Below are 228127 nucleotides of genomic sequence, written 5' to 3'. Positions count from 1 at the left end.
ATGGGGCACAATGCTGAAGTTGGAGGACTGCTCTGGGGCTTCTTGCCACCACACCTGTGCCTGGGGGGACCAGGAACCTGGAGGGCCCTCCCAGACAATCCCAACGGACCATTAGCACCATCCCTGGGGAACATGGGGCACAATGCTGAAATTGGGGGATGGCTCCGGGGCTTCTTGCTACCGCACCTGTGCCTAGGGGAGCAGGAACCTGAAGGACCCTCCCAGACAATCATAACGGACCATTACCACCATCCCCCTGAGGACATGGGGCACGATGCGGAAGTTGGAGGATGGCTCTGCGGCTTGTTGCCACCACACTTGTGCCTGGGGGAACAGGAATCTGGAGGACCCTCCCAGACGATCCTGATGGACCATGACCACCATCCCTGAGGACAGGGGGCACAATGCTAAGTTGGAGTCCCTTGGTCCTGAAACCAGCAGGAACGGAGCTCCAAGGACAGAGAGGAGACTCCAGGAGGATTTCCATCCAGGGAAAGGGTGCCCACTGGAGGGCACAGAGGCAGCAAGCCCCACCGACCCGCAGGCCATTTGAACAGGATCGCCTCCTGCACTTACTTAGCACGTTGTCCGTCTTCGTGTGTGGACAGTGACTGGCCCACTCAGGGCTGGTGCACTTCCAGAGGAGGCCTAGAAACTTTTCAGTGCTTGCTCGTGGGTCAGAGCACCAACGCCCAAAGAAGCAGAGGATATCCCTCTTTCTCTGGAGCTGGGGAAGGCAGCCACCGTCCTGGGGCGGGACCGGGTCCAGGAGTGTGTTCTTTCTGAAGCCCCTGCCTTCCGTGGGTGTTGCTATGCCTAAAAAAGGCCCACTCAGCCCCAGAGTCAGGAGCAGTGACAGGCTGTCTCCAACCCAGGCCCAGGACCACGACCCGAAACCATCCTGGCTTTGGGAGGACAGGTCTCCTGCAGGAGCCAGGGAGAGGAGTGGCCCCTCTCCCCTCCCCAGGTCCAGGATGCCCGGGACCTGCAAGAGCTCTTCATCTGAGGAGGAGTCATGGAGAACAAGTGTATCTCGGCTGCCCAGCAAGTGAAATAACCAAACCCCAATGCTCAGGTTCTAACACAAGCAGAATTTCAATGTACTGTTTGGGGGAAGCTTCCTTCCCTCTTATGTGGCCTTGGGGCACCCCAAGGAAAGCCTTCTTTGTTCTCCTTCCCTCAGAGAGAGAAGCTGGCCCCATGTCCCGGGGTCCCCACCGTGTCCCAGTGCTGAGGAAGAGCCACACGCAGGGGCCTGGTGTCAGGAGTGTGGTCGGCCACTGCTTCTGGGCTCCCAGCCAGGGGCCTGGCGGCTGCATGGAAGAGCTGAATTGCTTTTGGGGGAAGGAGTGCTCACTGCCCACACCGATCACCATCCCCCTCTGCACTCTGCAATCCAGGCTCTGTGCCCAGCTTACGTCAATCACCAGCACTCCACATGTTCCTGCCATGGGAGGGATCATTCAGCATCACCCCATTGCACAGAGGAGGAGAGCGAGGCCCAGAGAGGGGAGGTAAATGGCTCCAGTCCCAGAGCTGGTCAGCAGAGAAGCTGGAAAGCCAGCCCTCCAGAGCCCCTGCTAGACCAGCCAGAGACTCCCTGAGTAGAAAGTGAGCCCTCCCCTGCCTGAGCAGCCACGCACTGGCCCCTGACCTTCATGATGGCCTGTTCTTGACCTTGAAGGTGAGCTGGCCAACTAGGAGGGGGAGTCCAGCTGGTGGGACAGGCTGTAGCTACAGGACAGAGTGACACATCTGAGCTAGCAGGAGCCACACTCTGGTCTCCCTCCCGGAGCCTGACCAGGAGCTGGAATCTGGGTGCCCTAGGGGCCAGCACACAACAGGGTCTGCACTGACCAGGGAGCCATGGCCCCCAGGGAGAGTCCACTCTGCCCTCTCCCCACTCCTGCCTGGCCTCACCTCTCCTCACTGTGGGGCTGCAGGACCCAGAACCAGGCCCCATAGGGATGGCTCGGTTCCAGTTTATAATGATTTCGCAGCCCGTGGAGCCCCTGCGGCCGGAAGGAGGACTGGCTGTGTACCAGGACTGGGCTGGGGAGGATGCAGGGCCTTGTGGAGAGTGAAGGATGGGGCAGGGGCCGAGTCCTGGGGCCACGGCTCATGTCTAAAAAGGGCTGAAATCCCTGAATGCCCATGGGGCCCCTCATTACAGTAACGACCCCCTTCCCACTCGGGCATCCTGCTGGCGGGCCCCTCCTCCCCGGCCTCCTTCCCGCCCCTCTGACTCCAGCCGGGGCTGCCGCCAGGGACAGGCTGAACCTCTGTCCCGGCTCCTGCCAGGAAGACAAGGCAGAAGGAGGAGAGGAGAAGGGGAAGGGGCAGACTGATCTTCTCCCTGTCCTGAGTCGGCCTCCACTGATGCCTCCAGGTCCTCTGGCCCAGCCCTGCACTTAGCTGGACCCTGAGAGGGAGTCTGCATTCCAGGGCAGCTGGGTGGGAGGGGTATTCAATGACCTGTGCGTCCCCAGATGTCCTACCCACCTGGCCTTGCACCCTAAGGCCTGCCGCCCAGGGTGGGTGTGATTGCGGGGCCCAGTGGACTTTGGGGCCACAGAGCAGTTGGCTGTGGTGAGGGGATGTGGGGGACTGGTCAGGTGCAGAGCCATGGGGCTCATGTACATCCGCTGCAGGGCTGGTTCACCATACAGGTGCTGCGTGCAGGTCTCCTTTGCACACCTGGCCATGACACACCTGGCTGGCCCTCTCGGTGGGGAGGCCTGGGTGCCTGGTGCACCTGTCCCCCACCTACCCCTGGAGGAGCGGCCACGTTCAAGCGTTTCCATGTCCAACCCTCAGGGACAGTTGGGAACCTGGGTCAAGAGAGGCAGGCACTGGCCCAGGACAACTGAGGGGTGCAGAGCCCAAGGAGCAGGGCTGCTCTCCAGTCCTGGGCCAGCCCCAACCCTCCCATGAGGGTCGCTTTGGGGGTGAGACCCCCTCAGATCCTCGGGGAGAGCTACCCACCATGTCCCATGTGGGGACATGACCTTGGCATCCCCAGGCATGTAGAGGCATGCGCACCTGCAAACCCACCCACACGCACCACTCTGACTGCCCAGCTGGGGGTCAGAAGGGGAGGACACCCTGGGAGCGAGGTGGGGGACAAGGGGGAAAGAAGAAAGAGGTTGGAGACAGCTGGGCCATGGGGCAGGGCATCAGGACTCCTGGCAAGGACCCGGATCCAGAGCATGGGGAGGGGAGACAGGCCAGGCTGATGGTCAGGGGTCCCCAAGAAGCCCGGGGGGTTGCCAGGGCACTGGGAAAAGACAGGGTCTGGGTTCCGGTGACCACCACCACCCTGGGCACTTGGGAGTAGGAAGAGATACCCACCCCCAAGTCCAGAGGGCTATAGCACAAAAGGCCTCAGCTTCCTCTGCTGTCACTTGGGCTGCAGAGATGCAGTGTCCCAAGGGTCCCACGGGCTTGTAGAAGAGCCTGTTGGCCTTGGATCTCCATCCCCGACCCTCTGTGATCCCAGTCTGGGGAAAATGTTTTCTACCCCCTCGAGGTCCTTCTCAGCAGAGGACAGACTCGGGGCTTGGGAGGATGAGGACCTGGCTACGCAGAACGGGGCAGAGCACAGGGCCACCAGTCTGGATACCAAGGTCAGGGCCCTCCTTGTTGCAGCCTCAGGGTCCCCATGTGGAAGAGGATCCAGAATCACTGCTCTGGTCAGGGTGAGGAGGCCTTAGGAAGGACTGGAGCACCGGGACCGGAGAGGGAAACGGGGACAAGGGAGGCTTCTGAGGTTTCTCGCATCGCCCATGGAACCCACAGATCCTGCTCCTGGGAGAGACACAGACACAGAGACAGAGAAGGAGATGGAGAATGAACACAGGACAGAGGGAACCAGGAGAAGTCATAGACTTTCCTCCACCAGCTTGGAAATGACATCCCGGCATTTTGTGCCATTCTATTCCGGAGAACGCCGTCACATAGGCCATCCACCCTGGAGGGGAGGGGATTCCACAGGGATGTGTGACCAGGATTCAGGGGTATTAGGGGCCACTGTGGGGACTGCCCAGCACACGGGCATAAGCGAGGCCCTGGGACCTGAGACTGACCCTAATGGGAGCCCCTGGAAGTCTGTGTTGTGAGAGGACAAGGTCAGAATCAGTTCATTACTACCTTCCCACGGGGGCTGGGACACAGGCAGGAGGGGGGTGGCTTTGCCTGGACCCCAGAGCACACCCAAGCCCCTCTGAGCTGTGCCCCATGCCAAGCCCAGCTACTTGGCTCATCCTTGCATTGCCAAGTATGCACCAGCCTCCTGTGATAGCAGGCACGGAACATGTGTAGAGGTCCTACCCCTGATGGCATCCCTAGAACTAGAAGCCAGAATACCCCGATGTGCAGATGGGGAGCCTGGGGAGGCCCTGAGAGGCACGGGGTCTGTCCAGGGTCATAGCCCTGGGCATGTGCAGGAGTCCGGTCTGAACCCAGCTCTGTGTCCTCACAGCAGGGACACCGGCTGCACCCAGGCCTCCCGGGGCTGTGGGTGGGCTGTGAGGGTGTCACTGTATGGATGGGGCATGGGGGGAGGGTGAGCATTCCGCAGCGGGGGAGGGGGCCCCTCAGGGGGCTCTTGTGTGAGGAGGAAGTTGGGTACGGGGACCCCAGGCAGTGGTGACCTCACTTCCCTGACAACAGAGCCCAACAGAATTTGGAACCCCGGTAACCAGGCACCCACATTCCACAGACAGCCCCCTGCCCAGCTCATTTCATTGGAGATCTTAATGGCAAAATGTTCATGTGTTGCCTGCCGAGGTCCCGAGGCTGCAGGCGGAAGAAAGGGAGCCCTGCGGACGCTGTCCCCCGCTGGGGATTTCATGTCAGGACTCCCCACCGCCTCTGGCCATTTGGTCGGAAGGACAGAAAGGTGACAGCAGGAGGCCCAGAGCCGGCCACCCAGCCCCACTCACTCTGATGACCTGTGTAGCCCCAGGTGCCCTCCCTGTGTGTGTGTGTGTGTGTGAGTGTGCACATGTGTGTGTGCGTGTGTATGTGAGTGTGTGTGTAAAGAGGGGTCATGGGGGTGGGGACTGGGCAGGAGGACAGTGCGGATGGCCGGGCAGGGCTGTGATGCCTCGGGGCCGGCTACCGGTCCCTGTCTTTGCAGAAGGCCACGGAGGACACGGAGAGGCAGCTGGCGGACGTGCCCTCCTCCCTGACAGAGGGGGTGACCCCAAAGGCATCCCAAGAAACAGGTGCTGGGGATTGCGAGGCAAGACCTCCGACACCACGCGGACCACCGTCCCAGGTGGTCGTCCACTGGACAGTGGTCCAGGAGCCGGAGCCCATGGAGGCCGAGGCCGAGGGTGAGAAGGGTGGGGCTGGGTGTTTGTGGTGTGTGGGGACGGGTCGGTGCGGCCCCACAAGGGAGGAGCTCCCAGAGGCTGGTGTGGGGCCACGAGCAACGACTGGGCACAGAGCACACAGCGGGTGGACTGCAGTTGGGGAGACGTCCCCGTGAAGGTTCCTTCCCGGCTGTGGCTTCTCTGGGAGGCCCTGGGCTGGGCTCTGTCTCTGCAAAGGCCCACGGAGAGCAGGCATATGGGTGAGCTTTTCTCCTCTCACAGCTGCTCCACCACCTGAGGAGCCAGAGCCCGATCTGGAGGGAGGGCTGGTGCCTGCAGTGACTTCAGGAGGAGACCAGGAGCCAGCAGGTGACCCGGCACCTGCCCACGGAGAGCCTGGCGCTGTCCAGGAAGAACTGGCACCTGCTCCTGCCCCAGCCCCTGCCCCTGCCCCTGCTACAGTTCCTGCCACTCCCCCTTCCCCCACCCCAGCCCCTGCCCCTGCCTCGGACCTAGATCCTGACCTGGATCCTGCCCCTTCCCTTACCCCTGCCCCTGCCCCTGCCCCAGCCCCTGCCCCTGCCTGTGCTCTTGTTCCTGCCCCTGCCCCTGTTCCTGCTCCTGCCCCTGCCAGAGCCACTGTTCCTGACCCAGATCCTACCCTTGCTCCTGCCCCTGTCCGTACTCCTGCCAGAGCCGCTGCCCCTTCCCCTGCCCCTGCCAGGGGTCCTGTTCCTCCCCCTGAGCCAGATCCTGTCCCTGCTCCTGCCCTGGATCCTGCACCTGCCACTACTGCTGACCCTGTCCCTCCCCTTGCCCCTGCCCCTGTTCCTGCTCCTGCCCCTGCCAGAGCCACTGTCCCTGACCCAGATCCTACCCTTGCTCCTGCCCCTGTCCGTACTCCTGCCAGAGCCGCTGGCCCTTCCCCTGCCCCTGCCAGGGGTCCTGTTCCTCCCCCTGACCCAGATCCTGTCCCTGCTCCTGCCCTGGATCCTGCACCTGCCACTACTGCTGACCCTGTCCCTCCCCTTGCCCCTGCCCCTGTCCCTGCCCCTATCCTGAGCCCTGCCCCTACTCCTGCTCCTGCAGGGCTCCCACAGCCACATCCAGAGCCCACAGCCCTGCAGGGAGAGCTCCTCATACAATCACCCTTAGTTCCATCCCCAGAACCCGAGACCCCGCCCGATTGTTTCATGCCCTCCCCCTGTGTTCTTTCTCTCTGGTACATATTAACTGTTATTTCATCCTTCCATGTCCTATATACTGTTTATTATTTGTTTTAAATAAAATTACTTGTTTTCAATTGAACACGTCTTGAGCATTAAGTACATGCCCAACGCTGTGCCACCACACCCCAGAACATTGCCGCAGAATATCTCATTCCCCAAAGGAGTCCCCGAACCAGAAGCCCTCCCTGCCCATTTCTCCTGCAGCCCAGACCCCGGTGACCCCTAAGCTGCTTTCTCTCTCTGTTCCTTTACCTATTCCTGATGTTTCTGTAAGTGGAATCACACAATAGGGGCCTTTGTGTCTGCCCCCCTATTTTCAAAGGGGACCCGTTTTCTTCTGTGTTTATTTGTCATAAAATTTCCCTTATTTGATATTGAAATCCCCGACGGATGACACATCAGATAGAATCATAGAGGCCACTTTAGGAATTATGGGCACAATCTCGGGGCTGAGACCCCTGGTCCTGCTGGGACACCACAGCCTGAACCCAGACAGGACAGGGCTGGTTCCTCCTGAGACCCACACAGAAACCAGGGAAATGCAGAAAGCTGGAAGACACACCACAAAGGGCAAAAGCATTGCTCACAACCCAAGGCCAGAGAAAGGGTTCACCTGACTTTGGTCCAACCACGCTCCCAGTCACTGGGTTCCACAGGGACGGAGACCAAACACATGCAAGTCCAAGGCGGAAGGATAGGCACGCAGGGAATATGGGTCAGAGATGCGGGAGCTCCTGGGGAAGGACTCCGGCAAAGGAAACCCTATGGAGGCAGCGCTGGTCACCGTCAGACTGGCAGGTGTCTGGTCTGGGGACCAGCAGCCCTGGGGAGAACGTGAGGAAGTAGAGGTCCCCTGGAGAGAAGGGTGACAGGCACCCCTGTCTGGGAGAACAGTGAGCAGCACCCATCCCAGGCCACAGGTGCACCCATCCTCAGCCTCGGACTCAGCCCCGGAAACTCCGGCTCGGTTTTTCACACACCTATTGTCAGGAGTGTTCATCACAGCGGTGCTGGAGAGAGCAGGGAATGGAACAACACTAATGCCCAAGGAGATGGATGGGATCCACTGTCCCAGTTCTCATGACAGAATGCCCTGCAGCTACTGTCCCGGTGTCATCCGGGGCACAGGATCCAGGAAGCCCCTCCTGAGACCCACCCCTCCTGCCACCCTGCCCCTGGGAACATTGGGAATTGTTTGAGGAGGAGGGGGAGAGGATCCAGGATGACAGCGGGTCCAAGGAGAAGGAAGGTCAGCACTGGGAGGACAGATGGACGTGCCCTGAGCCACCATCCAGGGCCCAGGCTGTGATGCCCTCGGACTTCACCCCAACTAAGGACTCCTGATTTATGGACCCAGCTTCTGTGGTTTTACTCCCTCCCTCATTCATTCTCTCCCTCATTCATTCCCCACCTCCAACCCTCCCCTCCCTCCCCCTCCCTCCCTCCCTCCCTCTTTCCTCCCTCATTCAGCAGAGGATCTGGGGTCCCTGCTGTGTACTGAGCACTGGGGCTTCATCAGTGAGCACCCCCCAACCCACATGGTCACGTCCACTGTGGGAGGTGACGGGGGCAGTCCTCAGGGCTAGCACTGGTGATGAGCACCAGGAATCTGCTCCTGAAAACACCGGCCAGTTGCACAAAGAATGGAGAGACCCATGCTTAGCACTTCCTCTAGAAAAATCTAGTCCTGAAAAGTGATGAAAAGTAAGTATATCCTAGACTTCATGCGATGTGAGTTCTAATGGCAGGTACCTACTGATTCCTAGAACCAACAAAGAGTAAATCATCCAGTGTCGACTGGGGTGTTGTGACCCAACTTTTCTGACCAAATGACACGTTTCAGCCAACATCTCCAGGGCCTCTGAGTTTTCCCAAGGGTCTCTGCGATTCTCTGATCCTTCCATCAACCTCCTTGGGAAGCTCTATCCTGTCGTCTTCCTTGTCTCCTGCCTCTTCTGGGACCCTTCCGTGGCCTCCCCACCAGGGCCACCCCCACCAGGACTCCCTGTGCCCCCTGGCCTGACACCCACATCCCACGCTGGGTCCTGTGAGTCCGGTGCTTTTTGCAAGGACTGTGTGCTCCCTCTGGGGTCACTTGGCATCTCTCTTGCAGTGGCCTGCATCTTCCTGTGCTGGGTCTCCTCTGAGCAGTCTGTGAGGCTGGACTGTACCCATGTCACGGGCATGGAAGCGAGAGTCCAGAAGGTCCAGATGACCTGCTCCCAGTCCCAGCGTGTGGAGCATGGGTCAAGGATGGTCCGCGAGCAGAGGAAGATTTGGGCCCAGGGAGACTGAGGGAGGATGTGGCACAGTGAGCCTGCAGGAGGAGAGTGAGCACTATGTGGGCCTGGTGCTCAGACCTGCTGGGAGACCGCATCTCACCCACAGCAGCTCTGTCCCCAGGGCTGGAGGGTGTCAGCGTAGCCACCCTCCGAGGCTCTAGGCTGATAGTGACTGGCAGGAGAGGAGGTGCACCTGATGCAGGAGAGAACCCTCAGGCAGAGAGGAGGGGGCAGGTGCTTCCCCAGCAGCTGGAGGAACTCGGGGTAGCCACCCTCCCAGGGTGCAGGATGGCAGTGGCCGGCAGGGGAGGAGGCACCTGGTGCAGGAGAGAGCCCTCAGGCAGAGAGGAGGGGATAGGCTCTCCCCCAGCAGCAGGTGCACTGGGGCAGGCTTAGGGGGCATCCGTGGACAGCAGTGCCTGCAGCTGGGGTCTCCACACAGACCCCCTCCTCAGGCTCAGCACAAGCTTGTCTGGATGGCCTTTGTCCCCCACATACAAAGTCTGGCCCAGGACACTCCTCAAGCCCTGACTCCCAATCCTTTGACCTCAGCTCAAGTGACAAGAAATGGCCAATAGTTTAGGTGGGGTTGGGTGCGCAGGGACATTTGCTTTTCTGGCCCATGCTGTAACATTGCTGGCATTTTAAAGATCTCAGGGCTTTGATTCAAAAACGGTAGGATGCCGGGGACCCCAGTCGGCTTTCGGGAAACCTGCCTCTGGGCCTTGCAGCCCTCCCATCCCACCAGTTCTGCTCAGAATCCCTCCAGGTCACAGACCCACAGTCTTGGCTCCTCAGATGGCCCGGACGATGCACCTTCAAAAAGCGATCCCGGTGGGGCAGCAGGACACACTGTGGATTCCAGCAAATACACCTCCCAGAAACTGAGGGTGCTGCTGGACGAGCTGTCTGAAAACAGCCATGTCAGGGTTCCAGGAAGATACCAGAGGCACAGGAGTAACTGAGGAGCATCTGAAGGTCAGGTAGGGGCAGTCAGAGCTTCCAGACCCTTCTTCCCTAAAGCTCCTCATTCCTCAGCCTTTCTTCCGGTGATTCTGCCTGGTTTCTATTTGCCCCAACTGTTATCCATTGCCTTAGGCAGCAGAGACTCACGTATGCCTTTAAATGTTTTGGACATTGAATGTCCTCCAGTAGCCACTTCACTGCTGGGAGAGTTGGTAGCAAGCAAGAAGTCCCAGAGGACTCCAAGGGTCTGGACTTGGTGTTTCCCTCTCCTGAGATGGGGACACCTGTGGGAGGTGCAGGTGGTCAGCTGGGGGAGGGGGGCAGGCACCTGACGTGGACAGATGGGGCATAGGTGAGGCCCGAGGCCCCCGGGGTATGTGCCTGGCATCCGGACTGAACAGGTCTTCAGAGCTGCAGACTGGCTGGGATCATCTTCAGGCTGAGGAGGAAGGTGAGGGGAGCAGAGGGGACTGAGGAGGTTCGGCTCAGACAGGAGAGGGCTGAGCCACACTTTTGGGGGAAAAGCGGGGTCAGGTTCAGGCTCACAGGGACAGACCTTGAGGCCATTATGCCATGTGAAATAAGCCAGTCCCTAAAGGACCGACACTGGAGGACCCCACTTGTGAGGGATGGAGAGCACTCCCATCACAGAGGTGGAAGGAGCTGCTGGGTGCCGGGGCTGGGGAAAGGGAATGGGGGGTTAGGGTTCAGTTGGGGATGATGAAAACATTGTGGCGATGGACGGAAGTAGCCGGTGCAGAACAGGGAATATACTTATTGCCACTGAAACGCGCTTCATGGTATCAACTGTATGTCCATTATACCACAATACAAAAGAAGTGAGTCAGGACGTCGGGGCCGTCACAAATCCCTGGAGGGCCCAGGAGCAGGGAGCCTGTATCTTAGTTCTCGCTCTCACGCTCTGCCCCTTGTTGGGTGACTGAGCTCAGTAAGTGCTTGCTAAGACACAGTGCAGGCAGCTGGTCCAGAGAAAGTGCACAAGTGCAAACCCACTGGTGGGCACTGAGGAATCCCAAGGGGACGTGCATCCAGACGGAGCGAGTGCCCACATTTCACAAACACCAGCATAGAAATAGCCATTTATTTTTTTTAAAGATTTTATTTATTTATTTGAGAGAGAGGGAATGAGAGACAGAGAGCACGAGAGGGAAGAGGGTCAGAGGTAGAAGCAGACTCCCTGCTGAGCAGGGAGCCCGATGTGGGACTCGATCCTGGGACTCCAGGATCATGACCTGAGCCGAAGGCTGTCGCTTAACCAACTGAGCCACCCAGGCGCCCAGAAATAGCCATTTAAAACCAAGGCAGGAACCTTATATAGCCCAGAGGGCTCCACGCTCCTGGAGGCCGAGCTAGTGGCCACGGCCAAGGCCTCTGGTGGTGAGGGCACTGGGGGGTCTGAGAGGTGACTCGGCGCACCCTGACCCTGAAGCCCCATGGCTGGGGTGAGGTGTAAGGACTGGGAGGGAAGACCCGGCCAGCACCTGTTCTGGCTCCATGGCTGCTACAGGGCTGCTCCCAGCCCCAACAGGCAATGTCTGTTTAGAACCAGAGAGAAAACCTTTTCCCTCAATTGTTCTTTTTAAAGATGGTTGCTCAGCATTGACACAGAAAAACCTCTGACATAAAACTGGAGCCGTCCACAGCTGCAAATGACCCCGAAATGATCAAAATGTAGTGACCACAAAGAGAGGAACGTGTGCCCCCAGGCAGGCCTCCTGTGCACAGGGGTGCCTGGGGCGTTGGCGTGCCCATGCAAGCAGTGCTGGGCTCCACAGTTTCCCTCAAGGGGACAGAAGTAGGAATCTGCTCTGACAGCTCCGCTCAAGGCAGCACCCCCTGATGGAGACAGGGGCAGCCCCTCGTGACTTCCAGATGTCCTGGTGATTCTTGGGCACAGCCATGGATCTCAGCTTCTTCATGACCCAGGGAATGATGGGGGACCAGCCCAGCAGCCTCGGGTCCCGCAGATCCTCCAGGGGACAGCCCAGCAGCCACGGGTCCTGCATGGCCTCTGGGGGCAGCCCCTCATGAGTTCTGTGTGTCCTGGTGATTCTTGGGCATGGCCGGAATCTCAGCTTCTTCATGACAGGGGCCAGCCCAGCAGCCGCGGGTCCCACAGGTCTTTCAGGGGACAGCCCAATACCGTGGGTCCCATAGCTCCTCTGGGGACAGCGCCTCATGAGTTCTGGGGGTCCTGGTGATTCTTGGACACAGCCATGGATCTCAGCTTCTTCATGACCCAGGGAATGATGGGGGCCAGCCCAGCAGCCGTGGGTCCCACAGGTCCTCCGGGGAGAGCACCTTGGTGGGCCTGTGCAACTCCCATGCGCTCCCTCTGGGGTCACTTGGCATCTCCCTTGCAGCGGCCTGCGTCTTCCTGCGCTGAGTCTCCTCTGAGCAGTCTGTGAGGCTGCACTGTGCCCATGTCACGGGCACGGAAGCGAGAGTCCAGAAGGTCCAGATGACCTGCTCCCAGTCTCACCATGTGGAGCCTGGGCAGGGAGTGGTCCCTGAGCAGAGGAGGACTTGGGCCCAGGGAGCCTGAGGGAGGATGTGGCACAGTGATCCCACAGGAGGAGAGTGAGCAATGTACGGGCCTGGTGCTCAGACCTGCTGGGAGACCACATCGCACTGGCTCTGTCCCCAGGGCTGGAGGGTGTCATGGTATCCACCCTCCCAGGCTGCAGGCTGGCAGGGACTGGCAGGAGAGAAGGCCCCTGGTACAGGACAGAGCTCTCAGGCAAAGAGGAGGGGGCAGGTGTTCCCCCAGCAGCTGGAGGAACTCTGGGTAGCCACCCTCCCAGGCTGCAGGCTGACAGTGACTCGCAGGAGGAGGCGCACCTGGGGCAGGAGTGAGCCCTCTGCAGAGAGGACGCGGCAGGTGCTCCCCCAGCAGCAGGGGCACTTGGACAGCCTGAGGGGGCATCAGTGGACAGCAGTGCCTGCAGCTGGGGTCTCCACACAGACCCCATCCTCAGGCTCAGCACAAGATTGTCTGATGGCCTTTGTCCCCCAAATACAAAGTCTGGCCCAGGATCCCCCCTCAAGCCCCAACTCCCAATCCTTTATACTCAGCTCAAGTGACAAGAAATGGCCAATAGTTTAGGTGGGGTGGGTGCACAGGGACATTTGTTTTTGTGGCCCATGCTGTACCGTGGCTGGCATTTTAAAGATCTCAGGGCTTGGATTCGAAAACGGTAGGATGCCGGGGACCCCAGACAGCTTTTGGAAACCTGCCTCTGGGCCTTACAGCCCTCCCATCCCACCAGCGCTGCTCAGAATCCCTCCAGGCCACAGATCCACAGTCTTGGGTCCTCAGATGGCCCAGACGATGCACCTTCAAAAAGCGATCCTGGTGAGGCTGCAGGACACACTGCAGATTCCACCAAATCCCCCTCCCAGAAAGTGAGGGTACGACTGGACCAGCTGCCGAAAACTGACAGGTCAGGATTCCAAGAAGACACCAGAGGCAGCATCTGAAGGCCAGGTAGGGACAGTGAGAATCTCCAGTTTTGCCTAGGGGCAGCTCCCGTCCCCCTAAACCCTCAGTGGGATGGCTTTACTGGGGGATTGGGGGGGACCATTCCTGAAGGACCCATGGCTCCACTGTTAGAGGTCGCCGACTTGATCAGTGCACAGGTGGGGAAACCTGGCCACACCCAAAGAATTTCTAGAAACAGTAGCCATCTCAGTGGTAGCTGACCTGGGAGGTCAACCTTCCAGCTGCCTGAGGTGGGATCGAGCCACAGACCAGCACACTAGCCAGAAATGGAAGAAGGAGAACAAGTTCTTCATTTCAGAGTTTCTAAGTCACCGGTTTGTGCCTACGGTCAGTATACTTTGCATCCTGGGAAATCTCTGCCTGTCTAAGGTCATGAAAATGTTCTCCTCATGTTCTCTGCTGGAGTTCTTAAAAAATCTCTGGTTTATAGGTAAAAATCATCCGGAATTGACTTTGGTTGGCACAGCCATGCTGGGAAAAGGATGGATTTTCCCCAAAATACTAAAAATAGAACTCCTGTATGATCCCACTGTCAGGTAGACCTTTTGGCATCAGCACAGTGGGTCGGTCCTGAGGCCTTGGAACACCTGTCCTCGCCCCGGAGGAGGAGGGCTGAGCGCGCATGCCCCGCACGGGTCGCGGGGCGGGACTCGGGCGCCTCCCGGCGGGAGGTGGGGGCAGTGCAGGATGCGGTGCACTCAGTTGCGTGGAGGCACCTGTCCCTTCTGGGGTCCAGCTGAATCCATTACATTTGGGAAATTCGAACTGAAATGGAGTCCAATTATCCCCTGACTTCTCCAGAAATAGAAACTATTAATTAGAAACCGTACGGAATTAAGTGAAATGCAGACACAGGCTTTACAACTTACACCAAAATTCATTTAAAATTGTAGATAAATTTAAAATGTAAAACTATCAAAATAAAGGGGGCTCCTGGGTGGCTCAGTCGGTGAAGCGGCTGCCTGCGGCTCAGGTCGTGATCCCAGGGTCCTGGAATCAACCCTCCGTCGGGCTCCTTGCTCAGCAGGGAGCCTGCTTCTCCCCTGCCTGCTGTTCCCCCTGCTTGTGCTTGCTCTCTCTCTCTCTCTCTCTCTGTCAAATAAATAAATAAAATCTTTCAAAAAACAAAAAGTAAAAAAAAGAAAATCCACATGGTCTTGGGTTCAGTGATGAGCTTTAACACACAACACCAAAAGCCAATCCACAAATGAAAAAAATTGATAACATGAACTTCCTAAAATTAAAACTTTTGCGGGGCGCCTGGGTGGTTCAGTCGTTAAGCGTCTGCCTTCGGCTCAGGTCATGATCTCAGGGTCCTGGGATCGAGCCCTACATCGGGCTCCCTGCTCAGCAGGGAGCCCGCTTCTCCCTCTCCCACTCCCCCTGCTTGTGTTCCCTCTCCCACTCCCCCTGCTTGTGTTCCCTCTCTCACTGTGTCTCTCTCTGTCAAATAAATAAATAAAATCTTAAAAAAAAAAAACTTTTGCTCTGTGAAAGACCTTGCTCAGAAAACTAAAAGACAAGCCACGAACTGGGAGGAAATATTTGCAAAGCGCAAATCTGGTAAAAGATTTGTATTCAAAAAATACAAAAGACTATCAGAACTCAATGATAAGGAAACAAACATCCTAATTGATAATGGGTAAGGATCTGAACAGATGCCTGGACAAAGAAGATATTCAGATACAAAATAAGCATACAAAATTATGTTTGACATCATCATTAGGAAAGTACAAATTTAAACAACAGTGAGACAGCCAGTACTGCACACCTATCACAAATACTAAACTCCAAAAACAAGAACACCAATTGCTGGAAGGTGAGGAATGGCAGCAACTGTCCCTTCAGAAGACATTTTGGCCATTTTTTCCAAACCTAAGTTAGTCTCATGTTAAGATCCAACAATTGCACTTCTAGTATTTAGCAACTGCTTTGAAAAACTATTTCCGAACAAAAACTCACATGCAGTTATGCACGGTAGCTCCATTCATAATGGTTACAAACTTAAAGAAACCAGGATGTCCTTCCATTAGTGAATCCATAAGCAAACTAAGTGCATCCATGTGAAGGAAGCAGAATATGCCATGCAAAATATACCTCTTTGGCACAAGGGATATTTGGGCTGATTAATTTTAAGAAACGCCAGACATGGGAGAATCTCTGAAAATTGGGTAAAAGTTGCCATTTGGTGAGTGACATGTACACTTATAAAGGAACACCCCATTTGTAAGCCTGTCTCCCTCTGTATCAGGAACAGAATTACTAAATCTCAAGAAACGCTTACCAAAAGAGAAGGCACAGACTTAAAGCTGTGTAACAACCATACCCTCGTTTACTGTGCTCACCTGATAACATCCCTTAACTGGCCTTCCCACCACCCAAAATCTTTTGGTCTTTAGCTGAAGATAGCATTTAGGGTGAGGGCTGGGCCACTTCAAGGAATTACACCATTTTCCTGGGTATCTCCCATGAATACAGGACATATGCATGATATTAAACTTTGACTTGTTTTTCTCCTGTTAATCTATTCAGCAATAAAAAGAAATGAACCATCACCCCATACAATCACATGGATGAACGTTACATGTATTTTTCTAAGTGAAAGAATCCAGTCTGAAAAGGCTGCACACTGAGTGACCCGATTTGTAGGAGATTCTGGAAAAGGCAAAACTAGAGATGATATAAGGATCTGGGAGTGAATTCCATGATATTTTCATGATTTATACCTGCCATTAAGCATTTGACAAAACCCAAACCTTTTGGGGCACCTGGCTGGCTCATTTGGTGGAGCGTGCAACTCTTGATCTTGGGGTTGTGAATTCGGGCCCCATGTTGGGTGTGGAGATTACTTAAAAATAAAATCTTTAAAAAATACAAACATTTCTACATCCCAAAGAGTAATTAATAATCTACAGAAAGTAAGTTGTTTAGGATGTGGGAGTGTCACAGGATGGTGTGGGGGCCAAGGGCAGGCTGCCCCAAATCTGCCACTTTGACATACAGATCATTTTAAATAAAAGTTACTTAAGAGACAGCCTATGCAATGAGGACACTTAGACCCTCCTCTGTCCCCCTGCAAAGGAAATCAATCTCCCATGTGAAGGTATCCCTATACCAGGAGGTAAAGAGATTTTGACATCACCAGAGATGGGAGATTTGGAGCCCATAAGGCTGTATAAACAACCCTTGTTACTTTTTACTAATTTACGACCCCAGCCCAAATTTTGTTTAGAATTCCTTACTAATCGAAGCTCCCAAGGTTAAGTTTTCTTTGTCCTGTGATTTCTTCACAGGTGTAGTTACTCTTTGTCCAAAAAGTATAAAACCTGGCTTCCTTGGTCATTTCTTTAGACCTCAGGTTCATTATTGGGTCTCCATGTGCACAGTATTGCACTTTAGGTTTTTTTCTCCCACTTATCTGTTTCATGTCAATTTCTTTCCTCATCCCACGATAAGAACCTTGGACAAAGGAAAATTTCTTCCTCCCCTTCAATGGAATACAGAACGTGACACATAATCTAACTGTATTAGAAACATATGGGGGGAAAAAACCCTCACTGTAGGTTGTATGACAAAAGGTGCTGACCTAAGTAACTTTGGAAATGAATGGAATCTGTAGATTAAAGAAAAAATGTACTGTACGTACACAGTAGACTCCATTTGATAAAGTTCTCTGCCATCAGAGTGGTAGCTAACAGTTCTGAAAACACCACATCTGTAATCTGGAATGGAGCAATGAATTAAATAAAGGGCCGGTGGTGAGAGCCAGGTTTGTCACTGTTAGAGTAGGAAGTTACAGATCAGCAAAGGGAGTAGATCACAATCTCCATGTGGTGGCGGACCAGGTTGGAGACATCAGTATAAACTCATCCTTAGCTTAATATGGACGCAGACGGTTCCACACAGAAATCTTTATCATTAGGTGTGTCGACATAGGTGGGAATACAGGCATATATTGCCTTGCATTGTCCGCTGAGCATGGACATTTAGCTCCCCCGTGTAAGACTTTAATACCGTTCTCTACTACCCAGAGCTCCTTAAAGAACTTGCTGATGCTAGAACTTGGACAGTAAGTATAGGAGCCAGGATAATCTTGACGTATCAGAAAGTAAGGAAGTACCAAGAAAAGAGCCACAGAGATGGAATGATGTCAATGGAAAGCAGGAGCCGATGGAAAGTGCTCTCCATCACCAAAGGAGGAATGAGCCAGCGACCAAACACTGAGGTGCTGGAACATAACCTACCCTGGTGTCCACGCTGGTAAAAATAAATGATTCTTTTTAAGATTTTTACTTATTTATTTGAGAGGGAGAGAGAGTGCATAAGCAGAGGGGAGAGACAGAGGGAGAGGGAGAAGCAGACCCCCCACTGAGCGGGGAGCCCGACGTGGGGCTCGATCCCAGGACTCTGAGATCATGACCTGAGCTGAAGGTAGACACTTAACTGACTGAGACACCCAGGTGCCCCCAAATAGACGATTTTTTAAAAAGAAACCACAGGGCCAAAATGGAGTCACTTACGTCAGGAGACCCAAGCCAGCAAACCAAGACTTACTACCTGACCTAACTGCAGTTCCACACACCCTCACCTCCACGTAAACTTTAACCGGTCAACCTGGAAAATGAACTGAATGGCCCCTTCTGTTCCCCTTAGGAGGGGGACATTGCCTAAAATAGTGCATCCTTTTCTAGTAATTTCTTTTTTTCAATGCCCTCTCTGCCTTTAAAATCCTTCCCCTCCCTGCAGCTCAAAGGAGCCCCTTTCTTTTTGCTAAATGGGATGCTGCCTGTTTCATGAATTGTTCAATGAAGCCAATGGGACTGGGATCTTTTAAATTACTTTGTTGCCTTTTTATTAACAAATTACATAGCTTTTTATAAGCGGGACTGCATAGACCTCTCCTATAAGAATTCCAACTAATAGATGTAGATAACCATTCATCAAGTAAATGGAGCTAACTCTCCTCTCCTAAAGTGGGGGCTCAGGGCAGTTGTCTTCCTGCACATGGGAAAGAGTAACTTCCTGGTGGGGAAGCCTGACCAATGCTGCCTCAGCCAGGTGACCAGCGTTAACATGGACAGTGACAAGTGTTCCCTCGTTGTAAAGTAACGACAAAGCACTTTACCTCCCTGATCTGCTTCCTCAAAACCCATAACCCCAGTCTAATCAGGAGGAAAACAAGTAAATCCCAATGGGGGACTTTCTACAAAATGCCTGACCGGTCCTCCTCAACACTGCCAAGGTCACTGAAACAAAGCAAGACTGAGAAAGTGTCACAGCCAAGGAGAGCCTAAAGACACATGATGAGCACATGTCACGTGGTGCCCTGCATGGGATCCTGGAGCGAGAAAAGGTAGAACAGAGGGAACCTGAATAAAATACGGACTCCCGCTAAAAACAACATATCAATATTTGTTCACTAATTGTGACAATTTTGTAGAAAACTAGAAAAAGAGGAGAAATTAGGGGCACCTGGGTGGCTCAGTCAGTTAAGCGTCCGCCTTCGGCTCAGGTCATGATCCCGGGGTCCTGGGATCGAGCCCCACGTCGGGCCCCCTGCTCCGCGGGAGCCTGCTTCTCCCTCTCCCTTGCTGCTCACCCTGCTTGTGCTCTCTCTCTCGCTCGCTCGCAGTCAAATAAATAAATAAGATCTTTATAAAAAAAAACAGACATTAAAGGTCAAATAAGGGAAACCTATTGCATCGGACTGGAAGTCTAGAGGAAATGGGTGATTTCCTAATAAAAATGCACAATAATAAAATGGACCCTGAAATAAGGAAAAAACAGGCAGACCAATGAGCCATCCAGGGCCTCATCCTCCTGCTGGTTCTCCTCTCACTGTTCTGGGGTTTTCCTCTCCTAGGACAGAAAAGGAACAGGGACAGAAGTGTTCTGGAGCTGCCCTTAGACCCGACCCCACTCACTGTCTTCCTCTCCCCCAGCCATACCCTGCTCAGCGAGGACACTATGCACGGGGAGTCTCAGGGATTGTGGATCCTGATGTGTCACCCAGTTCTTTTTTGGATGGCAAGGGACTGGACACACTTACTAAAGTAAAAGAAGTTAATATTTTTTAATGGTAGAAATACCTTAATACTTGCAAGAGACAAGAGTGGGTTTGGACCTGGCAGGCCCAAAGGCTCACACTCTCACAGTGTGACCTAGACACACTCCAACACTCTATCCTGCTAAGCGCTCTGGGGTGGCCCCATTCATAGGCACAGTCTCTCTCACTGCATCTGGGGCCTCCCACAACTCCAGGCTGACACCCACTCACCATCCATTCTACTGGGAAGGGTTTCTCTTTCCCTTGGGTTCCATGAAAAGTCATGGCTTTAACTGTCTTTGGCCCGGCTTGGGTCACACTCTCATCCTTGAAGCCATCAGAGCACCCAGAAAATAGAGCAAGGGGTTGGGTAGACTTGGATCATACACGCATCTCTGAAGTGGGTGGAAAGTGGGGTCTGCCCTCTGGAACTGTCTGGATGGTAGGCAGGTGACATGGGGTTCCCAAAGGCAAGCTGAGATGCTGGACTTGGACGTGAGAAGAGATGCCAGGCTGGGAAAGCAGCAGACTCCGCATCACTGGTGACTGACTGCACGGCTTTGGAATCTGAAGCCCAAGGAAGGAAGGGGTCACTTCGTTAGGGTCACGGGCTGCAGCCGCCCATCCAGTGCTCTTGCTATTTTCCCATGACGGCAAGGCGCTCTCCTACTTGCTGAAAAAGCAACTTTGCTGTTGGTAGGAAACTCAAGGCTCCTGCCTTGGATATTGGGTCCTCACATCTCAGAGACTGGAAGGCACACAGACCTCGCTCTTCTCCCTGGGAGGAAGGAGCCCCGGAGTCACACCTGCCCCCCACATTAATCGCTCCTCCCCAAAGAACAAACTGGCTCATTCTCCAGTCTCTTCTCTCTCCTTTATGAAGAACAGAGAGCAAATGTAAGGATGATAAGGAAAGTATCGCTCATTGAAACAGTGGGAGGCTCAAGGATTATTCCACACCACAAATCCACACATGGCAGACTTTCTGGAGGCCACAGTCCCTGAATCATGCATGTGACTCTCTGAAACCAGGCAGCCTCACTGAGAAACTGCCTGCTGGGAGGCACAGTTACTCCCATAACCTTAATTCTTAACAAATACGTATGTCAAAGGTTTACATCACAATCGGGAGGCCAAAGGACTGCAGCGTCAGTCTGCCGAATGGCTGTATGGCTGCTGTGGACAGGGCCACATCCAACACTTGGAGGGTTAAGAGACTGTGAAGGAGGAAGCCCTTGTCTCAACCACACAGACGTTGGGAATGGAAACATCCTGTGGGGCTGTCTACACTGCCCATGGGCCTGTTACACTGCCAGGTGCACAGTCAGCTCAGTAATGGCTGTGGGGGTTGTCAGGACCCTTTCTGGCCTGAGCTGGAGGGCCACAGATGGCTCCCTGGATGGTCAGAGGCCAAGGGCTGTCCTGTCTACTGCCTGTTTCCTGCCGATCACTCAGATGGGATGAAGGATCTAGCCAGCGCCAGGGGGGGGTCCCCAACAGCCCGAAGAAGGCTGTACATGGGGGCGGGCAGGCCATGGCAGTCAGTCCTATATGAATCCATTCATGTCTACAGAGTGCCCTCGTGGGGTGGGGCCATGCTGGAACTTGCGGCTGCCCAGGCAGAGTGGGGCCAGCAGCACCCTTCCCAGGTGGGAAGGCAGAAGAACCCTTTATAACCTCTGAGTCCCCCTATAACCCCTGACTGGGGATGAGTTGGATCTCAAACTGTCAGGAATCAGGTGGACATTTCACTTTTCTTCTGTCTGAGCCCAGGAGTGAAGGGCTGAAAACCAATGCTCCAGCTCACCTCTGACTCGTGTGTGACCCTGGGTGAGTCCTGTCTACCCTGGAGGCCCAGGGAGTTGGAGGAGGGGGAAGAAAGCCAATTATGCTTAAACCTAACCCCGATCCAGACCCTGGCCCTGACCCCAACCCATGACCCTCACCCCAACCCCACCCAGATTCTCAGGCTGATCCACACTTGCATCACGAACAGGCCCAAATCAGTTTTAGGGGGTCATTTTCTCCGGAGAGCTGCTCAGCTCTGCACTCCTGCCCACACGCCCATGGAGGTGGCCCTGCCTCCTGAGGACGCACAGGTTGCTCACTCCCACACCTCTTGCATACATCACCCAGCAGCATGGTGGGGTTTGTTTTGATTTTTTGCTAAGTTTTATTTTAATCCAAGGACTTTGATTCATACCAAATGTCATTGTAGAAACAATAGCAGAATCCAAAGTCTGGGTGATCAGTATTACTCAGGCAGCAAACTCGTCAATCACAGAATTGTTTTAAAGCAGGTCCCAGTTGTGTTGCATGGTTGGGACTTCTTTTTGGGTTTTTTTTTTAACACTGTTCTTAAATATAAAGCTTTGCAACAAACCTTTGACTTATGTCAAATATAATTAAAAATTAACAAATGAGTACATTGTATCAAAAAGTACGAAGATATACATTTCATGCACATACTTGTATATATGTATATATGTATATATTTTACATGCACACATAACTTCATCAAACTACAGCCACTGCTTGACTGGTCCAGATGCAGACAACTGGTTAATGCATTTCAAATTTGGCAACTCACTATGAGATCTCAGTGGAAACATATGATAGCTGAGAAGAGACGATACAGAAACAAAACCCAAAGTCAGGAAAACAAGACACAGTATCTCTTCCCCCACTCCCTGTAGTTTTCACCAATTCCAGTGTCTAGAAGAATCCAGACAGACTGGTGAGGCCGTGTGGGGCTAGAACAGTGATTCTCCACCCAACATGGCCTGGGAAGCAGCTGCGGTTCTGCACAGAATGGATACATTCACAATAACGTGGGCCAGAGATGAAACATCAGTATCAAAATACACATCCTTCTGCTTTGCAACAGGAACAGAGCTATCTCATGCAGAGTCTGAGATACCATTCCAGTTATTATTTCCTATTGCATGTAAAATACTCTGTAATCTTAAAGTTTCAGAGTATTGTGCCTTCCAGTAAGGAGGTTCTATAAAATGGTTTGGTCACAATCATGCTGAAACCCTAGAACAGGTGGTGGTCTTACGTGATTTATTTCTATTGAATGTGTGTCCTTTGTTGCATAGCCCTGTGGGTTAACGACATCCACTCACTGGGACACACCTCCACACAGAGAAACGCACACACACGTCACAGGCCAGGTTTCTTTAAGGTGAGTCATGGGGCAACAGCCAATGGGAACACTCAAATGATCCAGCGAAGAGATCATCTGACATTTCCAAACACGGAGGATGCACCAAAATCTAATCATCTAAATATTCCTTTTGTTCACAAAACAAAGGGTCTCCCGGCATTTTATGCACAGCCTCCTACCTACGGTGTTTCCCTTTTGACAGTGGCCATGAGGTTGGATTTCCCTTTCGCTTCCTGCTTTCCCGTGTCTTGTGCCACAGTGCTGGGCTTCAGATGGCTCCTACCTGAGCCTCAGTCGCCAAGCTTCTCCTTGCCCCATCGCTTCCTCTGAGTTTTGGCCTCATTTCAGTCGGGCCGTCCCAAGTGCCCGCACCTGCACAGACACAGGCCCTCCCTCCTGCCCGCCGGGTCCATCTCCACTCCCCCACCTCTCCCTCTTCCCACGACCTCTCCCTCTCTCTGGCCTTATCTGAAAAGAAACTTTCACAACAGATACCATGCCCTCTTTGGCAGGCATCCTGTCCCTGAGATTCAGACGTAGAACAGACTGAAAACACCCCATACAAGGACATGCTCTACACTGCTCTGTGGCTTCCCAGGGAACCCTTCCACTTGTGGGAGGAAAACAGGGAAATGGTCGCTTCGTTTCCAACTACAACCGTCCCACTGGATGTTATATGAGTGTTCTCCATGGACACCAGCTTTCTACTTGGTTGATATTTGGAACTGGAAACAGTTCCAAGGATTCACCCACGCTTCAAACAGGCTTCACGTCACCGCCCCCAGGAGCCTGGCACGAGAGGGCTCGGAAGTCAGGCACTTGGTCGAGAGCAGCAGAAGCCAGGGGAGCTGGGGGGCCACCCAGGCTGGACGCAAGAGCATCTCCTCGCACGAGAGAGAGAGAGAGAGAGAGAGAGAGAGAGATACCACCCCCCCCCCCACAAAAAGCTGAGAGCTTCCTCCAGGTTGGATTTTTTTTAAGTTCTGTTACTATTTCCTTCCCCATTTTTCTGTTTTTCTCTTCTTTCTAGATCAAGTATATGGAATTGACAAAAGAGGGAAGGGTGTTTCGATTAAAAACCAAAACCAACAGCAAGAATGTTTTCCAGATTTGGTCCCTGTCAAGGTTGACAGCATCTGGGAGAGGACAGAGTGTGTGTGAGTGTATTTCTGGTGTCCACCTGCTGTTTCAGTACAAAGAGCCACGCTGGATGTGTTTGTGTTTGTGGGCGCCGACAAGAATGCACGGAGCTACAGGCCGGGCTCCTGAGGTTACTGCTGTTGACCATCCACTCTGTCTTATCTGGCCAGGCGTGTAAACATGCCGGGCTCCGTACCACACACGTGGATAAAGGATGGTCTCTACCAGATCCAGACCTCCTAAAAGTGGCCCAGGCACACCCCCCAGACGCTGGGAGCCATCACACAGGATTCAGACTGACAGGGTCCCACTCAGCACATGCAGTGACTTCCCGTGTAGGGTCTGTGGCATGAGACCCAGGCAGGCAGCATACAAGGGGACAGAGAGAGCCACGTCCCTCTCCGAAAGGGCTTTAGGAATTGGTCCAGCGTGAAAGAGAAGGTGGGGGCGGGGGGGTGGGGGGGAGCCACGGGGCCTCCCCTCAGCTGGCCCCAAAGGCGGGGTCGCTCCAACCAGGGGCTGCTGCCCCTGCCTCAGTGCCCCTGCGCGTCCCTGGGAGCCCAGCGTGGATGATAAAACTCATCGGCTGGAACGCGCCCACTGAGCAGGCGTGAAGCGGAGGTGCGGCTAGCACCAGTGGTCTTGATCGGGGTGGTGGTAGCTATGCTGAACCCGGCCGCCCGAGCTGAGCCCCAGAGTGCAGTGGTAGCTGTTGGGCACGCGGCGGAGGGGGTGCGACTGGGAGGTCAGGGAGGATACATAGGAAGTCCGGGAGGAGCGGCCTGAGTTGGTGGCCACAGCCTCCTTGAAGGTAAGCGTGTCCTCAGGCTGGGTGCGGGCAGTGTCCTCACTGTCCAGACGCTGCCCCAAGTAAGGGTCAGAGCCGATCCTAGAGCCGGCGGCCAGGGGCTGGCTGAGGGGGTCTCTCTGGAGCAGAGCGTTGTGTTCGGAAAGGCCACGGCTAAGCCGGCCTGGGGAAAAGGTGGGGAGGCTGGTCTGTACCCCAGCAAAGTGGACAGGCGAAGATTGGCCATCTTGTAGGTGACACTGGGAAGGGGGGTCAGTGAAGTCTGGGGGAGCTGCCTCCGCCCACCACGGCCAGGGGTGCTAGCACCGGATGTTGACAACAAGGGGCTCCCATTCACTGAACCACCACCCTACAAGAAAATAGAACAGAGAAAAAAAAATCAAAGTCCCAGACCAGAGGCCAATGCAGGTGAGAACCATGGAGGTGGGGGGTGAGGCATGGAGAGAGGCAGGCACCCTGGGAGGGGACCCGTAGGGTGTGTGGTGGAGGGGGGAAAGCCGCTGGTGCCGGTAGGCCTGGGGAGGTGGTTGGGGACCAGTGGGGAACAAAGGGACAGGCACAGCTCAGGGAGAAGGGAGACCAGAGGCCAGTCCAGGGCAGTTGGGAGGGGAGGATCGGGCTGGTGCGGGAGGAATGGAGCAAGGAGGGGGGGAGCACAGACTCGGGCCTGGGAACCAGGACATGAAGGAGGATTCAGAGCATGGTGGGGGGGGGGCTCATAAGGAGGGACAGTGAGGGGGGTCCTGTCTTACCGGTCTTGGGGGTCCTGGCTCCTGCCCAGCTGTTGGTGACGTGGGGTGGCTGCTGAGGGAGGGTTTGGGCTGCGAGGGCTCCCGGCCCCCAAAGCGGTCACAGGAGTAGAAACGCTGCTTCTCCGAGGAAGAGGAAGAGGGCTGCCTCCGCTCTTGTGACCGGCCCCGCTCCTGTCTGCGCTCCGTCCGGCAGCCTGTGGGCCCCTCTTGTGGGGGTGGGCCTGGCCCTGCAGCACTGCTGGGTGCTGGCCAGGAAGAGGGGAAGTCAGCACAGCGAGCCAGGTGGGGAGACAGACCCCCAGCCCAGACCCAGTCCCCAGGGCCAGCAGGGGGACCCAGGGGGAGAGCTGAGGTGCGTGGGTGATCCTGCCTGGTCCCCAGACCTGGGCCTCACAGCCCCCTACTCAGGGCCGTTTGGATGGTGGAGGCACAGAAAGGAATGCCTCAGGCCCTGGCCATAGGAGGGACCCCCACACGCACCGCCATCTGTGTCTGCGGACAGGCTGGGCCCCTTCTCCAAGGACTTCTGCTTCCTCTCCCTGCGGCGATGGCAGCGGTGGTGGTGATGGGGCGCAGCCTGGCTGGCTGGGGCATGGTCCAGGGCAGCGCTGCAGAGATGAGCCATGTGGGGACGCTGGGGCGCCAGTGTGGAGATGGAGCACTTCATGGGGCTGGCGTTGGGGGCCGGCTGCGGGTGGGATGTGGGTTGGCACACAGTCTGAGAGAGGGGCCTGGGGCAGGCTCCAGGGCGGCCCTGAAGGCCTGGGGCTCAGGAACCACCAGGCCCCTCCCTCTCCCCAGAAAGCTCTTCCCCACCCAGGCCCACCCTTTCTCCCAGAGCACGCTGCACAAGGTGCTGTCCGTCTCTGCCAGCGGGGCCCAGAGAGCTGTTGGCCTCAGTGTCCCTGGGGGACAGGGAGGATGCCAGGAAGAGGGAGGCTGCGGGCCTGGCTGGGAGAACCCTGAGGGGTGGCTGCGTGTGATGGCCCTGCTGGGCCAGGGCCATGGGGCTCCTGCCCTGGGCTGAAATCGGGACCTGCGGAAAGGGGCCCTCCCAGGGGAGCTGACCCACAGCCTCCACTCGGCGTCCTCAAGCTGGCCGCCCAGCGGGCCAGGCTCGGGAAGGGGAAGAGGGCGGGAGCCACCACCAATGGGAGGCAGAGACAAGTTTAGAGAATGAAGTCATTGGAATGTGCAGAACCAGGAACCACAAAAGGAGGCAGGGACAGGGCCAGCCCCAGGCAAACACTGAGGGTCCCCGGCTGGAGGACATGCCCCTCTAAAGCCCCTCACCATCCCAGGAAGTGAAAGCAGGGCCCCCTGACACAGCCTCAGGTCTGCAGGCCCCTCTCTGAGTCCTTGTGAATGGGCCCACAGCCCCCTTGCCCTGGAGCTTCCTGCTCGGTACTCAAAGCATCCCCGAAGGAGCAGGGGATGGAGGTGGTGCCGCCTCCAGAGTCCAGAGAAAGAACAGGGCAGGTCAGGCGCCTGGGTGGCTCAGTTGGTTAAGCAACTGCCTTCGGCTCAGGTCATGACCCTGGAGTTCCAGGATCGAGTCCCGCATTGGGCTCAGCAGGGAGTCTGCTTCTCCCTCTGACCCTCCCCCCTCTCATGTGCTCTCTCTCTCAAATAAAATAAATAAAATCTTTAAAAGAAAAAAAGAACAGGGCAGGTCCTCCCCAGAGCATCGATGGGGGAAAGGGAGGACCAAGCTGTGAGGCACCGTGTGCATGGCGGGGGGGCTGGGAGGGGCAATGCAGGCTGGCGTGAGGAGGGGTGTCCTAGAGAGAGGGAGAGTCTGGGTCAGGGACACTGGGCTGGGAGATGGAAGCCCCAGGGCCACCGCAGGAGGCTGAGCACCGGTGGGTGGTGGGGATTCCTGGCAGGCCTCCGAGGACTCTGGCTGCACCTCTTGAGACCATCATCCTGGGAGCTCCCAACAGGGCTGACAGTGTCCAGGCCGCCGTGCAGGTAGGGAGCCCTCACGCGGGACACAAGCCCTCCCCAAGCCAGGACTCCTCATCCCCCACGCCCCCACCCTCCCATGACCCTGGCCCTCCCAGGCCACCCACCTGAGTCTCTGCAGCCAGGCGAGGCATGGAGGCCGCGCGTCCCTGGCTCTCCAGTCCGGGTTGGGGCTCCCCGTCCGGACCTCTCAGGGCCATGCTCTGCATCTGGACGTCCACAGCCTGGGCACACAGCAGCCCGCAGTCACACCGGCCCCCACCCCACTCTCACCTTCCCCCCCATCCTGGGCTCCCCGCCACACTCCTGCCATCTCCCACCATCCCTGTCTCACCCCAATCCTTATCTCATCCCCCATCCCCAGCCTGGCTCCCCAGCCCTGGGAGCCCTCCCCGGGTTTCCTGGCTGCACCACTGGGATCTCTGTAGAGTGGCCACGCTCCAGGGGTGTCCTTGCCTCATAGGGTACCTCCTGGGTCCTCTGAGTACCCCAGGAAACAGACTCCTTGATGCCACTCTCCTGGGTTTGTCTGTAGAGAAGAGAGGATTGTGCTGTTGGCTCAGAGGTCTGTGGGCCTTGGAAGGCCCACCAAGGACCTGGCTCCAACCTGCCAGGAACCTACACTGGCCCCTTCTACTCTGGATGAGAAGCAGCCCAGATGCATGAGGCCCTTCAAGTACAGGCTCTCAAGTGGCCACACAGCAAGGGATGTGGACCCAGTACCAGGGCTCAGAGCAGATGGGCAGAGAGGGCCCCGGACATGAGTCCGAGGGAGGTCTGGGCCCACCGCTTGCTGGTCTAGGGACACCCGGCAGGTTCCTCGGCCCTAGACAGGGCCTCCCAGGAGTAGTGGGAGGCCACATGTGCAGAGCATGCATGACGCAGAGGGCGGACATCCTGTCTACGCGGGTGCACAGCAGGCCCTGACCACTACGTTAGGGGCAGTGTAGTACTCAGGAAAACCTACCTGATTAACAGTCCAAGACCCACAACCAGGCTGCAGAAAAGAACATCCAAACATGTACAGATGAGGAGGAAATCAGGAGCCCTAAACATGCATGCTGTGCCCAGTCTGGTACCAGGCCCCACACCTTAGCCCTTGCTGGATGAGGCAGAGCACAGTCCCCCCTCTTTGGGCTCAGCCAGTGATTTCCTTTAGCCAATAAGGGTGTTAGCAGACCTGGGACCCTGCTGGCCCTGAGGGGGTGGCTGAGAGGAGCCTGCCTGCTACCACCCCCCAGCGACACACGGTACAAGACAGGTAGGTGACTGTTAGTTCGCAACACTTGGTTTTGGGTGGTTCATTACCAAGAATTATTGTGGCAAGAGTTAGGGGTTAGGTAACAAGGACGTTACCAATTTGTCTACAAAATACAATTGCTTCAGAAATCACTACTGGAGTGGAGATCTGAGGAAAAATGTCTTAGAGGAGTTAGGAAGACTAGACACACACAGGCCGTCAACAGAATGGGGTCGAAACAAATCATTTCTCAACGGGCAGTGAGGAAGCAGAGGCAGAGGCCCCTCACTGGAAAGGGAAATGGGCACGCACAATGGGAGGTGACAGTGGGAACCACCGACTGTCTAAATCCACTGACCTCAGTGCCATCAGAGGCACCCGTGTAACGTTTTGGGAATTAGCTTTGGAGTCCACCATGGACCGCTCCAGCAGCCCGCCTGGACTAGCTTTCAGGCAGCATCTGCGGGGAACCATTTGGGGGGAGGTGGGCACGGGGTGGAACAGAGAGGCCAGTCTCCCAAAGTGGTGATGGGACCTGAGGGCTCCATGTCCTGCAGCACAGCCTACAGGGAGCCCCTCTGGGAGGGGGAGAAACCAGGAGTCCTACCTCCTCCGTGCACCTCACACCCTGGCCAGGTACTGACACGGCCCCGCCGTTGCTGAGGGATGCAGAGCTCTTCTGCCGAGGGAAAACCCGGGCTCCTCGGAGCACAGCCGGCTGTGTCTGCTCCAGCGTGGCCTTCAGAGGGTGGAACAGGGACACAGGGCCCATCTGTAGAAGGGACGCAGGGAAGAGGAAGAGCTCTAAGGGCACAGACAGGTGTGCCAGAAAGCTGGCCTGACCCCACAGCATGGGTTGGTGCTCCTTCTGCCCTGCCCCAGCCCTACACAGGAGGTAGGCGGGGGCTTACTCCCAACCTGGCCTGTGAGTGACATCAGGAAAGTCATTTCACTTCTTGGAGCTTCAGTATCCCTACCTACAAAATCTGGGGACCTCATCCAATTAAAAATGGTAAAAGGTTTCATCTCATCATCAACTTGGATTGATGGGTAGAGGCTGCATGACCCCGGACTGAGCAGAATTCTAAGGACATTTCAGGGCTCGGGGGGTGGCGGGGGGGCACTAATGGGTGTCTGCAACAGAGAGGGGAATGGGGGATGTGGTGTGGGCATCAGATACTTCCCATCCCACGATGGGTGAATGTCCCTGTAAGCTCCGAACCAGGCAACTTTCTAGACAGAGTCTACGTATGGTCACTGATGGTTTGGCTGCATGGGAAAGTTGTTATCTTTGAAGGATGACGTCAGGAAGATGGGGCCCCAAACCAGCCCAGTCAGAGTCATGAGGGGAAGAAATCATGACCCTGGACCCATCAGTTTGATTCTCTCCGGTCCCTGCCAATGTGCACGGTAATCAGGTTCTCCTCGAACCTCCCCAAACAACCTCCTCAAATATTCTTCAAACTTCTTTCTTCTAACACTTAAAACAGTGGTATCTCCAGGGAACAGGTCCTCACCCCTTGTCTACTGCTCCTGAAAACTAGGTCTCCAAGTCAGGGGGCCCCCAGTACCAGCAAGAGACCAGCCGTTGGAAAGCACTCAGGCTGTATGGGGTTTCTGACTTTGGGGTCGGAGAGTGAGGCTACAGTAGGAACCTCTCATCTTCCTTTTCCCGCCGTGCAATCCCCAGGAAGGATGTGGGTTTCCTCTGCCGTCAAAACAACTGATGCGTGCCAGAGTCTGAGGTTTACTTCTTGGAAATCCTGGAACTCGGTACCTGGGACAGGCCTCCCGTGGCCTGGTGAATCTGGTCTCTGGGGGTCTTGTTCTGTTTGTAGAAGTCAAGTATCATCAGAGCTGCATACACCTTTCCTACGGTCATCTCATCGGCTGGAGGGAGAGAAAACAGAGGGTGGGGTGTGGAGGAGGAAGGGGAGGTGGGGGGACAAGGGAACAGCCTCCACCACAGGGACTCCTGGACACGCTCAGGGAAGGGCACAGGGCTTGGCCGAAGTTGCATCTGTGGACACTGAGCACGTGTCCTCTGGAGCTGTACTGACTCTCCACAGGGCCCTCCATCTCCTCCCAATGAAGTGGATGTGGGGTTTAATCTTTAAGCACCTCATCTCTAACTGTAGGAGTCTCCCTGCTGTTCTCTGGATTTTTTTAAGTATACACCCCCACCAGGAACGTGGGTGACTGTGGTCAACAGAATAAAGCCCAGGGAATCCCTTCCCACAGTCCCTATGCACCCACTGGTAAGACCGTTCTCCCTGCAGGTGGAAACTAAGTCTAGACTATTGACGAGGTCACCCTGGCCCAGGCCTCCCGGCTCTGCCTCTGGGTGGGACACAAAAGAGGGGTGAACAAGGAGAATTTCTTGCCCTCACTTACGTTTATGGGGTGGCACCAGTAAATCCAGGGTCTTCTGGGGCAGATTGGCCCACACAGAGGAAATCTCCTTCCTCAACTCTGCATCACACTGATGCTGCTTGGTGCCGGCTGGGGCAGGACAAGGGTGTGGAGGGGAAGAGAGATGTTAGGAGCTGTCTCACGGGCCCCCTGGGGGAGCCGGCAGGGAGAGGTGTGGTGTGAGGGGAAATGGGGCAAGGACAGTGCCAGGAGAAAGGGCAGAGCGGGGAGAAGCACGGCCACGGCGGCTGTCAGAGCGTCCCTGATGGGCACGTGCAGAGACAGAGGCCTGTGTGCGTGGGCCCTGGGAGTGGAGAAGGGATATGGTGGCGGTCCAGCTGTTCGTCCAGCCATTCAAAACTATCAAGAGAGCACCCTCCCGTGCCAGGGACTATTCTAGGTGATGGAACAAAAGCAAAGGAGCCGCCTTTGTGGCACCATGTGGCTTGACTCAACAATAAAGTGGCAGTAAGTTCAAAACCTAGTGTGTTGGGTGCAGAAAAAGCTTAAGTAGGGAGGGATGAGAAATATTAGGAGGGCTGAAATTTTGGACAGGGTAGTCAGGAAAGGTCTCATGAGAAGGTGGTGTGTGTGTAAGACCCCGAAGGCAGAAAAGGACCAGGGGGTGCAAAGGCCTTGGTGTGTCACACAACCAGCCAGGAAGGCAAGGCTCACTGAGCGGGGGGTGGGGGTGACGGGCTGCAGGGAGCAGATGTTGAGATAGGAAGCAGCAGAGCGTGATAAGCAGAGGGATAAAATACTCTGACCTTTTTTTAGCATCAGGTTTACTATGGTATAATGTACATACAACGAAATCCACCCTTTTCAGTTATCCCATTCTATGAACTTTGGTAAATCCATAAAGCCACACATCCACCCCACAATCGAGTCATGGTATATGGCCCCACTGCCAAAGTCCCTCTGTGCTCCCTTTGTAGCTGACCCCTTGGCCTCCTCTCACCCCGTCCCATCCCTAGTGTGTTTTCTGTCTCGGTCTGTTTTGCCTTCTCCAGAATGCCCCACAAACAACGTCATTGGGTGTATTGGCTTTTGAGTAGGACTTCTCCACTCATCGTGGTGCCTTTGAGATTCAGTCCACGTTGTTGAGTGTATAAGTAGCCTGTTTCTTTTGATTGCAGAGTACTACCTTGTGGTATGGATAGACCCCAATTTGTTTATCCATTCACCAGTTGTGAGCATTTGAGTTGCTTACATTTTGAGGAGATTATGAAATAAAGCTGTGAACATTTGCATATAGGTTTTTGTGCAGATGTATGTTTTCTTTTCTTCCCACTTGGGAGTGGGCTGGCTGGGCCGTACGGTAAGGAACTGCCAAACTAGGATCACAAGAATTCCATATTATGCATTCTCACCAGGACTTAATATTGTCATTTAGAAAAGTACTTTAACTGTATTAATAACCATGTAGTGTTATCTTACTATGGCTTCATTTTGGATTTCTCCCATCCAAGTACGAACCAGGCCCGACCCTGCTTAGCTTCCGAGATCAGACGAGATCGGGCGCGTTCAGGGTGGTATGGCCGTAGACTTCATTTTGGATTTCTCTAATGATTAATGATATTGAGCATCTTTATAGGTGTTTATTTGCCTTCCATATATATTTTTTGGTGACATGTCTATTTGAATCCTTTACCCATTTTTATTAGGTTGTTTACTTTCTTATTACTGAGTTGTGACAGACCTTTATCTATTCTGGAAACTGATCCTATATCAGATACATGGTTCAAAAATATCTTCACCAATGCTTTAGCTTTGTCTTTTCATTTTCTTAAATGTCTTTTTGAAGAGCAAAAGTTTTTAATGTTGATAAAGTTCAATTTTTCAATTTTTCTTTTATGGCTCATGCTTTTTGTGTCTTCAAAAATCTTTGCCAAACTCAAAATTGCCAAAATCTCTCTCCTGTGTTTCCTTCTAGAGGTTTTATAATTTTACATTTTACATTTATGTCTATGATCAATTTCAAGTTAATTTTTGTAGGAGGTAAAAGGTATGTGCTATGGACTGAATTGTGTGCTGCCCCCGTTCACATGCTGAAGCCGGAACCCTCATTGTGACTGTATAAGGCCAAGAAGGAGGCAATTAGGTGAAATGAGGTCAGAAGGATGGGACCCTGACCCAGAGAGTTAGTGTCCTTATGAGAAGAGACACCAGAAAATTCGTTCACTCTCTGTATGCACTCAGGGAAAGACCACGTGAGCACACAGTGAGAAGGTGACCACCCTACAAACCAAGAGAACAGGCCCAGGAATGAAACTTACCTTCCTGGCACCTTGATTTGGACTTTCAGCCTCCAGACTGTGAGAAATAAATTTCTGTGTTTAAGCCACTCAGTTGTGGTTCTTTGTTATTGGCAGCCCTAGCAGACTAAGACGCTAAATGTCAAGATTTTTCCCTTTTCTGGGTAGTTGTCTAAATTTTTCAAGTACCATTTGTTGAAAAAATTATCTTTTCTTCATTAATTGCCTTTACAACTTCATCAAAAATCCATTGGCAATGTAAGTACGAGTCTCTATTGTGTTCCACTGACCCATGTCTCTGTCCTGTCACCAACACGATACGCCTCAATTGACGTGCTTTATAGAAAGTCTTTGATTCAGGTAGAGTAAGTTTTCTTTGTTCTCTTTTCAAAATTGTTTGTTATTCAAGTTCTTTTGCTTTTCTAGATACATTTTAGAATTTGTTTGTACATTTCTACCTAAAAACCTGTTGGGATTTTGATTGGGTGAACATTTATTCTATTGATGAATGTGGGAAGAATTGACATCATGACAATATGGAATCTTCCAATGCATGAAGATGATGCAGTGCTTAATTTTTAGATCTTCTTTGCTTCTTTCAATGTTTTGAAATTTGCAACATAGAGATCTCACATATATACTTTTTAGAGTTATCCAACAACAAAGAAGTACTTCATGTTTTTGGTGTGATTTTAATGGAACTTTTTCCCATTTCAATTGTTAATTGCTAATATACAGAAATACATTTGCTTCTTGCACACTGACCTTGTATCCTGTGACCTTGCTCTATACTTGGGGATGGTTTTAGTTACTTTTTTTAATGGCTTAAAACAACAGAAATTTATTATCTCAGTTCTGGAGGCCAGAAGCTCAAAATCAAGGTGTCCAGCATGACCGTGCCTCCTCCAAATGTTCTAGTGAAGAATTCTTCCTTGCCCGTTTCTAGATGTTGGTGGCTCCCAGCCATCCTTGGCATTCCTTGGCCCGTAGATGCCTCCATTTTATTCACTTTTTCTTAGAGTCTTTCAGATTTTTCTCCATAGATAATCATGTCAGTTGTGAATACAGGCAGTTTTATTTCTTCCTTTCCAATTGGTATGCCTATTTCTTTTTCTTAACTCATTACAATGGCTAGGACCTAATGTATGGTGTTGAACAAGAATGGTGACAGCAGACATCCTTTGTTCTTGATCTTAGGGAAAAAGGGGTTAGTCTTTCTTTGTTAAGTGTGTCATTCGCTGAAGGTTTTTCATAGATATCCTTGATCAGATTGAGGGGGCTTCCTTCAGTTTCTACTCTATGCAGAATTTTTAAAATCATGGATACTGAATTCTTGTGAAATGCTTTTTCTGCATCTATTGAGATGATCATATAGTTCTACTTCTTTGATATATTAAATTATATTGATTGATTTTTTATACTTGAACTCAACTTGCATTCCTGGGATAAACCCTACTTTTGTCATCAAGCAAATAGATATATATACAGCCAGACTCAGTTTGAGAAAACTGGGTGGAATATTTTTGTGTCTACAGTCATGAGGGATACTGATCTGTCACTTTCTTTTCCTATAATGTCTTTGTCTCATCTTGGTGTAGGAGCAATGTCAGCACAATATGGTAAGTTGAGAAATGTCCTCTTTTTCTCTATTTTCTGGAAGAGTTTATACAGAGCTGGTATTATCTCCCCCTTAAATGTTTGGTGGACCTCACCTATGGAGCTAACTGGGCCGGGGATTTTCTTTGTTGGAAGGCTTTTAACTATAATTTAATTTCTTTAATAACTATAGTGCTACTCAGATTCTCTCTTCCTTTTTTTAACCCACTCAGGTTATCCATTCTTGAATGAGCTTGATATTTGGTGTCAAGGAATTTTTCCATTTCATTTAAGTTGTTGAAGTTATTGACAGAAAGTTGTTCATAAAATTTCCTTGTTATCCATTTAATGGCAGCAGGACCTGTAGTGGTGTTCTCTCTTTCATTCCTTATATTGGTTATTTCTATCTCTTTTTCTTGATTGGTCTAGCCAGAGGTTTATTTATTTTATTGCTTTGGTTTTTAACATGATCATTCTAGCTGTTCTGTTGCAGGCAGATAAGAACAGAGGCAGACCAGTCTGAAGCTACTCTAAGAATCGAGTCAAGACCCGAGAGAGGGGCTTGGACCAGGAGCTAGCAGTGGGAGAGGACATAGAAGTGACCATATTCTGGTATATTATGAAGGTGGAGTCAAGAGATATGACAGGAGATCATATATGGATCAAAACTGGGAAAAGGATTTTAAAAAAAAGAAAGAAAGAAAGAGGAGGTAAGAATGACTCCAGAGGTTTTTGTCTTGAGTGACTAACTGGAAGAACAGAGTTTCCACTGATGGAGACGGGAAAGATCATGGGGAACACGTGGCGATCAAGTTTGGGCAAGTGAACTTTGGAATGCTTCCTGGGCCTCCCAGTGGAGACAGTAAAAATTCACATGAGAATGCAGAATGCAGGTCTGGAGTTCAGGAGGAGGCCTGCACTAAAAACACAAAGTTGGAATTCCCAGTATTTAGAGCCATGAAAATAGGTGGAATGACGAACGTGGCAAAGAGAACAGTCTGAGGGGCACCGTGACATTCAGAGGATGGGAGACATGAGAAAACAGAACAGGAAACATCAAAGGGATTCAAGAAGAACTACACGACCACGGAGGAAGGGCCGAGCCGCGGGCGGGCGCGGCCACGGAGGAAGGGCCGAGCGGCGGGCGGGCGCGGCCACGGAGGAAGGGCCGAGCCGCGGGCGGACGCGACCACGGAGGAAAGGCTGAGCTGTGGATTAGGTAAAATGAGGAGCGAGCACACGGAGGTCGCCGAACAGCTCAGCAAGAGTGGCTCCAGCAGCATTGCAGTGGAAACCCACCTGCAGACCGAACAAGAGAGACCAGACAGACAATACAGACCAGTCTCTCGAGGAGTTGGTCCCGAGGAGGGGAAGAATAAACATAGGGAAGCCAATGGAGGGAGCAGAAAACCTTTTAAAGATGGGAGAGATCATAGCTTGTTTATATGTTGATACAAAGAATCCAATAGGGAGGAAAAACTGACAGGCAAGAAGCAGGGTGCAGAATTTCTGGCATGACATCTGTGGGTAGATGATGAGAACGGGACCTAGAGGGCAAGGGGGGCAGGGTACGGGACTGGCCTCGACTCATCCGCTACAAACGAAACGGCTGAGCTCAAGGGCTCGAGTGCAGCCAGGAGGGTGGTGTGGGGGCAGAGACAGTGCAGATCCCCTCTGGTGGCTCTAATTTTTCTAATTTTCACAGGAGGGTGAAGGTGGAAAGGATACACTGGAGGTTTATTCTCTCCTAGATTTGGCACAGGCTATGCAGTCCTATCAGTCAGCTCAGGAGAGGACCTGACAGGGCCCGGGGCCACTACGGGGAGTGGACAGAAGGCACACAGACGCTGCACCCTGGAAGGGTGCTACCTCATGTGAACCTATGTTCTGCCGTCACATGCTCTGGGTAACCTGGACAGGTCATTTAACCTGCACCTCAGCTCCCGCACATGAAAATGGGATCATTACAAGGCTCAAAGGCAGGGCGGTTATCAGGGGATGAGGTCAGTGCCCAACAGAGGCGCCATGAGCAGCTGTCCTTGGTCGTCTCCAGACAAGCCTCCTCACCCCCCTTCCCTGCACACCCACCTGGGGGTGGCTCTGGACTGAGGACCGCCCGGTCCTGGCTTGGTGCCCTCCCCAGATGCTGCCTTGCTCACCTGGAGCCAGCTCGATCTCCAGTGCAGTCCGAATGAGGGCCATCAGCGTGGACGTGAAGTGGACGGTCATGTCCTCATTGGAGATGGGCATGTTCATGCGAACCAGGCGCTAGAGACAAGGGGAGCAGGTCAGGGCCAGGCCTACCAGGGTCCCTCCACCACAGGACTACAAGGGGCTGGAGGCCCCTAAAGGCTGGGCTTCGCCTCCTAGGGGTGCTTCTGCAGGCGCCCAGGCAAAGTTGGGTGGCTGGGAGTTTTGCCAGCATTCACACTCACCCTTGGACCACACCCCCCCCTTGGAGCAGTCCCTCCTTCTCCTAGCTACGGAAAAATAGAAGTCCAGGTAAAGACTGTAGCATAGCACCAAGCCAGAAGCCTGGATCCCTCTGAAAGAACAGGCACATGCTTAGCCAGAAGGACCCCTGCCCAAGGCTGGAATAAGGGGCGTGGGGCCTGGGCTGAAGAGGGAGGGATCTGGGCTGCAGAACAGAGGCGAGGCACCCTGGGATGGCCCACAGACAGGAGGGAAGACCCCTGTCCTTACAGCTCTGCCCAACGTCTTCTCCTCCACCGGCAGCCTGGAGCACTGGACAAGGGGCAGGTTAGCCAAGAGCACAGCTCTGAGCTCCCACTCCCAGTGAGGCATCCCTTCACCCCAGGAAGGCTTCTGCCTCTCACCACCCAGCCAGGGGGCCTGGAAGAGGCAGCCAGCACCTTCCAGTCAGAAGGACCCAGAACAGATGGTACTGCACAGGGCCAGCGTGGAGGCTGGTAGGGAGAGGCTCAGGGCCATTGCACAGGAGTAAAAGTACTTCGGACCAGACTGGGAGCAGTGCCCTGCTGCTTTGCTCCCTGTTTCCGCATCAGGTGAACAGCCCCTTTTCTCTCCTCATTTTTCAAGGACAGAAGAGCGGGAGACAGATGTGTGTCTGTACCACAGACCTCCGGGTAGAGCCAGCAGCTGCCCAGAGCCTGAGGCTCTGAGAACTTAGGTGGTGTCCAGGAAGAAAAGTACCCTTGGTGTGTCTGGCATGGTCTCAGCCTGGGAGGTCACCTAGCTGACCAGGTAGAGCCCTAGGGGCACCGTGACCTACCTGTCTTCTCTCACCGCTCTCTTGTCGTCTACCATAAGACAGAGCTAGAGAAGGGGGCACAGGGCCCCTCCCCGGGTTGTGCCTGTCCTCTGCCAAGCCCACATCCCATGACAGAGCAGCCTCTCTTCCCCTCTAGGGGGGGCCCCCAGCCCGGCCCCCAGCCCTGCCCCCAGTGTCTGGGCCCTAGATCCAATCCTCGGCCTAGTAGAGACCGGGTGGCTAGAGACACGAGCCCAGACTCTGCCCCCCTGAATGCTGGTGAAGCCCCACCTGGCACATCGAATCGTGGTCCCAGGACCTCACACATCACCTTTGTGATGCACACCAGGAAAATCGGCTTTCCAGAGCACAGGGTCCCTGTAGACCAGCACCGATGGCAGGAGGAGAGGCAGAGGGATTCCTCTCTAGGGAAGTCAGGGAGTCGGGTCCCAGCCTGAAGGGGGAGCAAGCAGGTGATTTCCAAAAGAAGAGAGCTCTGTCCAGGGCACCTTCACCAGAGGCTCTCCTCTGCCTGTCCAGGCCCTAGAAGGGCAGGGATCTCTGGAAGTGGCAGAAGGACAAGGCCAGGGTAAACAGACAGGCATCTCTGCCCTGGGCCTAGGACCTCCTGGTCATAGCACCCTGAGCATCTCCTGGACCCTCCCCAGCTCCCCAAGCCCATCCATTCCTACCCACCCTGAGGCCTCCCCTGGTCTATTCATGACCAGAACCTTGGAACTGGCCAGCACAGCTGGGGAGGGGCCCTAAAGGCTAGCCCATCAGAGCCCTGCATGCCCAGCCTGGCCCCAGGTATCAGTGTGGACAGAACTCTCCTCCTTGGGAACAAAGCTACAGTCTTGCATGCAGGCCTCAGGCAGGCGCAACATGCATGCCAGGCAGGGGAGGGCTGAGGAGGACAGCAGAGGCATCTGCCGCTGGCCTGAAGGAGCCACTTAGCTTCCAAAGGCTGTGCTGAGCCAGGTGACAGAGGGAGGCCCAGATTGAGAGCACAGAGACAGACAGCACAGACAGAACCAGAGAGAGGAAAGCTCTGCTGGGAAGCTCGCTCAGAGAGAGGGCGGTGGCACAGAGGCTGCAGACACATGCTGGTGGAGCTGCACGACTCAGGCTGGCTCTGTTTTCTGGGAGCAGTGGGAGCTGCAGCAGGGCTCTCGGTGTGGCGCGACGGGTGGGGGGTGGTGCTGGAGGGATGGGAGGTGCCTACACACCAAAGGGCACATGGGGCAGGTGGGAGCAGGCTTGGGGCTGGGCCATGTGACCTGCCCACCCCCCAAGGAGGGAGGCCTGGAGATGTCCTTCAGTTTACCCCCTCCTTGCCGCTCAGCCTCCTGGGCTCCTCAGCGATGGAAGGAGGGGGCATGGGACTACCTGTCCTTACCCTGCAGCAGTCTCTGAAGCCCCAGGAATGACAGCAGAACGCCTCTCCCTGGCATCCTTTCCTTCTTAATGCCACAGCGCCTCCTTCCCGCTGTGGAACTTACAAAGCCCTAGGGATGCTGCCTCCCCAGGCTGACAGCAGCCCAGACCTGGGGAAGTTCTGCATGTGCGGAGCTGAGTGGGGGTTCCTCAGAAGTGCCAGAGGCCCTGCAGGCCCCTATTACCCCAGGCTCAGACCCAAAGGGCTGGATACCTCCACCCTCATCAGGTGCTTATGGGACAGAGAAGCTGAGTGCGGTCCTGAGCCCGGAACAAAAACAGTTTCTGTCTGAAAGGTGGTCTGTCCCCTCATTTCTGGGAAAGAGAAGGAAAGGAAAAAAGGCAGGTGGAGGGCTCCGGCTCCGTCTTCCTGAGCCTCTCAGGGGCTCTCAAGGGGGCACACCTGCGGGCACAAGGGGCAGGTGCAGACACCATCATGGTATCTGTGTCCCTCTGTCTGGGAAGGTAGAGGACATGGTTGGAGCAGAGAAAAGGAAGAAACAGTGAGACAGCAGAGCGGCAGACACACAGATGGACAAGCCCCGAGAGGAGACGGGAGACCAGCCCCAGCACAGCCAGCCTCGGGGTGCAGGGTCGGGGTCTACCTTGTATGCAACTCGAGCATGGCATTTCTCCCCCAGCCCCAGGGGTGGGGACATGTGTTTCAGCATCTCAAACATGTCATTGTACCTGATGCGCCCACTGGACACCCGGCCCAGGGAGGCAGAGGCAGGGTGGGGTCCACAGGAAGGGGTGCGGCGGGAGGGGGCCGGGGGGAGGAAGCAGACAAGAAAACAGATCCAGTTAACCAGCATCCGATTACACGCCAAAAGTCAAAATACGTAAAATGAGGGACTTCTCTGCTTGACACGATCCCCTCCTTGCCCCTCCCAGCCTCACCTCCACACTCCAGCCCCACGCAGGGCAGCGGGCAGGGGTGACATCTGAGCTAATGAACATGGAGGGATGAGGAAGGGCTGCATCGGGGCGGCTTTGGGTTGTCAACTTCTGATTTTACACTTTTAGAAACCACAGATAATGCCAAATCAGAAGAGCTGCTTCACCATGCCGGGAGAGCCGGCAGACAGAATTACGTGACTGATGAGGCCGGCCTGAGAACCACGGCAGAAACATAGCTTTCCGTCACGCTCAATTTGCTTCCAAGTTAGCCTAGAGGCTAAAGAAGTGGAGAAAACTCTACAACAAGCCAGAAAACTAGAGCTGGGGGAGCCCCGAGGCTCTAGAGACAAACTTGACCGGTGAGTCCTGCTCCAAGCCCAGAGACACCCTAGGCCGCCCAGGGCGGGGCTGCTGCTGGGAGTCAGGGCTAGGCAGGAAATGGGAGATGGGGGGGGGGGTGGAGGGGGCAGGGGCGTGGTGGGCAGCTGGGGTGGGGTGTGGCTTGGAGCCACTCTTGCACCCTCCTGTCCACACCAGGGGCAGGGCTGGCCCCAACATACGGGACAAGGCTGCGGATCCAGGGAGGTGTCTGGGGGCCGATGACTGTGTCTTCCGAGGTAGACAGGCCACCAGGCCTGCAGCCTCACCTCCACCCCTGGGGACACCTGCCTATGGGACCTGCTTGGGGTCCCAGAGACGAGGTCGGGTTCAGGCCACCCAGGAGAGAAAGGCGACAGCTTTTTCCTGGCAGGCACAGCTGCCCCAGGGCCTGGCCCTCCTCTCAGGGTTCCCAGCCTTGGCTGAGTGGATCGATCCAGAGGTGAAGCAGGAGGGCCCGTCTTTGGGCCTCCACTGCCTCTGTCCTCGCCTCCCTCGGGGACCAGAAGCCCCTCGGTTGTCAGGCTCTTCAGACTGGGAGGGGCCGCTCCTCCTGGCCTGCTTGTGCCCATGCGCTCCTCCTCTGGGGCCCTTGGCCTCCAGCCTGTCTGACCATTAGCCCACCCTGCAGAGCCTGGAGGCAAAGCCGGGAAAGACAGCTGCTTCCTCGGGCACAGGCAGGGCCTGGCCCCCAGCTCCCACCCAGCAGCCGACCCCTGCCCTCCAGGCCCAGCCAGCAAGCTTCGTGTGCACCGCCTCAGAAGGCTGCCTCTCCCCAGCCAGCGGGAGGGGTCGGGAGATCAGATGGGGCACCAGAGCGTCCAGGAGGTTGGAGTGCGGGGCGGGGCAGGGCAGGAGGAAAGAGAGGTGAGGTGTCCTCATTCCCAAACCAGGCAGGGAGTGTGCGCTGTGTTTGCATTTTGGGCAGGGAAGGGTATGTCCCATGGAGGCTCTGAGTTGCAAACCTTGTAGGCCAACCTACGAGGGCAGTTCTTCCCTAAGCCGACGGGTGGCGCAATACAACGCAACAAACTGTACGTATCCTTACAATGAACCCGGCAAGTGGAAAGGAAATGTCACAGGTTATGGCAACCAGGGCACGATGAGCCCGTCCCGCCCGCCCACCCAGCCTGCGACAGGAAGAGGAGCCGGGCGGCTGGACAGGCAGCTCCCTGCAGGGAATCCTGGGGCTCAGAAAGCCCCGGGAGGCAGGGCAATCCCAAGACCATTTCCAGAGCCTGACGCGGGCAGGAGGCACACCATACAGAACCAGTGCTGGCCCCTGTCGCAAGCCCCCACTGTGCACGCACTGCAACCACTGGTCCGCCTCCCCCCGGGTCTTGTTCGCCCACCCTCTCTGGCAGCCCCTGCTCTCGCTCCCTGAGTTCTGGAGACCCCACGCCTGGCTCTCCTGACCGTCTCTACCTCCTGCATCTCCTGGAGTCTGCTGGCCCGGCTAAGGACCCCCTAGTCCCAGGGTGGGCACCCTGGCCAACACCGACGTTTCTCTTTCCTGTCCAGTCAGCTCCAAGTCATTTCTGCAAAAGAGGGAAGAAAGAGGAAGCCCCACTTTGGCCTCACCCAAGGTGCTTGCTACCTCACTGGACCTAAAGGATCATGACGAAGGGTCTGGAAGCATGGTGAAGCCCCCAGCCCCAATAATCACCCAACCCAATTCACAGCCTGTTCTCTGGCTCATCTTCTCTCTTCCACCATCGAATCCCTCACACGGCACCAGATGGAAAGTGGGGGCACCATACTGTCACTGCAATGCAAAAAACTGTCCTCGCTGTCTGTAAAGCAAAGTCAAAGTTCCTTGTTTATCCCAAATTTCAAGACCTTCTCAACCTGTCCCAGCCGCCCTTCCAGCCCCTTTGCAATGCGTTCTCTTCTGCATCAGACACAATCACAGCCCCTTCCCTTCAGCCCCGGCCCCAACCTCTTCTCTAGAGCTCAATCCATCCTGCCCTCTTCGGTTTGGCTCAAATGCCACCTCCTCTGACTCACCGGCCAGATGGGGTTTCTCCCTCCTCGAACACCCCGGGCTCACACTATGGCTCCTCTGTTCTCCCACAGTCCCGTTGGACTCAGCATCCCGAGAGCACGTGCTTGCTTCACCTACACACCCCTGGTCCCCAGCACACGGCGGATGCTCAGGAATGTTGACTGGGCAGATGGATGAACACAAAGATGAGTAGACAGATCGCTTACAGGTGTGATTGTGATTCTCCTCTCGACTCTCTACCCTTCACCAAGTGAAGCAACGGGGAAGATGGGAGAAGGCGGCACCATAAAGCAACAACCCCACGCCTTCTTCATCTCCCCACAGCAGGCATGTGTGCACGCACATTTGCACATACATACCCATGCACACCTGCGCTCACACACATGTGCACACACAAGCATGCACGCCCGTGTATACCCGTGCACACGCGCATTCACACACGTGCACACATGCACTGCACACACCTGCACACAATCACGTGTGCACGCGCGTACGCATATATACAAACCATGTGCGTGTGCGCACATGTACACATGTATGTCTGCTGCATATTCACACACGTGCACACAAGCACACACACGTGCACATATGCACCGCACTCACATTTGCACACACGCGTGCACGCTCATACGCGTACACACAAACCATGTGCATGTACACCCATGCACACACGCGTGCACACATGCACCGCACTCACACATTTGCACAATCACGTGTGCACACTCGTACGTGTACACACAAACCATGTGCGTGTGCGCACATGCACACATGTATGTCTGCTGCACACATGCATGTACGCATGCCACATGTGCACACAAACACACCCGTGCACATATGCAACACGCACCCACAGAGCCATACACACATATGAAAGCTTGGGAAATTTCACAAAGTTTTGTTGTTCTTTAAGTCTCTCCAAGAACGAGGAGACAGCAGAGTGGCCACCTGGGATATAAAGCGGACCACATCCCTACATCTGCCACGGAGGCTAGGAAGGGCTCAAAGCACCCTCGGTCCTGTGCCCAGGACTCAGTCTCCTCAGCTGCCTCTGCTGGGCCTTCCCCTATCCCCTGCCATCTGGAGGCAGGCTATGTTTTCAGCCCAGGCCACTTGGGAGCAGCAAGTCTGAGTGTTAGTTGCGGGTCACATTTATGCTACTTTTGGACCATGGTCTTGGGTGCTATTTCACAGATGCCACCTCTGGGGTGACGCTTATATTTGCTGTCTACTCTTCCACAGCACTTTCTTTACCCCACTCCCAATGGCCCCTGCCTTCCAGAGGCCCCATTTTCAGAACTCTGGATTTGGGAAACAGTCTGAGCCCCCTGTGCACCATCACAAAACCACAGTCTGGCCCAAGTCCATTCCCTGTATGTCCAAATTCTGCTCCACCTGTGGCTGGACTAGGGGAAGCCCTGGGTCTACAGTTCATAAAGATTGGGGGGAAGTCCTCCCCTCTCACAGGCCTGCACTGACTTGCCTTTGTCGTGCACCTATGAACATACTGCCCATACAGCATCTCTGCTTCCCTGCAACACACCCTTTAGAAACAACGTGCCCGGTCCTCCCTTTGGCAGCACATATACTGGAAACAATGTGCCCAGAAACAGCAGCATCTCTTGAGACCACAGTGCAGATGACCCTCCTAGAATGAGCCTCAAGCCTGCCTCACTTGGAGTCTCTCCTGCTCTCTGACCTGACTGGGCCCTCCTGACCAGAGAACCCACACCTACCCCTGAGCCAGAACGACACTGGGCACTGCAGGGCCGATGTGCTGACGCATCAGCAAAATGACAGGACTCTCCGAGGCCACAAAAACGGTCACCTACACCATGAAACATAAATAAATCCATGCTTGTTCTGCACTGCGTGAAAATTATTCAGTTTTCACTACAATGGAAAACACCCGGAGACACTACAGGAATGGAAATGCCCTAGGGTTGCTGGTGCTACCAGTGGTTTCAGGACTTGCCCAGCCTGGGAAGGGTCTCATACAGCATCTTCTGGATCCTCACATGATGGGGTAGGGGCTCCGGGAAGGCTGGATGAGAGGAGGGTGGGGGAGCCCAGCCAAGCTCCCAGGGGCTTGAGGGTCAGAGAGCTCTGGAGCAATCCCCTTGCTGAGCTCCAATTTAGGGAAAAACTGTGGGCAGTAGGGTCCTCACCACGACGACACTGACCATCTCCTCCAGGCCTCTACCACGCAAGGGGTGACCAAACACAGAGCTGTGCGAGGGGGACACGGGCAGGCTGGGAGCCTCGGAGAGAGGAGGTGGGAAGTGGCTACACCCCATCTTCACAGTCTTCTCATTCCCTTCGAGCGTGGGAAGGGACGGATGCCCATCCGTTTACTGATGCACTTGGTTCATTCACATTCATGTCTGCTGAGCGCTCACCATGAGCGAGGCGATGAGCCGGCCTGTGCCTTCCCCAGCAGCCAGGTGTCTTGGCCCTTCCATGTCCTGTGTTGGCCTTGCAGAGAGCATGCCCTGAATAACTACTCAAGTATCCGCTTGAGAGAATGAATGAATGAATAAGCAAATGAAGAAGCGAGTGATGAAGGAACAGACAAATGGGCAGATGGTGAGTCCATGCTGCTTTGCTAGCCCCGAGGATAAGAGTATGTGTCCTGGGTGTGCAGGACTCTCCCATGGATCACGGAACACCCTTCTAATGCAAGCCAGTCCCCTCATGACATACTTGCTCTGTCTGGAAACAAACTACCCCTCACTTAATGCAACACAGTAACCCTTTCCCACCATGACCAAAGGGTCTTCAACATACTAGACCCTTCCTGGTAGCTCCTTTAATTTCAGTGAAAGTTCACCAAGCGCCTGCTATTTGCAGCCTGGGCTGGGGACACAGGTGCATGTTGGCTCCTGTTCCCAAGAGATGGCAGAGAGGGAGAGGCCTGAGCCCATGGGCGGGAAGAATGTCATTTCTGCCATGAAGGCCTCCAAGTTTCATGAGGATGGTGAGGCCCCAAGGGAAGGCCCTCCTGCTGTGTCCACACCCTCTCCCTTGAGCCCTCCACGCCCCTCATGTGACAGACCTGTGAGGAGACAGTACACTCCCGTTTGGCAAGAGACTTGAGCCTCACAGACCCCTTGGAACCTCCTAAGCCTGGACTAAGGGTCTCACAGAGCATTTCTCCGCCCAGGGAGCTGTGTAAGAGCACTGTGGGCATGAGAAGGAGCGTGCCACCTAGAAGGGGACCTGGCACCACCCTCTGCGGACCCCGCCAAAACCTGAAGGGGTTTGACAAAACCTGTGCCACATGACACAGGTCTGAAGCCACCCAGCCCTGTCCCGAGATCCGTGGCACGGACCACCCTGAGGACCACGGAACACGGGGGCCACTCACCACGCGGCCGGGTCGTACTCAGCCCAGACCCGGATGAACTCGTCCAGGGGGTGAGGCCCTAGGATGGAAGAGTCCCGTGTAAGGTACTCAAAATTGTCCATGATCACGGCCACAAAGGGGCTCAACATCTGCAGGACAGGAAGGAGAAGGGGTGACGTAGAGAGACCTCAGCCCGCCCTCTACCCTAGCCCTTACCCTCCAGCCAAAGTCTGTGCGAAACCATCATGGCAGCGGAGGCCACTCTGACTCAGCCAGAGCCCGTCCAGCCCTGCTCCCCCCAGCCTCTGGGCCTCCCCTGCACCACCACCACCACCACCAGCCCCCGCAGCAGCCAGCCTCCTACCCCGGGGTTCTGGTCCCGCAAACTAACCCAGGTCCCTCCCACTCCCTGCTTCTGCTGCCCTACCCTAATTCATGTTGGCACCCCTCCCGCCCCACCTCCCATCACCACCCTCTTCCCCACCTAGCCAGCCTTCAAGGAAAACAGTGACTTTGGAGTTAGTAGTTTGGACTCCAGAGGCCAAAAGCTCACCTTCTTTTTTGTTTAATTGAGTTGAAATTCACATAACATACATTTAATCATTTTGAAGAGTACAACTCGGTGGCTTTAGTGTATTCACAATATTATGCAACCACCTCTCTAGTTTCAAAAATTCTTTTTTTTTTATTTTTTATTTTTTTTTATTTTTTTTTAAAGATTTTATTTTATTTGACAGAGAGATAGAGAGCACAAGTAAGCAGAGAGGCAGGCAGAGAGGGAGAAGCAGGCTCTCCGCCGAGCAGGGAGCCTGACACGGGGCTTGATCCCAGGACCCCAGGATCATGACCTGAGCCGAAGGCAGCCGCTTAACCGACTGAGCCACCCAGGCGCCCCCCAAATTTTTTTTTTTTAAGATTTTATTTATTTATTTGACAGAGAGAGACACAGCGAGAGAGGGAACACAAGCAGGGGGAGTGGGAGAGGGAGTTGCAGGCTTCCCACGGAGCAGGGAGCCCGATGTGGGACTCGATCCCAGGACCTGGGATCGTGACCTGAGCCGAAGGCAGACGCTTGACGACTGAGCCACTCAGGCAGTAGAGGGAGCCACCCACCTCGTTCTTCTCCAGGCTGCATTCAGACATCACCTGCTCCTCGAAGGTGATGATGATCAAGGCCACAAAGATGTTGACGAAGAAGAAGGGGAAGACCATGAAGTAGACCACATAGAAGATGGACAGCTCCATGCGGTACCCAGGGCCTGGGCCCTGCTCCTCATAGGTGGCGGCCACAGAGTGTTTCAGGACCCTGCACCAAGGGCAAACACCAAGTGTCAGGGGGACCCCTGAGGAAAGGGCCATGGGAAAGTCAAGACCTGTATCACAGGTGAGGCTTGCATATCTGAGCCCAGAGATGGCAAGAGGAAGGGGATGCTCAACACTGCGGGCCCCAGGCCGCTCCCCAGGACCGCAGTCTCCTGAGGTAGACTACCCTCCCTATAGGGCTTGTTCTCAGGGCTGTTGGAGGGCCATCAACGGGAGGTCTCCAGGGACCGGAGGTCCTAACCCCAGGACAGGTGGAGGCCCAGGAGTTCTGCCCTGCCTGCTTACTCCTGGCTCACACCTGCTCAGGCCCAGCTCACCAGTTCATACCCAGCTTCACCTGCCTTTAGAAAGCCCTGGGCTCCTGGCACAGCATTGAGCCTACCTTCTGAGCGGTGGTCCTCCCAGCCCCAAAGGAAGTCCCCAGTCATCCAGTGTGGCACTGAATACATACATCCCTCTGTCTACCCTTAACTGAGGCCAGAAGGGTAGCACAGGGAGACACCAAATAGACCCATCCTCCCTCTGGCCTTCAGCCACTCAAAAACGATTTTCAGGAGATCACTATGCTGTGTACTTTGTCTTAATCTCATCCTCTTTCCAGGTTGCCCGCCAGAAAGCAGAGCCATGTCTTACCTGGTAGGTGCAAGAGACTATGGTGTATTTGCTGGAAGACTAGAACACAAACAGAGGCAGAGTTTGGGACTCCCTGCCCAAGCTGCCCCTCTGCTATAGCATGATCTGCTACAATGAGCCAGTGAGCACTCACATGGGCCACCCTTCTCCTGTGGACACTGTGAACAGTGTCAGCAGAACCCAGAGCACCCGTACCCGAACCCTAACCCATACCTTAACCCGTACCCTAACCCATACCTTAACCCATACCCTTACCCCTAACCCCTAAACCCAAACCCTACACCCTAACCCTAGGCCCTAACACTAACCCTGGCCCTACCCTAGGCCCTAACCCTAACCTTAACCCTAGGCCCTACACCCTAACCCCTATGCCCTAACTGCTACGCGCTAACCCGTAGGCCCTAACCCCTACACCCTAATCCCTACACTCTAACCCCTAGGCCCTAACCCCAACCCTAGGTTGGCTGCTGAGTGCTTTGTTCCCTCGGGCTCGCTCCAGAGCAATACCAGAGGACTCACCTTCCACCCAGAAAGAAAGCCCGCCGTTTGGAACTCCGGAAAGGATTCACAGCAGGAGAACGCGGCATGCCCATCCCAGCGAACTCACACTTTCAGCGGTTCCCTGGCCAAAAAGAAGAGCAAGACACTCACGCTGACCCACGCCCTTAACCCCCACCGCCGGGAACCTCGACGCAGCGCTGGCACATCAGGCCTCCCGTGTCCCTATGTCCTAACACTCAGTCGAGGTTGGCTTCTGAGGGGTCAGTCCCCAGAACCTGGCTACAAAGCCCCAAAGATTCGGGACACCCGAGCAGTATCGGGGACTCAGGCTGCCACCCAGAAAGTAAACGCACCATTTGCTCTCCTGAAAGCAATCAGAGCAGGAGGACTCTGAATGCCCATCCCAAGGAATGCACAAATTTTGCGCCCTCTAGCGGCAAACCCTGAGCCTCACAATCAACCTCACCCAGGCCCTCCAGACAAACCCCGGGGAAGCAGGCCACAGTGCTGGTACGTCGGGCCTGCCGTGCCCCTAGGCCCTAACCCTATCCCTCGCTGGCTTCTGAGGGCTCTGGCCCCAGAGGCCTGGCTCTAAAGCCACAGGGGTTGGGGGCACCTGAGCAATACCAGAGGATGCAGCCTGTCCCACAGGAGGAAGCCGCACCGCTGGGAACTCGGGGCAAAGCTTTCCGAGTAGGAGCACTCTGCGTGCCCATCCCGGCGAAATGCCACTTTCAATGGCCCCCTGCCCGCAAACCCTGAGCCTCACTCTCACCCTGACCCATGCCCCCCACTCAGATCCCCCGTCCCCCAAAGCTTGCCCCAGCGGGGGCAGATGAGGGCTGAAACGACCCTAGACCGTTAGCCTATCCCTAGGTTGGCTTCTCAGCTTCTGTCCCCAGAAGCCTGGCTCCAAAGCCCCAGGGATGGCAATAACTGAGCAACACCAGAGGACTCAGCTTCCCAAAAAGAATTCAAAAACACTACTTGCAACTCCGGAGAGCGTTCAGAATACAACTCTGAATGCCCATCCCAGCCAATTCACAAATCTGGCGCCCTCTGGCAGCCGACCCTGAGCCTGACACTCAACCTAACCCACGGCCTCAACTCAGACCCCGGGAAGGTCATCACAGCGCCAGCACATCAGGCCTGTCATGCCCCTAAGCCTAACCCTAGGTTGGCTTCTGAGTGCTCTGTCCCCAGAGCCTGTATCCAAAGCCCCAAGGATTCAGAACACCTGAGCCATTTCAATGGAGTCAGGCTGCCACCCAGAAGAAAAATGCGCCATTTGGAACTATGGAAAGGATTCAGAGCAGGAGACCTCAGCATGCTCAACCCAGTCATAACCCACATCTATTGGCCCCCTGGCAGCACACCCTGACCCTGCCACTCACCCTGAACAATGCCATCAACACAGACCTCTGGGAAGCTCTCCCCAGTGTGGACACGTACAGTTCGCCCTGACCCTAGGCCTTATAAACACAGGTTGGTTTCCTAGGGTTGTGTCTCCAGAGACCTGGCTCCTAAGCACTATAGATGGGGACATCTGAGCAATACAAGAGGACACAGCCGGCCACCCTGGAGGAAACCACGCCAATTGGAACCCCAGAAAGCATTCACAGCAGGAGATGTTTGCATGCCAATTCCAGCGAACCTCAACATTCAGAGGACACCCGGCCACCAACCCTGAGCTTGACACTCACCCTGATTCATGCCTTCAACTCAGACCCCAGCTCGCCACAGTGCTGGCACATCGACTGCCATGCCCCTACAGCCTAACCCTAATCCTAGGTAGGCTTCTGAGGTTTCTTTCCCCAGAGACCTGGCTCCAAAGCCTCAGGGATTCGGGACAGCAGTGCAATACGAGAGGACTCAACCTGCCACCCAGATGGATAACACACTATTTGGAACTCAAGAAAGGATTCAGAGTAGGAAAACTCTGCATGCCCATCCCAGCGTACCCCTACTTTCAGTGGCTGCAAACCCTGACCTTAATCTCACTGTGACCCACGTGGTCAACTCATGCCCCTGGGAAGCATTCCACGGCACAAGCCGATTGGACCTGCCACACCCATAGGCCCTAACCCTTACTCAGGGTTTGCTTCTGTGGGCTCTGTCTCCAGAGGCCTGGCAATAAAGCCCCAGGGATTGATGACACATGGGAAATACCAAAGAACTCAGCCTGCCACCCAGAAGGAAACTGTGCCATTTGGAAACCTGGAAAGCATTCAGAGCAGGAGAACCCTACTTGCCCATCCCAGCGAAACCCCACGTTCAGGGGTCCCCTGGCGGCATACCCTGAGCCTGACACTCACTCTGACCCATCCCCCAACTGAGAGCCCTGGGAAGCATGACACAGTGTTGGCAGATGTGGCTGAAATAACCCTACGCCATTATCCTAACCCTAGGTTGGCTTCTGAGGGATCCGTCCCCAGAGGCCTGGCTCCAAAGTCCCAGGAAATGGGACACCTGAGCAATACCAGGGGACTCAGGCTGTCACCCAGAAGGAAACCGCACCATTTGGACTGCGGGAAGCGTTCAGAGCAGGAGTGCACTGCACGCACATTAAAGCACACCTGCACTTTCATTGGCCCCCTTGCCGCAAACCATGAGCTTCACACTCACACCGACACACGGCCTCAACTCAGACCCCCGGGAAGCTAGCCATAGTGCCCGTAGATTCAGCCTGCCAAGCCCCTAAGGCCCTACCATAACCTAGGTTTGCTTCTCAGGAGTCGGTTCTCAGAGGCCTGTTTCCAAAGCCCCAGGAATTGGGACCACCTGAGAAGGACCAGAAGACTCAGCCTACACCCAGAAGGAAACCTCACCGTTTGGACTCCAGAAAGCATTCAGGGCAAGAGAAACCTGCAATTCCACCCCATCCATCTCCCACATTCAGGGGTCGGGCCTAAAATCCTGGGCATGGCACTCACCCTGACCCATGCCCACAATTCGGCTCCCTGAGAAGCTCACCACACTGTTGGTAGATCGGGCCTGCCACGCACATAAGCCCTAACCTTAACCCTATTTTGGCTTGTGAAGGGTCTGTCCCCAGAGGCCTTCCTCTAAACTCCAGGGATTGGGGACAACTGAGCAATACCAGAGGACTCCGACTGACACACAGAAGGAAACCTCGCCATTGGGAACTCCGGAGGCCCATCCTAGCAAACCCCCACTTTCAGCGGCCCCCTGGCCAAAATCCCTGGCATGACATTCATCCTGATCCACACCCTCAAATCCATCCCCTGGAAAGCCTGCCACAGTGCTAGCAGATCGGGCCTGTCATGCCCGTAGTCCCGAGCCCTAACCCTGGCTTGGGTTCTGATGGGTTTTTCCCCAGAGTCCCGGCTACAAAGCTCCGGGCACTGGGGACACCTCAATAATAGGAGAGAACTCAGGCTGCCACCGAGAAGGATCCTGCATCATTTGGAACTACGGAAAGGTGTCTGTCCTGGAGAAATCTGCACGCCTATCCCGGCGAACCCCCACATTCCGCTGTACCTCAACAAGAACACTTGACAGTTCAATATGCATTTATGATAAAAACTCTAAACCATCTGGGTATAGAGGGAACACACCTCAAAATAACAAAGTCCATATATGAAAAACTCACAGCTGACATCATACCCAAGGGTGAAAAGCTGAAAACATTTCCACTAAGATCAAAAACAAGACAAAGAGGGCGCCCGTGTGGCTCAGATGGTTAACCGTCTGCCTTTGGCTTGGGTCACAATCCCAGGGTCCTGGGATCGAGTCCTGCATCGGGCTTCCTGCTAGACGGGGAGCCTGCTTCTCTCTCTGCCTCTGCCTCTCTCTCTCTGACTCTCATGAATAAATATAAAACATATTATATAAAAGACAAAAAAACAAGACAAAGATGCCCACTCTCATCACTTTCATTCAACACAGTATTGAAAGACCTAGCCAAAGCATTCAGACAAAAAGAAAAGAAAGAAAGAAAGAAAAGACGAAATCCAAATAGGAAAACTGTCACTGTTTGCAAAGGACATACTATATATAGAATTCCATAGAGATTCCAACAAAACTGTTAGAATCAACAAAATCAGTAAAGCTGCAGGATACAAAGGCAATATACAGAGACCTGTTGCATTTCTTTTTTTAAAGACTTTATTTGACAGAGAGAGACAGGACAAGCAGGGTGAGCAGCAGAGGGAGAGGGAGATGCAGACTCCCCACTGAGCAGGAAGTCCACTGAGGGTCTCGATGACAGCACCCCGGGATGGTGACCTGAGCCAAAGACAGATGCTTAACCGACCGAGCCACACAGGTGTCCCAACTTGTTGCATTTCTGTGTACTGATGACAAACCTTCACAGAGAGAAAATAAGAAAGCAATGCCATTTACAATTGCATCAAGAAAAAAAAAACCTAGGAGAAAAGTAACCAAGAATGAGAAAGACCTGGTACACTGAACACATGTTGCAAAAGGAAGGAAAAACACATGCATGTTGAGGGGGCGTGTATGGGTCAAAGAAACAGAGGACGACACAAATAAACGGAAGCATTCGTCCTGCTCATTAACCGGAAGAGTTAATCATGTTCACATGTCCACAGCAACCAAAGCAATCTACAGATGTGATGAAATCCCGATCTGAATTCCAGTGCCATTATTCAAAGAAATAGAAGACAGTCCTAAAATTCATATGGAATCACAGAAGACACCAAATACCCAGAGCAACCTGGAGAAAGAAGAGAGCAGGAGTCACCACACGCCCGGATTTCAAGCTAGATTACAAAGCTGTGCTCATCAAAACTGTATGGTGCTGACATAGAAACAGACACACAGGTCAATGGAACCGAACAGAAAGCTCAGGAAATGATAATCACAGCACTTTGGGCAAAGTGTACTCATTAGAGTCAGTACATTAAAGGTATATTTAGACTTAGCTCTGATATAATTATTATTAACTCTGAGCGAGAATTAATATTTATCTCCTGTTTCAACAGCTGATTCCAAAAAATGCATTTTTTTAAACTTGTTTTATATAAACACATATTATTAAATAAGAGTGATTTAGAATCCACGTTTTTAAGAAATATTAAAATCACTTTAATAAACCTATCAGGGAAAAGAAACAGAGATATCAATCATCACAACTGACAGCATCACAAAAGACAATCAGACACAATCTCTGATCTGATGGAAGAATATAACATTTTGAGTAGTTCTGCCCAAATGTTAAACCTGTTGAAAGCTATAAATCCGGCAAGTCATTTACAAAAACACACGAGAGAAATGTCCTAACAAATAGTATGAACATGTAATCAATAAAGTCCACACTGCATATATTCCAACAGGAAAAAATACTTTCCCAAAAAATAAACTGTAAACAAAAAAATGAAGGAGGAGGAGAAGGAAGAGGAAGAGGAGGAGAAGAAGAAGAAGAAGAAACCTGAGAAACTAACCCACACATGTATGGCCTTAACTTACGACACAGGAGCAGAAAATATACAACGGGGAAAGGACTGCCTCTTCAGTGAACGGTCCCGGAAAACCGCACACTACATGCAGAAGAATGGAGCTGGATCGCTTTCTGACAGCACACACAAAAATTTTAAATGGATGAATGACTTGAATACAAGACCGGAATCCATAAACCTCCGAGAACAAAACACAGGTAGTGAGTTTCTCGACATTGGTTTTGGCAAAGAGTCTTTTAGATCGGACACCAAAGGCAAAGGCAACAAATGCAAAAATAAACAAGGGGAACGACATCAAACTGAAATTTCTACATGGCAAAAGAAACCATCAAAACTTAAAAGGCAACCTACCCAATGAGAAAAAAAAATCTGCAAATCATATGTATGAGAAGAGGCTAATATCCAAAATATACAAAACACTCATACAAATCAAAACAGACAAAAAAACCTGTATAAAAAATGGGGAGAATATGTGAATACTTTCCAAAGATGGCACCCAGGTGGTCAAAAGACACAGAAAAAGTTGTTCAACATCACTAATCGTCGTCAGGGAAACCTAAGTCAAACCCATAATCCGCTATCTCCTCACACCTGTCGGGATGGCATTTGTCCCAGAGACAGACACCAGGTGTGGTCAAGGGTGTGTAGACAAGGGGACCCTGTGCACTGTTGGTGGGAATGTACATTGGTGCAGCACCTGTGACAAAGAGTATGGAGGTTCCTGGAAAAATGAATCCAACTACCACATGACCCAGTGATTGCTCTGGGTGGATTTATTTGGAGAACACAAAAACACTACCTCAAAAAGATAGATGCACTCCCATGTTCACTGCAGCATTCTTCACAGTAGCCAGACATGGAAACAGAGACCTTGGGAGCATTATGCTAAGTAACTCAGACACAGAAAGACAAATACCAGATGTTCATGGACGTTCCACATGGAAAAAAAAATACTGAATGCACAGATACTGAGAACAGATTGCTGGTTGCCAGATCCAGGGATGGGGGAGGAATGGGGGAAGGTGGTCAAAGGCACAATGTTTGGGCGCCTGGGTGGCTCAGTTGGTTAAGCGACTGCCTTTGGCTCAGGAGTCCCGGGATCGAGACCCACATCAGGCTCCCGGCTCAGCAGAGAGTCTGCTTCTCCCTCTGACCCTCTTCCCTCCCGTACTATCTCTCATTCTCTCTCTCTAATAAATAAATAAAATCTTAAAAAAAAAGGCAAAATGTTTGAGTGATAAAATGCATAAGTCATGGAACGTTCTGTGCAGCATGGAGACTAAAGCTAACCCTGCAGGATGGCGTACAGGTTCCCCCGCTATTTGAAAGTAGTTTCCTTCCTTCCTAGGAAGGAAACCTCTCACAGCAAGAATGGTGTAGACCAAAGGAGAATTACCATTCATTTCTACAGAAAAAAAATCGCATGCTCAGACTCCAAAAACGACTTCTCTTTGGCTTTTCCTAGGCCTCGGGACACGACTTCCTAACAGATGCCCAAAATAAATGGAGATGAAGCACAGCAGATGCTCACAGACACAATTCAAAGTGCTGGGGGCTGGACGTGGAGAGCGGTTCCCAGGAAAGACCTGGTTGAGGTGCACGCTGCCCCTGCAGTGGCTCCCCGCAAAACAGATGATGAACGCAATGCTCACTTTTCGACTTTTTTCATAAGAGCAAAATCCTCTTCAGGATTCCTCCTGTTATTGAAGCTGGGTAATGAAACAGATCTTTAAAAAAAAAAAAAAAAGCCATGTGTACCGTGAACTTTTAAAAAGTGGGGGATATTGTACTTGAAAGTCGCTGAGGGAGTAGATGTTAACTGTTCTCCTGGACACGCACATCAGCAGATCCACCGTGAAAGGCACCTTCCTGAGCATGTGGAACACAGACGACCTCCTACCCCCAGAAACCTCCTCCTTCTCCTCACTCAGGACAACCAGCCACAGCTGGGAGTTACCCCAATTCCTCTTTCTCCCATTCCCAGTATCTAACCCATCAGCAAATCCGGTGAGCTCCTTCTTAAACGTACCCAGAATAGGACTGACCACTCCTTCCAAGGCCACCTATCTGGTCCACACTAGAGGCCATCTCTTGCCTGAGTTCCTGGAAAAGCTTCATCATGGACCTCCCCTGCCCATCCTCAATCCTCTGTCATCTATTCTCAACACTGTAGCCAGGATGGCCCAGTGAAACAGGGTCCCATGGGGTCACAGCACTGCAATGGCTTTCTGTCTCCCTCTGTCACCTCCCTGAGGTGATGTCCTAAGCTGTCTCCCGTGGCCACAGGGCCTTCTTGCTACTTCTGGACATACCTGGTACGCTCCTGCCCCGGGACTTATACACATGCTTTCCTTCCGTTTAGAATGCTCTTGATGTGATATCACTCACCTTCTTTAGATCTTGACTCAAGGATCACCTTCCCAGTGAAGTCCCACCTGGCTCTATGTGAATAGCAAGCACCACCCTTACCTCCCCTGCAGCACCCCAGCCCCGTCTCCTGCTCCGTATTTCCGTAGCAGTTATCACAGTCACCAGTCCATCTCGGCAGGGCAGAAACGAAGGCCTACACTGACGCTTTCACCACTGACTCCCTCCGATTTCCTGGTCCAAAGCCCCGGGGGAAAAGGTGCCCCAGGGCTCTGGCACAGCCAGGATGCCAAGGACCAGGGGTCCATCGACTGCACCCTGAACACTATCAGGAAAATGAGCCACACGAGGAATCCACCTGCCCATGAGACCTGAAGCCAGACACCTTCCTCAATTACAGGTGAGCATTCACACTTCCTCTCCTTGCCTGAGGTGCTCATCTGAGAAAGCTGAACAGAGACCCATCCCAGGATCCAACTCTCCCTCTGGCCAAGGTCCTGGGAAACAGACATCTCTCCTCCCTGCACCAACCACCTGGGATTGACGTCCGGAATACTCCGGCGGTCAGGCAGAGTGGTGCACCTGTCCCTCTTTCCTGCAATATCATCACAAACCAGGCTGTGCTGCACATTTTCCAGGAAGGAGCCTGCAGCGGCATCAACAGGCCGTCCAGGCTCGGCCTCAGTCTCGCACATCAGGCCCCATGCAGAAGTAGAACTGCACGGGTACTGGTGTCCTGTGTGGCCTCGGAACCTAACGGCAGGAGCTGAGATTTCAGTTCCAGATGAAAAGCGACCTCTTGCACACAGCACAGGAATGTGGAGAGGATTTCTCAGGGGTGGGGCTCTGGAAGAACTGCTTCTGCTGACTGAATTCACACACACCAGGCAGAGGACATCTGCTGTGCCTCCTCTGAGGAAGCAGGGGCACAATGGGCAAGAATCGATAATGCTGCCTGTGGGCTGCTTCCCACCAACCACCCTGCTGAGCCGAGGGCTCAAGCACTAAACAGGAAGCAACTCTCTCATCACATCTGCAGCAGGAGGGCTGGCCAGGGAGTACAGCCCAGTCCCTGTCCCTGTAGCAAGCTGGCCTGCCCATCATGAGCAATGCTCCACCACCACGGCATCACAACCTCCCAGCTATCTGATCCGACTACCCTGCCAGGCTCAGACCTGCTCACACAGTGAGTCATAAGACCCAGCGACGTCTTTCCACTGCAACTCAATGCTTCTCACAGAGAAGCAAACTCCAGCCTCACAAATGTGCTCACCATTAGCTCTGGAATTCCCTGGGTGGCGTCTACACTGGCCCACACAGGTGTCCCATCCAGACCACTCCACAAGTACCCTAGGGTTTCAAGCCACTTTCAAACTGCCCTTAGAAAGGCAGGAACTAGCTCGATTAGGCACACCAGCCAAGTGACTCGATGTGCTGGAAACTCGGACAACATCCTCGCTGAACACCAAGGCTTCCAAGTCCAAGCTTCAAACCTTCGCTCACTGGGCATTGAGCACCATGTCGGCATCAACACTGGTCTTGCAATTCACTTGTCTCCCATTCCTTAAAATCAGAAACCAAGCTCCAGTCACCACTCTATTTTCCCTCCAGAAAAAATAAGGCAAATGACAGAATAAAACACTATGTGTGCACAGCACACTTCTAATCGAAATATAATTCCTTGGTCTTTCTCATACGGGCAGCCCTACATTACCCATACTAATGAGAGAGGCCACGAGTTCAATCATTATATATATATATTTGATCTTGTGTTTTTCTTTACGATATTTGTATCTCAAAGTCAATGTCTATATTGTTTTCTCAAAATAATAATAATAATAATAATAATAATGACATGGTCACATAAGGGTCTGGATCTCCATAGCCATACAACATGGCTTGGTCCAGATAAGGATGAAGACACTACCTCAGCCCACGAAGTGAAGCCCTTTCCCTCAGGGATCCCGACATGCCTCACAGTATGATGAGTTCCTTTGCTACGTGGAGTTGTCCGAGTACAAAGGATGCAGGCACCCTCCAGGATTCCTTCCATTTTCTTCACAAATTCCCCAGCTCAAGTCACAAGTGACTCACCGGGTCAAGCTTCCAGAGCCCAGGATGGGCCACCAGGTAAGCAGCCCCCTCAGGGAAGGCTAACAGGGGGCTCGATTTCCGTTGGGAGCACGATGCACCACTCCACGAGCTCCTGAAAAACCTACACTCCTTCTCCATGTGCCCCTCTCACAAAGGGCAGGGCACCTTGTTACAGCTCTGAGGCTGTGTTTTACTTTAAAACATGATTTCTAGTATCGGAATGTGGTTCATGGAAGAGGAAAACATGAACACCCACCAAGCATTCTCATAATATTTCGGAAGATTATTTTCCCACTGTTTAATTAAATCGAGATATAAAAACACACAGATAGCCCCTTCCACTAGCAGGTATGATTCACTTTGGTGATGGAAAGAAGAGCAGGAAATAAAAGAGTAACAGATGTTCCGATGACCCGTCATTTCCATAATCAAAATTTTGAAACTTCACACACACTCAAAGAAAGAAGCTCAAACAAACGTCTTGGCCTGGCACCTCTGAGACGTCTGAACTGGAGTGACAGGGACAGACGATGATGTCGTGTATGTTGGGTGAGGCTGGTGGCACAGAAGAAGGTGCTCGGCCAGCTCTCCACCTGGGCCTCACCTGTCCTCGGCCAGGAACCTCCTCACGGCCCTCCACCTGTCACCACTCTCACTTGGGAGACCCAAAGCCACCCCTGGAGCCCGCCCTGCCGACACCCTTCTGCTCGATGCACTCAGCTCTCCTCTGAGACCCCTGTCAGCTTTACCCAGACCTGGAACTCCCCCATCCGCTGCACAGCTCCAGGACTCCCCTCTTCTTCCAAAATGACACTGGCCCAAGGCTTTCATGAGAAAGGTGGAAGGCTACCCAATGAATGGTTCACTACTTTCCCCTTCTGTCGTATTTCTCTCCAATTACCTTCCTACCTGGGCAAACTGTAAGGAACGTATCAATGGAACATGGACATGCTATGAGACCTGCTTCTTTCATTGCAGCCTTCTGAGGACTCCTTGTACAATAAAACACCGTATCCTATGACGGGGGGGGGGGGTTAAAACCTTTATTCACAGAATAACACAGCCCAAATCACCTCATTTTTAATTGCTCTTCATCAGGCAGAACAGTTTCTGTGGAAAAAGCCTTTCCATAGATATTAGATGCCAGCAATTTCATAAGGAGTCAATGGAAGCTCTGTAGGATAACCTGACTCACCTAGGGTCAGGGAAGCAGTTCCAGAACTCAACCCAGTGCTCCTGACGCCAAGCCCCTTGATGCCACCAGCATCCAGAATTCTCAAAGACTCTCCTTCTGACTCCACCACCAAAGAAGCTACAGAGAAAATCAGCATGTCAAAATATCTAGATGACACATATAGAAAAACTAGAAAGTCAAGCTCAACTTTTTTTTTTTTAAAGATTTTATTTATTTATTTGACAGAGAGAGACACAGCGAGAGAGGGAACACAAGCGGGGGGAGTGGGAGAGGGAGAAGCAGGCTTCCCACGGAGCAGGGAGCCCGATGCGGGGCTCGATCCCAGGACCCCGGGATCATGACCTGAGCCGAAGGCAGACGCTTAATGACCGAGCCACCCAGGCGCCCCTCAAGCTCAACTTTTAAACAGTAAAAGGCTGCTTTGAATAATTTTGATTTTTTCCCTCGACCCTAATTGTAACTCTTCTGATGAAAAGACTAATCAATTATGAAACATCACCTTTGACAAATGACAAGACATCATCCGAGTCTGTATCCTACGACAAAAAGCCAACTAACTCTAGATGCTGGCCACTCAACCATATCCTAGGCCCAAATGAATAAACGCTGTTAGATGAAGGAACAAATGATATGTTAAAAACACACAAAGAGTAAATTTCACCTTCCCTTTCTAATAAAGGTTACTTCTAGGAAACAGATAATCAGAATCTATTTTGTAAGCAGTAAGTGAATAGAGAAAACGGGATCCCCTGCACCTGCAATCTTCTACCTGCAGGGAAATTAACTAACTCCTGCACCAAATGGAGAATGCTGACAGCTACTGAAGCTTTACTTCATGGCTCAACTAGAGAAAAGAGGAAAGCCCAGGAGGTTTGGGGTTCACGAGAGGTTTTACCTCCTGTCCTGACATGATGATGACACTGTGCCAAATGGACCTGCTGCTTTCTCTGAACGCTGACGTCCTGTGACAAGCTGCATCACTGACTCACATGCTGATGTTCAGAACTTCAGGTCTCCTGGAGCCAGAGCAGAGAAGTGCTGTCGGGTGGGGATGAGAAGGCACCTCCGACCCATGGCCTGCAAACCTGCTCCGGTTTCTGGGAGAAGGGGAAACACATGCTTGTTTTTTAAGTAGTCATTATCTTCATTCTAGTGTAGACCAATGACTTTGACATTTTTGGAAAAGCGAAATTACTCTTCCAAATGAACACCTCAACTCATCTGTTCCTCATGCAACTTGAGTGGAGTCTGGTTTACTCCAGCCTCCAGGCCGCCACCTGGAGGATCCTCCTGCACCACCCAGTCAGCCCATTACCACCATCCCCAGGGGACACGGGGCACAATGCTGAAGTTGGGGGATGACTCTGGGGCTTGTTGCCACCGCACCTGTGCCTGGGGGAGCAGGAACACGGAGGGCCCTCCCAGACGATCATAAGGGGCCATTACCACCATCCCCCTGAGGACATGGGGCACAATGCTGAAGTTGGGGGACGGCTCTGGGGCTTGTTACCACCACACCTGTGCCTGGGGGAACAGGGGACACCCTGCTGAACTCGGGGTGCTGCTCAAGGTCCATTACCTGCACTGTGCCAGGGGACAGGGGGCACCCCACTGAAGTTGGGGACTGTGTGCGGTCCTTACGTGCACTCTTCCAGGGGAACGAGGCAAACCCTGAAATGTCCGCAACCCATCCCACAAAAACTCGGGTGAGCGGGGCCCTGGAGTTCACGGGGCTGGGGGATACCGCCAGTTGAAGGACTTTCAAGGGAAAAAGAAAACTCATCTGAGTTCGCGGGATTAGCTCGCTCCCCGCCGCCTTCGAGAACCCCCAACTCCCATCCAGGGCCACCCTGCCCCCGGGACCCCCACCCCAGCCCACAGCGCGCTCTCACCCAGCCGCGAACGCCACAGGTGAACTCTCTGGGAGCGGGCCCAGCTGCCCGACCTCTGCAACCCCCGGGCAGCTCCGGGTCCTCCCGCAGAGGTAGCTCCACCCCCACGCGGTGACTGGTCGGGGAGGGTGGTGCCCCGAGCCCATTGGATGCCGCGCCTGCCTCTACCGGCCAACCCGCCCTCACGCCCGCGGCTCCCCGCGACCGCAGGTGGTCCAGGAGGCCCCTCCTCAAGCCAGCACCTGGCTCGGCGGCGCAGGCATGGGCGGGGGTTATGGGCGGGGTCCGCCCCAGGCACACACCCGGCCCATTCCGCGGACGCCTCGGGCTTCAGACCACCCCCAGAGCCCTGCCCCTTCCCTTCCTGCACCAACCCTGCCTGCAGAGCTGTTCCTGGCCCCCCGCAAGGTCAGCCACACTCGGACCTTCCGAGGCTTTGGGCTTTAGGAAATGCAATGGTTTCACGCATTTCCAAGGCAGTTTTAAACCCAAAAAGTAATTCTCTAGGCGGGAAGAGCTTCACTTTCTGGTCTCACCCATGGAGTGGATAGTGCTTCTTGGACCTTCAAAGCATCCTTGTAGGATGAGCCCGTTTATGCTGGAATATATATATACATATGCTTGGTTCTGCAGGGAAGCTCCAGGATGAAGAACAGCCGCCCTTCTGTGCTGTTGGAGTCGTGAACCAGGAACATTTATTTTTCACTTAAAATGAAAACGTATTGTTATTGTCGACACTAAATGAGCAAACCCTTTTAAACAGCTGAGAGAGAAAGGAAGAGAGTTTTATTCAAACCCACCGCAGGACAGCTGCCTGGGAGACACAATCTCCAGAAAGAAGGGAGTGCTCCGGGGAAGGAACATCTGGGGCAGGTTTATATATTTGTTCTGTGTTGTTTTACATACAGAGTTACACATCGTCATGAGGGAGAACGTTCCAGAAACTTATAGACTTCTTCCTGTGTTTTCCGTTTGTGCAAGTCGGTATGACTTTAATCTTATGGGAGCCAGAGAGGTTCTTCCGTTTTTCTTATCTTTATGTTTGCAATGGCATTTTTGGGTTATCTTTTTCTTCTCAAACCAGATGTACAATATGTGCTTGGGACAGAAATAGGACCCACGCTCTGAGGTTTTGCCCATTCGGAACTTGGTAAAATGTTAAAGGATAGCTTCTCTGGGAGCCCAGGATCCGGGCCCATGGATGGTAAAAGATTAAAATTTCCATTATCATTAGAATTACTACTCAAGGGAGGAACTTGAGACAAAAGTACCTTTAACGATAGTACCAAGAAATCAAAATGATGCCTACAGAAGTTTACCTGTTCCATGGTCCACACGGGTAACAGAGGGGTTCAGAGACGCTGGGCTCCTCCCCTTCTCCTGCCCAAATCTCTGAAGCACACAGATAACTTAAAGTCAGAATTTTAGAACTACTAGACATCTTAGAGATGTCTGGCACCATTCCCTTAGACTACAGAATAAAACAGAGTAGCTCATTTTCACAGCACTAATGGAAACATGAAGTGCTCCTAAAGCTTGGATACACTGTCTCAGTTCTTTCCTTGCTGATTTTGACTAATGTAAGTCATAGTCATACCATATAAACGCTAGGATGGTTGGGAAGGAAATAATCGTAGCTAAGAGACTATTTCAGCTGTGTTTATAAGCACGGTCTCACTTTGTAGAAGAGGCTGAGCTGAGTGTTTTTAAATACTATTTCAGACCTCTCTTACGGTACACTCTGATCATACCAGAGCCTGAATCAACTAAAAAAAGATAGTTCTTTCAGTAACTGTAATATTAGAAAAATATTATAATGTCTCTATTCCTAGAGATCGTGGAGTATCTCACTCAAAGATCCTTCAATTACGATGGGCAGAGGTTAAAAGGCCAACTGAATTCATTCCAGTTGGCCACACAACATAAAATTCCTGATCCTTGATATGTTTCCAGATAGAGAAGACCAGAGATAAGAGGGAAATAGCAGGGCGCCTGGGTGGCTCAGTTGGTTAAGCGACTGCCCTCGGCTCAGGTCATGATCCTAGAGTCCCAGGATCGAGTCCCACATCAGGCTCCCTGCTCGGCGGGGGGTCTGCTTCTCCCTCTGACCCTCCCGCTCTTGCGCTCTGTCGTTCTCTCTCTCTCTCAAATAAATAAATAAAACCTTAAAAAAAAAAAGAGGGAAATAGTACCGTGTATGGAATAACAAAGGATTTGGAGTCAGTTTGGAGATCCCACTTAGGTCTCTGACACTCAAATCCTCTGTGACTCGTATCGTTTCTGAGCCCCTGACTTACCATCTAGAAAATGTGACTAATAATACCTACCTCATAGTTTAGAAGTTCAAGAGGGAGAATTCCACAAAGAGCCAGTGTGATGGCGCTCAACGGCAGGTGCTCAGGAAGCCATAATTACTATTTGGATCTATTTCTTTTCCAGATAAATGAACACGTGTTGAAACCCTATTTCTAATAGATGACTCACAAGATGATTTTCAAACCTTAAGGAAGGTCAAGAAGCTGCTATTGTGTCATCTTTCACTCAGAAATCATGTTGTTGGACTGGTGAGGACAATACAATAGCACCATCGTCACTAGGAGTGTGGAGCTTCCCATTTCCACATGGCCATGTTGTCCCCCTTAGCTCAGGGCCACCAGAAAGGGCAGCTTGGGTGGGAGACACCATCATCACTAGGAGTGTGGAGCTTCCCATTTCCACATGGCCATGTTGTCCCCCTTAGCTCAGGGCCGCCAGAAAGGGCAGCCGGGGGCGACCACATACCAAGGCTGCCAGGTGTGGCTGAGGCAGGCAGAACTCGGACTTAAGCCTCAACTCCTGTCTACCTTATTTATAGTGCTCTTCATGGATAGAATGCCGTTGTCTGTGAGCTCTGATGTAGGAAAGATCGAGAATTTCCATTGTGATTCCCTCTCTGACCCTTAGGATATGTAGCAAAGTTACATTTAAGTTTTAAACATTGAGGGACTTCCTGGTTTTCTTTTCATTATGACTATGGCTCAATTCCCCTGTGGTCGAAGAATATAATCTAGTTAATTTCAGGCTTTTAAAATGTGTAGACTTGATTCACGGCCCAACGTATCGGCTATTTGGGTAAATATTCTAGGACCACTTGAAAATAATGTATTCTGCACTTACTATGTAATGTTCCATATATGTCAAATAGGTCACATTTCTTACCAATGTTTTGTCTGTTTTTCTATCGGATATTGCGAAAGGTATACTAAAATCTTCAAACAATGCTACTCTAGTCAACATTACTTTGGAGAATCTCCCAAGTGTTATAAGCCAAGAGAAACAAAAAGAATACCCATTGAGGAGATAATTGTGACTATTCACAGATAAGATGATGGTGTACATAGAAAATCCAAAGTAGTCTATAAATACACTATTAGAATTAAAAATGGAAAACTTGCAAATCTTAGAACCAAGGAAGCAATACAGAAAGCAGCCAGGGGGAAGAGATTTCTTACGTACGGAGGGAGGAACATCAGAATAATGTCAGAATAACACCAGGGAACTGGCAAGCCAGAAAGGGCTGGAAAGACAAGTACATGGTACTAAATGAGAACATGCAGCCAAGGATACATAGCCAGGAAAATGTTGCAAAAGAAAACCAAACTTGGGGCATCACAATGCCTGACTTCAATCTATATTACAAATCTGTGACAGGATGGTATTGGCACAAAAACACATAGATCAATGGAACAGAATAGAGACCCCAGAAATGGACCCTCAACTCTATGGTCAACCAATCTTTGACAGATCAGGAATGAATGTCCAATGGAAAAAAGACAGTCTCTCCAATAAATGGTGCTGGGAAAAGTGGACAGCCACATGCAGAAGATTGAAACTCGACCATTCTCTTACATCATTCACAAAGATAAACTCAAAATGGATGAAAGACCTCAAAGTGAGACAGGAGTCCATCAAACTCCTAGAGGAGAACAGAGGCAGTAACCTCCTCGACATCGGCCACAGCAACTTCTTTCAAGACATGTCTATAAAGGCAAGGGAAACAGAAGCAAAAATGAACTTTTGGGACGTCATCAAGATAAAAAGCCTCAGCACAGCAAACGAAACAGTCAACAAAACTAAGAGGCGACCCATGGAATGGGAGAAGATATTTGCAAATGACATTACAGTTGAAGGGCTGGTATCCGAGATCTATCAAGAACTCAAACTCAACACCCCAACAACAACAACAACAAAATAATAATAATCCAATAAGAAACGGGCAGAAGACATGAACAGACATTTCTCCAAAAAAGACATAAAAACGACTAACGTTTACCATCACTAGCCATCATGGAAATTCAAATCAAAACCACAATGAGATACCACCTCACACCAGTCAGAATGGCTAAAATTAACAAGTCAGGAAACGACAGATGTTGTGAGGATGTGGAGAAAGAGGAACCCTCCTTACACTGTTGGTGGGAATGCAAGCAGGTACAGTCACTCTGGAAAACAGTATGGAGGTTCCTCAAAATGTTAAAAATAGAACTACCCTACTAACTAACAATTGCACTACTGGGTATTTCCCCAAAGATACAGATGTAGTGAAAAGAAGGGGCACCTGAACCCCAATGTTCATAGCAGCAATGTCTGCAATAGCCAAACTGTGGAAGGAGCCGAAATGCCCTTCAACAGATGAATGGATAAAGATGTGGTCCATATATACAAGGGAAGATTACTCAGCCATCAGAAAGGATACATACCTACAATTTGCACTGACGTGATTGAACTGGAGGGGATTATGCTAAGTGAAATAAGTCAAGCAGAGAAAGACAGCTATCATATGGTTTCACTCATATATGGAACATAAGGAATAGTGTGGAGGACCACAGCGGAAGGGAAGGAAAACTGAATGGGAAGAAATCAGAGAGGGAGACAAATCACGAGAGACTCTGGACTCCGGGAACCTAACTGAGAGTTACAGAAAGGAGGGAGGTGGGGAGATGGGGTATCTGGGGGTGATGGGTATTAAGGAGAGCACATGTTGTGATGAGCACTGGGTTATATGCAAATAATGAGTCATTGAACACTACATCAAAAACCAAAGATGTGCTATATGTTGGCTAACTGAACCTAATTAAATAAGTAAATACATAAATATGCTTTCTACATGAAAAACAAATAATAATGAGTACAGAATTTCAGACTTGCAAATGAAATGTTCTCAAGATATGTATCACAGCAGTGTAAATAGACTTCACACTACCGGACTTTATACTGAAAATGTTTGAAATGGCAAAATCAATGTTATGATTTTTACAATTTTTTCCTTTTTTTATTATGTTGTGTTAATCACCATATATTGCATCATGTTTCCCTTCCTACTATCTTCTTCTTTTTTCTTAACATATAATGTATTATTTGTTTCAGAGGTACAGGTCTGTGATTCAACAGTCTTACACGATTCACAGCGCTCACCATAGCACATACCCTCCCCAATGTCTATCACGCAGCCACCCCATCCCTCCCAACCCATCCCCACTCCAGGAACCCTCAGTTGGTTTCCTGAGATTAAGAATTCCTCATATCAGTGAGATCTTATGATAGATTTTTACCATTTTTTAAAAGTACATTCTGTATGATTCCATTTTTATAAAGATTTTATTAATTTATTTTAGAGAAAGAGCGTGGCACGAGAGTGGTAGTAGACACAGGAGGTGGAAGAGAGAATCGTGAGCCCACGCTGCCCTGAACACAGACCCTACGTGGGGCTCGATCCCACACCATGAGATCACATCCTGAGCCAAAATCAAGAGTCGGCGGCTTAACGGACTGAGCCACCATCCATCTCCTTGGGCATTAGTACTGGTGCATTGCCTGCTCTCTCCACCACCGCTGTGCTGAACACTCCTGAAAACACATCTGTGAAAAACCAGCCAGAGTTTCCGGGGGAGAGTCTGAGGCCAAGCACTGCCAGGTGATGGCTGCACCCGTGGCCTGGGATGGGTGCTGCTCACTGTTTTCCAGGCCTGGGGTGCCCAACACCCTTCTTTCCAGGGGACCTGCAGGGGACCCCAATGTCCTCAGGTACCTGAGGGCAACCCGGCCCAGGAATTCACCTTCTGTAGCAGAGGACAGATGGGACTTCTTTCTCTGGCCAGGAGTGTGAACCCTGATCCCGGGAAAGGAGAGCTCTCCTGGACACCTTGCCCAGCCAGGCAGCTGTGGCCATGATGTATGTGACGGAGCCAGAGCGGCTGGGACTTGGAGGGAATGAGTGCCTTAAACCAGCCTTGTGCGGGGCATGCGGGAGCAACAGCCCCTGCTTCTTGGGGAGCAGTGATGTGTGCAAAAGGGAGGAGGCTGGGGTGGAGCCTTCCAAGCCACACCACAGTCTCTCCCTTGGTTCTGAAACCAGCAGGAAGGGACCTCCAACGGCAGAGACCAGACTCCAGGAGGATGCCTATCCAGGGAAAGGGGGTCCACTGGAGGGCACTGAAGCACCCAGCCCCACCGACCTGCAGGCCATTTGCACAGGATCACCTCCCACACTTCCTCAAAACATTGTCCGTCTTCGTGTGTGGACAGTGACTGGCCCACTCAGGGCTGGTGCACTTCCAGAGGAGGACTAGAGACTTTTCAGGGCTTGCTCATGGGTCAGAGGACCACCGCCAAAGAAGCAGAGAATATCCCTCTTCCTCCGGAGCTGGGGAAGGCAGCCACCGTCCTGGGGCGGGACCAGTCCAGAAATGTGTTCTTTCTGAAGCCCCAGCCTTCCGTGGGCGTTGCTATGCCTGAGAAAGGCCCCCTCAGCCCCAGAGTCAGGAGCAGTGAGGAGCTGTCTCCAACCCTGGCCCAGGATCACGACCCGAAACCATCCTGTCTTTGGGAGGACAGGTCTCCTGCAGGAGCCAGGGAGGGGACTGGCCCCTCTCCCCTCCCCAGGTCCAGGACTCCCGGGACCTGCAAGAGCTCTTCATCTGAGGAGGAGTCATGGAGAGCAAGTGTGTCTCGTCAGCCCAGCAAGTGAAAGAACCAAACTCCAACGCTCAGGTTCTAACAGAAGCAGAATTTCAATGTACTGTTTGGGGGCAGCCTCCTCCCCTCTTAGGCCTACGGGGCCTTGTGGGACCCCAAGGAAAGTCTTTGTTCTCCTTCCCTCAGAGAGAGGAGCTGGCCCCGTGTGCCAGGGTCCCCACCGTGTTCCCAGTGCTGAGGAAGAGCCACACGCAGGGGCCTGGTGTCAGGAGTGTGGTCGGCCACTGCTCCTGGGCTCCCAGCCAGGGGCCTGGTGGCTGCATGGAAAAGCTGAATTGCTTTTGGGGGAAGGAGTGCTCACTGCCCACACCGCTCGCCATCCCCCTCTGCACTCTGCAATCCAGGCTCTGTGCCCAGCTTACGTCGATCACCAGCACTCCCCATGTTCCTGCCATGGGAGGGATCATTGAGCATCACCCCATTGCACAGAGGAGGAGAGCGAGGCCCAGAGAGGGGAGGTAAATGGCTCCAGTCCCAGAGCTGGTCAGCAGAGAAGCTGGAAAGCCAGCCCTCCAGAACCCCTGCTAGACCAGCCAGAGACTCCCTGAGTTGAAAGCGAGCCCTCCCCTGCCTGACAAGCCACGCACTGGCCCCTGACCTTCATGATGGCCTGTTCTTGACCGTGAAGGTGAGCTGGCTGACTAGGAGGGGGAGTCCAGCTGGTGCGACAGGCTGTAGCTACAGGACAAAGTGACACGTCTGAGCTAGCAGGAGCCACACTCTGGTCTCCCTCCCGGAGCCTGCCTGGGAGCTGGAATCTGGGTGCCCTAGGGGCTAGCACACAACAGGGTCTGCACTGACCAGGGAGCCATGGCCCCCAGGGAGAGTCCACTCTGCCCTCTCCCCGCACCTGCCTGGCCTCACCTCTCCTCACTGTGGGGCTGCAGGACCCGGAACCAGGCCCCATAGGGATGGCTTGATTCCAGCTTGTAATGATTTCACAGCCCGTGGAGCCCCTGGGGCCGGAGGGAGGACTGGCTGTGGACCAGGACTGGGCTGGGGAGGATGCAGGGCCTTGTGGAGAGTGAAGGATGGGGCAGGGGCCGAGTCCTGGGGCCACTGCCCATGTCTAGAAAGGGCTGAAATCCCTGAATGCCCATGGGGTCCCTCATTACAGTAACGACCCCCTTCCCACTCGGGCATCCTGCTGGTGGGCCCCTCCTCCCCGGCCTCCTTCCCGCCCCTCTGACTCCAGCCGGGGCTGCAGCCAGAGACAGGCTGGACCTCTGTCCCGGATCCTGCCAGAAAGACAAGGCAGAAGGAGGAGAGGAGAAGGGGAAGGGGCAGACTGATCTTCTCCCTGTCCTGAGTCGGCCTCCACTGATGCCTCCAGGTCCTCTGGCCCAGCCCTGCACTTAGCTGGACCCTGAGAGGGAGTCTGCATTCCAGGCCAGCTGGGTGGGAGGGGTATTCAATGACCTGTGCGTCCCCAGATGTCCTACCCACCTGGCCTTGCACCCTAAGGCCTGCGGCCCAGGGTGGGTGTAATTGCGGGGCCCAGTGGACTTTGGGGCCACAGAGCAGTTGGCTGTGGTGAGGGAATGTGTGGGACCGGTCAGGTGCAGAGCCATGGGGCTCATGTACATGCGCTGCAGGGCTGGTTCACCGTACAGGTGCTGCGTGCAGGTCTCCTTTGCACACCTGGCCATGACACACCTGGCTGGCCCTCTCGGTGGGGAGGCCTGGGTGCCTGGTGCACCTGTCCCCCACCTACCCCTGGAGGAGCGGCCATGTTCAAGCGTTTCCATGTCCAACCCTCAGGGACAGTTGGGAACCTGGGTTAAGAGAGGCAGGGACTGGCCCAGGACAAATGAGGGGTGCAGAGCCCAAGGAGCAGGGCTGCTCTCCAGTCCTGGGCCAGCCCCAACCCTCCCATGAGGTTCGCTTTGGGGGTGAGACCCCCTCAGATCCTCGGGGAGAGCTACCCACCATGTCCCATGTGGGGACATGACCTTGGCATCCCCAGGCATGTAGAGGCATGCGCACCTGCAAACCCACCCACACGCACCACTCTGACTGCCCAGCTGGGGGTCAGAAGGGGAGGACACCCTGGGAGCGAGGTGGGGGACAAGGGGGAAAGAAGAAAGAGGTTGGAGACAGCTGGGCCATGGGGCAGGGCATCAGGACTCCTGGCAAGGACCCAGATCCAGAGCATGGGGAGGGGAGACAGGCCAGGCTGATGGTCAGGGGTCCCCAAGGGGCCCAGGGGGTTGCAGGGCACTGGGAAAAGACAGGGTCTGGGTTCTGTTGTCCACCACCACCCTGGGCACTTGGGAGTAGGAAGAGATACCCACCCCCAAATCCAGAGCCCAAAAGGCCTCAGCTTCCTCTGCTGTCACTTGGGCTGCAGAGATGCAGTGTCCCAAGGGTCCCACAGGCTTGTAGAAGAGCCTGTTGGCCTTGGATCTCCATCCCTGACCCTTTGTGATCCCAGTGCTGGGAAAATGCTTTGTACTCACTCTTGGTCCTTCTCAGCAGAGGACAGACTCGGGGCTTGGGAGGCTGAGGACCTGGCTACGCAGAACGTGGCAGAGCCCTGGGCCACCAGTCTGGAGACCAAGGTCAGGGCCCTCCTTGTGGCAGCCTCAGGGTCCCCATGTGGAAGAGGATCCAGAATCACTGCTCTGGTCAGGGGGAGGAGGCCTTAGGAAGGAATGGGGCACCAGGACCGGAGAGGGAAACGGGGACAAGGGAGGCTGCTGAGGTTTCTCACATCGCCCATGGATCCCACAGATCCTGCTCCTGGGAGAGACACAGACACAGAGACAGAGAAGGAGACAGAGAATGAACACAGGACAGAGGGAACCAGGAGAAGTCATAGACTTTCCTCCACCAGCTTGGAAATGACATCCCGGCATTTTGTGCCATTCTATTCCGGAGAGCGCCGTCACATAGGCCATCCACCCTGGAGGGGAGGGGATTCCACAGGGATGTGTGACCAGGACTCAGGGGTATTAGGGGCCACTGTGGGGACTGCCCAGCACACGGGCACAGACGAGGCCCTGGGACCTGAGCCTAACCCTAATGGGAGCCCCTGGAAGTCTGTGTTGTGAGAGGACAAGGTCAGAATCAGTTCATTCCTACCTTCCCACGGGGGCTGGGACACAGGCAGGAGGGGGGTGGCTTTGCCTGGACCCCAGAGCAGACCCAAGCCCCTCTGAGCTGTGTTCCATGCCAAGCCCAGCTCCTTGGCTCATCCTTGCATTGCCAAGTATGCACCAGCCTCCTGTGATAGCAGGTATGGAACACGTGTAAGGTCCTACCCCTGATGGCGTCCCTAGAACTAGAAGCCAGAATACCCCGATGTGCAGATGGGGAGCCTGGGGAGGCCCTGAGAGGCACGGGGTCTGTCCAGGGTCATAGCCCTGGGCATGCGCAAGAGTCCGGTCTGAACCCAGCTCTGTGTCCTCACAGCAGGGACACCGGCTGCACCCAGGCCTCCCGGGGCTGTGGGTGGGCTGTGAGGGTGTCACTGTGTGGATGCGGCATGGGGGGAGGGTGAGCATTCCGCAGCGGGGGAGGGGGCCCCTCGGGGGGCTCTTGTGTGAGGAGGAAGTTAGGTAAGGGGACCCCAGGCAGTGGTGACCTCACTTCCCTGACAACAGAGCCCAACAGAATTTGGAACCCCGGTAACCAGGCACCCACATTCCACAGACAGCCCCCTGCCCAGCTCATTTCATTGGAGATCTTAATGGCAAAATGTTCATGTGTTGCCTGCCGAGGTCCCGAGGCTGCAGGCGGAAGAAAGGGAGCCCTGCGGACGCTGTCCCCCGCTGGGGATTTCATGTCAGGACTCCCCACCGCCTCTGGCCATTTGGTCGGAAGGACAGAAAGGTGACAGCAGGAGGCCCAGAGCCGGCCACCCAGCCCCACTCACTCTGATGACCTGTGTAGCCCCAGGTGCCCTCCCTGTGTGTGTCTGTGAGTGTGCACGTGTGTGAGTGTGTGTGTAAAGAGGGGTCATGGGGGTGGGGCCACCCCGAGCAGGAGCAGGCTGATGAGGGGTCAGATACCCAGTGGGCAGGTCATGTTCAAGGTCAAGGCTGGCTGGTGGGATGGGGTGTGCGGGCGCTGCCCCTTCTGCCCAAGGTTGATCCCGATAGCCCTGCAGAGATGGGTCACTGCATCCCGGGTGCAGGGCTGTGCACACACAGGTGTGTGTCTGATCTGGGAGCAGCAGGGGGACTGGGCAGGAGGACAGTGCGGATGGCCGGGGAGGGCTGTGATGCCTTGGGGCCGGCTACCGGTCCCTGTCTTTGCAGAAGGCAACGGAGGACATGGAGAGGAGGCTGCTGGACACGCCCTCCGTCTCCTCGACAGAGGGGGTGACCCCACAGGGGTCCCCAGGAGCAGATGCTGGGGATTGTAGGGGAAGACCTCCTACACCACCCAGACCACTGTCCCAGGTGGTTGTCCACCGGTCAGTGGTCCAGGAGCCAGAGCCCACAGAGGCCAAGGCTGAGGGTGAGAAGGCTGGGGCTGGGTGTTTGTGGTGTGTGGGGATGGGTCGCTCCTGGCCCCACAGGGAGGAGCCCCCAGAGGCTGGTGTGGGGCCAGGAGCAAGACTGGGCTCAGAGCACACAGCGGGTGGACTGCAGTCGGGGAGATGTCCCTGTGAGGGTTCCTTCCCGGCTGTGGCTTCTCTGGGAGGCCCTGGGCTGGGCTCTGTCTCTGCAAAGGCCCATGGAGAGTAGGCACAGAGGTGAGCTTTTCTCTTTTCACAGCTGCTCCACCCTCTGAGGACCTAGAGCTGGCTCCAACTCCATCAGCAGCTCTGGGGGGAGGGGTGGTGCCTACAGCGACTTCAGGAGCACACCAGGAGCCGGCAGGTAACCAAGCACCTGCCCACGGAGAGCCTGGCATGGACCAGGAAGAACTGGCACCTGCTCCTGCCCCAGCCCCTGCCACAGTTCCTGCCCCTGCCAGAGCCGCTCTCCCTGCCCCTGCCCCTGCCCTTGCCCCTGGCCCTGCTCTTACACCCAGCCCTGCCCCTATCCTAACCCCTGCCCGTACTCCTGCTCCTGCAGGGCTCCCAGAGCCACATCCAGAGCCCACAGCCCTGCAGGGAGAGCTCCTTGTACCATCGCCGGACCCCGACGCCTCACCAGAGTGTTTCATCCCCTTAGTTCCATTGCCGGACCCTGACGCCTCATCAGAGTGTTTCATCCCCTCCCCCGATGTTCTTTCTCTCTGGTTCATATTAACTGTTATTTTATCTTTTCATGTTCTGTATACTGTTTATTATTTGTTTTAAATAAAATTACTTGTTTTCAATTGAACATGTCATGAGTATTAAGTACATGCCCAACGCTGTGCCACCACACCCCAGAACATTGCTGCAGAATATCTCATTCCCCAAAGGAGTCCCCGAACCAGAAGGCCTCCCTGCCCATTTATCCCCCAGCGCAGACCCTGGCAACCCCTAAACTGCTTTCTCTCTCTCTGTTCTTTTACCTGTTCTGGATGATTCCATAAGTGGAATCACGCAGTAAGGGCCTTTGTGTCTGCCCACCTATTTTCAAAAAGGACTCGTTTTCTCCTGTGTTTACTTGACATAGAATTTCTCTTATTTGATATTGAAATCCCGATGGATTGCACATCACATGTAATCATAGAGGCCACTTTAGGAATTATGGGCACAATCTCTGGGCCACCACAGCCTGACCCCAGACAGGAAACGCTGGTTCCTCCTGTGGCCCACACAGAAACCAGGGAAATGCAGAAAGCTGGAAGACACACCACAAAGGGCAAAAGCACTGCTCAGAACCCAAGGCCAGAGAAGGTTTTCACCTGACTCTGGTCCAAACCACGCTCCAAGTCACTGGGTTCCACAGGGACGGAGACCAAACACATGCAAGTCCAAGGCGGAAGGATAGGCACGCAGGGAATATGGGTCAGAGATGCGGGAGCTCCTGGGGAAGGACCCCGGCAAAGGAAACCCTATGGAGGCAGCGCTGGTCACCCTCAGACTGGCAGGTGTCTGGTCTGGGGACCAGCAGCCCTGGGGAGAACGTGAGGAAGCGGAGGTCCAATGCAGGTCCCCTGGAGAGAAGGGTGACGGGCACCTCTGTCTGGGAGAACAGTGAGCAGCACCCATCCCAGGCCACAGGTGCACCCATCACCTGGTATGCTCAGCCTCGGACTCACCCCCGGAAACTCTGGCTTGGTTTTCACAGATGTATTGTCAGGAGTGTTCATCACAGCGGTGCTGGAGAGAGCAGGGAATGGACTAAGACTAATGCCCAAGGAGATGGACGGGATCCACGGTCCCCGTCCTCATGATAGAATGCCCTGCAGCTACTGTCCCAGTGTCATCCGGGGCACAGGATCCGGGAAGCCCCTCCTGAGACCCCCCTTCCTGCCACGCTGTTCCTGGGAACATTGAGAATTGTTTGAGGAGGAGGGGGAGAGGATCCAGGATGACAGCGGGTCCAAGGAGAAGGAAGGTCAGCACTGGGAGGACAGATGGACGTGCCCTGAGCCACCATCCAGGGCCCGGGCTGTGATGCCCTTGGACCTTACCCCAAATAATGGCTCCTGAGGTATGGATCCAGCTTCTGTGGTTTCATTCCCTCCCTCCCTGCATCATTTATTCACTCCCTCATTCATTCCCCCCTCCCTCTCCTTCCCCTCCACCCCTCCCTCCCTCCCTGCCTCCCTGCCTCCCTCCCATTCTCCCTGCCTCCCTCCCTCCCTTCTACCCCTCCCGTCCTCCCTTCCCTCCTCCCTCTCTCTTTCCCTCTCTCCCATCCTCCCTCATTCAGCAGAGGATCTGGGGTCCCTGCTGTGTACTGAGCACTGGGGCTTCATCAGTGAGCACCCCACAAACCACATGGTCACGTCCACTGTGGGAGGTGACGGGGCAGTCCTCAGGGCTAGCAGTGGTGATGAGCACCAGGAATCTGCTCCTGAAAACAGGTCAGTTGCACAAAGAATGGAGAGACCCATGCTTAGCACTTCCTCTAGAAAAATCTAGTCCTGAAAAGTGATGAAAAGTAAGTATATCCTAGACTTCATGCGATGTGAGTTCTAATGACAGGTACGCACTAAATCCTAGAACCAACAAAGAGTAAATCATCCAGTGTCGACTGGGGTGTTGTGACCCAACTTTTCTGACCAAATGACAGCGTTTCAGTCAACATCTCCAAGGCCTCTGAGTTTTCCCAAGGGCCTCTGTGATCCTTTGGTCCTTCCATCGACCTCCTTGGGAAGCTCTGTCCTGTCGTCTTCCTTGTCTCCTGCCTCTTCTGGGACCCTTCCGTGGCTTTCCCCTCCCCCCACCAGGGTCGCCCTCACCAGGATTCCCCATGCCCCTTGGCTGGGCGCCGGGATCCCACACTGGGCCCCATGAGCCCAGTGCCTTGTGCAAGTCCCGTGCGCTCCCTCTGGGGTCACTTGGCATCTCCCTTGCAGCGGCCTGCGTCTTCCTGCACTGGGTCTCCTCTGAGCAGTCTGTGAGGCTGCACTGTGTGATGTCACGGGCACAGAAGAGAGAGTCCAGAAGGTCCAGATGTCCTGCTCCCAGGCTCAGCGTGTGGAGCCTGGGCAGAGAGTGGTCCCTGAGCAGAGGAGGACTTGGGCCCAGGGAGCCTGAGGGAGGATGTGGCACAGTGAGCCCACAGGAGGAGAGTGAGCAATGTATGAACCTGGTGCTCAGAACTGCTGGGAGACCACATTGCTCTGGCTCTGTCCCCAGGGCTGGAGGCTGTCAGGGTATACACCCTCCCAGGCTGCAGGCTGGCAGGGACTGGCAGGAGAGAAGGCACCTGGTACAGGACAGAGCTCTCAGGCAAAGAGGAGGCAGGTGCTCCCCCAGCAGCTGGAGGAACTCTGGGTAGCCACCCTCCCAGGCTGCAGGCTGACAGTAACTTGCAGGGGGAGGCACACCTGGTGCAGGAGAGAGCTCTCAGGCAGAGAGGAGGAGGCAGGTGTTCCCCCAGCAGCTGGAGGAACTCAGGATAACCACCCTCCCAGGCTGCAGGCTGGCAGGGACTGGCAGGAGAGGAGGCACCTGGTGCAGGACAGAGCCCTCTGCAGAGAGGAGGGGGCAGGTGCTCCCCCAGCAGCTGGAGTAACTCTGGGTAGCCACCCTCCCAGGCTGCAGGCTGGCAGGGACTGGCAGGAGAGGAGGCACCTGGTGCAGGAGAGAGCCCTCTGCAGAGAGGAGGGGGCATGTGCTCCCCCAGCAGCTGGAGGAACGCGGGGTAGCCACCCTCCCAGGCCGCAGGCTGGCAGGAGAGGAGGCACCTGGTGCAGGACAGAGCCCTCTGCAGAGAGGAGGGGGCAGGTGCTCCCCCAGCAGCTGGAGGAACTCAGGGTAACCACCCTCCCTGGCTGCAGGCTGGCAGGGACTGGCAGGAGGAGGCGCACCTGGTGCAGGAGTGAGCCCTCTGCAGAGAGGAGGGGGCATGTGCTCCCCCAGCAGCTGGAGGAACGCGGGGTAGCCACCCTCCCAGGCCGCAGGCTGGCAGGAGAGGAGGCACCTGGTGCAGGAGAGCGCCCTCAGGCAGAGAGGAGGGGGCAGGTGCTCCCCCAGCAGCAGGGACACTTGGGCAGGCTGAGGGGGCATCAGTGGACAGCAGTGACTGCAGCTGGGGTCTCCACACAGACCCTCTCCTGAGGCTCAGCACAAGCTTGTCCGATGGCCTTTGTCCCCCAAATACAAAGTCTGGCCCAGGACCCGCCCCTCAAGCCCCAACTCCTAATCCTTTATACTCAGCTCAAGTGACAAGAAATGGCCAATAGTTTAGGTGCTGTTGGGTGCACAAGGACATTTATTTTTGTGGCCCATGCTGTACAGTTGCTGGCATTTTAAAGATCTCAGGGCTTGGATTCGAAAATGGAAGGATGCCGGGGACCCCAGAGAGCTTTCTGGAAAACTGCCTCTGGGCCTTGCAGCCCTCCCATCCCACCAGCGCTGCTCAGAATCCCTCCAGGCCACAGACCCACAGTCTTGGCTCCTCAGATGGCCCAGACGATGTGCCTTCAAAAAGCGATCCTGGTGGGGCTGCAGGACACACTGCAGATTCCACCAAATCCCCCTCCCAGAAAGTGAGGGTACGACTGGACCAGCTGTCCGAAAACTGACAGGTCAGGGTTCCAAGAAGACACCAGAGGCACCAGAGTAACTGAGGAGCATCTGAAGGCCAGGTAGGGACAGTGAGAATCTCCACTTTTGCCTAGGGGCAGCTCCCGTCCCCCTAAACCCTCAGTGAGATGGCTTTACTGGGGGATTGCCGGGGACCATTCCTGAAGGACCCATGGCTCCACTGTTAGAGGTCGCCGACTTGATCAGTGCACAGGTGGGGAACCGTGGCCACAACCCGAAGAATAATTTCTAGAAACAGTAGCCATCTCAGTGGTAGCTGACCTGGGAGGTCAACCTTCCAGCTGCCTGAGGTGGGATCGAGCCACAGACCAGCACACTAGCCAGAAATGGAAGAAGGAGAACAAGTTCTTCATTTCAGAGTTTCTAAGTCACCGGTTTGTTCCTACGGTCAGTATACTTTGCATCCTGGGAAATCTCTGCCTGTCTAAGGTCATGAAAATGTTCTCCTCATGTTCTCTGCTGGAGAAGTTCTTGAAAAATCTCTGGTTTATAGGTAAAAATCATCCAAAAGTGACTCTGGATGGCACAGCTATGCTGGGAAAAGGATGGATTTTTCCCCAAAATACTAAAAATAGAACTCCTGTATGATCCCACTATCAGGTAGACCTTTTCAGGAAATGAAGTCAGTTTCTCGAAGTAAGACCTGCACTCTCCCACCCAATCGCCCTGAGGAGGGGCGGCCACCCTTAGCAACCCTCCCCTTGAGGCAGGTGCCTCCCTGGACAAGGGGCTACCCCAGGGCTGGGAGGTCTCCACAGCAGCACACCCAATATCCTGGATACTAGGAGACAGATTACAGCACCAGGCCAGTGAGGGTCAGGACACACTAACCCAAATATGGCACCTTGGCAAATTAAAGAGAGAAGCTAAAAGAACTTTTGCATAGAGCAGAAGCAAGAAGGTCTCTCTGACCCCCAGCCATCAGCCCTTCTTCCCTTAAGCAGGTCAGAATACTCCCATGTGGAACTTTCTCTCCCCGGACCACAGGGATGACGTGCTTATCACCAGAGTCAAGGAATTTAGGACCACGGGGTCTATACGAACACACCTGGTTAAACGAACCCTTATCTTCCTAGTTAACTTCTTTACCGTTTACGAGCCCTTGTCCAAACCCCTGTGTGTGTCAATTCTTCACACACTTACTGCTTCTTTGTCTAAAAGGTAGAAGAGCTGTCTGCTCCAGTCACCTCTGCTAGTCGTCAGGGTCTTGTGAGGCTCCCACCAAAACAATCAATATATTTTGCTTGCTTTTCTCCTGTCCATCTGTCTTTGCCAATTTCCAGACTCAGCCAGGGACCTTAAGAGGGTTGAGGAAAACATTTTCCTTTCTTGCAACACTGTGGGGTACGGGGTGGGGAGTCAGAAAACGCCATCCCATCTTCCTGGGTTTGGTGAAAACGGACCTCTACTGGGAAGCAGCACAGGACAGTGCATGGCTGGAGGAGCCAGAGAGAGGCACGTGGAACATGTAGGAGCTACTTGGCCCCCAGCCAGGGTACTTGGCCCCAGTGACAAGTCCAGGGTGTGATTATGACTATTATAATGGAAGCATCCCGAACATCAGACCTTCCCCACGCCAGGCTTCATGATTGCTGCTCCTTGTATTTGCTACTGTTGGTTTAGTGACTTTTCCGAACTAACTTTGTCAAGTCTGTATTCTTTGCTGTGTGTATGGCTACTGAATCCCTGTGCTGTTAACTTAGTGGTCAGCCAATGGCTGGGCAGAGAAATCACCCCTGTTTCCAAGCTATGGGCTACAGATTGGAGGTCCCCACAACCCCTTCAGGTTTGAATAATCTGTTCCAGTGGCTCATGGAACTCAGAGAAACATGTTACTTACTAGATGACCAATTCATTGAAAGGACAGTACTCAGGGCCAGGCAGATGGAAGCGAGGAGCAGGGCAAGGTGTATAGAAGCAGCTCAGAGCTTCCCTGCTCTCTGAAAGAGGCCTTTGCCCACCTCCACTCTGACCTTCGTCTATACTTCCTAACTGAGGACGTCCTTCCTTCGGGCTCATCTGTTAACTCAAGTGAAAGACCCGGTGGGCACCAAAACGACTCCTCAAGTACTAACCACTGCTGCCGTCCTGGTGATTCTTGGGCACAGCCATGAATCTCAGCTTCTACATGATGGAGGGCAGCCCAGCAGCTGTGGGTCCCACAGGTCCTCCAGGGCAGCCCAGCAGCTATGGGTCCTACAGGTCCTCCGGGGCAGCCCACCAGCTGTGGGTCCTACAGGTCCTCTGGGGAAAGCACCTTAATAGGCTTATGGTCCAGCAGGTACCTGTTCAGGTGGCTCTCGTCCTACCACACAGCCTCAATCCCATTGGCCAGGTTGACCCCCATTGTCTGGTGACAGGCCAAGGTCAGTTGGTGAACCTCTACCACCAACCCCCAGAAAAGGCCCCCTTGTAGTCAAAGTCGCCCTTGCCCCTGGGGGATGTGCGCCTGGGACTGTGGCCGATGCTCGTAGCTGAAGTCCTTGTGGGCTGCCTGGTAGAAAACGGGGTGCAGGGTGCCGAAGTGGGGAGACAGGATCTCCATACTCACGTGGTCGTGGAACTTCATGTCCACCTCTGTGCACACCAGGTAGTCCACCTCACGGAGGAATTGTGGAGTTAATCTTAGAAAATATATTGTCAGCCCTAAGGAGTGATTGTGGAAGCAGCTGAAACGTCAGCAGCGTTCCTGTTCTCGGGCTACTGAACACAATGGCCCAGTCGGAGCAAGATCCCATGATCCCCAGGGGCAGGGCAAAGGTTAGGAGCCAGGAAAGAATGTAACCCTCCGTGCCCCCCTTCCTGCACCTGGCGTTTGCTAGCACAAACGTCCCACTCTTCCCCGATCCCATGACGGCCTCCCTGCGTGCCTGCACGTAGAGGAGGGTGCAGGCCTGCTTCACAGCTTCAGCATACTTGCCATCCCTTTGTCCTCCTTTCCCACGCTTTGAGGCGTCTGCCCTTGCTTTTCTGAAAGAAATGACATAAAAGCGATGTGCAGAACCCAGCTGCTGCTGCCCTACTTGCAGAGGCAGCCCTGCATGGCCGCTCAGATTGGTGTCTGAGAACTTTATTTCAGCGCACGATGACAAAAGAGCTGCTTATAGAAGCGGCGGATCATCATGTGCTCTGCATGGACGCGTCCTCCCAGCGCGCGGTGCCGGGAACCTCGAGGACCACCACCTTCCGGCCTTCCCGGAGGGGCACATGGGGCCCAGCAGGCAACTGATTGGTGAAGACGTAGTAGGTGACCCTGTGTCCCACCATGAAGTGTTTCTCAACTGTCGGCAGGAACAGCTCCAGGAAGACCATGTATCCACAGGGACAGGGGACAGGGCTGGAGGAGGGTCACTGCCAGAGGCTGGCAGCAGGACCCCAAAACTTGGGCCGTGAACGTGTGCACTTTCTTCAAGGGGGCAGGCCCTGGGCTGATTTAAGCAACAGCCACCCTCCTGGCCTGGCCTGAGTGCATCTGCTGGTGGGGCCTCCCTACCTTCGGCTCCCAGAGATGGGAGCCCTCAGGACCCCATCTTACAAAGGGGAGCCTGAGACTTAGAGGCTAGAAACCCATGCAGCTGATTCTACCCAGTCTGTAGGGCATAGAACAAGGGCTGTGCCCAAAGGTGCTCAACTCACGGCAGGTAGGGACATAACCTGCAGGGGGTCAGCCAGGGGAGGGGACGTGCAGGGTTTGCCCGGGAGCTCAGCACAGGGGGAGTGTTCCTGGCGCCAGCATGCTGAGCGTCGGGCTTCATGGGTCACAGGGTCACCTACCCTAACCCTAACCCTTAAACCTAGCCCCTAACCCTAAACCCAACCCTAACTCTAATCAAACATCATGCTCAATTTTGAGGACTGACAGCTCTACTCTGAAATCAAACACAAGTCCATCATGCTGGCTTTCACTCATTGCTCAGTATCGTACTGAAAGTTCTACCCAGAATGATAAGGCAAGAAATCCACATGTGGAAGAAAACAGTAGAACTAGGTCTATTCAGAGACCAGAGATGACATCATCTTATAGACAGAGCTTCCTAAACAATCAACAAAAAATGATTACAGCCAGTTAATATCAATACACAAGAATCTCTCTTATTTGTATACATTAGCCATGAATCATCCAAAAAATAATTTAAGAAAAGATTTCCATTTTAGGGAACATTAACATTGACAAAATACTTAGGAACAGATGTAATCAAGATGCAAGTCTTGTATGCTGAAAATTACAAAACATTGCTGAAGGAAAGGGAAACCTAAATAAATCTGAGGACCCCACGGCGATGAAAAGACATACTATCGATAAGATGGCAATAGTACACAATGCAATGTGGAAATTCAATGTGTTCCCAAGAAAATTTACAAAGGCCTTGGAAAGAACTGCACAAGCTAATCCTAACAGTCATATGGAGTTTCAAGGGACCACAAAATAGCCAAAACAATCTTGAAAAAGAAAATCAAAGGTGAAAGGTCATTCTTCCAAAGTTCAAATATTAATACAAAGCAACAGTAAATAAAACATTTTGATACTGTCATAAAGGTATGCATTCACCCTGAAACAAATAATACATTATATGTTAATTGAATTTAAATTTAAAACATTTTTAAAAATAAAAAAATAAAATAATTTTTTTTAAAAAGATATGCATACAGATCAGTGGGATTCAACTGAGAGCCCAGAAATAAACCCCTTCATCTATGGTCCACTGAATTTTGACAAGGGTGGACAACATTACACTGGGGGAGAGAAGGGTCTTTTCAACAAAGGGTGCTAGACAATTGGCTATCCGTGTACAGAGGAATGAAACTGGACCCTTACCTCACACCACATATAAACATTAACTCAAAATACATTAAAGGCTTAAATGTAAGAGGTAAAACTATAAACTCTAGAAGAAATAAGTGGGGATAAATCTTCATAACCTTGGATCTAGCAATGCTATCAGATCTGACACCAAAGTGTAAGAAAGCAAAGAAAAAAATAGATAAAATAATATCCTCAAAATTAAAAACCTCTTCTGGGTGCCTGGGTGGCTCAGTTGGTTAAGCGTCCGACTCTTAATTTTGGCTCGGATCATGATCTCGGGGTCATGAGATAGAGCCCACGTCAGGCTCCACACTGAGTGTGGGGCCTGCTTAAGATTCTCTCTCCTTCTCCCTCTGCCCCTGACCACTCGCACACTCACTCACTCTTAAAAAAGAAATGTAAAAAAAAAAAATTAAAAATCTTTGTACATCGTAAGATACTATCTGGAAAGTGAACAGATAGCCCGCCGAATGGAAGAAAATATTTGTACATTATGTATCTACTAAGAGTCTGTTGCCCAGAACATGTAAAGAGCGTTTACAACTCCTCAGCAAGAAGACGACCCATTTCTTAAAATAGACAAAAGACTTGGATAGACCTTTCTCCAAAGAAATCATACAAATGGTGAAGAGCACATGAGTAGATGTTAAACATCCTTAGTGTTTATGGAAATGAAGGTTTAAACCAGTTAGATGTCCTTTTACACACAAGAGAATCTCTATAATCAAGGAAACTAAAATAACAAATTTTGGAAAGGATGTTGAGAAACGGAAACCCTTACACCTTGCTTGTGACAAATGGTGCAGTCTACGTATAAAATATTTTGGCATTTAGGCAAATAGATCAAAGTAGAATGACCGTATGGTTCAACAATTATACTCCCAGATACATACCCCAAAATCGAAAGGAGAAGTACCCTTATTCAGCGCAGCATTTGTCACCGCAGCCAAAAGGGGAAGCAACCCAAGTGTCCACTGACAGCCGAATGGATAAACGAAACGCGGTGTACACACCACGGAGCACGATTCAGCCTTAAAAACGAAGGGGGCTCCGACACAGGCGACACCACGCACGAAGCGGGAAGTCATCACGCTGAGCGACATCGGCCAGTCACAGAAGGACAGACGCCCTGTGGTCCCACTTACCGGAAGTGTCCCGAGACACACAGTACAACGTGGCTGCCGGGGCCGAGGGGAAGGGGACGGGGAGCTGGCGTCTCCCGCAGACAGAGCCGCCCTCGGGGAGAAGGAAGAAGTTCTGCAGGACGACGTGCCCCCGCGGGACCCCAGCTACGGCCGGGAACTGCGCACCGGACACGTTCTGAGGGGTCACTGTGACTATGTTTAGTCCCAGTGAAAAAGGGAGGACCCGCAGGGCCGAGGCCCGGGGAGCGCGAGCGCCGCGGCGGGGGGCCGCTGCCGGACCGCAGCCCGGCTGCGGGGCCCCGGAACCGCATCCGAGGGCCGCGTGAACACAGACCCCGGGGCCCCCGAGCGGATCCGAGCCCAGGAAGGGGAGACCGACAGCCCCGCGCACAGCACCGCGCGGACCCCGCGTCACCGCGCACAGAGCCCCGGCGTCTACACAGCGCGCCCCTCCTCCGCGGGGTCCTGCGAGCTCGCACCCCCTCCGCAGTCCCCGCTCAGGCGGCTTCTCCTCACCTCCTCCTCCCTCGGCGAGTCCTGAGGAGGCCCGGCCCCTGTCAGCGTGGACGCGGCCCCACGTCCTCCCGAAGTCTCCACAGCGGGTCCTGAGGGGCCCGGCTCCTGACCGTGGCTGAGGCCCCAAGTCCTCCCGAAGCCTGGGCGTCAGCACAGTGGGTCGGTCCTGAGGCCTTGGAACACCTGTCCTCGCCCCGGAGGAGGAGGGCTGAGCGCGCATGCCCCGCACGGGTCGCGGGGCGGGACTCGGGCGCCCCCTGCGGGAGGTGGGGGCAGTGCAGGATGCGGTGCGCTCAGTTCCGTGGAGGCACCTGTCCCTTCTGGGGTCCAGCTGAATCCATTACATTTGGGAAATTCGAACTGAAATGGAGTCCAATTATCCCCTGACTTCTCCAGAAATAGAAACTATTAATTAGAAACCGTACGGAATTAAGTGAAATGCAGACACAGGCGTTACAACTTACACCAAAATTCATTTAAAATTGTAGATAAATTTAAAATGTAAAACTATCAAAATAAAGAGGGCGCCTGGGTGGCTCAGTCATTGAAGCGGCTGCCTGCGGCTCAGGTCGTGATCCCAGGGTCTTGGAATCGAGCCCCGCGTCGGGCTCCTTGCTCAGCAGGGAGCCTGCTTCTCCCCTGCCTGCTGTTCCCCCTGCTTGTGCTTGCTCTCTCTCTCTCTCTGTCAAATAAATAAATAAAATCTTTCAAAACACAAAAAGTAAAAAAAGAAAATGCACATGGTCTTGGGTTCAGTGATGAGCTTTAACACACAACACCAAAAGCCAATCCACAAATGAAAAAAATTGGTAACATGAACTTCCTAAAATTAAAACTTTTGTGGGGCGCCTGGGTGATTCAATCGTCAAGCGTCTGCCTTCGGCTCAGGTCATGATCTCAGGATCCTGGGATCAAGCCCTACATCGGGCTCCCTGCTCAGCGGGGAGCCTGCTTCTCCCTCTCCCACTCCCCCTGCTTCTGTTCCCTCTCTCGCTGTGTCTCTCTCCGTCAAATAAATAAATAAAATCTTTTTAAAAAGAAAACTTTTGCTCTGTGAAAGACCTTGTTCAGAAAACTAAAAGACAAGCCATGAACTGGGAGGAAATATTTGCAAAGCGCAAATCTGGTAAAAGATTTGTATTCAAAAAATATAAAAGACTATCAGAACTCAATGATAAGGAAACAAACATCCTAATTGATAATGGGTAAAGATCTGAACAGATGCCTGGACAAAGAAGATATACAGATACAAAATAAGCATACAAAAACATGTTTGACATCATCATTAGGAAAGTACAAATTTAAACAACAGTGAGACAGCACTGCACACCTATCACAAATACTAAACTCCAAAAACAAGAACACCAATTGCTGGAAGGTGAGGAATGGCAGCAACTGTCCCTTCAGAAGACATTTTGGCCATTTTTTCCAAACCTAGGTAAGTCTCATGTTAAGATCCAACAGTTGCACTTCTAGTATTTAGCAACTGCTTTGAAAAACTATTTCCGAACAAAAACTCACATGCAGTTATGCACGGTAGCTCTATTCATAATGGTTACAAACTTAAAGAAACCAGGGTGTCCTTCCATAAATGAATCCATAAGCAAACTAAGTGCATCCATGTGAAGGAAGCAGAATATGCCATGCAAAATATACCTCTTTGGCACAAGGGATATTTGGGCTGATTAATTTTAAGAAATGGCAGACATGGGAGAATCTCTGAAAACTGGGTAAAAGTTGCCATTTGGTGAGTGAAATGTACACTTATAAAGGAACGCCCCATTTGTAAGCCTGTCTCCCTCTGTATCAGGAAGAGCATTACTAAATCTCAAGAAACTCTTCCCAAAAGAGAAGGCGCAGAGTTAAAGCTGTGTAACAACCATACCCTCGTTTACTGTGCTCACCTGAGAACATCCCTTAACTGGCCTTCCCACCACCCAAAATCTTTTGGTCTTTAGCTGAAGATAGCATTTGGGTGAGGGCTGGGCCACTTCAAGGAATCACTCCATTTTCCTGGGTATCTCCCATGAATACAGGACATATGCATGATATTAAACTTTGACTTGTTTTTCTCCTGTTAATCTATTCAGCAATAAAAAGAAATGACCCATCACCCCATACAATCACATGGATGAACTTTACATGTATTTTTCTAAGTGAAAGAATCCAGTCTGAAAAGGCTGCACACTGAATGACCCGATTTGTAGGAGATTCTGGAAAAGGCAAAACTAGAGATGATAGAAGGATCTGGGAATGAATTCCGTGATATTTTCATGATTTATACCTGCCACTATGCATTTGTCAAAACCCAAACCTTTTGGGGCACCTGGCTGGCTCAGTCAGTGGAGTGTGCAACTCTTGATCTTGGGGTTGTGAATTTGGGCCCCATGTTGGGTGTGGAGATTACTTAAAAATAAAATCTCTAAAAAATACAAACATTTCTACATCCCAAATAGTAAATAATAATCTACTGAAAGTAAGTTGTTTAGGATGTGGGAGTGTCACAGGATGGTGTGGGGGCCAAGGGCAGGCTGCCCCAAATCTGCCACTTTGACATACAGATCATTTTAAATAAAAGTTACTTAAGAGACAGCCTATGCAATGAGGATACTTAGACCCTCCTCTATCCCCCTGCAAAGGAAATCAATCTCCCATGTAAAGATGTCCCTGTACCAGGAGGTAAAGAGATTTCGACATCACCAGAGATAGGAGATTTGGAGCCCATAAGGCTGTATAAACAACCCTTGTTACTTTTTACTAATTTACGACCCCAGCCCAAATTTTGTTTAGAATTCCTTACTAATCGAAGCTCCCAAGGTTAAGTTTTCTTTGTCCTGTGATTTCATCACAGGTGTAGTTTCTCTTTGTCCAAAAATTATAAAACCTGGCTTCCTTGGTCATTTCTTTAGACCTCAGGTTCATTATTGGGTCTCCATGTGCACATCATTGCACTGTAGGTTTTTTCTCCTATTTATCGGTCTCATGTCAATTTCTTTCTTCATCCCACGGTAAGAACCTTAGACCAAGGTCAATTTCTTCCTCCCCTTCAATGGAATACAGAACGTGACACATAATCTAACTGTATTAGAAACATATGGGGGAAAAAAACCCTCACTGTAGGTTGTATGACAAAAGGTGCTGACCTAAGTAACTTTGGAAATGAATGGAATCTGTAGATTAAAGAAAAAATGTACTGTACGTACACAGTGGACTCTATTTGATAAAGTTCTCTGCCATCAGAGTGGTAGCTAACAGTTCTGAAAACACCACATCTGTAATCTGGAATGGAGCAATGAATTAAATAAAGGGCCGGTGGTGAGAGCCAGGTTTGTCACTGTTAGAGTAGGAAGTTACAGATGAGCAAAGGGAGAAGATCACAATCTCCATGTGGTGGCGGACCAGGTTGGAGACATCAGTATAAACTCATCCTTAGCTTAATATGGACGCAGACGGTTCCACACAGAAATCTTTATCATTAGGTGTGTCGACATAGGTGGGAATACAGGTATATATTGCCTTGCATTGTCTACTGAGCATGGACATTTAGCTCCCACGTGTAAGACTTTAATACAGTTCTCTACTAACCAGAGCTCCTTAAAGATCTTGCTGATGCTAGAACTTGGACAGTAAGTATAGGAGCCAGGATAATCTTGACGTATCAGAAAGTAAGGAAGTACCAAGAAAAGAGCCACAGAGATGGAATGATGTCAATGGAAAGCAGGAGCCAGTGGAAAGTGCTCTCCATCACCAAAGGAGGAATGAGCCAGCGACCAAACACTGTAGTGCTGGAACATAACCTACCCTGGTGTCCACGCTGGTAAAAATAAATGATTCTTTTTAAGATTTTATTTATTTATTTGAGAGGGAGAGAGAGTGCATAAGCAGAGGGGAGAGACAGAGGGAGAGGGAGAAGCAGGCCCCCCACAGAGCAGGGAGCCCGACGTGGGGCTCGATCCCAGGACTCTGAGATCATGACCTGAGCTGAAGGTAGACACTTAACTGACTGAGCCACCCAGGTGCCCCCAAATAAACGATTTTTTAAAAAGAAACCACAGGGCCAAAATGGAGTCACTTATGTCAAGAGACCCAAGCCAGCAAACCAAGACTTACTACCTGACCTAACTGCAGTTCCACACACCCTCACCTCCACGTAAACTTTACCCTGTCAACCTGGAAAATGAAATGAATGGCCCCTTCTGTTCCCCTTAGGAGGGGGACATTGCCTAAAATAGTGCATCCTTTTCTAGTAATTTCTTTTTTTCAGTCCCCTCTCTGCCTTTAAAAACCTTCCCTTCCCTGCAGCTCAAAGGAGCTCCTTTCCATTTGCTCAATGGGATGCTGCCCAATTAATGAATTGTTCAGTGAAGCCATTGGGACCTTTTAAATTACTCAGTTGCATTTCTATTAACAGATTACATAGTTTTTTTTTTTTTACAAATGCGATTGAATAGACCTCTCCTATAAGAATTCCAAATAATGGATGTAGACATTCAGCCATCCATCAAGTAAATGGAGATAAATCCCCTCTCCTAAAGTGTGGGCTCAGTGCAGTGTCTTCCTGCTCACAAAGACACACCTTATGCACATGGGAAAAAGTAACTTCATGGTGCGGAAGCCTGAACAACAATGCCTCAGCCAGGTGACCAACGTTAACACGGACAGTGACAAGTGTTCCCTTATTATAAAGTGATGACAGAGCACTTTACCTCCCTGATATGCTTCCTCAAAACCCATAATCCCAGTCTAATCAAGAGGAAAACAAATAAATCTCAATGCAAGACTTTCTACAAAATGCCTGACCAGTCCTCCTCAACACTGCCAAGGTCGTTGAAACAAAGCTGTCTGAGAAACTGTTACAGCCAAGTAGAGCCTAGAGAGACATGAGCAGGAAAAGGGACACTGGAGCAGGAGAAGAGAGAACAGAGGGAACCTGAATGAAATATGGACTTTAGTTAAAAATAACACATCAGTATTTGCTCATGAATTGTGACAATTCTGTAGAAGACTAGAAAGAAATTAAAGGTGAAATAAAAGAAACTTATTGTACTAGACAGGAAACCCAGAGGAAATGGGTGATTCCTAGTAAAAATACACATTAACAAAAGGACCCTAAAATAAGGAAAAAACAAGCAGACCAATTATCCATCCAGGAACTGCTTCCTCCTGCTGGTTCTCTGCTTACTCTTCAAGGGTTTTCCTCTGCCAGGACAGAGAAGGAACAGGGACAGAGCTGTTCTGGAGCTCCCCTGAGACCTGACCCAACTCAGTCTTCCTCTCCCCAGTCATGCCATGCCCAGTGAAGACACCGTGCACAGGGAGTCTCAGGAATTGTTGATTCTGATATGTCACCTGGGACTTTTTGGCTTGAAAGGAACTGGACACACTGAAGTAAAATAAATTAATATTTTTAAATGGTTGGAAAAAAAATAATACTTCGAAGAGGCAAGTTAAGAGTGTGTTTGGACTTTGTAGGCCCAGGGGCTCACAATTTCAGAGTGTGACCTGGACCATCTCCAACCCTCCATCCTGCTAAGTGCTTTGGAGTGGGCCTGTTCACAGGTACAGTCTCTCTCACTGCATCTGGGACCTCTAGCAACTCTAGGCTGACACCCACTCACTGTCCATTCTACTGAGAAGGGTTTCTCTTTCCCTTGGGGTCCATGAAAAGTCATGGCTTTAAGTGTCTTTGGCGTGGCTTGGGTCACACTCTCATCCTTGAAGCCATCAGAGTATCCAGAGGACAGAGCATGGGGTTGGGTAGACTTGGATCATACGCCCATCTGTGAGGTGGGTGGAAAGTGGGGTCTGACCTCTGGAACTGTTTGGATGGGAGGCAGGTGAGATGTGGTTCACAAAGGCAAGCTGAGGTGCCGGACCTGGACATGAGAATAGATGCCGGACTGGGAAAGCAGCACTGGCGACTGACTGCACGGCTGTGGAATCTGAAACCCAAGGAAGGAAGAGGTCAACTTAAGGTCAGAGGCTGCAGCCGCCCATCCAGTGCTCTTGCTGTTCTCCCATAATGGCAAGACGCTCTTCCACTTGCTGAAAAAGCAACTTTGCTGTTGGTGGGAAACTCAAGGCTCCTGCCTTGGACATTGGGTCCTTGCATCTCAGAGACTGGAAGGCACACAGACCTCACTCGTGTCCCTGGGAGAAAGGAGGTCAGGAGTCACGCCTGCCCCCTCCACATTAATCACCCATCCCCAAAGAACAAACTGGCTCATTCTCCAGTCTCTTCTCTCCTTTACGAAGAGCAGAGACCAAATACAATGATGGTTAGGAAATTATTGCTCAGTGAAGCAGTGGGAGACTCAAGATTATTCCACAGCATGGAATCCACACTTGGCAGGCTGTTCAAAGGCCACAGACCCTGGGTCATGCATGTGGCTCTCTGAGACCATGCAGTCTCAGTGAGAAACTGCCTGCTGGGAGACACAGGTTCTCCTATATCCTTGATTCTTAACAAGTATGTATATTGAAAGTTTACATTATAACCAGGAGGCCAAAGGACTACAGGGCCAGTTTGATGTATGGCTGCTGTAGCCAGGGCTACATTCTATGTTTGGAGGGTTACGACCTCTCTTGGCAGGCAGGCAGGCTGTGAGGGAGAAGGTGCTTGTCTCAACCACACAAATGTTGGCAATGGAAACAACCCAAGGGGCTGTCTACACTGTCCATGGACCTGTTAAATTGCCAGGAGCACAGTCAGCTTAATAATTGGCCATGGGGGTTTGTCAAGACCCAGGCTGGCCTGAGCTGGAGGACCACAGATGCCTGTCTGGTTGGTCGGAGGCCAAGGACTGTCCTGTCTGAGACCTGACTGTCTACTGCTGATCATTCGGATGGGATGAAGGATCCAGCCAGTGCCAGGAGAGCCCCACCAGCCCCAAAAAGGCTGCACATGGGGGCGGGTAGGCCACTGAAACCAGACCTGTATAAATCCACATGTGTCCACCAAGTGCCCTTGTGGGAAAGGGCTGTACTAGAACCTGGGGCTTCCCAGGCAGGGAGGGGACAGCAGGACCCTTCCCAGATAGGAGAGTGGAAGGACTCTGCATGATCTCCGAGACCTTCAAAAATCCTCGACGGGGGTTGAGTTGGAATTGATAGTCAGTTGCCTGGTAGACACTTCACTCTTCTTCTAAAGCCCGACACTGAGGGGCAAAAAAAGCAATGCTCTAGCTCAACCTCTAAAGCAAGTATGACCACAGGTGAATCCTGTCCATCCTAGAGGTTCATAAACATAGAGGGGAGCTAGAGTGTCTGTGAGTTCAAGCCCTGTTGGGCTCCACACTGGTGGGGCCTACTTTAAAAAATCATTAAATAAAAATAAAAGAGCCTCTCTATAGTTTTGCTGCACCTTGCTGGTCTTGCGTTACAATCCTCTGCTATTTCCGAATAAACCTACTTGGCTGGTAAGATTACTGGCAGTTTTATTTTTAAAGTTAATACCTTATTTTGACTTATGTCTTTAGCCCTATCTTCAAATACAATCACATTCTGAAGTACTAAAGGCTAGGATGTCAACATATGAATTTTTAGAAGGACAAAATTCAGCCCATAACAAGGACCCTCGTAAGGGAGGACGTGTTCTTTGTTTTTAAAAGTCAACAAAGTGTGGAGCTTCAAAGCACAGGCGTCACTTAGCGATGGAATGGCGGCGCCATTTGAAGGCGCCCTCGGCACACACCTGCCCACGAAAGGTGGGGACTCTACGGGCGACGGCACCTGACTCAGCAGGCTGGTGTGACACGGGAGAAAGCTTCTAGCAGGAGGCATGGCATACGGTAGGTTTACCCACCGCAACAGACCCAACAGGTCCGACCGGAAGGCGGGAGCGTGGCCTCACGGGCCGGAGGGAATTCGCCACCGCAGGCGCCGGAAGTACTCCCAAGGGATTCGGGGACTGTGGGGACTCCCAGCACCGGCAAGCGCCCTCTCTTTTGCGTATTTCCGGCGCGACGGCCGACGTGATGACACCCTGAGCCGGCGCCGGTTGTGCGGGCCCGTTCACGCTTGTTCAGGGGCAGGTCCCGGAAGCAGCCCGTGCCGGGAGAGGCTGGTACTGGGGTCCGGGAATCCGGATCCTGGCCCAGCGGGTGGGCACGATGCGGCTGGGTTCCGGGACCTTTGCCGCCTGCTGTGTGGTGATCGAAGTGCTCGGGGTCGCGCTCTTCCTTCGGGGATTCTTCCCGACTCCGGTTCGTTCCTCTTCCAGGACGGAGCACCAGGCAGAGCCCCCTGCGCCCGAACCCTCGGCTGGTACGGACCCCTCCCCGGTCGTGTCCGCTCCCTGGGCCCCACTTTCGCCAAAGGACCCTCCTTAGGGGCCGCGCCTCTCGGACTTCTCGGGGCCCTCGAGTGCTCTCCTCTTCTCTTCTGGTCCCCACTCGCAGGAGTCCTCTTTTTACCGCCCCAGCCTCTCTCTGTATCCCACTACTTTGTGGCAACCAGCACTACCAGCCATACTTCGATCTCCTCCCTGGTGGCCGCGAAGAAAGCTCTCCACACCCAGGCTCCCGCCTCTCCCGACGTCTGCTCGTCCAGTCACAGCCCCTCCCCCTTCCCTGGACGAGCCGTTGCGTCACTCCCTTTTCGCTCAACAAGACACAGCAGATAAGATTCCTGCAGACCCCCTCCACCGCGTTTTCTTCTATGACATTCTTCCAAGACCCGCTTCCCCCCCGCCCCAGTAGCCCTCACCTACCCAGCAGTACACACTAGGTGAAGCCTCTCCCGATTTTGACCAGGTCCACGCAATACCAGCCACCGACCCTGTAGACACAGTTTATAGACGCTTGCCCATCCCCTACCTGCTGCACTGTGTTTGGAATCAAGCTCCCTAAATGCCAAATACCCAGGAATCTCACGAAGGGATTCCCCTTTCCCAGTACTCAACATGCAAAGGGCAATTCATGCTTAATACTGGGGCTCCTTCAGCTTCCTTGTCATCCCCGCACTGTCTGCCAATAACAGGTCCTTTTCTTTGGGTTGGGATAGGTACATATGACAGCATATGTGCTGGAGAAGTAGGCCAGAAGTAGATTATAAGGTGCTTGGGTGCTAAATACAGTTTAAAATTCAATTTCCTTTTTCCTTTCAAACATTTTTAGGAGCCAGTTCCAACTGGACCAAGCTCCCACCACCTCTATTCAGAAAAGTTGTTATTATGCTGATAGATGGCTTGAGAGATGATTTTGTGTTTGGGTCAAAGGGTGTGAAATTTATGCCCTACACAACTTATCTTGTGGAGAAAGGAGCATCTCACAGTTTTGTGGCTGAAGCAAAGCTGCCTACAGTTACTATGCCTCGAATCAAGGTAAACAGTTTGACTTAATGTGTTGTAAGTCATGACTTGGCTTTTTGGGAGGTTTGAAAGGGCTCTCTGTACTCTTACTTGGAGTCCCAATTTTAATTTGGTGGAAATTAGTTTAGTGCTGTCCACCTGGCTAGGGCAATAAAATACTGATGAAACCTCACAAGATAGGAGAGAACTGAGACCCATGATTTGTGTCTCTGGTCAAGTAGCCCAAAGTTCACACTTGATGGAAAGCATAAACTCTTTAGAGCCCAGATCATTCAGGTCAGCCTAATCCAAAAGATAGTGTCCTCCTTGCTAACCTGGTCTCTTCTTTAATCATCAGTGGGTCACTTACATTCCAGAAAGGAGCCTTTAGGGTTAATCTAGTTCAATCTCTTGACTTTATAGACAAGAAACAAATTCAGATAAGTTAGATGACTTGTCCACAACTGTGTGGTATAAATAATAACCAAACCTGCATGATCTGGCCTCAACAGTTATCACTGTTTCTACTGTATAACTCCCTTTGAGGTGTTCAGCCTAGTGAGTGTGGCTTTGAAGTGCATAGTGCTTTACTCATGAACTATGAGTGGGAAAAAAAAAAGAGTAAAGCTGTATTGATTGGCTCAAGAACTATTAAGCAACTACTATGTGTCAGTGCTGTAATGGGTATGCAGTTGGGGCAAATAGTATCTGCCTTCATGGAGCTTTTAGGCACTTATGAGAGACATAGCCATAAAGCAAATGAGCAGACAAATTAATTTGTAGTTTTAAAGTGTGATTAATGCATGATGATGAGAAAGAGCAGGATGTGATGCTCAGTACTGGGTGGGATGGGAGGGGGCTCAATTTAGATTGAGGGTCAGAAAAGTCTGCCTGAGGAAAGTACACTAGAGTTTAAACTGGAAGGGTGAGTAAAGGGGAGGTGGCAGAAAGGGACAGAGGAGCTTCAAAGTTTGTGAATATGTTGCTGGCATGGTAAAATTGTCTCTGGTTGAGCCTTACATCTATGGCTGATTGTGTGACACCTTATTTGGTGAGAAGGAGCCACGTCTTGATTCAGTATTTAGTAGGTACTCGGTAATTGTTTACTGGATGAATAAAACTATCTGGGATTCAAAGGATTAATACTGCATCTTTCATTGACTTATTTTCTTGAGTTTCCCACTGTCTGCAACTTTTGGATGTAGTGTGTCCTTCATTCAGCAGTATTTATTGAGCTTCTTCTATGTATCACACACTGTTGTCAGTAAGAGGGATTCAGTGAAGAACAAGACAGCAAGTGTCCTATCCTCATGGAGCTTAATTTCTAATTGAGGGGGCAGAAAATATGTAAGTATACAAATAATCAAGACAGTTTCAGAAAGTGATACGTGCTGTGGAAGGAATCAGGGAGGAGACTATGACAGTAATGAGGAACAGGGAGGAGTGGGGCACCTTTAGTCAAGAAGCTCAGGGATGGCCTCTCAAGAGTGCTCATTCTGCTGAGACCAGTCTTGTGAAAGCTAGAAGAAAGGTATCCAGGCTCCTCACCATCAGGAGCACTGATTTATCTGTTCTAGCAAAGGTGTGGAAGGAACCCATTCCTCCTTCATTCTGGTAAGGAATCTGAGTAGGTTTATAAGAAAGCATGTAAATGGGTGTGCAGGCTCCAGGCTATGTCCGGACCTGCATGTCGGCTGCTGTGTTATTAGAGCCTCCTGTTTCCAGCTCGTTTGTGTCCTTTCATGAAACCAGTATTGTGCTTCATTTTGTTTATTGTGTTTTCAGGCCTTTGCAAGTTCTTGCTTCTCATTCCCCAGCAAGAGGGGAGCTAGAACAGGAAATACATACTGGAGTTAGGGTTACACAGCCCTAGAATTTGGCAGGATTGGGTAGTATTGGCTAAGGTGTGTGTCCCCTACCTTGCCTCCAGTTAGGGAAGGGATATATTAATCTTGAGGTATTGATGCAGTTGTCACGAAACGCTGATCTTAACGACTCAAGACTAATAGCACTTTCATAGCACTTTCTCATGTTAACTAATTTGTGAATGCTTTTCCTTTCTTCAGGGAATGTATAGTAACAGTAAGGAGCAGGTACTGACCAACTGACTGCAGTGAGCACAGAGCACAGGCATTCTGTCATGCGCTGTCACAACAGCCCCATGACCTAGGCTCCATGAGGCAGGCACTGCCGCCTTCTCCGTTTTCCAGATGAGGAGACAGGCTTGACGTGGTAAAACCACACAGCTGGCATCAGAAACCAAACCTGGCCTATGTGTGTCCGGTTCCAGCGCCTCTGTTGGTCACTGCTGAACAGGGTGACCAGGCCACATCCTCTTCAGTAGTCTCTGCAGAGCCCTCCTTCAGTCTCAGAAGGCAAGAAACCACTGTTCCCAAGGCCACAACAACCGCAGGACGACCTCCAAGGTGATGGTAGACTTGGGCTCTCACTTAGACTTCCTAGGGCTCCCAGCTGCCTGCATGCTTCCTGGGGTGAAGGGTACCAGGTAGTCCCCACCCTCCTCAAAAATGTCAGTGGGAACACAGCCTAGTGTGGGAAGGAGGCAAGTACCTTATAAAAGCCCCTGGGAAAAGGATGGACAGATTAGACCACATGGAAACCAAAGCCCTTTATGTGGTGGAAGACACTATAAACCAAGTCAACTGACACATGGTAAACTGGAAAAATTATTTACAGTTGACATCACAAACGAGATGGTAAGCTCATGATGTGTAAAGAGAATCTTACCAAGGACAACAATCCAATGGCAAAGGATATAAAGAAATCCACAAAGGAAGACATTGAAATGGGAGTAAACATGAAAAGATTCTGTACTAGTAATCAGGGCAAGGCGACCTAAAGCAATCTGTAAGCGCAGTTTTTGTCTGTCACATTGTAAAAATGTAAAGGTTGATGATGACCTCTTCTTCATATGAGATGAGGTAGACAGGTACTGTCAACACTGAGCCAGCCCCTGCACTGCTGCCTCTCTGGTCCAGTGTGCTGTGGCCTCCAGCCAGGACTGTAGAAGTCTCCCAGCACCCCCTCGTCCCCAGGCCCCATCTTCAGGCCCTGCGCTCGTTTACATCTGCCTACTAACCCAGGCCTCAAGGCTGCCTGGTTCTGTCCCTGTTCACCTCTTCATCCTCATCTGAGCTGTCATTCATCTGCATAGCTCACACATCCTGCAAGCATGCTGCCCTCCTTCAGCCTTGGGGCTTTCACAGTTTGCTGTGTTCCCCTGGAGAGCCCCACTGTACCTCCCTTCCCCTCCCCTAGATGACAGGTCAGCCTTCAGGTCTCAGCTCAAATGGCACTTGCGTTGCAAGCTTGTTAAAATTCATGTCCATTAAAATGGTCTTGGTCCAAATACTGGAGTACTTTGTAGCTGCTAAAAAAAAAAAAAGTAGTAGCTGTGTGTTTTCTGGGAAGAGAAGTTCAGGATATGTTATTGAAAAATGAATACAGGTTGCAGAATGGTTTATTACCATTGTATATTTGTGATTATACACATACAGGAAAAATATGAAAGGGTACTTACCCAAAGTAACTGGTTACCTATAAGTAGTAAAATTTTGGGGTGAAAGAGAGGCTCACATTTAAAAAAAAATAATTTCATTGAGATAGAATTTTCATACAGTGAAGTGCAGACATTTTTATGTGTACAGTCTGATGAGATTTAACAAATGTGGTATATCCATCAACCCCCCACCTCAACTCTGGATTCTGATCCCCCACCCCAGGAGTGGTGGTTCTTGCTATCATTTTGTTTGTTTGTGAGTTACTTGCCTAAACTTGATCTGTAGAGTCTGTCTCCCCTGGAGTGCACAGTAACTAGTGTCTGCTTATTTTTGTTTTAAATTCTGGTTTTTATTTTTAAGCTGGTCTTGTGAAAGGTCACACCTAGGTGAGCATAGTTAGTGGTTAGCCAATGACTGGTCAGAGGTTGTGCTTAAACACCTAGGCCTTCCACCCTTTGCAGGGGTCTGTGTGTGGTTCATACTCACTGTTCAGGCACCTAATACGCCTGCCCTGTCAACTTTCTGTGTGAGTAGGGCCTCCTCTTCAGCTGGAAGGAATGGGTTACTAGGCACGGTCTGATCTCTCCTGAGTGCACAATCAGCCCCATGTGTGCACGCGGCTCTGTGGGCGCTTAGAGAAATCTGCTATACCTGTCTCATTCCCCAGACCCCATTTTTTTTTTTAATTTTAATTTCCCTTTAAGTAGGCTCCATGCCCAGCGTGGAGCCCAATGTGGGGCTTGAACTTACAACCCTGAGATCAAGACCTGAGCTGAGATCAAGAGTCAGATGCTTAACCAACTAAGCCACCCAGGTACCCCTAGCCCAGATCCCTTTTTTTTTTTTTAAAGATTTTATTTATTTATTTATCTATTTATTTATTTATTTGAGAGAAAGTGAGTGAGAAGGAGAGCACAAGCTGGGGGAGAGGCAGAGAGAGAGAGAGAGAAGCAGGCTCCCCACTGAGCAGGGAGCCCGACGATGCGGGGCTCGATCCCAGGACCCCGGGATCATGACCTGAGCTGAAGGCAGACGCTTAACCGACTGAGCTACCCAGGCGTTCCTAACCCAGATCCCATTTTTTTTTAAGATTTTATTTATTTGAGAGAGAGCACAAGCTGGGGGAGAGGGAGAGGGAGAAGCAGACTCCCCACTGAGCAGGGCCTGACGATGCAGGGCTCGATCCTAGGACCCTGGGATCATGACCTGAGCTGGAGGCAGACGCTTAACTGACTGAACCACCCAGGTTCCCCCCAGATCCCATTTTTAAATGTTGGGCTTGTCTTGTACCACAAACAGCATTGATGCCTTAGGCAGCTGTGATGTTGGCCTTCCTTGTTTTCAGCACATCCCTGGCATGGGACTTCTCCGTGCAGCTCCAGGTCAGATGGACCCCTCCGGGTCCCCATGGCCACTGTGTCACAGGGGGAGGGGGAGGGGGAGGAGGGCAGCCTCTGTTAAAACACCACAGATACTCACAGCTCTTCCTGAGATTCAGTAGTTTGTCTTGGATAAGAACTTCTCAATTTGTTGTATGTCCTTGGTAAGTTTTCAAAGTCTTGAAATGGTTGTTTTGGGCAGTTCTATCCCATTTTATTATTGCTCTTAGGGGAGAGAATTTGCTGAGCTCCTCTGACATTCCAGAAATCAGGTTAATTCATATTTGCTGTTTTTGCTGTTAAAGAAGACCTGGCGAAATTATGCCTATTGGCATGATACAGATTTCTGTTTATTTTCATTGCACAGGGCGGTCCCTGGATGCCAGTGTCATGGGTTGTTGGATAACTCTAGGTCACAGGAGACACATGACCCTTTACTATGGCCTCAGACTCTGTGCTAAAGCGAGGGTGGTTGTTGACAAAATTCTATGTCAAAAACGTATGGGGATACGTCACACCCACCCTTTCCTCCCAGAAATTATGGTGCTGTGTCTCTGTGTGTGTGTGCATGTGGAGCAGGGGTGTCCCACCAGCATCCCTGGGCCAGTTTACCATGAGAATTTCTAAGTGTTCTTGCTTAGAGACTGCTTTCCTTCCAGGGTGTGTGAGAGGCTGCTCGTTCACATGGCATGGACATTAGAATTGCTAGGTTGTAAGATGAGTACACGGAGTTTGCTCGTCACACAGAACAGATTTGAAGCTTAGGTGAGGACCTGATGGGAAGTGGAGTATACAGGTTTATGTTTTCCGTGCATACCACACTTTTTTTTGCCATTTTCTTCAGTTGCTATAACCTACAGCTTTTCTGTCCATCATGGTCGTCCATCTGCCCACAGCCTCCTCCTTTATCTGCTCATTGGCTGAAATCCAGTCAAGTCTTTGAGGTCAAGTTTGCTAGTGTGCCAGAACCTGTGTGCAGCTTTCTGCTCTGTCCTACCACTGACCCAGCTTCCAGTGTTGGGGGTGTCCTAGTTTTATGCTCTCCTCTTTCATCCGTAATACGATCCTCGGCGCTCCTTCCCATGCTACGCTTTGGATTCCGTAGTCTAATTTCTTGAATGTTTCCTCCTGCAGGCGTTGATGACAGGGAGCCTCCCTGGCTTCATCGATGTTGTCAGGAACCTCAATTCCCCTGCACTGCTGGAAGACAATGTGATCACACAGGCAAAAGCAGCTGGGAAAAGAATTATCTTTTATGGAGATGAAACATGGGTGAAATTATTCCCGAGGCATTTTGTGGAATATGATGGAACAACCTCATTTTTTGTGTCAGATTATACAGAGGTCAGTTTTTTTTAAATAAGAAAGCTTTGTCATACTAGATAGAGTCTGATACCCTGTCAGTGAGAGGCAACATTGTTTTGTATGTGGCTTTTATTAGTATACTGGGAGAGGTATGGAGAGATTGTAGACTTTGTTCATGCACATAATCAGTTACAACCCAGAGACATGAACCCTGTTGGAGATGTGAACAAAGTTCTCTTGGAACACCTGAGCACCTGTTGTTGTGGTACGGAGGGTTAGGAAGGGCTTCCCAGCAAGGAGCCATTTAAGCTGTTTTGAGAAGTGAGTGGGGACTTCCCAATGGACAGAATGGGGGTGGCAGCATTGGTACGAGGCAGAGCCTAAGGGTTCCAGAGGATCCTTGAGGCTACTGGTTTTCCTGTTAGTGCAGCAGTGTCCCCAGTGGGGAAGTAGGAGGACAGATGGTGAGCTGGGTGGAGTCAGGTGCTGAGGGGCATTGCACTGTGCTGGGAGTGCAGTCTCCAACAAGGAAAAAGGGTGTGATTAGACCTGTAGTTAGAAAATTGACCCTGGAAGCAGAGGGAGGCCCCACAGAGCAGAGACAAACCCACACCAGCTCAGTTTGCTGGGCCTGGTAGAGTGTTTGCAGTCTTGCTTACGTTAATACCCTTTGCTAAAGCTCACCTCTGTACATGCAGCAGTTAATGTCCAGGAGTGAGTTTCCCTGTCCTCTGTCTTATCACTCAGAGGCCCTTCCCTTTGTAGAGACTTTTCAGTGGGAGGGAGATGGGCCAGCTGAATGGTCAGGGCTGACCAGGCTCATGGTTCTGTTGGGGGCTCCTCGACCACTAGTTGCTCAGAGCTGTATCTCTTTCCTCCCAGAACAGCCTTCACGTAGGACACACTTAGATGCCCTCAACTTGACCCCACCGGTCCCCTGAACATCTGCTTAGTGTTAATTAATTCCCAGTAGGGGTCCCACAGAATGTTTGAGTTACCTGTATGGTATCTATACCTTAGAAACATGAGGACGGTATTAGTGACAGCTTAATCTAATGCTAATATTTGTTTAACTTTTTTATGACAGGTTTTTCTGTGTGTGTTTAGGGCTTTTTTTTTGGGGGGGGTTCTTTTCAGACTCTGAGTCCAGTTACCTAAAACAGATGCCTAGATTTTAAAAGGACTGTATCACTTTTCCTTGGAGAGTGTAGATCAAGGGAAATAAAGGAAGCTATTCATACGTACTTTTCCCCCTTTACAGGTAGATGATAATGTTACGAGGCATTTGGATAAAGTATTAAAAAGAGGGGATTGGGATGTGTTAATCCTCCACTACCTGGGACTGGACCACATTGGCCACGTCTCTGGGCCCAGCAGCCCTCTGATCGGGCACAAACTCCGGGAGATGGATAGCATCCTGATGAAGATCCACACCTCACTGCTGTCCGAGGTGAGGCTCACTATGGTGCGCTGTGCATCACCATGCCAGTGTCTCCTAGGAGATACCAAGTTTCTGAAGTGGACTTGAGACCTCTGTGAACGCCACGCCCACCATCACTCAGTTCGCCTGTAAGCACAGAGCGCAGGCTCAGCTTCCCAGCAGCTTTGACTGTGTCCACCATTGGCCCATTCATCCCACTACTAGTTCCTGAATGCCTGTCCGGGCATCTGTAGAGCTTATACTTTGGCAGGAAGGACAAATGAGGATAATCAATGAGTACATAAGTACTAGGCAAAGGGGACAGCAGCTGAGAGAAACAGAATGGTGAGAGCAGCTGTCCTTCAGGATGTGTGACACAGGAGCAGAGCCTTGAAGGGAAGGAGGGGCAGATATGCCCTCTGTGAAGGTGCATTCCAGGTGAAGAAGTAGCAAGAGCAGGGCAGAGCCTGCCCGGCACATCCAGGAGCAGCAGAGGCCCTTGGCTGGAGCCCCAGGCTGAGGGGCAATCCCACTTGACACATAAGGAGACAGGTGTGACAAGTCATGTGTCTAGGCTCTCATGGCTCAGCAGTGGCAAAGACAGAAGCCAGGCCCAAATCCTCTGCCCTGAGAGGCCCTAAATATAACCCTCCTGTGCTCCATGACCTCATATGATTCTATTTGTTTTATTTATGATATTATTTGTCTTGCACCCTTTGATCTAGCTGTAAGCTCACAGGTTAAAAAAAAAAAAAAGTCTAACTCATTTATAAAGAGTTACTAATGGGGCGCCTGGGTGGCTCAGATGGTTAAGCATCTGCCTTCAGCTCAGGTCATGATCGCAGGGTCCTGGGATCGAGCCCCGCATCAGGCTCCCTGCTCAGTGGGGAACCTGCTTCTCCCCCTCCCTCTGCTTCTCCCCCTGCTCATGTTCTCTCTCTCTCCCTGTATCTCTGTTGTCTCAAATGAATAAATAAAAAAATCTTTAAAAAAAGTTACTATTTATATAGTAAAGGTAAAATCTAAAGTCATTTTCTTAACAAGATCATGTGTTCTCCTCAGTCTGAATGCAATTGAAATATTTTTCCTTTGCCTTACAGGAGAGAGAGACTCTTGTACCCAATTTGCTGGTTCTTTGTGGTGATCATGGCATGTCAGAAACAGGAGGTCACGGCGCCTCTTCCGTGGAGGAGCTAAACACCGCCCTGATCTTAATCAGTTCTGCATTTGAAAGAAAACCTGGTGAGGATTTAGGAACGTTTACTGTTTTAAAACTGTATTTTATGCATCTGTTTTCTGTAGATCGATTTTAATTTTAAAAAATCATTTTTTGGAAGCTGTGTAAGTTTGAAATATCCTGAGCAATGTGAGGATGAAAATTAATGGGGCAAGGGGCAGCCAGGATTTGGAGTTTACATTTCTTACCCCAATTTTTAAAGTACAAATATTCTTTTTAGGAATTTTGTTGTATGAATGTGACTGCCTGGGTATCTGGAACTATTAATAAAAATTACCAGTAGCTTCGAGACATCTCAACACATGGGAACTGAAAGAAAGAAACATTAAAAATTAAAAATTTTTTTAAGATTGTACTTATTTATTTGAGAGAGAGACAGAGAGAGAAAGAAAACATCAGCAGGGGGGAGTGGGAAAGGGACAAGCAGACTCCCCGCCAAGCAGGGAGCCCGATGCGGGACTCGAACCCAGGACCCCAGGATCACGACCTGAGCCGAAGGCAGAGGCCCAACCAGCTGAACCACCCAGGCGCCCCAATCATTAAAATTTTTACAAACGATCTTTTGAAACTCTGAGGAGTCCTAGGGTCAGTCAGAGCAGAACCAACTGAGGCCCAGCGCTCCATCCCGGGCACGGGCCGGCCCAGCGCTCCATCCCGGGCACGGGCCACAGCCATGTGCCCTGCCCCCACCAGCCTGTACTTCCTCTGCCTCCTCACTTTGCAACACGCCCGCCTTCACTCACCGGTTACTTCTGAGTTGGACGCTCTCTGTCCCCCTCACGTGACCCTTCAGTACCACCAGGCGTTTCTGAACCCTAGGCCTGCCAGCTCCCGTTTGACTGGTTTTCTTCCCACCTCTTGCATTGCTGTCTAGTCTTTGCGAGCTTAGCCCCTGGCCCCTTCTGGACTGCCTCCTAGTTTCATTCTACCTTCACTCCTCCGATGACCTCGTCCACTCCCATAGATTTGTCTCTCTAGCTGTCTCCTCTTTTCCGATCTCCGGACTGTCTGTTCAGCTGCCTGACACCTCCACTTGAGTCTCCCAAAGGTAGAGCAACTGTGACAGCTTCACGTCTAATCTGCCCTCTCGTAATCCCCTGCTAGCAAATGGCACCTTCATGGGATTCTTCCAGGTAGAAATGTGGACATCCCACTTCACCCTCCGTCTCCCTTGCTCCCCACATTCCAGACCATCCCCAGTCTATACATAAAACTTTTCAGTAGCTGAACTTTGGATCAAGTAACAATCCCACGTGAGGCTTCTTTCCTACCCGCAGCTTCATCCTGAACCATATTACCATTCCTCACTGTGTCCTGGCCTCTACCCTTCACACAGGTCCTCCAGGTGACAAGCTCTTCCCCATGTGCCCAACTCCGTCATTGTCCGCCCCTCAGCCTGCTTGTCCATTCATCCCTGGTTTCAGCTGACGTCACTGGCTCATCCGTGAAACTAAATTGCCCTCCCTCTGTTCGTCATTCACAGCAGTCCACGCATGCTGCCCTCCTTCTTCACTTAGATTTTAATTACAGACTTATTTGTGTGATGCGTGTAACAGCCTCCTCCTCTCTGCGCCTCAATCTACAGTCAGGCAGCGCCAAATCTTTTTGTTCATTGGTACATGCTTGTCTCGGGCCTAAACATTGCCTGGTATGTGATGGGTGCCAAAAAGGATTGTCGAATGAATGAATCTCCCACTTGAGCGAGGATTGGTTGAGGAAGAATCTCTGTTGATTTCCTTCGATCTTTTTGCAACCCTTCCTCCTCTCAGACATCTGATCTCCTAAGATACAAGTCATTAGCTCTTGAAGGGACCTGAGCCTTCCTATTCTAGGTGTCTTACTGAAGCCTGTCTTCCAGTGAGCGCACACACTACCCACCAGAGCACCTGCCTTCTACACCTGGCTTTCCCACACTGTGTACCCAAAGCAGGGTCCCATGTGGCTCCCCTACCTGAGCGAGAGCCCCATGCCAGAAATGCCCTTTCCACTCATCCATCCGGCAGAGGTGTGCTGAGTTCCTGCCGTGGACTAGGCACTGTGCTGGACACTGTGGGCAGCCTCCACCCTCAGGGAGCTTGTAATCTGGGGAGCAAAAGAGACAACTAAGCCGGTGGTTTTTATTATAAGGATGTTAGGCTCATTGTTGAACTAAAGTGCTGATGTTTCATCTCCAAGACAGGTATTTAAGAATGTCCTCCTTGGGAGGCCCGACTGTGTCTTCAGTGCCAGGAACCACCAGGGAGGCTGCACGTGCAGGACACCTGACAGGGTGGTTCAGGTCCCTGACCTCAGTGCCAATAGTGGGTTCCAAGTTTTTTGTCACTTGTTTACTCGTGTCAAGAATGGTTGTGTTCAGTTGTCTTGTTATGCTTATTTTATGAGCCAGAACGGCACTGCAAGTAGCTCGCTCAGAGTCAGTATTAATTTCAGGACAGTAAACCCCCACTTACCCTCCTACCCCTAGCTGCCAGCAACTGCTAATCTTTTCTCCATCTCTGTCGATTTGCCTCTTCTGGACTTTTCCTGTAAATGGGCCCTGTAGTACGTGGCCTCGTGTGACTGGCTGCTTTCATTTGCGTAATGTTTTCAAGGTTCATCCAGGTTGTAGTGGTGGCAGGACTTCATTCCTTTCTTTGGCTAGGTTATGTTCCACGTGATGGATAGACCACATCATGTATCCATTCATTAGTTGGTAGACATATGGGTTGTTTCCACTTTTCAGCTATTATGAATAATGTTGCTGTGAACATTTGGGAAGTTTTTGTGTGGACAGATGTTTTCTTTTTTTTAAGATTTATTTATTTTAGAGAGAGAGAGCGAGAGAGTGTGTGCAAGCAGGGGGAGGGGCACAGGGAGAGGGAGACAAGCAGACTCCACGGTGAGTGGGGAGCCCAATGCGGGGCTTGATCCCAGGACCCTGAAATCATGACCTGAGCTGAAATCAAAAGTCGGACACTTAACTGACTGAGCCACCCAGGCGCCCCTGGACAGATGTTTTCATGTGGTGGTGTTTTCTTTCTCCAGTACAGTTTTGCCCCACCTACCTTCTCTGTGCTGTTATTGTCACATATGGTACATTTCCTTTTTTTTTTTTTTTTAAGGTTTTATTCATTTATTTGAGAAAGAGAGCAAGCGAGCATGAGTGAAGGGTATCTGCTTCTCCCTCAAGAGAGATCACTGAGCAGGGAGCCCAGTGTGGGGCTTGATCCGAGGACCCCAGGATCATGACCTGAGGCAAAGGCAGACGCTTAAGCAACTGAGCCACCCAAGCGCCCCAAATACAGAACGTTTCTACTATATACGTATATTTTATATAATGGCTTTTTAAATGTGTTCTTATGCTGTTTTATAATTGTATAATTACTTTGCTTGTTTTATGGATCAAAATTAACATCTAGAGTCACTTGTTTTCAGCCTGAAGAACCTCCTTAGCATTCCTTATAATGCAGGTTTGCTAGCAATAAATAGTTTTTGTTGTTGTTCGTTTTTAATCTGGGCTATCTTTATTATGCCTTCATTTCTAAAAGATAGTTTTGCGGGGCACCTGGGTGGCTCAGTCGTTAAGCGTCTGCCTCCGGCTTAGATCATGATCCCAGGGTCCTGGGATCGAGCCCCGCATCGGGTTCCCTGCTTGGTGGGAGGCCTGCTTCTCCCTCTCCCACTCCCCCTGCTTGTGTTCCCTCTCTCACTATCTCTCTCTCCGTCAAATAAATAAATAAAATAAATAAACAAATAAAAGATAGTTTTGCTGGGTAGAAGACTCTGAGCTGACCATTCTTCTCTCTTTCAGTACTTTGGGTGCTCTGTCCCACTGCCTTCTGGCTTGCACGGCTTCTGATGAGACATCCTATCAGTCTGACTGGGCTTTCCTTGTCTTGTCTGCCAGCACTTTCATTATATGTCCGTGTGTTTTGTGCTTATCCAACTGGGAGTTCACTGAGCCTCTTGGATGTGTAGATTAATGGTTTTCATCAAATTTGGGAGTTTCTGTTTTTTTCAGATTGTATAATTTTATCAATCTGCCTTTAAATTTGTTGATTCTTCTGCCAGTTCAGTGCAACTGTAGCGAATTTTTCATTTCGGTTATTGTATTTCTCATCTTCACAGTTTCCATTGATTCTTTTCTTTATAATTTCTGTCTCTTTGTTGATAATCTCTATTGGATGACACATTGTCTTCAGACCTTCCTTTACTTGTCTATGCATGTTTCCTGTAGCTCTCTGAACGTGTATGTGGTGGCTGCTTGCAAGCCCATCTGTTACCTTTAGGGGTCTGGGCCCTTTACTGGAAGGTTCTGTTGCTTTTTCTTCTGAGTCATCCTTTCCTGCTGCTTTGCGTAATTGCTCAGTGTTAGGTGAAAACTGACCATTCCAAATAATATATTGCAGCAACTCTGGATTCTGACCCCCAGCCCCTGCCCCTGGGGCTGTCATCATAATTGTTCCCTTGTGTATTTCCTGAGCAGCAGGGCTGGGCCACTTCAGTGCAGTCCCTCTCCCGCAGCACGGAGTCTGCTGTGGCTCTCGTGCTGGCGCAGCCGCCCTGGGTGACAGCGGTCTCACTGACGCCTTGTGCCTCTCTCTCTCTGTGATGGCTGTGCCAGGCTGTTGCCTCTGTTGCCGTCACACCCAGCTTCAGGCTCCACTCATTGCCAGCCGATTGCCTGATTTTTGACAACTTATAATAAATGTGCTCCACAATCTGATGTCGTGTTTGAGCCCCTTTGCAGGGTCATTTTCGAGGCCATTCTCTGAGGTGGTTCTGACCCTTGTCTCCTGGCGCTCTCTGCGAGCACCCAGCTGGCCTGTGGTTTAGCTTGTGGCTGTCATGAAGCTACCAGCCTCCTCTCAGCTGCCCACCTCCAAAATCTCCATTGTTTTCAAGAGCATTCCTAGGCTTGAATTCACCACCTTCTGTTTCAGACAAACTCAGTTCTTTCGTGGGGAGCTTTGCTCTGTTCTGTGGCCTGCCCTCGGCAAAATGAGCCACCGTTTCTAGTTATGGGCAGTGACAGCAGTCCCTTTCTCTTGGGGGCTCTGTGTAGTAGCCTCTGGTCTTTTCCACTAGCCTCTTCTGGGGGCAGCCTCCACCCTGCAAGCAGGCTGGGGTAGAAATTATGGGGCTGGGCAGAAAAAGAGAGTTCCCAGGCACTCAGCTGGAATTGAGCCTCTACACCACATAGCTGAGGAGGATGGGCAATGCTGGCAGCCTGTTCCTCCCCGGGAGAGCTCAGAGCCCTCACAGGGACCCAGGGGTGAGGGAGCCCCATGTTCTTTGCTGCATCCTCTCAGAGCAGAGTGTGTCCCACGGAGCTACAGGGGGGAGGGAGGGAGTCATGGTTCCTCAAGTGCCTCACACTCCCCTGTTCTTACCAAGCTTTCGGAGATTTTCTTGAACAAAGATTTCTTCATTTGCTGTATGACCCTAGATGGTTTCCAGAGGCTATAAATCATTGTGATGGTGGTGGTTTTTATAATTTTTGCCAGTTATGCTTGTTTTCCTGGCAAGCAGATCTACAGAGCTACTCAAGCCACCCTTCCTGATAGGTCTTTGAAGGCTTATTTGTATCCTACAGATTCATGTAAATTTTTGTTGCTTATTCTAATAAAAATGAATCTTAAGGTGTTTATTATTCTGAAAAATAAGCAGTTTTGAATTGTGTACCATGTGATTTCAAGTACCCCCATCCTGCTACTATCCATCCCCAGAGTTCTGACCTCATGCCTCTGCTCTGCCTCCACACAGGGCAGAGCAGGTATATTTTATGGTCTTCCTCCTGCTAACAGGATGTAAGCTCCATGAAGGGAGGGAGTTTGCCTGTTCTTTCATATTCTATCCCTCAAGCCCAGAATAGTGGCCTATAGTGGCTCTCTCATCAGTAATGTGTGAAAGGTGGCTTAGCTGGACGGAGCACATTGCCAGAGCCAGTGGAGAGGAGTCAGGTGGGGGAAGACCTGGGTGCTGGATGGGGAGAATGATTTTCTGAACTGCTTTTCCTTCTTCTACAGGATAAAACCCACTGTGTAATGTGGCCTCCCTTGTACTGGTATTACAGAATTACAGTTCTCAAAATATTGCTGGCAAGAGCTAGTCACACTAATCAGTAGAGCAAAATCAAGAGGCCAAATCTAAACCCCAGGAGATCTGGGCATTTGGTGACGAATGTGGGTGGCATTTCATATTAGTGGAGAAAAGACGAGGCATTCTGGAAGTTATGTCAGGACCTTCTGGAAAAAAATCATGCTGGGAATCCATCTCATTCTTTGAACCTGTGTAAATCCCAGATCAAAACATTTAAATGTTTTTTTAAAGACTCCTTATTATGTAAATTTTCAGACATACAAAACTAGTCTAAACAGTGTAATAAACCCCCAAGCCCACCACCCAGTTTCAGTGGTTATGGGCCAGTTATGGCCAATCTTTTTTTCTTTCTTTCTTTCTTTCTTTCTTTTTTTTTTAAGATTTTTATCTATTTATTTATTTGAGAGAGAGAGAGTGTGAGAGGGAGAGCATGATACGCGTGAGGGGCAGAGGGGGAAGCAGACTCCCCGCTGAGCAGGACCAGGCTGATCCCAGGATTCAGACCTGAGCCAGAGGCAACCGACAGCTGCCCAGGTGCCCCTGTTACGGACATTCTTACATCTTCTGTCCTCTGGCTTGTTTTCCTCTCCTGTTTTACTTGGAAGCAGGTGTCTAGAAGTTATGTGCTTTTCTTACTTTCTTAACATAGTCTTGATACTGTTAGCAAATTTAAAATACGGTATTAATTCCTTTATTCATCAAATGGTCAGTGTTCAAATTTCCAATGTCTGTCTCCCTCTTGAGTTGTTTGAGTTAAGATACCAATAAGATCCATGCACTGAGATTGGTTGGTGTGTCTCTTTATGTCTCCTCCGTCTATAGGTCCTCACTCCATCCTCTTCTATTTTACCACAATTTATTTGTTTTTTTTTTTAAGATTTTATTTATTTATTTGAGAGAGAGAGAATGAGAGATAGAGAGCATGAGAGGGAAGAGGGTCAGAGGGAGAAGCAGACTCCCCACTGAGTAGGGAGCCCGATGCGGGACTCGATCCCGGGACTCCAGGATCATGACCTGAGCCGAAGGCAGTCGCTTAACCAACTGAGCCACCCAGGCGCCCTCCACAATTTATTTGTTGAAGAAACCTGGTTATTTGTCCTGGGGAGTCTTCCTCTGCACTGTCTGCTGAGATGTCCTCTGTGAATCCTCTCCGCCCAGGAGGCAGATTCAGATCCCCTTGGTTTGGTTGGTTTTCATAAGGCTGTTTCCAGCAGGATGCACACAGTGTCTGACTGTGTTGTGAAGCCAGTAGCCATCGATGAACAACTAGTAATTCACTGGAGGTTGCAAACAGTGATACTTTAATTGTCTAATTCTTTTTTTCATTAACTAGACAGACTAATTCTGTAAGGAGAATCTTCCCCAATCTACTTTATTACCTAGCAGTACCATTTTTGTAACAGAGGTAGGAGTAAAGGTGAGTTATTCTTTCCACTTAATTTCCAGTTTCAGATCAATGAATTAGTTCACTGTGAGTTCACTAGCGTGCTTCAACTATGACCAATTAGGGTTTTGTGTTGTTGGTGTTCAGTAGCATTGTAAACTCATGGATTTGAGCATAGTTTGTTTCAATTCAGTATAAATATTATTCTTTTTAATATTCAGATTGTCCCATCTTTGGCCAGTAGGAGCCTCTGATTCAGATTAGCTCCTGAGTCCTTCCAACTTTAAGGTCTCAAACACCTTCGTATCTCTGAGGGCTCTGTTGTTGCTGGGTCTGAAAAGTTGTTCCAGCCTCTTGTGCACAATTCCTTGCCTAGACCTGGAATCAGCTGCTTTTCCAGGATTCCCTCGTTCCTTTCAGTGGAAAGGGATCTTTGAGGACCACCATCTCAGAGCTAGCAGTACTCATGGATATTTGCATAGTTATCATTTCTGGACAAAGCAAGGAAATCTTTTTAAGATAGAATTGGTCTTGGGCTTGTCTTATTACTTGCAATCCACATTCACTACTGTAAAATGAAATTCTTAGATCTTCATCTGTTCTCCCTTTCTCCCAAGCTTAGAATCCTGGTTGTCTACAATAGCCCGGATATGAGTATCACATAATGACCCACAATAGTCTCAGTATAACACCAGCACCACCACCTTCATCAGTGCCAAAAGCAGTTTAAGGTGGGCTTTTTGCTTTGGATTTTGTTTTGTTTCAGATCAAAGCACTTAATATGAGAAAATACTAGAAGAAAACAAATGATAATACTGGAGTAGAAGGTTCTTTCTAAGTATAACCCAAAAGCCATCAGTGGAGGGTTGGTCAAGAAAAGATTAATGTATTTGACCAAATTAAAAAGAAAAATTCTATACAACCAAAAAGTACCATAATCAAAGTAAAACCTCTACAAACCCACACTAGAGTGTCTAAGGTACTCCCACCAAGCACCAGCTCCCCTGGGTAGACTTCTCTGGTGGCCCCCTCAATTCCCCTCAGACCTGTATTGTAGTTGCACAGGGGGGAGGCGGGGGCAGCCGGGGGGTTGCTGGGTGTTCTCTTTACAGATGAGAAAAGTCTAACAAAGTCGAGTTCTTGTCCAAGGCATCAGCTGCATAGCGGGAGGGCAGGAGTGTGAGCCCGGTGTCCTGCTGTGGCACCCATTCTCCTTGCAAGGGTTAGTAGGGAGGCCAGTCATTGCTATGACTTGAAGCCCTTCAATTGCTGGGGCCATCAGTAGGCAGATGTCTTGTTTGTTGGAGTTGGTTATAGGCCTTGGCCCAGCTGAATCCAGCCTCATTCTGCTCTCCCCAGTTAGAGGTGCCTTCTACTGTTCAAGAGCCGCTGAGATGCCTGTGTTCATTCCTCAGTGCTGTGTAGACCTCTCTGAACCCACGGGGGTGGGGCCACCAGAGATCCACCATCATCCTGGTTCAGGAGGTTGACTGTTGACCTCACCAAAGCAACCATCCCTCAGCCATCTGCAGGGCTACCTTCTCTCTCCATGCCCAGCCCGGGCTCTGAAACTCACGCAATATTGAGTTTCTTGTGTTGGTATCTCTCCCACATATTGTATGCTACTTTGGGGAAGGCCCCGTGCCCACACAGAATGAGTGTTTAGTAAATTTGTTGACAGAAACACCAGTGAGGTGATTTCTCGATGAATGTACATGGAATGCTTTGAAGAGGTGCGTAATTCGTCAGAGCAGGTCAAGGGAAGGACCACCATCGTACACACATTTGAGAGCCCGTCACGTAAACCACTTTCTTTTCTCTAGGTGACATCAGACGTCCAAAGCATGTTCAACAGACTGACTTGGCTGCAACCCTAGCAATAGGGCTCGGTCTCCCGATCCCAGGGAGCAGTGTCGGCAGCCTCCTGTTCCCTACGGTGGAAGGGAGACCGGTGAGAGAACAGCTGAGGTTTTTACATTTAAATGCAGTGCAGCTCAGCAAATTGTTGCAAGAGAACGTGCCCTCATACACAAAAGGTAACTCAGTTAATAGACTACTTCCACTGCACCTGGTGTTTTCCTGTGTTCACCTCAGTCTTTGACTGTACTTCGGTTTTCTTAGAACCCGACCGTCACCGTTAGCAACACCCACAGATATAATGATCTACATCGAGCTCTTTCGTAAACGTATTCGTTCAACAAATAGGGAGTTTTTTCACGAAGTTCCTATCTGGCTGAGAACTGTTAAAGGCACCTGAGACACAGGGGCTCTGCCCTCATGGTAAGCTCCATGCAGAGAAGTGGCAGCAGCTATCAGATGGTGATGAGTGCCTCAGAAAAAGGGTGGAGTGGGGAGGGCATGGGGAGCGCAGGTGGCTGAGGGCTGTCGGGGCAGACGCCTGGCCTTTGAGACTCAGAGGGAGTGTGTGGCAGATGCAGGACCCTACAGTGGGGACGTGTCTGCACATTCAAAGGGTGACCAGGGGACAGAGTGGCCGGAGCAGGGTGAACCGGGGCAAAGCAGAAGGAGACGAGGTCAGAGGGATATGGAGGCCTTTTAGGCCTGGGGGGGCTCTTCTGTCGTGAGCTAGGTGCGGAGCTTATGCAGCCTTCCGTACAGAGTCTGAAATCTTCGAGCTGCATCTTCAGAGGCTCTCTCGGGTGCCCGTGTGGAGGGTTCTGCCTTGTGTTGTAGGAGAGTCTGAAGGCTGCTGCAGTACCCCAGTGAGAGGTGTGGTGAGGGCCCAGGCAGTGGCGTGCTATATCCAGCACAGATGGCAGCATTCCAGGTATATTTTGAAGGCAGTGCAAGCAGGATTTGCTGATGCACTGGATATAAGGTGCAGGTGAACCAGAGGCATAAGGAACAACTTGGCATGTTCAGCAGCGCAGTGGAAGAATGGGGTGACAATTACTGAAGTGTGGGAGCGGGGTGCTTGCGGGGTGAGGGGATTGGTGTTGAGGAAGCCAAGTAAAGAAAGAATTTTGGGAAGGGAGGAGTGAGCGGCCAAGTTGAATGCTGCTCAAGGTTAGATGAAATGAGGAACCAAGACTTGACCATTCATCTGGCAGGTGAGGTTACCAGCGACTTTGTCAGGAGTGGTGCCCGTAGAGTGCTGGGGGAAGGCTGGGCTGGGGTCAGGGCAGGGAAGGAAGTGGGGTGTGGAAATGGCTATTGTGTGAGGTGGATGGAGGCCAACACAGGGTATGTTGTTTATATATATTTTTTAAAGATTTTATTTATTTTTTGACAGAGAGAGACACAGTGAGAGAGGGAACACAAGCAAGGGGAGTGGGAGAGGGAGAAGCAGACTCCCCGCTGAGCAGGGAGCCCAGTGCAGGACTCGCTCCCGGGACTCCGGGATCATGGCCTGAGCCGAAGGCAGACGCTAATGACTGAGGCACCCAGGCGCCCCTGTTGTTTATATTTTTAAGCTGGGAGAAACTAAGGGGTATTTATATGCTGGTAGGAATGATCCAGAACAAGAGAGCACATCTCCCAAGGACCATCTTTTCAAACAATTTTTCTGACCATCAAGGTGCATCAAGGACAACATGTTTGGTGCTGGGACTGGGGCTGGTTTCAACGCCTAGTTTGAGGCAGCATTTAATGTGATGTTGGCAGCTTTTGCTACTTGAGAAAGTGGAGTACCGGTTAGTAGAGTGAATGCCCATGAGTTTGAGCTGAGATGTAGGCTGGTCTTGACTTGCCTGTGAAGACCAGCAAGGACTAGTGGGGTCCGGGGTGTCCTGAATGGTGGGGGATCTTAGGAGGCCAGCCCCTTCTTGGTGAGGTGGCCCCTGTGAGAGCAACTGCGTGAAAAGTGAGGCTGGCCCAGGTGCACATTTCAGTCCAGGGGAGAGACAATAGTTACTTCATTTGTTTTCAAAAGTAACTCGTGAGTTTGGTAGCTTTTGCAAATTTGTTATTGGTAATATGTGTCCTTTTTCCTGTACTAACAACCAATAAAACACCAAACAAAACCACAATGGGGGTTTTTTGCTTATTTCAGGAGGATCAGTAGGGAGAATGAAGCACTGCAGTGGGTGTGGCCAGAAAGAACCCTATGAGATGAGCAAAGGCCAGTCCCTGGCATGAGAAAGCCCTCTGTCTATACCATCAGTGATCCTGTTTCCTGAGACGAAACTGGGTACATGTCTGACACTGAAGTCAATTTCAGGGCCTCCCCTGATATCCAGCCCAATCTGATACAACTCTCCCAATTGCTCCCCTGACTTTTATTACAGTTGTACAGACTTTTCTCACCTCAGGACCTTTGCACGTGCTCCTCCCATTGACTGGATGCTCTTCCCCAGTTATCACCTGATGGATTTCTGGGCCACCTTCCACTTCAGCTTCAGTGTCAGACCTTCTTGTCCCCCACCCTCAACCCCAGATTTCAGTTTCTTCAGTGTTACCAAAAGTCACCCACATTCCCCTACTTTCCTCCATAGCATTTTTCACAATTTGTACTTACATGCACATGTGAGAACCCAGCTAGATCACAGGCCCAAGCAGGCAGGAACTATACCTGTTTGCACATAGCATGTAGTCAGTGCTCAGTAAATACTTGTTTGGATACATATACAGGTGTCCACTTCTTGATGATTCTAGGTGGTGGGGTATAGACACTGCTGCCCCCATGTCTCTGCGATTCTGGGTGTAGCCACAGGTGCCCCCATGTCTCTGTGACCTCAGGATGGTGGGGTGTAACAATTAAGCTTTCCATCCTAGGTCTAGACTAATTGAGTTTAGATCCCAGCCATCACCTGCCAACCCATGAGCTGGTGTCTGCGTGCCTTCTCTCTGGGGTGGGCATCGTTGTCATCCCTATCTCAGTTCATGGGGAAAGAACGGGCGTGAGGGGCTTGGAGTCACGCCGGCCACCAGCACTTGGTCACCTGGTATCCACAGCACTGGCAGGGCTTCAGGCATTTGGGCTGTGCTCAGGCTTATACAGCAACCCTAACCCTAATACTGCAAGACATGGCCTAGACCACCTTGGAAGAGCTCTGCTGGAAGTCGGAAGAGCACAATAAATACCATGGAGTCTCAGAAAGGAAGTTCTTGTTTTGCAGACTTAGTTGAGTCACCAGTAAGTCTGGTCCAGCTCCAGAAGGAAGCAAGGCAGCTTCCTGATGCTGAGCTGCCTGCCATTGCCGTCCCAGAGTGGGAGCCAGCAGCATTTGGGGCTGGGCTTCAGTCCAGGAGCTGTTCTGTCAGCCCTAGTATGCATTGGGTTGGGTCCTCTAGCTCGGCATCATGGCAGGAGGGGTCAGGCCGTGTGAAGAAGGGAAGCAGGTCTAAGGTGGGAAATTTGTAACACCAAGGGCCTATTAATGTAATGCCTTTCTAGGTTGTTTTTTGTTTTGTCTTTTAAAGATTTTATTTACTCATTAGAGAGAGAGAGCACACACAAGCGCGGGGAGCAGCAGAGGGAGAGGGAGAAGCAGGCTCCCCGCCGAGTAGGGAGCCCGATGCGGGGCTCCATCCCAGGACCCTGGGACCATGACCTGAGCCGAAGGCAGACGCTGAACCGACTGAGCCACCCCGGCGCCCCTGGGGTGTTTCTATATTGCATATTAAAGAAGAAAAGCTTGGAGAGACACTGAGAGAGAAAGGGGAGGGGGAGGAGGCAAGGGCAGGTGTGGGAGGGAGAGAAAGGTCAGCAGAGCAGTGGGCAGACGCCTGTATCCATGCTGTGTGCGGCTGTGTGCCTCGGGCCATGGCAGGCTGGCAGGCAGGCGGGATGTCCGAGGATTCATGAGCACCGTCGGCTGTTAGTTTAACTGAAGGCGTTGCTGGCCACCCCCTAAGGAAGAGTTCATCTTCATTAGGTAGCAGGCTTTATGCTCACACCACGTGCTGTGAATGACTGAATACTCTGAAATGATATATGTGCATGAATGTCTGTGATCTGTATGTGTAACCTTGTCCTCTTCTTGTTAGAGCCTGGATTTGAGCAGTTTAAAATGTCAGAGAGGTTGCATGGGAACTGGATCAGACTGTACTTGGAGGAAAATAACTCAGAAGTCCTTTTCAACCTGGGAGCCAAGGTTCGAAGGCAGTACTTGGATGCCCTGAGGACCCTGAGCCTGTCCCTGAGCAGACAAGTGGCCCAGTATGACATCTACTCGATGCTGGTGGGGACTGTCATGGTTTTGGAGGTACGGGAGCTTGTGTGGAGTTATGGCTCAGCTGTTAAACTGATTTGATATCTCAGCCAGAATATTGTAGTTTAAAGCATATAAAATATTATTTTTTCTGAAAATGGGAAAATACCAATTTCCTTGTTTGTTGAACTCTTTCATTGTGTGTCGTCACGCCCAGAGTATCATCAGGCGTCAAGTGGCTGTGCTCCACATGGCTGCATGTGTACGTTCTTGGCAGGTCACCAGAAATCGTGTTCAATGGGCTTTCTTCTGTTTCCAACATTCGAATAGCTGGCACAAGGTCAGGAGACAGGCTTTTTCTGAACAGTTCTCTCCGAGTCCAGCAGTCGTGGACACTGCTGCTGTTTTCCTGTTCCAGGTTCTAGCCCTGCTCCTACTCAGCATCCCGCAAGCTCTGAGCAGCGAGGCTGAACTGGAGGTTCCTCTCTGGTCGCCTGTGTTTTCTCTGCTGTTTTATTTGATGTTCCTGGTTCTTTCTGCTCTTCACGTCATTGTGTGCACCTCGGCCGAGAGTTCCTGCTATTTCTGTGGCCTCTCATGGCTGACAGCAGGCGGAGTGATGGCGTTGATCTCTGCACTGCTCTGTGCAGTCGGGTCTGCTCTTGCCAAGATGTTTGCCGATGGAAAATTCCTGAGCAAGGTAAGGCTCCTTCCTACACATAGGACCCTGGCTTTCTGAATAGGCCATTTTCTCTTATTTCAGCTGATGTTTCCCCTTCAATCAGACACTGGCTAAACACCAGGTGTGTATCAGGCGGAGTCAAGGAGCCAGGGACAGGAGCCCACGCTTCAGAGGGGCCAACGTGTGAGCATCCTGACTTCAGACACTCAGATCTGTGTTGTCAGGTCACGTGCCTCATTTCTTTATGGGAAAGACAGGGTCCCTGTGACCGTAAACATGACACTGTACAGAGCTGTTGGTCACAGAAGAATAGGCAGTTGGCTGATGGGCAGTGTGTGAATCAGACGTCTCTCCAAAAGAGTTTGAGCGGCAGCCAAGGGAAGAATGTTTCAGAGAGGAAAGAGTCAACTCGTTAGACCTTCTGGGAAGGTTGGCAGGAGGCCGGGACCCTGGCCTCACCCTGCCCCCCTTGGGAGTCCGTCCTGCCTTTTCTTTTCAAGACTGATGTTTTCTTTTAGATTTCTTAGAATCTTTGGCCCCTGACACCTTTATTCATGGTGGTGGTGGCAGACCAGTGAAGCAGAGGTGGACAGCCACAGTTGGTCCATGATGCCAGGAGCCCAAGGGACTCAGGGAAGTGACTCCAGCCCCACCCCCACCCCCAGTGCAGCTGCCTCACCTGGAAGCCATCCGATGCCCCTCCCTGCGTGCGTGCGTCTGAGGAGCTCACGGGTTGTTGTTTATGGCACATTTCTGTTCCCCGTTAGAGAGCATAGGTTTCCCTAGAGCCGTTTGGCTCCCTGGGGCCTAAACAGATTCCCGGGGTCTCTCGTTTTTTCTTATATAGGCTGTACACGATAAGTAGAGTAAATATTATTAGGTAGTTGTCAAATGACAGTCATTAAATTCTCATCTTTAATTTTAAATGCTTTCAGTTAGTATATTTAAAGGATAGTACTGTGATGCCAACTTTGTTGTTTCAATAGAATTGACCGTTTTAATGAAAACTGTCTGGATTTCTGGAAAAGTCATGGCAAAATTAGGTGTCTGCTTTGGTGGAATATATCTGGGGGGTTCTTTGGTTTCAAGTAGCAGGAACTGACTGTGGACCACCCCTGAAGACCTCAGGCTCCCCGGGAAAGGGTGAGGGTTCCAGAAGGGCTGGTAGGTGAGGTCTCGGAGCTGCAGACCTGCCCAGATGGCGTGGGTCACTCAGCTTAGGGCTCGCAGTCCAGGGAGACAACTGCCCATGCCCCGGGAGGGTAGGCAGTCCCATCAGCGCAGGAGATGGGTGTGGGGCATGAGGAGCAGCATGTACCTGTCACAGCAGGTTATGCTCTATGAGCAAGAACTTGAAGTGCATGTGGTGGGAGTTGTGTAATTTTTATATTTTTCCTCAAAAAATGCACTTTCCTTTTACAGAATCCAGCTCATCCAAAGGCACGATGGTCAGAGTTAGATGTTCTTATCTTACTCGGGACCATGGGCCACGTGCTGAGTCTGGGTGCAAGCAGCTTCATCGAGGAGGAGCACCAGACCTGGTATTTCCTCATTAATACCCTGTGTCTGGCTCTGTGTCACGAAATCTACAGAAACTGCTTTCTGAGGGACGACTGTGAGCCCCAGCAATGCTCACACGTGGAGGAGGGATTCGTCAGCCCTGCACCAGCATTACAGGACAGGAGCATCTGCTGTAACATGTTAGAGCCCCACAGAGTGTCTAAGGGCCCCACTTCCCTTGACACGCTCAGAGGCTATGAGAAGTGGATGGTGTTAGCAAGCCCATGGGTGATACTTACCTGCTGTCGGCTGCTGCGGTCACTAAACCAGACGGGTGTGCAGTGGGCCCACCGGCCTGACCTGGGGCATTGGCTCACCAGGTGAGAGCATGAGCCGTGGCCTTAGGCCAGACCTTGCATGGTTGAACTGACCACACAGTCTTCTTTTTCAAAATGTAGGCCTGTTTTTCATATCCAGAGCAGAAGTGGTGTTTGAGATCTGAAGCAATGGAAACATAGACCGTAAGCCATGATTTAATGTTGAAAGATGGGTTTATTTGAGTTTTTTTAATTGCTGAATCACTGTAATTGTTTGTTTGAAAACCTTTGAGTTTTAAAATGACAACTGCAGCAAGGATGTAGTTTTGTCACTTGCTGCCACCTCCCTGACAAGGGAGGGCTGGGACGGGGCCACGCTCCCTCTGGCCACCCACTCCTCTCTCCCCACCCTGAAGCCAGTGGCTGGACAGCCTAGTCAAAAGTATAGCACATGGGGAGGATCAAAGCAAAGAGAGGGAACTGGGACAGAAAAGGTCAAGATTTGGCTGTATCAGGGCGCCTGGGTGGCCCAGTCAGTCAAGTGTCTGACTCTTGATTTCAGCTCAGGTCATGGTCTCAGGGTCGGGAGATTGAGCCTCATGTTGGGCTCCACACTCAGCATGGAATCTGCTCGAGATTCTATCTCTCTCCCTCTGCTTCTGCCTCTACCCCCCCCCCCGCCCCGTGCATTCTCTCTCTCTCTCTCTCAAAAAATTTAAAAAAAAAGATATATATATATATGTATTTTTAAATTTATTTATTTATCTATCTGAAAGAGAGAGCGAGAGAGTGCCCACAAGCAGGGGGAGCGGCAGAGAGAGAAGCAGACTCCCCGCTGAGCAAGGACCCAATGTGATGCGGGGCTCCATCCCAGGATCCTGGGATCATGACCTGAGCCAAGGATAGACGCTTAACCGCCTAAGCCACCCAGGCGCCCCTATGTTATACATTTTAATTGTCTGTCAGTGAAGACTTAGAAAACTAAAGTAGAAGGAAAAGAACAGAATGGACATTTGTTTCCTGTTGCTGTGAAGGACTAACATGAAAATCACCAGCAGGAGGCGGGGCTCAGGACAGTGCCAGACATGTTCCTAAAGGAGGGAATGCCGAAAGAAAGACAAGGGACATGCTCGCCCTCCTGGGGATCGGGGAGCTTTGGGTCAAGCAACAAGGGGTGAGTTTACTCAGAAGAGGAAGCAGAAGGGAGCTGAGGCACCTGACCAAGCGTGTAAGGTTGGGACCGCCCGGGACCGCCCAGTGGCCTGAGGCACCTGACCAAGCATGTAAGGTTGGGAGAGCCCGGGACCGCCCAGTGGCCTCACTTCTTATTTTTCTGGAGAGTTGAAGCAGTGCAGGAGAATGTGCTGATTCCCAGGTCCTGATGCACCTCCCCGCCCTCCCCCACACTCCTCAGTCTGGACTCTTCCCAACAGGATGCCCCCCTCCTGCATCATGAGTCTTCCCTGTGTTGCTGAGTTACTCCTGTTTGTGAAGAGGTGGCAGTGCGGCCCCATTTCTCTTCATAGCAGAGCTTCTGGGGAGGCATGTAAACTCACCTTCCTTATTGCTATTTTTCAGTTGTTATAATTAACAATCCAGGAGAGTGCACAATACACAGTTTAAAGGGCAACAGTGAATGGACACCCAGGTGACCGCCTCCCAGAGCAAGGACCAGGGCAGGGCCAGGCCCCAGCATGACCCCTGTCACCACCTGCCATCCCTGGGCCCATGTCTTGACACTGGCCACATCTTTCCTCTGAGTCTTTTCCAAGTAGTTTTTCCACTGATGTGTGTTCACTTTGGCAAGATAGTCACTCATCCACTTAACAACTCTGAGTGTCTGGGCTTTGTGAGCACGAGCTGTGGTGAATGACACAGAAAAGAATCCTGCCTTCCAGCACAGCCCTCCCGAGGTAGCAGGATGGTGGGCCAGGGCCAGGCAGAGAGGGGGGCCCAGCTCTGCTGTGACAGCTTTGTGCTCCCAGTGGAGATGCTCAGCCCCTCTGCAAAGTCTCCCTGCCTGGGAACGAGCAGACACTCTTCGAATGAGTCAGTCTGTGCCAATGAGTGAATGAGAGAGAATCACGCCGGGACGTGCTTATCTCCCATGAGCAGGGTATTCGCTGGTAAATCCATTGTGCCCAGAGTCTCTTCACCTCTGGGTGGGGAAGGTGGGGCTGCCAGGGGAGCCAGTGGATAGTGTTTTGTACAGATCACTGCACTGGCCAGTGAAGGCCTGGTGGCAGGGGCCGTTTGTGAATGGAAATGAGAGTTCGGGGTAGCCGTCCTTCATTGGTTACATTTTAAGAAACTTTGAATTTAAATCACCAATGATTTTCTTTTCTTTTTTGCTTTTCAGAAACATCAGCTGAGTTCTTAGAAAGCCACTTGATGTAGATCTATAACACCGCCAGTTACACTTGTTAGTAATTTGGGGGCTTTTCCATTTCATTTCAGCTCAGATCACAAAGCCGAACTCTCTGTTCTGGCTGCCCTTTCGCTCATCGTGATTTTCGCACTGGTTCAGAGGAGGTGCTCTCTGACGTCAAAAGTAGCCATGGCACTTGGGCTGCTGGGCGTCTATTGCTACCGGGCGGCCATTGGAAATGTCCTGTTCCCATGGCAACGAGACAGCAAAGACATTTCAAAGTAAGTGCACTGGCAAATCGATTTCATGTTTTAGGTACTAAAGCAGGCCATGCAGTCTTGAGAACTTTGGAGTTGGTTCCTGCAAATTGTGATCTCAGCAGTTAGTAGAGCCTGACAAGGAATGCATCAGTGAACTGATTCTTTTAGCCTCTTTGTTTTGGGAGGAGAGAGACAAATAATGCAGTAAGGTCACTGAGCTTTCTTTTTTAAAATAAGGGGTTCTCTGAAAATAAGGAATTTAAAGGGTTTACTTTTGCTCAGTCAGGACATAGTAACAGGAATCACAAAGAGTGGATGCCTCCTAGCAGTTGGGAAATAAAGCACACCAGAAAAATCAGCTCTCCCATAATTTACGGTGAGCTCCGGGGGTGGGGAGGGGCCCCTCAGTGCTGAGTCATGAAGGCCACTTTTTGTCACAAATTGGCAGCTTTTCTTTTTTTAATGGTGATGTGGGGTGGGGTGAGCAGAGGCCATCCTGGAGGCTGTTTGTAAAACGTGTTAAGAACCTTGAGTGTGTCCAGCCCTCTGACCCGGGCGCCCTCTTACGGAATGTACCTCAGGAATCCACCCAGAGACGAGGCCTGAAACCGGGACACAGGCAGGCTCTCTGAAAACTGATTTACAGGTGCACATAATACAAAACAAGGCAATTGGCCAACAGTGGTGGGATGAGCCTCTGAATGATGTTAAAGCTCTGTGCTGACTAGTGTGTTTTCATAGAAGACATGAAGATGTGGATCGACAGGCTGTAAAACTATTGTATGACCCCATCTTATGAAGTATGTACATATTTTTTTTATGTTTGTATGAAAGACTAAAATAGGTAATTGGTTGTGATTATATTTAGGACATGGAATCACAGGTAGCTTGTGATCTTCCTTTTCATGCATTTTTTTATTGCTTTTCTAGTCAGAGAAAGAAAAGCAAATGTCATCTTCTCTGAAAAGGTCAAGGTGTAAGCTGAGGGCTGTGACCAGGCTGTGTGGGTGCCCAGGAGCCAGGGGGCACACCTGGAAGCAGGACCTGCCAACGGTAGGGGCAGTTGAGGTGATGCCAAGAGCCTGGCTGAGGTGACAGCAGGGTGGCAGGCCTTCTCCTGAGGCAGCAAGGTCAGGTAGGGGGAGGATGGTGGGGAGACATCTCAAAGGCTGTCCACTTTGGAGCCTGAGACTCTGAGCAGATGTCAAGGCTGGGCGTCACGTTTGAGGGTGTTCAAGTGTGAAACATGAATACATTCCTCATTTCCTCTCAGATCAATGCACCTAATTTCGTGATCACTCATCTCAAGACTTGGACCACTTGCCTTTTGTGGATGCCACAGCATATACCTTGTTGGTGTCCAGAGCATAGACCAGTGCACCCTTTCATTAACCTGCAGTGCTTGTCTCCCATTCTTCCTGGAAAATGCTTCCATTCCCCACCCCCATCTATCCTGGTTCTAGATCCCTCTCACTTCTAGCTCTACCCCAATTCTGGAGCCATCCAGGTTCTAGCTCTAACAGCTGCTTCTCACTGTTCAGTCTGTAGCTGTCCATCGATACTCTAAAATCTTCCTTTACTTCTGACTTTCTTCACCACTCTGAATCCCAGGCTTGGCTGGAGTGGAAGGCCAGATTGCCATGGTCCTAGACGTGCGGGAATGGCAGCATGGTTTAGGGCAAGGAGTTGGACCCTAGGAGGCACCCTTTTGTGCCGTCTTTCCTGTTCACCCCGCAGACTGCCCCGGTGTTCTTCCGCTCTAATGACTCGGGACCTGGGCTGGTTGCTCCTTTAACCCTGTGGGTCAGTCATTAGCTCTCCGTTTCGTACACGCCTTGGCGACGGGGTTGCACCTGACCCCAGCTCCTTGGCCAGTGTGTGACCCCATGGCAAGTGTCTACACACGGGAGGAGGTACACAGCAGACAGTGGTCTGTCGATTTACACTATGCTTTAATAAAAGGAATTTTTCTAAGTGCATAAACCTTCCTAAGAAAATCTGAGATAGGAAAATTCAGTTTTTCAAAACAGATACAGGAAAATTCAGTTTTTTAAAACAGATACATTATTATGGTGATGATTTCATTTAAAATTTAATTTACTGGGCGCCTGGGTGGCTCAGTCGGTTAAGCGACTGCCTTCGGCTCAGGTCATGATCCTGGAGTCCTGGGATCGAGTCCCATATCAGGCTCCCTGCTCAGCAGGGAGTCTGCTTCTCCCTCTGACCCTCTTCCCTCTCGTGCTCTCTATCTCTCATTCTCTCTCTCTCTCAAATAAGTAAATAAAATCTTTAAAAAATAAAATAAAATAAAATAAAATAAAATTTAATTTACTTAGCATTACTTTAAATGATTAGCTTTTCTTGTATATATAAAATATTTGATTTATGAAATTTATTTAAAATGTGTTTTAGGGATGCATGTGTTTCATAAGATGAAATTTTTGATAGAGCATCATAAATTATATCCTTTACAAATAATTGGAAGTGAAGTGCTAAAATAATTTTTTTTTTTTTTTTTAGATTTTATTTGTTTATTTGAGAGAGAGAGTTAGGGAGAGAGAGCACAGGCAGGGGGAGGAGCAGAGGGAGAGGGAGAAGCAGACCCCCCGCTGAGCAGGGAGCCCGACAACACGGGTCTTGACCCCAGGACCCTGAGATCATGACCTGAGTGAAGGCAGACGCTTCACCGACTGAGCCACCCAGGCACCCCTAAAATATTTCTTAATAATCCTTAATACTTGTGTGCCGCACACTTTACCTGTGTTCTCTTGTTTAATTCCCAGGACAGCTTATGAAGTGTAGGTACCATTTCTCTTCATTTTAGGAATGATGAAGTGATCGTCAGAAGCCTTAACTAACTTCCCCCAACAGCAGAGCTAGTAAGCGGCAGAGTCCTGACTAACCTCGCCCTGACCTTCTCTAGGCCCCACATTGTGCACTGCACTTGGGTGCTTGGTTGTAAACACGTCCAAATGTATCTTAACATTATGAACTTAGGGACGTTTCTGATAGAGCTTGGCCTCATCCTGTTGCAGTGGTCTTTCAGACTCACCGTGAAGCCACTGGATGGTTTTTCCAGCACCCTGCAGGTGATGGCTCTAGTCTTGCACCAGGCTATCCTTGGGCCAAATGAGCAAGATTTCCCAGAAGCCGGCTCCACCACAGAAGTGCACAGAGAGAGGACAGGCCTGCCAGCCTCTGGGCAAAGGGGGTCCTGGGGGGCTGATACGCAGAAGCAGACGCCCCCACTTCCACAGAGTCACCCAGGTGGGCGGGTGCTGCGGCTTATCTAGTCAGCTAAGTAGACACGTGGTTTTCATGGGAAGAATATGTATGAGTTTTTTGAGCTGGTGCTAACGAATCAAACTTGTTTTGCTTTTTTTTTTTTTAGGGGTGTTATTGAAGCTCGTTTTGTTCATGTCTTTGTCCTTGGCATTCTGTTCACGGGCACCAAAGACTTGCTTAAATCTCAAGTCATTGCTGCAGACTTCACAATCAAGACTGTGGGTTTATGGGAGATATATAGTGGATTAGTTCTTCTGGCCGCTTTGCTTTTTAGACCACATAATCTGCCAGTCTTAGTGTTTAGCCTCTTCATTCAAACTATAATGACTAAATTCATCTGGAAGCCTCTGAGGCATGACGCAGCTGAGATCACTATAATGCATTATTGGTTCGGTCAAGCATTCTTCTATTTCCAGGTAGGTTTTCATTATTATCGTGGATAGAAATCTATTAACTTTTTATATGTCATTTATCTTTTTTCTTTGAGAAAATTTACCATAAGTTGGGAAGTTAGAAAGGTTGTTCAGTGAAGGAACTTTCAGTGTGGTGTGGGGAATGATGCCTAGATCCTGTGTGTATTTGATAGGATAAAATACAACTTAGTTATCTAAGACTGACACCCTTGGTATGGACCCAGGGGTGCTTAAGACAGCGTATTAAGCACTGTACGTTGTGTACTGGATCTGTTTACCACGACCCATTAGGGACACCCATCACAGTTCCATTGCTTTACCTGATGAAGTGATGACCGAACTCCCTCTGCCCGTTCCCCTGGCCATCAGTGCCGAGTGCTGTTGGGTGTCCTTACTTGGCTCTCAGTCCCCCCTGGGGCCCCGTGGTCATCATGTCTTCTCTCCAGTGTTAAAGGGCCCACCAGAGGCAAGTCTAAGCTGCCTCTGGGATGGATCTCAGAGTTTGCCTACATGCTTGGAGCGGCACCTGGACAGGTGGACAGAGGGACCAGCTCCTGGTCTGGGAGGGACTCAGTTCCATCCCAGCCTTCCCGCATCTCTGCTCTGGTTCAGGGGGCCCCACACTCCACTACCGGCTCTGCACCCTCTGGCAGAGGAACTGTGCACAAGCCCCTGAGCATCTCTGTTGTTTTCCCATCTTTATGGTGAGGGTCTGTACTGTCTCTGTGCACCAGGTTCTCCCTCCTCTTTCAGTCCCTGGGGACTTGCGTGGTCTGTGTGTCCCCACAGGTGGGCCTGGGGCTTCTTCCCTCTGCCCTTCCCACTTCTCCCTGCTTTGCCGGCACTCCTGGTCTCATCCACAGAGCAGCCCCCCCGCCACTCCACTGTTTTCTCTCTGTTCCCGGAAGCCCAGAGAGGGGTGAGGGGGTGGGGGTAGTTCTAGAAATCCATGTCCTGGAGGATGTGACCTGACCCTCAGACCCTCCTTACTATCCATCTCCCCTGGAGGACCCCCGTACTTCTCAGTCTAGCCCTACACGTGGGTGGCTGTAGCCCCGACACTGGTGTCCATCGCTTCTAAGCCAGATGGCCTCTGGCAGCACCTGCTGTGCCCTAGTCTCATCTATAAAATGGGCTGCTCCACAGCTGTCTCCCCCTCGGCTGCTATAAGGGTCGAGTAGTGACAAACAGGAGGTAGGTATCCTGTGTAGTCGCTCTCTGTGCTTGCTGGTGTTCCACAGGACCTGTAGGGAAGGCATGACTGGGGTCTGTAGGACCTGGAGAGTGACTGCACCTCCCTGGAGTTGCTGCCCATCCCGGGAGGTGTTGGTGACTGAGGGCCACACTGACGAGCAGCTCACAGCGCCTGGAGACGTGCCGGTCAGTTCCGCCCCATTGCAGGCTGGCCTCTGTTGAGCCTCACGGTCTTTCAGCTGTGTGTGTCTCCATGGTGTCAAGCAGCCCCATCTCAAAGGCCACAACTTTTCTTACCTATCAGAAGAAATGTAAAAGGTCACCAGCCTTGTGGATGTGAGGGAATGCAGTTTGCCCAGGAATTCCAGAATGCCCGCTGGGAAGGGGAAGAAGATAAAGGAGGCAGTTGTAAACACTGCACCTCGAGCTGCAGAGGAGAGAGGCGTGGGTCTGGAGTCTGCTTCTGGGTGAGACCTGCTCTGCCTTGTTGGTAGAGACACCCCTGTGTCAGGGTTCTTTCACGCTTGGCCATTCAGTGTAACTGATGTGTTGCTGTAGAAGGACTTTAAGCTTTGCTAAGCATTCCAGAAATCTCTAGATGGCTTGTCAGCCTCACAGTCCTCACTTTGAAAGTCACGCACAGGCCTCTTCTGGTGGTGGCCTCCGTCCAGGAGTTCTGCGTCTCTGACCATGAGTGCCCGGGAGGGGAATGGGAATGCCATCACCGCGGAAAATCACCACGCCCCTCTCCCTTGTCCAGGCTCCCGGGCACCGTGCTGGACAGCGACCATGTCCAGTGAGCACAGAGCGCCCCAGGGGTGTATGGATAGCCAGAGCTCCTTGTGGGTGTGGTCCTGGCATATCTGCAGATAATGGCCTGGTGCTTGCGGACTGGTCGCGTGGTAGACCCTGCTGGCACAGGTGGTGAGAATCCAGTGGGCTGCCTCTGAGTCCAGAAGAAGGAGGTGGCTGCCGGTTAGGCACCCTGGCCCGCACTGAGGCCTTGGTGTCAGGAAGACTGACAGAGCCACGGTCATGCCCCGAGCGAGGAGACCGCCTCACATTCTGTGTGCTCCTTTGTGGCACGTAGCCACATTCCACGGGGAGGTGATGAGGCATCCATGATGGCGCACGGTACTGGTACTTGGCAGCGGAATGCGCGTGTCCGATACCACCGGTGCCCCTGCAGCGTCACCGGTCCATGCTGGGGGTCTGTCGGCACGCAAAATCAGCACAGACCCTGGCGCATCAGGCAGTGACCCATAGCAATGCAGGCCTCCCTCGTCTCAACCCTGCCCATAGCCCTTCCGTCACGGTCAGGTTTCCTGGGAGAAGACCTGCAGGCTTGCTGCCCCTCCTTCCTGCCCTCAGCTCGGGGACACCTGGTTGCACAGGGGTTGGGAGTGTGGTACCCAGCTGGCCTCCTCTGGGTCTCTGTACCTCAGTGTCCCACCAGTTCACTGAGAGCCACAATGGCACAACGTCAGGACTGTGGAGGATGAAATGAGTGGATGCAAGTAAAGCCCCAGAGCAGGCGACTTCGCAGTGTTGGAACCGTGCGTCTGTCATTGTCATGCCTCCCCTCCTGCAGCACTTGGAACTCTCGTTCTTCCCTCTTCTCAGCAGCTCTGGCGTCTCCTCAGTCTGTAGTGAGGGGCTTCTAAGTAGGAATTAAGTAATCAAGAGAGAGCCCAGGCAGCCACGGGCCAAGTGGCTGAAGGGGAAGCTGCACAGTGGAGGTTTCTGTCAGGGGAGGGGCCCGCTGTAACAGGGTGGTAAGGACGGGAGTACATGCGTGTCTTTGAGATACTTGGGAGGTCTGCCACCATGACCCGGTGGCCGCCTGCAATGACACAGCGAAGGAGGAGGTGGTGGGGTTCCACTGTCCCATTTGTGAAGCCATAAACACCCAGCTGGAGTTGTGTCCTGGGCCATTGATAAGTGGTTCCAGGAGGGGCCTTAGTTGGACTGGGACAGACAAATGTCAAACTTATAAATGTCCGGAGTAGCTGAGGAAAGGACACCAGCAGTGGTAAAGACCGAAAGTGGAGAGAAGAGCTGAATCTAGGAGAGGTTTCCCTTGGATGCAAACCCCACCCTCCTTCCTATGCAGGATGAGCTATGCATTACCCCCAGGGCTGGGTGGTGACCCACCGGGGTCTCGGGTCTGACACACCAAGCCCTCCCTGTGACCAGCGTGCCCTGTTCTGCCTAACAGCGGTGTCCACCCATTGAAGGAGCCATTTGGCAACACCACCCCCAGCCTCCCCTTGGCCACTTTGCCTCCCAAGGCCAGGTGCAACCCTCCGGACGGGTCCCCCAGCACAGGGAGGTCAGCATGTCTGTCTCAGGTAGATAGAAGCTTTGCTTGTATCCACTCAGAGCTGAGAGGAGTTTGGAATTTGCCATAGTTCATCAGCAGACCTTTATTTGTTTAGTTTCTTGAAGGTAGAAGACGTTTCATTTGTTCTTCCCCACCTGGAAGCAAGGTGGGAAAGGGGTGGGCGGGCACCTGGGGCTCCCATGTGTCCATGTCGCCATGACCGCATGTGGCTATTTGTGGTTGCTGGTGGCCGTGTCAGTGCTGCTTCTCCCTGTGTTCCAGGGAAACTCCAACAGCATAGCCACGGTGGATGTCTCAGCGGGCTTCGTGGGCCTGGACACCTACATGGAGGTCCCAGCTATGTTCCTGACAGCGTTTGCCACGTTTGCAGGGCCTGTGCTGTGGGCCAGCCATTTAGTGAGCTTCCTGAGCTCAGAAACCAGCAGGTGAGGCTTCTTCTTTGTCTTTCAGCACTAAATCTGATGGGAGGTTGACAATTTGAAGAGAGCATCTTACTCCAGATACAGGGTTCCAAACCCCAAGGGCCAAAAGGTCTTCATCAGTTTTCTTTTCCTTAAATAAGAGTGAACAGTCCACAGCATGTGGGCCAGAGGCAGGTGTAAGTGCAGGTCTGTGGCCACCCTGTGTCTGGTTGGCTGGGGAGGCTGCGGGGCTCTGTAGCTTCAGCTGCTCTCTTCCAGCTCCTACCACAATGTGGTTGCCTGGGGCACAAGAAGGAAAATCTCTCCTGGTTTCTCTGCTTGCTGGTGACCTCGTTGGGTGGGGCAGGCAGGGAGGGATCTGCTGTTCGGGGCGTGAAGACGAGACATGCTGGCTGTCACCTCCAGGGTCCCTGCTGCAGAGAGGAGCCTGCAGAGGCCCAAAGGGCTTCAGGCTTGGTGCCCGTGCCCTGCCCTGCCACCGAGAGGCCTCCTCAGGCTCCACGTGGCCCCCAAACCAACGGGGCAGCTGACGCCACCCTCCTGCCCATCACGCTCCTTGGTGCTTTGTTACTTGTTTATGCATTGGTCCTCCCAGAAAGAGGGCTTCCTAAGGCGGGGACTTTGCAGTCTTTGGGCACCACGGTGACTCAGGGCCTGGGTCCAGCCTGGCAGAGTTTGGCCTGAGTGGTATGTGGGCTGTCTGATTCTGTAAAATGGGGTGATGGTGTTGCCTCCTGAGGTTGAGGGGCCTTCGTGAGGAGTTCCACGGGTGCTGCAGGTGGTGTGAGCAGGCATGCTGTGTCTGTCAGGGCTCCCCTGGTGCCCCACTCCCAGAAGCACCTTCCCATTTCTTAAGCTACTCGGTTAACCCACAGGCATGCCCCCCCGCCCCCGCCCAGATGCCAGCATCTTGCTCAGGTGCAGGACCAGCCTCCACATGCTGAGTGGTCCGTGTCTGCAGGGCGCAGACAGTTAGGGAGGTCCTGTCTGCAGGGCGCAGACAGTTAGGGAGACCCTAGGAGGACACTGTTCCTGCCAAATGTACCCCTGTGTCTCCAGTCTTCCAGGGGGAAGAACTGGAACTTGGCTTTAACCAGAGCCTTGGAAAGCCTGGCCTCTGAGGATTTGTGAGGTGAAGTGAGTGAATGATGGAACTTGTCATTTGGAAGGAAGTTACCTTCAAGAATAGGTTAGATTTATGTAATGATTGTGTCGATGGTTTGAAAAGAAAAGGAGGGCATGCGTGTGCTTTGAGGGCTTGCACATGCTTGAGAATGCTCTTTGCTGTTAATTTGCTTAGCAAACACTCTCAGGCCAGTGTCCCCAGACCAGATGCTCCACTGGGCAGCACAAAGCAGAGCTCAAAACGTGTATCTCATCCTGTGTGATTTTCTTTTCATTATGTTTCATAACATTTGTGATGCATTATATAGTAGTACATGCACATGATTTTTAAACATATCTGTTGCAAAATTTGGGGCTGCACTATTCACAGATATTTTGCAGGTTGAGACAGTAGAGAGTGACAGGACAGCCTCCTGCAGCTGTTGTGCCCTTGGGTGGGTGGGCTCCTGCCCACCAGACTGACCAGATTGCGCGGGGGTGTCCCAGGAACAAGAGTTACCATGGTCATTTTCAAAATAAAAATATTGATTATGTGTATGTTCATGCCTTATATGATGCAAAAGTGGAGTATACTAATACACATTCCCTTTTTATTAACAGCGGTTCTGCACTGGGTCATGCTTGCTTCTGCTATGCACTGATCTGTTCTTTTCCAGTCTCTGCGTATATCATTTTGGTGACATCCCTCCGTTACCATTTATTTATATGGAGTGTGTTTTCTCCAAAACTCCTTTATGAGGGGATGCATATCCTCATCACAGCTGCCATCTGTGCATTCTTCACAGCCATGGATCAAACTAACACGAAGTCTTAGGCACTGGAGAAACAATGTATTTTTAAGGTCTACTATTCACTTCATGCTTTTGTTTCTTTTTTTATTAATTTTTTTTTCAAGGTACGGGCCCCTATTCACTTCATGCAGTTGGGTAGTGAAAAAAAAATCTGTCTAAATGCAAGGACGTTCTAAAGAAAATTGTGAATTCTACAAAGTTGAATAGTTTCAGTTTCTTTCACTGCTGTACTTGAATTTAGATTAAATAGTAGTTTAAAAGGTCACTTTAAAATATTTAGTTTCGGGGTTCCTGGGTGGCTCAGTCGTTAAGCGGCTGCCTTCGGCTCAGGTCATGATCCCAGGGTTCTGGGATCGAGTCCCGCATCGGGCTCCCTGCTCAGCGGGAAGCCTGCTTCTCCCTCTCCCGCTCCCCCTGCTTGTGTTCCCTCTCTCGCTGTGTCTCTCTCTGTCAAATAAATAAAATAAAATATTTAGTTTGAATATGAATCATATTCCCCTGTTGACAATCACTCCATAAAGTTCTGAACTTTTAATTTCCTCTGGATAATATTTCACTCAAATATCTGTGTTTAAATTGATGAATAAAGATGTCTCAGGTTTATTGTGGTGTTTGTGGACCTCAGAAAGCCTGGGAACTCTGGGAGAAGGTTTACCTGCTGCTGGAGTTTACCTCGAAGAACCCAGAACCCTTAATGACCCTAGAAACCACTGGAGGTCCCAAGGAGCATTAGTGTGTGTTACATCTGTCAACATTAAGACATTTCAAAAACTATTCGTTGAAAGTAAAGATATAAACTCATTCCATCTTAACATAGAATATTTTTAAGAAAAATAACTTTTCCAAAACAAGAATATTTACTGAGGAGAGCGGCATTGTTTTACGTTTTTGCACATCTTTAGTGTCTTAATTGAAGATTAAGTTCTTCAATTAGAGTAGGTTAGATTCTGCATTCAGTCTGTTGTCATCTGTGAAGTAGTCACATAGATATGTAGTTGGGAAAGGGAGGAATATTTTATTTTTTATTTAAATTCAGTTAATTAACAGTGTATTATTAGTTTCAGAGGTAGAGTTCAGTGACTCATCAGTCTTATATAACACCCAATGCTCATTACATCACGTGCCCACCTTAATGTCCATCACCCAATTACCCCATCCCCCACCCCCCCTTCTCTCCAGCAGCCCTGTTTGTTTCCTATGACTAAGAGTCTCTTATGGTTTGTCTCCCTCTCTGTTGAAAGGGAGGAATATTTTAAAATCCTTTTTCTAATCACCGTGGATGTTCTTTTTGGCACTGCACTAAAACATGACAAACGATGGTTCTTTAATGGTTAATTGGAGAAAAAGCAAGTGCGTGCAAAACAGGTGAAGCCCCATTAAGGTCTGCACCTGAGGTAACAAGGTTACCTGGTTGACAAGTTCTCTGTCAGTGTACGATGCCATTGCGGGGAGCTGGGTAGACTGTACGTGGATCTTTCTGTATTATTTTTGCAACTTCTTGTGAGATTTACACTATTTGAAAATAAAAGTTATTTTAAAAAGGAAAAGAATAGTTGCAGTGTGGAATCTGAAACCGTGTCAGTGCACTTTGTGTTCTGCTTTATTAAAATTCACTGCTCTGCACTGCTCCCCAAATGGGTCTGTTACCCAGGTAGGATTCTGTAGTATCCTGTGGAAATAACACTTCTCTGCAGATGTTGACACGGTACAATATTCAGTACCAAAAATCACTTGTTATATTGCCAACAGTCTCCTCAGAAAAGTCTTCCAGCATTGGAAGCTCACAGTGGCAGATGCAAGTCCTCCAAAACTCTAACTTACATCTTTTAGCTTACGTAATGATTTGATATTTGTTTGCAAAATGGTCACCACTGTCAACCTAGTTAACGTCCATCACCACACATAGTTACAATTTTTTCTTGTGATAACAACTTTTACGATCTACTCTCTCTGAGATCCATAATACAGCATCCTAAACTATAGTCACCATGCTGCATGTTATACCCCCAGGACTTATTTTATAACTGGAAGTTTATACCTTTTACCCCATCACCCATTTCACCCACCTTCCACCCCTGCCTCTCTGGCAACCATCAGTCTGTTTTCTGTATCGATGAGCTTGGTTTTTTGTTTGTTTAGATTCCACATATAAGTGAGATCATACAGTATTTGTCTTTCTCTGTCTGACTTGTGTCACTTAGCATAATGCCCTCAGGATCCATCTATGTTGTCACAAATGGCAAGATTTTCTTCTTTTTTGTGTCTGAGTAGTGTGTGTGTGTGTGTGTGTGTGTGTGTGTGTGTGTGTGCGTGCGCACACACGCGTCTACATCATGTTTTCTTTATCCATTCATCCATCAGTGGACACTTAGTTTGTCTTCGTATCTTGGCTATTGTAAATAATGCTGTTATGAATGCAGGAGTGCAGATATCTTTTTGAGTTAGTGTTTTTGTTTCCCTCAGATAAATATCCAGAAGTGCAATTGGTGTATTATATGGTAGTTCTATTTTTAACTTTTTGAGGAACCTCCATATCATTTCCACAGTGGCCACATCAATTTACATTCCCTCCAACAGTGCACAAGAGTTCCCTTTCTCCACATCCTCATCAACACCATTGTTATTTCTTGTCATTTGGATGGGAGAGTGTTTCCTAATGTACAGATATTTAATATTTACAAATATTTAAGTTTTTGTCACTTTCTAAAATTGTTTTTTCTAGTTACAGTACATCTCCCACTTCATAATCCATTCTGAAAATCCATTGTTTCATGCTAAAACACTAACTGGGGATCTGTTTTCCATTATTTTAAATAAAAAACTATGAGAATGCGATACATGTCATACCCAAGCCCCCAACCAGTTCCCTAAAATGTAACTACACTTAGCAAAATGTCTACATGTAAGTACCATGCTATCATATTAGGGAACAAAATGCTTAAAACCGGTTCCTGGTCATCAAATAGTTAATATAGTTATTAACTGGTGTCTTTTTTCATAGCTTTTTAAAATAGAAACTTAGAATCATTTTAAGTCATTTTCCTCTCCAATATAAGCATTTAAAGCTATAAATTTCCTCTTTTATTTTCACTATATTTACAAATTTTCATATGCTGCATTTCTATTATCATTCAGTTTGTAATATTTCCTGCTTCATTTTTATGGCCTAGCAGTTGGCTCGTCTTGTGCAATAGGGAAAAAAAAAAAAAGTAGGTTCAGCAATTGTTTGATGTGATGTCCTATAACTATCAGGCCAGAGTACTTGTTGTCAGCCAGACCTTCTACATCCTTACTGATTTGTTTTCTACTTATTCTTTCAATTGCCAAGAGGATAGCTAAAATTTCCAACTGTAATTATGAATTTATGTGTTTCTTAAATCTGTTAGTTTTTGCTTCATGTATTTTGCATTTCTATACACTAATAATGAAATAGCAAAAAGGAAAATTAAGAAAACAATTCCATTTCCAATTGCGCCAAAAGAGAATAAAATACCTACAAGTAAATTTAACCAGGGAGGTGAAAAACCTGTACTCTAAGAACTATAAGACATTGATAAAAACAACACAAATGGCAAGATATACCATGCTCATGGATCAAAGTAATAGTGTTAAAAATGTCCATATTACCACCCTCCAATTCTACGGATTTAGCGCAATTCCTAACAAAATACCAATTGTATTTTTCACAGAACTAGAACAAATATTCCTCAAATTTGTATAGGACCACGAAGACCTCAAATAGCCAAAGCAATTTTAAGAAAGAACAAAGCTGGAGGTATCACAATCCCAGATTTCCAGATATATTATGGAGCTATAATAAAAGAGTATGGTACTGGCACAGAAATAGACATATAGACCAATGGAAGAGGAGAGAGAAGCCAGAAATAAACTCAAGTTTATACGGTCAATTAATCTATCACAAAAGAGGCAGGAATATACAATGGTGAAAAGACACCTATTGTCTCTTCAGTAGATGGTGTTGGGAAAACCAGACAGCAACATAAACAAGAATGAAACACGACCACTTCCTTACACCGTACACAAAAATAAATCCAAAATGGATTAAAAACCTAAATGTGAGACCAGAGGAGAACATAGGCAATAATTTCTTTATTGGCTGTAGCAGCATTTCTCTGGATATGTCTTCTCAGGCAAAAGAAACAAAAGCAAAACTAAACTATGGGGACTGCACCAAACTAAAAAGCTTTTGCACAGTGAAGGAAACCATCAACAAACAAAAGGGCAAGCTACTGAATGGGAGAAGATACTTGCAAATGATATATCTGTTAAGGGATTAATATCCAAAATATATAAAGGACTCCTACTACTCAAAACCAAAAAAAAAAAAAAAAAAGATTTTATTTTATTATTTTTTTAAAGATTTGTTTATTTGAGAGAGAGAGAGAGAGTGCATGTGGCGGCGGGAGGGGGACAGAGTGCAGATCCTGACACAGGGCTCAATCTCACGACCCTGAGATCACAACCAGAACCAAAACCAAGAGTCGGATGCCTAACCCACTGTGTCACACAAGTCCCCCCACCCAAAAAAAAAAGATTTTAAAATGAGCAGACATTTGCATTTTTGCAAAGCAGAAATACAGATGGCCAACAGTTACATGAAAAGATGCTCCACATTGCTGATCACAGGTAAATGCAAATGAAAACCACAATGAGATGTCACCTCACACCAGTCAGAATGGTCAAAAAAGACAAGAAATAGCAAGTGGTGAGGGTGTGGAGAAAAGAGAACTCTCATGCACTACTGCTGGAATTGATAACTGATGCAACCACTGTGGAAAATATGGAATTTCCTCAAAAAATTAAAAACAGAAATACCATACGATCCAGGAATTCCATTCCTAGGAATTTACCCAAAGAAAACAAGAAACTAATCCAAAAAGTTATATTCACCCTATGTTTACTGCAGCATTAATTGCAGTAGCCAAGATAATGGAAGCAACCTAAATGTCCACTGATAGATGAATGGATAAAGAAGATATGGTATATATACACATTAGAATATAACTCAGCCATAAAAAAAATGAAATTCTGTTATTTATGACCTAGAGGGTACTAAGTGAAATATGCTAGCAGAGAAAGACAAGTACCATATGACGTCACTTACATGTGGAATCTAAAAAACAAGGTAACAGAAACAGAAACACTCATAAATACAGAGAACAGACTGGTTGCCAGGGTGGGATGTGGAGGGACAGGACAAATAGGCAAGGGGATTAAGAGTACAAACGCCCGGTAATAAATGACAGGGGATGAGAAATACGGCATAGGGGATGTAGTCCAATAACATTATAATAACACTGGTAACAGGTGGTGACTACACTTATTGTGGTGAGCATTGCATAATGTGTAGAAGTGCCAAATTACTGTGTTGTACATCTGAAGCTAATATAACATTGTATGTCAACTATACTTCAATAATAAAATTTTTAAAAATATTTTTAAAACCTCTTATTAGACATGTACATTGATATTTGTTCTGTCTTCCTGATATATTTACTTTATATCATTGTGAAATCTACTTTATCTCTGGTAATACTCTTTGTCTTAAAGTCTGTTTTATCTGATATTAATACTGCCACTTCAACTTTCTTTTGATTAGTGTTTGCATATAACTTCACCCTTTTGATTACAACCTACTCTGTCTGTTTAAAGTGTATTAAAGGCTCTTTAAATCAAAAACTAATGATGTAATGTATGGTGATTAACATAACAATAAAAAATTTAAAAAAAATAAAGGCTCTTTAACTCAAAAGTTAGGTCCTGTTCTTTTATCCAGTCTAACAGTCTCTGCCTTTTAATTGGAATATTTAGTCCATTTACATTTAATGTAATTATTTGTAGTGTTGGATTTAGAGCTGTGACTTTTCTATTTGTTTCACTTTTTGTCACTGTTGTCATTTCTTTCTTGCCTTCTTTAGATTAATTTAATACTTTTTAGTATTATATTTTATTTTCACCATAGTCTTTTATAAAAAAAAAAAGGCATCTTTTAGAATAGTTTTAGATATACAGAAAACTTCATTGGGAAGTACAGGGAGTTCTCATATTACAGTCCCCCCACACATAGCTTCTTTTATTAATATCTTGCATAAGTGAAGGACACTTGTTACAATTGGTGAGCCAATGTTGATACATTATTATTAGCTGAAGTCTATAGTTTACATTAGGGTTCACTCTTTGTCTTGAATATTTTATTAGTTCTGAGAAATGTGTAATGACATGTATCCACCATTATATTATTATATAGAATAATTTTACTGCCCTAAAAAATCCCCTTGTGCTCCACAGATTCATCCCTCCCTCCCCCGAACCCTTGGAAACCACTGATCTTTTTACTATCTCCATAGTTTTTTCTTTTCCAGACTGTCATACAGTTAGAATCATACAGTATATATGTAGCCCTTTTTTTTTTAAGATTTTATTTACCTATTTGAGAAAGAGAGCACGAGCAGAGGGGAGGGGCAGAGAGAGAGGGAGAAGCAGGCTCCCTGCTGGGAGCCTGGTGCGGGGCTTGATTCCAGGACCCTGAGATCATGACCGGAGCCGAAGGCAGACATTTAACACACTGAGCCACCCAGGCGCCCTATATGTAGCTTTTTCAAAGACTGGCTTCTTTCACTTAGCAACATGCATTTAGTTTCTCTGTATCATCTCATGGTTTAGCTCATCTCTCTCTCTCTTTTTTTTTTTTTAAACAAAGATGCCAGGAGGATAAGATGACTGCCCACCTGTTTGCCTGGCACTGTCTTGGTTTGTCTTATTCATTCATTCATTCATTCATTTTTGAGAGAGACGGGGAAGAGGCAGAGGGAGAGAGAGAATCTTAAGCAGACTCCACGTCCAGCACAGAGCCCAAGCCCAATGCAGGGCTCCATCTCACAACACTGAGATCATGACCTGAGCTGAAATCAAAGGTTGGGTGCTTAACTGACTGAGCCACCCAGATGCCCCTAGCTCATTTCTTTTTAGTACTGGTTAATATTTCATTGTCTGGAAGTACCACAGTTTATTTATCCACTAACCTATTGAAAGAGCTCTTGGTTGCTTCCAAGTTTTGGCAATTATGAATGAAGCTGCTATAAACATCTGTGACTGGCCAGTGTCACTTAACAAGAATTCAGCCCCACTTCCTGCCCATGAAGATCTTGGGACATAGTGTGCAGCTACATGCGGGGACCTGAAAGGAGCACGGGGAGATCCCCAATATTGACTTGCAGAGACCCACAGAGCCCATGTCAGGAGGGGATGAGGACTTGGGAAGGGAGGCCCATATGAAAAGAAAGCCTGGATTACTTGCCATGTTTGAATAAATGGAGATATACTTTCACTTTTGTCAAAAGTTGGGGATGACTTGGCCACAGGTTCATGGAAAACATCAGTCAGTTTTTAATTTCAAGGAAAACAAGAAAGACACTGTCGTCGTGGAACATTGTATACTTCACCTGTGGACAATGTCTATGATCTTAATAAAGTAGAATACTAATTTGGAAAAAAAAAAAAAAGGAAAAAAAAAAAGCCAAAACTCTACTGGTGGTGTGGGGAGAAAGGGTTGTGTATTGAGTTAGGGGTGTAAGTTCAATAGTAAGAAATCAGTAATCATGCCCAAAATTGAAATAAGAATTTCAGTGTAAATCCTTGTTTTCTATAAATTCAGAGGCATATTACCAAAGAGAGTGGTTGCTCAAAGGGGTGGAAATATGGAGTAGGAGAGTGAGAAAATAGTACAACTGACTGAAACTAGATGCATTATTAGCTTGATCTGAAATTGAAATATATGAGTGTAATTGACCAAAATACCAAATTAATCTGGAAAAAAATGACCATGATGATGAGACAAAGACACTGATGGAACTCAGTACCCCTTTATACAAAAATAAAAACAACAACAACAAAAAAAAACTCTTAACAAACTACAAATAGAAGAAAACACCCTTAATGTATTAAAAGGTATCGCCAAGATCCCAGGTGAACCCCATACTTGGTGATTTCAGTCCTGTCACCTCTACTTAAGTTTGTGTGGGAGATCTTAGAAAGAACACTTGGGACAGAAAACATGCAGAGGGCTTGGAGAGCAAGAAGCAAAACCATCAATAGTCACAGATGATACTGGAAATAGATAAGTTATTAGAACCGAGAGGAAATGTTCGCAATGTTGCTGGGGACAAGATCTGCATGCCAGGTCAACAATTGTCTTTAAACCAAACAAGTAGAAAATGTAGTTTTCAAACAGCATTGACAATAACCACAAAACTTGAAATGCATCTCAGGGAAAATCTGACAAAAGTCATGCAAGATATTTACAGAGAAAAATATTAAACTTTATTGACAGGCATAAAGGAAGACCCAAATAAGTGAAGAGATAGACACAGTTAAAGAAGGATGGATGGGCTCACAATTGTCAGGGTGGCATTCTGCCCAAATTAACATGCAGATCCAACATAGTTTTAGTCCACATCCTGACAAGGCTCTGTGTGCCACGCGACAGTCTCATCTGTGGAAAGGTCCAAGAACAACGCAGAAGACACTGAAAACAAATACAGACGCCTCCCTAACAATGGTGGAAATGCAAGTGAGAACAGCAAGATACCATTTCCCAACAAACAAGAAGACAAAGCGAGGGAGATGCTGAGAGAGGGGGCCAGGGCGTTTACTGCTGAGGGCCCTGTAACTCTAGGAACCCTGTCTCCACACTGCACGGTGCGGAGTACCCAGCAGCTCCTGGCAGAGCTGAGATGCACAGGTCCAACGTTCACAGCTGGGTGTGCGACCCACAGAAACAAGAGGGCAGGTAAAGGGTTTCCGTTGCTGTGTGGATTATGAAAGTGAACAAGGAAGTAATCCAGGAGTGTCTCAGTAGAGGGATGCTAAAGAAGCTGCGGTTTGTCTATACAACAGAATACAACACGTCCGTTAGAGTAAATACGCCAGAGGTACAGGGAGCACCACGAATCAATTTCAAAAACTTAACGTAATATGCTAAGTGCAAAACAGCGTACTGCATGAAGATTAACTACAGTATGGTACCATTATATGAAGCTTAAAAACATGCAAAAACAGGACTGTGTAAATGGTGCATGGACACACACTTTTGTGCTAGAAGCACTAAAATGTTCCTAGGACTGACCAACGGGAGATGAGGGGTGGTCTGAAGGTCAAGAAGGAAGCTCTGGCTGCTCCTGTAATACTTTATATATTTAAAAATAAAAGAGAAGGGGCGCCCGGGTGGCTCAATCTGTTGAGCATCTGCCTTCAGCTCAGGTCATGATCCCAGGGTCCTGGGATTGAGTCCCCCATCGGGCTTCCTGCTCAGCGGGGAGCCTGCTTCTCCCTCTGCCGCTCCCCCTGCTTGTGTTCCCTCTCTCTCTGATAAATAAATAAAATCTTAAAAAAATAAATAAACAAAAAGAGAAATATGGACCAAATATGGGGAATAACATTTTAAACTATTAAAATTTTAAAATTTGAGGGTTTTGTTTTGATGGCAATGCAAACTGAATCCAAATGGTGGATATACGTGTGTCATTTCTATGCAATACTTTAACATTTTCCCTAATCAAAATAAAAGAAGTGCGTAAGAGAAGAGACTATTCTAAGACCAATAGGCAGCCGCTCTACACATGCAGCTATCGAGCATTTGAAATGCAGCTGGTCCAAACTAAGATGTGCTCTACGTGCAAAATACAACCAGATTTCCAGATTTAGTGTGAAAAAAAAACAAAAACAAAAAACGAAGGTAAAATCTCTTTACCCTCTTGTTCTCCCCAGAACGAGCACACGCACTTGAATCAGGGCAAGTGGCAGGTTAGGAAGGGTGGGGCACCCTCTGGAATTCGGCATCTGGCCCAGCTGATGGCTGTTGAATGAAACACCGGATAAGCTGAGTTCGCAGAGTGCTGAGTTGAAGAGCTTGGAGATGGGTGTGTGCAGGGCATGTGGACAGGACTCCGGGGTAAGTGAGGGGGTGGGGGTGAGGCCACTCTGCCAAGAAGGGAAGATGTCGAATTTGGGGGAAAAGCTGAGTTGAGGGTCCTAAGGGACCCTGAAGGGGGTAGAGAGCAGGCCTTTGGCTGTAAGCACCCAGAGGTCTGGAAGGACATGGAGATTGTCATGCTACCCACCCCGTATCTGGGTTTACAGAACGCCCACAAATGCTGCTTAGAAACAGATCCTTGGGCTTGCCTTGCAGTTAGAACAAGGCCGAGGTCCCAGGCACCAGGAGAGACTGAGTTCAGGTGGCAGCTCCCACACCGGCTCCATCCTGGGCAGAACTGAGTTCCCAAAGTCTCAGTTTTCTCACCTATAAAGTCACTGTTCCCAGGATTAAAGGGGCAGAGAACCTTAGGTGCCCAGCCCATGCTGAGTGCTCCAGATAAGTTAGCCATTAATCAGGTGATGCCCACACCACTGGCAAAGATGATGGTGTGTACTCCAGGCTCCCCGTGGAATCCCGGGGGCTGGGCTGCAGTCTTCAGAAACCCTTGTTGGATGGGCAAGTGAGAGTGAGGCCTCTGGCAGCTGGTAAGGCCTTTCCACCCACCGCCCTGGCCTCAGGAATGGATGGGGTTGGCAGAGAGGTGAGGGAGCACAGTGAGCTCATGGCTGGGGGCAGCTCCACAATGGAGAACTCAAGTAATGCATTTAGGGAAAAATAACCTGAGTTACACCAAAAAGGCAAGAGGGACTCTCATGGGCATGCCCACTGGGACAAGTGTAGGAATGCAGAGCAGACACTGTCCTGCCGGTGAATTCAGGGGAGATCCCAGCAAAGGTGATGTCCCAGCTGAGCCAGGACAATGGGACACAGGGTCAGGGGACAGGGGACCGGCATTCTCACAGAGTGAGAACCGTGAACCAAGGCTGGAGTGAGACAGTAAGCAGAAAGAAAGCTCCGAAGATGAATAAGACAAAGACTGACCCAAGGTCCTGCAAATGTCCTGAGGTAGAGAGGCCTAGAGGAATCCTTGTCAGAGGGGGAAAGTCACTTTCATAATAGCCTGGTGTCCTGAACCCTTTGTCTCCCAGCTGGACTGGCAGCCCCCCCACCTCCCAGGCACTGAGGCCACTCCTGCCCCAACCCTGCATAGAGGGGAGTGTGGCATAGGCCTGTCTGGATTTGCAGAAGAATGCGGTTCTTGTGGCTGTTATCTCAAAATATTTGCAAATACAGCACATATAACTTATTTTCAGAAAGTTTTTCCCCTTGGGCAATTAATTTTAATGTTTCAGCTTTTTTTAGAATATTCATCTGGATGATCTATTCAGGTCTGCTGAGGGTTCCAACCGCTTCATTCTCGCACAGCATGTCCCAGGCAAGGAGTGCTGGTGCTCTGAGGTCCTCAGCAGCTAGCCCCGCACAGAAAGCAGGAAAGAATGAGCAAACTGCAAACCTCAACTGAGCTTTGCACTGAGTTCAGTATTGTCCCCCCAAAAGTTTGGTCCGCCCAGAGCATGGCCTTATTTGCAGATCACACCGGATTAGAGTGGGACCTAAATCCAATGAGAATCCAATGAGAATGTCCTTGTAAGTCACAGTGGAGGGCACACGGGGACAGACGGGAAGGCCGCATGAAGATGGGGCAGAGATTGGAACACCAGGGATCACTAGCAGCCACCAGAAGCCAGGAGAAAGGTCTGGTATCGATTCTTCCTCGGAGCTTCCAGGAGGACCCAACCCTGCCGACACCTTGATCTCAGGCCGCAGACTGTGAGAGAAGGCATCCAGTTTGTGGTGATTTGTGACAGAAGCCATAGGCAACGAATTCGCGCTCCAGGGGCCTGTGGTGGTCCAGGCCAGCCCCGCACTTTGCTCAAGAGACACACCCTCCTTTCTCTCCCAGTCAGCTCATTCTGCTTTCCCCATTGCACACCCAGGATCCGCTGTTTGCCACACTATTTATTCATAGAGCCTTACCAGATAGGAGCCTCTGGGCAGGTTGTCCCCAGCCCCTGGTAGCTCACAGAGAAGGCTGAAGGGTCAGGCTGGGACAGGTCCACCAGATTTTGCTTCCTTCAGGAAAAGGGCCGTTCTTGAAGAGCAGGTTCTGAGTAGGGTAGCATGATCTGACCCGTGTTCTAGGGAAATGATGCACCGGGGTGGAGGAGAAAAGGATCAGGCTGATGGTTTAGGAAAAGGGTAAAGACCACAGCAGGTACTCAAGGCCAAATCTGGGGCCTGGGTGTTGGGGAGAAAAGCAGGTGAGGCGGGGTACCCCTCCAGGTGCCTCCAGCAGAGCCAGGGCTGAGGCCGTGCGTGGCCAGAGTGGTGTCTGTCCACCCACCTACCTGTTCTGCACATCCCGGGGAGATCCGGCCACGCTCGGCCATAGTCTTCAGGGCCAGGACAAGACCCATGCAGAGACAAGGAGTAAAGGACTGTTGGTGTGTTTAAAGGAATGTGTTGTGCTTTAACACAGATTTTATTGATCCCAAAGTGACAAGACATTTTATTGACATTCTGTTGATAAATGGCAGATAAAAAGGCAAAACAGAGATCCGGGCTTCTCTAGATGAAACTCCCATGTATAAATAGAGTCCCCTCTAAACATGGAGATTTTAAGACAACTGTTATAAACACAGCTCTGGGAACCACCAGGTTTTCTCCTGTCACCCCAGGAAGTCCTTAGAGAATTCAGATTGGGGACACAATGATTCATGAATACTCTTTTCCTAAGTTCATTTTTTTTTCCATTTTGTTGGTGTTTTGTTCCTGTCAGTCACTGTGTTAAAGAGTGGCAAATCAAGCAGATACTGGATGACTTGGAAAGTCAACCAGTTGGCATTAGACTGCTGCTCTGTCTCATGTAAGAAATAGGTACATAGGTATGTAAAATTTATACATAACTATATGCCAGAATTCACTTTTCCTAAGGTTTCTGTCATTTATTAATTTTCTTTCTTGATGGGAAAGCAGTGCTTTGGGGCAATAATAACCTTGAGGGCACCCCAGGACGGCATGGCATGCAGGCAGCCCTCGCTCAGAAGGGGAATTGAGCTGAAGGTGACACAAAGAGGTCAGCACCGACAAGCCATGGCAGGTGTCTATGCAACACAGACCCACCTAAGCACCTAGGAGCTCAGCCTTCCCCACCCCACTGGCACCGACATCAGGGCAGCTCACTTGTGGCTGGCTGTGCTGTGGATTCTCATTGGATTCCATGCAGCTCAGCACCCACCAGGTACCCTCCAAGGCATGCTCCCCATGTGCAAATCCTACAACACTGCAAGGGGATGTGCCAGTCTGCAGCCCGGCCTCTCCAACTCGGACAGGTTCTACCTGGAGCCCTGGAAGCCATGGGCAGGGCTGCTGGTCTGGCCCTCAGACACTTCTCATGAGGCCGTGTGTGTCTGCATGCATGTCTGTGCATGCGTGTGCACACGTGTGTGTGTGTCCATGTGCACACATGTAATATATGTGTGCACATATTCATACACGGGCATACACATGCATTTGTGTTTGTGCGCACTTGTGTGTGTGCACATGTTCAAGGTCTCTGCCTGTACTGTGCCAGCACTAAAATCTTTAATCACCAGCTGCATGATCTTCATCACAAACACTATCTGACTGGTTTTTAAAATTAAATGATTGTTTAATTGAATTTCAGTCAAAAATTCAATTGTGTGGTTCAGATTTGTGTTGCCAAGGGCAGAGCACCCCTTCGGACAAAAGAAAGACACCTGAGACCCTGGGAGGGCCTGCTGATCAATCTAGGTAAACGTGCCTTATTTGGTGACTACCTCATGTGTTATCTTAAAGTGTTCCCTTAAAGACAAACAACCTTCATGTTAAAAATAATAACTTACAAACTCAGCACTAAGCCATGGAACAACTAAAATGTGTTTTGTTTCATTCTGGTACTTCGTCATAATCATGAACTCCGTCTGGCCACCACTAGACCAGCCAGGAGTTCATTATTATTCTGAGAAGCAGAGAAAGACCCACTTTAAGAAAGTTCCAAGGACTGGCATTATTTTCTAAGGGGCATAAGGAATCGATTTTAAAAACCTAAAACTTACAGGAAGTAGAATGGACGTGCATGAGAAGTGAGTGCCGCGAGGCAGGTGCCCATCAAGGCGTGGGAGTGGTCCCAAGGAAGTCAGTCCTAATTCAAAGGAAGCTCAGTAGCTTCATAATTCCCCACTCATTTCCCTGAGTACTGATCTTTGGAACAATGTAAGTTTAGGGAGACTTGATTTTATCTCCTCTAATAAACTCTAAAAAATAAAACCCTGGTATCCCACATCATTATATCAGCCTCTGTAAAGTGGAGTTAACAATATTTGTGGAGTTAGAAACACTCGCACCTTGAAAAATCTCATCTAGTCTATTGGTCACATAGAAGTTCGCCTTCTGTGGGGAAAAGCAGCTGCCGGCGCACCCCCAGATGCTCCCTGCTGCCCTGGCCAGATGACCACACAGATGGTGCGATGTTCTCGCTGGCTCCTGCACTGGCCTCACCCACCTCACCCCCTCTGCCTTCTGTTCTGTCCCAAGAAATGTCTGAAACTTTAGAGAGGTCACTGGTTTTGATTGCAAATTTGAAAGATTCATAAGGCAGGTAACATTTTAAGGTGTACAAATTAGTTTAAAGATGGAACACTTCAGAAAACAAGAAGGATACTGGGAGGTCTGACATCTTGTGTCCGTGCTGTTTGCTCTGTTGGGGTGGTCCCTGCCCAGGCCTTCCCACCATGTGTCCGCCCATCCGGGGTACACTGGTCTAGCCACCTCTGCTGTGTAAGCTCTGGGGGGTCAGCCTGGCAGCTGTCTATGAGACCTCTGCTCCAGGAGTGGGGAGCATCCCTGCTCAGGAGGCAGGAAACACCTGGCAATTCCTTCTCGATTTGACTTAGGTAGATGGGGGAAAGTATCTTAAAACCCACTTTTGCTGCCAAGTATCATATTTTTGGCATAAGGTTGTTGGTCAGTGGGCTGGTGATGCAGGGGCAGGAGAGGGACCAGGCTGTGAGGACCAGCAGTGGGACTAGCTGGGCCCTGCACTCAACCTGACTGAATCCAGAGGCTGAATATGGGCCAATATCTGAATAGAACTGTGGATGAGAACCTACTAAATTGACTGTGAATCATCCTCTTTCCTCAGGGGGCATCAACATAACAAAGAGGAAACACTGGCCTGTTGCCTCTGATCAGACCCCCATGTTACACAGGAATTGCCCGAGCATCAGCGTGATGGGTTTGCCACCTCCATGGATCAAGTGCTGATGGGTGACAGGTCTCCACTCCTCTGCGTGGATGTGGGACCTCCTCTCTCCAGTAGCCTCCGCAGCAGCTGGGCAGCCCGGCCAGGTCCCAGCGGGGATGGGGGCCTTGGTTGTCTAGGTATAGAGAACTCTGGTTTTGTGCAAGAGACCTGTGAGCTGAGGAGAAGTCTCATCCCAGAGCCTGGACCTGGAAACTCCGCCTTCATCCCTAAATCTGGCTACATTCCCACAATTAGAAGTGAACCCTATACACTATAAAGATATTACACACGATTTATTTAGCTTTTCTCACCTAAAGTGTTTTGTGTGGTGCTCACCCCCTGGCAGAGCACTGGGTGGGTCCACACCTCCCTTTGCAGGAGACACACACTCTTCAGGCCAGGGTGGGGCTCTGCTCCAAGCACCTTAAGAATTATCGGCATTCCTGTCTGGCGCCACAATTCTAGCACATGCAGTTGAATTACCTTTTCCCCAAGACTCTGAGCCAGCCTGGCTCCCAGCCAGCCCACCAGACTGGATGGAAACATGTTTTGCTGTCACCTAGAATGCATTTCATATCGTGTGTGTAAGTATGCACACATATGTATATCCTAAGGATATAAAAGTATGACCTTCACATCAATTAAGGCTATTTAAGGGGTGTATTTTTAAATGAAATGCTATAATAGGCAAAATTACCAGATTAATGAATTAATTAACAGGAAAATAATCTTTGCCAGAAAAACTATGACTGTGATTTTCCAAAATAAGATTGGATTGTTCATATATATTAACGAAAAATAAGCTCAGCTTTGCAGTAGAAACCCCACTGCCAGTTTCCAAAAAAAGAAATGTCTGAAAGTTAGCTTTAGGAAGAGGTTGGGTGGAGTCAACCACCTAGCAGAATACAACTGTTCAAATTCAACATTTGACCAACTTCTACCGTTTGCCCCAAACTGATTTGTGTGCCGACACCCCCTAACTCCAATTTGATGAATATCTCCAATAACATAGCAATTAATTTAACAAAGGAACTAACCAATTTTAAATTGCAATAAATTTACCAAACATTTTCACTGTTTATGGAGAGCTTTACAGTAAGAAAGTATCAACAAAAGCAGGCACATCCGTGTACAAAGTGTTGCTGTTGGGTGCTTTTTCACTTCTGCCAACCCTAAAAGTACCAGCTGCTCTGTCTTTCTGTCCTCTCAGCGAGGGTTCCTCCCGCGAAATCACCCTCGCTCTCTGAACTCTCTCACCCTGGACCGGACTTGCCAAAGAGAAGGGCGATGGGGGCGAGGCAACCCCAAAACATTTATTGTAAACTTTAAAATGGAATCCGGATACGAACAGACACAGAAAAGAAGAGGAACCTCCCAGACACAGAAATGATAATAGTGAAGGACCAGTCTCGCGGCGAGGAGCCCTCGGCGACGCGAGGCCAGTCCGCCCCTGAAGGTGCAACGCCACGCCAGCCCAGGTCCTCCCTCGCTGCGGTGGCCTGGCGGGGAGGCGCGCGCGGGCTCGAGCGCGGTCCGTCTGGGGTGGGCCCGGGGACTCAGCAGGCCCGGCTTGGCTCCCACGGGCGCCCCGCCTCGCAGGGCGGCCGGCAGCAGTAGGGGTAGGAGGCGTTGAGGTCGGGGTCCGAGGGCGCGTACCCTGGCAGCTCCACCGACGGGTGCCCCCCGCAGCACACCTCCACACCCGCCTCGTCGAACGCGTGGAAGACGCCCACGTTGATGTAGGAGACTGCGTGGTGCGCCGCGAAGCCCGCGCAGTCCCCCGGGGCTGCGAAGTCCGACTCCTCCGGGGACAGGATGGAAGCCTCGCTCGGCCGCGGCTGCAGCCGCCGCCCCCGCCGGCCCCGCCGGCCCCGCCGCGCCCGGGAGGCCGGCGGCTGCGCGCGGAGCCCGGGGCCGCCGCGGGGCCGCGCCAGGGCCCGGCCTCCCCTCCGCCGGCCGCGCCGGCCGCGCCGAGCCTGCGAAGACCTGTAGTTCTTGACCAGCAGGAGGCTGAGCAGGCCCAGGAGGCACTCGAGCGAGTTGAAGACGGTGGAAAGCACCAGGCCACGCTGGTAGTCCTTCAGCTGGCGGCACTTGGCGGACGTGGCGCTGTCCAGGGTGCTGCGGGCGCGCGGCGCGCCGGGGGCCGGGCCGGGGGCGGCGGCCGCGGGACCAGGGGCAGAGCCGGGGGCCGCGGCCGGCGCGCGGGGAGGCAGACAGTAGTGGGAGTACTTGCGTTCTACTAGGGACACGGTGTCGCCGTCGATCACGGCGCCCGCGAAGGCGCTGAGGACCCCGAGCATGAAGACGAGAACGCCGAGCAGGAGCAGGTTCTGGCTGTTCACTGGCCCTGAGGGCCCGGCTGCGGCCCCCGGCTCTCCCGGCGCAGCCTCTGGAGCCCCGGCCTGGGCCGCAGGGACCCCAAGCCCCGGGCCCGGCCCCGGCCCGGCGAGGGGCGCGTCCCGGGGCCCGCAGCAGAGCAGGGCGGCGCCGAGCAGCGAGAGGCCGGCGGCCAGCAGCAGCCCCGAGTAGAAGGCGCCGGCGGCCGCCCCCAGCCGGAACGGCTCCCCGCGCAGCTCCGAGCCCAGCGAGAAGCACTTGAGGCCGACGGCGGCGGCGCTGAGCGCGCAGGCGAGCAGGAGGCAGGAGGAGAGCGCGGCGCAGGCCCCGCGGACGCTCCACTTCATCCTCCGCGCCCGAGCCGGCCCGCACCCCGCGCGCCCGCCGCCGCCCGCCGCCGCCCCCGCCGCCTGCGCCTCCTCCCGGCGCCGCGCGGCCGGACCGCCGGCCTCCTCCTCATCCTCCCGCGTCCTCCCTGGCCCGCGCCGCCGCCGCCGGAGTCCGCATCCTCCGCCTCCCGCCGCCGCCGCCGCGGCCCCGCGCCGGGAACCGATGCGGCGCGGAGGACCGCAGGGCGCGCGCGCCCCCTCCCCAGCCCGCGGCGCCCCTCCCTGGACGCTCCACTCCCCCCACCCCACCCGCGGCCCCGTGAGCCTGGCCCAGGCGCCGCCCTCCTCCGCCCCCCCCAGCCCCCGCAGCCCCTAGGACGCCCCTCTGCCGCCTCCCCAAGAAGAAGTGCCCCCTCTCTCGTCTCTCCGCCTTCCTCCCACTATCCTGGCCGCTTTGGGAACACCACCCCCCACCCCAGGGTTCTCTCCCCCCCCCCGCGGCTCCCCCCAGGGGTCCACCCCCCAGTACCTCCCACCTCTTGTGCCCCTAGGTCTGAACTTCCCCGAAGACCAGGTTCCACTCCCACCGGCCTGCCAGCGGCCTGGAAGCCTGAGGAAGTTAGCTTGGGGTGCAGGGAGGGGGGGAGAGGGGAGCCGGGTGCTGTCGGGGTATGAGGGAGAGCTTGAGTGCAGGAGAAGGGCAGGGGGCCAGTCTGCAATCAGGGGAGGGAGGAGGACGCAGGAAGGGAGAGCCCAGGTGGGGAGGAGGTTTGGGTGAGAGGGAGGGGAGAAGGGAGCCCAGGGAAGAGGTGAGCCTGGGTGCTGGGCGGGGGGCGGGGATGGGTGCGGGAGTCTGGGTGCCAGGGAAAGGAGAGAGAAGGAGATCAGGTGCTGGGACCCTCCAGCGCAGCCTGGGAATCGCCGGCTCGTGTGCGTGAGGGTGGTGGGTAGAGGTGCTGCCCCGCTGGAGGTGAAGCCTCAGGCAGAACCTCGGATGAATCTCATTTGGACTTTAGTCTAAAAAGCCCTTCTCCGGGATCATGCAGGAATTTTCCTCAGGCTCGGGTACGTGTGAGTTAATTCATCAGAAGGCGGTTCACGGCCTGAGGGCAACGGTGGGGGGTTGGGGGGGCGGTCAAGCGCCTCTTTCTGACCACGGGAACTCAAGGTGGGTGAAGAAAGGCGTGGGCCTGTGTGGGGCGAGGGAGATGACCTTCTCCCCCGCCCCCCCGTCCCCCCCCCTCCCCGGTCTCTCTGGGCCCTCCATCCTCTTCCTGAAAGGAGCCCTGGGATGGGAAGTCTCTGGAAGGCCCTCTGAAGTCCCACCAGACCGAGTGGCTGGGCCTGCGCCGGCCGTTCGTCCCCACCATCTCTGCTGCTGCCGCAGCAAGGCCTGGGGAGCCCATGACTCACTCTGCCGGCTAACCGCAGCGTTAAATAACTTTGCGTTGCATCCAGGAGAGGCAGGCCTGACTGCAGCTAGGGAAAGAGCTGGGGAGAGGCAGCGTGCTTTGGAACACACCTCCGTTCCTGCCGCCTACTTAGCCAGTTCTGGCCTACGGAGACACCCCCTGAGCTCACAGCTTCATGCCCCTTCCTGGGCAGAGTGCATGTCCACTGGTGCCCGGTAAGTACGGGCACAAGCCCCCAGAGGTTCCTTGTGTCTGGAGAAAGCCGCACCCACATTCGCAAGGCAGCCCGCGCGCAGGAGCCCCTCGCCCACATTTCACGGAAACCATCTGCCCAGTAAATGTAATATGAAGGCCCTTCATGCGGCTCTCTGGACATTTGCGTGGGATTGACTCAAACTGCCATAGCTGTGAGGAGAAGGAGCAGGTTTCACTGTATTTTTAGCAGGGAGTGCAGATTTTAGAACATCAGCTGAACCTCCCCGTTCTGTCCTGCTCCGCATGCAGGATGACTTGCCAGAAAAGTGGGAATAGTGAGCCTTCTTTCACATTTATGGTGTATAGGTTTTAAAAGGACAGTGTGTAAATCAGCTTGTATAATAATCGTGGCACCCACGCGCGTGAGCGGAGTTGCCATGAGCTTACTTCCAATGATTATTCCGGTTTCCAGGGAGACGAGGTTTGCAGCCACCTCCGTGGAGGATGGAGCAGTCTCTCCATTCCCCATGCGTGCTGCTGCAGCCAGATTGATTAGACTTTGGGGGCGGAAGTGAACTGACGTTGTCTCTTCCTCTGCCCGCCCAGATCCTGGGAAGGAGGCCCCAAGTCCTCGCGGCAGGGGGGGGCGGTACTGGGCTGGAAGGGGGCTGTGTGGTAGCTACTATGAAGGTCAGAGGCTTGGGATTTTTTTTGAGGTCTGGCCTCCTCTCTCCTTCGGTGCCCCCCACCCCCATCAACACTTGGCTAGACCCTTCCATCCCCCTGACAACCTCTCTGTTCCTTAAACTCATCATGCTTCTTCCTGCTATGTGGCCTTTGCATATGCTGTTCCCTCTTTCTGCTGTATGTTTCCCTTGCCACATCCTCACCTGGCTTCTGCCTTCTCATTTCTTACATCTTAGCTTCACCTCACTAACTTTTGTTGGGTGTCTGCTGTCCTCCAAACACTGTAGAGTGCTTTGCGTGGGTTTTCTTATTTAATCCTTGCAACAAACCCTGAGTCAGGTGGCCCTGTTATTCTCACAGAGGCTTTCCATGAATAGGGCAGTTACTTGTGGAGTCAGGCTCTATGCACAGCCTCTCTACCCCTTCACCTCCCTCTGCCCCACTAACCTCCCTCCCTGCTTCCCCTCCTTCCTGTGTCCCCCAATTCCCTGCCCCCCCAGCCCCTGGCAGAGGGGCCCCCCATAACAGGTAGGAACTCTTGGTGGTCTAAAGGTCTGTCTTTCCCATCAGGTTAGTTGCTCAATGCAGGCAGGGTCCATGCCCAACTTGTCCTGCTGCTCCTCGCCATCAGGATTCAGTCCTGACATGGCTGTGTGGATTCAGTGAATGAGTGAGCTGTGGTCAGCCACTAACCTGGGTCACTCTCTCCTGTGACAGAATCTAAATATCTGTTTGGTTCTGCTCACTGGGAGAACAGGCCAAGCCAGCAGACAGAAGAGGCATCCACCTCTGTGTTGAGGTAAGGGAAGGCTCTCTAGGAGGGAGCCACGAGGGAGGTGGGAGCAGGCAGCAGGAGGAAAGGCAAAGACCTGAGGAGAGAGCTTGGAACTCCTGGACCTCCAGAAAAGTTGGGGGCAGAGAGCAGATGACCTGTCATGAAGGTTCTTGAGCCGTGCCAGTTTGGAATTCATCTTGAGGATGACGAGACCCTAGAAGGGTAGGTACATGCTGTGGTGCGTGTTTTGGGGGAACACTGCCCAGGGTTCAGCCCAAGACTGGGTTGAGGAGATGCATGTGGGGTTGGTGGGAGCATTTGGGGCGCAGGTGGAAGAGTCCTACCCCATCATGGTGCTCATTGCAAGCATTGTAATCTCCCCTATTTGCTGCCTGGCACTCAGCAGATAGTCACCTGTTCTCCCCTCTGTCTGCAGGAAGGAGGGGCAGCAGTCTGTGGTCCCTGTTATGGTTTTTTTAAGACTTTATTTTTATTTGAGAGAAGGAGCATGAGCAAGGGGAGGGGCAGAGGGAGGGGCAGTGGGAGAGGGAGAAGCAGACTCCCCCCTGAGCAGAACCCTGGGATGATGACCTGAGCTGAAGGCAGACACTTAACCCACTGAGCCACCCAGGTGCCCCTGTGGTCCCTGTTATACAGAGCTTCCTTTTAGGGTGACCCTATAACCATCCCTCTCTCATGGGAAGGGCCTCTCTGCACCTGAAGTGATTTCTGACACCTATAACCAGGGATATGAATTGGAATGACCCACGCACATTTTGAAAGCTGATTCTGTTGCTTTCTTGTGGAACCCTTTCCCCCAACCCCTGCCAGACTCAACTGTGAAGCCCCTTCCCTCCCAGCCGCACAGCAAAGCCAGAGGGACCCCCTGGGAGGGAGTAGCTGTGGTCCACAGTGGGGTGATTTGGGGTGCTCAGAGATCAGGCAGGGGACCCACTCTGGAAAGAAGCAACACCTCAGGGAGCGATGACTTCAGACAGGTTGTTGGGGAAGGAGGAGTGATTTCAAACATCAGATAGCCCACCAGGTGCACACACTTCCGCAAGGACCAGCATCACACCTCCAAGCAGGATGCATCACTACCTGAGTCTAAAAACAGGGAGCCAGAGCCCAGAGATGGTGGCTCGAACCATCATGTGTTTTTAATTTTTTTTTCTGACTACAACAGTAATCATGCTCCAAATGAAGAATATTTTCCCTATCAGCTTTAAATTTCATTTTAATATTTACATGTTTATTAGCATTGGAAATCCAGTCTCCATGAGAATTGACTTCAGTGAATTTGGCTGATTCTAATTATTTTTTTCTAATTTATCATTTAACTTTTCAGTATTTTTATGCTTTATCTTTTTAACTGGCTAAATAGTCAAATTTTTCTTTTATTATTAATTCTCAGTCCCCTTTTTCCAGAAACAATCAATACCGCTCTTCACTTACGGATGTTGTGTGTGCATTTATATGCCAACTCTGCATAGGTATGATTAATCTAAAGAACTCCCTCTCATGAAACCAGAGCCAGTGAGTTCTGCGAGACACAAGAATGCACCTTAATTATTATGTTAAATGCTTGTATCTTGTGAAATATAATAGATCCACAGAAAAAATCCATAAAATACACATGTAACAGCTTAATGACTTATAAATGAGCATCTAGATACTTGCCACCAAGTCAAGGAGCAATATTGCAGGACTTGAGCACATAGCAGGCCCCTCCCCAGTTGCTGCCCTCCCTCCCAGAAAGGTTCTGCCAACTTCATTTGAAACCACTTCCTTGTGTTTATTTATACTTTTATCACCTAGGCATGTACTCCTAAACATTTTAGTTTGGCTCTGTGTGCTTTTTGAACTTCATATAAGTGGAATTATAGAACATGATTGCTCTATGTCTGCTTCCTTTCATCCAACTTGATATCTGTAAAATGTGTCCCTGTTGATTGATGTGTCTGTAGCTCTTTCACTTTCATTGCTGGATACTAAGCCATTATAAGAATATGCCACAATGTATTTATCCATTTTACTGATGACTTGATTTGTTTATAGTTTAAACAAATAAAGCTGTTGTGAACTTTCTTATATGTGTGTACCAATGTGCTTTGGCGTGCATTTTGTTGGATCATGAGGAATATATCTGTTCAGATTTTTGTGCCCTTTTTTACTGAGACACAATTTATGTGCAATTAGCAATCACTAATTTTTAAGTACAACTGCTGAATGTAGACAATGTACACAGTGGTGTAAGTCATCACCACAGTCGTGATACAGGGCTATCCCAGCTACGCACACAGTGCCTCCCGTCAGTCTGCCTCTCCTCACCCCGGCTCCCACGCATGTCATGCACCTGCTCATCTGTTTTCCGGCTGTGGCTTTAGTATAAAATTTCATATACCGAGAATCATAAAAAATATATATTTTTTATGCCTGGCTTCTTGCATTTGGCATAATGCTTTGTTTTTATCCATTCATTCATATTGCTGAGCCTAATTCCACCAAAATTTGTTTATCCATTCACACATAGTTGGATACACCTATTCTTTTGTTGAAGATTTTTGGGTCTGTGTTAATTGGGGTATTATTTATAGTTTTCATTCTTGTGATGTTTTTGTCTTGTTTTAGTATCAGAGTGATGCTGACTTCATAAAATGAATTGGGAAATGCTCCCTCATTTCCTCTTTGCTGTAAAGGTTTGTATAAAATTGGTATTATTTCTTCATTAAGAAATACTTCAGAAAACACTTCCTTAAGTGTTTGGCAGAATTCACTTGTGAACCCATCTGGGGTTAAAGTTTTCTTTCTGTGATGATTTTACCTATAAATTCAAATACATTCAAAAAATTTAAAAACAGTTTTAGGGATATTCAGGTTAAAACATTTTTAATGAATGCTAATAGTTTGTGTCTTTCAAGGAATTTGTTCATTACATTTATGCGTTTAGATTTGTTGGCATAAAGTTGTCCCAATGTAAGTGGTTAACTTATAAATTGGTTTTTCTTTTTCGGTCTGTTAATATGGCAAATGACATTCCTTGAGTTTCAATATTAAACCAACCTTGCATTCCTAATATAAATCCCATTTGGTCATTGCAAGTAGCATCTGTTGCCTGTTATCAGGAGGAGAAGTACAAATACTTCTGCCCTCTACATCTTGGTGTTAGAGCCACCAAAAAAACCACAACACTGTCAAGCACTGAAGGCAGCAAGCTTCCTCACACTAGAAGTCACAGACCCAAGATCAGCTTTAGTGGTGAGTGTTGGTCCCCTGTGGCCAGTGGGTCCCTCCCAGTGGCTGGTGCATGGCCATTAGCCTACATGCACCCTCTTCGGCTGTAGCAGAAAACTCCAGCCCTCACTGCATGGACAGGTAGAGCAGTGGGCTTGGTCAGGTGCCACATGGTGTACACACTTAAGCAGAACAAAGGAGCACACACTGAATCTGAAAAGTAAGATATTCCCACACAAGGTGATAAGCCCAGACAGGCTGTGAGGTTTTGTTTTGTTTTGTTTTGTTTTGTTCTGTTTACCTCTGGTTTAGTGGCTTAAAATAACAATGCGTGAATCAAATCTCTTAGTTTGAACTTGAATTTATAAAAGAAAATTTCAATAAAGCTGAGAGAATAAAATGTTGAAAAATTTTTATTCCTTAGTCTCTGTAGGATCTGTAGTGAAATTCCTTCTTTCATTCCTGATATTGATAAGTTGTGTGATTTTTCTTGATCAACTTGACTAGAAGTTTATTGATATTTTTGATCATTTCACAAAACGTGGTCAGTTTCATTATTTTTGTTTGTTTGTTTTCTATTTCATTGATTTCTGCTCTTTTATTAGTACCTTTTTTCCTCCTTACTTTGGCTTTAGTTTGCTCTTCTTTTTCTAGTTCCGATTTGAGACCTTTTTTCTTTCCTTATATAATCATTTAATGCCATAAATTTTCCTTTAAACATTGCTTAGTAGCTTAAAATAACAAGTGAATTGAACTTGAATTCCTAAAAGAAATTTTCACTTTTTCTTTATACTCCCCCACAACTTCTTGAAGGTGCTACCTGACGGAAGATACTAAATGGGAGTACTCAAACTTGCAGATAAGAACTGGGAGGACAGACGGATGGTGGATGGAGAGATGGATGGGGGGTGGGGGAGGGATGCAGGATGGATGGATAAAGTAAGATACAAGAGAGGCCTTGCATGGACCAATGATGATAATGGCTCATGAACCAGAAACAGGATTAACTCAATTCTGCATCTGTGGTTTAAAAAAAAAGTTAACTTCTTGCATCATGCTGAGGTAGTAAACAGTCTTAGATGAGCATGGCTTACAACAACCAAAGTACCCTCACTCACATCACATGGTTGCTGGACAGCTATGCTATGTCCTCTTCATTATGGGACCCCACATGGGGAAACAACCCTTTTGGGGATGTGGTGTTTTTATGGAAATGGGATAAAAGGCAATGGTGAACCTACATTATGGCTATTTAGAAGTAACTTTCTCGCTTCCTCCCACATTAACCAAAGCCACAGGTCAGTTGCTTGAGGTCAGCTGCAGGGATGGAGGGGTGGATCTCAATCCTGTTACTAGAGTATTGGCCACTGCTTTACAACCCCAGCTGGGCAATAGTGTTTTCTCCCAACTCTGGGTCCTGAAGCCACCTTACTTGCAGCTACAGTTTCTTCGGAGCAGACTGATCCTTTGAGCCAGACTCTTCTATCATGGGGCTTTTCAGTCTCCCTCTTGGTCCTTGGCTCTATGATCATTACTTGAGTTTTTCTGTCTCAGTCCACTATAATCACACATCTCCTCTGAACTGAGGGCCCTGTCCCTTACTCCTTGCTTTCTAATGCATTCCATCTGTCTCTTCAGTCTCCCTTCCTGTGGTGAGTCCCACTCTGAGATTCCAGGCTTGGGACATGCCAATCTTCTTGGCTGGCTGAGAAACGGGATGAAGAGGGAAACCAAACCTACAGTAAACTCCAGTCCCCATTGGTGCCAACAGTGCTTCGCCCAAAGCAGGTGCCATTGGATGTTTATAGGACCCGATTTTTGTTCAGACATCCATCCCCTTCCAAGTAGCCCAGGTAGCTCAGGGACAATGACCCTCCTGTTCGTTTGCAACCTCCTTGGGAGCTTCCCAGGTGAAATCTGAAATAGGTCTCCAGACCTCAAGGGCAGGAAGAGACAGAAGAAAGAGGCAGTCTACTTCAGGTTGGCAAATGGCAGGTTTAAGAAGCAGGGAAATTTACCCATGAGTCTTGTCCTGGGTGGCCACAAGACAAGGAGATCTTCACATCTGCCTTCCAGAGTCTTAAACGTTTACATAATGGTCTTAATGATGTTCAGTCACATATACCATCCAGATGATCTCAACACATTACTTCGTCAGGTCTGTTCTTTGGAACAGCTTCTGGGAGTGGGGAGGTCAAGCAGAATGAACATTCCAAGGACAGAGGAGGGAATGAAGAGCCTCCAACTACCCAGGCCCAACTCACAGGTCGACCAGCTGTCAAGTCCTCTCAACGTCCCCCTCCAACACCTCCACCAGCTCTAGGGTTGGGCTATGATTAACCTAAGCCAGGAGGTAGCAAACATTTTCTGTCAAGGGCCAGATGGTAAATATTTTAGGCTTTAAGACCATATGGTCGGGGCACCTGGGTGGCTCAGTTGGTTGAGTGACTGCCTTCGGCTCGGGTCATGATCCTGGAGTCCCAGGATCGAGTCCCGCATCAGGCTCCCTGCTCAGCAGGGAGTCTGCTTCTCCCTCTGACCCTCCCCCCTCTCATGCTTTCTCTCTCTCTCATTCTCTCTCTCTTTAAAAAACAGGAAAAAAAAAAAGACCATATGGTCCCTGTTGCATGGGCTCAACTGCAAACAGCCCATTGTGTGGAGTCCACTGTGGGCCACCTCTCCCTAGAGGCCATGCCCCTCAGGGGTCCCTCCCCTCTTCACTGTGGGCTCTGCTGGACTCTGTGACTTCTTGGGGGCCCAAGATAAGCCAGTCAGCCCTGACTACCCCTGCCACAAGCTGGGGACCCCTGGTCAATGCTGAGGGGTGCAGAGCTGGCAGGAAGAGAGAAGCCAGCCCTTGAGCTATAGGATCCACACTGTACTGCTGCAGGGACCCCAGGTCACCCAACCTCCTAAACTTGAGTTGTGTAAGATGACACATTTCCTTCCTGTTTAAGGCAGTTCAGGCTGGTCTCTGCTACTGTCCTGGCTGCTCTGAGCAGGACCTCACAGCAGCATTGAGCACCCAGGTGGCTGGGCCCCAGCTTACCACTGCCCACTCACCCCAGGACACTTCCAGCTTCATCTCTGAGGCTGCCCCACATAGCATTCGCATCCTGTATGTGTGGTGCTGGCAATGGTCTCTAGGTGGGAAAACCTCATTTCAGTGCTTGGAGGCAGGATGGAGCTGGGAGGCTGCCATGTGGAAGCTGAGCAGAAGTTCATGGGACAGAGCAGAAGGGGCGATAATGCACATCTAAGGTCTGGGCTGGCTCAGCCCCAGCTGCTGTCCTCAGGGGCAAGCATTGTCTTGGGGGTGTCTGGTGCAGCTGCCCACTGGGGAGACTGTGGTCTCAGAGGGCCAAGTTCCACTTGGCAGGGTCTGGTTATCAGAGCTGGCTTTGTAGGGTACAACAGCTGATCTTTTAGTAAATGCAGTGGTGAATTTGATGAGTCACCTGGGCTGGGCCACCGGGTACCTAGATATTTGGCTAAACATGATTTCTGGGTGGGTCTGTGAGTGTTTCCAGATGAGATCAGCATTTGAATCGGTGGACTCAGTAAAGCAGCCTCATCCAACCCTTTGAGGGTGAGCCTAGAACAAACAGTGGACAAAGGGAGAATTCCTTCTGCTGGACTGCTGAGCTGGGGCAGATACATACACCATTGCTTTCCTGGGTCTCCAACTTGTGGACAGGAGAGTGTGGGACTTCTCAGCCTCCATAACTGCCCAAGCCAATTCCTTGACATAAATCTCCTTCTTTCTCCCTCTCTATACCCTATTGGTTCTGTTTCTCCCAGGGTCCCTGACTAGTACAATAACTGAACTGTGATGCACAGACAAATGTCTTACAATCTTTCCTCTGCAGTTACGGAAAAGCTGCTCGAATGGCTGGAACAACAAACTGCAGGTTTGTTGCAGTGGGCTGGTTCCAACTCTGTCCCTACAAGTTCTTGGGCGTTTCTGTCCTCTGGTCTTGGCTCCACCTCAGACTTGTCTTCCCCAAGACAGCTGCAACTGGGGTAGGTCCAGAAGAAGGAAAGAGCTGTGACTGCTCAATCTGGGCAAGGGGCTTCGCCCTCTGCCCCTGTAGCAGTTGTCAGGAAACATTCAGTGTGGCTCAGCTCTGGTCCCCAACCAGTCTGGACAGAAGGCTGAGGCTGGCTTAGACAGGCAAACTGTGGCCCATGGGCCAAACCTGCCCCTCCCCACCTTGTGAGTCACCTAGGGCTGTCCTAACCAAATACACAAAGTGGGGGCTTACAACAACAGAAATGTATTGTCTCTCAGTTCTGATCCCAGACCAGAAGTCCAAGACCAAGAGAAGGTTCCCTCTGGGGGCTGTGAGGGGAATCCGCTCCAGACCTCTCTCCAGCCTCTGGTGGTGCTGGCAATCCTTGGGGTCCCTTGGCTTTTAGCCCAGTCCTCCAATCTCTGCCTCCGTCCTCAGATGGCCTTTTCTTATAAAGACACCAGTGGTTGGATTTAGGGCCCACGCCAATCCAGTGTGCCCTCATTTTAAATTGGTTACCTCTACAAAGACCTTATTTCCAAATAAGATCACATTCACAAATTCCAAGTTATAAAACAAAAGGCACAAGTTAATTCACCACAGCCCTCGAAAAGAAAAGACATCAAACCCCAGTGGCACTGAGAAGGTGCCTGCTTCTGCTTCCGTGCTCCCTGGGCACCCACCGCATGGAGGTGGGGTGCTAACTGGTTAGCAGTCACAGCTACTGGTCCCTCTTTTGATTGCATGAAGTGAAACCATTAAAGTTCTGTACGCTTTAGAGATCCCATCTCTTCTGCTCTCTTCTCCTGGATGTGTGTTTGGGACAAATGTGGGCTGCCCTGGCTCTGGCCACCTGGCCAGCACACAAGGCCACTCCTCCTGAGGGCGCCATCAGCAACAAAGGTTCCACTCCTCCATCCACTCTCCCACCTGTTCCAGAACTGGGCAGAGAAGAGGGCATCGTTTATTTTCCCTCAAAACCCAAACAGAAATACCCTAAATGTCCATGAAGAGGAAATTGAATAAGCTATGGAAATAGAGTAGAATAGAATACTGTGAAGCCACCAAAAATTTTGATGGGCAGGTTGTGAAATGTCCTGCATCCTGTGGTTTCATTACAGAATGGTTCACATCAAAGTGCGTGTGAAGAGGAGGCAGTCTGGAGAGATCTGACACCATCAGTACGCATGTAGCTCTTGGGATGGAAACAGCATTAGTGAGTGAGGTCTGCACCTCCTCCCATGGACACTTTACCTCTTCATGGCAGGTGGAGGCGTGATCTTTCTCTGCATCTCTAGCTCTCCGACAATACGTGTTTTCCCGTGTGACTTTTACATGTTCTATTCCAATGGAAGAGCTGCATCCTGTTTGGTGGTGACATGCTGGCCCTGGAATTGTCTTAGTGTCCCAGGTCCTTGCCTCTGGTCCACCTCAGCCACTTCCGACTGCCCACCTGGCCCACCTGGTGCTGACCAGTCTCTTGCCCAGGGAGGGCACCTTCCCCCTCATGGTGGGCTTCTCCTGCCATTTCTGACTGTGGATGAAATGCCACTCGATGGGGCAGGGCATCCGGGCTTCTGAATGGCTGACGAGGAGGTGGGAGTACCCTGCGGATGTGGAGAGCTCATTTTACGTGGGCAAACTGGCCAGGGGGAAGCAGGACGCTGAAGGAGTAGAGAAAAATCCCCCTCCGTTCTCCTCTGTGGCTGTTCTGAGGTGTGGTTTCTCTGCGCCAGCCTGAGGGGCAACCAGAGGTCCTTGTGAGCCAAGGCTCAGGGTGCTAGCATGGCTTTGCCCCAACCCTCCCCAACTCACTTTCTGCCCACCCCCACTGCTGCCTGGGATCGAATCTCCCTTATGAAGTATTTGCACTTAAGCCATGCCCCAGGCTCTGTTTTCTAGAGAATCCAGGAGTATAAGTTACATTTGAGGCATGAAAAAATGCCCCAAAACTAGTGGCTGAAACAATTTCATTTGCTCCTGGTTCTGTGGGCCACTTGTCATCTGGGTTGGGCTCAGCTGGGCAGTTTTTCTGCCAGTCTTTGCCTGAGGTCACATCGAAGCCATGGTCAACTGGCAGCTGGACTAAGATGACCTCTCTTGTAAGTCAGGCAGCTGGGTCCAGCCCTTCGCTTGTTGGACTAGGGGAGACCTCAGCCGCTGCTGCAGCTCCTGCCCTTCCCCTCCCCGACCTGCTGCCCCTGGGCATGGGCTTACCAGGGACAACCAGTCACAAACCCCTCAAATTGCCCTTGGAAGCACCCCAGATCCTGCTGGGATGGAGCCAGGGAGGCCCAGACCATCAGAAGGATGTGTGTTCTGCCTCCTGCCCCCACGTCTGCCCTTTATGCTCCAGGTGGCAGTCCCTAGGACCACAAGGAGCTGGCCCTCCCCCCACAGTCCTAGCAGAGGCATGTGGCCCTGGGGTTTGCAGTTCCCCACCCCATGACAGGGGCTCAGGCACATCAAACCTGAGTCTGCCCTACCAGAAGATAATCACAAAATGAATGAGAAAGTGCTGATCCCTCCTGGACGCCATTCCCCAAACACCAAGCTCAGGCCTTGGGTTTCTCTTCTTGGTCCAACATTATTCCTTACCCAAGATTTGCCATACCTGCCCCCCACCCCCACCGACCCACCCAGGTCAGCACAGAGCCCAGACAGGTGGCTGCATCAGCCCCTCATCCTACTACCCCTTACTCTGCATTCCTCCTTCCATACCCCCTCCACTTAGGTCTCTGTCTTCTCCCACACCCTCCAGGCCCCCCTCCCCTCTCCCTGGTCATGCAGGGATGGGGTCCTCAATGGCCTGTTGTCAGTAGGACCTCACAGTGTGCTGGTGCCCACAGCAAGATCTTGTTGGCCAGAAGCCAAGTCGGGGCCTGGAGAAGCTGAGAGATTTCCCTGAGGTCAGGTAGCTGGTGGGAGCAGAGGTTGGAGCCAGGGTTGCGGGTACATGCCCACCCTCAGCCCGCAATTTGCCCCAGGCCCCATCCTGCGGTCAGAATCTGAGGCATCTCCCCACTGACCCCACCCTTTTTCCCATTTTGGTGACATGGCCAGTTAGCGCCTCCCCTATCATCCCTCTGGCAAGACTCACCTTATGGAAGTACAAGGCCTGATGGATGTGTCAGTTCTGTGCACTGGAAATGGAAGGAGATTCCTGAGTGTGAACTCTGATTTTTCTCATCCCTGCCATTCCTCTTGACTGGTTAATTTTAATTTCAGGCATAATGCTGCTTGTGAGATTGCATCCTCTCCACAGTTTGGGATAAGATACTGGAGTTCTCTTCATGTAATAGCTATTTAAGACATATTTCTTGTTATAAATGGCTCCCAGGGTGTACTTGCTAATTTTGAAATCCCACATTATGATGAGGTAAAATTAATAGGAACGTAGCAAAGGAGAAATCCCATTTCTCCTCAAACATCTCCCACATTCATTTGTGGAGAGGCTACCTGTTGTATCTGATGGGCCTTTGCACACAGGTGCACATCAGAGGTGTATCCACAGGCCCACCTCACGGGTGCACCTCTCAGGTGTTCCTCAGGAGTGTCTTTCATGCACATTCATCACGAGAGCATCTCAGAGGTGTACTCATAGGTGTACCTCAGGCACACATCACGGGCATACCTCACAAGTACACCTCACGGGTGTACCCCAAAAGTATATTTCAGAAGTTTATCTCACAGGTGTAACCCTAACTGCATCAAGGATCCACCCCTTGAGGGCTGCTCAGGGGCCCCAGGCAGCATCAGTGGGTGTGTCAGGAAATGAGATGGGGGGTCAGGGGCCGATCCAGCCAATATGTGGTTCCTCAGTTATCCTGGGGCCCCACAGGAGAGGTGACTGGGCTATTTACACACGACCCCATGAGTCACAGGTCAAGGACTCCTCCAGGGACATTAACTCCTGATGCCTCAGGGCTCCCACACCTGCAAACACTGCAGGCTCAGGGGCAAGGAAACCGACAGGTACAGTGACACAGGAACCACAGTGTAGGTCTGGTGGGCACCCTGTGTAAAGGCGAGGGGTGGGGGGACACCCCAGGTGTCTGGCTATGGCACGACAGCGCCCCGAACTCCTCCACCAGCAACCTCCTCTGCTCCACACCCACACTGCAAGGAGCCCCCTCCGCCCCACCGACCCTGAGCACATTGTGCCTCTGAGCCCATGGCCATGTCGCTCCCACAGCTGTGACCCAGCCCTACGGCTACCAGACATAGGTGCCTCCCTCCCCGGCGGGCCTCCCCTGCCCCAGGGCCTGCCCCACCCAGTGCTTCATAGGCAGGTGAGCTTCCCACCTCTGCCCCATGCCCTCAGCCCTGCAGGGAAGGAGTCATCTGGCAGGAGTCAGGGAGCAGAAGCAGGGAGGGTGGTTGCAGCCGAGTGTGCCTCGGGGTGGAGTGAGCCAAGGATTTGGGAAGTGTCCCCCCAAAGACCCTGCTGCCCTGGACTGCTCAGCCAGATGGCTGCCTCATTGTCATGTCCCTCACATCAGGCATAATTTGGGCTGCAGCTCTGAGCGTCTGAAGACAATACGCTGGAAGGCTCTGGAAGCTGTCTGGGGACTGAATTCAGAGCAAGGTGACCCCCAACCCTGGCCTCAAATCCTTAAGCACCACAGCACCCCACCCACAGCACCTGCCTCGCTCTTCTCCCCCAGTCCCCAGGCAGAATTCACTATTTTTAGGAAAAGTGGGATGTTCAGAGCAGATCCCTGAAAGGAGTCTGCTGTGTGACTAAGCAGAGACAAGAGTGTCAGAGCACAAGGGCCTGTGCCCGGCGCTCGGCCAGCCGGGCCCATTATGGCCACAGCACAGCTGTGAGGCACCAGCCCAGAGCCCACAGGGAAAGACCCCCAGAACCAAGGCTTGTGCTGAGAAAACGTGTCTAGGCACAAGAAGTTCCCTGGCCCCGCGCTCACACATGTGCGCACACTCACACGTGTGTGCATATATGCACACTCATACATGCACGAACACACATCTTTATCAGCTGAATGCAGTAAAATTCAGAACTACACACGACCCCTGCAACCTGGTTAAAAGGCAATATGAGGAAACCTTCAGCCTTTCCCTCAGTCAAGGCCCCTGGTTTGTGATGCCTGGTCCTTGGCTTGGAGGGGCCTGAAGTCCTTCCAGCTATACTGTTCTTCTGCCTCTGTGGGTACAGTCATAGCTGCCACTGCCAAAGGTGAGCCCAGAACGCCAGGTGCCCACCTGGTCTCTGCTGAGTGATGTGCACAGCTGGAGTAGATGGAGTGATGTGCACACCATGGATGTAACTCTTACCCCAGCCCTCCAGCTGTCCGTGGGCATGCACACGCATGCAACACATGCACTTGTACACTCAGCCCACATGCACACACATGCACACATGTATATGCATGTGCAGCGTGCACACACATGATTGTGCACACACACGCATGCACTTGTACACTCGGCCCACATGCACACATGTATATGCACATGCAGCATGCACACACATGATCGTGCACGCACACATAAGTGCACACAGTCTCTTGAGAGAAGTGAAGGGCACTCCAGCAGCCAGAGAGTCAGACAGACATGGGCACGTCCTCCAGTTTTAATCCAAAGTTTTTGTCACACCATGGCCCATAGAGAAGCTAGCATCTGTATAACACCCAGGCAGGTGGTTAAGGAGAGAGGTGCCCAGCTGCTGTCTAGGAAGCCAGCCTGTTTGAAGCACATATGCTCAGGAACAATCTTGTCTATACAACATGGCAGTGCCCACAGTGTGGTTGTGGATTCTGTGTGAGGAGAGGGTCTAGCAGTATGAATAAAAGTGCCCAATAAGTAGGGATTGGGCCAAGGAAAAAGATGTGTGGTGGTGATTCACTAAGACAACCTCTAACTAAGGGTGCTAGCTCTTAACAGAGAAGCTCTGTTGTGCACTCAGGTGACCTATTGTTGCGTGCAAACCCCTCCCCTGCGAGGCCACCTCCTCACCATCAAAGAGAAGGGAAAGTCTATGCAAACCCCCCATCTTGTGGTCCCACTTCCACAATGAATGCTGGGCCACCTTCCTCCCCTCTTGTCGCTTCCCTCCATGAAGGTGGAGCCATGGAGCTACACTTGCTGACCTCGGCACCGTACAGGGGTCCCCCTCCCTGCTTAGGGCTGGGCAGCATCTCCACGAGGCAGTCCCCTACCTCCCCAGCACACTGGAGCCGAGGTCTGAGTGCCAGGAGATGTGGGGCTGCAATCCCCCAGGCAGAAAGGGTCACAGTGTTTGTGGGGTTGCCTGCCCTGGGGGATTAGGTGTAAGGACCTGCTCCACTGGCTGCCCAGGACCCCCCCCCCCACAAGCAGAAGCCCCTGAGCTGTGACCCAGCTGCCACCATTCCAGGGGGTCTGATTTTCCCAGGGGCAGGGGTGGAAAGTCCAAGATCTAAGCCAAGGGGGGCAGGCATGGGTGAGTCAGCTTGTGCCCTCCCAGGACTCGGTAATCGTCACTAAGAAAGGCTTTGCTGATGACAGTGTTTGCTGGGAGTCTGTGTGTGCTTGGGGACCGGCCGCGTCTCCCGGACAGGCAGTGGGACACCATGAGCCTCAGTGAGGAACAGGTGCAGCAGTTCCTCGACCAGAACCCCGGCTTCTCAGACGAGTACTTTGGGAAGAAGCTGAGCCCCGAGAATGTGGCTGGCGCCTGCGAGGATGGGCAGCTAGCAGCCTGCACCAGCTTCCGCGAGCTGTGCCAGGTGGAGGAGAGTGCAGCCTTGTTCGAGCTGGTGCAGGACATGCAGGAGAACGTGAACATGGAGCGGGTGGTCTTCAAGATCCTGCGACGCCTCTGCACCATCCTGCATGCTGACCGCTGCAGCCTCTTCATGTACCGCCAGCGCAATGGTGTGGCTGAGCTAGCCACGCGCCTCTTCAGTGTGCAGCCCAGCAGTGTCTTGGAAGACTGCCTGGTGCCCCCCGACTCTGAGATCGTCTTTCCGCTGGACATTGGGGTTGTGGGCCATGTGGCTCAGACCAAGAAGATGGTGAACATCAAAGACGTGACAGAGGTGGGCTCTGGGCCACAACCGGCAGGGTCGGTGAGGAGTCCCTACAGGTCCCATGGAATGGGTCAGCCTGCAGGACCTGTGGGGACCTCTGCTCTCAGGAAGGCAGCCTGGGGCAGGGGGGCAAGTGGGGTGGGCTGGGCCAGAGATTGTGGAAAGAAGGAAGCCAGACTTGAGGCAGCTGGGAGGGTGGTCTGGGCAGACCCTGCTGCCCCCTTGACCCACAGGTCCCTGGATGGAGGAGGGGGGAGGAAGGGGTCAGAGCAGGGGCTGGTCCAAAGACTCAGAAAGGAAGAGCCGGTGGGCCCCAGAGCCCAAAACCCACAACCCCATAGGAGATCATGCTGCTTCCTGGCACAGGCAAGGTTGCGGAATTGGGAGAAGCAACAGGGAGACCAGGGCTGGTCCAGGCTGGGCAGTGAGGATAGACAGCAGTGCGTGGAGCTGAGATTTGGCCGGGGAATGGGTGTGGAGCTAGTGCACTAGGAGTTCAGGAATCCTGGGGTGGAGACCAGGGTGGATGGGGCTAGGGGGATGGAGGCGCCTGTTGGATGCAGTGTGTGGGGGGGACAGAGGCCCCCAAGGTGAGCATGAGGGTGAGGGGCTCCAAGGAGAAGGAGCAGGGAGAGGCTGCTGGGGGCGAACAAGAGCCGCCGGCTTCTCCCCTCCTCGCCCGTCCCCACCTCTGAGACGGGGAAGCAGGACCTGGATCAGCCTCGTCCACTGTCTGTGAAGGAACCCAGAGGGGACTCTGCCACTGGGATGGGCTTCTCCCCAAACAGCCACTGGACCCTAGTCCCTGGAGACAAAGAGACACGTGCACATCCCCCCAGGCCCTCTGGGGCCAGGGAAGGAAGTGGTTGCAATCCTCTTAAATTTATCTGCTCTAGACAACCCTGGGTCCAGCGACCTGAATATAGTAATCTCTGGGATTAGCTTCATCTTCACTCCATTTTAAGAAATAGGTCACCCCATGTATCAGAGTATCAGGAGCCTGAACTACCCGGAACAGAAGGGGATCCGGCGGCAGGGATGTGCACTGAGGGGCTCTTGCTGCCCCTTCTCTTCCTGTGTCTAGCCCCCTCCGTTCTCCGAGACTGGGCTGGACCTCTCGCCTCCAGGGCTCTGTCCTCTGGTTCCCGCAACCCAAGCCTGTGCTGGGTGAGGGTCTGGTCCAGGTGGCATGGCTGTTCTAGGCCCTGTGCCCTTCCCTTCCCTGAGGCCTTGGCTTCTCGAGACCCTTCTACCTCCATCAGGACAACCCACTCTGATTTCTCCCCAGTGGGCAAAGGGCACATGTTGGCCTCAAGCCTCAGGGCTGTGCTGAGTCTTGTTGATCTCAGATGCAGTGGAACTGACAGCAGAGTCAAAATCAGCCAAAAAAACAAGTTTCCATTAAGTGCATCGTGAAGACCTAAGCATTGCCAGTGCCATGTTGTCTTCAGAGGGGAGACTGAGGCAGAGAGCCTTGCTCCATCTGAGACTCCAGCACCTTCCCCGCTCTATGAGAAAAGCATGGGAGGCTGTTTTGGGAGAGCGGTGTGTGCCTGGGGGACAGGGACCCCTCGCGGGCAGCAAGGAGGAAGACACCGTGGGGCTGCAACATCACCCCACCACCACTTTGCAGCTCTTAAGACCCCCGAGGGCCCATGGCAAGGCAGCTAGGCAGAAGCCACTGGAAGGCCGTGGAGGGGACATGGCTCAGCCATGGCCACCGAGCGGCTGAGCAGGACCAGACTCAGGTCCTGGCTCTGTGGTGGAGTCTGACCCCACTCCAAAGAGCTGTGGGCCCAGAAACAGCCCATCATGAGCGTCCTGCATGTTGCCAAGGCGTCCAGACCCCAGCTGTTGTAGGGTCAAAGGAGGCTGAATTGGCACTAGGGACACAGCTTTGTGGGGAAGCTCTGGGAGCCAGGCCAGCTCAGAAGAGGGTGGAGGGCAGCATTACCAGGCTGGCCCTGCAGAGCAAAGATGGGTCAGGAGGCGGGTGGGTGCTGTGGGTAACAATGATGAGGGTCTAGGCAGTAGAGGCAAGGTGGGGGCAATTTCGAACAGTCACAGGACCCCTAGACCTACTGAGGCTGAGGGGGGAGGGGGGTGCCAAGGTGACAGCAGGGTCCTTTCCATGGGGTGGTGGGTGGGTTCCAACCCCTGGAATGGGGAGCACGAGAGCGTGGATGTTTGGGAGTGAAGCTTAGGATGCAATGGGCCTGGGGTTGCTCCTGCTCTTACGCTGTGGTTACAGGGCTTCTGGGAGCCTGAGCGTCGTCCGCTGCCCTCAAGGTGGCTGGGGCTCTGAGCGAGGCTCTGGGACTGCAGGGTCTGATTCAGTAGAGAAGCCAGGTGGGAGCCTTGATATGGAGACAGTGGAGTAGAAGAGGCAGGCGGGGGGACGCGAACAGGCACAGGCTATAAGGGTGTGGAGTGCAGGTGACCCCAGCCCTTGGGTGACTCTGTTCCGAGAGCACAGCTCCTGGCCAGAGCCTGCTCTTGACCTGAGGCTCCCTTCAGCTTGCACCTAGTGTGTGGGAGACACACTGAGAGGCTAGAGCCACGGGCCACGGGGTGAGGGCCCCAGTGTGGCAGGAGCAAGCAGGGGTGTCTGGTATGGCGTGGGGCACCTGGGAGCAGGGCGCACTGTGCAGGACCCCAGGTGGGAGCAGGGGAGTGCAGCTGAAGGGCAGTAAGGAAGTCTGGGGCAGAGCCGAAGGCCTGCCTGGAGATGCGGCTGTGTGGCGGCAGAACCCCAGAGCAGCAAGCACTGGGAAGGTGACCAGAGAGAGCACAGACATGGAATGTGGAGACGTGGAAACAGCCCTGAGCTCATGCCTGTGCTCAGCCCTGGGGTGAGGCGGCGCTCCTGCCGCCTCCAGGGATCCCGTATTGATTTCCCTTTGACGCCAGGTGCCCTGTGGCCGCAGGGGACAGCCGCATCCCCATAATCAGGCCGGAGAGGCAGGGGACAGGTTGGCACCAGACACGTGCACCTCTTCACGAGAACATGGACTGCTCTCGTCCCCAGCAGGCTTCCTCCGACCTCCCGCTGGCCTGCACTGCCCAGGCAAGGGGAGGCTGGACAGTGGCCACAGCACGCTTGGGCTGCAAGGAGGCCGAGCCACAGAGAGGGCACAGGAAGTCACGTGGGGTCAGTCATGCCTCTGCCTGCCACAGGACCGACAGTCCTTGAGTAAACCCAAAAGAGCTCCTTTAACAACAAATAATAATAACAAAATGTAGGGAGAATTTACAGGGATTTCCTCGCTCAACCCAAGGTGAGCAGTGAGGAGAGGGGCACAGGGCCACCCCGATCTCCCCGGAGATCACACCGCGGCAGGTCCAACTCTGAGCTGTCCTCTGCAAAGGGTCACTTGGGCCTCGTGTAAACAAATGTCAGCACCCAGGAAGTAGGAGGCTGGACCTGGGGTCATATCCACCCTGAACAGCAGAGTGTTAGCCGCTTGGAGCGGCCTCGTCCTGGCAACACTCCATACCTGGGCCAAGACAAAGCTCAGCTGCCCTGTTCCCTGTAGAGACAGAACTTACGGGCCCCTCAACCAGCCCCCAGGCAAGGAGAGGCCCCAGGGAGCGACTCTAAGACCAGCAGGACCTGCCCTCGGGGCCACAAGTGGACTAATGCCTTATCGTACGGGCAACGGGCCCCATGGAGCAGACACTGGCTGGAGCATGGCCCCAGGAGACCCACAGAGGACCCTCCACCCTGACTCACACTCACCCTTTATTCAGCCGACAGACTTTTGGGGAGGAGCATGTGGGGGCTGTCCCGAGGGCAAGTGAAGGCAGGAGAGGGCAGCCTGAGCTAGGAGGGACTTATGGACAGGCAGGTGGGCGACTCCAGAGGTACCCAAGAAGCTGGTTTGGCCAGATGACAGCAGGTGTGGGAGGGCCCAGGCTTGCCACAGTCCAGGCCCTGTGAGGACCCAGCAGAGTCTGCGATCGAGGGCTGGGTTTAGTGGCTCCGAGCGGGGGGACAGAGGCTGGAGACACAAGGACAGACCATGGGCCATGTGCTCTTATGCTTCCCGGGCTCCTGATGTCCGGGGCAGGGCCACCTGGGGCTCAGCACTGGCCTGGGCGGTGGCCTCCGTGGAGCTTAGCTCTGCCCCCACTGGGTCAGGGGGAGACAGGGCTCCAGGTCTACAGACTGACGGCCTCTCTTTTCTCTCCTCTTTGCTGCCCAGTGTCCCCACTTCAGCTCCTTTGCTGATGAGCTGACGGACTACGTGACAAAGAACATTCTGGCCACACCCATCATGAACGGCAAAGATGTTGTGGCTGTCATCATGGCCGTGAACAAGCTCAACGGCCCATGTTTCACAAGTGAAGACGAAGATGTGAGTGTTGGGGGGCCTTCTGGGCGTGCACGCCTCTGTACGTGGGCCACCTCTGCCCCCCGGTCTATCCTGCACCTGGCGGGCGGTGCGTGCTCTCTTGAGGTCTATGTGTATACCTCTCCTCTGCTTAGTTCCATGAGCTCATCCCTGTGTCTCTTGCACACCTGTGTGTCTTCACATGTATAGGCCTGTGTGTGCTGACATCGGTGCTGGGCCCTGTTCCAGGCAGCTGCATGCCTTCCACCCTTGCATACCCGAGCACCTTCTGAAAACCGGGGTTTCTAACTACTGTTGCTATAATTCCTATTTCAGGTTTTCTTGAAGTACCTGAATTTTGGCACATTAAACCTGAAGATCTACCACTTGAGCTACCTTCACAACTGTGAGACCCGCCGCGGCCAGGTACCTGTCCCACCCCAGCCTCCCTGCCCTCCGAGACGTCCGAGCGTGTCCAGGCCCCTGTGCCGGTCTCTCTGGACAAAGACAAAGCTCGGCCTGGGCAGGTTTAGAGCCAGCAGCTGCTGGGGTTCCTGTGCTTTTTGTGGCTGTGGTGTGATGTTGTGAGGGTGCCCGCTGCAGGGACGCAGCATCAGGAAGCCATCGTGCAGCTGGGACCCCATGAGGGGTTGGGTCTCTCACCCATCTCGTCTGCCCACCCTGACTCCCCCCCAGCCCAGGTGGGTGTGAGCACCTGCAAATGCCACAGGCACCACCCTGCCTTCAAAGCGTCATCAAACTCTCTTCGGGAGGAGCTGGGGTGAATGATGAATGGACAATGGGGACAGAGTTTCTGCCACTGGGTGGCTGAGTCCCCTGGTATGTCCGGCCCCTAGCTGCACAGGATAACCATTGCTTACAGGGCTGGCATCTGCTTCCCCCCTCACCTCCCCGCTCAGCGAGGAGGGTGTGGGCCTGATGGGAGTAAGGTGGGGGCTTGTGTTTCGGGAATGGTACAGAGCTGTCGGGCACCTGAGGTAGGTGCCCTCTGTGTCCTCCTGCCTCAGTCTCCGGCCCGCTGGAGGGCACTAGAAGACAGTGAGCGGGCCCTGGGAGAGGGCAGAAAGTCCCTCTGGGCCCGGGGCCGGGAGAGCTGTATAAGATGTGGCCTTTGGGCTAAGCCTTAGAAGATGTGGCGTGTGACATAGTCACTCCCCGCCCTCCCCGCTTTCTGTTCCGTCTGCAAATGCTGTGTACATCCTGGTCACCTGCTGTAAACTTGCTTAAAGCGATGAGAGGTTCCTCTGCTCATCTCAGCATCTAGAAAGGCTATTTCGGTGCCCCCTCCTGACCCATGGGCTACAGAAGAAGCAGCCTGAGCAGGGGGTCTGGGATCCCCTGAGGTTATCTTTTGACCATAGGCCAGCCCCACTGGCTGGGGAAGAAACAAAAAAGCCTCTGAGAGAGATACCTCCCACAGGCCATGGCTGTGTGGCGGGGCAGGGGAGGGCCCCTGGGGGAGGGCAGGAGGGTACCCTGGGCAGAGGGAAGAACATGGCTTGAGGCCTTGGACAAAGTGATGGCACAGTGGGGGTTGGTCAGACAGGGCTCAGGGCCAACTGGGGACCAGTGAAGGGCTGTGAGGCCGGCCTGACACATGAGACTGGCTTCTAGAAAGGCCTCTAGGTGCACTGTCCTGTTTGGGGGGCGGTCACTGTGGGCCCTACACTGCAGGAATAGAGTTCTCCACTGGAGATGTCTCCTTTCACACTTTACCGATTTATATTATCATTTGTTACATCCATCTGGAGTCACGGGTGTTCAGGTTATAACCCTGGTCAACTTGATTGATTTTGTCGTTCAGTCTCTTCTGACTGTAGCCACTGGGAGCCCCTCAGTGGGCTCCCCTGCCGTTTGACATAACCCATCAACTCAACACTCTGGGTGTTTTCTGGGTGTTGGGTTCGCGGATGGGTAAGTTTGCTGGTTTACGGCGGGGGGTGGGGGCAGGTTGCACATTCCGTGCCTTCTGGCACAACCAGACGCTCCAGACTCATTTGTGTATTTCCTGTCTGGCCCTGGAATCAGAAGTCCCTCAAGGATCTCCGCTGCTTTAATTGGGGAACGGTCCTAGAAACAGCGATCTGGGCACTGGGTGTGCTCTCGGCCACTGGGGTGTCAGAGCAAGGGAAGGCCGGTGCACCTGCTAGCCTGCGCGTGTGCACCTGCTAGCCTGCGCGTGTGCACCTGCTAGCCTGCGCATGTGCACCTGCTAGCCTGCGCATGTGCACCTGCTAGCCTGCGCATGTGCACACACATCTGCAAATAGCTCTACGTGTACACGAATCCGTGTTAAGTTAAACTTGAGTTCCAGCTGGTGTCTCCACATGGATCATTCTGGCTTCCCGCGCTTTGCTGGGATGCAAGTTTCCACTACAACAGTGAGATACCTGGCTCCCATCATCCACCACTCATTTACTTAACTGTTCAATTCCAGTGTATGTGCACAGCAAGAACAGAATTGTTAACCCGTTCCCCATGGGAAGGCAGTGTTTACGAGCAGCTTCTTTTGTCTTTAGTCTTACAGACTGCTCATTTCCCAAAATACTTCAATCAGCACCTTTCCTCCGCCTCCTTCGGTGAGGTGGTTTCAAGTGTTACAGTTTGATTCTCTTGTCAGAATCTGCATTCTTTCGTGGAATCCCCCAACTCGCTAAATGACTGTTTTATTGGCACACATTAAGGTTCATCGTTTGTGCTATAAATTTCCGTAAGCCCAACAAATGTATCACAACAGGTAACACTACTACAGTATCATACAGAATAATTTCCCTGCCCTAAAAATTCCCTGTGCTCCAGGTGTTCATCCCTCCCTCCCCACCTCCACCAACGGCTGGCAACCACTGATCTTTTTGCTGTCTCCACAGTTTTCCCTTTTCCAGAATGTCATAGATTTAGAACCATGCAGTGTGTAACTTTTTCAGATTGGCTTCTTTCCCTTAGTAAAATGCATTTAAGATGCCTCCATTCCTTTTTACGGCTTGATAGCTCAATTCTTTTTAGTGCTGAATAATATTCCATTGTCTGGGTGGACCACATTCACCTATGAAAGGACATCTTGATTGCTTCCAGTTTGGGGCACTTATGAATAAAATTGCTAGAAACATTTGTGTGCAGGTTTGTGTATATGTATAAGTTTTCAGTTCAGTTGAGTATAGACCAAGGAGTGCAATTGCTGGATAATATGGTATAATTGTGTTTAACTTTCTGAGAAACTGCCAAAAAGCAACTGTGTCATTTTGCCTTCCCATCAACAATGAATGAGAATTCCTATGGCTCTGCATCCTCAACAGTTTTTGTCAGTGACTTGGATTTTATTCATTCTAATAGATGTATCTCATTTTTGTTTTAATTTACAATTCCCTAATGACAAATACTATTGAGCATCTTTTCATATACCTATCTGCCATCCATATATCTTATTCTTTGGTGAGGTGTCTGTTCAGATCTTTGCCCATTTTTAAATTAGTTTTCTGTTTTCTTATTGCTTTAAGTTTTTGTAAATTTTGGATACAAGTCCTTTATCAGATGTGTGTTTTGCAAATATTCTCTCCAAGGGTATAGCTCGTTTCCTCATTCTCTTAACAGTGTATTTGGAAAAACAGAAGTTTTAAATTTTATTTTATTTTATTTGAAGATTTTATTTATTTATTTGACAGAGGGAGAGAGAGCCAGAGAGGGAACACAAGCAGGGGGAGTGGGAGAAGGAGAAGCAGGCTCCCCACTGAGCAGGGAGCCCGATGCGGGACTCGATCCCAGGACCCTGGGATCATGACCTGAGCCGAAGGCAGACGCTTAACCGACTGAGTGACCCAGGCGCCCCAGAAGTTTTAAATTTTAATAAAGTCCAACTTATTAATTTTTCCTTCATGAAGTGTAGTTAGGTATTAGATCTTAAAACTCATTACTATGTCCATCAGTATGTGGATGAATGGATAAAGTCACGGATTATTATTCAGCCATAAAAAAGAATGGAATCTTGCCACTTGCAACAGCATGGATGGAGCTAGGCAGTATAATGCTAAACAAAATCAGTCAGAGAAATACAAATACCATATGATCTCACTCATGTGGAATTTAAGAAAGAAAATAAACAAGCAAAGGGGAAAAACCAAGAAACAGACTCTTAACTATAGAGAAAAAAGTGACAGTTCCCAAGGTGGGGGGTAGGTGAAATAGGTGATGGGGACTAAGGAGGGCGCTTGTCTTGATGAGCTTCGGTGTTGTTTGGAAGTGTTGAATCACTGTATTGTACACCTGAAACTAATACAGCACTGTGTGTTCACTAACTGGAATTAAAATAACAACTTTTTTTTAAAAAACCTCCTCACCAAACTCAGGGTCACCCTATTTTCTTCTATGTCATCTTCTAAGAGTTTTATAGTTTTGTGTTTTATAGTTAGGTCTATGAGTTAATATTTATGAAAGCTGTAGGGTTTGGATCTAGATACACTTGTTTGCATGTAGATATCAAATTGTGCAAAACTATCCTTTCTCCATTGAATTGCCTTTGTTCCTTCATCAAACTGCAGTTGTGTGGGTCTATTTCTGGGTTCTCTATTCTGTTTTATTGCTCTATGCACCTATTTTTCCACTAATACCATGGAGTCTTGATCATTTTAGCTTTATAGTCTTGAAATCAGAAATATCAATTCTCCAACTTTTTTGTCTACAGTATTATGCTGGCTATTGCATATGGGGGAGGGGCCTTTCCATATAAACGTTATTTTTTAATTTTTTTAAAGATTTTATTTATTTATTCATGAGGGACAGAGGGACAGAGAGAGAGGCAGAGGCAGAGGAGAAGCAGGTTCCCTGCAGAGCAGGGAACCCAACATAGGGCTCCATCCCAGGCCCCTGGGATCATGACCTGAGCCAAAGGCAGACATTTAACGACTGAGCCACCCAGGCGTCCCTCCATATAAACTTTAAATCAGTTTGTCCATATCCACAAAATAGCTTGCTGGTATTTTAATTGGGACTGCATTTGTTAATTTGTACCTAAGTATTTCATTTTTATGCTAATATAAGTGATTTTGTGTTCTTAATTTCAAGTTCCAGTTATGTATTGCTGATACAAGGAAAAGTGACTGACTTTCGTATATTAACCTTGTATCCTGTGACCTTAAAACAATCACTTATTAGTTCCAGGAAGGTTTTTTAAATTGATTCCTTGGTATTTTCACATAGACAATCATGTCATCTGCAGACTAAGACAGTTTTATTCCTTCCTTCCCAATCTATATACGTAGTATTTCTTTTTTTTATCATCGCACTTGCTAGGACGTCCAGTACAATGTTGAATATGAGTGGGGAGAGGGGGCATCCTTGCCAAATTCCCAATATTAGGAGGGAAACATCTAGTTTCTCACCATTAAGTCTGATGCTTGCTAAAGGGTTTTGTAGCATTTTCATCTAGCCAAGGAAGCTTCTTTCTATTTGGCATACAGTTTTTATTCTGAATGAGAGTTGGATTTTTGTCAAATACTTTTTTTCCATCAATTGATATGAAGGTATTATTTTTTCTTCTTTAGCCTGTTAATGTGGTAGATTATATTAATTGATTTTCAAATGTTGAGCCAGCCTTGTATACCTGGGATAGATCCCACTTACTATTTTTATACTTCATTGGATTGGTTTGCTAATATTTTATTAAGAATTTTTGCATCTATGTTCATAAGAGAATTTGGTCTATAGTTTTTCTTTCTTGTGATATCTTTTTTTAAAGATTTTATTTATTCATTTAAAAGACTGAGAGAACAAGAGAGGGAGAGAGCACAAACAGGGGGAGAGGCAGAGGGAGAGGGAGAAGCAGACTCCCCACTTAGCTGGGAGCCTGATGTGGGGCTTGATCCTGGGACCTGGAGATCATGACCCAAGCGGAAGGCAGATGCTTAACCATCTGAGCCACCCAGGTGCCCCTCTTGTGATGTCTTTATCTGGTTTTGGTATTAGGTAATGTTGGCCTCATAGAATGGGTTAAGAAGTGTTCCCTTTGCTTCTATTTTTTTTAAAGAGATTGTAGTGAATTAAGCAAATTTCTTCCCTATGTTTGGTAGAAAATTCATCAATGAATTCATCAAGGACTGGTGCTTTCTTTTTTGAAGATTATTAATTATTATTCCAATATCTTTAATACGTATAGTTCTGTTCAGATTATTCTATTTCGCCTTATAAGAGTGTTGATAGTTTGTGTCTTTCAAAGCATTGAAAACTTCATTTTATCTAAGTTGTTACATTTTGGGGCTTAGTGTTGTTCTTAATGTTTTTTTTTTTCCTTCTGCTTGCTTTAGGCTTACATTGATTTTTCAGGTTTCCTAAAATTAGATTATTGATTTTGGATCTTGTTTCTCCTCTATTATGTCCATTTAATGTTGTAAACATCCCTCTAAGGACCACTTTCACTGCATCCCACAAATTTTAATAAGCTGTATTTTTGTTCTCATTTAGTTCAAACTCTTTACAAATTTCTTTGGAGACTTCTTCTGTGACCCATGTATTATTTAGAAGAGTTCTGTCTCATATATTTTGGAATTTTCTAGCTACTTTCTATTTAATTTCTGATTCCTAGTTTAATTCTGCTGTAGTATGATAATACATTCCTTATGATTTTTATTCCATATTTGTTAAGATGTGTTTTACAGACCAGAATATGGTCCATTTTGGTGAGTGCTCCATGTGATCTTGAAAGAACGTATATTCTGCTGTTGTTTGATGGGGTGTTCTGTTGATGTCCGTTATCTCCAGTGCTGTTTAGTTCAATTCTTCTTACTGATTTTCTGCCTGCAGTTTCTATCAATTACTGAAAGAAGAGTACTGGAGTTAACCAACTAGTGAGTTTATCTATTGCTCCCTCAAGTTTTATCAGTTTTTGCTTCATGTAATTTGATGCTCTGTACTTAGGTCCATACACATTAAGGAAGTTATCTCCTTGGAGAAATGACCCCCTGTATCATTATGTACTGTCCCTTTTTACCCCTGATCATTTTCCTTCTTCTGAAGTCTGCTTTGTCTACAACTGACACAGCCACACTGCAGCTTTCTTTTGATCGGTGTTAGCATGGTATATATTTCTCCCTCTCTTTACTTTTTTCCTAGTTATTTTTATTGTGGCAAAAGACACATAACATAAAATTTACTATCTTAACCATTTTTAAGTCTACAGTTCAATGGTATTAAGTACATTCATAATGTGTAACCATCACTACCATCCATCTCCAGAACTCTTTACATAGTCCCAAACTAAAACTCTATCCCCATTAAATACTAACTCCCCCGTCCCCGGTCCCCAGCCCCTGGCACCCATTGTTCTACTTTCTGCCTCTATGATTCTGACTACTCTAAGTACCTTATATAAATGGGATCATACGGTATTTGTCTTTTTGTGACTGGTTTGTTTCATTTACTATAAAGTCCTCGAGGTTCATCCATTTTGTAGCTGGTGTCCAAATTTCTTTCTTTTTAAGACTGAATAATATTCCATCATCTGGATAGACCACATTTTGCTATCCTTTTATCAATCAATGGACACTTAGGTTGCTTCCACATTTTAACTATTGTGAATAACACTGTTATGAATATGAGTGCACAAACATCTCTTTGAGACCCTGCTTTTGGTTCTTTTGAGTACCTACCCAGATGTGGAATTGCTGGGTCATAAGGTAGTTCTATTTTTAATTTTTGAGGAAATTTCATACTGTTCTCCACAGTGGCTGCACCATTTTCCATTTTCACCAACAGTACACAGGGTTCCAACTTCTCCACATCCTCTCCAACACCTGATATTTTCTGTGTGTTTTTATAGTAGCCATACTAATGGGTATGAGGTGGTTCTTTATTGTAGTTCTGGTTTGCATTGCCCTAAGATTAATAATATTGGTCATCCTTTCATGTGAATATTGGTCATCTCTGTATCTTCTTTGGAATGTCTAAGTCCTTTGCCCATTTTTTAACCTGGTTATTTGGTTTTTTGTTGTTGAGTTTTAGGAATTCTTTACATATTCTGCATATTCACCTCTTATGAGATATATGATTTACAAATATTTTCTCCCATTCTGTGGGTTATCCTTTTACCTTTGATGCACAGAAGTTCTTAATTTTCGGGGCGCCTGGGTGGCTCAGTCGGTTAAGCGACTACCTTCAGCTCGGGTCATGATCCCAGGGTCCTGGGATCGAGCCCCGCATTGGGCTCCCCACTTGGCGGGGGGGGCCTGCTTCTCCCTCCCCCACTTGTGTTCCCTCTCTCTCTCTCTCTCTCTCTGTCAATTAAATAAATAAAATCTCTAAAAAAAGAAGTTTTTAATTTTCAGAAAGTCCAATTTCTTTATTTTTTTCTTTTGTTGACTGTGCCTTTGCTGCCCTATTCGAGAAATCATTTCCAACCCAGTGTCAAGAAGCTTTTGTCCTATGTTTTGTTTTAAGAGTTTTCTAGTTATAGGTCCTATATTTCACTCATTTTTAGTTAATTTTTGCAAATGATGTGAGGTAAGGATCCACCTTAATTCTTTTGCATGGGGATATCTGGTTTTCCCAACACCATTTGTTCAAAAACTATCTTTTCCCCCACTGAATGATCTTGGCAATCTTGTTGAAATCATTTGACCATTTATGTGTGGGTTTATTTTTGGACTCTCTATTCTATTCCATTGATCTATATGTCTGTCTGTATGCCAGTATCACACTGTTTTGATTAAGGTAGATTTGTAGCCTGTCTTGACTTAGGGAGTCTGGGTCCCCCTCTTCGTTCTTCTTTCCCAAGACTGGCTATTCAGGGCCCTTGAGATTCCATATGCATTTTAGGTTTTTTTTTTTTTCTGCAAAAACATCATTTAGATTTTGATAGAGATTACATTGAATTTCTAGATCACTTTGGGTGTTCTGATATTGTAACAATATTAAGTCTTCCAATTCATGACTAAGGCATGTCTTTCTATTTATTTATGTCTTCTTTAATTTATTTCAGCAATGTTTTGTAGCTTTTGTTGTTACAATAATGCTAACTTTTACAATTGCCCATGTATTTACCTTTATTGAAATCTTTATTTCTTCATACATCTTTGAGTCCCTTTCTTGTGTCCATCATTTCAACTGCAGTACTTCCCTTTAACATTTCTTGCAGGGCAGGTCTGCCTAGTGGTGACAAATGCCCTCAGCTTCTGTTTACCTGGGAATGTCTTAATTTCTCTCTCAATTTTGAAGGACAGCTTGCCAGATATAGGATTCTTGGTTGACAGCCTTTTTTTTTTTAATGTTAGCACTTGATTATGTCAACCCATTGTCTTCAAAGCTCCAAACAAAATTCCTGATGAGAAATCTGCAGACAGCCTTAGCGAGGATCCCTTGTATGCGACAAGTCACCTTTCTCGCTGTTTTCAAGATTCTCTTCGTCTTGGCTTTCGACAGTTTGATTATAATGTGTCTTAGTGTAGGTGTTTTTAGTTCATCTTACTTGGAGTTTGTTGAGCTTCTTGGATGTTAATATCCATGTATTTCATCAAATTCAGGGGGTTTCCAGCCATTTTTCTCCAAACACCCTCTCTGTGTATCCCTCTGCCCTGTCGGGGTCTAGCCCACTTCCCTTGGGGCTGAAGTCCTGTGTTGCTCTCATTCTGCCCTTGCTCTGTAGCCCCCTATTCTCCCAGGAATGGATAATGCAGCTTCCTCTGTGTCAGGCCCCTTAACTTAATTGCTGTGAGGACATTTCGCCAAAGCTTATCAGCAGCATCTCCAAAACAATGACCTCAGGCCAGGATTCAAATCTAACCCCATACATCCCAGGTGTGGGCCTTGGAGGCAAGTCTGGGAACATTTTCTTGACCCTGTCCCACCACACACACTTTCCCCCACTGGGGATTGCCCAGAAGTGGGGGAGGGTGTGCAGTTCCCTCCAGGAAAGTTACATCTCGGGAGAAGCCAAGTTTTTAACCCTCTGCCTGTGTCATGTGTTGAGCCCCCACTTCCCTCTCCAACTAGCCCTGCTTGACTGCTCCCCTTTATGAACACAAATCAGGGCCTGTCCGCCACAGTCATGGACACATCTCAGGGTCCTTCTCCTTCTGCATCTTGTCAGCCCACTCACACTCAGCAGTCAGAGCCACACTTTGAAAACTTAGGTCATGTCACTGGGTGGCCTCAGGGACACCCTGCAGTCCTTCTGGCTCTCCCCACCCCTTGCTCCATCCCAGCCATTGTCCCCCATAGGGGCCTTTACACCTGCAGGTCCCTCTGCCAGGAACACTGTTTCCATGCCTTTTGGGTCCTCTGCAGAGAGAGCTCCCCTGCCCTGAGTACCCCCACTTGAGCCCCACATTCCCTACCCAACCCTGCCTCCTGTATTTCCTCTGTATTCCCTACATCTCCTTGTAACAAGCCGTAGGACTGTTCATTCTACTCATGTTCTAACTCCCCCCTGCCCCCACTTAGACGTGAATTCTAAGACTCAGGGATTTTTGTCTGTTCTGCTGTCCATTTATCCCAGATCTAAACCAGACAATAAGTGTCATTCCAGCAAATGAATTGCCAGTGCTTAGGGAATAGGGACTACCTGGAAATGCATGGTTTCCAGCTCCTCAGACAGCACACATGTACTCTAAGACAGAGTTCTAACGTGGACTTCCAACGATGGACATCCATGCCTCAGTCATGTGCTTTGATTTCCTACTCAGACATCACCTAGTCCTAGTAGAAAGCAGTTTCTGACACCTCATACTATGAACAACATTTTTAAGAATGCTAATTTTAATTTGCACAAAGCACAGGGCTCTACCTCACAGCCCTTTTTGGGGAGAAAGGTAGAAAGATCTACCTTTCTCTCCAAAGAGACCAAACTTCGGCCAGTGATTAAAGACTGGCACCCACACAGTTTGCAGTTAAGCTTGGTGCCTGCTCCTTCTTTCTCTCCTCCTTGTGTTGCAGGAGAGCAGGTACCTGGGAATTAAAGTGGTTCTCATGCAGAACTTGTCCCTGCCTTCCTTAAACCTCAGCGGCTCTCCAGGGTCCTAACAACCCCTCAGCAGGGCTACGGCCCCTCAGACCTGCCCTCCATCCTCCAGTCAAGAACTACTGACCGCCCTTCTTGCAGACTCCACTCAGGGTCTCCTGTCAATCCCTTCCTGAAAGCAGCTAAGCCACTTTGGCAAGAGGTAACAGAAGCAACAAGGTAAACATTAGGTTCGGCCAGGAATGTCGGAATTTCTCCCTGATCTACTGCATCAAACTGACTGATCAGTTTTAGCTGAATGATTCCCACTGCCCAACCGTCCAGATTGTACCAAAAGCTAGATGAAGGGCCCCATTGGTGAGGACTCTGGCCTCTCCAACCTTCTAGGCTGCCCATGTGCCCATGGCCTGCTGGCTCACTGTGAAGACCAGAGGACACGCACTGCCCCTCCCAGGACAGGACAGTTTCAGAGGGCCATATAGACAGCATGCGTGCTCAACTGCTGGCCTCATATTCTTGTTATGTGAACAAGTGGAAATGCTCAGAAGTCAGGATATGTGAGTCTGGAAGCAACAGGGGGGGCTGGCATGCCTCTCCGCCCTGGGTAGTGCCAGCCGACTTTGTCAGTGAAGCCCCCACTGTGATATCGCTGGACACAGTTGGGAAGAGACGTGCTGTAGAACAGATCATCTTCCCACCATAAGTAACCTCAGAAGCATGGATAATAGTGAACTATAGTGAAATAACAAGGAAATAATGAGGTTGCATACTTATACCTTTGTCTTAACATAATTTTCTTAATTGTTAAGTTCACATCATTTAACTTTAATAATGGCTGGGTTTAATAACTGGCCCTCAAAATTCCTGATGATTGAACAACCAGCTCTCAGGAGCTTACCACTCAATAAGAGCCCTGGGAGCCAAGGCCGACCAGAGTTCACTGGGTCACCTTTCCTGTCTGCCCTCCACCTTCCAGGCATCCTGACACCTCCCTCCTGGAGTGTGAGTGTCAGGCTGGGCCTCAAAAGGCCAGCCTTCTCTTTCCAAAGGCTTTGCAAGCCTCTGTGTTGTCTGTCCCCAAATGCAGTTGGATGCCCCTTATTTCCAAAGTCAGCGGGGGACGCCTCACTGTTGCCCCCAGGTCTCTCATTTTGGAGCATGAATCCATGAAGGGCAACACCTCAGCACCCAGCTGACCATGGTTCCTGGTCACTCAATCACCTAGGGTTTGGTTCACATAACAAGTGGTGGTACTGTGTGCTGTGTGCTGAGGCTTAAGGACAAGAGGGGTGACCACTCCCCAGGGAGGGGTCCAGGCCCAGAAGATGAGGTGTGCATTGCACCCTGAAAGAGGGGACAGGGGAAAGACAGAGTCCTTTGGTGAGCCACACAAGGCCCTAGTCTGACTCAACAAGTTTCCTATATTTTAAAGACGAGATTTCACTTAAGAATCTGAGTTTCTAACTTGTCTTTAAAGTCTGAGGCCTGGGCACCTGGGTGGCTCAGTCGGTTAAGCGACTGCCTTCGGCTCAGGTCATGATCCCGGAGTCCCGGGATCGAGTCCCACGTCGGGCTCCCTGCTCAGCGGGGAGTCTGCTTCTCCCTCTGACCCTCCCCCCTCTCATGTGCACGCTCTCTCTCTCTCGCTCATTCTCGCTCTCTCAAATAAATAAATAAATAAAATCTTTAAAAAAAAAAAAGAAAAGAAAAAGTCTGAGGCCTGGAGTGCCTGGGTGGCACACTCTTGATTTCAGCTCAGGTCTTAATCTCAGCGTCGTGAGTTCAAGCCCCTCATTGGGCTCCACACTGGGTGTGGAGTCTGCTTTAAAAAAAAAAAAAAAGGAGGGGCGCCTGGGTGGCTCAGATGGTTAAGCATCTGCCTTCGGCTCAGGTCATGGTCCCGGGGTCCTGGGATCAAACCCCACATCGGGCTCCCTGTTCAGCGGGAAGTCTGCTTCTCCCTCTGCCTCTCCCCGTGCTTGTGCTGTCTTGCTTTCTGTCAAATAAATAAATAAAATCTTTAAAAAAAAAAAAAAAAAGAAAGAAAGAAAGAAAGTCTGAGGCCCATCCACTGGCCCTTATGGCGGCTCCCTGAGGGTTCTGGCCTGCTAATCTCTAGCAGGCAACATGGAGGGTGTCAGCCAGGGTCCGGGCCCTCCTTGGTCTGGAAGCTGGGGCAGAGAGAGGCTGTCCTGGGAACGTGATGAGCAGGAGCAGGTTCAGAAGCTCCCAGGTTGGGATCGAGGCAGTGGTTGAGAGGGTGTCCAGGAGGCCCAAACCACTGGAGATTCAGGAAGAACCAGCCCAGAGTGACACAGGACAGGCCCTGCATGAAGACAGCTAGATGAAGTTCCAGAACACTCCAGGGCTGGAGCTCAGAAGAGGCTGGCAGGGACGGGGAGGTGCTGTACTGACCAGGTGCTCTAAATTCTGACTGCACAGGTGTGTGCTGACATGAAATTTCATCCAGCTGTGTCCCACCTCACTTGCTTTCTGTGTGCTAGACTCAACTCAGAAAGCTAAAAAAGAAACAGGAAGAGAGAGGAAGGGCAGAGGCCCTTGGTGAGGTGCCTGAGCCCCTGTTTCCTCAGCCATACGAGAACCCGCTTCAAAGCACAGACCAGCACGTGATGACTAGTTCCTGGTCTGATGGGAGCAGGGGAGGGGCAGGGTGTGACAGGAGGCGCTCTGCCAGTAGGGAGGGATGGGACAAGGTGGGGAGTCAGGGAGAGTCTCCCTTAGGCAATATGCTGTGAGGTTACATGGCCTTCTCCTCCCCATTGTCTCCCTCCTGGGGAACAGGCTTTGGGCACCAAAGTATTCAGGTAGCTCAAAAATTAGATGTGCCGCCCAGACACACACCCCCTCCCTGCACTCCAGCAGGACCACGAGATCTCCAGCTGTCCTAGACATCTCTGAGCCCTGGCTTCCCCCCATTCTTACCTCTCTGGTGTGTGTTTCAGTCCTAACCAGGGCTCTGTACACAGAGGGCACTCAGGGAGTATCTGTGGGCTAGACACATGGATGATTAACACACTCATATACACACTTACACACACGCTCACACTCACACATGGACTCCTAAGAGCCAGGCACTCTTCTGAGAGCCTGACTCCTGTTCGACCATTCTTCCTCCCAGCATCCTGAGGGGAAAACATCATTATCCCCATTTTACAGGTGGGGAGACAGAGGTCTGGAAGTTGGCAGACCTTCCTAAGGTCACAGAGCTGAGGAGAAGCAGATCAGCACCCTTACTCACTGGTGTGGAGGAAAAGGGTGAAGAGTTCTACATCCAAGCCATTAGCCATGGAGAACTGGGGTGCTAAGCCAGCCGCTCAAAGGTGAAGGAGACACAGTGCAGTGCATGAGTGACACAGAGTCCTGCCCTCCCCTGCTATGCCTATGCCGACGTCCAGGTAGCATTTGGCACCAGGACGTGGAATTCAGACAGTCTGCCTTAGAACTTCGAACCTCACAGCCTTCCATGCAATCAACAAACACACAGGTTCGAGGTGCTCAGGTGCGAGGTACTGTGCTAGCCATGGACCTTCTGGCTTCGTGTGGTGGAGCGGGGAGACAATGAGATTGTGCCTCCATGAGGTCAGAATGAAAAGGTGTTGTAATGATCAGGTTTGGCAGGTGCTCAGGACAGGCCTCCCAAAGATGACTTTAGGCTGAGACTCAAAGATGAGGAAGCCCTGGAATGAGTGCTATGAAGACTGAGGACAGAGCTTATACAAAGGCCCTGTAGTCAGTCAGAGTGAGTGCTAAGGGCACATGGGAGTTCCTTGGAAAGCGATGGGCAGAGGGGGCAGGGCCAGGCCACCAGGAAAGTCTCCTCCACCAATGGAGAGTGGTGGGTGGGAAGAGGTCTCCATGAGCCTTGTGCACTAATGGAGAGCATTAGGGTTAAGCTGCCTCCTGGTGAGAGCACTCCAGGGCAAGTGGGGTCTCCAGAGCAAAAGGTGGGGAGCTGCAGAGGGCCTGAGAAGGGCTGGCAGGAGGGGAGCCATGCAAGGAAGAATCATGGTGGCTGGGAAGGCTTGGCACCAGGCAACACTTATTACAGGCCAGAAGATACGTGAGGTGTTGAGTGGGGCAGCCTAGAGGCACCTGTCTTTGGGCAGTGGCTAAGGAAACCGAGAAACTCGACCCAGGCAAGTGAGGGGAGAGCCTCACGGAGTTCATCTGACCCTGGCCAGTGATCCTGGACAGCAGCTTGGGGTTCAGTTGTGGGTCGATGACCTGGGGAGGGCCTGGCCAAGGCTTCATGGAGCATGTCATTGAACTGTCAGTCTCAACTCATTTTGTGGCATCCAAAATGTGCTGAATCCATGCTCTCAAAACCCAGCTTCTCAAGGCTTATTAAGGAAGGCAGATTGGTCAGTTTTGCCTTTAAATTTTAATGCATTCACTTTCACTCAATAACCCAGCCTGAGGCCAACACCAGACAGTAGGTGGCAATGATGTGGCCAAAGCTTGGAGGATTTACCTTCCAATAGGTTTCAGGGCACCTGGGTCAAGGAGCAGGTAATCATGTGCTTGGATGAAACCGCGGGTGATGACACTCTGTGGAAATGCTGTTGGGAGGGGCACCATCAACCAGCGTCCTCTGGAGCTCTGTGGTCAGATGATGTGCACATGTGTGCTGGGTGTCACATAGGTGTGTGGGGGGGGTATGGGCACAGGTTCACAGGTGTGCCCCCCAGGTGCTGCTGTGGTCACACAGGTGTGTGTGGGGGAAGGATGGCCACAGGCGCACAGGTATGCGCCCCCCAGGTGCTGCTGTGGTCACCCAGGTGTGTGTGTCGCCATAGGCTCAAAGGTGTGACCCCAGGTGCTACTGTGGTCACACAGGTGTGTGTGGGGGGTGGCCACAGGCTCACAGGTGTCCCCCCCCCAGGTACTGCTGTGATTACTCTGGTGTGTGGGAGGGAGGGATGGCCACAGGCTCACAGTTGTCCCCCCCCAGGTGCTGCTGTGGTCACCCACCTGTGTGTGGGGGAGAGGTGGCCATAGGCTCATAGGTGTCCCCCCCCAGGTGCTGCTGTGGTCACACAGGTGTGTGTGGGGGAGGGGGTGGCCACAGGCTCACAGGTGTTTCCCCCCCCAGGTGCTGCTGTGATTACCCAGGTGTGTGGGAAGGAGGGATGGCCACAGGCTCACAGGTGTTCCCCCCCAGGTGTTGCTGTGGTCACACAGGTGTGTGGTGGGGAGGGATGGCCACAGGCTCACAGGTGTCCCCCCCAGGTGCTGCTATGATTACCCAGGTGTGTGGGAGGGAGGGATGGCCACAGGTTCACAGGTGTTCCCCCCCCAGGTGCTGCTGTGGTCACACAGGTGTGTATGTGTGTGTGTGTGTGGTCACAGGCTCACAGGTATGACCCCAGGTGCTACTGTGGTCACACAGGTGTGTGTGGGGGGGATGGCCACAGGCTCACAGGTGTCCCCCCCAGGTGCTGTTGTGATTACCCAGGTGTGTGGAAGGGAACGGATGGCCACAGGCTCCTATATGTTCCCCCCCCAGGTGCTGCTGTGGTCACCCAGGTGTGTGTGTGGGGGAGGGGTGGCCACAGGCTCACAGGTGTGACCCCGGGTACTACTGTGGTCACCCAGGTGTGTGTGTGTGTGTGTGTGTGTGTGTGTGTAGCCACAGGCTCACAGCTGCACCCCCCTCCAACAGGTGCTGCTGTGGTCAGCTAACAAGGTGTTTGAGGAACTGACAGACATCGAGAGGCAGTTCCACAAGGCCTTCTACACCGTGCGGGCCTATCTGAACTGTGACCGGTATTCGGTGGGCCTCCTGGACATGACCAAGGAGAAGGTGAGGCCTCAGTGCTCCACGGGCCTCCTGGCCAGCCTCGTCCTGCTCCTGTGTTGACTCACTGACTCTGTCCCTTCTCTTCTCTGCTCAGGAATTCTTTGACGTGTGGCCTGTGCTAATGGGAGAAGCCCAACCGTACTCAGGCCCACGCACACCCGATGGCCGTGTGAGTCATGGTGGAGGGGGGACAGGCCCAGCCCACATACCTCGGTTTCCCTGGCTCCAACTCCAACTCCAGGGTGGGAAGGGGCCTGTCCCAGCCTGACTGAGAGTGGGAGAGGGAGGGCTATGGGAAGGGTGTGGGGCGGTGGGGACAGACGGTTGTGGGCGGGCTGGCTACCTGTCTGCTCTGGAGGGCAGGCTCTGAGTGCTTGTCTGCTGTCTCCCCTGACTCCAGCCCATGCCCTGGGGCCGGGTGGGGGCAGGTGCAGGTCTCCTGATGAGGTTCATCAGCCCAGTGGGAACGACCAGCACCTGTCCTTCTGCTGCCCCACCCTTAAATCCCTGTAGCATCTCCCCTGTGGGACCATGTATACGTGTGTGTGCAGTGTGTGTGCACACCTGTGTGCATGTGTATGAGAAAGGCAGAGTGACAAGTACATGGGAGCATGGGCAGATATCTCTGCCACTTATTGTACATCCAGTCTGGTACACACTACCCAGCCCAGCCATGCTTCAGTCTCCCCACTGGTCACAAGGGGGTGATAACTGGGCCTTCTTCACAGGGTTGTGTGCCAAGTCCCTGCTCATGGCTTGGCTGTGACCATGACTTGTCACAGTTGTGTGTTTGTGTGTGTGTGTGTGTACTGGCCTGGGTGTGCATACATGTGGAGTATGGGGCCCAGTTTGTGTGTGGGCTTGAGTGGGACACAGATGGAATGAGGACAAGTGTAAACCAAACGTGTAATGTGTGTCCCTGGAGTGTCAGTGATGGTCTGCATGTGTGTACATAAAGTGCATGTGAGGTTGTGTGTAACTACGTGGGTGTGGTGTATGCTCTGTGTGCACGTCCATGTGTGCACGTGAGGCTGTGCGTAACCACGTGGGTGTGGTGTATGCTCTGTGTGCACCTCCATGTGTGCACGTGAGGCTGTGCATAACCACGTGGGTGTGGTGTACGGTCTGTGTGCACCTCCATGTGTGCACGTGAGGCTGTGCATAACCACGTGGGTGTGGTGTACGCTCTGTGTGCACCTCCATGTGTGCACGTGAGGCTGTGCGTAACCACGTGGGTGTGGTGTACGCTCTGTGTGCACGTCCATGTCTGGGTCGGACACCTGGGAGCTCCTCTCACCCTCAGGGAGGTTCCCACTGGGGAGCTGGCCCAGGGAGCCCCTCACAACTGCTGTGGTCCATTTCACAGGAAATCGTCTTCTACAAAGTCATCGACTATATCCTACATGGCAAGGAAGATATCAAGGTCATCCCGTAAGTGCCAGGGTTTTAGGATAAGCATCACCTGAGGGCAGAGCACCCTCGGACCCGTGCTGGGCTGGCTTTGGGGATTTATCACAATGGATCAGCAGCCTCTGGCATGGCCCCTCACACGGTGGTGCTCCCTATGCTGTAGGACGAGGCAGAACGGGATGGGGAGGGAGGCACCATGGATGTCCAGAGTGGACTTCCAGAGGCCCAGGTGAGCTATCCAGGTGGACCTGTCAACAGTAACTGACCTTTGAGCCCCTCAGGGTCTCATCTTAGCTCACCCAGACACCCAGGCAGGTGGAGCCCCCAGAAGGCACACCCCATAGGGCAGGTAGAAGGGGATGTCCACCCCAGTGGAAGCACAGCTGGGCTGAGGGAAGGGCAGGGCTCCAAACTAGAGAGACTAGGGACAGGTGTTGGCCATTCCTCACTCTATAGCTGAATGGCCATGTGACCCCAGACCCTATAAGGCTGTCAGGACCCCACCCTGCAGGTTCCACCAAGTGACTAGGATCCAGGTGTTAGGCCTGCAGGACAGGTGACTGGCACTGAGCTCCAGGGGCTGGATTGAAGAGTGGGGCCCCCAGTGAGGGAGGGGTCTCCTAAAGAGTGAGGGGCCTCAGCATAGGCAGAGGAAGGATAAAACAGCACAGACACCCCCAAACCTCACCCCTGGCCTCCTCCTACTCTCCCTGAATCCACTACCTGCTAGCCTTCCCGCCCCACCCAGAGCTCAGGAAAGGGAATAAACATTAACACACACACTGAGCCAAAATCTACACACATACATCGAACAACCCTTCCACCATCTGACCCTGTGTTCTCTTCCCCAGCACACCCCCAGCTGATCACTGGGCCCTGGCCAGTGGCCTTCCAACCTACGTGGCAGAAAGTGGCTTTGTGAGTCTGCTGAGGCCCTGCCCTTGCCTGGTGCCCCGGCCCTTCCTGCCGGTCTGCGCACCTCTGCCAGCTCCCAGATGCCCTGCTTCACCTACTTAGAGCTCATCGGGCTGGGTAGTCTTTTTTAGAATCATATCGTACGTTGGGCTGCTTCAGGTGAATTTTTCCTGATCCTCTTTCAGATCTGTAACATTATGAATGCCCCCGCCGACGAAATGTTCAAATTTCAGGTATCTATCCATTCATTAACAGAAAGTGTGTTGTACTTAGGGAAGAAGATATTGTGGCTCAGAAATGATGGACTGAATTCGTTTTCGCTCCTTGAGAAACAACCTCAAAATCTCAGGGGCTAACAGCAGCAAACACGCACTTCCGGGCACAGGTCTGTGGCTGGTGGGGCGGGGCCAGGCCACAACGAGCTTTTCAGGTCTGCTCCTTGCTCCTCCTCTGGGGACGTGTGACCAGAGCAGGCTTTTTTCTGGAGGAGACTGAGAGTCCAGTGGGCCAATGAAACTGGCCCTGGTCTCTACAGCTCTTCCAGGAACTGGCCACTGTCCACATTTTACTGGCCAAGTGTCAGTGGAATGTGAAATGGGAACAGCTGCATAATCTGTGGGGCCCAGCAGAATGGAATACAATAATTCAACAACTATTAAGAACATTAAGAGCATGGAGGCAAAGATTCAATCGAGCGTGGGAGCCTTCTAAGAGAGGGATCCTGTGTGACCGCAGAACTCACACCATAAAACCACCCTGGTGGGCATATAGGCTCAGCTTCGGCTAGCGGGAGAAGTCACAACACAAACCCATGGACAGAGAGCTCTCATGCATGGGGGTAGTGAGCAGACAGGAAGAGTGACCCAGTCACCACAGTTGGAGGGCAGAAGAAATGAGATTCGTGCTTGCTGGGTGACAAGCCTGGGCCAGAGCCAGACCCAGAGTAGTGGGCATCTCTGGATGCCTTTCCCTGCAGGAAGAGCCTCTGGACGACTCGGGGTGGATCATCAAGAATGTCCTCTCCATGCCCATTGTCAACAAAAAGGAAGAGATCGTGGGGGTTGCAACATTCTACAACAGGAAAGACGGGAAGCCTTTTGATGAGCAGGATGAAGTCCTCATGGAGGTAAACACCTGTCACAGGTGCGGCTCTTGGAGGCGACACCTGTGTGATGGCATGGGACACACCTATGTGGAGTCCCTTCCTATCATCTGCTTTAGCACTCGACCCAGCATGGGGGCAAGGGGGAGCCGTGAGGGGTCATTCCTGGAGACCCCTTAAAAGCACTCAGTGCCCTGGGGCGGCCCTCCACACGCCAGGACACAGGGCCTGGTGCACAGCAGGTGCTGTCAGGGTGATGACGCTACTGGTCTGTCTGCAGTCCCTCACTCAGTTCCTGGGCTGGTCGGTGCTGAACACAGATACCTACGACAAGATGAACAAGCTGGAGAACCGCAAGGACATCGCCCAGGACATGGTTCTGTACCACGTGAGATGTGACAAGGACGAAATCCAGCTGATCCTGGTACCACTCCTGTCATGCCCTGGTCCCAGTGGGGAGGCAGGGTGACCCCGCAGTCAGGGCATATCCTGTGGTCGGAGAGCCGAGCCAATCCTGCAGTTCCACATGCTCTGCACGGCCAGGGGCAGTCCTTCCCCTGTGTCCTCAGCCGCGAGCAGGGTCAGCTGCAAGCAGGGAGCGATCAGAGCCCTCCGGGTCAGGCTGTGTGAGGACTCCACCAGTTGTCCCTGTGGACAACTTAGAACAGTGCCAGAGAGGCAGGGAGGGACACACAGGAAATGGTAGCCACTATCACTTCTCCCGGAAGCTAGAAGCTCCAGCTGGGGCTTCCAGAGGCAACTGCTGTCTCGTGTCAGATGTCACCCTGTCCCGCCCTCACGAGGGCTGTGGGTAACGCCGTCACCCTGTCCCGCACTCACGAGGGCTGTGGGTAACGCCGTCACCCTGTCCCGCCCTCACGAGGGCTGTGGGTAACGCCGTCACCCTGTCCCGCACTCACGAGGGCTGTGGGTAACGCCGTCACCCTGTCCCGCACTCACGAGGGGTATAGCTGACATTCACTCGGTCTCAACACATCTGTCTTCTCTCGTAGCCAACAAGGGAACGCCTGGGGAAGGAGCCTGCTGACTGTGAGGAGGATGAGCTGGGGACAATCTTGGTCAGAATCTGACTCCCACCCCTCAGGTGGAGACTGGAGGGGCCTGAGGGTCGGGGGAGACTTCCTCATTCCTAGGAGACCTGAGCATGTCGTCTGATGTTTGCTGCTGTCTGCGTAGCCCTGTGCCTGGGTCCGTGTGCGTGTGTGTATGTGTGCGTGTGTGTGTGTGATCTCTTTATGTGCGTGTCTTTGCACCTGTCTCCCTGACAATACCTCTGTTCTTGTGGGGGGGCCATGGGTGGGGGCTGAGCCACAGGGCATGTGAGTGGCCAGCCACAGTCCAGAGCCACTGGAAGGACAGATGTCAACACACTCCTGGGACATCTGAGGCTGGACAAAGGATCCTGGGAAGGGAAGAGAAAAGCCCGCCTCCCTCAGCTCCACAATCCCTCCCACAGAAGGAAGTGTTGCCAGGACCCACCAAGTTCGACATCTATGAGTTCCACTTCTCTGATCTGGAGTGCACAGAGCTGGAGCTGGTCAAATGCGGCATCCAGATGTACTACGAGCTGGGCGTGGTCCGAAAGTTCCAGATCCCTCAGGAGGTGGGGGTGGGAGGCCGTGGTGAAGGGTCCCAGATCCACTAGCGGGTGGGGGACCATGGTGAACAGTCCCAGATCCACTGGGAGGTGGGGAATGGTCAGGGGTCTCAGATCCACCAGGAGATACGGGGTTGTGGTGAAGGGTCCCAGATCCACTAGAGGGTGGGGGACCATGGCGAAGGGTCCCAGATCCACTAGAGGGTGGGGGACCATGGCGAAGTGTCCCCGATCCACTGGGAGGTGGTGGGCCATGGTGAAGGGTCCCAGATCCACTGAGAGGTGGGGGGCCATGGTGAAGCGTCCCAGATCCACCAGGGGGTGGGGGGCCATGGTGAAGGGTCCCAGATCACTGGGAGGTAGAATTCGGACATGGTTGGGGCGGTCCCAAATCCCCCAAGAGGTGGGAGAGATGTGGTCAGAGGTCCTAGGTCCTACACAAAGTTTGGGGACAGCCATGTTCATTACAGAATACACACAGCAACTGTGCCTAGAATAAATGACTGAATGTATCGATGGGTAGAATGATGGATAGAACATTTGGTAAATGGTTGTTCCAGACAAGTTGATCAAGTGCACCATTGGGCCCTAGTGGGGTTTTGGCGTGGCGTGGAGAGGATATAGGAGCCCATGAGATGTGCAGAAAGCAAAGGGCATCCTCTTGGTTTGAATGCAGAGAGCCCCGCAGAGGTCATCCCAGGGAGGAGGGGTGGCCCTTCCAGCTCTGCCCTGAGCCCTGCTGCTTTCCCATAGTTCTCTGGCTGTTGTGCTGTCTTCACCTTCACCCTTCAGGGAGCATCTGCTTCCCCACCATGCAAGTGAGGAAACCATGCTTCCTCGTGCCCCCCTGAGAACAGGTGCAGCACGCTGGCATTTTCAAAAGAAATTTTACTAAATACTAAAGGAAAACACAAAAGAAAAAAGTAGACAAATGATTAATAGAATTTTTTAAAATTTCAGAATCATTTTCTGGCACTAAAAGTCACAGTGGAAGCAGTAAGATGCTCCTTTGGCACACATCCTGTTGTCCAGAAAGACTGCCCTGCTAGAAAAGGCTCACACCCCTGGGGCCTGCCCCTCGATCTCTGGACCCTTAGCCAACATTTTATTTCTCCATCGTCCATGCCAAGTGCCCACACATTGTGCCCCATTCAAACACCCTTGCCTAAAACAGACCTTTTCTTCTAAAACATCCCATACCCCTTGCCTGGGGTCCTCCTCCCAATTTTGGGCTGGGCAATAGGTTGGAGGCCCCATGAATGCTGGAGCTGTTCTTAGCTTTGACCCTGGCCCCATCAGGCCGCCCCTCGTCCACCCCGCAGGTGTCAAGCAAGGTACCTCCCACCCAGGAGGGTGGTCAGGGGCCAGCAGTGAATCGCTGGGACAGGAAGGGTCATGGGGCCCTCGCGTACAGGAGTGAGCAGGGCTTTCACACCAAACTATTAGCATGTTTGGTGCTCAGAGCCCGTGTTTCTCCCGACTCCCCTCAGGTCCTGGTGCGGTTTCTGTTTTCCGTGAGCAAAGGGTACCGGAGAATCACCTACCACAACTGGCGCCATGGCTTCAATGTGGCCCAGACCATGTTCACGCTACTCATGGTGCGTGTCCCAGCAGGGACGTGACAGATGCCGCCCTAACCACCCCCCCCCCACCTGCTATCTGGTCAGGCTTGTGAAGGCCCTCCCGGAGCTTGGGGTTGCGGGGCTCCTCTGCGTGGGAGGTGGGGGCCTTCAAGGGCAGAGGAGTCAAGGATATGCATCCGCCTGGGACTGGCACACCCCCAGCCCGGGAGTAATGGAGGGCACCTGGGCTGGGGAGGGGCGGCAGGGCGAGGCCCAGATCCCTCCCCCACCCTGCTTGCCTGCGCCGTGGAGCAGGGCAGGGAGGGAGGAGGAGGGTGTTGGCAGCTGTAGGTGCCCGTGTCCTCAGACGGGGAAGCTGAAGAGCTACTACACAGACCTGGAGGCCTTCGCCATGGTGACCGCCGGCCTGTGCCACGACATCGACCACCGTGGCACCAACAACCTGTACCAGATGAAGTAGGCAACACAGCTGGGCGCCCGGCTCGCTCTGTGGGAGACTTTGTCACAGCGGCCCAGGGAGGGGCCTGCCTAGAGCTCACTGAGGGTGGGAGTGCCCCGTCCCTGGCGAGGAGGGAAGTTCAGGGGGCCCAGGAGCCACAACCAGCCTCTCTGGGGGCTTCTGGCCAAACTGTGATTTTAATAAAACCTCTGTAACAGATCCCAGAATCCCTTAGCCAAGCTCCATGGTTCCTCAATTTTGGAACGGCATCACCTAGAGTTCGGGAAGTTCCTGCTCTCCGAGGAGGTTCGTGTCCCATTCCTCACTCGGGGTATTTCTCCGTATTTCTGACTGACCATCGCCTGCACCACTGGCCCTCCCCCGGCCAGGCGCTGAGGATGCCACAGGGCGTTCTGACCAGCGAGCCAGGCCCCGCGGGGGCTGGAGGGAGGGTCAGCGGCGATGGGTTGGATTTGAACTTGGAAATGCACCCACCGTGGGGTGGGGTGGGCTCAGGGGTCAGGCAGTGGTGGGGAGGGCGTGCAAGGCCAGCTGGGTCTGGTGCCCACGACCTGCCACCTGCCGGTAGGAGCAGGCCAGCAACGTGCCAGGGTCAGACAGACAGATCCTGGGAGGGGGCAGGGACAGACTGGGAACCTAACCCTTCCCGCAGTCCCTGAACATCTACCAGAACCTGAACCGGCGACAGCACGAGCACGTGATCCATCTCATGGACATAGCCATCATTGCCACAGACCTGGCACTCTACTTCAAGTGGGTGGCCGCCCCGTGGGGAGGCAGGACGGGAGCCTGGCTGGGGGGTGGGGTAGGGACCTGGGGCTCCTAGAAGACCCTTGCCAGCCCAGCAGCCCCACAGGGCCTGAGCTCTTTGCCTCGGTTTCTCTCCTAGAACGTGGGTGGGGTTAGGATCAAGGAGGAGGGGTGTCCTGCATGGGGTTAGAGGGTGGGGGTCGACTCTCTCTCTTTGTTCCTGGGGTTCAGGAAGAGGACAATGTTCCAGAAGATTGTGGATGAGTCTAAGAACTATGAGGACAAGAAGAGCTGGGTGGAGTACCTGTCCCTGGAGACAACGCGGAAGGAGATAGTCATGTGAGCTATGATGGGGTGGGGGCGTCAGGAACCATCTCTGTGCTGGTTAATCCTCAACCCCCCCCCACCAAACGAGGAGACCCCAGGCCCCCGAATGAGCCACAACAAGAACAGCTCATCTCTAAACGGCTTTGATAAATCATCACAATAATTGCTCCATCTTACTTGCTCCTCATTTTCAGGGGAGACAGTACAGGATTTGGGGTCAGAGAGCCCATTTCCTTAGTTTGTGGATTTGGCAATAATTTACTTATTCATGAACCTTCACTGATACATCTCCAAAATGGAGATTCAGAACTATGGTTCTCCTCCAGGGCTGTCCCAGAGGTCCAACAAGGAAAAATGTGTAAATCATGGGCACTTGGAGCTGCCCAATAAAGACTTGGTTTTAGTTTGTGGCAGCAAGGGGGAGAGGGAGGTCATGTATGAGTGGTGGGTTGGAGTGGGTGTGTAAATGAGAGGTCTACTACTGGAAGGGGTGCCCAGAGGGGGAGGGGGAGGGGAGGGAGGGAGGCCAGCTTGGGCACGCCTTGAGCTTCATCTGCCTGCAGGGCAATGATGATGACTGCCTGTGACCTGTCCGCCATCACCAAGCCCTGGGAAGTCCAGAGCAAGGTCAGAAGCTATGCAGACCCCCACCTCTTGTCATTGCCTCTTGAGATTGCCTCTAGGGGAAGCCTGAGAAGGGGGGACAGAACCTTCATTTGCAAGTAGTACTGAGAGCTGCCCCCTGCTCTGGGGCTGGGCTCACGGCCGCCACATTGGAAAGCACCATTGTGCTCACTGTGCATCAGGCCCAGCCTGAAGAGTAGGGGTCCCAGAGGGTCTGGGGGCAGAGACTGAGGGCACAGAGGCTCCTGGCAGGAGCCTCCTTTGTCAACTTCTGACCAAACGCTGAACTCCACAGGATGACTGCCTTTTATGTCCACCTCCCCCCCCCCCCGCCAGGTTGCTTTGCTGGTGGCAGCTGAGTTCTGGGAACAAGGTGACTTGGAAAGGACAGTTCTGGATCAGCAGCCCATTGTGAGTGTTACTTCCAGAATCTTCTACCCCTAGTGTGGTTCTTGGGAACCTCAGCTTTGCTTGGTACAAACATAGGGCCCCTGGGGATTTGGGGTCCCAGGACCTCAGTCTCACTTTGTGGGATAGGTCATGTGACATGAGCTGAGCGTAAATTTAGGTGGCTCGGGATCTGGGTAAAGTTGTAGAAAAAAACAGGGTTTGGATAAAGCTGTGAGGCCCATGCTGAAACGGAAAGTCATTGTCAAAAGTGGCCGAGGCAGGCTGTGGCCCATCATCTGGGGCCTCCACGGCCCAGGCAGCTCCACAGTGAACCTCAGCCAGGCTGCAAGCTGCTCCAGGAAGGCCTTCAAGTGGGGAGAGTACGGTGCCAGAGAGGGCCAGCGGCTGGAGTCCAGGGGCCCCCACCATGATAGGTGGAAGATGCTGAGATCTTCGGGCCAGCAATGTGGGGCCAGGGATGTGCTGCTGGACCACCACGGCACCTGCATAGGATCCAAGCGGACAAGGACAGCAGAGCATGTCTAACAGCAGGTGGAAGGGATGGAAAGGGGGTTTGTTTTACAAGTCAACTCCAGTCAGTGGATAGCTGCCTGATCACAGAGTGGAGAAGGCTTTGGGGCCAGGGACAGCCTGCAGGGAAGGGTGTCCTGACCAACCAGCCAGGTCCCTTGGGGACAGGGCAGGCCTCTAGTTCCTGCATGGCTCACCGTTGCTACGTGGAGCTCCAGACAGTGGGTAGCTATGAAGGATAAACCTGCGAGGAGCAGCTCAGGGGGTCTGGAGTGTATGTGGACACCAAGGATAGCCCCTCCAAGGGCGTCTGGAGTTTGCCCCCACAGGGCTCTCACGCCAGGTCTTGAGTTAGCACCATGGAGAGCTCCCAAGGATGTGGGAGGAAGGGGCTCAGGGGACCTGAAACTAGGGAGCCTCATGGTGGACTCAGCCCTGGAACTACCAGATGGCTCGGAGCGGGGAGGGGCATCCTGGCTGCCCCCTTTCAAGGGCCAGCATCTATCAAGGCAGGCTAAGCCCCAAGACCAGAGGCTCCACCTTCATCCCATGGACACTGCTTCATCTGTGTCTCTGTGGACATGTTCATCTGAGCTGGGTGGGGCTGAGTGAGTCCTGCGGGCTCAGAGGAGGTATCTCTGCTCCCCCCACAAGCCAATGATGGACCGGAACAAGGCAGCGGAGCTCCCCAAACTACAGGTTGGCTTCATCGACTTTGTGTGCACATTCGTGTACAAGGTGAGCAGGGTGGTGCGGGGCCTGGCTAGGCTCACAGGAGGAAGGGGGTTGCTGGTGTGGGTTCACCCAATGGCCTGGCCTGCCATAGCCCCCATCTCATCCTTGTACTTAAAATCTGAAATCCTCAGTGTCACCCCAAGGAGTCCCTTCCCACCTTCCCCTAACCAGTTCCTCAGAAGCTCGTCATGCTTCCCCACAGGTCTCCACCCTCTGGGAGGTCCTCCCACTCACCATGAGGTCTCACCTCACATGTCCCTTCCCCAAACCCCATCTAGGGCACCCCCGCTCGTGGCCTGCAGTTTATCTGCAGGTGCCTTTGTTCAGTGCCTGTGAACCCAGGAGGACAGGGATGGGTCCACCCGTCACAGCCGGGAATGCCTCACCCAGCAAACACATGTTGCACATGAGAGACCAGGGAACACTGTGCCGAGGATGCGTGTGCTGTGACATCATAGCCCAGAGGACCGTTCAGGGAGCGTGTCGGGGGGTCTGACTGCAGAGCCCCTCCCGAGTGATGCCCATAGGCTCCACTCCATCCCGTCCTGGGGACTGTGAGGAGGAGGTTGTCTGCTTCTGAGTAAAGTTACCCCCGACTGGACCAGTCCCACTCCCCACCTTGACCGCCACGGTGCCTGGGCTTCCCCTTACTGGAACCCCAGCGCCCTTTGCTGCCCCCTCAGTGGGGCTGTAAGTGCTGAGAAGGGAGGCGGGACCGGGATGGACAGCCCAGTCCTGAAGCTCACAGGTCGCAGCCCCACCACAGCGCTCCCCTCTCACTGCCTCTTCCCCAAGCCCATCCACACACTCCAGGGCTCACGTGTGTGTTTGTGGGTGTATGTATGTGTGACGTACGTACAAGAGACCAGAGAAGGGGCTGCAAGGCCGGCGTGTCTGCCCAAGTCTTCCCACCCCCTCTGCCAAGGGACTCCCCTTCTGCCATTGATATTTTCTACTCCATTCTTGGGGTCCTCGCCCCACTAAGACCATCTGTGCCCTCCCCACCCTCTCTTCTCCGTTTCCTGGGCTTTGCTGGGAAAGTGACATCTCAGTGGCCTTCCCTTCTCCCTCAGACAGGACCCCCCCCCCCAGGTTCTCCTCTTGAGAGCGGGGCAGGGTGTGGGGGGGACAGGCTGGTGCCAGCAAGGGCCAGGATGTGGGGAGGCCACCTGCCCCAGCTGCCGAGGAACAGTCAGGAGTGTGGCCCGACTTCTTGATTCCCTGTCTTCCCGGTCCAGGAGTTTTCCCGTTTCCATGAAGAGATCCTGCCCATGTTCGACCGACTGCAGAACAACAGGAAGGAGTGGAAGGCCCTGGCTGACGAGTATGAGGCCAAAGTCAAGGCCCTGGAGGAGCAGAAGCAGCAACAGGAAGACAAGACAACAGCCAAGAAAGGTGTGGGCTGCGGGCACGTGGTTAGTCCCCGCGTATGGGGAAGTGTGCGAAGGGCGGGCACGTGGTTAGTCCCCGCGTATGGGGAAGTGTGCGAAGGGCGGGCACGTGGTTAGTCCCCGCGTATGGGGAAGTGTGTGAAGGGCGGGCACGTGGTTAGTCCCCGCGTATGGGGAAGTGTGCGAAGGGCAGGCACGTGGTTAGTCCCCGCGCGGAAGTATGCGAAGGCACGGAGGCTAAACCAGAGCCGAGTCTGGCGGACAGGCCGGTGGCAGAGGCGCTAGGGCTGATGAGCTGGGTTCCTCCCTGCAGAGGCATCGGGCCTGTGGGCACAGCGCAGGCAACAGCCCGGACTGCAGGATCTCCTTGTTCCTCGCCAGACTCTCATTTTCTCTAACCAAGTAACTATTTGAATGTTACTTCCTTGATAAAGGGAGGAAACATGGGGAACTCTCAGCAGCTCTTTCTCCCACCACCAGGCAGCAGTTTTCTCCTAATTAACTTAGGAAAATCTCCACTTCCATCTACCCTCAGAAACCAAACAGAAGACCTAAGGACGCCCATCTGACTCCAGCTCAGGTCATGATCTCGGGGTCCTGGGTCGAGCTCCACAGTGGGCTCTGCACTCAGCAGGGAGCCTGCTTCTCCCTCAGGCCCTCGCCCTGCTTGTGCGCACGTGCTCACTCTCTCAAATAAATGAATAAAATCTTAACAAAAACAAAACAAAAACAGAAGACCTAAAAAAAGAAATTAAGTGAGCTGAGTCAAGCGTACATGACACCTTTCCCTGTACTGTGTCACAACCTTGGTTTACCTGCTCAGCCCCCACCCCCGTGTCCTGCTGTGGGACTGTGGCTCACGTGGCCGCATCCTGAGGGGTCGGCACACCCCCACGTGGAATCCCTGATGTTGTTGCCATGGTACTTGCCCGCGCGTGGCCACCTCAGCCCTGGGACTTCTGTTGCTATTTCCTGCTGTGGGGAGGAAACCGATGTCCAGACGGTTCTGGGTTTGTGGGGGCCAGAACTAAAAGTGTCACAAGGACAAGGTAAGAAAGGCTGAGCCCTGGCTAATCGGCTTAGGCTGACCACAGGCCCCACGCTCTGCCCTTCCTCCCACGGGGCTGGTCGAGGCCGCTGGTCAGAAGGGGCGGGGCCGGTGCACAGCCCTCACCATCTTCTCTCTCTTGCAGTGGGCACAGAGATTTGCAACGGTGACCCCGCACCCAAGTCTTCGACCTGCTGCATCCTGTGAGCCGGTCCGTGTGTTCTGATGGCGCCCGTCTGTTCACCCGCTGGGACTCCACCTCTAACTGCTTGCTACAGGAGCTTAAGAAGCCCAAGAAAATGAAGACAATTTTGGATGTTTTGAAATTTTTTTAAGATTTATGTTTTTATAAACTAAAGTCAACTATGAATACACAGTTTACCGTACTTTACACTCATCCATCTTTTGGGTACACAGCAATACCACAGAGATGTTTGGAAAGGGTCTGTGAACTGCGAGTCGGAAAGCACTGGCTGAAACCCACCTGCACACGTATCACGTGTATTTGGGTAGATGAGATACAGAGATGCTGTTGCCTGTCTGGTTAGGAGGAGATATGACCAGAAATTCAGAATAAAAAAAAAAGAAAACAAGTTGCCCTTTTCTTTAATACAGCAGAAATTATGGTGGAGGGCACATCATGTAGGGCCCATGGGAAAATTCTGCCACAAAGGTCAAGGCCAGGAGAGACCTGAGCAAAAACACATGTAGCAGCCCTCCGCATGGGGGTCAGGGGAGCACACTGCCACGGCTGGGGTCTGCCCAAGCCCTTAGTGTTTGTGCACCAGCACAGCCGGACCCAAACACAAGGCTCACATGTGAAACAGGTACTCATTATCTGGTAGAGCTCCAAATCATTTGTTCCCAACACTGCACACAACCCCACAGCAAACACCTCAGCTGCCTGATTGGGCTGGTTGTGGAAAGGCCAGTTCAGATGCCACTCAAGCCCGCCTCCAGAGCTCCGGAGCTCCAGAGCTCCAGAGCAGGTGGTGAGGGGAGAATGGGGAGGGAGGACCCACCCCCCACAGCCATCCAGTCACAGGAAAGAGGCAGTTCGCATCTCAGCGGGGACACCTGGTGACAGGCCATGATCAGGGCCAGGCCATCCTCCCAAGGGACTCTGCACCAGCCAACCTGAAGGAACCGAGCTGGGCTCATGCAACCTTCACCTGAACTAAAACCAAGGGTTTAAAGTGCTTATCCGCTGCTTCTCATCTTCCCCCTCACATCTGCAAATGAATTCATTTTATCAACAAAACTTGGGCTCAGGGAAATTTGCTCAAGACCTAGGGCTGGGAAACAGCACCATTCCAACACTAGGCCTCAGAGGCTGGAAGAGCTCAGCCAGGCGGGGCAGAACCTGGCTGTCAGCTCAGCAAGAGCCCAAGCCCACTACAGAGCTTTATGCAGCACCCCAGCCTGATCCCCAAAAGCTCACGGGCCTTCCTCCCCCCGCCCCCCGAGAGGGGGATGAAGATCCAGGTCCCCGGCATTTGCACTGCCCATCAAGGGTCTGGGCTCACTGAAGACAAAGCAGCAGCCACAATACCCAAGCTGGCTGAGTGGGGTATAAACTGCTCCCTTTGGGGCTCCCCAGTCGGACACCCCAGAGAACAGGTGACAGAATTTCTGTGTTCCCGGCCCATCTGTGCACTGCCCCCTGGGTCTGTGATGGGTGCCCAGTTCTTCTGAAACCCACGCGCCATCCCCACCCCACAGAAATGGAGGATAGAGCACAACTGCTGAGCTGGGGTCCGGCAATCAGACAACTGGCGACAGTAAAGGAGAGCATCAAACACAGAAAGCTTTATTCGTCCACACCACTCCAGAGAAAGGCAGGCTCACTTTAGTATGCTGTCGTCTTGGGCTGAAAGGTTTAAAGGAAAACACTTGTGTTATTACACGCTCAGGCAATCCAAAAGGACCACTTCACACGTGCAGAGCTCAACAACCCAGGACCTAGCTACAGTGGAGAGCCCGACCATGCTCTGCCTCAACTCTTGTCCCTGCACACTCCAACTGGAGCCTGCCACAGCACTCAGTGGGGGATGCGTACCCGGTTCCGGTCCTGTGGGCCCTCTGAGGGTGGCACATTCCCAGACAACTGACCTCCAAGGCCTAGGGACCTGGTGGGCCTTGCCCAAGGCAAGGTGTCCCCGTGTCCCCCAACATCCACGGCCCTGCTGCATCTCTCCCTGCCGCAGAGGACCCACTGGCCAGTGCTAGAAGAGAGGAGGCAGCTCCGAGCCCCCACTGTGGGGTGCACCTGAAGCGGCACCTGTATGTTTCTCAAGTCTGGGCAGAGGACAAAGCCGCAAGATGCACTAACTCCAGTACCTTCTGCCAGTTCTCTCTCAATCCGTTTCCGTTCATCCTGCTGCCGCTTCTCCTCAGCGGCTACCCTCCGCTCCTCTTCTGCCCGAGGTTTCAAGTAACCTGTGTAAGGAAAGCACGAACATGGGTAGGTACCTTCAGTGTCTTCACCAACACGCTGCATAAAAGGAATTTAGTGCATGTGAACGCCTGATGCATGTGCTCTCCGCTCCTTTCCTTCCAGGTGGACCAAGGCCTGACCTCCTCAGCCAAGAGCCCAAGCCGGAGGGCAGCTGCAGGGCCCCGCCGGCCAGCACTCCAGATGCTCCACCAGATGCCCCACCACCTCACGGCACTTCTCGGCTCAGCAATCTAGGCCACCAGAGGCTGCTCACGTCTGACCGCAGCACTCCCCCGACACCCACTTGGCACCCCAATTTTCAACAAGAGCTAGCCGTTTTCCAGCTCCCGGGGGTTGGCCAGCATCAGAATGCACCTTGGGTCCTGACCACCTGCGCTAATCCCAAAGCAACCTACACACCTGCCGCGGCCCCGCTCAGGGATCAAACTTGCTCGGGTTTCTGGGGCTGGGGCCTCCCAACCCTGCCCCCTTTCCTGCCCTTCGCTGAGGCAAGAATGGCTCTGGGGAGCCCCCCCCCGGCTGTGAGAAGCCCCAGTGCTACCCCTGCCTTGGGCCAAGACAGCGGCGCGGCCACCCGCGGTCACTCACTGTAGCGCTTGGCTCCGTACGCCACGCCGAGGAACAGGGCGGAGTAGCGGCCGAGCTGCGGGCAGAAGACGGTCAAAGGCGGGGCAGCGGGGTGCGGGGTGGGGGGTGGAGTCCCGGGAGCGCGGGGCCTGGGAGGATCCCCAGCCCGCGAGGTCGGGGGGCGCAGGAAGGGAGTCCCGGAAATGCGGGGTCGGTGTGGGGCGGACAGGGAGGTCCCCAGACCGTGGGGTCGGGGGACGCAGGGGGGTCCCGGGAACGCGGGTCCCGGGGAGGGGGTTCCCAGCCCGCGGGGTCGGGGGTGCAGGACGGGGGTCCCGAGAGGGCGGGGGGTGCGGACGGGGGCGCGTGTCCCGGGGAGGGGGTTCCCAGCCCGCGGGGTCGGGGGTGCAGGACGGGGGTCCCGGGAGCGCGGGGGGTGCAGACGGGGTCGGGGGTGCAGGACGCGGGTCCCGGGGAGGGGGTTCCCAGCCCGCGGGGTCGGGGCCGTAGGGCGGGGGTCCCGGGAGCGCGGGGGGTGCGGACGGGGGCGGGGGTCCCGGGCTCCCTGGGGTCGCGCACGCGGAGCCGAGCACCCGGCGACGGCCGCACAGCCTGGTTCACCTTGATGAGCGGGGAGACCTGCACCGGCGGCACCATCTTGTCCGTAACCTTCACGCCGGAAGTACAATCTGAGGAGGACGCTGCAAGGGCCCGGAAAGCTGCGGAGGCGTAAAAGCGTACAAGGGCGAACGCATGCGCCGTCGGCGGCGAACAGAAGTAGGACTGCGCCCTCGGGTGGATGGAGGTGAAACAGCGTGCGCCGCTCGGGCGGGGACCACACCGGGCGCGCGGCTCGGCGATCAGCTGCGCATGCGCGATTGCGCGAGAAGCAGGTGTCGGCTGGGCGGCGGGGGCGGGTTTTGCCCAGGGTGTGAAACCCGGCCTACCCTCGTGTTCTCTGCAGCCCCTGATGTTGTCAGGCCAGGTTGAGCACCAATGGAGCCCGCCCATTATAGGTCCGAATATTTGAAAACTATAAGTCAGGCTCACAAAATGTAAATTAGATGGCTCTTTATCCTCCTGCAGTGTCTGGGCTCTCCTGTCAGGGCCGGCGAGTCGGGGAAGGAGCCCCCACTCCCGCGCCGCGGCTGAAGAGGCCCACGGTCACCCCAGGTCAGCTGCCATGACCGCCCAGGAAGGGCCCATGGTCCAGAAAGGGGTTCGAGGTTTTGAGCTGAGAATCCAGGGTCCAGGGACTAAGTGTGACCTGAGCGCAGGCCCCCTTGCCCCAGGCCTCTCACCCAGTAGAGGCGAGGGGAGGGGTTGTGGCCAACCCCTCTGGACTCAGGCCAGGCTGATCATGGTGGCCTCAGAACCTCTTCCTGGGACGGCACTGCCTCAGGTGCCCCTTACAGCTGCCCTTGCCCCCAGTCTCAGTCCCCTCCAGCAGAGCCAGGTTTCCTCACTGCAGGAGCCTCTCCAGCACAGGGGGCTGGAGTCTTCCTGGGAAGAGCACACTAGTAGAGCCTGCTCCCTGACTCCTGCCTGCAGTCCCAAGCTCCAAGGTCCACCTCAACCAGGGCCTCAGGGACCACTGAGCCCCCAGATGGGCCCCCTCATTCTCTCGCTTCTGCTACTCACCGTGGGCAGGGGTAGGAGGCCACACCTGCGAGTTACTCTGTCGCACTCTGTCCCGCTTCTGTGCTTAGCTCTGGCAAAGACATGACCAGGTCAGCCCCAGGTGTGCAGAGGGGCCACCCAAAGATGGAGCAGTGGTGGCCAGACAGCTTCCCAACTGTGTTGGCTGTGCAGACCCACGGTTCCCAAAGCAACCAGGTGTGTGTTGGGGGCAGGGGGGTGGTCTGGAAGGAGGACCACTCATCCCCTGGTCCCTGCACTGCTCCAGAAAGAAGCTCCCTGAGAACCAGAGCTTGGGGCTCACTAGGGCCCCCGGTATGCCAGAGGGGAGCCCACTTTTCCTTAGTCTCCCAAACCCTCCTGTTTCCAAAGAGAACTTAACGATAAATCTAAAGAGAATGGAATACAGAGATGAAAACCGCAGGGCACAAAGCAGTTGCTCAGTAAATCTGCATGGAAGGGAGTTTCTTCCAGCCTCCTCCAGGGTCCTGGGCAGAGCCTGTTTTCTCTGCAGCTTGCTCTGGAGTCCTGGCTCTAGGCCTCCGGCTGGGAAACTGGAAAATCGCCTGTGTTGTTTCCTGGGCTGAGGGTGGGAACAGGGAGGCCCATCCTATAGGACCACCAGGCCCTTCTCTGAGTTCTCTGAGGATCCCTGCCTGATGCCATCACTGGTGCCTCTGCCAGGCGTGGGGTTGGGGTAAGTCCTTCCCAAGCCCCCTCATTGCTCCCTGAGGAAGCTGTAAGCACACACTGACCCCACAGGACACAAAATAAACCTCTTCAACCAAGATGCCATGCGGTAATGCTGAGTGCACAACCCCCACTCCCACCCCACCCTCATTCTTGCCCTTGAGCATCTAGGCAGATGACCTCAGGTGACAAATATGTTTTCCCTTCCCTGGATATTAAAATAAACAAGACTCCTCAGCAACTCCTGCTTCCAGAATCAAAAATAAGTGTCTCTTGGGCTGAAGGTGAGGCCAAGGTGCTGGTAGGGGACCACCTAATGGTAGCTTCTAGTGGGGCGGGGTAGGGGGACCAGTGGGGGACACACATGCCCATATACACATGGGGAAGACCCCTGAAGCTGGGGGAGACTCGCTTTGGCCCTGGGCCCTTCCTGAGGGCTGAGGGGGTTCCCACCTGGCTCAGGACACTGGAACCGCCTGCTGACACCTCTGCACCTGTCAGGGCCAGCTGTCCACTTTGAATCCTGATATTCTCCCTGGAGCCAGGCTCCATGGCTATCTTTAGTGCTGCCAACCCAGAAAACCTCCCCAGGGGCTCTGCCAGTGTCTTCTGGCCTTCCCCACACCAGGGGCCTTCTGAGCACAGATCCTGCATGTCTTCCCTTCTCAATGTTGTGGTCCCAATCCTACAGCCCTGCTAGGGTCTCTCCAAGCATCACAGTCAGACCCTGCCCAACTGGGAATGCAGCCCAGCCCAGGTCTCCCACGTTAGTCACATGTTCTCCCTCTGGGAGTCCTCCAGGCTGAACCCAAGGGAGCCCCCAGGTCCCTGCAGTGGGTCATGCCTCCCCAAGTTCCTCAGGGTGTCTGTTGTCCCATACTCAGTGCAGGCAAATGGTGGTCTGCCCCTGGGATCACATGTGGCAGCACCTCAGAGGTGTCATGTGACTGAAGGGGTGTGCCCCTGGGGGCAGGACCCCTGCCATGGTGGCACTCACAAGCGATGTGGTTCCCAGATGTGCCCTAGGGGACCCCTGCTGCTGATGCCTCCCCCACCCCCACCCCCGCCCATGGTACAGGAACAAGGGGCTCTGAGGGCTTGTTCTCCAGGTGTGAAACTGCAGTCCTGACTGCCCTCTTCATTCTACCCCCAGGCCTTCTCCTTCTGCTCAGCCTATAGACCCCCATCCTTTCCTGCCCCTAACCTGCACTCCCCACAACCCAGGACTAGGGCACCCAGCCCCTGACCCTGTGGTGACCTCTAGTATCTGGCACCAGGTGTCCCCCCCAGAGTCTGCCTGCTGGCCTCTGCCTGCTGGGCCATGATGTAGTGGGGAATTTGGCCCAGGGCCCAGCCCATCTGGATGGCCTTCCATCCCAGAAATGTTATCCCTACTCTGTGCCACGCAAGGAGCTCGCTGCCATGGGGATACCTAGGGCCCTGGGACTTTTCTGCCACTGAAGCAGAGAGGTGAGGGCACACACAACACGCTCAGAGAACACTTGCTCACCAGCCTCCAAGGCCACTCACAGTGACTTTGTGCAAATCTCGGAAAGGTACTCCTTCTTTTGGCTCCTGCAGCCGCCCAGGTCCTCATGCAGGTGGCCCTGGAGATGCACAGGAAACAGGAGAAAAAAGCCTTCTTGGTGAGCTGCCTGGGAAGCTGGGGCCCTGCTGGGCAGGGCAAGATGGCAGCATCTGAGTCACCCGCCAGGTGCCAAAGCTCACTCTGCAGTTGTCCGGTCCCCAGGGTGGCCCTGGGCCTATCCTTGTAGGGAGCGGCAGCCGGAGTCTGAGCTGTCCTGGGGGACTGAGTAGGAGCTTAAGACAGGTGACCTGGGCAAGGAGGGCACAGACCATCGCATCAAGCAGACCCACGCATGGTGAGTGTGGCCAGCAGGCCACCGGGGCAGGATCGAGTGTGAGCGTGCATGTGTTTGTGCACTGTGTGCATTTGTGACTGTGCGTACACGTGTGTCGCCTACGTGAGTGTGTTCTGTGCGAGTGTGTGTGCACAAGAGTTAGGTTTGTTTACATGAGTAAGGGTGTTAGGTGGGGAAGATCTGTGCCCCATGGCTGCCTCAGTGACATCTGGGGCTGGAAGATGGAGGGTCCTGGCCGTCACACTGGAGGGATTCCTAGAACTGGCCCACCCACCTGCTGGCTGCTTGCACAGTCCGTTTGCTCCTTGGACATTCAGGCCCAGCTGGTTCCTGGCTGGATGGCAGATGGAGCAGGGCAAAGCTCAAGACAAGCCCTGGGTACAGTGCTGTTAGGGCCTTGTCAGGGCTGCCCCAGCCCAGGGACCCAGGCTTGGGGTCCCCCGGGAGCCCCTAGTGCCATAGTCCTCTGTGTTGTCTTCCAAAACACCAGCCTGGAGACCCCTCAGCCTTGGTGTTCTCACATTAGGCCAGCAGGAAGACTAAGAAGAAGGAAGGGGGTGGCCTACGGGCCCAGAGGGCATCATCCAACGTCTTCTCCAACTTTGAGCAGACCCAGATCCAGGAGTTCAAGGAGGTGAGGCTTTGCTCTTGCCCCAGGGCCCCTCCACCCAGTAATTCCTGCCCAAGGGGTCTCCTGAATCATAATGCAGGTGGCCAAAAGACCCTACGTGAGCCTCACTCCAGAGCCGGTGAGAATAGATGCCCGTCCCAACATGGTGTGGCCAGCCTGGCAACCCAGTGACCCTGGCCTCGGTTTCAGGCATTCACACTAATGGATCAGAACCGAGATGGCTTCATCGACAAGGAGGACCTGAAGGACACCTACGCCTCTCTGGGTAGGTGCCGTGGGACAGAGCTCTCTAGAACCCACCTCAGAATGTCCTCCAGTCCTGGAGAGCTTTGCTCTGTACCTGGGCCTTACAGGCTGACCTGACATCCCATTCCCCATGGGCTGCGAGGATGTGGGCTGGGCCTCCCCTAGGGGAGAAATCCCTCTGGTTTGATCAGGGCATCACAGGGTGGGTGGCACAGCCCAAGCATGGGTATCCTGGATGGGGAGGTTGGGACCAAAGCTCCAGGGAGGGGCTAACACCCCAGAGGGACACCACTGCATGGGGAGGCTGGTCCTCCTTCCCCCAAGCATGGTAAGGAAGCCCAGAAACAGACCTTGGAGAGGACGTGGAGGCCGGATCATGCTCCTCTGAAGAGCCAAAGGCTGGGCCCTTCTCCCTCAACTTCCCATATGGGGGCATGTTCTCAGCCTGAGGCAATCCCAGGGGAGAACGGGTAGGTTTCTTTCCTCTGGGCCCCCTTACACCCAGGTAAGCAGATCACAGGTCTTCCTAGGCTCCACGCATGGCCTCTTCCTCCTCCTCAGCTGCCCATCTCCCCAGGGTTTGGGGTTCTGCTGACATGCAGACCTGGGCCACCACACCTGGGCCAAGTATCCCCCCATTGGCTCACCTCCCTCCTTCTGGCCTCCCCAACTTTGAATGATGGAGGTGGGCAACCAGTGGGGACAGCAGACACACCAACAACAGGACAGCCAGGGGAGGTGTGACATTCCTGCCCCTGCCTTGTGTCGGTGACAGGCAAAACCAACATCAAGGATGATGAGCTGGACGCCATGCTCAAGGAGGCCTCAGGGCCCATCAACTTCACCATGTTCCTGAACATGTTTGGGGCGAAGCTGACGGGTGAGAGCCATGGGGTGGTGAGCACCATGGGTCCAGGCTCCTCCCTGGCTAGGGGCAGCCCTCAGGCCAGTCTGCCAAGACAGACTGTTAGCTCCTAACACTTAGAAATCCAGATATTTCACATAAAAATCCAGATTTTCAGATTTGCTGAAAAGCCCTAGGACCTGACATTCTGGTATCCGCATCTGTGGGTCACACACCCAGGGGGCACATGAGCTCAACCTTCCTCCTGTCTGCTTCGTGGTGGTAGCCTTTGTCCTTCACTCATTGAGCACTCACTCCACTTTTGGGCCTGGGCAGGATTCTGGGGACCCCCAGAGTAGTCCCCTCAGAGTGGGAGCTGCAGGGTCTCCCAGTGCTCAGGAGCTGGAGGGTCATTCAGGCCAAGCCCTGGGGTGGCCCAGAGCAGGACTGGAGCCCTAAACAGCCCATGATTCAAGGGCTTTTGTGGGCAGGTACGGATGCCGAGGAGACCATCCTAAATGCCTTCAAGATGCTGGATCCCGATGGCAAAGGCAGCATCAACAAGGACTAGTGAGTGTGGCTACAGGCACCTAGGCATCTCCCCTGAGGGATGCCAAGCCTACCTCCCCTCACCCAACCCCAATCTCCAGGCCTTGGGCTGCCTTGCCCCAAGATCCTGAGTCCCTCAGGGTAACTGAGGACAAAACCAGTCTTGCCCACACAGGGCTGGGCACCCAGGGACTTGGCTCGTCACCACCACTTGGACCATCACTGGGTCTTTAAGTCCTTTGGGGGGCTAAATCAGCCAAGTGGGCATATTTGGTGTACCAGGCACTTGCCTCTAATCTCCCACAGTCTCCTCCCTGCAGATGGAGCCCCCCTGCCCCAGGGGTGGTGACCCTTGATCGTGTGAGTCAGGAAAGACTCCCTGATGACCACTCCCTGGTGCCCAGGCTTTAGCCAGGCTTCTGAGAGGCACCGGTGCTGTGAGTGGGTGGGATTGAAGGGTGAGCAGACCCCCGCCTTGGGGTATCCCACAGTGGAAGAGCCAATGGTGTGAACTGACCCAAGTCATGGGGCTCCCTGGGGTCACCCCTCCAGTTCTTCCCCTGCCAATTCCTTTCTTCAGTGCAGCCTAATTTGGATCCTCCCTCCTTGTCCTCAGCATCAAGCGGCTGTTGATGTCCCAGGCAGACAAGATGACCGCTGAAGAGGTTTGGCCCACTCTGCCCTCCCCCCACTTCCTTTCCCCCATTCCCCTCTGTGAAACTCAAGGATAGCCCTTTGGGCTCCAGGGGGTGGGCAGTTAGCTAGGGGGATTCACCCTGGGCCCCCAGAGCCTGCAGCAATGGGGTGGGCAAGATACCCCGGCCCCACCCCTGGCTCTGCAGTGTGACCCCCCCCACCTCCCTTTCCCCCACCCCCAAAAGCAAAAACAACACTGGAGCTGGCTGGAGTTCAGTGCCTGTAATTCATCAGACCATTTGCTCCTTCCCCTCGTCCCTGGACCTGACTCCCCCAACCATACCGGCTTGCAGGTTGACCAGATGTTCCAGTTTGCCACCATCGATGCTGCAGGCAACCTGGACTATAAGGCACTGAGCTATGTGCTCACCCACGGGGAGGAGAAGGAGGAATGAGGGGCATCTTCCCCATCCGCACCCGGGCTGCAGCCAGTTCAATAAACATGAACCCACAAACCTGCCTGCCAGTGTCTGCAGAGGGAGAGGAGGAGGAGGGGTCCACCTGGCGGTGGGAGGGTCTGCAGGTGGGGAACCTCTGCCTGGGGGTGGGAGATGTGTCTGCTGTGGTGGGGAGAGTTTGGGGGAGGGTCCACTGGGGGTGGAAGTGTTTGCTTGGAACTGGGAGAGTCCAGAGGGGAAGGGTCTGGTGGGGGTGGGAGCATCTATCTGCCCGTAGGGCCCTCCCTCTGCTTCCCCCTCCCAGCCCAGCCTGACCCCACCTGCTGTCTTAGCACTCATGCTGGGAGTCAGGTCACTCAGTGGTCAGCAGAGGTTGAGAAAAGCTATGGGTTGGGATTCCTCAAGGAAGGCATTTCTCACAAGTGTCCATTCCAGACTGTGATGCCAGGGGCCCTCAGGACACTCCCAATCCCTCCAGCTCCCCACCCCTTGTCCCTCCTGCCAGGTCCATCCCCCACACGCTGCTCCTGCACCAGCCACCACCCTGGGTCTGGCCTGGCCACTGGGGCACCTGCCTGGCCAGTGGCTATTTGTCCACACAGCACCAGCAGTTCATCCTGTAGCTACGGGGTCTCCCCTAGGCCATCCTGCTGTGCTCTGGGTGTGCCAAGGACTCCAAGGCCCTCTGGCATCTGCTGGATGCTGTCACCCTGTGACCAGAGCCTACCCCTTCTGGCCTCCCCTTCATGTCCCCAGGACCACTTCTTGATGCGCCAACTGCTCTTTTGGCTTCCAGAACTCTGCAGGGACCCCTGTGACCTCTCTGCAAGTCCTGAGGGCTCCAGCGGCTCAGGGCTCCCCCGAATAAGCAGGTAGGGCCAGGAGAACAGCTCTAGGAATGAGTTGCCCCTGAGCTTCCTACGGTCCCTGCTGGAGGTCGTGGGGGTGTGGCCGAGTGGAGCCTCAGGGGGTGGCTGCCAGGCAGGGCACGTGATCTGCAGCCTCTGGGGACGTGTCCTCCTGGATGGAGTGGCTCTCATTGGCCTCAGCCTGTCGGCGCCGGTACTGGGTATGGAAGAAGAACACCAGGAAGCAGCTGAAGAGGGTGCACAGGCCAGCCATCAGCAGCATGGACACTGAGGAGACACAGCCCAGCTCTGTTCTGAGGCTTGCCCAAGCAGCCAGAGCTCCCCACCCCTGACCCAGAGTAGCCACAGAGCTGGCAGAGCCCCAACTGACCCCACTAGCCATGACCAGAGAGTGCCCTGGAAACAGGCCCTGAGGGCTGTTCAGGTGTGGTGAGCTCCAAGGTCACCAGTACGGAGTCTGCAGATGTGGTCATCCTCACCCCCGGGTCTCTCGGCCTCTCTGTCTCCTTCCCTGATCTCATTTTAAAACGACTCACATGTTTAAACGTTGGGCTTTCACCAGGGTCTCAGGGCTGCTCCCACCATAGTGAGCCTTGGAGGGGAAAGGTCAGCCTTGTTGCCCTACAAACCACCCCCCCCGGCATCCCCGCCCCTTGGGTGCCCTGCACACGCCAAGGAGAGCGAAAGGTGCCAAAAGAAAGGGGCCCATGGAGGGGAGGTTCCAGGGCTGGAGAGGGTGGTGGGGAGCCCAGGCACTGACCTCCTCGCTTGTGCCCTTAGGGGCTCTATGCAGGCGGGGGCACTCACCCATCCAGTCGAGTGGGCCCTGGCCATCCTGGCAGGTGGAGATGGACGGCTCTGCACGACGTGTGGTCAGGCCAGTCAGCAGGACCATTACGAGCACACCCTCGGCCTGCCTGGACAGCCACAAGGCCTTCAGCCCTGCCCTGGGCACCACTCAGTACTCACAGTGCCATTGGTCACTCTGAGGGCAGTGTCCTGTTCTGGCCAATGTGGGACACAGCAGCCAGCCCGGGACAGCACACAGCTCAGAACGTGGTGGCCTCTGCCCGAGCAGGCAGGCTACCCACTGTGTAGCTTGGGGCAGGGCGAGGAGAAGGTCTCTGGGGTACCCAGGGAAGTGGTGGAGGGACAGACACTCACCCTAGCACGATGACCAGGCCTGCCGCTGCACCCTCCCCCACAGGGAAGGAGCACTCAACGGCGAGCTCCATGGCAATGGGCGCCACCGAGAAGCCAAAGAACCCCAGCAGTGAGCAGAGGGTGGCCAGTGCGAAGGTCTGTCCCTGCAGCTGAGACACCTGAGGGGCAGCGAGCCACACAGAGGGATGGGGCAGCAGTCAGAGTGCACAGCCCTGGACACCCAGGCCCAGCCAGTCCCTGAACCAGCACCCTCTCTCAGCTGAGCAGGGAGCAGGGATGGGGCAGCGCCCAGGGTCAGGGGACCACTCCCGTGGACAGTGCCCAAGCCTGAGAAGGTCTGAACGTCTGCTTTGACCCATTTGTCAGCTGCCCTGCCCCAGAGCATCCCACCTGCATGCCTGTAGGGTGGTCTTGGTTCAAGGGGACTCTCACCAGGGCAAAGGCCACGCAGACCATGGAGGTCAGACAGAAGCCAATCTTGACAGCTTCAATGAAGTGTTTCGTCCGGTCCACATACAGGCTGAGAACCAGTGCCCCCAGGACTCCAAACCCAATGAAGAGAGCCCCGCAAAGGCCTGCAAATTCCTGGAGGAGAGGAGGTCAGGGGCGCCCCATCATTGGGTCACGGTGCTACCAGGGCCCCAGGAGAAGAAGCCCATCCTCAGGGCATACGCCATCACCGAGAAGCCCATGGCAGGGTGACATGGAAGGCTCAGCTGCATGGTTAGCCGTGAGTGAGGGACAGCATGTCCTCCCCTGCAGGTGCCTCTTTCCTGTGGCACCCCACCCTGGGAACTCAACAATTGCTAAAGGAAAGGGTCTCAGGGCCTGTGTGCTCCTCATGAGTTGGGAACACACCAGGCCTGAATCCCACACCCAGGGCTGATGCCAGACAGCAGAGGGCAGGGCCAGAGATGCTATGAGCAGAGCAAGGCCCTCCCAATCTCCAACTATCAGAAGAGGACCCTTCCCTGGAGACCCGCAGGGTTGGGCCATCCTGAGTGCGGCATTGGGAAAGATAGTGAAAAGCACCACACAAAACCCCAGTACCTCTTTGGGCACCACCACCACCCCTCCCCAGGGCCACAACCCCACCATCAGACTGTATTTGGCACCTGACACAACGTTTCACACACAACATCTCAATACCACCCACGAGCAGAGGTTACCCTGTCCAGGCATCGGAACCCAGTGTCTGGGGCAGACAGCCTTCAGGGTAACAGTAATGGCCCCCCAGCCCCTCCTTGCACAGGAGAGGGGGGCTGGGTGGAGCCAGCACTCACGTTGGAGTAGCCCTTCACACAAAGGACCTGCTCCAGGAGGACCGAGAAGCTGGAGAAGATGCCGATGCCGCCCCCGAGACACACGGCGAGGATGATATAGGCTCTGTTCCGCAAGAGCTGGAGGACAAGACACCGTTCAGCAAGGAGCCCCAGCGGGGTACTCAGGATACCCCAGCAGGGCCTGGCCTGTCCCCCCTCCCTCCTCAGCCTCCTCCCTGCACCAGATCACCCCCGCCCTGGATCCCACAGCACGAACCAGCTTCAGCCCGTCCAGGAACTTCTCTGAGGTGGAGTGGGCGGCCCCTGCAGAGGGTGGGCTAGGAGGTACACTCTCCCAGAGGCAGGTGATGGCCAGGAGACAGGCGAGGCCGGCAGGGATGATATAGATGCCCAGCTGGGGAGAGGGCATACCTGAGTGTGTGTGTGTGTGTGCGCGCGCGTGTGTGTGTGTGTGTGTGCGCGCGTGCGTGCACGCACATGCACATGAGGGCTTCACACCACTGTTCTGGGCACACTGCCCCCTTGCCAGCCATCCCTAGACAGACAAAGGCGAGCCCCAGGGCCTGCTTTGCTTTGTTTCCCCTAGAACACTGGCTTTCAAAATATCACCCATAGATGACTCCCACAGTCACGCCAACCCTCTCCCAGGGCCCCAGACTCACCCATCCAACCGCCAACTGAACCTTCCTGCCCCAACACGTGCCCAGCTGCACAGCTGGAACCCCCTGCCCTTCCAAACCTGGCCTGAGCCTGCCCCCACTCCCCAACCCGACCTACCTGGACACTGCAACCACGCCTTTGGCTCCCCGAGCCTTTGGACCAGGTCAAATCACTCTCCCCTTACATACTCCCAGGGTTTCCAATGCCAATCACCTGCCCCCTGGGTTGACCCTTCCCTCCATCCTTCCTTTGCTCAGCAGACACACTGGCCTCTGGCTGCAGCCCCCACCCCTCCCCCTCACATCCACCTCAGGCATGTGGGAAAATCCTATGTGCACCAAGCGCACTTGCCGATGTGGTCACAGGGAGGGGCACGTGCACACTCACAGACAGGTGCGGGCACACTTGCACATGCACATAAACACACATGGACGCACACGCATACATGCGCACATACACACGCGTGTGCATGTACCCCATGCGCTCCCTCACCATCATGGGGATACCCTCCTCCTTCTTCACCAGGGCAGGTGATAGCAGGTTGGCCACCAGGATGCCCAAGGGGTTTGCTGGATGGACAGACGGAGACACGTGTCCGCTCAGCCATGGCCAGGCCTGGTCCCCAGCCCACAGCCAGAGGCCTTTGCCCTCTCAGAGCTGGGAGTGCAGAGGTGCCGGGACCCACTCACTAAGCCACAGAAGACCATCAGCCTCACCCCTGCCACTCACACATGGTGCCGATCATGTTGGCCGTGGCTCGCTGGTGCTCTGGGAACCACAAGGCAGCCAGCTTGGCTGGAGAGAAGATGACCAGGGTCTGTGCCAGGGCACAGAGGCTCTGCCCACCCATGAGGAAGGGAAATGGGTCCTGGATCTCGATGAACAGGAAGGCCAGGGTTCTGAACACACTCCCAGCAAAGTTCAGCCATGCGCACACGATGGTCTGTAGGGATGGGGTCAAAGCACTGCCTGGCCAGCCCAGACTCCCCTCCCAGCACCCTGACCCCTGCCCTGCCACCCGAATGGAGACCCCCGGGGAAGAAGCAATGGCTCTTGAGCCCTGACTCAAGGACCCTGCCCCCATCTAGGACAGAGCCCTGGCGTGGGGTCTAACTCACTGCCCAGCGGAGCCCAACAGAGTCCAGAACCCAGATGGCCACCACACCAGACGGGATGGACGCCACAAGGTAGATTAGCGAAAGCCAGTTGATCTGCTTGGTGGAGAGCAAGAAGTGGTGGGCAATCGTGTCGGCCACGGGCGCGAAGCTGAGCCACAGCTGTGGATACACACTGGTGTCAGACCACAGGGCAGGTGCCACAGACACCCCAGCCACCTGCTGTCCCAGGCTTGGCCAGCCAGCCTGAGGGAGACAGTGTCTGGCAGTCCCATAAGGGCCAGGGTCGTCACCTAGTCACCTCTGAGGGAATGCACCAGGTGGGGGGGTCAGACAGTGTGCCTGGGATAAGGAGCAGCACCATCCTGCTGACATGGTCCTAGTGGTTAGACAGAGGCTGAAGGTCGTCACCTAGTCACCTCTGAGGGAATGCACCAGGTGCGGGGGTCAGACAGTGTGCCTGGGATAAGGAGCAGCACCATCCTGCTGACATGGTCCTAGTGGTTAGACAGAGGCTGAAGGTCGTCACCTAGTCACCTCTGAGGGAATGCACCAGGTGGGGGGGTCAGACAGTGTGCCTGGGATAAGGAGCAGCACCATCCTGCTGACATGGTCCTAGTGGTTAGACAGAGGCTGAAGGTCGTCACCTAGTCACCTCTGAGGGAATGCACCAGGTGCGGGGGTCAGACAGTGTGCCTGGGATAAGGAGCAGCACCATCCTGCTGACATGGTCCTAGTGGTTAGACAGAGGCTGAAGACCTGGCCAGGGCCTGCAGGACCATGAGCCCCACCAAAACTGACGCTCCAAGAAGGCCTGGAGGGCTGTCAGAGAGAGGCTGACGACTACGGGGGGAAGAGAAGCTCTATATGGTGAGTGGGCATGAAGGGGTCTAGACCAGGGGCTGGGCGGCACTGGGGCCTGGGAGGGTAGGAAAGGGGGTCCTGATGAGGGGAGCTGGTGGCCCTGCCACCCCAGTCACGTAGATGTGTAGACTGCCCAGATGGCTGGGCAGAGGAGCACATTTGGGTGGACACTCAGTGTCTATGGTGCACACCCAAGTAGGTAAGGGTAGGAAGTGGGGTGGGCCTGGGGCCACCGAAGGGATAGTGCAACGGATGTCTCCATGGCGGGGAGAGAGCACAGAACGAGGCCCAAAGGTATCTCCAGCTTGTCTAGAAACTCAGCGATTGAGTCTCAGGTGGAAACACCTGGATTGTGTGCTGGCCCTGCCCATGGCCAGCCCACCTGTCCTACAGGAGGTAAGACCCTCCCTGACAGCCGGACAAGTGACATTCCCCAGCCCTAGGTGCTGTGAGAGGAGGGACTCTCCAAGGCAGGAGAGAGAAGGGAAGCAGGCCAGGGATGGACCAAAGACAAAAGTACCACAATTCAAAGTTCACAATCACCGCAACTCTGTGAGACGGGGAATGCAGAAGCTGGCCCCAGACCACACCCTCTGTGGTGAGGCGGGTGAGAGCCAGGCTTGCTGACCCAAGCAAATACTGACTGCAGAGCCTCACATGACAGAGAACTCGGGCAACAGCTGCCTTTTCTTCCTTTTTTCTTTTTTAGGGTCAAAGCAGAGGACAGATCTCTTCCAGGTACAGAAAGAGACCCCATGCAGGTCCAGCTGCTTCCTGCCCAGCCTGATCCAGCAGAGAGAAAGCGTGGTATCTGTTCTCTAAACCCGCCCTGCTGAGCCAAGCCTAGTCCTTGTTCCTCCCCAAGTCTGTGGCCGGCAGAGCAGAGACAGGTCTAAACTGTGCCAGACAACAATGTGTCCCCAGTGCAAAAGAATTCCCTTCAACCTGCTCCCAGCCACCTCCCTTTGAGCGTGCTGATAGCTGCCCCGCATGCTGGCCCCTGCCCAGACCACTGGGCTGTCTCCTCACACCACTTTGGGGCCCCCCAGACCTCACTCCAGGCACTGCTCCACCTGCCTCTGACACTGCCCTCTCAGAGCCTGGGACCTTTGGTCACCCAGCTGCAGACGAAGCACACAGGTGGACTTGGATGGGGTAGGACTGATGGTCAGTGCTCACTGTGGTGACCAGAGCAGGGACCACAATTCCTGGTTAGAGTCCTGTTTGCTCCATAATAACTCAGGGACTGAAGGGGAGTGAGCAGGGTGCTGCCTCAGTGTCCAAGGAGGTTCTAGAGGCCACTCATGACACCCGTCCACTCTCAGACTCATCAAAGCAGTTTTAGGGTTTGAAGGAGACCCCTGCTCTGTGTCCTTAGACCACTGCACCAAAAACCAATTCTGGCTTCCCAGCCAGCTAGACAGGGACCTGGTGGACAAGCCACAGTGGTGAGTCCCACAGAAAAAAGGTTTCCAGAGTCATAGCAGACTTCAGCCCAGGCCATGGACGCCACGTGTCACGGCACAGGGCTGGCTTTCCATACCCAGTCTGGCAAGGAAAGGAGGAAAAAGGTCCTGATCAGTTTGGAATAACATCCAAGAGTGGCTGCTGCTCAAGAACCTCCCTGAGGCAGTGTCTGCCCAGAATGTCCACACCTGCCTGCCCATCTCTGCTCATGGGTCTGCACTTCCTGATGGTCCCTCGGCTACTCACAGCCTCCCCCAGCTGTGGATCCTGCTGCCAAGGTAGCTTTTCATTACTTGATTACCTGGCGCCCAAATGCTGCCTGACCAGTCCCTGGGGTTCTGTGGCAAGCTGAGCAGTCATGGGCAGGTTCCTTCAGGCACACTTAGGAGGTAGAGGTGGCAGCACCAGGGAAGAGATATGTAGGGTGGCCCAGTGGAGCCTAGTGTGGGACAGCACCGCAGCCTGACCCCATGAGCAGGTGGCCAGGTGAGGGTCAGGTATAGGAAGACTAGCTCCAAGCCCTCCCTCCATTCAAGTGCTCCTGGGTGTCTGTCCAAGGGGCAAGGGGCTAGGGGCAGCAAAAACTTCACCCCACTGAGCGCACTGTATGTGACGGGCTGGGGAAAAGGGGGCCCAAGCCCCTGGGCAGAAATGGGGGCTCAGGGGTGAGTTGGGGAGAAGCAGGTTGGGAAGCTGGGCCCCAGTAACTGGTAGATCCTGTTCTCAGTGGCTGATCAACTGGTCTCAGGAGCTGAGTCCCTGCCAGCAGTGGGAACCATTCTAGAACAGGTAACCGGTCACTGGACACCCCAGCTGGGGAGCTATAGAGAGACTGGGTGTACAGATAAGGAAGCCTCCATACTGAGTCACAGCTCAGGTCCCGGGCACAGGTAAGCAAAGGCGGCTGGGCCCTGCCCTGCCTTGTGGAGTGGGCTCGGGAGTCTGGAGAGGGAGGGCGGGAGCCAGATCATGAGGTCTGTTGCCAGCTGTTGGGTCTTCCAGAAGGGAGTGGGGCTACTGGAAGACCCCTTTTCAGCCATGACAGTGACTCCCGCGTCGTCCTGACGCAGGACAGGGATTCTTTCGAAACCACTATAGGTCACAGGAACGAGGCTCTGACACCACGAGGACAGACGCTAGCGCCTTTTCTCCCTGTGCAGCCAGGAGAAGGGCCTCTGGAGTCCCGCGCCTCCGCACCTGCTGAGGTCGCTGGCTCCCGCCCTCCCAGCGGTCCCATTGTCCGGTCAGGGTCCTTACAGACCGAGACCCCTGGGCGCACTGGGACACGGGAAGGTGGGAGTGGCGCGATGACTCGGACTGGGGCCCAGCTCGGCCCGACTCTCCCCCGCTCCCGCTCCCGCCCCCGCCGGGAGGCTGCCCCAGACCCCTGTACCGTGGCGTTGGAGAAGTTGAGCAGGCTGAGCACCAGCAAGAAGACCCAGCGGCGCGCGTAGGCGCGGTAGCCCAGCAGCGCGCCCAGGGCGGAGGTCGCGTCGGCCCCGGGCCGGTCCTCCTCCGCTCTGGCCATCGCCCGCCGCTCCCGCCGCTGAGTTCAGCAAAGTGGCGCCTGGGCCGGGACCGCCCTGGGAGGTGGTGCCAGGCGCGCGGGGCGGGGCGCTAGGGATCAGTCCCAGCCCCGAGGGACGGCAGTCACTGCACCGCCTGGAGGGAAAGGCACCAGTTATGAAGTTAGACCCTCTCCATTAGCCAGGATGAAAGTCTCTGCCCCAGAAACAGGGACAAAGTCCCCTCGCAGGAGCCGAACAGGTCACGACCTGTGTGTGGTCCCTGAGGTGGACGCGCCCACGTGGGTGGATACAGGAGAGGGCATCCGTGAAGTCACGCAGCCCCGCAGAAGGTCCGCATTTCCTGGAAGGGGTTGTGGAAAGGTCCCCATCCACCACCACCCCCCCCTAATTCCTGCTGTCCAAACAAGGCACAAGGAGTGGCAGGAGGCCAGCATGGAAGAGGAGGCTGGGGTCAGTTTGCAAAGAGTCTCGAATCCAGACTAGTCGTTAGATTGGGCCCTGTCGTGGGCAGAGGTGGTGCTGGCCCAGGAGGAAGGTGGAGTCCAAGGCCAGGCTGTCCTGCCCAGGGAAAGGGCAGTGTCACAAGGGTGAACCTGGGGGCAGTCAGCCTCCCCGGTGGGGTTATTATCTTCAGTTGACAACTGAGGACACAGCTGGGGCAGAGTGGGGAGAGAACTGAGAGCTGGCAGGCAGAGAAGAGGGAGTGTCAGCTGTCTCTCTTCCACAAGAACTCCCCTGTGGGTGGACAGCCTCCTCTCCTGCTTCCTCCCCACCCAGAAGTCCACCGCAGACATCTCTTCTACTCTCCAAATAATACGCTCCCAAGGCCACCTGTGATCTCCATGCAGCTGACATAGACGGACATGATCGTGGAAGGGGTTGTTGTCAACAACCTGGCACTCTTGTCCATCTCCACCTCCGACTCTCCTGCTCAGCTAGGGGATGGGGGCCTCCTCCCCATCCCTAGGGCTCTTCTGTGGAGTAGGCAGCTTAGTAAGTTCACAGTCGCAGGTCTACATGCCAACAACGAACATGTGGAAACTAAAATTAAACACACAACAGCATTTACAATTACTTCGGAAAATTAAACATTTGGGTCTGTAAAAATTAGTAAAAGGAAACCTCAACAAAAAATGGGGTCAGGAGTCCAGAAGGGGGAGCTCTCATGCTGTACCATTCAATGTCAAAAATTGCCAGTACAGATCCTAACAGAAGAATCGTCAATAAGAAAGAATCATCAGTTACAGGCCTGAAGAGGAAAAGATGTGCATTGCATCTCCTACAAGAAATTAACCAGCCCAGCAACTTAGCAGGTGAGAAACTGCCATCATGGTAGGCTCTTGCCTTTCTCCAGTGGACTTTCATTCACAACAACCCCTTCCAACTTCCTCCTTCTTCTCTTTCAAATAACATTCCTCTCCTTTGTTTTTTGGGTTAGCCTATGATTTAAGCTTGCTTGTCCTGCATTGCAATTCTTTGCTATTCCTGAGTAAACTCGTTTTTTTTCTTGCTGGTAAAATAACTGACTTTTATTTTTAAGGTCAACAGGTATAAAATTAGCAAACTGTACACAGGACTTGTATGCTAAAAACTATGCAACACAAATGAAAGAAATTAATGAAGACCTTAAAAAAAAAAAAAGGAGAGCTATACCATGTTCATGGATTGGAAGACTCAACACAGTAAAAATGTCAGTTCTCCCCAGATTGATCTATAGACCTAATACTACTCCTATCAAAAGGGTTTTGTAAACATAGACTGGGGGAAAATATTTGGAAACCACATATCCAACAAAGGACTGGTATCTAGAATATATAAAGAGCCCTCAAAACCCAACAGTAAAAAAAAAAAAAATCCAATTAGCAAAAGACATGAAAAGACATCTCACTGAAGAGAATATACAAATGGTGAGTGATGATGAATGGCTAACATCACTAGCTATTAGGAAAATACAAATTAAAACCACAATGAGATACCACTATACACCTTTCAGAATGGCTGAAAGAAAAACCAATGACATCCAATGCTGGTGAGGTTATGGGTAACTCAGTTACTCATTCATTGCTGTTAAGAATGTAAATGGTACAGCCACTGCAGAAAACAGGTCGACAGTTTCTTATAATACTAACATGTAATTATTATATGACCCAGCAGTTGCACTCTGAGGCATTTATCCCAGACAACTAAAAACTTATTTTCAACGAAAATCTATACCCAAATGTGTACAACAGCCTTATTTGTGATACCCCAACACTGAAAACAACCTATTTGCCTTTTAGTGAGCAAATGGTTAAGCCAACCACAGTGCATCCACACCATGGAATGGGCTCAGTGGGAATGGACTGTTCATACACGAAGCAGTTGGGGGAATCACAGGGTAATCATGCTGAGTGGGGGCAGTCTCTCATTGGCTGGGCTTTTGCTGGGGGAGAAGGAAACTTTCCTCCTCTGGGATAAAGTAGTAGCTACAGGGGCACTGACTTACTTTTGAGGTCCCTCTGTTCTTGTTGGGTCTGCAATTAGGAGCTTCACCTGTGGAACCTCCCTATTCCATTTTAGTGAGGTTTCCCTTTATTTTCACAAGTTCCATTTGTTTACATTTTTGAAAAGATACAATTTTAGAAGTAGAGAGCAGATTAGTGGTTTGAAGAGGAAGCGGAAGGGAGATGGGGTCCTCCTGGTGATGGAAATACTCTGTCTTGACTGTGGCAGTGGGTACAGGAATCTACGTATGACACAGCCATGTGATGTCAGTGTAAGCAAAACCGGAGAAATCTAAGACCATGATTCATCAATGTTGGTGTCATGGCTGGGATATCATACAGTTATGTTTTGAAGATGTCATCTTTGGGGGAAACTGGGCAAAGCGTACAAGGAATCTCTGCATTATATCTTACAACTGCATTTGAATCTATAATTATCTCAAAACTCACACAACATGGAAAGCACACTCATTTGGAAACAACTTTTTCCACTCTCACATTTTATTTAAATTTGGGCAAGTATCTTCAACATAAGCATCTAAGCTGTTCAAGCTTTGAATCAAGGTACAAGACCATCCACAAAGGGTCATTCGGTACCCAGATTCCATCTGCACACTGTTGGGACGACCACATCTTGAAGAAACCCTTCAGTGATCTCCACCAAGTGTCTTCCTTCAACAATGATCTTTATGGGGCGCCTGGGTGGCTCAGTCGTTGGGCGTCTGCCTTCGGCTCAGGTCATGATCCCAGGTCCTGGGATCAAGCCCCACGTGGGGCTCCCTGCTCCGCGGGAAGCCTCCTTCTCCCTCTCTCACTCCCCCTGCTTGTGTTCCCTCTCTCACTGTGTCCCTCTCTGTCAAATAAATAAATAAAATCTTAAAAAAAAACAAACAAACAATGATCTTTAAAGGTTTAAAATAACATCTGACACACAATTATGGCTAAACCTTTGTTCCAATTCTTTATCTTCTTTTTCCTTAACCAAACACAGACTCCCATCAGCATCCCAAACTAGCATTAATCAAGGCTTTTTCAGGCCACTGTGTCCTCCCTAAACAGTATCTTGTTCAAAATTAAGCAACTGAGAGCAGTCCCTTTCCCAAGGATGGAGGAAAGCCAACACCTTCTTTGCTGAGGGTATTGGGGAAGAAATCTCACCTTAAATGATGAGATGGCCACAGCCCATCCTGTTTGTGTGGCTTTTACTTGGCTTTTATCTGCTCCTCTCAAGAGAATGTCAGCTATTTGAGGGCAGGAGCCAGTCTGTCCACACCCGAATCCCTGGAACAGGCTGGGGCCGGCACACAGATGCAGAGGAAGAGACAAATGTGCGGGGTGGGCGGCCTCTCTGCCTTGCCCCTGGCCTGCCCAGCAGGTTCTCCCCAGCGTGGCCCACTCCCCCAGCCCTGCCCTACAACGTGCATCTTGGACAGGAGCCTCTGAGCCTTCGGAGTGCAGACGCACACCCTCCCTTCCCAGCACCCACGTCTTTACTTTGTCCACTCCATTCTGCTTTCCCCAAGTTCATGGCTGCTGAAAACCCACACACACCAATGCTGCACTACAGCAGGGGACTGAGTAAGCAAATCAGAATCTGGATTCTCAGGCTGTCTCAAAAAGGACAGTGTGTCTTCATTCTTATCCATACGGGAGGCCAATCAGGGAACCTGCACTGGAATGTTAACCTGTTTCGTTAAAGGAAGAAAGTCTCTGGTCACTGTGGTCTGTGCTTCAGTTGGTCCCCACCAGAGAGAAGCCCCTGGGGTTGCCTCCTCCTAATCTGTTCTTCTGTCTCTCCCATAATCTAGGAAGCCAGCCCCGGAGGCTCATTACATCTCAAAGTCAGGACGAGTATCTGCAACCCCACCTGGCTAGCCCGTTTCATGGAAGACTCTGGGGTCCAATTTTTTTCTTGTTGCTCAGACCTGTTCAGCCTGCTAAAAAAGAGGAAGGATCTGAGTTCTCACTTTTCTGTATGCGCATGTGAGGTGGGCAGTTTTTTGTATGTGCGTGGTGCAAAGTAGTATCTAGTATGTATATGAGAGAGAGAGAGAGAGGAGTACCTAGTGTTGCTATGCACGGCCTGATGTTTACCTGTTTTGTGTGTGTGTGTCGAATACGAGATGGTATCTAGTGTGTGCTCATCATGTGTTATGTAAGACTGTATGGTTTTTGGTATGTGTGGTGCAAGATGGGTCTCTGTCTTTTGTGTATGTGCAGTGGGGTGAAATGGGAAAACAGGCATCTAATTCTTTGGTGGGTAGTGTGTAAAGTGTGTCTACTTTGTGTATGTGGTGTAAAATGAGTGTGTGTTACATCAGAAGCTGGGCCTGAGATTTTGCTCTACTTGTAAGCTCACAAGCCAGCCGACCACATAGGTCCCATATATGTGTGTGCAGGAACCATGGGACCCAGGTCCGAGGTGAAGAGTGCCCACCCCTCGCAGCTACGGCAATGCCCTGTGTGGGTCCCTCCACCTCTCATTTCCATGGGTGGGCAGGTGGCGTGCATATGCCAGGGGGTGTGCTTCTGAAGAGGAATCCCGAAATAGGAAACTCTTATCTCATACAGGACTGCTGTGAACCTCCCCATCCTGCGTTCCAGAGACAGAAACCTTCTCTTTATGGTGGAATGTGAGCAAATCTCCTCCAGGGAGGGGAAGGGTTGGGCATTTTCCCTGACTATCCCGGAATGTCTCTGAGACAAACATTCTTAACAAGGCTGTAAATTATTTTGCTCTGAGGACCTGGACCAGGCAGGAACAGAAACCTGAGAAATTCATGGAGAACGCCTTCCCAACAGGATCCGCTTTTTAAAAAATACCTCCACAAGGGCCACAAGATCAAGTCCAGTGTCGGGCTTTCTGTGCACAGTGTCTGCCCCTCCCCCCATGCTCGCTCGCGCGCGCTCTCTCTCTCTCTCTAATCAATCTTAAAAACAAAAACACCTCGACAGGTATCTAATTTTTTGTTTGTGGATATGGCATGTTGAATCTTTTAGCATGGCGTACTGAGGTGGAAAGTGGTGTGTGTGAGAGTGAGAGAGAGAGACATGAGTGTCTAATTTATTTGTGTAAAATATGAGACATCTAACTTTTCTCTGTATGGTTGAAATTAGTATCTAATTTTTCTGTGTACCATATGGCTGACATCTTGTGTATGGTATGAGACACTTAACAAGTTTTTCTGGTGTCCATTGGAAATAGGTGTCCATTGGTTTGTGTAGAGAGATGTGTGTTTACGCGTGGGCGTTGAGGTGAGTGCTGCCCAGCTGAGGTTGTTTTGCTGTGTTTACCCTCTCTCCGTTTTATGACACAGATACCCTGCTACTACCCCCAGCTGCAGTCCACAAGGGTCTTCACACAGGCAAGCCCACAGAACACACGATGATCTGCATTTACGGGGTGAGTGGCAGCACTCCACACACCCTGCTCTCCCTTTTTTTTTTTTTTTTAAGATTTTATTTATTTATTTGAGACAGAGCAAGAGAGCGAGTGGGGCAGAGGGAGAAGCAGACTCCCCACTGAAGCAGGGAGCCTGACCCGGGGCTCCATCCCAGGACCCTGAGATCATTACCCCAGCCGAAGGCAGACGCCTCACCAACAGGGCCACCCAGGCCGCCCCTGCACCCTGCCCATCGTAGCAGTACGCCCTGGCTCGCACACCTGGTGGTGGCCCCGTGATGGTATGCACGGGCATCTGCCTGTCCTGCTGCAGCTACCAGGACCCACAGTGTACAGACCCACACCTGATGCCTTGCGGACTGGCTCCAGTTTTTTCTGTTACAAATTATGCTTCAGTTAGCAGCCTTGTCCATGGTTTTTTGTTTTTTTTGTGGGTTTTTTTTTTTTCTTTTTGGCATTTCTGCCAGTGTTTCGCCAGTTTTCCCAATTTATCTTTGGGATAAATTCCTACTTGGGGATGGCTGGGCCAAAGGGTAAATGTCTATGTAGTTTCACTGGATGTTATCAATCTCCACTAGCAATACATGAGGGTCTTGCCAACAAGATAAGTTATCAAATGGTGAGATTTTGTCACCAGATTGATCAGGAGAGGCCTCAAGGGATAATAGGCCTGAGGGAGGGAAGAGCCACATGGGCAGCAAGGATGGGCCACCCAGGTCCAGGAGAAGCTCTGCCTTGAGATGTGAGAGCCGGCACGTCCAGGAGGGCCATGTAGTTGGAAGAAGTGAGTTGGGGAGAGCAACCAGGCCAGGCCAGAGTCAAGGCAGGGCTTGGCCCTGAGGCAGGACCTTGGACACTCAGAGCAGCCACTGGGCTGCTAAGCAGAGGCCTGAAACCCTCTGACTTAGGTATTGAAGGGTCAGCCCCTGGGCTGCTCTGTTCAGCAAAGACTGGGGGCAGGGCAGAGGCTGTGGTAACAACCCAGACAGAACAGGTGGGCTCAGGCCAGGGCAGCAGCTGTGCAGTCCCAGAACCATGGTTGGGTTAAGGCATATTTGAAGATAAAGTCCCCAGGACTTCCCCAGGAATTGGATGTGAGAAAACAGAGAAAGAGAGGAATCAGGAATGAGTCCAAATGTTTGTGCCCCCATAACAGAAAAGATGGAGTGGCTATTGGTTGAGATGAGGAAGGTGGAAGGAAGCAGGTCACCTGTGTAGCCCCGAGTTGTGTCCTGAACCTGGTGGGAATGATGTCTGCTGTCCACTGGAGGGGCACATCATGCATAAACATTGGAGCGTAGCCAGCATCTGGACTGGGCTTGAAACCATGGGTGGAGTGAGCACTGGCCAGGAGAGGAGCCTCAGGGAGAGGGAAGGAGGCCTGGCAGGAAGAGCCCAGGAGGAAAGAGGGTGGCAGAGGGGCCAAGAAGGTGCCAGTCATGGGGCAGAACACGATGGGGAATGGGTTACAGGGAAAGTATTTCAGGAGAGAAGCAGCACAGGGGGTCATGGAGATGACAATGGCCACTGGACAGAGCCCCACAAAGCCTTGGGTGCCTGGACCAGAGCATTTTGTTCGAGTTGGGGCAGGGCAGAAGCCCGAGGGCTTAAGAGAGATCATGGAAAGAGAAATCGGAGAGGCCGAGTATAGACAGCTCTTTGGAGGAGTCGTGCCGTGAAGACAAGCACAGAAGTGCACCACCAGGAGAGAGTAAGTCCTGCTCTGTGCTGTTAAGACAGGCGGCCTCACCCTGAGTTTGTGAGTGAATGGAGTGATCCAACACAGAGAATGGTCCGGGAGAGGTGAGGTGGAGCAGCTGGGTGGGTGCCAAGGACAGGCCAGTGCCCTGGGATGGCTGGGTGGTACAGGAGTGAGGGCAGCTCACCCTCCTGGGAGGAGGGAGCAGTGGGCTGCGGGTGGGGTGGGGAGGCAGTGTCCTCTCACTGTTTGTACCATGTTTCTGGTTTCTTCTTTCTTTCCTGCTCTATTGAGGTATAAACCACATATACCAGATATATGTAAACTCACTTCAGTGAGTTTTGCTCCATGTATACATCCATGAACTTACCACTGCCACCCACAGAGCACACAGTTCCATCATCTTAGGTTTCCTTGGGGCCCAGCAATCACGCTGCTCTTGGGCTTTTGCTCTGAGTGAAGCTCCTAGAGACTTCTGAGCAGAGGAGGAACATGGCTTGCCTAATGTGCTATGAAAGTTACTACTCTGTGTTGAGAATAGATGTTGGGGGAGGGAGTGTCAAGGAAAGAAGCAGAGAGACCAGTCTGGAGGCTATGCACTAATCCAGAGGCAATCAATGACCCTGGACCAGAGTTGGGGTGGAAAGCCATAGCCATATTCTGAGGGGTCCGCTGACAGCAGGTATGGGCTTGGAAGAAAGGACCCCAGTGTCTTGGCTCAGCAGGCAGGATGGAGCCCTCTCCTCTGCAATGCGGGCTGGGGTGAGTAGCAGGCTTGGGGGAAGATCAGGAGTTGATATCCTGATATCAGAGCCTGAGCTCCCTAAAGGTAGCCCAGTAGAGTTATGGCCAGACAGCTGGATATAGGAGCCCAGGGTTCAAGGTCAAGGCCAAGGTCTCGGGTGTTGTTGCTGATGAGGTCCCCGGGGAGAGCAGGCAGGTCAGATGTTCTGTCTGCACTCTTGGAGAGAGGCCTGTGGCCATGCCTCATGCACACACTCTGGCTCTCCCCCATTTGCAGACAGGCAGCTACAGTGTCAGAAGGCCACTGCATGACTTCCCGGGGTCACTGCTCTGTGCCCAGGGCTGTTCCAGGCCTGTTATCCCCACTTCTGACACCCAGGCCTCCACTCCAGACTGGTTCAACTTAGCTGCCATTTCCCTGGAAAATAGAAACAGCTGGATGAGATGCTGCCCAGGCCCCACTCCCTGCATCGGGGTCTTCCTCCCCCAGTGTGAAAGGCTGCCACAGCCCCCTGCCCCGGATCTGGTCCCCGTCCTGGGTGAGGACTTGG

The 228127-nt window shown here is 52.0% G+C and overlaps 8 protein-coding genes across 21 annotated transcripts; 3 read left to right on the top strand and 5 right to left on the bottom strand.

Annotated features, from left to right (window-relative positions):
- Positions 1–21513: 21513 nt before the first annotated feature.
- On the bottom strand, positions 21514–38317 carry LOC148164941 (voltage-dependent N-type calcium channel subunit alpha-1B-like). Its single transcript, XM_088021286.1, is given in 10 exon segments — positions 21514–24698; positions 24701–24830; positions 25234–25478; positions 25714–25921; positions 27306–27422; positions 29046–29210; positions 30216–30328; positions 30833–30940; positions 36864–36972; positions 38228–38317. Coding segments are annotated over 10 exon segments (1602 nt in total). The 5' UTR covers positions 38237–38317; the 3' UTR covers positions 21514–24300.
- A 4943-nt stretch (positions 38318–43260) lies between these two features.
- Positions 43261–84479, bottom strand: LOC148164940 (voltage-dependent N-type calcium channel subunit alpha-1B-like). 4 transcript variants are annotated; one of them, XM_088021289.1, is made up of 7 exons: positions 84034–84479; positions 60449–60650; positions 59554–59670; positions 48475–48577; positions 47113–47305; positions 46021–46148; positions 43261–45168 (listed from the first exon to the last, which is right to left on the bottom strand). In XM_088021289.1, the coding sequence occupies exons 4-7, from the start codon at positions 48546–48548 to the stop codon at positions 44964–44966; spliced, it is 600 nt and encodes a 199-aa protein (XP_087877415.1). In that variant the 5' UTR covers positions 48549–48577; positions 59554–59670; positions 60449–60650; positions 84034–84479; the 3' UTR covers positions 43261–44963. The 4 variants fall into 4 exon arrangements, with proteins under 4 accessions (XP_087877415.1, XP_087877413.1, XP_087877416.1 ...); XM_088021287.1 differs by lacking the exon at positions 59554–59670; XM_088021290.1 differs by lacking the exon at positions 59554–59670 and having other exon boundaries at positions 46021–46078.
- Positions 84480–92043: 7564 nt separating this feature from the next.
- PIGG (phosphatidylinositol glycan anchor biosynthesis class G (EMM blood group)) lies at positions 92044–136130 on the top strand. 4 transcript variants are annotated; one of them, XR_003607926.2, is made up of 14 exons: positions 92044–92298; positions 93150–93355; positions 99357–99566; positions 100789–100977; positions 102048–102189; positions 111473–111685; positions 115599–115816; positions 116181–116462; positions 117867–118324; positions 120719–120910; positions 124281–124590; positions 128387–128550; positions 129607–129736; positions 130273–130360. XR_003607926.2 is itself a non-coding variant. In XM_028096555.2 (13 exons), the coding sequence occupies exons 1-13, from the start codon at positions 92145–92147 to the stop codon at positions 134316–134318; spliced, it is 2904 nt and encodes a 967-aa protein (XP_027952356.1). In that variant the 5' UTR covers positions 92044–92144; the 3' UTR covers positions 134319–136130. The 4 variants fall into 4 exon arrangements, 3 of the variants coding, with proteins under 3 accessions (XP_027952356.1, XP_027952355.1, XP_027952357.1); XM_028096555.2 differs by lacking the exons at positions 129607–129736; positions 130273–130360 and adding an exon at positions 134153–136130; XM_028096554.2 differs by lacking the exon at positions 129607–129736 and having other exon boundaries at positions 130273–134146.
- Positions 136131–147240: 11110 nt separating this feature from the next.
- On the bottom strand, positions 147241–148371 carry TMEM271 (transmembrane protein 271). The gene has a single exon (XM_088020890.1). The coding sequence runs from the start codon at positions 148369–148371 to the stop codon at positions 147241–147243; it is 1131 nt and encodes a 376-aa protein (XP_087877016.1).
- Positions 148372–165166: 16795 nt separating this feature from the next.
- PDE6B (phosphodiesterase 6B) lies at positions 165167–199903 on the top strand. Of its 2 annotated transcripts, none has more exons than XM_088020888.1 (22): positions 165167–165706; positions 169903–170055; positions 170368–170457; positions 186675–186815; positions 186907–186981; positions 188179–188243; positions 189074–189140; positions 189323–189370; positions 190114–190263; positions 190520–190663; positions 191253–191318; positions 191717–191863; positions 193348–193455; positions 193787–193896; positions 194098–194185; positions 194553–194653; positions 194882–194989; positions 195541–195604; positions 195938–196012; positions 197177–197260; positions 198496–198652; positions 199842–199903. In XM_088020888.1, exons 1-22 carry the CDS (start codon positions 165167–165169, stop codon positions 199901–199903), a joined length of 2643 nt encoding a protein of 880 aa, XP_087877014.1. The 2 variants fall into 2 exon arrangements, with proteins under 2 accessions (XP_087877014.1, XP_087877015.1); XM_088020889.1 differs by having other exon boundaries at positions 165239–165706; positions 198496–198658; positions 199851–199903.
- A 1580-nt stretch (positions 199904–201483) lies between these two features.
- On the bottom strand, positions 201484–209966 carry ATP5ME (ATP synthase membrane subunit e). 2 transcript variants are annotated; one of them, XM_088021284.1, is made up of 7 exons: positions 207207–209966; positions 206580–206656; positions 204363–204432; positions 203343–203585; positions 202743–202797; positions 202037–202135; positions 201484–201566 (listed from the first exon to the last, which is right to left on the bottom strand). In XM_088021284.1, the coding sequence occupies exons 1-7, from the start codon at positions 207243–207245 to the stop codon at positions 201541–201543; spliced, it is 609 nt and encodes a 202-aa protein (XP_087877410.1). In that variant the 5' UTR covers positions 207246–209966; the 3' UTR covers positions 201484–201540. The 2 variants fall into 2 exon arrangements, with proteins under 2 accessions (XP_087877410.1, XP_087877411.1); XM_088021285.1 differs by lacking the exons at positions 206580–206656; positions 207207–209966 and having other exon boundaries at positions 203343–203440; positions 204363–205171.
- Positions 207278–210293, top strand: MYL5 (myosin light chain 5). The gene is made up of 7 exons (XM_028097090.1): positions 207278–207310; positions 207459–207566; positions 207753–207828; positions 208585–208689; positions 209145–209223; positions 209819–209867; positions 210192–210293. The coding sequence occupies exons 1-7, from the start codon at positions 207278–207280 to the stop codon at positions 210291–210293; spliced, it is 552 nt and encodes a 183-aa protein (XP_027952891.1).
- SLC49A3 (solute carrier family 49 member 3) lies at positions 210106–219266 on the bottom strand. Of its 6 annotated transcripts, XR_015767804.1 has the most exons (11): positions 219112–219266; positions 215391–215549; positions 215002–215215; positions 214765–214841; positions 213869–214006; positions 213613–213729; positions 212762–212914; positions 212330–212487; positions 211973–212082; positions 211536–211757; positions 211344–211432 (listed from the first exon to the last, which is right to left on the bottom strand). XR_015767804.1 is itself a non-coding variant. In XM_088021280.1 (10 exons), exons 1-10 carry the CDS (start codon positions 219244–219246, stop codon positions 211260–211262), a joined length of 1434 nt encoding a protein of 477 aa, XP_087877406.1. In that variant the 5' UTR covers positions 219247–219266; the 3' UTR covers positions 210106–211259. The 6 variants fall into 6 exon arrangements, 5 of the variants coding, with proteins under 5 accessions (XP_087877406.1, XP_087877408.1, XP_087877405.1 ...); XM_088021280.1 differs by lacking the exon at positions 211536–211757 and having other exon boundaries at positions 210106–211432; XM_088021282.1 differs by lacking the exon at positions 211536–211757 and having other exon boundaries at positions 210106–211361.
- Between the last annotated feature and the right edge of the window lie 8861 nt (positions 219267–228127).

Source organism: Eumetopias jubatus, unplaced genomic scaffold (genome assembly GCF_037043125.1).
Source record: "Eumetopias jubatus isolate StellerSeaLion01/CBP00866 unplaced genomic scaffold, mEumJub1_p1.0 scaffold_2, whole genome shotgun sequence".
Taxonomy (NCBI): domain Eukaryota; kingdom Metazoa; phylum Chordata; class Mammalia; order Carnivora; family Otariidae; genus Eumetopias; species Eumetopias jubatus.
The sequence above is the reverse complement of the archived record's forward strand: the minus strand, read 5'-3'. Positions and strand labels throughout refer to the sequence as shown.

Excerpts from the sequence above, each read along its gene's own strand:
- TMEM271 (XM_088020890.1), bottom strand. The coding sequence starts at position 148,371 with ATGAAGTGGAGCGTCCGCGGGGCCTGCGCCGCGCTCTCCTCCTGCCTC.
- ATP5ME (XM_088021284.1), bottom strand. The coding sequence starts at position 207,245 with ATGTCCAAGGAGCAAACGGACTGTGCAAGCAGCCAGCAG. Across the intron at positions 203,586-204,362 it reads GCCTCCTACCCCTGCCCACG|CTGATCGCCGAGCCGCGCGC; the intron begins GTGAGTAGCAGA and ends GCGCATGCGCAG. Across the intron at positions 201,567-202,036 it reads TGAGAGAGAACTGGCAGAAG|CCCAAGACGACAGCATACTA; the intron begins GTACTGGAGTTA and ends TAAACCTTTCAG.
- PIGG (XM_028096554.2), top strand. The coding sequence starts at position 92,145 with ATGCGGCTGGGTTCCGGGACCTTTGCCGCCTGCTGTGTGGTGATCGAA. Across the intron at positions 92,299-93,149 it reads TGCGCCCGAACCCTCGGCTG|GAGCCAGTTCCAACTGGACC; the intron begins GTACGGACCCCT and ends AAACATTTTTAG. Across the intron at positions 115,817-116,180 it reads GGACTGTCATGGTTTTGGAG|GTTCTAGCCCTGCTCCTACT; the intron begins GTACGGGAGCTT and ends TTCCTGTTCCAG.
- SLC49A3 (XM_088021279.1), bottom strand. The coding sequence starts at position 219,246 with ATGGCCAGAGCGGAGGAGGACCGGCCCGGGGCCGACGCGACCTCCGCC. Across the intron at positions 214,842-215,001 it reads CAACATGATCGGCACCATGT|CAAACCCCTTGGGCATCCTG; the intron begins GTGAGTGGCAGG and ends CTGTCCATCCAG. Across the intron at positions 214,007-214,764 it reads AGGAGGGTATCCCCATGATG|CTGGGCATCTATATCATCCC; the intron begins GTGAGGGAGCGC and ends CCCTCTCCCCAG.
- MYL5 (XM_028097090.1), top strand. The coding sequence starts at position 207,278 with ATGGAGCAGGGCAAAGCTCAAGACAAGCCCTGG. Across the intron at positions 207,311-207,458 it reads AAGCTCAAGACAAGCCCTGG|GCCAGCAGGAAGACTAAGAA; the intron begins GTACAGTGCTGT and ends TTCTCACATTAG. Across the intron at positions 207,567-207,752 it reads AGATCCAGGAGTTCAAGGAG|GCATTCACACTAATGGATCA; the intron begins GTGAGGCTTTGC and ends CCTCGGTTTCAG.
- LOC148164940 (XM_088021289.1), bottom strand. The coding sequence starts at position 48,548 with ATGGGCATGCCGCGTTCTCCTGCTGTGAATCCTTTCCGGAGTTCCAAA. Across the intron at positions 47,306-48,474 it reads GCTTTCTTTCTGGGTGGAAG|GGTCCTGAAACACTCTGTGG; the intron begins GTGAGTCCTCTG and ends CCCTTGGTGCAG. Across the intron at positions 46,149-47,112 it reads GCAGCCTGGAGAAGAACGAG|ATGTTGAGCCCCTTTGTGGC; the intron begins GTGGGTGGCTCC and ends CCTGTCCTGCAG.
- PDE6B (XM_088020888.1), top strand. The coding sequence starts at position 165,167 with ATGACAGTGTTTGCTGGGAGTCTGTGTGTGCTTGGGGACCGGCCGCGT. Across the intron at positions 170,056-170,367 it reads TCACAAGTGAAGACGAAGAT|GTTTTCTTGAAGTACCTGAA; the intron begins GTGAGTGTTGGG and ends TTCCTATTTCAG. Across the intron at positions 186,816-186,906 it reads TGGACATGACCAAGGAGAAG|GAATTCTTTGACGTGTGGCC; the intron begins GTGAGGCCTCAG and ends TTCTCTGCTCAG.